This window comes from Chiroxiphia lanceolata, chromosome 5 (assembly GCF_009829145.1).
Source record: "Chiroxiphia lanceolata isolate bChiLan1 chromosome 5, bChiLan1.pri, whole genome shotgun sequence".
NCBI classification, from domain to species: Eukaryota; Metazoa; Chordata; class Aves; order Passeriformes; family Pipridae; genus Chiroxiphia; species Chiroxiphia lanceolata.
In genome coordinates this window covers 43269349-43530944 of record NC_045641.1, presented here as the reverse complement: position 1 = coordinate 43530944, position 261596 = coordinate 43269349, and the positions used below count along the sequence as shown (strand labels likewise).

The 261596-nt window shown below is 36.2% G+C and overlaps 4 protein-coding genes across 20 annotated transcripts; 2 read left to right on the top strand and 2 right to left on the bottom strand.

Annotated features, from left to right (window-relative positions):
• Positions 1–81591: 81591 nt before the first annotated feature.
• TMTC3 (transmembrane O-mannosyltransferase targeting cadherins 3) lies at positions 81592–129650 on the bottom strand. Of its 5 annotated transcripts, XR_004357103.1 has the most exons (18): positions 129564–129650; positions 122922–123037; positions 122123–122339; positions 120243–120461; positions 114154–114253; positions 113344–113459; positions 111554–111726; positions 110478–110730; positions 109432–109580; positions 107057–107177; positions 106372–106483; positions 105521–105624; positions 104166–104335; positions 103086–103312; positions 100813–101619; positions 96150–96323; positions 83109–83170; positions 81592–81661 (listed from the first exon to the last, which is right to left on the bottom strand). XR_004357103.1 is itself a non-coding variant. In XM_032687995.1 (16 exons), the coding sequence occupies exons 3-16, from the start codon at positions 122309–122311 to the stop codon at positions 96319–96321; spliced, it is 2745 nt and encodes a 914-aa protein (XP_032543886.1). In that variant the 5' UTR covers positions 122312–122339; positions 122922–123037; positions 129564–129650; the 3' UTR covers positions 93206–96318. The 5 variants fall into 5 exon arrangements, 4 of the variants coding, with proteins under 4 accessions (XP_032543886.1, XP_032543882.1, XP_032543885.1 ...); XM_032687995.1 differs by lacking the exons at positions 81592–81661; positions 83109–83170 and having other exon boundaries at positions 93206–96323; XM_032687991.1 differs by lacking the exons at positions 81592–81661; positions 83109–83170; positions 96150–96323 and having other exon boundaries at positions 97674–101619.
• Positions 129651–129798: 148 nt separating this feature from the next.
• On the top strand, positions 129799–185139 carry CEP290 (centrosomal protein 290). 9 transcript variants are annotated; one of them, XM_032687504.1, is made up of 55 exons: positions 129805–129965; positions 132026–132082; positions 132709–132831; positions 132972–133049; positions 133768–133837; positions 134131–134177; positions 134469–134612; positions 134806–134859; positions 135556–135708; positions 136050–136232; positions 136587–136676; positions 136753–136875; positions 138676–138799; positions 139328–139500; positions 139856–140018; positions 140643–140743; positions 140836–140923; positions 141409–141521; positions 143056–143140; positions 144287–144429; positions 145001–145165; positions 146126–146275; positions 147273–147388; positions 150673–150775; positions 153434–153664; positions 154915–155088; positions 156470–156581; positions 157392–157597; positions 160454–160605; positions 161579–161690; positions 162442–162897; positions 163961–164125; positions 164344–164451; positions 164539–164673; positions 165325–165588; positions 166363–166470; positions 167046–167236; positions 167798–168011; positions 168199–168336; positions 168427–168648; positions 168988–169104; positions 170503–170648; positions 171726–171881; positions 172467–172590; positions 173162–173809; positions 174861–174995; positions 175289–175375; positions 177094–177258; positions 177584–177706; positions 178011–178171; positions 181067–181208; positions 182785–182858; positions 183005–183108; positions 183953–184038; positions 184328–185139. In XM_032687504.1, exons 3-55 carry the CDS (start codon positions 132730–132732, stop codon positions 184514–184516), a joined length of 8013 nt encoding a protein of 2670 aa, XP_032543395.1. In that variant the 5' UTR covers positions 129805–129965; positions 132026–132082; positions 132709–132729; the 3' UTR covers positions 184517–185139. The 9 variants fall into 9 exon arrangements, with proteins under 9 accessions (XP_032543402.1, XP_032543395.1, XP_032543396.1 ...); XM_032687505.1 differs by having other exon boundaries at positions 132026–132140; XM_032687506.1 differs by lacking the exon at positions 132026–132082 and having other exon boundaries at positions 134472–134612.
• Positions 182638–191977, bottom strand: C5H12orf29 (chromosome 5 C12orf29 homolog). Its single transcript, XM_032687512.1, has 8 exons — positions 191876–191977; positions 191482–191844; positions 189670–189787; positions 188954–189049; positions 188454–188570; positions 187933–188127; positions 186641–186810; positions 182638–186085 (listed from the first exon to the last, which is right to left on the bottom strand). The coding sequence occupies exons 1-8, from the start codon at positions 191888–191890 to the stop codon at positions 185897–185899; spliced, it is 1263 nt and encodes a 420-aa protein (XP_032543403.1). The 5' UTR covers positions 191891–191977; the 3' UTR covers positions 182638–185896.
• Positions 191978–192104: 127 nt separating this feature from the next.
• Positions 192105–205607, top strand: C5H12orf50 (chromosome 5 C12orf50 homolog). 5 transcript variants are annotated; one of them, XM_032687516.1, is made up of 12 exons: positions 192105–192459; positions 193901–194024; positions 196176–196295; positions 197631–197708; positions 197803–197916; positions 199195–199314; positions 200379–200489; positions 201773–201880; positions 202109–202306; positions 203759–203848; positions 204496–204587; positions 205201–205607. In XM_032687516.1, the coding sequence occupies exons 1-12, from the start codon at positions 192451–192453 to the stop codon at positions 205261–205263; spliced, it is 1227 nt and encodes a 408-aa protein (XP_032543407.1). In that variant the 5' UTR covers positions 192105–192450; the 3' UTR covers positions 205264–205607. The 5 variants fall into 5 exon arrangements, with proteins under 5 accessions (XP_032543407.1, XP_032543409.1, XP_032543406.1 ...); XM_032687515.1 differs by having other exon boundaries at positions 192130–192459; positions 196176–196340; positions 205204–205607; XM_032687513.1 differs by having other exon boundaries at positions 192267–192459; positions 196176–196340.
• The last annotated feature ends 55989 nt before the right edge of the window (positions 205608–261596 follow it).

Sequence of the window (261596 nt, the reverse complement as noted above, 5' to 3'; positions counted from 1 at the left end):
TGGTTTATAAGAAAGATGGGGACAGACTTTTTAGTAGGGCCTGTTGCAAAAGGACAATGGTTTTAAACCTAAAGAGGGCAAATTCAGACTAGATATAAGGAAGGAATTTTTTACAGTGAGGAAGGTGAAACACTGGAAGAAATTGTCCAGAGAGGTGTTAGATGCCTTGGAAATATTCAAGGTTGGGTTGGATGTAGCTCTGAGCAACCTTATCTAGTTGAAGATGTCCCTACTCATTGCAGGGAGGATGAACTAGGTGGTATTTAAAGGCCTTTTCCAACCCAAACTAATCTATGACTCTATGACTCTATGAATTGTAACATATGTAGATAAAGTGCAAGAGGGAAAATCCGGGAAAACATGTAAATCTTCAGCCAAAAGAGACACCACCATAATATTTTGATGCCTTATGTAATGCTGACTAACTACATACCACCACCATCTAATTTGAACCCTGAAGACTTAAATGTGCTAAAGGATTGAGAGAAATATTTACCTCCAGTTTTCCAATTTTAGTTTCTCCAAAACAATGAATATAAACATTTCATTCAGTAGAAAAAAACAAAGGCTATCTTTGTCTGAGGCATGGACAGCATTAATAATGGTGTTTTCCTACTTCTGTCATGCAGAAAAACAACATTTATTATAATAAACAACTTTTTCTTGATAGCAATACATTTTAACAGCTTAACGTTTCCATGAAATGACTGTATTTTAGATGAGCTGGATATATGCCCACTCCACATACACTCCATGTTACAGTGTAATTTTATTCCATGTTAACACATGTGTGTTACTAAACATATTTTTTGCCCAAAGTTTCTGAATGGTCATAAATAAGAAGTTTTTAGTCTTAACAAAATGGATTGTTTCAGTATTTCACACTATATTAACAGCTTATAGAATCACTTCCTTACTACTCTTCACGTAGCTGTTGATGATAATTTTTTTTCTGAAGTTCAAACATTTCTAAAATGGATTAAGTTTTCCCAATATCTACAAAGCAGCATGTGCTAACACAATCAAGTCTTGTATTATTATTATATACTTAAAAGGAATTACTATGTGCTGGTGTGTAATAGAAAATAAGGTTAAATTAAAGCAGACTGTAAGAGGGAGGGAATGGAAGTTTAGCCTCTTTTTCCTCTGCCATATCCCAAGGTAAGGTATTGCAACATGTATCAGGAAAAATCCTAATGTGATTATAGTTCCTCTGACTTCTGGCCCTTTCTGCAAGACCTCATGATGAGCAAGCAGGAACTAAAAATACAGATGAGACATTTTGCAGACAGACATGAGCCTTGGGCTTCTGGCCAGTCACAAAATGCAGGGACAATTTTCATTCTTTTTTGGCAAGATATTTCTTGAACTCATGAAAAAATGTTTGACTGAGATCACAAAAGCTTCTTTGTTTGTCACCAGTTCTACTCTGCAGGATAATAGCATGATAGTAAAATTGGCCCAATTAGAGTAAAGAAGCTGCAGAGCAGAATGTATAGCTTTTGTCAGTTTAAGTGACTACCACAAGTGACAAAATGTCATCTTCGAAATTTCACCTTGTCAGCTCCTACATTGTGAATGATGCTTATTAGGACCCCCCAGGTTATTTAATCTGTCATGTTCTTAAAGTTAAATATTTTAGACCTTCCTTTTTCTCAGCAGTGCTGTCATCATTAACAAAACACAGAACAGCCTTCACCTTTAGAAGTGACAAAATGAGGATGTGTCTCAAAACCAATTAATAGCATCAGTGAAAGCAGAGACATAGCATCTAAATCTTTTGTATCTCTTCCCCGGGAATAAAGCAAGGAGTTCTTTGTGGCAATTATTCCTCCTTTGCCAGAAGCTGGAAAGAAAGTAACCCATTGACATGGTGATACCACTCAGCAGTTTGTTGTTAAATCTTGTTTCATATTGTTCCAGAGGAATCCAATTGCCTCAGTCCATGAGCACTGTGTTTCCTTGATTTTATTTTAAATGCTCTAACCTTTGGATCAAAAAAAGAGTTGTGTGAATGAAGGATGCTGTTACATGCTACGATTGAGTGCTCATTACATTTCAAATAGAATCACTGATACACAGCAAAGTTTTAAACAGGCATACTAATGTACATGTAACGTAGTGTGGGATGGCAGGTGCTGATGGGGGTGGAGCAGGAGACAGTGGTTGGATTTAGCAAATTTTACAGGTAACTGCTGTGAACTTCAATCATATACCCCGAAGGAATGGCTGCACGTTACAGAATCTCTTCATAAATCCAACCCTTGGCAAGAGTGAGCCTCAAGATTGCCAAGTCCCATGCGCTGATCAAAAAGCTTGCTGGGCATCCCACACTGCACTGTATTCCCCAGCCACTGGCTGCTCAGTACCGTTGCTCTTCCTGCTCAGCGGCTGCAAGTGCCAGAACCACATGCACCTACCATGTCCCTGGGGGTTCCTGGGATGAATCCATCTATATTTCCATATAGGCCACCAACGTTATTTCACTGAGAGCCAAAAATCTGGCTCCACGTTGCATGACTCAAACAGGTCTTCTGCATTTCAACCTGGACCAAAACTGGAAACTCAGCAAAGCCCCAGGTTTTTTCTCTTGCATACACGTACTTTTATGTTCTGTCATTATCCAGTACCTCCTTCAGCCCCCACCCAGACTCCCTGTACTCTCCTGATATGGTTTGAAGCTGGCTCCCTGCCAAGTCTCCAAACCTTACCACCAGAAGTCCACCCCCCCCCCACCAAACCTCAGGGAGAAGAGGGAGAATAACAGCCAACTAAGAAAACCCGAAACGAGAGAGACAGCTAAAGTGAATACTTACACTTATGTTACAATTGAAATATATACAATTTAAAATATATAGAATTTCACAAGGAAAGGGGAAGGGGGATGGGAAAGGGAACAAAACCAAAATAAAATATATATATATATATATATATATATATCCCAATCAGTAGCCTGAGATCTAGTAACTAAAGAGTTAGCAAAGAAAATATCCCACCACTCTCCTTGGGACAACCGAGAGTCGCTCTGGAACAATCGCCGGCAACCTCCACCTCCCAAGGTCGACAAGGCCTTACCAGGCCTCGCTCCCCAACCCGGCAGACTCAACAGCAGGGAACCTGCACCTCCAAGCCGCCGGAAGGAAAAAGAGCGAAGGCCTCTCCTCCTTTCTTCTTATAGTCTGGTTTACGTAAAAATCGTAGGGAATACTGGGTAAATCTGGACCCTTCCTTGGTTACAAACTGGTCACCAAGGAAGGCCTAGCCCAAACCACCACATCTCCTCTTAAGTCATACTCTGCAATTAAAGCTTCATGTATCCCACTTGCACTTAGCAGCCCTACCATTAGCAGTTTTATGTAGACAGTAAACATTTGAGATAGCATTTAGGAAGAAAACACTTCAAATTGTTTAGCAAAAGATTAGACTTCTGGGGTCAGCTATAACTGGAATACTGCTAGTCTCACTAGCAGTAAATTGTACTGCACAGCAGTACACATGCTGACTGCAAGCAGAGAAATTCCCACAGAGTTTTTCCTCAGAGGAACAAACAAAGTTTATGCAGCATAAATATGTTAACCCTATTTTCCCCTAAAAGTATTTGCCTGTCAGACTTAAGACAGAAAGAGCTGGTCAAATTAATCAGATACGTCTTTGTGTGGTCCTCGCTCACAGGGTTCCTGTCAATAAAACTTCCTGAACTGACTGAAGTCTAACCTTTGCCTCTCATGACCCTCTTGTTGATCTTGCCCAGACTGATTATAGCTTGAGCTCATTTTGCTGTGTTTCATCTTGCTGCATCACCACCTTCTGTGGCCCTTGCCTATCCAACCATGAGTTGACTCAAGCCCCATGCTCTTCCCACCTCTAACTCTGTGTCCATTACAAAACCTTGCCATATTGACCAAGGCTGGGGATCAGCATGTGTTTTCAGAGTCAAGACATACAACGCACCCATCCAAACACCTCCTTCACCTTCTTATAGTAATCTGGGCCAGGCTTGCATGTTCTGATGGGTCAGACACCAAGGTATATGTCTTTGGATGCAAAGAGTGTCCACTGCCTCTTCACCCCACAACAGCAGTGCTGCTCCAATGCTGCTCCACAGGCTGTGGGAAGCCACGCAGTGCCAGCCTTTAGCTTCCATCTGGCCTGGTTCCAGGAGTACTGCGTTATACTTTGCACAGCAATGCAGATTCAAAGGGAGAGAGAAGCATGGTCTTGCACCCAGCCTGGTGATCAGGGGATTGAGAAACCCTTTATTTAATTTTCCCTCCTTCACAGGAAAACACTTTAAGGATTAAGCTATTGAGTAATAGGAGGAATATATATGGTTTTCCTTGTGTGCTCTGATGGGGTGACAGAATCCCCAATATTAAAAATAAAAGCAGCAAAATAAATGCACCATTTCTAAAGAAAATGTAAAGGTAAGCAATAATGCAGGAAGTTAGTATCACTGTGTGCGGTCAGAGATTGTTGTCAAATTCTCTGATGGTTTTGTAAATATCATGTCTACATATCATTCCAGTGGCTTAAAAATAAACTGGAAATCTTTTTTACCAGCAAAAAAGATAAATAGCCTTCACAAAAATAGTAATGTTTTAAATTCTACTAAGTCTGCCTGACTGTATATAGTGACAGTAAGCAACCCAAAAACAAGAAAGCAATGCCCAATAAACAAGTTCATGTACAGCAGCTCTGCACTCAAAAGATCAGGTTTTAGAAGTTTTTAGGTAATTTATTTTTTTAGGAAAAAAATTATTGCCAAGTTCTGAAATTCTATGACTTCTTTGGAGGTCAGAATAAGTATAAAAAGAAAGGAGATCATAGCAAATTATTAATTCAAATTAACCAGATAATTATATGAAACTCTCGCGCATAAACCATGGAATTTCACACAGGGATTCCTGAATTTAATCTGCCAATTTATAATGGATATTTTACGTTGCAAATAACCATTTAATCTGAATTGAAAGGGATATGAAAGCTAAGTTACTATGCGGAAAACTATTAACTATCATTATGTAAAAAAAATAATTTAATTTCCACTTCAAACTTTTCTCTGTGGTTCTATAAAGTGGCAACAGTGCTCTGGTAAGGGCAAAGTTCAACTGCAGGACACAGAAGGAAGCATCATATGATTTTGGCAATTAAATAAAGTATCTGAAATGTCAGAACATGCCATCTACTTGATAAGATGTTACTTTTCATGGAAATGTAAAAATCTGTTTCAGGAGTAAGCAGCAAAAGAAGAAGATACAAGTGTGTATTTCTTTGAAAAGTGTAGGATATCCTTTCTCTTCACAGCCATTTTTATGACCTTAAATACTTCTCTGCTCTATTAGTAAGGTAAGCAACTTGCTTTCAAAACCACCAAAAACATTTTTGAACTGAACTCCATTTACGGGATTTTTCATGAATTGTTTCCAGTCTCATTACAAGATTCTTTCCGTTTCAACATGTTTTGGATCTTAGTGCTTCTGGAAATCAACCAAATCTACAGCTCTAGCGAAAGCTTATCTGCAGAGAAGTCTCTAGATGTAGTGCGTGTTACAGTTTCCCACCATTTATCACAGGTTCTCTGCCTGAGGTTAATGCTTTCAGAGTAAAGCTGGTAGAACAGCTTAGGTAAGACATCCTCACCTGTTTCAGTACCAAATCAACTGGGTAAACTTGAAACACTTTAAAAACTGCTATTATTTAATAAATGAAGGGGAAATTGGTGATAGAGCACTACAAGGGTTGAGGACCTCTCTCATCACACATTCTACCAACTCTGGAGGAAGAGGCAATGTTCAGCAAAGACAACTACTAATGGACACCTGAAAATGTGAAAAAAATCACATCACAGTCAGTGGCAATAATTTGTCTGCAGTCTGCTACTAAAAATTAACACACAATTATGTTGACAGAGTGGGCTGGCAAATGACCCATCCTGAGAACAAATCGAGCACAGCAATACGAAAGCTGATACTTGGTCATACTATAAGATCTTCAGAAACATCAAAGGACAAGCTTCGGTTTTGAAGTTATTCTCTAGAAACTAGATTTACAACAATCAAGAAGATTAAACCCTCCCTTCTTGCCTGGTTTCCCATTACATGAGGCACACTTTGCTCATTTCAGACAGTTTCCCAATGACAGCCAGTGACAGAGCACCAGTGGGGCAAAAATAACCAAATCCACTGGCTGTTGCAGCTGGAAAAAGATATGGAACGGAAATGGTTTTTTAAGAGCTTTTGCTAAAACATTGCATTTAAAAAAAAACCTTGTGTGTCACCCAGTTTGTTTGCTGCAAGCACTGATATGCATCGTTTATTTCTGCTGTAACCTTGAGGACAAAGACTCAGTTTTTGCCCTAGAAAATAACACCAGTTACATTTTATCCATCTACTGGGAATATTTACTTTACCATTTACAAAATTGATTAATGTCTACAAAAATTTTCCATTTAGAATTCAACCAAGCATAGTATATGCATTGCTTATTCCGAGGAGTATTGCACCATTTTTTTTCTTTTTTTTTCTTCTTTACAATCTTTTGCTCTTAAGCTTAATCCACTTCTTGTTGTTTCTCTCTTCAACTCTTTTTTGACCTTTTCTACTTACCTCTAGGAATAAAAAACTAGAATATTTCATCAAATGTAAGCATTAAAAAAATATTAAAGCATTTTCATTCAAAAATCTAACTAATTTTTTGAAGGACATAGTATTTAATCTTATGTGAATCTAACTCAGGTTTTGCATGACAAGGCGGTCTAGATAAACCTCATTATATAAGTAGGTAGCATAGCAAAGATACAAAATATTACTAAGCCTCACAGTAATAAAAGGCATATTTCAGGTTTTTAGACATTATCTGTTTTCTTTCCCGTACTTATTACTATCTGTAAGGTCTCCTCTCCCATGTATCTAGAAATACAAAATTAAATGTTTTATCAAAAGTTATTACTATATTGTAAAGCTTTAAAATTGATCAGTTTCTTATTTGGTATTTTAGGAAAATGGGCTGGAAGAATAATCCATCCTCTTTCTAGTACAGAGTCAGTGTTTGTCACTTCTGAAGTAAGTGGTTTTTACCTGCTGGTACTTAAGAGTCCATAATGGAGAACAGATTACCTTTCTCACTTCAGAAGCTTTCTACATATTTTTTCTATACATTGGGTCTTTTCAACCTTTTCCAGATTAAACAAACCTGATGACTTCAGAGCTTCTTCACAAGCCATGCTTCCAGCAAACTCCACTTGCTGCTGTCCTGCCAGCTTATTAAAATATATCCAAAAGGTGTTGTCTATAAATTAGAGGTACATTCTTGAGGTGGTTGCTGTTTGAAATAGGATGAAAATATTTATTACTTCTCCAAACTTGATCAGTAGATGCCAAAACACTCAAACAGACTCCTGCAAAGACTTTATTTTTCTCTGTTGCAACATAGATATGAATTAGCTTCTGCTACTTGTGTGTTTTACGTGTCAGAGTGCTTTCTGTGAACTCTATCACCTTTTGAAGAACACAGCACTAAATGTTCCAGTTTATTTTTATTATTTAAAATTCCATTATCCAGAATAATGGAATTTTTTTTCTTAAAACTAGCAGTGGTCCAGAAAAAAAACAAGTTGGAAATCTTGCAAATGAAAAAATACAAAACTAAATCAACAGTCAACAAGTAAGATCAGCTATATAGTGTCTTAATCAACAAAATTACACTGTATATTGAAAGGTTTTCTATTTTGAGTGTTTATGATGAAACTAGACATAGCAATTTCAGGTTTGTTTTTTGGCTAGGAAGTCACTATGAGCCTGAGCAGCCGTATTGCATCTTCTCCAAAAGCTGAATAGTTGATTCTGTTGATAGAAGTTTTCTGTTAAGAATCTGTCATACATATTAAACAGAAACGTTAAGAAGTTTTCCACAGACATTCTGAAAAATGGTAATTGTATATCACTTTAAAACATGAGCATTTTTCAAACAGTACAGTATTTCCCTAAAGAATGAAATTCCAGCTCTGTCTCTGAAGGAAGATAAAAGTTTGCCTACATGAAAAGTATTCCAGAGTAGCTATTTCTGATTAAATGCAGGAGTGGGCCTTCTAAAACTGAGCTAATGCTGCCTGCTTCCAAATAAGAAAACTTATTCTGAAAAGGGATTAAGTTTATTTGGTACAAACAGTCTAATTTTCAGTCAAGATGTCCAGCATCATATACAAATTATTTGCATATTGTGAATAAAGAGGAAAAGGGTTTTTTTGCTTTAATTTAAACTGTGCTTTGATAGAAATTAATTTTGCATCTAAGTCATAAATCCATCCACATTTCTGGTGCAACATAAATGCCAGAAATGGAAAAGTGTCAAAACCCTGTAGATCAATGGGTTGTACAAAGAAGGGAAAAATACATTATCTAGGAACTAATTATTCAAGTTTTTAATAGATATAATTATTACTGGAACTTTTCAAAATATTAGTATATATTATTTAACTGCCTTCGATAAGTGCACATTATTTAAGTTATATAGTAATTTTATCTCTAAATATGTTTTCAATTTAGCAAAAATGCTATGAAGTTTTGGGCCTCAGTCATTGAAGTCATCCTAAGTCATCAAGTTTTATATTTTTGGGCAAATTAATCAAAACAATAAAGAGCTCTCTGAGTCATATTAGAATAAGATCAGTAGGTGCTGATGCTTCAACAGCAAACTGCAGTGAAAACCCTATGATTTTAGACAGGGTTTACACTCAGGTTCTCTCTTGGTTGAATGAAGAGTCACTCACTATCAAATGATAGCATCAGTCTAGCACTCTTTGGAGCTCTAAATTATTCAAAGTATGTTAGAACTGCCTGTAAATCCCTGACTTGTATTACCAATGGACAAACATACAAGGTTTGCTCTTCAGAGAAAATATCTATATCTCTGCAGCCAATTCTATGTCACAAGCAAAAAGCATAAAAGAAGCTCTTTTTGAGCACAATTTAAATCACACTGAAGTATCATTATGTATTTGAATTGTCTCCTTTTTTTCTGGGAAGCCTTAAGTTCAAGGGGAGGATGTAATATTTCAGAATGATTTGTATTTGCTTATCTATCATGAGGCACTTGAAGCTGATTCAAGACATGGGTGGGAGTAATGTGGCAACACAAGGCTTGGCAGATGGGCTGGTGACCTCTCAAGCCGTAGGAAGATCTTCAATGCCAGTCACAAGGGTTAGACACCATGCTTTTCCATCAGAGATTGTGGAAAAGTGCTACCCAGCTCAGATACTGAGCAGGTCTGCAATTTCTTCTTTCCTATGACTTCTCCTCAAGAACCTTGATGTTGTCTTTTTTTTTCCCTTAGACCCACCCACTTTTGCCAGAAAAGGTTGGGAAACAAACACTCCAAGTGTGAGAGATCTAGTGAAGCACAGACTACCTCATCACAGACCATCACCTTCACTGCAAAGACCTATCTGTGAAGGTTTCATGTAGGGGAATCCCCAGTGGTGATGTATTTGTTCTTATGCGTGGTGGGAACATTATGGGGGGAATATTTCATCCTTCCTGCCACCACATTAAACCCTGCTTTCTCTGAATTCATTTGCAACCTGCTCTATCCACTTCTTTTTCATCTCACCTAGCGAGATGCAGCTATCTAGCTGCCAGCAGTGACATGAGAACAATACTTTATGTAAATAACTTGAAAGTGGAAGTTGTCATAAGTGCAGATAATTCTCAAAGCAAGTGAAACAGCATTTTGCAGTAAGAACCATTAATGAGACTCTTGCTTAGGACTGCAGTCTGATTCAGAATATACCTTTTCGGCTTTCTTACTTTTCACTGCTTTTCCAGGAATACAACTCCCCAAATGGTAATGCTTTCTCCTATTGCAGCAAAAAGTATTTGGGAAGCTGTTCATCTCCTCCTGCCTGAGCAGGACAGACACTCAAGTACAGCAGAACACATTAGAGCATATTTCATCTGAACGTGCACAGCCCCATGAAACATTCTTGTGCAAATGCCAGCTTCCAATGGCTGAACACAGCAAATTGGTCTCAACTGAAGATGAAGAAAGGAAGAGCTAGCTGTTTCATGTAAACCATAGATAGGAATGTAGGTTAGAAGGGCTGTGTGGAGATTGTCTGGTCCAACACCTGTCAACATTTAGCAGCTCAATCAACAATGTGATAGAGGGTATTCTAACATTCCAGAGAAAGTTAGAATACTTTTTGGTGTGGAAAGTGGGATTTCTAAATGTAGCACCTGAGTCAGATGTACAGGATAACTACAAGGAGAAGGTACCTAAATGATGTGAAGAAAAACACAAGGGAGAAAGGAAGTTGGAAATGGAATGAGATGTAACAAAAAATACAGAAAAATACTCATACTTCCAGAAGGATACCATACCCACACTGTGTGCTTTTTTTAGGAACTGTTGCTCTCTGCCTCATATTGTGTATCCCGGCCCCCTTCATTAAATGTGCTGTAATGGAATACACTCAGTGATTACATTTCTCCAGTTTAATAGGAAAGTTGTTGGAATATGAATCACTACCTAAATACTTTCACTTCACCCTTTTGAAGAACAGCTGTTAGACTGAGACCAAATGTACAATCTGCTTTACCCTGAAGTAAGTTTTATAGTTTTTTGGTTTTGTGTAGGGATCAAGACATAAAATAATTTTCTGTAATTTCCTAGGGAGACTGAGAAGAGAAAGAACTTTCAGCCTTTTAAAGGAGTGAGTTAACATGGCATTGTGACAAAGTGTTATACTGTGTGTATGACAAGTGAAAGGACTTGTAATGAATCAGAAACACGAGCCTGGAAACTCTGTATTTTTTCCAGATATTGCCTCCATTTTCCCAAGGAGAAAGCATTCCTTTCTGGCCCATCACAGTGTAGAATGTATAGAAAAGTTTAACTCTGTATCCTTACAACAAAAATATGTGTTCTGCCTTACTTCAAAACTACTCATACACTATGCTTTCAAATGTATGACTTTAATCTCTGTGGAACTCAGTTTCCATTCCTTACTAGTTACTGGACAGTGAAAAAAACCCTGCAAACCACAAACCCACAAGACAATTGTAAACAAACACTATGACAGATGATGTGGAAGAGAAAGAAAGAGCTAAGTGAAATTATTTACTGATTTCAAGTAATAAGAAAGACTAAAATTACTAGACTGAATGAACTCTAAAGAAAAAAAGATGGAAAAATGTGTAGCATGTGAGATGTGAAATTTTCCGAGAATAATCACTGTAAAATTATTTTTTCTATACCAGAAATTCCATATATTTCATACAAGAGTGTGTGTCCTGCCTCTGCACTGGAAACTATTGGAGTTTCCAATATTCAAAGAGAGTGTCTGTATAGAAAGACACTCTAGAACAACCACCATAGAAGACCTCTTACCAAAGTTTATATAATGGTCAATTTTACTATCTTACACAAGATTCAGGGTAGTATTTCTAAGTCTATGTTTATTTAGAACATGTTGTTTTTCAGAAGGGGGCAAACAGCTGCAATATGATATGAGTCTTGAACCAAAAGGAAGAACTCGTACAGCCAGTGACTTTCCCAGCCACACAGCATCAAGCTCGACAAAAGAACAATTAAGGTCTTTTGAATATTAAAACAATAACTAATTTGGAAGGAAATTCCAAAGAACTTAGATCTTAGACACTAAGAGTCAATGAGGATTTTCATAAGTCTCCATTTAGTTTGGTATTCCATCATGTCTGCAAAACAAGCCCATAATAAATTAAGCTGCAGATGAAAGGGGTTACTGTTCAAGCATTTAATCGTGAGCTTTTTCCAAATCTAATCTAGGATCCAGTATAGGGTTGACAGTATCAACACCAGCTGTGGGTTTCTGAGAGGACAAAGGCAGACGGAGTTAAAACTTGATGCTAGGAAGAAAGAAAGAAGACAAAGCTTTCTCAGCAGTAAGGTTACTTATCTGAGTATGACATATCTGAGTATTTCTGAGCAAGAAAAATACTGGTTTGTTGGTATTTTTATTTCTCTAGTTATGCAAGCAAAACACTGTGATCATATTGTGAATAAAAATTTTACTAAAACCACAGCTGTTTCATATACTACACTTTTCATCCTAATTTTAAAAAAAGTAACAGGGGCCTATTTTGGCCTTTAATAATGTAAATATACTTTAAAAACATTAACTTGTTATTAGTTTCAAATTTGAGCAAAATTTTCAGGCACAATATTATTTCACAAAAGATTCAATTAATCTATTTTATTTTGTACTGAAGTGAACTAGAAGCACATTTATAGATACAATTTATTTATACACGCACAAGAAATTATAATATCTGGGTAAAAAGGTGTTTATCATATCATAACTGCCAAATTTTATTACAAGACCCATTCTTGGAACCTCACTTAGCTACTGAGTATCAAAAACAACCATTGAAGACCATAGGTAGCATTCTCCATAACTTTTGAATAGCAGACCCTGATATAAAGCCCAGGTTAGAGGCTTGTAGCTGTGTACCTTAACTCTTTCTATTCACATTTTAATGTGTTTATAAGCATGCTGGTAATTTGTCACTTAAAGTTTGAAACTTCTCAGGCAAGAAGTTGTATTTTTTTTAAATAAAAATGTGTACAGATCCACTATTGCTAGAAGTTACTACAAGCATTGAGGTAGGGTAAACTCTGAAACAGCAGTACATTTATGGGTGAGATAGGTTGTAGACCAGGGAATCTACAAATTGGCAGTCTACTTAAGTAACACCAAAGTATCAAGAGAAAACCAAGACCTTTCTATAATCTGCCCTATCTTCTGCCTTCACTAAGCTTACAGGATCAAAAGTACATTTCAGGACAGCTTAACAGTCAGCAGACTGAGAAATATCCATTCAGCTGATGTTCAGGCCCTCATCAATCTCAGTGAAAGCTGAGAGAAAATAAAAACCTTGCACAGCAAGCAGATTATAGTGGTGGGTAGAAGAGAGCCAGCACAGCCCTTGGGTGGTAGGGACAACAGGTAGCATCAGTGTGCCCTAGGCTCCCAGCATTGCTCCTTTCACAAACGATTCCTAAAGAGTCTCAGAGAGTTTCTGACCAGCTTTCCACGACCATCTTCTGTCCTATCCTTGATGTGGTGTGCCCAGCTCTCACCCCTATTCTCCTACTGCCCCTAAACCCACATCCTGCACAGGTCCATTTCTCCCCTTGTTCTCCTCTCCTTTGTTCATCCCCACCAAACTGTTTAACACAGAATGTCTCTGTTATGTCCTTCCTTCCACTTAACTCTTTCTAGCTCCCAGAAAGCTTTTCCTCCTCTCATGGAGGAGCAGCTGGGTCAGCAAGTGCAAGAGTATGAGGAGGACCCAGCCAAAGGGCCCTTCCTGGGCAAGACTGGGTGTGAAGAGCTGGGAATGAGGAGAAGGGTTGGATGAGGAAGGAGTTGACTTTCATCTGCTCTGGAAGGCTGTAAGAACAATTCAGCTACTCACAGACATACAGCATCAGCCTAGGGGGATGCAGATATAAGGTCTGAGTGTAAGATTTTACAAGACTTATTATAGACAACAAGAAGTATGTGACATAAACAGGTCAGTGAGGAAAAAAATAAAGAAAAAGAATCATAATAACCTAGGTGGAATAGGAATGCCAAGAGCCATTAACTAAGACTGTGACACATAGCCTTCCACTTAAAATCAAACCAAACTTATTTACAATGGAATTTAAGTTTAATTAAGATATGGTATTAATGTAATAATGACAATTGTCTGCAGGAGACAATTACATATGGAATTACTCCTTTATTTACAAACTCCATATATAAATGTTAAATCTATATCATCTCATTGGAGAAATACTACAAAATAATTTTAGAAAAACAACCAGAAATGTTACAAAGGCAAAAAGATCTCTACCCCCACAATAGTATTTATTCTTCAAAAATTGTAGTGTCAAAGACAGATTTCATATTTTTTATTTTTCTGATTTTCATATCTGAGACTGATAATATTACTGTCATCTCTCTTTCCTCCCTAGCATTCCTTCTGAGGAAATTTATTTTTTCTCTTGGCAAACTTGTCAAACCTGAGGGACCAAATGCTTCTAATCGTGACAGAAGATTCTATGTCTTTTTTCATCCTCTTATTTTTTGGTTCCCTCCTGAAGAAACTTATCAAATCTGCTTCCTTCCATATGGAACATTTCTGAAATACTGTGAGGAACAGCCAACAGTAGCCACTTCAGATATGTTTAGCTTGTTAACTCTTTTTTCCCTTGCTCAGCTCAAGGATTGGGTATGTCAACACAATAAAAGTATTTTGATTTATAAGACTGCATTTTCCAGTTTTCATAATTGGATCCTTTTTAAGTGAACAAAATTGTCATGTGAATCCATAATGTGTTAAACTGGTCACTATAGATAGAGAGTAAAATATCTTAGTCAGAAAGGAAGCCCACAAATAACTAAGGAGTTACTACTACACTGTTCCCACCCTCCCATTCCCATCCGCCTTCGGAAAAACCTTTAAGAACTTCTCTTGAGTGAATGAAGCAGTATAAACTTAGAGTGAAACCAGACTAAAAATAACTAGATCTCAAACAGAAGTAGCCTTTTTATTTAAGCATTGCTTGCTAATAAGCTAGATCAGATAATTTTCATCAGGAGGAGTATAAGGGTTGTGTTGAAGCTCTTAATTTTTGCAGAGTCTTACCTGATTAAAAAAAAAATCACCACAACACAGTAATCAAACATGATATCATCTTTCACTAAATGAAGCAGCATTGAAATGTACAGAAGCACCATTTGATATAAACTCAGCCTATGAAATTAGCAGTGTTTCAGTCATTGCTTGAATAATTCTGCATTTGAAATGCAAAATGTACTTCCTGTTAAAGTATGTTGGCTATTATTTTGAAGATGCCAGATGGAAATAATTCCCTCTTAATCTTGTGAAAACTCAGAACTCTCATCAAGTATTCACGTACATATTGAGCTAAACCTAAGAAATTTATATCCCTAGAAGTTTTATAAGATTCAATGTCACATCAGTGGTACTGAAAATGAGAGAGAAAGAGAGAGAACATCCTGGCCCAAATCCATTTCATTAATGCCTGGGGAAGGAAGCATTAAATGCAGTTATTCACCTTAGTTTACTTGATGTTTTTCACTGAACAAAATTGCCTCTCTCATGCCTTTATTTACTAAAATACAAACCAAATTCTTCTTTCTGTCTGTCTGTACATCTGTCCGTCCTTCATGTGAGAGCAAGAGATTAATAAAGTTTATAGAAAAAACATGGGATTTTTTGCAGAATTTTCTGCTTTATCTCAGTTAATCCAGACATGCTTATTACAAGGCTTATGCTTACTAGAGTTTAGGTGGCCATAAAAACTAGTAATTTTAGGTTCAGTCTTTAAAAATCTATACTTTTTGCAAGGTATAAGTCTTGCTTTCCATTGCGACAACTGGCTTCTGTAACCTGTGACTTTCACATTCTGAGCTGTGCTACAGCCCTAGCCCATATCAACCAGAACTCTGAAGCTGCCCATGAAACAGCACCCAACTTTTTAAGCTGTAGTTTTCACTGAAAGCACACGTTACTAGATTGTAACTTTATCTATGCTGCCAATGACAATGTTGCCTGGGAGCGTTCCCTGAAGTCCCGGTCAAGTTGCTCAGCATGGGTCACATTCTCACTGCAGATGGTGGTGCACTTTGAAGCACACAAGCTGTATGCATGCTGAGTAATACTCAGCTCAAAGCTGTCCTCTGAGAGTCCTCTGAATCTCATGCAGTATGCAACTGAAAGCTGTATAATTTTGTTGTGATTTTTCTGTTGAAAGCATCTAAACTGAGATTGGTGCAGAGCCCAACAGGGTGTTAGGAGCGTAGTAGTAGACATTCCATACACTGAGGTATATAGTAAAGGTGAAAAGAGTTAGCTGAGGACTCCAAAACTGCTAGGACAGTGTCAAAGGCAGGACAGAATAGGGAGAAACTTTGTCCAGAGAAACTTTGAGAAATCATTACTGAAGCAAAGCACTTCCTGAGCTACATCACAGAGGGAGAACCGATAAGTTTGTTCTGAACAAGAATTTGGGAATTAACATGTTTATTATGTGCTAAAGAAGATGGGACCTGAGGGAAACCAGAATGAAGTCACTGTCAGCTTGTCTTCCCTGTCTGCTTGCTCTGAGCTGGAGGCATACTTGTTTTTTCCAAATTCCAAAGAGGATTTGTGAACCTGTCTCTTACCTACCAAAACCTCGCATTGTGTAACACAGTCTGCATCATCTGTCACAATTCCTGTTTGTGTTTCTACTTTTAGCATTATATCTATACAACAAGAATAAAGTTTGCAGTAAGGTTTCTGCTGTCTACTGGTTTGCTTTGCTTGAGGGAACTTTTCATAATGAATGGTCTTCTGATATTGCCCAAAGATAATATAAAAAAGAGTTTTCCCTTTATATAGGTAAAGTCTTTTTAATGAATAATTATTGGGCAGATTTGGTTGATGAAAAAGGTGGGGTTTTTTTAAACTCAGTTTTGTCTTATTTAGCTATCATTTTTACTCCTTAGTAAGGGAGTAAAAACTATCCAAGAGGATTTGGTCAAAAAGGGCATGATACCACAGCCTGCCTCAGTACCTCCAGAAAGCTGAGTGAGAGTCAAGGGCTCCCAAGCCAGCTGTTTTTCCGGAAAGCAGTGGTTTTGTTTATGGCTTGGGTTTCTAAATCATATTCCTGGACTAGATTTCTTATTTCAATTCTTGCATAAAGCAGGGGTGATGCTGTGCCCAGGCCACTGAAATCCTCTAAATAACCTGTTCTTTCCTTCTCCACAAGAATAAAATGGCATTGGGGCTGAGGAGATCAACCTTGTCTCTCTTTGAGCCATGTTTTCTGTTGTTGTCTTCATCAACATAGAGTATGGGTTTGATCCCTTTTTAATAATCTAGTATTTCTCCTCATGCAGGCAACCCTTTTCAGGAACTAGCTTAAAGTATTTCCAGGTTTCATAGGTGTATGGGCTCTGGTTGTGGTGTTTTTATGCATTCATTAAAATATACAAATAAAAAAGATATAAGGATTGTGTTCTGTGGGAAAAATGCAGTGTTTTTTCTATTTCTTCAGCATGATTTTCTAGTAAATGAGACAATATGTCATTAGCTTTGAATGATGTGCTATTGAGCGGGCATCTTGAATTAGAACTGCTTTATTAAAGAAGACTGATAGTAAAAAAAGTACTAGAAGGGCACTGAAGAAGGTTTTTAAAGGGATTGATATTGTTGACCTCTTCAAAATGAATTAGGACAGTGTTGTACCATTCCTCTTTGGAGAGAGCAGTCTCATTTTTGGTGATCCTGTAACTGCCTGAGATAAGATTTTAATGTTTTTTTATTTATGTGCATTGCTCTTAACACAGAGAGATTAGACAACAGAATTACAAAGATATATGTTTCTTTAAAAAAAAGGAAGGCATGTATTTGTTTACTTTTTTGGTCTGCTGGACAATACAATGGTGGGAGGCAGTTTATTACAATTTTTCCCGCAGGCCTGCCCTTGGGAATAGCTCTCAATAAAATCCCACTCTTGTGGCCCTACAGAAATAGAACATAGTGCCTTTTTTAACTTGATAATTACCACACCAGGCACCCTGTAGCAAATGAGCTAGAACAAAGCTGTGTCCTGTAGCCTGATATGTATTTCTCTGAATACATCCATGTGCTTTCATAATGGAATATTTAGGGAAAGTGGCACAGCCACAAAGTGCATAAACAAAGAAAATGTGGCATTCTCAGCATTTTTTTAGTGTCCTAAATGGAAGTGAATTTTTAAATGGAAGCAATCATTTTAACTTGGCCTTTCTGATAAGGTCTGCCACAGTCAGCCTAGCTAAGACATGAAATACCTACTCGCCACCTGTAATGTTTAATATAATGCAAAAAGTAAGAAAATATTTATGTAGCATCACAAAACATCCATCAACACACTGGCACTAAGAGTATACAATCCCCAGAGCAGTCTGCAAGGAACACAAAACCTAGCCAAACCCCAGAGATGGTAATGTAGATTCCTTGGGATTATGCAGATCATCTCCCGAAGCTGCAGAAATGTTAGTGGTTTCAGATATTATAAAGAGCTTGCAAGAATTTAGCAGGACAATGGGAGAGAAAAACCTTTTTTCACACAGTAAGGTTAAATGATATATTCAAAGTGCCTTTTATCACGATAAGGTTTTTACAGTCTCCTAAGACATTTTGAGTAATCCCCTTGGGTCACTGATTTTCTCAGATTTTAACTAAGAGAGATAATCAAATTGAGCTCTTCTGCTCTCCAGTGTCATTCTGTTTGCATTTGCATATGCAAATTGCTTTCTGCCTGAAGTTCTGCAGAATCTGCTAGGACCCTGTAAGGAAGGGAAAAACACAAAATAGAAGAAAAGCAGATGGAAAAGTAGATGCAAGTTCTGCATAGGTTGTCACTTCTCATTTCTGTGGAACATATTTATGCATAAGCTGTTAAATTCAGGGTTGTAGCCAAGTATTCAGATATACTGTGATGGATGTGGAGATCAACTTTTTGCGAAGGTAGAAAGGGTTTTAACCCAAACTGATACTTTTAAGTTAAACAAATTATGTTATCTTTTTTTTTGCATAACCAAAATATTTACAAATATTACCTGCTTATATGATATGGCCTTTTCTTTTTCATGTAGGCATAGTCTAAACTAGGCTAATGCTGTTTACTATAAAAATCTAGGCCTGTAATCAACACACATTATTTGCAACAATGTTGTGAAAATGCTATTTCTAGAAAATAACAGTGTCAATGTGAAGGGATACCAATCATTGACCTAGGAAGTAGGAAAATACAATACAATACTTACTCAGTTCACCTTGAAAATAATCTTTCATTTACTGTATAGGAAAATAAGGTTAGCTCTGGATCATACCCAAGAAACATTAACTTTTCCAGGTTAGATAAAGCAGACAGATTTCTGGTGCCCGGAACATTGAAACTTTGCCCAAAATTCCTGTGTCTTGCAGAGGGAACTTTAATTCTGCTAAACCTCATCAGGAGAATTATGGTATTTCTGAAGCAAGAACAGCAAATCCAGCATTTTCGTCCATGAATGTAGTCGGACAAAATTGGGTTGTTTGCAAAACAGACTTCAGACAGGAAGGCTCTGAAGCATCTTTCAGCTTCCCAGCTGACCTCTGCAGGATGGATGGATCTTGAAAGCTAAAATGCTATGTGGATATATGTTACTTCCTTTCATTCTGAATGTTTTCGAAACAGTGTCATGTATTTATATTTGGTAAATAAATACTTCTTCTGTTTGTTCTTACATCGGCCAGTTTGAGAAAAAAGCTGATTTAAGTGTGTTGCATGACCCCACAGCATTCCATTCTTACTGACACGGAGGGCTTAAAAGCCCTCCTGGCCCAGGCTGACAACATTCAGTTTCCCAGTGCCTCTTATTAAAGGATCGAAGAGTAGTAGTAAGAGCATGCTTCCGTGTAAGCTGAACAAGCTGATTTTAAGGGTGTTAATGCAGATGTCTGAGAACAAAAGAGTTTTCTCTGGTGAGGAGCTAATATAATTTGATTTCTAACAAAAGATAATTTCTTTCATGAATTACATGTCAGCTTTATTGTGATGAATACAAATATTATTTAGTGCATGTTAGTTTAGCAATGCAAGTTAGTCCATCAATGTAATATAATAAAGGTACCATTAATGATATTTGCATTACATTTAATTTCAATTTCCCTTTAGTACTTTCATACTTTACTATCCCATATTTTTATTGTTATAAATAGAATTAATTAAAAAACCTCATATATTTTACTTCCACTATACATGGCTGAAGTAAGCCCCAGTTGGTATTACTGAAATCATCATAATCTTAAATAACCTACTACTTCTCATTTTGCAGGTATATAGACAAGATAATATAGTAATTTTCGGAAGTTGTTTTCTGAAGCACTCTGGGAATGATCCTCAATGACCAACAGTCTTAGGTTATCATCCCTGTTGCCCAACAAATATAATATACTTTGATTCTGAGTTAAACACAGTGCTTTAGAAATTTCTTTTAAGGGTTTGTATAAATAGGACACACATGACACCTGCATGTATGGGTTTGGGATTTTTTTTAAAAAAATTGGTTTTGATCAAAAAGGAAAGACGAGCAAAGACTGGCACAGAACAGTTGTCCAACAATGAAATAATCACATTCCAAAGACCACCATACCTAATCTGAAGATGTTTGTCCAAAATATAACTTTTTTAAAAGACTTACAAAGTATTGTGGCTGAAAAAACAGATGCCACAAGTGTCACAAAAGTAAAATACTTATTTTTGAGTTAATGCAATAAACAAATTTAAATAAATACGTGCAAAAATAACATCTTCTAATTTAATACTTTGTTAAAAAGTTAATGCAAAATTTTTATATTATCCTTGCTGTTAATCCCAGGAGATGTAAAAAGATGCTAGATACAGCTCTGAAGCAAGTATCCACCCTCCTTCACTTTAAAGTGCTTTCAATGTTAACATGAGATAGTGTTTGTAATCATGACATAACATAGTGTTTAGGAGACATATTTAGTTACCTTCTCCAGAGCAACTAAAAACATATCAAGAAAAAGAAATTTGAAATAAGGTTTTGAACTTAACCTACAGCAGACTTATGTGTCCCTCCCCAAACATGCCCACAGCTGAGCTGCTCTGTTTGACCACTACCATCTACTGCTGCTCCTTCCTTACAATTCAGAAGACCTGCAAGCTCCCTCCAGCCTTTGCTGGGCTTGCTCACACCAGGCCCTTCTTGGGGCTACCATGAGTATTGTAGCAGCCAGCACCCATCCCAGAGCCTCCTGTTTGCATGTACATCATTATAATCCTCCATAATCCTCCACACTCCTCCCAAACAACTCTGATTTCTCAGTCTGACACAGTTTTTCCTTTCCTCTCTCTGCCTCATTTGCGTATGGAGGCTTTCCCTCTGTTGCTATCACAATTTTCTAAGGGTGCTCAGCCCACGCAGGTCTTCCCTGCTCTCTTCTATTAAAAAAAACCCTCTTGTTTGTAAGTAAGTGACTAAAATATAGCATCCCACCTACTTTCCTCTGAATTTTTCACTATCTGGTTGCTATGGTACTGAAGGCTTGCGGGGGTTGGTTTGCCTTCTGTCTGTTGGTGCTCACTGCCCAGACTCACATATCTCTGCACTGTCCTTCTTCTCCTGAGTACATGACTTGAGGGCCATACGGAATGCTCCCCAGGAGGAGCAGAGATCCTCCTTGCCTAAATCAAGGCAGGTCAGTGACTCTCGCTCAAGGCAGGTCAGTGACTCTCGCACTCCACTGACAGTGGGGAGGGGAGGTGGAAGGCAAACAGCTAAAAGTTCTCTGAAGTCAAGAGAACAGGCACTCTGTTTTAAAGTGCAGAAATATTTTCTTATTGTCAAATAAAAAACATTTTTCTTTTGGCAAGTGCAAACTGTGTTGACCTTGAAAACCAGTCCATACTTGACTTCAAGAACTGATTGCCCTTTTGGAAAACTAATAGAAAACAACAGAGAGAATATTCACATCTTGGCCGTGCCTTCTTACTGTCCAGCATACACTGGTCACAGTGCAATGAGAATACATCAGTGAAAACCATCCTTTCCTACTGGAGCCATCTGGACTCTGTCAAAACCTTTGAGATTTATGTTCCTAAAGGCTCTTTTCAGTCTACGGTGTGGGGAGGTCGCTCAGAGGAAGTTGTGGAACACACATAGCAGCAATGTCATTGCTTGGCCTTTCAAGGCAGCTAAGGAATAAAGTCGCATTACAGCAGTAATTTCTGGCCAAACAGCAATTAATAAAAATAAGGGTTGCTTCTCCTCTGTTGGAATTGGGATGTCTACGACAGCCAACAATAAAAGTTGTCAATGGAAGAGGACAGAAAAACCTATTGAACTTTTATGTTCTATGAACATGGAAGAGGACAGAAAAACCTATTGAACTTTCATGTTCTATGAACACATCTTGTCAGGCACGATTCCTGAACACTCCCTTTTTTTCTTCCTGTCTGTCACAAAAGCAATTTCTTTAGTTCAGGGACCCTCTGGCAGCATGACTGCCATTCTGACTGGACACCAAGACCCACATGGGTATGCACATCTAGGGAGTTACCCATTTAGTGGATCTGTAAGAATGACCCCTGTGTGTTACGAGGAGGGAGAAGAATTTCTCTGGCCTGACTGGATTGCCAAATATTTGGAACCCATGGAATCCTAAAGACCTCTAAATCCAAGCCCTAGTTGCTTTGACAATGTGAGACAAGACCATCTCAACAAGTCTGTGGCATGCTTTTGTCTTGCCCTGGTCATAAAAAGTGCTGCTCAGACAATGCCAAGTTATATGTCTTGGGAAAGAGGTATCTTGCTGTTATCAGGTGATGGTCCTACTCAGGTTAGTGGATGTTCCAATTGTTTTGGCGTCACAAAAATATAGGACTATGCATATTGCCCTTTTTCACATCAGGGTCAAAACTGTTATGTTCTCCTCTTGTCTCCTCTCTTCTTCTTTGCAATGGAATGGATTTTCTTTTATCTTCCCAAATTTCTGAGGAGCAAAATGCATTGCCACAAAATCCCTTCTACGGACTTTTATCCTCAGGACTCCTGCTACAGATATACTTGACCTTGTCCTGTTTGAGACAGAAGAGTTTCTTCTCTGTTCTTCCTCTCTCTCTGCTCTCTCTCACCTATAAGCAGTTCTTCCCATCTTTGATCTTGCTGCAAAAGTACTTTCACCTTCATTCACTGCTGATGTCCTACCCTCATACAACACCGATCACCATCTGATCAGAGATATAAACAGCTGTAAAAAGCCTTTCAGCCATTTATGTACTTCCTCTTCCATGGAAAGGAACATATATGCTTCCTTGAAGATTCAAAACAATAAATGAGAAGGATGTTGTTAAATTTAAGAGGGGTCATTCAAGCTGTGTATCCATCTTCCAAACTGTTTCTAAAAATACTGTGGAGGGCACAATAGGCAAGAGTCCTAATATTTTACCCTTAGTGATGTTTTAGCCCTCAGCATATTATGGAAGACATTCTAAGAGCTGGGAAATGAGAATTGTCAAGGCATTTAGCATGACCATGCTGCCACGGTACAAATCAGCATAGCACAAGCCACTTGTGTCTGACTGATTTTGTAAAATGAAATATATAAATATGATGCTAATGTCAAGAGTTTAGAAGTCTGCTGCCTTCTCACTTGTGCTACTTATTAATCTGACAACCTTCATGCTGTGGCACCAATCTCAGTCTAATAGCGTGTATCTCTCTCTCTCACATTCACAGTTACTCTGTCATTTACATGAGCCAGACGGTTTGATCTGCAGGTCTGTGATACACAGGAGAAATCAAGGCCTTGCACTTCAACTGAGGAGCTTATCACATAGTTAATTTCTGAGTTTGTAAGAGCCCTGCTAGAAGAGACCTGAACAAAGCTTGTTGCCAGATCCTTCGTTCATTATATAAACTGATCCAGCATATACTCCTGATCACAGAGTGAAGTGGCAGTTCCCTGTTTATGTTGCAACAGCAGTCGGTACTGCAATATATAAAGTACCTAATGGCAGACTTCTTGAATAATACATTACAAAAAGCTGCATGTAGATTCTGCATGCAATCCAGTGCTTTATGTCTAATAATTGAAGTCAAGGGAGGTAAAAAGGATGATTGTGTAGTTTTAATTTGAAGATTAAATAAATTATTTATATCTTAGGTCAATCCATATACTTTTAACAGGATAAGACATTGTGAAGAGAAGCCAAAAGACCTACATGCCTTTCAGTGCATCAGTATGTTTAAACAAGAGCACTGTTTACACTGAAGGGCTATGTCTATGTTGCTGTTAGATGAATAGAAGCCAGGATTTAAAAGATTGACTTAGTAATAAGCTTAGCTCCAAATGAATATGGCTAATCTTCTAAAACGCCATTTAAGTATGTTCTTTTCCAAAATGTGTTAGAGAAAAAAATCATCTACTTTGCTTCTGTATAGAGCAGCTGAGTCATTAAAATATCATATAGTGTTTTATTCCCCAATAGACTGGTATGCAAATAATCGTATGGATAACTGTCTTGAGTTTGTCAGATCATATCCAGAACAATACAAAATGCAACTATCAAATGTCCTGTTGAGAAAGACTGGTTATAATGGGAAGTAGCAGTTACGTAGCTAATATTTACAAAAGTTATCCAAAAGAATAAAATGCTCACACTACACAGTAAAATGTCATCTTTCGAGATTTTACAGTACGTCATTAGCTGAGCAAGAAGACAAAAGATTTGCCTACCTTTCCAATGATATTAGATACCAACCAAAGAGTTATCAATGGTAATTATGGAGTACATGCCAGCCTACATGTGAAATTCACAGTAGTTTGCTTGGAAGAGAAAAATAATTTTCAGTGATTTCAAATCAAAACTGAAGTAAAAGCTGAGAGAAATTTTGGGTCAAAGGTGTTTAACTGAGAATGGTAATGCTGGTACTTCATTTTTTTAATGGACTTCTTAGAGTAAAGAAGATAACTGTAGGACTTTTAATCAGATTAGAGTGAATATCTGGTTAATAATCTTGTCTGATTATTCTGTAGTTAGAAATTTAAGAGTTAAAACTCTGACTAGAAATGTTGATAAGATTATCTCCTTCTAGTGCACACTATTAATCTAGAAAGAAAACTCTGTGGAAAACCACAAATATTTACTTAAATTCCCTGGCAAAAGTGTTTTCTTTCTAAACACAGACCTGTGACTAAACCTAATAATGAACTCATGCTCACGTAGTAGAGGAAGATGATTCTCCTGGAAACAGAGAACTGACCTTTCTCAAGTAGAAGAGATAATTAAATCTTAACTTCTCGCTTTGTCCGTAAGTATTTTAATCACATCAGAAACAAACTATTTCCTACAATTATATCTGTCTGTGTGTCTTTGTGTGTGTGTATGTGTAATCAATAAACTCATTTTGAGAAGAATCAAATTTTAGCAAAGCACATAAGCTACACACACTACTATGTACACACTACAGCTCTCTGTATTCCCTCTAACCAGTTTTTGAAAACCCATTCCAGGAATTATCCACTCATTTGCTTCTGTTAAATATACACAGAGAATTGTCAAGTCAAAATGTGAGAGAGAGTATCTATTTAGCTACTTTCGTGTTTGGGTTGTTGCTCAGTATTTCAGATGATAGTTTGGGATTTGGGATTTGGACATCTACGGCCCTTAGTAGGTCTGCCTCAAGATTTTGATACTTCCCAAAACACAACAGTCTTGAAATGGTGTGTACACTGGGTAATTTTAAAATATAATAGTAAAGGTATACATTTTACAACATGGGAAATAAATGTGAGAAGAAGCAGGAAGGAGGAACACACCTTTATCGGTGAGAGAAAAGCCAAACAGACTTATGTTTAGATATTCCTTTGGCACACTCTCTTAACTAGGCTGTGAATCAGACTAATACCACACAAGCTAATTTGTTATATTTCTGCCAAATCTGGCAGGGAATTCTCAGAATGCTAAGGTACTTGTTTTTAACACATTAATTTCATGAATGTATTTACAAAGGGATGGGCCTGAATCTTTGTAGGTATTACTTGGCACAGTTCCACTGATTGCAAAAGCATATAGTTGATATACACCAGATGAGAGTGTGGACCAATGAACAATGCCACAAATATGAGACCATTTTATCCAAATAGGCTTGAGTCCACAACCAGGAAAACCATTATCCCCATTATCTCTCTGAACTGTCTGCACTCAGGGCTTCCACAGTATTTTGAAAGACTTCAAAATGCCTGAAGCCTTCTTGCTGTTTTAAGTCCTGATAAGGGTAGTTCCCAAAACTCACAAAGTAGAGGACTACTGAAGCCAAGACTGCTGAAATTGGGAAAGCCTGTATTTTAGGCTTAGCCTAGCACTGGAGGCTAGTGCAGATGAGGGGAGGCTGTGTCAATGGTCATTGATGCAAGAGGTCAACAAGTTTAAAGTAACAACAACCTATTTATGGCCTAGACTACCTAAATACTGTATTTGTAAATGGGATGTGCTGCTGGGTTTCAGTCTTAAGCAGCTGGATGAGATTTGTCTACTGGATTGTGTTCTGTGGGAATACAACTTAGTCTTCTCAGATGCTGCTACCTAAAAAAACCAGGCTTCCAAATAAGTTCTGATTAATATCTTTATCGATGATTTAGATGAGGGAATTGAGTCCATCATTAGCAAATTCGCAGATGACACCAAGTTGGGAGGGAGTGTCGACCCGCTGGAAGGCAGGAGGGCTCTGCAGAGGGACCTGGATAGGCTGGAGAGTTGGGTTGGTTCCAACGGGATGAGGTTCAACAAGGCCAAGTGCCAGGTCCTGCACTTTGGCCACAACAACCCACTGCATCGCTACAGGCTGGGGACAGAGTGGCTGGAGAGCAGCCAGGCAGAAAGGGATCTGGGAGTGCTGATTGACAGGAGGCTGAACATGAGCCAGCAGTGTGCCCAGGTGGCCAAGAAGGCCAATGGCATCCTGGCCTGTATCAGGAACGGTGTGGCCAGCAGGACCAGGGAAGTGATTCTGCCCCTGTACTCAGTGCTGGTGAGGCCTCACCTGGAATACTGTGTCCAGCTCTGGGCCCCTCAGTTCAGGAAGGACATTGAGGTGCTGGAGCAGGTGCAGAGAAGGGCAACGAGGCTGGTGAAGGGACTGGAACACAAGCCCTATGAGGAGAGGCTGAGGGAGCTGGGGTTGTTCAGCTTGGAGAACAGAATGCTCAGGGGAGACCTCATCACTCTCTACAACTCCCTGAGAGGAGGTTGTAGCCAGGTGGGGGTCAGTCTCTTCTCCCAAGCAATCAGCAGTAGGACAAGAGGGCATGGCCTTAAGCTGCACCAGGAGAGGTTTAGGTTAGATATTAGAAAGAAATTCTTTACAGAGAGGGTAATCAGCCATTGGAATGGGCTGCCCAGGGAAGTGGTGGATTCTCCGTCCCTGGAGGTTTTTAAGGTGAGGCTGGACATGGCATTTAGTGCCATGGTCTAGCAGCTGTGGTGGTAGCGGATCAAGGGTTGGACTTGATGATCTCAGAGGTCCTTTCCAACCCGTCTGATTCTATGATTCTATGATTCTATTCTTTCTGAGCTGAGATACACAATAGCAGTGGCATCAATGATACCCACTCATCCCTGTAACAGGACAAAGAATAGATCTTATGTTTTGTGATGCTGCCAGGGATGTTATATTTCTATAGGTGGGGTTTTTTCATATCTATAAATCTAAGTTTGCTTTTGCTGGCTCAACAGGTAAAAACATTAAACCAAGGCATCCATATCTTCACTTAATCAGCCATGAGCCAATACCAGAAGAAAAACTATTGCCAGAGGGAGACATTTATCTGCCAGGTTCTCACATCTGCCCACTCACTTCAGGTAAGTTGGTCCTACCAGGCTGCAAAACTGTGCATGGCTTCCAAATGGGATTCTATAGAAGGCTGAGACTGCACTTGCAGCTTTGGAATCTGTAAGCAAAAAAGTGATTGTATTTTGGAAGGGCAGTATTCTTTGACAAAGAGTCCAATATTTGTGTAGAATAGTTTTGGGTTTTTTTCTGATCTTTTTGGCCTAGAAAGTGAATATAAAGTAAATCTCCTCCTTTTCCTATAAAAACTTGGATCATTTTGAATTCATGATGGGTTCCAGAAGTCAGAGAGACTGCGTGCAATGTATGCATTACTGCATTGCACAGCAATCCTGAGCAAGTCTTCAGAGAGGTTAGTTTCATAGAAGTCCTGCTACATTCTTTCTCTAGTTAATGAAAGAGGTGAGCTACCCTAGAAGGGCAATTCAGAACATCTGAGAGTTTCTGAATTGTCATCTGAAATAACCTCCTTCTATTAACCTCCTTCCATCTCCCTTTCTAGGAGTCTCCTGTTTTCTTGTAGGGACAATCTACAAAACCATCATTAGTTTTCAGGCCTGTCCCCTTGCTCCCTTGAAAAAAACCCAAAAAAACAGCCCTCCCTCCCTTTCTCCCTCCCTTCCTCCCTTCCTTTCTTGTCTTGGCCTGCCGTGTAACTTTGCCCAAACTTGCATACACATCCTATAACTTATTATCCTACAGATAATCAGAGGCAGAATTTGAAACTTTACCAGACATATTGACTTATTTCACTTAGTCAACCAAACAAGAATTACACCTTAGCAGACTTAATCTATAATAATTAAAATTGATCCAGGAATTTTCTGTGAAATCACTTTTGTTGAAAGATGCTGATTCACTGAAGCCAAAATTTTTATGAAGCTAATCAGTTCTAGGATGAGAGAGCTGATGACAGCTAGTCCAACTAGAAGGGATCATCCCTTATAGGGACTGCTGCAGCTCAGCACATAGCTATGAAGTTGTTTGGACTCTAGCAGCTCCTACATTTAGTAGTTTGTTGTATCTATCTATCTTGTTCTATTTTCTACAAATTAAAACTGCTCCACTTTCATGACTGGTTGTTTCATACACACAAAAGAAGAGTTTCATTAACTAGCGGCAAGGCCACTCCTTCAGTTTGTGGGAGACCCGGCTTCAAGTTCTACCTCTAAATTAGAGAGGCCATAACACAGTTTGTATGAATGGTTTTGTTACTCAGTGGTTTCCCTTCTTGCGGAGGTGTGAGAAATTTCAGAAACATCAGTTTCAGCGATACAGAATAAATCAAATTCCCTTAAGCCACATTTAAACATGACACAGCCTGACTTTCACCAAGCAACTTAAAATTGTAGGTTCTGATGTTCCAAAACCTCTACTGCTTTTTCTTTTATGCAAAACAAGATTAAATATGCTTTCAGCCCTTACTGGCCCTTTTCCCAAAGCAGTTCATGAAAGGCAGGCCTAGAAGGAAAGAGAGATTTGGGCAAATTATTTCACATTATTTCTATTTCTAATTTGTGAATTAGTCTTATTTCTAATAAGTGAAAATTTTTGCCAAGGAAACCTCAAGTTAAAAAGAAACTTTTGTATTGCTTTCACTTTATAACAGAAGCCTCTGGGGGATGGGAGGAAAGTAATTTCTTTATGGAGTAATGCTGTCTGCCTTATCAAAGCTATGCAAAATATTATGGTTGCTAATGATATTCAGTATGATAAGCACATGTCAGAACACAACTGTGTCAAAGCAAGTGATATGTCCCTTTTTGGTATAACAACAATATTTTTTGAAAGATTTTTTGAAAGATATTTATATTTACCATATAAATATATTAAGAAAATATTTATATAACAAGCCAGATACATTTCTTGTTTTCATCATGCTTTTGCCTTAAAAATGGTTTAATTTGATGCCACTTACCAACTCATGAGTGGGGCATTTCAAAGTAGTTCACATTTGGTGCTTCTCTTGAAAATATTTTACAGGCATACTGACAGAGCTCCCATGAACTGAAGGCAAGGAAAACACACTTCTAGTGTAGCCCCAAGATCATATCTACAAAAGGTGTAAATGGCAAAAGTTGGAAGTAAACACTCAGGTCAAAACACTCTAAATCACTTTTCAATTATTGCCCAATTCAGTTATTGCCACTGAAATACTGAGGACACTCAGAATTTGCAAATAAGAAATATGAAATTCTGCCTCTGCCTCTGGATATGCCCAGGAATGGGGTATCTCATGTCCTTCTAGACATTTGTTTTATGCCTAAGACTTGTCAGAATTCGGACAGGACATATGTTTTCTTCCTTGTGCTTCCTACATGCAGCCTCACTGTTACCCCAATAGGTCCAAGGGTAGAAAGTACATCCAGTAACTTCAGGATTTCTTGGGATGCAGGAGAATAAAAGTCTGCCGCTTTCACTGTTACATGTCACTCACTATATTCCAGATAGATCTCCAAACAAGCAATTCTCAAGCCTTTTGTAGCCAAGAATCACATGAGAAAACTAGGGCTCTATGATCCATCCACTACCATCCCAGAGTGACCATCTCTGCTTTTTACTTTCCTGTACCATGTTCAGGGATGCTTTTTACTCCTTTCCTTCGCTGCTCTGTAGATTAAGCTATTAGAATTTACATTTTCATGTTCTGTGCTTTCAGAATACCCCTTTCTAAGAGAAATAATTTGATTGGGTTGTATCTACCATCTTGTGTGAAAATCATGGCTATTATATGTTCAGGAATTAGATTGCTCATTATCACCCATTTAAAGTGCTACACTTTGGATAGTAGAATTAAATATTCATGAAACAAGAAAATGTAAGAAAGGGTGAGATCCTGAGGGAATTCACCTGGGAAGGAGAAGAACTGAACTCTAAAGTCTGCTCCAATTAAAATTTATTTTTTCTTTATTAATTTTTCTCTGGTTCAATGAATGCTTCATTGTAAAGTCAAACAGCTCTCTTGAGAAAATCACTACCAAGAGTACTTCCTCGCAAAGATGAGAAACCATTCAGACAAGGTTTCCCATGTCACTTCTTTCGTAGGAAATGGATATTTTTTTCTGAGTATACACAACCAGAGAGGTTGTGGAGTCTCCCTCATTGGGGATATTCAAGAACCATCTGGGTACAATCCTGTGCAGTGTGCTCTAGGATGACCCTGTTTGAGCAGGCTGCTTGGACCAGATGACTGCAGTGGCGGTCCCTTTCAACCTTACCCATTCTGTGATTCTGTGTTTCTCTGATTCCATTGCCCTACCCTTCTTCCCTTCTGTGACTGTGACTGCACATGCTACAAGGTCAAAATCCACATAACAGTAAAGGAGACTGTACATACTTCCAGGTGTTAAGGGACTAGACAGTAAGTTAGAAGAATTTGTACCTCATCTTTGGTTTTCAGGTTATCCTGATTTAATGATATCCTGGTTTTTACCAACATTAAATCAAATAAAATATCAAACTAGTTTTATTTTCAAGAAACAGAACATAGGGATTGATCAAAAATATTAGTATGTAAAACAAGGTAAAGAGATAGAGCAGAACAGAAAAGTAAGGTATGACATGTTATAAAGCTATTTGTGTTACTCCTTTTGACTACTGTCACTGCCGCAAGTCAGGAAATCTTTGCTTCCCAATCAGTGACTGTAGTGTCATGCCAAAACTACTCATACTCTTCCTGACTTTTGCTGCAAACTGAATTATTAAAAAATTTTATCAGACATGGGATAAAACTAAAGCGTAAGACTTATCAACACAAAGAATAATTTGCTTTCTGATGGAAACAAGAAGATAATTGTCCCTATTTAGAATCCAGTATTATGAAAACCTAATAATATATTATTATTTAACAATCCCCATGTGTGCTTTTAAGTAGAAGAATGGTGCATAGATTGCTTCATAAGCAATGTTCTTTTATTGCTTCCCTGAAGTTACAAGAAACTGTTCTATAAAATTTATGCTAAATATCACTTTTTCAGTTCTTATTGCACCCTAGAGAACTTAGTTTAATCATGAATACGTGAGGGAATTTTTAAAATGAAACTGAATATTTTTAGGAAAGGAGATCAAAAGATATTCACTAGAGACATGTATGATACAATTAGCAGTAAAACAAAGATACTTATGCAGTAAAACAAAGATGCTTATGTGCTACTGGCTTAATTAATGATATTCTCCAGTAAAATGATTTACAAAAGTAAATATTAATAATAAATTAATATGCTGTAAAGGGCTTCAATATGAGATTATAAAATGGAAAATTTGCTGAAATATGAGTCACTGTTCAAGAGAAAAAAAATTTTATTACAAAGAAATTTATTAAAAAGTCTAAAACTCATAAATAGAAGACAGCAAAAGCAGGCCTGAATGTATGACCAATAACAATACATCCCTGATTCCCCCTATGATGTTAAACCCTTTTTTTCCCAAGTCCAATCTTTTTCATGTACATTCATTATTTTTCCCCTGTAAAATGTTATATCCTTTTCACTGTTAAATATTTTCTGTTCAGTTTACAGTACATGAGATTTTGAATCAAATCCAAAATGGCTGCATTTTTTGGTTGACCATTTCCAGCTGACCTAACAGTTATCTGCTTATCAATTTAATTAGTTAACTGCACCTAATTTATGTTAAAGGAAACTGGGATTATATCAGCCAAAAAAAATTAGATATGAAGAAACTATACTGAAGTAAAAAACTGCCTGCTTGTTCACCATCACTCTTTCCTAGAGTGGTTAGCCAGAGCCCACTGACTTCAAGAAATCTTTGACAGTGGCTTCCCATTTATTCCCATTTATTCCATGTGTATCTGAAATGTCCTTTAAGTGGTCAAATCAGAGCTCTGAGAGCAAGTATCAACTATCATAAATTTGTAATTAGACATTACAGTCTGAGTGTATATAAATCCTTACTGATAGTTGGTTACACTCTGTACTTAAGAGAACTGCTTCCCCTTTCAATCTTCAAGTTAAGTTTGCAGACTATTTCAAAATAAGCTCAGGGGTGGGTGGAGTGGAAAAGACCTGCAATGTTATTGCACAACATAGATTCAGTCAGTGAGAAGCCACTGTATTTACAAACAATTTTTTCTAACCCAACTTTTCATTGACGGAGTGGGTGGGAAAAGAAAGCAGTGCCGTTCTCTAATTATTCCTCACCTTCACATAAGTTTTTTCCACAGTCAAAGACAAAAACAGCTATGACAAGCATTTGCCTAACATTTCTTTAATGTCTTGCTGCCATGAAAAATGAGCAACCTGAGGTGAATTTTTCTGCACCTCACTCTAGAGACTAATTTTTGGTGTCTATTCTTGTTGTAGTTTATATTAAAATAAATCCTTTTGATTTTTTTTTTTAACTGCTTCTTTCTACATATTTTCCCCTGAAATAAATATATCATGTTCTTTCAAGAATTCAGTTCAGATCTTTTCTATAAACTTTGACCACACAGCACCAGATAGCACAGATCTACTTCATTCATTTCACAGGAAATACTTTTATTTATTTATTAAACTGTGACTTTTGTCTTTTTTAATTACAATATGAGAGATTTACTTCATTGTCAGCATCTGATTTGCTATAACTGTTCATTTTGCTTCAAAGTATTTGTGTATCCTCCCCCAAGCTATATTTGTTCAGGCAAATATTTCTCTGTAAAGATGGATTTTTGCATTTATCCTACTGAATGGTTGTATGTTTTTAACAGACTGATCCTCTGATTTGTCAACATGATCTAAAATTCTAAATTTGCCTCAAAAAATGCATGCAGCCATTAATCCAAGTCACTAACAGAAGCATTGTACACTTATAGGTGCAGGAGAGATTCCCATAGAAACCTATTTTATTTAGCTGCTAGTCTGACACTGGAACATGGATGACTCTTCCTCTCGATATATATTTCCAGTGAGTTGTGCAACTGCTTCATCCAGTTGCCATTCTCCTACCTTCCTCATAAGATTGCCTTTTAAGAATAACTGAAAAAGATAGCTAAAATCTGCCAGTTCCCCTCTTGCAGATTTTAATACGTAGCCAAATAGAGTATTAATTTTTTTTTAAAGTAGCATATTTGGAGAAGTCCCTGATTGTTACTTATCTCCTTGTTATGTTCTATTTGCTTGGAAAATAAGTGTCTTTTTTGTTTCAGCACATTGCTTGTTTGTTTTGGAAATGAAATTAAATGGACTAACTTAGCAACAACTAGTTTCTTGCTTTTATTAGATATGTTTGGATGACTCTCTATGGTCTTCAAAGTATTTGTAACTCATCCAGTTATTCATTCTTCCCTTACTGAAACAGTGTAAACACTTTTTTTCTTTGCTGCACCTGTACTACAGCTGACTTTTTAACTTTTTAACTGAAAAAAAAAAAAGAATGTGAAGCACATGGTCAAATCAAGATAATAGCTCTCTGTTCTGCCTCAGGACAAAGCTTCTTCTCTGAGTCAATACTAATCCTTATGGCTCTTGCTCATTTTGCACCTTGGACTTTTTGGCTGTCTTCCTTTATGTCTGTATAACCATTTTAAATTAATCTTTTGCAATATCAGATTTACTTTCTGTGCTTACAACAATCTTCTGGTCTGTGCGTGACAATTGATATAACCCTGTATCACATAAATACAAATTGTGTGTTTTACAACAAAACTCTCACTGAGCAACAGAGATAAAGGCTCCCAGACCTGGCTGCTGTGCTTTTGGTGTCACCTCTTCTAGTGTCACCTCTTCTAGGAAGGAAGAGGGAAGTGGAGTTTGTTCTCCTGAGATCAGTTGAGCATATCATAGGTGTAGAGAAGTACTTGGACAGAAGTATAGAGTAAGCAATCAAGGACAGAGAGCAGAATGGGAGCATGAAGCATGGAGATAGACATTTTGCTGCTGAAAGGAGCAAGGGACCGTATGAGGCAAAGGTATTTCTAAAGTTAAGGTTGAGAAGCAAAATAAAACCAGAGAACCAGAAGAAAAACTGTGTGGAGTCCGTGGAAACCCAGAAAGCTACACGAAGTTGCTGAAAAGAACTGCAAAGCTGAAGAAACTGATGTGTCCTTGCAAGACCACAACTGGAAGAGCACTGGTTTGTTTTAAACTTTTAATTTAGGTCTCCTTTCCCCAGGAAATTTGAGGTTTTCTGTGAAGGAGCAAGATTCAGGATGGGAACAGCTCCAGGCATGGAGGAAGATACACAGCAATTGACAGGACTTTATTATATGGTTTTATGTGTTTATATACACATTGTATGTTGCCCCTATATTTATATTTCCCGGGTGTGCCCAGGCATACCTGCTTCCCTGCTCCCTGTTTCCCTGCTCCCCTCTCTGATAGGCTGAAGAAGCTGCAGAGAGGAGAAAGTTACCATTCACCCTTTCCTTCCCCGGTTCCTCCACTTCCTCCCCCTTTTGCCTGTGTCCCTATCCCGATTTGTTCCCCCGTTTGTCTGTCTCATGCTCCCACCCCATGTTCTGGCCCTTTTCCCGCCTGAATTGATAAAAAAATCTGGTGCACGCCTCAATAAAGCATTCTACCTGCACCCTACCTTGTCTCCAGACTCATCTGTGCTGTGTCACAGCCCCATCCCCCCTCGGACCGTGGCAGTTTTCCTTTGTAAATAACTACCTTGTGGATACTTCATATTTTTGTGTTGTAGTAGCACCAAACTAAGACATTTATATTATTTCCTGTCCTTGGGTAAGAGAAAGGGCCTAGACAATTCCACCTCAAGTTTTTGAGAATTTAGGATGTGTAAGCATTCATCGTCTGAATTCTTGCAGACTCCTAGAGCTGATTAAAGATACAAGACAGTAAGTTCCCTTAAGCAAGCAGCAAGAGAGGAAAGGAAAGGGAAGAATCATCAAGACTTGAGACATGTGGTGCTTCTTTTTGCACTAAAAGGCAACTATAAACCTTCAGGTACAACTTAGGATTCAGACAGCCACAAAACAGCATTGTAGTTGAAGTGCTGAGTTAGGTCCTTAGTTCCCACAGATGACCTACAATTACAAGAGTTTCTAAACCAATGAACCATCAAACATTCTTTAGAGCAATGGAACAAAGAACTACAATGAAAAGAACTGGCTATCCAGAAAGTTCCTGTGTTTCTTGTCCGTGACTCTGCATTAGGTGTTGTATATGGATTACTTTGCAGTTTAAATTGTCTTGAAGGAAAATCAACAAGTTGTGAATTCTTAGAGGTAGTTGGGAGGAAAACTAACCCAGAGTTTATGTGATATCAGTAATTAAACAGGATATGACAATGCAGATTTGGAATTATAATAATTCTATATTGCCTTCTAATTCCTGCAAGTCTGTCAGTACTTTCAAGGAAAATTGTCTTTATCATGTAACCATTATAGCATAAATAAAGTGTATTTTACATCTAGATACTTATTGAGGTGCTGAGGTACTCTTTCTAGCTTTAGATGTTGAAACATCTCCAGATCCTCTTAGAAACTATGCTAAGGCACTTGGATAATAATGAGGTGATTGGTGGTAGCCAAGATGGCTTCACTAGGGGGAAATTGTGCCTGACAAATTTTATGTCTTTCTACAATGGATTACAGTAGTGGTTGACAAGGGAAGAGCAACTGACATTATCTACCTGGAGTTGTATACAATATTTGACACCTGTCCTGCATATCCTTGTCTCTAAATTGAAAAGACATGGATTCATGGATGGACCACTTTATGATAAGGAATTGGCTAGATGGCTGCACTCAAAGAATTGTGGTCAACAGATCAATGTCCAAGTGGAGACCAGCGGAGAGTGGCATTCCTCAGGGATTGGTATTGGGACATTAACATCTTTATCAGTGGCATGGACAGTGGGATCAAGTGCACTATCAGCAAGTTTGCTGATGACACCAAGCTATGTGGTGCAGTTGACATGCTGGATGGAAGACATGCCATCCAGAAGAACCTTGACAGGCACTCCCATATGGGCCCATGCAAACCTTACGAAGTCCAACAAGGCCAAATATAATGCCCTGCACCTGGGTAAGGGCAATCCCCCCACACAAATACAGGCTGAATGGAGAAAGTATTGAGAATAGCCTGAAGAGAAGGATTTGGAGATGTTGCTTGACAAGAAGTTCAGCATAACCTAGCAATGTGCACTTGCAGCCCAGAAAGCCAAATCATACTCTGGGCTGCATCAAAAGAAATGTGACCAGCAGGTCAAGGGAGCTGATTCTTCCCCTCTACTCCACTCTTCTGAGACCCCCTCCCAGAGTACTGTGTCCAGATCTGGGGTCTGCACTACAAGAAACACACAGGTCTAATTGAGTAGCTCCAGAGAAGGGTTACAAAAATAACCAAAGTGTTGGAGCACCTCTCCTATGAAGACAGGCTGAGAGAATTGGGGCTATTCTGCCTGGACAAAAGAAGGCTCCATGGAGACCTTGTAGCAGCTTTTAATCAATTAAAGGGGGCCTACAGGAAATCTGAAGAGGGACTTTTTAAAAGGGTACGAAGTGGCAGGACAAGAGGGAATGGCTTCAAAATGAAAGAGTGTAGGTTTAGATCAGTTATTAAGAAGAAATACTTTACTTCCAGGGTGATTAGACAGTGGAAGAAATTGCAGAGAGATGCTGTGATTGCCCCTTCTCTGGAAGTATTCAAGGCCAGGTTGGACAGGACTTTGAGTAACCTGGTCTATTAGAGGGAGTTTTGAAGTAGATGATTTTTAGGGTCCCTTACAACCCAAACCATTTTGTGGTTCTATGATTTTGTGATCTTTTCAGAGAAGATGCAGACATGAAACCAACCCAAATATTGAAAAAAGCATAATGGGAAGCATAATAAAAGCTCAGTCTGTTCAGGTTTTCAAAGAGGATTGAGATTACTTAGAGAGAGGAAACACTAGTAAATGGTTTTGGTTTTAGTGAAGATATAACAAAAAACAGTATTTAAAAGCTCATTAGAAATTCAAATGATTAACAAGATATGTTTCCAGCAGCTTGAGTAAGATTTATCCAAGAGGTATCTTCAAAGCAACATTGCATGATTTTCTCAAAAGTAAATTTTACTGTACACTGATATGACTTAGCGAAATGCAAATTACTGCATCAAAAGGGGGATAGCTAAGGTAAAATGTAACTGCATATGAACTTTCAAGTTAGATTATAATGCTTTCCTTTCAGTCTTTAATTCCGTGAACTATAAATAAATATATTTGCTGAAATGTATATAGCTGAGTATCTTCTCTATATTTTACATGTTCTTACAGAAATGTATGAAAATAGATGATGATAACAAAAGACACATTGGAAAACTTCTACCCAAATGTTGATTAAAGGGACTTCAGCTACTATTTACTCATCAAGGTCAGTGTCTTATAAACCAGTGATTCATATTGTGATATTTTAACTTTTGCATTGTTTGCATCTCTTCTGTGGTAACAGCCTAGACTGTCCTGTTTCATAGCATTCTACCAAGGGAGAAATTATAATGGTTATTAGTACACTAAAGTTATTTGTAGAGCATAAGGTTGTTGCTCCTATGAAGAATGCATATTAGATTTTTTGGTCCCTGGCAGAGACAACTTTTGATTATTTCATAGTGGCATTACTGTAGGTTTGCTGTCATTGATTGCAAGATTTGATAATTGATAATTAATGACAAATTTCTGTGTGTACACCAAACAAAAAAATTTGCTAATTGTACTATTTGTTTATATAGTAATCTTATATGATTTCCAACAGTAATGAGTTATTCACTTGTTGGTATCACGGAAGTATTGTTTAAATCATAAACTAAACTTTCAAGTACTGCTATGATCATATATTCCTCTGTATCTTATTTTCATTTTTTATTGGCTAAAATAGTTATATTTCAGCTGTCTCAGTGGTTCTTTTAAACAAAAAGATGAACTTCTCCTCATCACTAGCCTAGATGCAACTTTCTGTTGTGCTGCAAAATATAACCTTAAATATTTATAGGTATTAAAATACAAATCATATTGTTTCTTATTTTTTGTTATGAAGCATACACATAGGCACAGATAGAAAGGTACATACACAAATATTAATAGCCTTCATTTTCAACCCTATACTTGAATTCACCATACATCCAGATAACAAGATCTTACATGGTATGAATCAATACTGTATGTATTCAAAATATTTCTAGTACCGATTAAACAATTTCTTCAGGCAAAACAAGAAATCATAAGCAACTTTAGATAAAGATATGTCTCTATCCTTAGTGTTTAAAACCTATGCATTTAGTCCTAATGGATATATTTTAACCACTTTTTCTAGTATTCCTATAGGCATATCAGAGTCAAAGGAAATCTTAGTAAATTTCTGCAATCAAAATACATCAAATTGCATTTTTTTTTCCTCACAAGCTGAAAATTACAGAGAAAGGAAAAAATGAACAAAATACTCGTCAGTATAAACAAGCAAGTGAAGGATGCTACCAGAGCATTTTTCCTGTTTTAAACTTCCTCTCACACCAGCCATAATGCCAGAAGACACTTCTCAAAGAATCTGAAAAAATATCAAAAGTAAAGTGTAAGATGGATCAACGCGTAGAATCAGTGAATCACTGAATGGTCGATATTGGAAAGGACTTCTGGAAATCATCTTGTCCAATCCCCCTCCTCTAGCAGGGTCAGCTAGAGCAGGTTTCCCCAGACCATGCCCACTCCAGTTTTGAGTACCTCCAAGGATGAAGGCTCCATAACCTCTCTGGGCCACAGGGTCTACTGATTGACCACCTGCACAGTAAAAAAAGGGTTATCTTTTCTTTGGACAGAATGTAATGTATATTAACCTCTGTCAATTTTCCTGTCAGTGAGCACCACTGTGAGAAGTCAGCAACTGCCAGTGGCTCTCAGAAATCTCAGCTGTCAGGTGCTCCGATTCCTTAATCATCTTCATGACCATGTATCAGACTCACTCTAGTAAGTCCACATATTTCTTGTACTGGGAAAACTGGTGATGGACCCAGATCTCCAGTCATGGCCTTACCAATGCTGAGTAGAAGGATCACCTCCCTTGAACTGATGACAACACTTATCCTAATGCAGTCCAGGACACTTTTGACATCGTTTTCTGTAAGGGCATATTCCTGACTCATAGTTTGCTTGTTGTCCACAAGGACACCAAATACCTTCTCTGTAGAGATGCCTTCTAACTTGTTTGCCCTGGTTTGTACTGGTATCTAGGGTTATTCTTCCTTCCTCCCAAGTCACAGGACTTTGCACTTGCCCTTATTGAATGGCATGGGAGCCCTGTCACCCATTTCTCCAGTCTGTCCAAGTCCATCTGGACGTCAGCATGATCCACTGGTGTATTAGCCACTGCTCCCAGATTTATGCCATCTGCAAATCTGCTGAGGCTGCACTCTTCCATCATCTAGGTCATGAATGAAGGTGTTAATATGTGACAGTATTCATCCCTGAGGCATACCATAAGTGACTGCCTTCCCACTGGACTTAGTATTGTTGATAATGATTTTGTGATCCCAGTGGTTCAGTTAGATTTCAACCCACACCAACCATTTGCCTCGCCTGTATGTTATCTGTTTTTCTACAAAGATATTAATGAACAGAGTGTAAAAAGCCTTGCTAAAGTTGACATAAACAACATACACTGCTCTCCCTTCATCTATCAAGCCAGTCATCTCATCACAGAAATCAATTATATTGGTCAGACATGATTTCTCCTTTATAATTGTATGACAGTGGGCTGGATTTTGGTTAAATTTGGCTTTTTTTAGCCAAAAATTGAATGAGAGTCTATACAAAGTAAACCTTGACTAACTGTTGATTAAGTGATTTCTAAAGCCATCTAGCTATTACACAGAATCACACAGAATCACAGAATACTGTTTTCAGCTGAAAAGCAACATAAAGGAAAACTCAAGTATCAGGGAAAAGCACTTAAATTTGGTCATTGTGGCAGCTAACAGTGCTAAATGAAGCTCTGATTTAAGCTACTCGCTTCTGGGAGTTTTTGGCTTCAGGGGTGTGTGGAAATATGTGCAAAAAAGTTTTCATTCTCATAACAATATACAGGAAAATATGTGAACTGAAATTTACTCAAGGACTTCAACCAAATTATTGTCCTTACCAACATTTTCATAGTCAGTTTTCATAGTACTTTGTAGGGTTAAATTTCTGTCAGCATTCAAGCTCTGATGATATAGGGATTATATAACAAATACGTTTCTTAAGAACTACCCGTTAGAACATTTAACATTTTTAAAAGAGTTCACTATATTCAAGCATTGCATGAGTGTCTTTGAATATCATTTTTATCTCCCTATTGATTTTTGACAAAGTAGAATAGTAAAACATAGCATAGAATAAAAGAACAACAAGAAACTAGTGGAAACATAAAATTAACAAATGAGGTTTCTACCATTTAATTATCTTTTTATGCAGCATATTCTAATACCAAATGTACATCACCTGACTGCTAGATTTTGTTCTTTTGAAATGCTTCAAGAAATGATAATTATGGGGACTGGACTGATGGATATCTCTTGTGATATCCTTATGGTGATATTTCATAATAAAATGCCTTTGATCTTGTACTTGTCATATGCATACACTTGTTACAGTAGGTCCACATAAGTTGTGCCAGAAACAAGGCTGCGTTCTCACACCAACCCTATTCACAATCTTTTTCAGCAGGATGCTCCAAAGGGCCACGTCAGACTTCGAGGATCAGGATGGTATCTACATTCGATACCGTACCGATGGAAGCCTTTTCAACCTCAGGCGACTGAAGGCCCACACCAAGACCCTAAACCATCTTGTCCGGGAGCTGCTTTATGCTGATGACGCCGCCCTTGTTGCCCACACAGAAGCAGCTCTGCAGCGTTTAACATCCTGCTTTGCAGACGCTGCTGAGCTCTTTGGGCTGGAAGTCAGCTTAAAGAAGACAGAAGTTCTCTATCAACCTGCACCCCAGGAAGTCTTCCATCATCCCCATATCACCATTGGCCAATCAGAGCTCATATCAGTCCAGCAGTTTAATTACCTAGGCAGCCTCATCTCCTCGGATGGTAAGATTGATGGAGAGATAGACAACAGGTTAGCAAAGGCATATAGTGCCTTCAGAAAGCTTCATAAAAGAGTTTGGCAAAATAAACACTTGAAGAAAAGTACAAAGATCACTGTTTACAGAGCCATAGCGCTGTCTACTCTCTATATGGATTTGAATCATGGGTCATCTACCACCACCACCTGTGACTCCTAGAACGCTTCCATCAACGCTGTCTCTGCACAACCCTAAGCATTCACTGGTCAGATTATGTGACCAATACATCTGTTCTAGAACAGGCAGCAATCACAAGTATTGAGGCCATGTTGCTGAGAACACAGCTGTGCTGGGCAGGACACATCTCAAGGATGAAGACCACCTAAGATCTTGCTGTATGGTGAACTTGCCACTGGCTTCCGCATGAGAGGAGCCCCGAAGAGAAGATACAAGGACTCCCTGAAACAACATCTCAACCTTGGCCATATTGATCTTCATAACCGGTCTACTCTGGCCTCCAATCAGGAGGTCTGGAGACACACCATCTATAATACTGCTGATGCTTTTGAGAAAGCACGCAGGATCACTCTTGAGGAGAAAAGACAACGCAGAAAGAATCGTGTCTTGCAGAATATACCTCCTAAGGAGTCTTTCTGTTGTGCCTTTTGCAACTGGACGTGCCCGTCTCATATTGGCACTTTTAGCCACCAGCGCGCTTGTGACAAATGTGGGTAGAGCCCTTCCCAAATCTTAATTCGCGAAGCCCAACCATGACACTTAACACAAAGAGTATTTAGCTCTGGCTGCATACATGATCCAACAGCATTTGCCATACTAGACAGTGAAATTTCATGAATCAGATTCTAATAAAGCTCTTTTCCATATCTGGTTCACTTGTTAAGACAACCAATTTATTCTTTCAAATACGAACTCTTTACATAATAACTAAAAACATGTGGCTTTAATAAAATATTGAATTTTTCTCACCACAGCTAATTAGGTTGGGCAGGGCCTCACACTGATGTGTCCAAGCAGTTTTGAACTGCATCCCACTGCTGTGGAACATATGTTTGCACTTGACCATGTCAGGTTGCCAGAAGTATGATCAAGTTAACTGTGGAACTAGGAACCAGTGTCAGAACCTCTAAATTGCTCTAAGCAGTTGATTTTTTTCTAATTGCTAAGAAATGTAGACTACATATGATAGAAATAACCCAAGTTTACATCTTTTGTTGTGGTTCATATTTATTTGAAAAACTGAAAACAAACACAACTTAATACACCTTCATTTGGCTTTTCCTATGGCTCAGCACTATGCAACTTTATATGTCTTTCATGTGTTATTTGTCTGTGATCAGGTTAACCAAGCACCGACGACTTTTCTTTCTGAATTATTTCCCTTCCTATTGAAAAAAAATCCTTCCTCTAGGCCTGATATCATTAGCACAGGTGATTATCCACCATTGTAATCAAGATATTGTGACCAAAGCTCAATTGGAGATGAAGCTGGCCAGTACTGGGAAGGGACAATAAAAAGAATTTTTTTAAAGTAGGTTAATGGTAAAATGCAGTGCAGAAATAACATTAGCCTGTTACAGAATGGGGATGGTCACCTCACAAACAGAGACAGAGACAAAGCAGAGGTGTTTAATGTTTTCTTTGCCTCTGTCTTCAACACAGATGACAGACCAAGGGGGTCTCAGTGCCCTGAGCTGGAGGACCATGACTGCAAGAATTATCAATTTCCACTTGACCCTGAAATTGTGTGGGATCTGCTGTGCCAGCTGGATCCCTATAAATCAATGGGGTGTGATGGGATTCATCCCAGAATCCTCAGAGAGCTAGCTGATGTCATTGCAAGGCCTCTCTCAATGATTTTTGAATGGTCTTGGGAAACTGAAGAGGTCCCAGCTGACTGCAAGCTGGCGAATGTTGTCCCAGTTTTCAAGAGCAAGAAGGATGACCCTGGAAACTAGAGGTCTGTCAGTCTCATTTCAGTGACTACTGAAATAGCATATTGACTATTTACTAATTAACTTTTTACCATTCTTCTAAAAATTATGATCAAATGTTTCCTTTTATTAATCAAATAATGTAGTTATAATTAAGTTCAACAACCCAAATTAATCTATCTGTGCTTTCATACAAAAAACTTTCCACATGACTAGCAGGTGATGAGGGTATGTTCGAAACAATGAACAATTGTTTAAACTAGGTCTGTCAGTACAACAATTATTTTTGATGTATTATAGAGATTTTCTGGCCAGAACATCCAAGATGACAACTAATAGTAACTAACAATTAGGGACATCTGATTTTCTGTGCTCCTGAAATCTGTTGTATAAATAGATTTGCAATAAGTTCTCTTTCATTTAATAGAGTAGGGGTCCTTTAAATCTTATTTCATATCTAATTCTCAAGAATAAAATCCTAACTATATAAACCATAAGTTCCCTTTCAGTGTACTCACACTTTTATAGAAAAGTTTCATTTTTAAAATGTTCTCTTTGCATATAAATACAGATCTACTTTACTAAATAGGTCCCTTTGGCAGAACCCTGTATTGGCATGTTCTTTTTGTTTACAATAACATATTTAGGTTTACCTTTTTGCATTTAGAAGTTTTGAGTACGCTGTACAGATAAAAATGTGAACTTAGAGGGAGAATCTACTGAATAGCTCACTAGGGTAATTTACAGTTATAGACACCTAATATTTTACCCAAAACCATGCAATATTATTCCTTACCTTCTGAGAAATACAGCCTTGCTTTGGGCAGACCACAATTTTCATGTCTTAAGATTTAGGCCTTTACTGGTAGCATGGGATTTACTATTCAGTTTTCTGTGACCACTCTGATTAATCTCATTCTCTAAACACAACAGCTTCCCTATATGAACACTAAAATGTGCATCTAATTTATGACTACTTGTAGACTTGGAATTTATTGAATTTATGTATTGAATTTATAACATAGGAGAATAAAGTGTATTGTCATTTGTGTGGGTGAAAGCATTTCTTTGTTAGTAGGATGTACACAAAGAGCACTGCTGGTGATGAAATTATATTTTCTGAGCAAGCCTTCTAAAAATTTAAAGCTGAAGCACTATTCAGAGGTGAGAGAAAAGGACATGGCAGAATTAAAACCAATAAGATGGTCTTTTATATATGATCTATACTTACAAAGTATAGACTATAGTGAAGTAGAAAAAATTCTGTTTTCTTTCATAGCATTTTTACATTGACAACTGTACTTGTTTTCTTGTTTCCTAAATATACAAGTTCCATGTTGCCAAGAGGTCCTATATTTTCAGTGACAGGGTGAATTCAGGGTTCTACTTTTCAGAGGTACTATTAGCACTGACAGTACTAAAGGCGCTATTTCCAAATAAATAACTGAAAATCACAGGAATATCAAGAAAACTGTTGCAGGCCTTTTTCTCCTCATGAAAATGTTAGTATAGCATTTTCCTGTATACTTAGACATGACACAGATGTCTATATTTTATAATACAGAGATATTTTTAGCCAATCAGTTATCCCTGCCTTACTACATGAAGTAGTTCAACACAGAATATGAAGATTTGAGAAACCTAACACCTGAATCAGAACTGTTATTATTTACCTTCACAATCTCATTTGCTTTCAGGGTTTTGCAGGTGCTACTGCTAAAATGTAGGATATCAAAAGATGACACATGTTAGCAAACAAAGATAATATTTGTGAAGTTGTTTAATAGAAGACATGGTTAAGTACTGCAAGACAGAACTACATGAAGACATCTAACCTAACTGTAAAAACTTATTGTCACTAAAACAAAGCGGCATAGTCATTCTAACGTGATATTCTGCCTTGGCTGTGGCATCTCATTTGTCAGCCAAACTAATCTCCTTAGATGTAATTCCATAGACATATGCACAGCTCTCTAACACTGACTGAAAGAGACTGCTCTGTGCTAGCCTGGATATCTCCATGTTCTTCCACTTTGCTGTAAAGACCGACACAAGATAAAACTTGAAGTTTAGTCCACTGTTAGATGTTTCATGGAACATGATAATTCACAGCTCTTACATAGAGTAGTAAAGTCTCTAATTATGTAGCTCTAAATCTAATACCAGGGAGAAGTTCAATTATCCTATTTAATCAAGTTGCTAAAAGAGAAAACATGTTTTGTCCTGGGATTCTGTCACGGGGTGGGAGGAGAAGAGGTTATGTTTTGGGAAATAGTTTTGTCTAGCAGGTAACTTGAAAAAGATAAGGTTCTGTGATTTCCAAAAGAAGATAAAGAGTTTCGGGGGCAAAGAGTGTGCTCTTTTCAGTTTACTTTCTCTAATATCCAGATTGTGATGGGATCTTTTCAGCTGGCACATACTAGATCCCCCTTTATCCCTTGTGGTGGGTTGACCTTGGCTGGCCACCAAGTGCCCACCAAGCTGTTCTATCACTCCTCTCTCAGCAGGATGGGGGGAGAAAATAATATGAAGAAGAACTTGTGGGTCAAGATAAAGGTAGTTCAATAAAGAAAAGGCAAAGGCCATGCATGGAAGCAAAGGTAAACAAAATGATTTTATTTTGTACTTCTCATCTGCAGGTGATGATCAACCACTTCCTGGGAAGTAGGGCTTCAGTTCTCCAGAAGACAAATGCAGCTTTTACTGCTGAGCAGATGCCATATGGTATGGAATACCCCTTTGCTCAGCTTGGATCAGCTGTTCCGGCAGTGTTCCTTGCCAAACTCTTGCTAACTCCTCAGTCTATGTCCTCTGGAGGGTGGACATTTTGGAAAGATGGCCTTGGTGCTGCACCAGCACTGTTCAGCAATAGCCAAACACTGGTGTATTATTAACATCTTTCTACCACCAACACATGGTACCATGAGGGCTGCCATGGGGAAAAGTAACTCCATCCCAGCCCAAACCAGAACAGCCCTCGAGAATTTGAAGGGAATTCAAAATTTATTTTCAGAAGATTACTGAACAAAGCAACACTCCACTGGCTTTTATTAGAGGAGGGGGGGGTGATCCTAGCTCCGAGAAATACTGATTTGCATGTTGCTTGTCTGAATGTAAACACAGCTCTGACATGGTTCAAATTTATCATGTTTTTCAAAGATCTCAGAATTCTTCAAAGGGCTGTGAAAACTATTTTCTGTACTTGAGAACAAACACGTGTATCTGCAACTGCATTCAAATGTACGGAATGAAAAATGCAGAAGAGTATCACCTCCAGAAAAACATCAGTTCTTTCTTTCCTATATTAGGGAAATTTTAATTTCAGGTACTATTTTAGCCAAAATTTTTTTAAGGCTGAGAGATATAAAAATTTTCACAGATGCTAATGAATATGTGGCAAGTGCTATTGCCAACTCAACATCCAGACTTCAAGAGAACTTCATAATCACAAATAAATAAAAGCATTTCCTCTAGCCCTGACAGCTGAAATCATGTTCTGAAATCTTCATCCTATGGAGGACTAGAGAACAGTGAATTAATCTCTTTATTAATTCTTTAACGGACTAGGATAAAATACAGGCTACTTTCTTTCTGGCAATCCCAATAAAATAATTCCACAAGTTTTTTAAACTGTGAATGCTTATGTGGAGCCTGTTAGTATCTAAAGCCATGTAATCTAATGCATGCCAAGCCTATGGTGTTTAACTGCCACGTAGAACACGCTATTAAACAAGTATGAGTACATCCACAAAAGCTGACCATCCCTGAAGCTGGACTAGTTACACAGACAACAGGATAACTAATGTTACTTTTTCTAATATGACTTGAGGAAAGATCCATCTGCCTAAACAAAACAAAAAGGACAGATTATGATTAAGTGGTCAGATTTCAAGCTTCTGGAAGAGTCACATAGCCCGACATAGAAACAAATGAAAACATTGATGAACACACAGCATCTCATTACAAAGCAATGTGCATGTGTATATATAAATCATCATATATGTATATATATAACCCAAAACATAGTTACATTGCATTATTTAAAGTGTCTTAAATTACTAAACATTTGCATTGTACTGCAAAAGTACTCTGGAATAGCATGACAATGGATGGTAAATACAAGTCAAGGAAACCTCATGCTGCAAACCTTCCTGTATTTTTAATAGCAATTGACAGGCTGATAAAATGTGTGCTACCACATCCATCAGCCGTTATCAAACCACGGTCACCACATGTTCCCTAGCCTCTGGCACATTGGGCATCATTCCCTGCACATCTTCCCTTCACAATCTGCCCCATCTGACTCACAAGTTCTGAAACTTGGGGTTTTTTTGTCTTCTCTGATTTAATGAAGCTTATCTCCTGTTATGGTAAATGTGAGCAATTTTCTTCTCATTAGTCATACGCAGTACACGAGTAACAAGTGGTAGTCTCTCACAATATTTCAATGTGAAAACAATGGCTTCTTAATATCTCATTTTTTTCAATATGCAAGTTTCATAAGTGAATGATAAAACGTTTCACATCAACCTATAACATTAATTTTTTTACATTATTCAGAAGTCTGACTATTGTTAAGTTTTTTTGCTATGATTGCTAAGTTGAGTGCAAATTACTCTTCTCTGTAATATTTTACTCACTGATTTGAATTTTTAGTTGTCTTTTGGGCTCGGACAGAAATGGCAAGGAAATGTTCCAGAATTTTAGATGTCAGAAACAACTTTTGACATTGTATGGTTTTAGATCTAACTTCTTTGTTTTTCCTGCCGTTCTTCAAGTTCTCCACATATTGTTGCAATAAACCAGAACATTCAACACCTCTAAGTATATACATATATCACTATTTTTTTGTGATATATTTTGCCTCTCCCTATGCAAATTACATCCCATAGGTTTCTACTAGAGCTGGTTCGTGTGAGGTTTCTATCCTACAAATAAAAAGGATTTGGTCATACTATGCAATTCTAGATAATCTCTGTCTACAGGTGAAACCAATTAATCTGTTTTAGCCTTATATGATTTTGAGTAGCTTCTTACACAAGGCATGAATAATAATACTTGTTTTTATAAACTTTTCTGGATCTTGATGCTACTCATCAGCAGAGGTTTTCTGCCTTGGAATGCAAGCTTCAGAACACAATCCATAAAAATATTTTGCAAGGGTGCCTCTAGTGTGTTACACAGCAATTTTTACAGGGAACAAAACAACCAGCAGGGAATACGGGCATGTATCCTGTCTTTGCTTTTTTTCCAGACTTCCTAGTCACAAAAGAAACTTACGAAATATCTGGATGACTGCTCTCTCATTTTATTTTATTTGTATGTTATTCATTTAGACTTAATATTTAACTATGTCCTCGCTTCATCTTCAGCTATATGCTTTCTCTTATGCTTTCTTTATTAAAAAAAAAATCAAAAAAACTATTACTAGAACACAGTCAGATTTCACTTTCCTTTGTGGATAGCTGAAGGATGTTCTGTACCATATCCTTTTGTCCCTACTTTGATAGAATAAAAAGAGCAAGTTTTCACAGATGTTTCCACAGTTTGTCTCAGGCTAAATGAATTGACAAAAATAAGTAGGGATTAGCAATGCTGATCTTTGCTGCAAGTAACTTTGTACTCAGATCAAATACAACAGTTTAATTGTACACAACATAAACCAAAATGCTGTATTTCAGAATATGGGAAAACTTCTAAGTCTTCAAGTTTCCATTTTTCTCTTTCAGCTTGTCTACGTAATGATTTAGGGAAGTCATGTTCAATAGTTCTGAAAAATATTCTGTATTTGACATTATTTATCCATATTGTTAAGTGGGAAAGAAATGTTTGACTGAATAGCACAATAAGTCTATCTGAGATGAAAATTCCTCCTTTTGGTCTGTGATAGTTGTCAAAAAGCAGAGATGTCCTTCAGCTCAAGTGTTTTTTACTGGGCTGCACTGTTAGTATATCACTAGACCATAATATCTTGGGCAGATGGAGCTTGTATAGCCCTGTAAGGCCATCCATCTAAGAGAAGGTCACTCTAATTAAACCTACGTCCTGAGGACCTCGCTGCCACCATCCAAGCTCCCTCAGCCCTGGCAGATGAACCTTAGGATTAAAGAGTGGGTTCAGTTCTGCGCACACTGTGTCTCACCTAAAAAATCCACCTGCGCAGGTTTGAAGGCCTTACCCGCATTTTCAAAGCCGGGCGAGGGTCGAAACGGCCATCTACAAATGCAGTCACACAAAGATCAAAAGACAAAGGCATATACACCTGCCTCCAAAGGTGCACCCAAATTAACTCTAGCACGCTGCCCCAAATCTTTGTTTGCAAAGCCTAGCCATGATGATGAGACCATAATACAGTCTTCTCATCAGACAGAGGCCTAAAGGTATGCTGCATGCCTTTTTCTAGTGACAGAAGAAGATCCCACTGGGGGGAAGCTATAGTCAAATGCTTCATTTGGTTATAAATCAAGAATTGAAAAAGCAGTTCTCCATTCTTGACAGATCCATTGATTTCCTGAATTTTTGGCAGGTTTGTTATGGCAGATGTGCTCAGTAGAAGTGTAGGATATGTTTTTAGCTACTTACAGATTTTTGGAAGCTGCTGTTTCTGCTAAGTTATTCAGTTTAGCACTGGAAACCCACATTTATAATACAACGTGATGACATCTGTCACAGCTTGATGAATTATGTTGAGGTAGTAACTTAAGTCCTTTAGTATGAATAAATAACAGCATGATAGTTTATGTGTAATGTTACCATCTATCCAAAGGCTGAAATCAGTTTTTTATCCAATTTTGAATGGAAAAAGGCTCCAAATGGATATAAGGACAAACGTTATCACCACGAGCACAGTCAAGCATTGGAACAGGTTTCCCAGAGAAACTTGTACAGCCTCATTCTCGGACATTTTCAACCTAGACTGGGTAAAGCCTTGAATAATGTGGTCTGACCCTGCTTTGAGGAGCTCTTGAGGTCCTTCTGAATTTACCTATGATTTTGTAAAAACTATTTTATTTCTGATTTAGAAAAATTGGTGTATTATTTTTGGTCCATGGAATTTCTTAGCTAACTGCACATCATCTTAATCAGATATTAGTTAATATTGCACACCCAATAAACAACTCTATAATTTTAACTATCCCAGCTCTATTTTTTAGATATAATATCAGAAGACATTTAAAAATTTATATAAAAACTTGAGATGACTTTCCCCCTAATCTGTAATTCTTAAACTTTGGCAACAAAACTTGAATTGCTTGAGATATGATGAGGAAAGAAGTACACTGAAATACCAGACTTTTATTGATAATCCAGTTTCAGCCTAAAATTTTATGGACTTTCTGATGCCAATTCAAAGAAACAATTACTTACAATTCTTTTTATCATAGTTGATAATCCAATGCTCTAAGAAGATGAATTAATCAGAGAAAGACAAGATCAGAGTGTAAGATCAGTCATGACTACAAAACAACATTCACATGACCTGAGATGTCTCCAGAAATAAGACTGAATTCAGATACAACAGACTAACAGAGAATGGAGAGGAAATTCTGTTTTTCTTGAAGAAAATTTTTGTAGCAACGGTGGTAGACAGGCACTACCGAAATTCCAAAATATACTGCATTACTGTGTACTCTAAAGGCAAGGTGATAAGAATATTTCTATAGCAGTCCTTCAGAGACAGAAACAGCAGAGTGCTATATATACCTTAATTTGTAACAATTCTGCTTTAATCTACCAGCTTCACCTGTAAATTTTCCAAAGCTGTCATCTACCTGAGAATTACATAAAATGTTTTACAGAGTTGATATTGAAAGGTTAGAATTTTCAGGTGTTTGTAGGAGTTTAAATGAGTTTTTAGTGTCATGGAATCATACACTAGTTTAGTATTCATCATATGATGCAAAGTTCTCCCTAGCGAATGAATTTCTCAAATAGTGACGGAGTATATTAAAACTGAAATATGAAGACTCAGGCTTTTGGAAGAAATTACTTTGGTTCACATGAAAAGTTAACTGGACTTATCCAAAAATTTTTCTTTTGATTAAGACAGAACAAAATGGAAATATATACCAACATTCACAATCCTTTTAATTTTTCATACTTTAACTATAACCTAAAGAGGAATATGACAGTGATTCTTATCATTGGTTACTTGAGGCAAATTCCCTCTGTAATCCTAAAATTGGGTAACTTCTAATCATTAATTTAGAACTAAACTTGTTCTGCTAAATTAAAAAAATTATATTTTCAATGCCAGTAGTAATTTAGGACCTATCTTGTGGAACTTTTGTCATGTGTCCAATACAGATAACTATCTAGTAGATTTTATAGGAGTCCTCAGGCTCATAATTTTCATTGCAAATTCCATCAGTGGGTACCTGTTTGTTGTACTTAGCTGCCAAGAGATACACCTAACATTAGCATCTAACAGTAACTTTCAGAAGTTCCTCCACACACCAAAACAAAAAGGGAAACAAGCAAAACTCACAAGTAAACAAACAAAAAAAATGGAAAGAAAATTTCCAGTTTATACCAAATTAACCCCATTACTCTGAGTTTGGCAAATGTAATAATTTTTCTGGGTATGCCCACAGGTAGGTTGCATGCAAACACACTGGTCTTCAGGGTTTCAGTATACCACAACTAAATAAAAATACTGATTCTTGTCCTAAAAAGCAGTTAGTTGAGGTGGAGCTGGGAACAAACGCTAAAGCTTTCAACAGCCAAAGTCCTTACAAACCGCTTCATGCAACAGACGTTTCTAAAAGTGTAGGTGTGAAAAGTGTATTTCTGGTATCCTTTACAGGAAAGCAGACAGCTTAATGCAAACACCCCATGTAGGAATGATTCAGATCAGAAGTCTTCCTTCTCTCAAAGCCCATAATGATCTTTGGGGCAACAGTCCATAATGTAAAGGACGCCATAAACATAATTTCTTACAATCACACTGAGACAAATTACAAGATGAGGTGAAGAGACACCGACTACAGTGTCCAGGCAGACTGATCCATTTGCACTTGGTCACCCAAACTGCGTGTTCATGAAGGGTAGGTGATATTTTAAACTATTCTGTCATCTTACATGTTGCTATACACCAACAAGGCAATGACTGTTTGGTGAAGGTAGGTTATTTCCAGAAGTACAAAGGGTGTTCTCAGCCTGTGGGTTTATGAAGACTCGTCTGCACTGTGGGACGCTGTGCTTCATGGTGCACACTCAGTGCTGATGCAAGGGGTTCCTCCTAGATCACACTGTAGCTCTCACCGTGCCAGGCACAGAGACTAGAACTACCAGGTACACCTCAAACTGCACGACTCTATAAACTTGCCATGAGTTCAGCTGGTACAAAGGCATAAGGAAACTTATTGGTCCACAGCAAGAACAACAGAATAAAACAACCTGTGAGGGCGTGGCTGGTTAGAAAACAAACTAGCTTCTCAGTAGGGTAGGCCTGTATTTATGAGGTTTTAGGAAAAGTGATGCCTGTCCCCTCATTCTTTTCCTCACTTTCCCCAGCAAGTTGGCTTGCACTTTCTGGTGCAGCACTGTCCTCCTTTATGCTCAAAAAAGCCAGAATGCTGAAATTGCCTTACCTGGATCCTGCACCCACAGCCATGGGCCCAGAAGTTCTATTTAAGCTCAGACCTGGGACTGAGCTATAGGAGTGTTGGTCTATAGTTTAGACAAGTTATGGCTGGTGGCAGACTGTGTTGATTCAGCAGCAACGTGTAGGCTGACTCCCTTGTCTCATTGCTATTTGCCTGCCAGGTGATTGACGGACCTGATCCTGACCTACAGATTGACTTCCAGGCTTGACTTCAGACCTTCATCCTCACTGTGCTACTGATCTGCACTGTCCTGGCTGCCACTCATGAGTCAGACCTGTTCCCTGTCTACCCTATGTGAACCACTGCTGTTCTCACCCCTCATTCCAGAGGGAATAGCTGGTTTGTGCTGATCCTTGATGTCTCTGATGTATTTTATTTTACAATGTGAATATAGATCTGCAGAGCCTGTGCTGACAGGCTGTCAGACACCCAGCTCCAGCACTTGTGCTTACAACAGTTCCTCAGAGAAGCATTCTTCAAGGAGGGACCCTTGGGCAGTTCCTTGGTCAGTGCCACCAAAACAGATAGGGGTACCAGTGTTTCCAGCTTCTGGGGCAGCAATAATTTTGGAAAAGTGTTTTTAAAACCAGTTTCAGTGTCTTGGGTTTAGTTTAGTTTGTGTGTGGATTTTTTTGACACAAAGCTTTTGTGTTCTGGTTTTAAAAAAGAGCTCATGACATTTCAGATGCATCTGGCCATTGTCAGGGCTTGACATTCAGTCTTCTCCTGAGTAGGCTGGTTTTGTCTCTCAGTGCTGCAAAGGGCTGGTACCTGCTGTATTCCTATGGACGTTTAAGAAAATACTTCCATGGCATAAGCAGAAGAACGGGAGTGGGAAGAAAGACTCTAGTACAGAAGCATCAGCTGGAACTTGCAGGGCATATGAACATATGTTCTCAGCCACTGCCACTATGACTAAAACTTTTAAAAGGTGATTTTTATGCTCAGTGTTTTTATTACAGGTCTGTAAAACAGCATAAGTTTGCTTGCCTGTGAACTAGGTTGAAAAATAAACTTGCAAATCCAAGTGTTGGCATGAACAAGCAGTGCTAATCTATCTCTACTATGTAACCCTATCATGTATCGCTTACTGATCTGCCCAGACAAAACTTTTCTTTGTATGATAGGCATCTGCTTCAAGAGTGGTCCATGACAAACCCTCTGGGAATTCTTGGTAATTACACTAAAGGTTGCAGCATTAAACACATCCTAAAAGACCAAGCAAGATTTTGCATTATTTAAGGTACTGTCTTCTAGTAGCTACTTTCATAATTCATAAGTGAATAATTTCTTTGATAATTCACCTGTAAATCTTTAGCATAATTGGCTATTTGCGAAGTGATGGATTTTACTGGAGATTGTAATTTGTGGATTTAAGCAGCCTAAGATTGTGTGGTGAGTTATGAGAATTCTGAATTTAATGTCTGGTGCCTGTAAGATGAGCAATTGTCTCTACAGGAAACTGGAGAACTGCAAATCATCATACTGTGGCTTAGTCTACTTATGTTCTGCTGTCCCTTTCCTCATAAATAAAGTGATGTCTTTTAACCAACTGATTTTTTACTTCTGTGCAGGGAATTCAGTGTTTGTTAGGCCACCGCCTTTCTTTTTCCCTGATGACTAGGTAGGACTAGAGATTGTCTCTTAGTGACGTTAAAATTTGAACTCAGCCTTCGGTCCTACAAAAAAAAGCCTAGGAGCAGGCCTTCCATGGTGAAACTAAAGCTCAGGTATTAAGATTACTAGGAAGCCCTTCGTATCTTTGGAAGAGCCACATATTTGAAAAAGGGCATCTTTCGTCAACATGGGTTTTTATTTGGTAGGCCTGGACACCTCTGCCCTTTGGGTAGTTAATTATCTCCATGCTATTCTCTTAATTAAGAATGCAGAAAGAGGGTGACATTCCTCACTAGACATGCCATCTGGTGTGAAAATGTGATTTGTTTTTCTTTTCTATTGTACTCAACCTTTAGAAGTCAAGGAGCGAGTTTAAAATGTTTTCAAAAATCTATAAAGGCAATCACAGTTGTGATAGTATTGTGTTAACACCAGTGATTTTAGAGAAATATCTTCTAAGTTATTCTCTTTTGTTCCCAGTTCAAGATTCTTGATGACACCAACTGTAAATATGCATAACCTAAGTGGTTTAGGGTTATTTTAGGAATTCAACTGTGTACTGGGCAAGGAAGATGTCAAAACAAACTCAGATTCAAGGATTTAATCTCAGTCTTTTGCTGCAGATGGTGAATGGTATCACCTGAAGCTTTGTGTCCTTTTTTTTACCTCTCCTGTCTTCTCCCCACTAGGTTTATTAAGACAATTCGTTGTTTAGGGCTTTAGTATGTACATTACCCATACATCATATTATTTTCTAGCCAATAGGTAGCATCACTGAATGACCATGTAAATGTCTGGTTTGAACTTGGGTCAGTACAAAAATACAAGGAAATACCCTTAACAGTTTTCCCAGAAAACAAATAAAAAAGATATTGTAGACATAGCCCTAGGTTTCAAATTCTTCAGATCAAGGATTATGAATTACTTTGTTTTCATAACTCTGACAACCCAATAATTTATCTAAACACTAAGACGATTTGAAAAAGTTGGAAACTAGTACTAAGAGACACCTGCAGAAAGCCATAGTAAACAAAAGAGGGCTATTGTTTAATAACTAAGTAATGACAAAGTCATCTATATTTGTCTATTAAGTAGGTAGTGCTAGTTTAATTTCTATTGAATGTTACAAAAAATATGACAAGCATATTTTCATTTTCTTTTTTAATACTACTCTTGTGGAGGCAAAAAATAAAGTGGTCATCTGCTGGAAAATAAACGGAATGCTTTTTCATGAGATGAGATGTAACTACAGAAAATAATATAGAAAAAAATATAGAAAAATAGAGACACACCTTAGATAAATTCCAATACTAATAATACCGAGAAAAAAAAAAGAAAAAAATACTGTTTATTACAACATAAATACTAGTTACAACATGTAAGCATTCAATGCTTTCTTTTTGATCCCATTAGTACCATGATTTTTAGCCACTCTTGTGTTTGGAGCCATGAAATACTGTTGCAAACCCTATTAGAATACATTAATGAAACATAAACTCGAAGTGTTGGGTCCAGTTCTGGACTCCTCAGCACAAGAAATATGTGGACTAACTGAAGTGAGTTGAATGACGATGACTAAGGGATTGAAACATCTGACATATGAGGAGAGCCCAAGATTGCTGGGAGTGGTCAGTCTGGAGAAGAGAACTCAGGGGGGATCTTATCCACCTTTAAAATTATGAGAGGAGTGAATGAAGAAGAAGGAGCCACTGAATTCTCTTTGTAGTGCCCTCTGTCAAGGCAAGAGGCAATTAGCACAGATTAAAACACATTAAATTTCATTTGAAGACAGAAAAACATTTTTTTACTGCGCAGGTTATCAGACACTGGATCAGGTGTCCCAGAGGACTTATGGAACCTCCATCCTTGGAGGTACTCAAAACTGGATTGGACACAGTTCTGGGTAACCTGCTTTGGCTGACCCTGCTTGAGCAGGGGGGAATTACACTTGATGAACTCCAGAGGTCCTTTCCAAACTCAATCACTGTGTAATTTCCAAAGCTAAATGATGTACAAGGATCAGCAAAGGTGATCATACCTCATCACTAAGTAATGTCGTACCAGTCTTTTGTAACAATTCCCACCAGAGTCTGCCTTAAGCCACCAAAGTACTCACCACACTCTAGCAGAACTCTGTAACCTCTGAACAGTGTTTCAATGCACAACTACCCTTGCACTGAGAGTTCAGTTTCTGGTACCGTAACAATAAGAATAAAGAAAATTTAAATTTAAGTTTCATCCATGTGACTCTTCCTCATCTTTGTGCCTCTCCCTTACATTCACATGCACACAGGCACACGTGCACATCTTTGCATCCTGTTTCCTAACTGTTCTGGCTGCCTAAGTCCTTATTTCCGCATGCAGCACAATGAGGAAGGTCCTAGTAGCCACTGCTCCCTCAGTGAGTCAGCAGGAGGCAGCTGGCAGCTCCCCAGAGAGCTCCAGTTCCTGAGAACAAGAGACCACATTTTTCATGACCATGGTATGCTATGTGTTACACAACCCCACTGCTGAATACTAAGAAATTAAACCTGGCAATTGCCTGAACACAACATTGTTTTGGGGAAATTACAGCTTGAGTACGGTGGAAACTCTGATACTCCCCTGAGGCAAATACTCTTGAAAAAGTGAGAGACTGAAAACTGTCCTTGAAAGCATTTAATAGCTGCAGACAGGCTCAGAGCATAATAGCTCTTTGATCTTGTGTATGATGGGAAGAGCACCACTGGGAGCTTAATGCCATCATTTTATGCAAATGTCACAGAAGGAGACTCCACATAGTTAAATTGTTCTGTCTCAAATGCAACATTTATGAAAGCCATCACTTCTTCATTATCCTCCAGGTGGATACAGTAGATTGTTATATAATAGAAATTAAATATAAATGTTATCTTTGAGTTTGGAGAACAAAAAGATGCATTAATTAGAGAGAGAACTGTCTGCGATATTTATAAACCTGTTTACAAAAAGCTACTGTTGAGAAAAACTGACTGTAACTAATAATGCAAACTCTACCATATCGTAAGAAAAACTCCATATAAACTAGCAAATGAAAATGCACAAAAACAAACTACTGTCATTTTAAGAAAAAGCAAAATCTGGAATACAATTTCCATTTTGTGAAGTCTTACTGAGACTGAAATCAGAAGAGATTTTTTAGAAAATGGGCTCTGCAAATAAATTATTTTTTAAAACATTGTTATCATTCTTTACAGACAGTGCCGTTAAATTAAAGAATAGGATTTCTCCTACCTTATAGCGAAAACAAAAAACAGAGTAATACTGACTTCTAATCCTGCTCTAAATTCAGAGTAGTTTCTTTTCAGAGGCTTCGAGGGTATTTTTGTTTATATAAGTAAAAAGGTGATTGCTTGGCTATAACTTTCTGGTCTTTCATAGGTGAGTTAATTTTAAAACCCCACAAACCCAACAGTGATCATCTAAGAAAACTCTTCAGCTTTAACTTGCAGCAAATATTTGTACAGTACAGATAGAATGTTTTTTTACTGCACAAGAAAAAATGTATAGGATCAATATGTAGAACCTTTAATGAAAATAATGCATCCAAAAATCACAGAACCAAGTGGTAAATCTCTGTATAAATTATTTATTCAAACAAATTCTAACATAGAAATAAAAACGAAAGTTAACTGGACAGAAAGACATATACACTATGAACCACATCATAGTGATAAAGAAATTCTAGGAGAGAAAGGTTAGAGGCAATTTACTCAAAATTGTTTGCTAGTAAAAATAAATAAATATTTTAAATCAAGTTCTGTATGAGACCCATTGGTTAAAAACAACTGAGTTCATAACATTTTTTCTTCAGTCCTATGTAGCGAAAAAACAAACTCAATTAAAATATAAAAGTTAAGGGTCAATCCCTACCCTGGACATAAGATTGCTAGATTTTTTTTTTCTCTCTTCCTGTCACTGTTACAAGTTACTGACCTTGATTAAATTAAAAAAAGTAAAGTGGATATCCTTAATATGTAAGATTTCTACTTTAAACGTACGGATTTGACAGTTATAGATGGTAACTACCAGTTACTTTCAATATGGATTGATCCTGCAGCTTTAATAACAGGCAGCATAGTGAATGCAGCATTTCAGAGTACAATCCACTTGTTACAGTAACAGCAGAGCTTTAGAACATATTGCAGTTAACTGGTATTACCACAAACAAAGTGCTGATAGATTTGTTATATTGCTTTCTGTGGGAAGTCTATGGTTTTTATTTATTTACTCACTTATTTTTGTAGTAGCAGTAGTAGTAGTGGCAGTTGCAGTAAATATACATCAACAAATATAGAAATGAGAAACTGAAGTATGAGATGAGGATTTGTAAACTGAACTTTGCTCCAGTGAGTCTATTAATGACCTACAAGGCCTTATTCCAGTACAACTGGTGACATAAATGTCACATATGCCATAGTGTTCCCTCCCCCACTAGAAGTAACCAGCTCTGCACATGAGCCATTTTGTACGATTCTCAACTCCTCCACTGTGTTTCCCTCTTAGCTTTGAATTATCGCATGGCCACACACATCCCTTTAGGCTGTTTGCTGTATGAAAACTGGTGTGCTGCACCGATGTCTTTTTGCCTTGTGTGCCAGAGCACATCAGAGCACACTAAAACCCTTCCCTGGCTCTCCTTCAGAAACCTTTCCTAAAAAGGAAAGAAAAATAAATCTCTCATCTACCCAGCTTCAAACTTTTAGAATAGGAATATGGTATAATTTTGATACCTCAGCTGGTCTGAAAAATCTGTTTGCAATTAGACAGCAAGTTCAAAAGCTCTTGAGAAAGTATTAGCAAGAGATAAATATGCCATCATATAACTGAAATTATATGTGCCAAATTGAATGTACTGGGGACAAATAGGCTATGTTAGGGAAAAAAAATAAATCAGGTTTTAAAAATTTGTAGCAGAAAACATAATTTATTAATCAATATTAGCAAGATTTAAAAAGAGAGATGAAAGATCAAGTAGGCTTCTTATAGAAAAAGAAACAGGCAGCACACCCTTTTCTATTTACTACTTACTATTAAAATTGTTTGTAAAAAGCATATGACTGTTTTTGTAAAAATATTCACTTAAGATTTTTTTTTCCAATTTTTTATCAAGACAAAGAATTGATCTATTACAGACAGACCTGACATGATTCCATTTTTACATATTGCTGACAAGCACAGTATGTTTGTTAAGGTAGTGTCTAATAAAAATTCAGTTGGAGAGCCAGTCCTTGGCAACACTGGCACACTGGTACAGCAGATGTTTTTTACTTTAAGATAGCTGAAATGGCTCTTAACTATATCCTAGAAATGAAGAGCACAAGCAGAAAAACTTGGTAAGAACATAGTATTGTGATTCATAAAAACTGGACTTCATGGAAAGGTTCCTGAGAAAATTGAATCATGTCCTTAGCTCGGGGAAGTCTATTGTCATGGACTGACTTTGTTCTCCTGCTCTCTTACGAAAAAAGCCTATAAGTGGTATTTATAGTAGTTTTTCCTGCATCTTCTTTTAAATACTTAATGTTATTTCATGAACCAAGTTATTTCTACTTCATGTTCTGTTCTCAAAACCATACAACTTGGTACCATTTTTGGTCCTGAACTCTGCTCCAACAATGGTTTGAAACACTTAATGAGTGTTCAGGTCAAGGTTCAAATTTTCCCATGCATTATTCTGCTCTCCATAGATGAAGCTCTATCACTTCTGGGGCTTGAGCTAGTCGTTCTTCCTAGTTCCTCCCTTTATCAGAAGGACATACCTTACAACTTTGAGCAACTCTTGGATCAGGAATTCCTGGCATCCTTCTCAGAGCAGATGATGTCAGCTACTGCATTTTTATACTGCTTAGCACAATGGAGCTCTGTACTTGGATGTCCCCAGGATGCCACCCTGATACAAACAATAGTAACCTTTTCTGCTCTCTGACTATCTGAATTCCTCTTAGAAATCCAGAGCTCAATACTGATGGCATTACAGACAGAAAAGTCAAAACTTTCTTTGAATTTAACTTCTTGACATCCTTCTCAAAATTAAATTACTACCTTAAATGTCACGGGCCATGTCTACAAGTCATGAATCATACTGATTTTCACAACGTTTTTTTTTCCTCAGATCCACCATGAAAAGAAGTATAGAGAAGACTCATTATAACTTGCACTTTGCTTGTCTTTCACTAAAGGGAGGAGCAGTCATATGAGTAACTGCTGGCAAATATTAGCTTCCCTTTCTCAGATTATAATACCTTTCACCTAAAACCTGAACAAGGTATATCAAATTACTGCAGAGTAAATAATCACTTTTCACTCATCATTCAAAGTGTTGCTTCCTCTATTAGTCATTTACTTTCCTCATTAAATGTATAATTAACTACCCAAGATGAAATACAGAGGCTGTTGCAAGTTCTGAGCTATTGTAAGTTCTAAGCTTTACGTGAACTTTAATGTGTCCCAAAACTCAGTAGGATTTTCTCCGGTTTTGTCTTAATTTTCCTAAACTGAAATAAGAAGAGTTATAATATTGAATAGTCAATGAAAACATGTTTATTTTTGGTTTGCAGAAGTCATATGTCAATCCCTTGAAATCATTAGATTTTTACATGGGTTGCTGTCCCTAACAGATTTGACTACAAGAGTGGGCCCAAAACACCATTTTAAAACACATTTGAAAAGATAATATTTCTATGTTGTCTGCAGGACAATATAAGTGTTCAAGATTTTTGCTTTGTTTTATGAGTACACTGTAGGTGATCACTCCTAACTTGAGTAGAAGTTCATGTCCCATGTTCTTTCAAAAAAGGAACCGTACAATAGAAAAGTGACTGCTGTGGACACAAGATATGGCTGGATGGGACTGTACTGATACGTTGTATCTACAAAGAAGAGGAAAAGAAGCAAGGAAGTGCCACTGGGCCAAGAGATCTCAGATGCCTAACTTTTTACCAAAAAAAGAAGTAGCTTGGGAAAGAAAAAGCATTAATTAGAAAGTAGTCCTTGTTCACTATATCCACAGAATCCACAGCCCTATTTATTCCCATGAATCAAGCTGGAACACAGTGTTCCAATCTCTGCTTAACAGGATTGATAACGCCCACTACTGTGGGAGGACATGGCCATTACTACTTGCAAAAGCACCTGACAGGTGCTCAGCACTAGCAGAAATAAAGCTCGAGAGGTTTCAGGCAGAAAGTAACTTATAGACATGGCACTTGCTTATGGAATCTTCATCTCTGCCATACTCATCAGAGTCCTGACATGACTTGTGTTGATACTCTTTGAGTGCTGGAACACACAAGTGCTATTGGTGCTTCAGGAATAAAGTCCAAGGGTCTTAACTTCCAGTCCTCATGTTTTCTCATGGATGGGGGTCAGATGACATGCTATGTTATGCAGAGCCCTGAATCATCAGGAGTTTCCTGAGTTGGACAGGCCTGGATGGAGAATCTGTGAGTGAGGTAGAGCTGTTTTAGTCCAATACATATGGTATTTTACCACTGCGATTAAAAGTCCACAGGCCTGGTACTAACCTGGCAGTGTAGGAGCTCCAAACTTGCCTGGGCAAGCCCATGGCATAAGGTGATTTTATCTTGTTTTAGCTACAACATCGATTACCCAGCAGTCAAGTTTTATATGCTAGGTTTGGTTTATAGTGAGAAAAAGTAATTATTATTTGTAGATCAAACTGTCTTTAATCATAAAATAAGATATGGCATGCAAGAGTGTAAACACAGAGTGGTACCAGGAACACTGAACTAAACATAAATCACAATGGTCAGTCAGTGGTTGCTACAGACATACGATCTTGTTAAACCAGATTAGACATATAAAGAGAACAGAAAACCAAGCAACTGGAATAAAATGAAAATAACTGAGCACAAATTAAGAGAATGCTCACATATGCGTTGAGAAAATGGATAAACACAAGTTGACCCTCGAAAGAGTGAGGAAGGAATCCCTTTTACTTTCCCCAGATGCATCAAACTCTTGGCGGTGTAGAGGTGGGGACATAGACAACTTGCTGGCACCCTTTCCTGCCAGCTCTGCTTGAGAAAGACTGTCCAACAACCTTAAGAACCTTGAGGGAGAGTGGAAACTGAACATAACACCAGAGAAAGTAAGTAGAGACTATGATTTTTTTTTTTTGTATGTGTAATTAGTTGTGTTACAGAGACTTTCCCATATTAATTTGGACTGTGAATGGTAGTACTATTATTCAGTGGTAGCATTGTGTTAGTATTCTTATAACTCTTCACTTAATTTTGATTAGACTATCAAATTAGATTTACCAAAAAAACCCCCATAGCTCCATATCTATATAATGAGTTTTCTTCTGGTAATAACACTTGGAGTGTTGCAATGTGCATGCAGTTTCCAAGTCCATGAAATATCAGCTAATAATAACAGCTATCTCTTCTCTATTCACTCAGGAAACCTTCATACCAGCAGAGCTCCATCACTAATCATAAGGAAAAGGGAATGCCATGTGGCTGCACAGTAGCTTGAGCCAACACAAGAGGGGAAGTGGGAGCATGCAGCCAAGGGCAGACAGAGGGAAACCATAGTTATTTTCCAGTGCTTTATCACTGTCTATTTTAAACTTTTCTAAAGTATTATACAAGTACATGCATCAAGTGCAATTGCGAACATTTACATCTGTCATGTACAAACTTTTAATTCCTTAACAAATATGTAAGCCTATGATTATTACATTTAAAATTTTTTCTACTGTCATTAGTTGGCCTGATTCATCAGACAGATCAGAAAAACATAAAAATTCAGTGGAAGAAAGTATGACTTGACTAAAATCAAACATATCAGAAAACAATAATGATCAGTTACTGTATGTAAGTGCTGGAATCATATTTTTTTTTACGTTCACTTGAATGATGGTAGCTTGGTGAGTCCGAATTTTGAATGTAAATTCAATGTGTCCCATAATGAAAGGCAAATACTATTTCTCAACAAATAGAAAATAACATTATCACTGTAAAAAAGATTCACTGAAGTTTTGACTCTCAGTTCCTCTCCTCTGAAATCTATTACTGGCTTCAAAAGCACTAATGCTTAGCTTTAAACCCACCTCTCCACTACCTACTATAAAACTCTGTAGCACACCAGCCTTTCCAGTTTACATGCTCTACCTCATCTCTCTTCCTTTGCGATCTTGTTGCGAACACAACATCAATGGCGTTTGGTGGGATTGTAGATACTCTACCTGCCTAACCAGAACTCCAAATTTAGGTTCTTCTTTCTATATCTGATGTGCTGGCATGGTTCAGGGCTTTGATGAAACAAAATAATGACTATCTATAACCATCAATTACACGCAGAGATAGAAATAAATGGTTTTTTAAAGCAGTTCCTCAATGCTGTTTATTGGTTTTGAATCTTGAAGGGATCTGACTTCTTCCTTTCAGGCTCTCTCATGAGCTCATATATCTAAAACACTATTTAGAGCTTAAATTAACCTTGTTAAGGAAGTAGTAAGGTTAGTATGACTTCCAAGTTAGGACAAACTCTATAGTCTCTCAGTCCCTTTCATTATTGTGGCAAAAGCATGCCCCATGTCACAAGAAGACAACTTTCTTAGTTATTTATCTCTTGACAATATCTCTTGACAAGTTTGGGATTTTTTGTTTTATTTTTATAACAGATAAAGATGGCAGTTAGAGGTGTTTATAGAAGACCAACGTAAATATAAAAAGTAATATTCATATTCAACCTCTGCACATACAAACAAATGTTTGTAGTTCCTTTCCCTCCACTTCAACACAGCTGGCTATCTACACGCGTTTAACTGAAGCAACTCTCAGATACTATCCAGCAAACTTTTTTCTCTAGTAAACTATGGTAGCTTTCTAGGAATAATCTCATTTCCCTCTAGTAATTGCAGTCACATTCAATTCTTTATCCCCAAAACTCATCATCTTTAATCTTTTCTGGTGGTCATACTGGCAGTATCTTTCTACTAAACAAGGAAAAGTGTCATCTGTACAAAGATTACAGTGTCTCACACTTGACTCACGTACAATTCCTTGAGTCAGGAGTAAAACTGCTCCCTCTAGTCTATAGCCATCTACAATGCACTATAAAATGCCTCCATCCATTGAAACCTATTATTTATTTAAATATCTAGTAGAAAGAATACCTTTCACACAAATGTATGACTAGAGTTAAGCCATGCAACTCTTCACTGACTCTTGGTGGAGAACAGACAGATGGGAATCCAGATGGGAATCACCTATGTTGCATCATATTCAATTGACCTGGATCTCCTGAACTACTATTGAGAAACACTGTAACTTTTAAAAAAAATAAATTCTAGAATACATAATAATCAGGGGGTAAAGTAGTCAGAAAAATATATACAAGAAGACAGCTACACATTGAAGGAAAATAGATTTCTTTTTCCTTGCCCATTGTCTCATCCTAATGGAAACAGGTCAGAGATAATTGCATACAAGAGATATTTGCTTCCCTCCATTGGCTGAGGGGGAGTGAGATAACTGGCACAGAAGCAGAAGTCTACAATGCCTAACATGAAGTGAGATGATATTTCACAAGAAGCTTGTATTATAAGCATTTGCATTTAAAACAGCACTGGTATTCCTTTTATTACACCACTCATAAAGGTTTAGGGAAAAGTAAATAACAAAATAGTAAAGCAGCAAAACCAGATTTTAAGCTCAAACCACAAAGATAAACTTAAATGTAGGTCTCTTATCTGAAGTGTTCAACATGTATATGGAAAAACTACATCAGAATGAAACAAAATCTTTTTTCTTCTGTACTGAGTGTAACCTTTGATATCTGTGCTTTGTGGTTTGTAAATTGAACAGATGAAATACTACCTGTAAAAATAGAATATGCAAATCTCTTCACTAGAGAATATACTTCAGGAAAAACAGAAAGGGAACTTCCATAAGTATATTCTTAGAAAGCATTCTCTGTGTGACACCATTTTTATAAAAGTGGAAAAATTATCACATTGTAGGGAAAGAAGGGGAAAAAAAAGCAAGCTGTCCATAGCAAAGAGGTTTTAATATAATTGGGAAAATGGAATTTGAAATGTTGTGCAGTTCAAATGTTGACCCAACAATGGAAGCAGCTCTACTTTTTCATTAGATTCTCATTCAGAATAGAAAAAAAATCAGGAATATTATTGCTTGAAGAAATGTGTCAAGACAGAAAGACAATATTGTCAGGGAAAGTGTGCCCTGATATTCAGTGAAGATGTAGCCAGGATGTGTGAGTATTTTGAGGTATTGTATCAATAGGCTTGACCAATTCTTAGCAAACTGTAGACTAAATCAAATATAAAATTACATTTGTCAATATGCAGTGCAAACACATTGATTTAGGAGCTGATGAAAAGTTTGGGGTTTATCACTGGATAACTGATCAACTAATTAAATCCATCAACCGGATGTATGGGTCAAACATGGATGATCATAATGCAAAGAACAACACAACTGAGAAATGCAAGTTGAGCATGCCTAGAGCGGTGTGAGATGAAATTTCCTGGGAGCTGGGGATCTCAAAATACTGCCTCACAGCATGGGTTGAGAAGTACATGTATAACAAATCTGAGGGAAACAAAAACACTGTTTGTGGCTTCTCTCCTTTCCCCTTTCTCTTTTCCTGCTCTTTTCCTGTCCTTTCCCCTGTTCTTTTCCTGCTCTTTTTCTATGTAGATTTTTGAATATATTTGTCCTAGCTAAAAGTATTCATGGCATATAATCATTACATTCCTTTTATTCTCGGCCCCAGAGCAGAACTGAGTTTCTATAACAGTTTCTTACAAATTAAAGCATCAGTAAGGCACATATAGCTGTTGTTGCAAATGTGGGCTGTGACTTATGGTTTTGTAGGCAAGGTTTAAATGCCCATGTAGTTAAATGCCTACCACTCACTTTTCTTTTTAGTAAACCCTGGCAGTTAAAACAGGTTGTCAGTTTTTGTTACTCCTCAGTCAGGTCTATTAGCTAATCTGGTATCCCTCTTAATATATTCTCTTGCCTTTCTATTATGTGTATTCTCCAGAATAATGAAGCATTCAGTATGTCAGAACAGTCAGACATGTTTCCATTACTCCTTTCCAGAATATGAACAGGAGAGAAGAGATTTACAGAAAAAAACAAGCAGAGTATGCTGTCAGGTAAGTGCTAACACAGTACAGAACTAAACACACTGCCACAGGCTGTGTAAGGCACCCAGCTGCTGTCATTTACACTCAGAGAGATATGCTGAAATGCAGAGTATTGAGTTGCAGATTACAAGAAATATGACTGTGAATAACAGCAGACTTTTCCAGAAGTCTGAAAGACAGACAATAGCTGTGCTTTCATTAGTGTTTCTTCTTGCTTCTATGGCCTGTAATCTATAGTGATAGGAAACTCTGTAGATGTCCCTAACACACGTGAAAAGGAAGCCGGGTAAGAGCGGAACATTGAAATTCCTGGTTTACACCATTTCTTGTAAAATGGTTTTCTCTCGGTTAAGTACAAAGCAGATTAGAGTCCTAGGAGGTGACAGAGGAACTGAGCTGTGCTGCAGGAGCAGAAATAAATAGCCTAAGATAGGAAGGGGAAGGAAGACCATAACCTGGCATTACTTGTGGAACTGAAGCACCCTGTTGTTTTAATTTGCCTTACCCTCCAGACCCCCTAAGTGAACTAGAACTTACTGAGTTTCTGGAGCTCTGCATACATCAAATTGTTTCAAATTACAACTTCATTTTAAGCCAAAAGGAGAAATTAACAAGTTTAATTAAAGCAAGATTGTAGTTCATGTCTTGAATTTATTTATTCAAAGAATTCATTGTGTGTATATATCTCTCTCTTTATATATATGCATATGTATGTATGCACATATACAGTCACTACAGTCAATGCATTATGGGCATTGCATATACATATTTCTGTGTGTAGTAATACTATATATATACATATACATACAATATATATATTATATCTATGTATATACATAGATATAGTCTATAGTGCAGTGACTTTTCCCTTTTGTTCTTTGCCATAAATCTTGCAAATGAAATAATCTACCCTTTCTGCCATGGGGCTCCCCTGATTTATTTAAAAGTATTGAATTTCTAGCTGAAGCTTTAGCTAGTCTGCAAACTTTCAAGCTAAATAAAAAACTAGTAGAACTTATTTAGCACTGACTTGCTTTCTTGCCAGAAATAAATGTTTATAACTTCCAGATTTGTTAGTTTAATTCCAAAACAACTAGGTGAGGTAGTAAACTTCTTTTGTAAACTGGAATTAGTATGGAAAAGTTCATTATTGCTATGTTATCTGAACCTCACACTATTAGAGTCCTTTGAAACCACTCTGAGATGCCAACTTTGACAAGAGGTCACCTAGGTACAACTCAGACAATCTAAATTGACTGAAAACTGTGTTGTCAGTACAGCATTTACACTTACATATTCTGTCAACAAGAGCGTTTGTTTACCCAACAAAAATTACAAATATTTCTAAGAAATCCAAAGAAATTCAAAGGGAATACCAAACCCATAAATTTAAGATAGAAGAAATGAAATAATTCAACTATGAGAATTAATATGTCTGTTGTCTCTGGAATATTTTTTTCTATTAACTACTTAAAAATGTTTGTCACAAATCTTGCTCACTAAATTCAGCATCCATTGCTTCAGAGTAGCTACTCAGTCATATTTATGTTCCAGGTTCCCAGTCCACAATTTATTCCTAAGATCTCTAGCACAGTAGGAGAAAAGTTCATGTGGACTGAAGATGTTATTATGGGAATTGAAAATAGTTAGTTCTGCCTAAAAAGTAAGCCAAAGTGAGTAATCACTCTGACAGATGATCCTTGAGGATATATACTGAAAGAAAAATTTTATGTAGTAAAAAATACAGTCTAGAGTATCATATACATGCATATTTTGCTGTTCTGGTTGACTTTTCTGACTTAAAATAAACTTCTGTTAATGAACACTTCCTCTATCCATTGTTTCCTGACATGAATGCAACAGAAGTCTCTTCCTGCTTGTGTGTAAGTGAAGAGATAAGAGAAGCAGCATCGTACCAAAATCAGTTTGCAGTGAACATTTATAAAAGCATTCCTCTTTGTTCTTCTTTGAAAAATTACATAATTACAGGGTTTTTTCTATAACGATTTTTTCCTACAAATTAATGAGTGACAAATTCATATAAGCAGTTTGGAGGGACACACGTGATATTTCTTTCTAGTCTGTAAGCTCTACTGATGTGTCTAAGACGTTCAAGGGGTTTCAGTGTTTCTGGTTTATGCATGATATACATCCAGAATTTAAGACAAAAAGAGAAAAGAATAACATATAAAGATCTAACAGCATAAAAGTTGGCCTCTTCTCTCCAAGTAATTAAGTGAAATACAGCTTATTTGAATTTTGGAAGTTACAGGCAATATATGAACAAACCACAGCACAGGACCAAGAGACCAACAATGTATGCTCTCATTATGCAGTCACTGTATTCTTATGACATTTTCTTTACATTATGGATCACCTACTTAAAAAGAAAAAATTGTCAGGCAAATCTTTTTCTAATGAATTCCAACATATGCCATTATTTTTTTCATACCAAGAATTCAATTTTAACACAGACAATATGGAAGTGTATATTTATCCACAAAAACACATTGCTGAGAAAGTCTCACAGTATCGTACCAGGGATTGCTGGTGTTGGGGCTGGCTCACTATAACACACCTGCAATCAAACCCAAAAATCTAGCACATGAGAAGTGGGGAGCTGTCTGTTTTAGTTAAATTTGACACAGCTCTGTTTCATTTATCTCCTGTTCAAGAATTGTTTTAACAAAACATCAGTGTCTACAATCCTGGCACAGACATTCTGTCCTCAAAGTTAAGCTACTTTAAAGATAATTCCTAACAGTACATCTTCACTTGCCACACCAACACAGCACCAACAACAGCATTTATAAAAGTAACAGAAAGCTTTAAGGCCTTCCAAAATTGTCCAGCTAGCCTCTGAGATGCCTTATTCCACCTTTTGGACTTGAAAACCTTTGTTCTAAGTATTGCTGAGAGATGACAAAGTAATTTCTTATAACAGTAACATGTCCTACTGTATACATATTTTAAATTGATGTTTCTTTCCAGGAAAAAGTGCAGAATAAATGTTCTTCATCCTCATCAGTTGAACATAGAAAACAGGTCCTTAACTCCTTTTTATTTTATGTGTCCAACTAGGGTGATTTATAACAGCACCCTTAATGTTTCAGTGTCTGCTAATCATTGACTCCTACCATACCTATCACCTGCACTGTTCTGAAATACAATACTTATATAAGTTATTTTGAAATATTAACTCTCCACTTCTTTTTTTTTTTTTTAATTCCCGGTTCTTCTTGAGTATCATGTCAGTAGCTGATAGTATGTTAATCTGTGCTGCTCCATAGCAACCATGCTAAATATGGATCAGGATCTGACTGCATTCGTTTTCAGTACACATTTTATTAGTCTGAATATTTTTTTTCTACCAGCCTATGTCACTGTGTTATAAGGACTAACAGTTGCATATCTAAATCCAGATTTCACTGTAAACTGCTTAAATCATGTCCACATCTCTTGACAAATAGACCGCTGCGAACATACCATGGCTGAAAAAAACCCAGAACTGAAACACACTATCTACTGTTTATCTAATAGAAGAAAAATAATCTAATGAAAATGAAAAATTTATCTGGTGAATTCAAACCTGTTTATACATACTTGCTTTATTTACTCACAGTTTGGTGTATATATAAAGGACAAAGTTTCCTCAACATTTCTGTTTTTAGGGATGAATACAGTAATGGGAGGGTGGGATAAAGGGAAATGGCATGCAGAGAGACAGTACAAGTTTGCAACCTCTCTCCACCACCGACACAGAATGCTTAGTGCTGTATGGTATTTTCTCAAATAACTAAGGAATTGTTATCTTGAGGCTGTCAAGCAAACCACTCCAGCGAACTTTTGCATTCTTCCAGCCTGCACAGGGATCTGCTTGGAAGGCTTCTGTGGAAAACAGTCCTGTACCATAGAGTATTCCAGAAGAGCCAAGTGATTTTCAGAATCACGTCCTACAAGATCTAGAATGATCCATCCTGATGACTAGGAAATCAGGAAAGGGTGGCAGGAGGCCTTCACAGATATCCAAGGAGCTCCTTTAAAAATCCAAACTTAAAAAAGAGACATACAAGAAGTGGAAGCAGGATCACGTCACAGGGAAAGAATGTAAAAATACTGTCCACTTGCACAGGGACAGTGTTAGGAAATGCCCAGTAGGAAGTGAATCTGGTAAGGGGTATGAAGGGCAACATGAAAAGCTTCTACAGATACATAAGCAATAAAGTAAGACAAGGGAAAACACAGACCCATGGCTGACACAGGTGGAACACCTGGTGACAAAGGACTTAAAAGGCTGAGGTATGCAATGTCTTCTTTGGCTTTGTCTTTACTAGTTAGACCAACTGTCAGTAATCCAAATTTCCTGAGGCAAGTGAAAAAATCAGGAGCAAAGATGACTTAACCTTGGTGAAGGAACAACGGTTTAGGGAGTGCTTAATCAAACAGCACATACTTAAGTCCATGGAGCATGATGGGATGTGAGAACTGGCAGATGTCACTGTGAGGCCACTCTTCACTATATTTGAAAGGTCATGGCAACTGGGAGAGATTCCTGAAGACTAGAAGAAAGCAAATGTTACTTCAGGAAGGGCAACAAGGGGGACTCAGGGATCTGTGGGCTGGTCAGTCTCATCTCAGTCCCTGTCTAGAAGCATGATTGAATTAAATCCTCTTGGATTTCCAGGCACATGAAGGACAAGAAGAGGATGAGGATTATTTTACAGATTTATGAAGGGGAAATCATGTCTTACCTACCTGGTAACCTTCTACAGTGAGATGACTGACTTGGTAGATGTGGAGAGAACAGTGGATGTTGTTTATCTTGAGTTCATTAAGGCTTTAGACACAGAAATTATTGACAAACTGATGAAATATGGACTAGGCAAAAGTGACATGCACTGAAAACTAGCTGAACTGCTGGCCTCAGAAGTTTGGGATCAGCAGCATGAAGCACAGTTGGAGGCAAGTCACTAGTGGTGCACCCAGGAGCCAATAGTGTGCCAAATTGTTTAACATATTCATTAATGATCTGGACAACTGAAGCAGAACATACACTCAGCAAGTTTCCTGATGATACAAAACAAGGAGCAGTGGCTGATACACCAGAATGTCATGCATCCCAGAGGGACCTGGACAAGCTGGAGAAAGGGGCCAACAGGAACCTAATGAAATTCAACAAAAGCAAATACCAAATCCCGCCCCTGGGAAGGAATAATCCCAGATACCAGTACAAGCTGGGAGCCAACTACCTAGAAAGCAGCTTTGCACAGAAAGTTAAGGGAGTACTGAGGGGCAAGGAGTTGGACATGAATCAGAAATGCACCCTTGCAGGAAAGAACGCCAATCCTCCTGGGCTGCATTGCCAGTAAGTTGAAGGAGGTGATATTTACTTCTGCTCAAAACTGGTGAGGCCATACTCGGAGTGCAATGTTCAGTTCTGGGTTTCCCAGTACAAGAAACATGGACATGTTGGAGTGAGTTCTGTGCAGAATCACGAATATTAATTAAAGAATTAAAGCATTAAAGTATCTGACATACAAAAAGAGTCTGAGAGAGCTGTGACTGTCCATGCTGTGGAAGAGAATGTTTAAGAGGATCTTACCAATGTGTACAAATACTGGGGGGAGGGCAAGGCAGGAAGATGGTGAAGTCATATTTTTAATCATGGTGCTCAGCTAAAGGGCTCCAAGTGAGATACTGGAATTTCCACTTCAACAGAAGAAGAGATTTTTTTCACTGTGAGGGCAGTCAAACAATGGACCAGGTTTCCAGGTAGGTCTGTTGCATTAAGAGCTTAGAAATTTAGCAGAAAATAAACCTTCTTGCTTTCCAGCTTGTCCTCAGAGATCAGGTAGGTTGGGTGTGGCTAGGCTTAATTTCTGATCATAACTACTTCAGCACTATAAATCCAGTCATGGTCAATAAGATCCCAGGTGCACCAATAGTGTGGGTTATACTATAAATCTGTTCTCATTCATGATCACAAATTCACAAATAGTGTGATTTACCAATACAACACTTCTTTAAGTCTCGTCAAGTTCAAAAGGAACTTTCAGGAACCCAGATTCACATATAGTAGGTTTATTGGATTCTTTTAGATTGTAGATTCTTTTAGAATGCTGGTGATAAATTCACTAGACCTGCAAAATATCAACATATAGTGCAATGTAAAAGTGTTCCTGGGTATATTCTGATGCGGTTGGAGGTGCAAATCTTACCAAAGTGGTGTCCCCTGTTTTGGGGAGGAGAGAGGAGAAACCCCATCAACTTGTCTGCAGGGTAGTCATATTCTCATCCCCTGCCACTGAGGATTTCAAATGCCAATATATACTTTTGGGAAAAGTGGTGGTGAGAGTGTAGTCAAATATTCTGCTATTGCCATCATAAATGGTGGGATAGCAGCCACTTTATATGTAACTGAGGGATATCCAGAGTTACAAAGAAAGATTACAAAGACTTGTGGATCTTGTGCAAGGGTAAAACAGAACTGTGACACCTTAGTAATACTCCCTCTTTCACCTGGCTGGTTGCATTGATAAGGGTCATCCAGCTTCTGCCTAATAACCTATCACCCCCTCAGCATGCCTTTTTGCCCACAGAAATCTATTACCACATATCTTAAAGCATATATCATGAAATCCCTTCACTATATCTCCCAGCATATGACATCGCTATAGCCCTCATTCCTAGATGGCTGTAGAGTCTCCACTTCATGACGTGCCACTGTAAAAATTTCCTTTGTACTTCGCTTAATTGAACTTTTTGTAAATTTTTTAGAGATTGCGTCTGCAACATACATTCATTTTCTACCCAATTTTAAACAACAGCAGTATTGGTTTATAATCAGATTCATACAGAATTAAAGACTAAAATTTCTTATATGCATCAAGTTGTCTGTTCAAACTGATTATATACATCTTTATGTATTTGAAGTTACTTAAATAGAGTAGGAGTAATATGAACAAATCCTAATAAACAAAAAGTAAGGAAGATGAGTTCGGTCTGTTCATTTATGTTTTCTCAAAGGCCATGTTGTACAACATAAAGCCATTTTCAGTGCAGGTTTCAAAGCACACTAAATATCTTGGAATGAATTATGTTTTGAATTTTCATTAGTGCTCAAAATCCCTAAATCTCTAAATTTGATTTTACTGCTTTAGAATTGAATTATATCCCTCCATGGAAGTACCTGTGCAGAACTAAATTTTGTACTTTGGTGTGACTGAGAATTTGAACCTTGGTAAGTTTTAATTTTCTCAGTCTTTATCTTCATTGCATATCTGCAGAGAAACACTGCTCAACAGTATTTGCAAGATAGTGGGTTAAGTAAACAAAACTGAAAAAAAAATTTCCAAGAATAAACTGTCATTCCCATGGACACTCTCTTCACCAGCTAGGGCAGACATTTTGGTGCTGATCTCAGCTGTGCTGTGATCTACCTACACATGTCCTGTGTCAATTTCTTACAGATACCTTTTGTTCTTTATTAAGGGTTTCTCTGTTCTCTGGGAGACATTTTTAAACTACTTAATTGTTCTGGCCCTCTGAACCTTCAGTGAGGATATCCTCCTGATAATAGCACAAACCTTGGTGCATGGCCAGTCCAGTAACAGCAGGTTTTTTCCTTTGCACTACAATATATCTCTTTAAATTTTTTATTCACCGGTGCACATATTTCACATGCTCCTTTAGGAGGAATGTGCATATTCCAGCTTCTATTGTTTTAATCTTTGAATATATCAATAGGCTAAGCTGCTGTCTGTCTTGTATTCATTTATTCATTATAATTTCATGGTTTGAAAACTTTTTTTTATTTCTCTTTTTATTTTAGGGATTAATTCCAAGTCTTGCAGCAATCCTTCCTTCTCTGAATTTGTCTACAGTGTCAGATGTCAAGAAGAACAAAAACAGGAGAAAGTAATCTTCTCTGAGAGAGATTGTGTATATAAAGTTGTGGTGAGCGGATATCTACTCCACAGTGGACCTCCATGGACTGGCAGGGGTACACCATGGGTTGCAGGGGAATCTCTGCTCTGGCACCTGGAGCACCTCAGTCTTCTCCATTTGTACTGACCTTGGTGTCTGCAGAGCTGTTTCTCTCACATATATTCCCCCCTTTCTCTCATCTACTGTAATGCAGAAGTAGTTTTTTACCCCTTTTTAAATATGCTATCACAAAGATGTTACCAAAATCATGGACTGGCCCAGCTTTGGACAGTGGCAGGTCCACCTTGGAGCTGGCTGTATCTGGCTCTGTCCAATATGGGGGCAGCTTCTGATACCTCTGGCAGATGCCACCCCTGCAGCTCCCTCCCCATTAAAACCTTGTCACATAAACCCAATATATTTGGGCATAATCCAGCACCTGCATATCTAGAGAGTCACATCAGACCTTAGCTAGTGTATGCCCTGTTAATTCACAAACATAGGGTCCTACTTTGATAATATTTGTACTTGGTCAGATCCCAGTCATAATTTTGTCTTCCATAAGCTTTGGTCAGTGTTCCTTGGGTTTCCCAGATCTATCATATCAAATCATTAATGTCTTCTACTGAGTTAACTGAAACTTTGTGAACTCATTCAGTGTAACGTTACAGTCAAAAATAAAGCTGCCTCTTTCCATTCAATTGGCCAGCCATGATCCATTGGCCATCTCTCACAACTTTCAATAAAATCAGTGTTGATGTTTCAGTTAAGTCTTAGTATGCCATGATTCATATAAACTACTCCTTTCTTTGTTCTTAAAAAAAGTTTCTGTATCTATTTTTGCAGTTCATAAACACTCATACACACACATAAATATGTAAACATATATATTTTTATATAACCATATTATGCTTCGCTAGGAGAAAAACTTTTACTCAAGAGAATTATATATACATATATATATATATATGTGTACTAAAGTTTTCTTTCCTGAATTAGTTCTTGTTTAGCCTTAAGATCTTTAGTAATTGAATGATGTTCCAGAGGCATATTAAACTATATGGTTGAAGTATGAAATAAGTGTTTGAGTTAACTTGAATATGCCAGACAAATTCTAACTTAGTCAATTACACCTTCTATTACAGCTCCATATTTTTATGTCTGAGTAAATGATTAAGGAAAATGTAAAGAGGTGTTTGTAAAGTTAATTGTAAACACATCTTTGGATTAAAGGCTAAAAATATAATTAAACTGAAAAGTACACAAGGGGGCTGGCATAATATTGCAGAGGCAAATTTATTTATGGAGTTTCCTAAATTTTATGAGTAACCCTTTGCAACTGAATAATGATATATGAACAGAGGTGCTCATAGGTGGATAAAATATAAGGTAAAGATTATTCTTTTATGGAGTCAGACATGAAAGTTCTACTTGTCCTGGAATTCAAAATGTTTTAATTCTCAGATCAGCTAAAACTGAAATTGGAAATGACAATAGGGACATGTTTTGTGTTTAAAGAACAAAGGCAACGTTAGCTTTTAGAACAGAGAACAAGGTACCGACTAAACTAACTGTATCCTTAAAGATACCAGACACAATTCTAGGAAGTTTGTAAAAATATCCATTTTTAAAAAAGAATTATGTATAGAACATCAAAGAAAAAATCTTGCCAAGATTTTAATTAACTTCTGCAAATAATGAAACCTGTATTTCATTTAGACATTTTTAATTTGCCTGTTGCTCTGCTATTACACCTAACAAATATATTCACATGTATACAGTTGCCAGTGTAACTGTTTCTGCATAAGTAATGTAGCCATGGCATATCTGCATGTATTTTCAAAATATAAGTCCTACCATCTCAATTATTTGGATTAATTTTCACATGAAAGCTATACTTTTCAGTTGTCCCATACAACAGAAACTTGATTTTTAAAGGGGAAATCAGAAATCCTTCAATTTCTGCAATTACTCTATTCTCCATTCTCTAAAAATATGTCCTTTCATGTTGACAGTAATGGGATCATACTAATACAGCTTCTAGACAACTTTGTGAAAGAAAATTATTGTTATATATGAGATAATCAAAGAATGACAGAACCATAGAATGGCCTGGGTTGGAAGGGACCTTAATGACTTGACAGGTTACAAGCATGGCAGCTGCACTTGTATGTCCTTCATTTCCACAGAAGGTTGAGGGAAACATGACTTTTCTTGGAGAGAAGTTTAGACAACTGTTGGCTCTAAAGCTTGAAGAGAGACACTAGACAATAATGTTGAGGCACCAAATTTTGCCTCATTCAGGTGAACTGTAGGTTTCGATCACTTCTTAAATGACATCTGTCTGATACACTTGGACTAGAAGATTTAATTGCTTTGACTCATCTCACTAGCACATTGTTTCTCACGTTCAAAACAGATCAGATCTAACATCCACTTCCCATACCAGCTTCCCATTAAAAAAACCCATCAGTAACATGCAGAGGTTCAGAGAATCCTAGAATGGTTTGGGTTGGAAGCGACCTTAAATATCATTTCCTCCCAACACCCCTGCCATAGGCAAGGACACCTTACACTTGACCAGGTTGCTCAAAACCCCATCCAACCTGGCCTTGAACACTATCATGGGTGGGGCATCCACAACTTCTCCAGGCTGAACAACCCTAACTCTCTCAGCATGTCTTCAGAGGATGGGTGCTCCAGCCCTCTGAACATCTTCATGTCCCTCGTCTGGACTTGCTGCAACAGGTCCACATCCTCCTTACATTGAAGGCCCCAGAGCTGGACACAGTACTCCAGGTAGGGACTTGTGAGAGCAGAGAAGGGAGAATCACCTTGCTTGACCTACTGATTACTAACAGTAGTTCTACTGCTTAATATTGTACTAAAAAGATGGCTGTGATATTAAGTTTTGGTTTTGGTTTTGTTTATTTTTTTTTCTGAGTAAAACATCATCTTAATTTAATTTAAAGACAGACCCAATAACCAAATTATAAACCAGTACAACAAATATAAACCAGTAAACAAACAGGTTAATAAAAGTATTAAATTGTCATATATTTAATTAAATATTAATTCAATTTAATTAAGGTTGTCAAAGAAGAGGCTCTAATTGTAATGTTTAGGTAATGGTCATTTAAAAATAAAATATTATTGACAAAGAAAGAGTGTATTAGCAGGGCTAATACACTCTGCCTTTGACTCAGCCTTGGTCATGAGACTTCATCTATCTAATCCTCTGTAAAATCCTTCACAGTAACACCTACATGAAAAAACAAGCATGAATCTTTCAGTTTAAAAATTCTTCATTTCATAGAATCATATTTCCTTTGGTCTTCAATAATCCTTAAGTGTTGGGTTTTTTAAAAAAATCTTGATTCATTTTTCTTCTTCTGGAAACCATACAAGCAAACAAAAGAATTGTAATGTTTCTTCATGCAGAAACACTTATTATAAAGGAAATAAAATGTTTTGTCAAAAAGCTTAATAAAGGCCTCTGAGTGCATGAGATAAGAATTTAGCAATGTCAAGAATAGTAATTAATAGCCTTCCTTACAAAATGAACCAATAATAAGTAAACAGGGTATAGGTTTTTAAGTGATTCTTAACTGATTTTGTTTGGTAATAATTAGTCAAAATCCTGAATTTTTTCTCATATCTCTTTTTTCTTATTTCCATTGATTTTGTTCTCATAATATTCATTAAGCCAGCATTTGAACGTGAAAAGATGATTTAAAGTGCTGTGCTTCTTCTCATCTGCGCTGCTAACTGATTCTTTTGGTGCCAATAAATGACTATGTCAGAGTGCAGATCTTCTGATAAACATCATGTATCTTCTCTATGTCCAAGAGACTGGAGTCTATGTGATAAGCAGTCCCAGCATTTTAAAAGCATTTAAAATACTGTTCAGAAAAACATAATCTCAGTTTTTAAAAAGTATTATTAATTTACAGAGTAAGATTTTTTTAACAAGATCATCAGATACAATTCTGATTAAGTCCCTTGTGTTTCATGTGATTACCTCTTTTCCCAACACATTCAGTCAGCTATGTTTACAGTGAGGAGCAGCAGGTAAGAATAAGGTAAAATACATAGAAAATAAAAAGAAAAATAAAATCCCAGGACCCTAAAATAAGAAATTTTGTAGCTGTATTTAATAAAGTGTTTAAGAACAGAAATATAAACCTCGTTTTTATTTCAAAGGATGGAAAAGCAAAATTTATCTTTCATTTTCTATAAATAAAAAATAACCATCAACTACATAATTAACATGTAATGCAAAACAGTGCCAGCTCTGTTGTCAATCTGCTCATCTCTGGAAGGTTGTTATGTGCAAGCACCCTACAGTCTGCTGTAAGAATTTAGAGTCTCAACATGCTGGAAGCACTAAAGTCCCCACATTTTCTTAGTTAACAAAATTATAAATCTGAAGTATCATTATGCAGTCACAGTGCCAGCCATCAGCCTAGCTTATGCTTAGTTAAAGAGGGTTTCTATATACCTTCTGAAATTGTGGCCTAGAAGTAGCTCTTATTAGAACTATTAACAGATTACTATTGTTTTTATTGCAGGTCTAATTCATCATTCACTAAAATATGCACTCCCCAATGACTCTTCTAAGAATCAAATAAATTTCTGAGTCCTTTTAGACTATAAAATTCAGATATTAGATAGTTTTTTAATACTGGTTTTCTTAAAAATTTCTTAGAAACTAAGTTATCCTAACAATCTTAACACAATTTGGTAATAATGCACTGCATTAATGAAGTCCTTATTAACAGGAATGAGTCAAATGTGATTTCTAACCCCAGTTCCAATGACTGCTTAATATGAAATACTGAAGCATTCCTTGGAAGCAAACATTGGTCTGCTTTGTGGTAAGTGAATGTACTGACCAACTGACTCACCACGATTTAACTAATACTTTCTTGCAAGACAAGTAGTGCAAAAAAGATAAGAGATTTCTTTGTCTATCCCTTCTGTTCCCTCTGTCTGCAGGTCCTAAAGTTTTATATCTTTCAGGGCTGAAATTTAAGTTTGTTAGTGAAAAGGAAAAATGCATGACAGGTTAGAGATGAGCTTTATTGAGAATGTCCACGATAGCCATAGCACTAGAGCAGAGCAAGTCATCAAATGGACTGGTTCTGTACTGGCTCTGAGACTGTGGGAAATTAAATATTTGCTCCTCCTTATACCTTGTAGACAGATACAATCACTGGAACATAACCTCAAGGTGAGAGTCTCAAACTGGTATCTGGGCAATATTTAACATCGTTTGGTATTTAACTGAGGATTTGTGTTTGTATGCTCCATACCAGATGAATGTGGAACACTGAATTCATCAATTCATTTCAACTTTTTGATTTTGAGCATTATCTTCTGATATCAGAAAATTAATCCTGCTGATGATCACATCATTAATTTAGATTTTACAAAGAATGTATTTTGTTTCCCTAAAAAAATAATCACCTTGTACAAAATAATTGTCATGTTTAAAAATCACCACGGGACACTGCCAGGAAAAATCAGGCAATTTAAATTTCTAGCAAGACTAGGTATAGAGAGGATGGCATTGAGAAAGTTGCCTAAACTCTATGTTCACTTTTTAGGTAAGATAGATTTGTCATATGCACATACACCATAAAAAAATAAGCAGACGAAACACACAGTTACTGCTGTTGATATTAATTTCAGGGTTGCTTTACAATTAAAACTTCTGATCACTATTTCAGGCGGAGCACAGATTCTGTTAGCAGAACATTAGGAAATGTTTTGTAATAAATTTAAATACTATAGTTGGATTCCATTTAACATCAATATCAATTATATTATTTGATTTAAAGGCCTGTGCAGGAGGATCATCTTATCTCAAAAGTCTACCAAATTCACTATTTTAAGTGGAAATTATTAGCTTGAGTCGATAATAATCAATAGGCCTTAGACATGATGCAAAAGTTTTAAAGCTGTACAGAATACAGAGAGCAGTGTAGAAATCCAGCTGGATGACTTTTGATATTTGATACACTTAGTTTCTTCAGCGCTCAACAATCAAATACATTATAACAAATAAAAGTTCAAAGATACTGAAAAGTACTTCCGGAAATAAAAAAGACCAGAACTTTGAAGACAGGAACAGAATTAAATGAAATGTACCACATGTAGAATTTGTAGAAAAAACAAGGTCTGAAAACAAAGTCAGTTATTTGCTAAAGACTTGGGATCCACTTACACAAAATGTAATTAAATTATAGTTAGTTAAAAGAAAAGTTGCTCTATCCAGAAGTTGAAATAGGAGGAGAAAAGCCAAAGAAAATGACATTTTTCAAATTTATATAGCAAAATCTTTCGAAGAATGAAACTAAAGTTCTATTATTTCTTAATTTCTACTCAAAGAGGGCAGAAATACATGGTCTAAAGTGACTCAAAAGACAAATATTTATCAAGAAAGAAAAGAGCCTCATTTCATATCTGTTGGGAGATGAATCAAAACAAATCCTTTCATGAAATGAGTGTTTCCTGCAAAAGTGCATTATGAGCTGGGTTCTCTCTTAAAAATGTCAACTATATGTACTATGTATGGCTACACCCTGCTCTCAGAGTCTGCTATCATTTATTCTAAACTGGCATAGAAAGAGGCATTTTGATGATAAGCACTGAGTAAATTTGTCCCCCAAATTAGTACTAACACACAGACTAAAGAGAAAAAAAAAAGGCAGGTCATGCAAAAAAAACCCCAAACAAAACAAAACAAACAAAAAACCCCCCCCAAAACCCCCAAACAAAGAAAGAAACAAACAAAAAAACCCAGTGCCAGTTGGGCTGCTAAAAATATTTCCTGAAAATACTCTGGGAGTTGGAACTACTGGGAGCAGGTTGGGGAGAGTTCACTACTCACCTACACAGATTTAAGAGATGCAACACAAAGAGAAGTAAGTTATACACACCTCTCAGGAACAGCTACTTTACTAATAAGAACATAAGAAAAGAAAAGAAACAGTCTAAATAAATTCATTTAAATTTGAACACAAAAGAGACCCCTCCCAAAGTCTTGGTTATCACTACTATGGTATTTTCTGATTGTCCAATTCACAAAGATCTTCTAACAGAGATTACAGTTTCAGGATGTCAGAACAAGAATTAATCTTATCTCCAACAAAAAAGAAGATCAAAGTTTATTTCTCCATCACCTATAGCAAGTCTTCCCTAAGTGCAGCAATTAAAAATCTTGTAGCATTAGAAGCTAACTTCAGTCTTGTTTAAAAATTATTGATAGAAAAATTAAAGTTAATACCTCCTTAACAGCACTAAGTTGAATTCTTTATCTAATAAGTAAGACTCAGTAAATTAGTATGTTCCATTTTTGGCCCTGTACCATGGTGTCTTTCTTCCCTTCTATTGTTTTGCTACTGCTTATGGCTTGCTAATGAAAACTGATCTCAGTGCTGAAGTGCACGAACAAAGGTTGTGCAGTATAGTAAATTGGAAATCAGGAAGCAAAACCAGATTCATTATTCAGCTTTCTCCAAGGTCTCATCAAAGATGGAAGGTATATCTGGGACTTACCTGTACACAGATAATAGTCTCCTACATTTTTCAGTTTTCAAGACTGTAATGGGAATAAGCTTTAGTGTATTCTTGACTTCATTTTTTTAATACAAAATCCTCTACCGCAGAAAATGTTGTTTGTTTCTTTTCCACTGGGATTTAATAAATTATCCTTAATATCCTTAATGTTTTAGCTATTTTTTGTTTAATTCATATTCTTCAATTGTTAGGATGTAAAAGTAATTGAAACTTTCTTTGGCCCAAAAAATATTTTAATGTAAAAAATTAAAAAGCCTTTCTTTATCTTTTTCTTAGTGGTAACTAATCACAGTACCTTAGTACCTTCCTATATTTGCACATAAACCACTAACTTTCATGTAAAAGAGGTATCCAACTTGTATTACACAATTTTACATGTAAATATCTGTAAATAAACATAACAATAACATTTATTTTGATATATGAAATATTGGTAAATGCCACTATCTTTCTCCCTGAATCAATGTTTAGAAAGTATTGCAGGATATTATGGGTTTATCTCAGAAGAAACTGAGTCATGATTTCTTGTGACTACTAAAATCAGAACAGCAGAAGTAGAACACAAGAAGTGATGCAAGAGTTTGTTATCTATATTCAGAGACAGAAACTTGTTTATCCATTTAACCGTAGTTGCTGAAATGGAAATTTTTTGTAAGTATTTCTTAACCTTTACTGGTTACACAACTGATGCTCTTTTTCTTTCAGATTTGGATTATAGTGCATCACTGTATTTTAATGCATACATATTTTCATAGCAGACTTGACATCAATTACCAAGTAAATCTTGCTAATGGCCCAAATCAAAGTAACTTCAAAACCCCAACTTACTTCTTTTGGGTTTCTTCAGACTAGCAGGATTTAGAAGAAGAATGTAGCCCAAACCAATGAACCTGTAACACAGACAAGTATTTTTATCTGCAAGTAGAAGACAGGCTTGACATCACCAAGATAGCATGTGAAATACTGCAATCAGAAGGGTTTTACTGAATAGCACTGAGAACCTAACATGTGCCTTCAAACTATATGCTTCGGTCAAAGTACCTTTAGAATTCAGATTTATGACTAAAGGCTAGCTTTCAGTGAACGCAAAAGATATTCACACATGACATTTCCAATAAACATACAAAGCTCCTGAAAACTAGGATTCTAGTTTGACAGAATTTGTTTACTTTTTGAAAGTACTTTCCAGTAAATGGGAAGATTTTGGCTTTGACTCTCCTCGTATGTTTTTGGCTACTTCACTGCTAAGAGAATCAGTAAATCTCTGAAGAAGATCTGATTAACAAGGTCATTTACAAGCTTATTCACAAGGTCAATTACCAGGTTATTACAAGATTGGTGGCCACACTGCTTCCAGCAATGCAGCTTTTCTGAACCTGCTGCGCATCCACCAAACATCCTGGCAGATTTTCCCTATCCCAGTGAGACTGCTGTGTTGACATTGTCCAAAACCAATTGAACCTTCAAAAGTTCATTTGAACAAAACACAAAGCTCTATAAACTGGTTTTTTAAAAAATGCTTTACTTAAGAATATTTGTTATTCATTTTACAGTCAAATAACTAAAATATGACTCTTACGAATAGCATAAATAATTTTCCTACGACCCTTGATATAATTAACTCTCTTTTTAAACATAAATTTTCTGAAGCAGGGGAGTAATTTTTAAACTATCTATATGCAGCTACCTCTTGTACAGTGGGAATATTTGTTAATGGAAATTACTTATTTTTATTCACTGATTTTCCTAAGTGATTCTTTCCTCATCTACCACTTCTTGTATGATAACAGTGGTCCAGTAAGAATGTTGGTGTCATGGGTTCCAGAGTATTTCACAACCTGCCTTTAGAATACATGCACAGCTTCTGTTCTCTGTGATATAAGCAGACATCACTACCATCAAGAAAGAAAAGACCAATGTACTGACATCAATAGATACAAAGCAGAGATTTCTCTGGAATTTCATTAATTTCCCCTTAGTTCCATTGTGAGTAGAAAAATTCTATCTTCTAAAATTCATTGAAGGCAAAAGTCATGACAACTTCATTCTTTGTATAAGTTTTAACCTCTTTAATGCAAGTTACATATACAAAATGGACATGGAATACAGTTCTGCTCAGAATAAAAAGGTAATTTGGACTTCATTCAGTTCACTAGCCAGTATTTCAAAGATCAGTCTACTGGAAAAGATTTTACCAAAATTTTTCACGGAGAGCAGTATCTCATACTAATTTCTTAAAACATTTGACCTTAAAACCCAAGAACTTTTATTTTAGTCATGTAAAAGTGTAAAAAGAAAGAAAACCAAGTCACATCTTCAGTGTTTGCTTCTGATCATTCAAAAGAAGCCTAGTGTTTACTCTAACAACCTGAGATCTCATAGACCTACCAGAAAAATGTTCTGCTATGAAATCAGAAGTGTTGACCTCTACAAATCCAAAGTAAAAGCTGAATCTTCGGTAAGGTCAAATAAACATAGTGATTATAAAGGTCCTTTGAAGAGTTTAACATTTTGCATACTGTTCTGAAATATGTACTACTAGCAGCACTAATTATGAACAGGCTAACTGTAACAAATTATGAACCAACACATTTTCAGCAGTCATCATTCAGGTCTCTTTGGAAAGTATTCCTCAGATGCTCAGTCTATTGGAAGGTTTCATTTCTGAGATGTACCTTTGCATATACAGGAAACTATTTATAATATTATTAAAGGTTTTACAAATATTCTTCATTTTATATATTGCTGTCAGCAAAGATCACACACGCTAAAGCATAGGTCTACAGAATTTGTGATTAGTGTCATCGAAATTATATTCCCTTTCCTTATCTTACACCCTTATTTTCTATATTATAAATACAAATGTTTTTAAAATTTCATGAAAAATTTAATCTTTGATCAGGATTTTATTTCAAAGTTAAATGAATTCATTGCTGACTGTAACTCTCAAGTATCTGCACTGTCAGATTGTTATAAAACCACATGAACTTCTCAGTGGTTTTATAACATGGGGATAATGTGTTTTTTCTTTTGTATAACTCATTAGAGATTAAAAAGTCCAAACAAACACTATGATTTAACAGCAGAACAGTTTCTATGTATTTGAGAGTTATGAAAGAGGAGATTTAACCCCAGGACCTCCTCTCCTTTCAAGTCGTCCTTCTCTAGATCCCACACAATTTCCTTCCTCATCTGATTTCACTTATCTCTCTGATATGCTTACACAAGTTACTTGAAAATATATGTGAAAAACTGTATCATTAAAGGAGTTCTTCTATTTGGATAGTATCGTTTCCAACCATAATTACTCAAGAGGAATAAAATAACTGAAGTGTAAGTAGAATCACAATTTCCATATTAATATTTTCAATTTGTTTACATAGTAAAAAATGAGGTATCTGTGATAATAGTTGTGATCATGACTTAAGAAATCTTTTTTGGAAATAGTATTTGAATAGGGAATACAGTGAAAACTCTACATTCATTATACAAAATTCCACTTAATCAAAGTAATCTCTTGCACAATACTTATCTACTGAAATATTAAGATATTTTTTATTGTTTACTTACTAATTTGAGTAACATGGCAGGCTGAGAAATACCGTAATCAATACTGTTACATGGCTCTCATTGTCTTATTGTGAGAAAAAGGCAGGCTATGAATCTGTAATGCATTATTTGATTGGAAACTGCCACCTTCAGCACAGTGTTAGATTCCTTTCATTTACTGTGGAATAAAAATATGGGTACAATCAATTATTAGGGTGCAGCTAGTACACTACAAAACAGTATCTTCCATCATGCTTAATTTCCTACTTTAGTCATACAATAGCTTATCATTGTGGACAGCACAAAACTTTCTGAAAATTTCAAACCCCCACAGGATCTGATCCAATGTGCTTTTTGCTTTAAAAGAAAACGATGCAGAAAAGAAAGAAAATTATAATCTAATAGCGCTGTGAAAAATAACATACACAGGCACAGACTCTTATAAGAAACTCATTAAAATATATGAATAACAATGTGGTAATACAGCCAGAAAACTTTTACACATGTATACATTATATAACATACACATATTTGTCAAGTAGACAAAATTATATACTAATATGTAATATGTATGTGCATATAAATATTGCATATACATATATAATACATAGGTATACACCTATATGTATAATTTCCCCTCATCTTTACCCCTCTAAGGTTTTTTTCATTATACTCCTTTTGAATTACACTCCACTATTTTGGGAGTGAAAATGACCCAATAGATTTGTAAGAGTTGCTTTTGCCTGATACTTACTTGCCCTATCATTATTATCCTTGTATTACCTTTTTTTCATTGTCACTAATCTTAATGAATTATTTTCAATTACTTTGGCTGCCCATATCCAAGCCATCTCACTATCCCATGCTTTGCTATAATTATAGAAGAATGCATGATCTTTTTCATAGGTCTGATAAATTTTTATTGGATTGTTTGAGTGTGTGTGTCTTCTACACGAAGAGAGAACTTACAAGCATTTATTTGAACATTTTCCCCTAAAAGAAAATTAAAACAAAACAGCTTTCTTTGCCAGATTCATATTACAGAACAAAGAAACAAAAAAACCCCTACTCTGCAATACAAGTGACTAGCCTCCTCTATCCCACACTTGGGATGAATTTAATCAAGATTCTTTTCTTGTATGAGACGTATCTGGGGTTTGAGTTCAAAACAGACTAATTAAGCACTTAGCTGTTGTAGGTCAGAACTCTGAGATATTTAAAAAGCAAATCCTTATAGTCATCTGTTAGATTGCTTAAAAATGTCTTTTTTTTGTCTTTACAAAATAAAGCATTCTAGACAGAAAAAAAAGTTCCACTCAAGCTCTTCTCTGTGAATATAGGAGAAAATTAAATAAAAACAACAAAACTGTCATTTTCAATAAAGATGAGATAAAGCAGCATAAAAGATGATTCACGTTCTCAGATGTAATGTGAATAGGTCCAGTGTCAGGGGAATTCCCCTGACTCCTAACAGCCTGTGTCCTCATGAAGATCTAAACTAAATCCCTATTGCTCTTAATGGAATATTCTCAGGCAGAGAGTATGAGAAGCATGCTTTAAAATGTAGCCCCTGTGCAGACTTGAGGGCAGTCTCAAATCAAGAACCTAGTTTTAAACCCAAAACTTCTGCATACAAAGCAGATATAGTTGATATAGCTGACACAGCTGATTGCTAGAAACACAAAAACCAAACAAAAAAACCAAACTAACAACAACAACAAAAAAATAAAATCCCAAACCCCCTAAACCACAATAAAATTAAATGTCTTTTTCTTGATTTACATTTTGTGCAAAGCTATATCTTCCCAATGCATTTTAAGAATGTCAAAGGGAGTAAGTCTCCATAGAAACACAAGTTGAAGTGTTTCCATCTCCTGAAGGCTGAGAACTGACCACTTCGGTGCTTTAATGGCTTTGGGAACACACATACATACCCCATAAGATCTTGACAAGCAGAAGCTTAGAGTGCTGTTGAAGTGAGTCCAGTGTGCACAAGGAAGGCCTCAGCATGATATGACAGCTGAGCAGGGTTACTGAGGACCTGCACTTCATCCTTGCATCCTTCATGTGGCAGTCAAACATTTAAGAAGCTCATGGGTCTAGCACATGAATTTACAGAACTGTTCAGAAACAGGTGAAACCATACATCTTCTAGGAAATAAAAGTTTTGAAGGCCACTAAGACTTTCTGGAAAGACTGCAGGGAAGAGAAGAATAAATAGCATAATCCTTAAGGAAAAAAGTGGGAAAACCTACAATATCATAGTAAACAGAAAAAAATTCTCTTGTGATTGTTAAATTAACTGTCTACATTGGCTTTGTGTAAAATAAATCTGAGGAAGAGCTATATTTACTTTTAAGAATTTGCTGAATAGAAATGGATGACAAACTGCCTGTATCCTTTTTTTTCAAATACAGACACATGAGGGTTTGGCCACAGCACAGCAAGTAGAGGCACAGGGTGTCTACCTGTCTCCAGAGGGAATCAGATAAAAGAGGTGTTTCTACACTGAGAAGGCACTGAGGGATGAATATTAGCACATGCTAAAGGTTTTGGATTAAACCTTTGCTGCTCAGGAAGAATATCTGAAATTAGGCACAGCATTTTAAGTGTACATTCTCTTTGGGATTGTCATTCCTGAGTTGTGAACTCAGACTCACCTTCACTGCTCTTTTTTTTTTTTTTTTCCAGCATGTAAAAGATGTAGCTGACATAAGTTTTGTTTAAATTGAAATTTAGCAAATTACTTCAGCAACCATTTTCCCCCATATTTCCTGAATAGCAGAATACAACAGGCTCTACTATTGCATTGTAATTCTTTATTACCTTAACTGGTTAAAATGTTTCTAGGAAAGAACTCTGTGACCTATGATTTACTTTTTGTATACATATAAAGTCAGAACTATATATAATATTAAAAATCAATAATAATAATTATCATCATCCAGTAAAAATAATACATGTTCAATTTCTTTTTAATTTACAATCAGTTTTTCATTTTGACTACTACTATTGTTATCATTATGAAGAATAAATATACTTTATTATATAAATGTTTGTAGCAAACTGGCCTACCAGGTAGAGGGCAGGAAGCAAGAGAAGAAATGGAGAAATCTGCATATTCTTCTCTGACTTCATATTACCCTCAATAATGATTCACTCCAACGTTTTGTAAGGCTTTCACTACCATCTCCAAGAGATATAATTCAGCAATCATTTGCACCTTCATACAAACAGAATTCTACTGCAAATTTTCAGTTAACTTCATGTCCTGCCCCATGAACTGCACCAGTAACTTGGCACACACAACTCTGTGGAACTTTCACATCAAAGGATTTGTCTTAACATCGAGTTGCTCTTTGAAAGGTCTTTTATTTAATCTATAATAGAAGTTTCTTGATGCGAAAGAGTAAGATGGCAAAATAATTGAGGAAGACAATAAATGAGCAAGTTTAGAAAACTTTTCACTGCTGCATTAAGTAAAATTATAACTGCTGAAAACAGGTAATTTTAACGTGATCTAATTTTGTATTGTTCTGTGCAGAAAGATTTCACATGTCAAATACATCAGTTTGCAACAGTCATTGTTGCTTTCGCAACAGTACCTTCAATTTAAACATATGCTCTGAAATAAACAGAAGATGGGATGCAAATTCCTATCATTTCATAGCTGAGAGTGTTTTAAGTAAGCACAAAATTAGAATGAACTTCCTGGATCACAAAATGTAGTTCTTTATTATTACAGGTAGCATTTCATGCATTCACTTTCAAAACTGTTCACAGTCTTAGTTTAAAATACCTTTTTTTTCCCTCCCCTCACCAGTCTCCTTTAGAGATAGTATCAAAATATATCGTTCCAGTAGACTGGGCCTTTTACCTCATTTCCAGTCTGAGTATATTTATAATTGTTTTCTCTCTTTTTGCTCTTGTACAAACATTGGCTTTTAGCCTAAATGGTAATATTTCTGCCAGTGTTTATCCTCCTACTGAATATCTTAACAAAGACATGCCCTTTTGACTTGTTTAGCCTCAGATAACAAGCTCTAGCTCTTAGCAGAAGACACTTCAGCTTTACTTATTCACTCAGCAGAGATTTCGCATAACTGTTTTAGTTTGAGTTTATTGATCTTGGACATAGGCAATCAAAATAAGCAACTATTCCAGATGAGCATCATCCGTGTCTTTATTTCTACTGGAGTTAACTTTTCAACACAGTTATCTCATTATCTGGCTAAATGAACTCACTAATTTATAATCATGCTGTTATGTAGGACAACCAGTACATTTCCACCTTATTTCTTTGCAAAATTCTAGTTTTCAACAGAACTGTTGATATCAGTAGCAGGGTTGTGATGACCCACCCTTAAGGGGAAGTGTGCATCACTTGATATTATGTATTATTGAATTTCATCCCATTTCTACTAATCCAGTAGATTTTTATACAACACCCTACCCTGTATTGACAATGCCTATATATTTATATTGTCACCAAATACAATCAGCATTTTTAGTGTATTTCTACCAGAGTCATGCCTGACATTATTAAAGAAGTTCAGTACTAAGCTATTTTAGGAACATCAGTAGTAACTACTGTGATATCAGATATTGCAGAACTGTCTGCTGCTCTTTCCCTTTTGCAAAGCTTTTATCCATCTATCAATAATTCCACCAATTCTTGTCATTTGTACTTTAACTATTAGTTTCTCCTGAGCTGAATTTTAGAAAGATGATATCAACTGTTTTCTTCATCTGTTAAATCAACTATAAAATAGCATCTCAATCTACATAGATTGAGAACGTTATGGTATTTTACTTCCACCTTTCTCTATATTTATCCTATCCTTTTAATTGTCTTAGTATATCTGTGTATAAAATCCACCTTTTGCAGAATGAGACATGGATAACAGCCATTTAATTCCATTTAATTCAAAATAAATCCATTTGAGTTTGTTGGTTTTTTGGTTTTGTTTCTGTTTTTAATGAAAAACTAGTTTTGTTTTGGTGTTTTTTGGGGTTTTTTTTGTGTGTCATTATTTTTACAGCCATAACCTCTCAAACACTCCACTGTTTATCAAAACTCATTTTAATGAATGCCATCTTCTGCAGGTTCACAGCCTATCTACCTAAAAATTGGCTGCTCAGCATACACACAAATATCCAGGTCCTACCATATCCTTAGCATTTGTCCTCTAGTCTGTACCTGCAAAGTCAAAGTTTCCCAAGCTGTCTGTCCAAAAGCATTACAGACAAAATCTTCATCTATATTTATACAACCAAAACTGGAGCTACAATAGATAATTGTTTATTCTATGTTACTCCAAACAAAACTTTTCTACTTTTTTTCTCTAATGATTTTGAAGTTAAGACTAATTTTTTATGGCATGGGTCAGACCAAAGTCAATTTCGCTTGCTGTGGAGTCTCTGACTGTTTCTACTGCCAAATGATTAGGGGAAGAGTTTAGGAATCATGCAAATAACATGGTAGTTTTTCTCTTGGTACGTCCTACCAGGTTTTGGGAATTTGCACGAGTATCTTCCTAAATCAAAAGTTGCATCATATTTCATAGATCTTCACTTTCATGAATGTCGCTATTTGGTTCTTAGGATCTTTTAACTGCAGCATCTTGCAATGAACAACAATTTAATTTTGTGCTCTGTGAAGATCTTATTTTTACCAACAAAATTTTCATCCATTTAAGTCATTCAGACTGGTACTAAGAGAAATAAAGAAATGTCATTTCCGGTTCACTGTAAATTGCATGATTCTTCCCTGGAAAATCCTTGCATAAGTAATGCATGACCTTTGTGATGTCTTTGCATTAATTTAGTTACTGTTATCCTTCTCTGTACCTTTTTCAATTCAAACATGTATGCCTGGACTTAGCCCCCGTGGCATCTGTCATGGTAAAATGTCTCACCCTGGCTCTGCTGAAGTAGTTGGCCAGCAGTCCTCTTCACACTGGGACATGGCTGCTGAAGAGTCTGAAGCAGGCAATATGTCAAAGGGGTGATGTGCCTCTGAATAGTATGATCATCTGCAAATGGGAATGCTGAGAACAATTATTTTCTTGCATCTAGTTAGAATTTTCCCTGCTGCAGCTTGTGTCTATTATCTTTAGCATTATTTGCTTTTGTGCAAATACCTCCATAGAGTTGAAGATGGCAGTCCCTATAACCTTGTCTCTTCAGGCAAAACAGAATGAGCTGCTTCAGCCCCTCTTCACACTTCATATGCTACAGCCCCCAAACACCTTGGGTACACCACGGAACTCCTTTTAAGAGTGACCACACCAAATGAAACCATACTCTATGTCTATGTAACCCACTTTCAGACACTGAAGGTGAATGCTTAGAAAAAGTGAAAAGCCAGTTGAAGTGACACTGATCCAGTGTATACTCAAGCACACAGTACTCTGTGGAATAAACACGTCTTGACACACTGATTGTACCTTTGTACCCAAAAGTCTTGGATTTATGGTTTTTATTCCTCTTAACGCTTTCCAGTCATGTTGTTCCTGCAATACTCCAAACATGGTCTTCACAGCACTTTAACTACTTGGTGCAATTCTATGTACAGGTGCTTCAGGATTTATGCATAGTCACGCTGAATTAAAATTAAAAATTTGTGATTATGAGATTTGACAGTAACATTTAAAAGCAAATTACTAATTTTCCTTTAATTATGCAGTTGTAGATAAGCAATAAATCCTTAAGAAAAAAGTCACAGGCCTGGAGAACTGTTAACAAGCAATATCATGAAGATTGTCGTATTTCAGTAGAATTAAGAAGTTTTCTAAGACACTAGATGCTTTATTGCTAGTTCCAAACATACAATGAAAATGCCACTTTTATTTATTTCCTAGTTTAGATCATCACATTCTTCCATGATGACAAATTTCTCAGGCCAGAGGCCACATCTTCCAGTGGTGTTATCGAAAGTATTGCAATTTATCCTGTCACATATAGAACAGGGGTTGGATTGCTGCTTAAGATTTATAGTTAATGGTCTAAGCTGTACCAAAGCTGCTACTAGACTATGAGGATGACATTCTGTAAATTGCTGAATGGAGGACAGAAACAACGGTGGCTAATTTCATCCTTCATCCTTCATCATTGATATAAACATGATCTGGAAATCTTGTTCTAGTTTAGCCTGTTGACTGAACGCTCTGCTTCTCTTTTTAACAAGAGAGTTACCAAGAGGTCAAGTAAAAAGATAACAGCCTTCACCTCTGAAGTGATAATGAACAGCAGATGAACAACAGCTGCTGTCCCTGGAAGCAGAAACTCCTACCTTTTCAACATCCTGCCAGATCATGAGCAATAAACAAATCCAGTGTTAGGACACAACAGCAAAATTACCTGAACTTGGTCATCAGTGCTTGTATGAATTTTTCTGCATTGCTGTTCCAAATAACAATAGTTTTGAATAATAAACAACAATGAGCACTTTTCATAGTGAATGTTGAAATAATTGTGTTCCGGTTCTTTAGCAAAGTCTTACATTTGCAATTTATATACTTATATACTTTATTCATACGTATTTTAATCAAAAGCAAAGAGCAGAACACTGAAGATGCTTATTAGTTATATATAAATACTTTAAAACCTTCAGCTAGCTCCTCTTTTCACCCTTCTGTCCTGGAACACTTGCAGTGTAAGAAAGTATCACTGCCACAGAAACAAAAAAAGAGAACAAAGAAAAGACAACCTAAAGATATTAAAAAAATACAGAGACTGTGCTACTGAAATTCAATCTCACCTTCATTCCCTTTATATAATTTTATTTAGTGCTGAACAAGAAACAGTATAATAGTAAAAACAACCATGTAGCATGGTTTTTAGACTCTCAAGTGCTTTATTTCCTCATCAGCTAGAAGGTTTAGGACATCCAGATATGAAACAGCCTAAGATAACAGTGTATTTGTTATTTTGTTATTAACTTTTTAAAACAAAACCGCCTAGATGTCTTCTTGCATTTCAGTTGCTTTCTGTTTTATATATTTTTTTCTTTTTCTACAGTCACTGTGTGTATTGTGTTTGTAAGCTCAAGGATTATCTGTCAAGTTTGTACTCAGAATTTTTGAAAAACCTGTTATTTAGGGGAAAAGTCTTACAGTCAACAAAAAAAATCAAAAGATAAAAGGAAGTCAATGGAAAGAGGGTTCCTTTTTATCACAAGCGAAAACAGTGCAGATAATTAGAAAATCTTTGAAAAATTCTTTTGCAGCATTTTAATTTCTGAATCTTTATAATTTCAGTGGTGCTTTTATCATTGTGCAATACACACATTTTTTATTCCAATCTATATTTTTCATGTATGTTGACCAGAAGGAAAAAACTCCTAAAACTTAATTATGCTTCTTATTTTTGCTTTTCATGAATATTCTAGCCAATTAGCTGTTTTGCACTATCTATTAAAACATCTGAAGGATTACCCCTGGAAAGATAAATTTAAACCTAAATATTTGTACTAAAACTTTGATTATATTCACCCAAGTAAGGGGCAGAAACACAGTGTGACTTATACAAATAATACTTGGCATTGCAGATCATACTGTAACTTCATGGAAACCCTCTCATATAAATACATCTAAAGAAATACTACAGATTTCAGCTTATGTTTTTGCACAGTATTTGCATTTCATGAGATTTAAGCTTTCACATACCTTTCCATTGTCTTTTATGTATTTGTTTGTAGCTATTTATTATGTTTGGAGTTGAAGAAAGCCTAGCATTCCAGATCTGTTTAAAATTTACTCAAGAGGGCAGGAAGGGTATTCAGAAGCTCTCTTTGAACTTCTTTTATCAACACAGAAAGTACTATATCTTGCAAACTGACATAATCATCCACAATGACATATTTTTGTAGATGAAATGAGCAGTCCACCCAAACAAACAAGCAAGCCTTGATTATTCACCCTGAGGCTGAGAAGTGATAACAACTAATTCCCTACTCTGCAAGCACCAGCTGTCAGAATCTCATCTGAGTTCTTGGTACTGGGCAGTCAGTGCTGTAGACTGATGCTCACGTACAACAGAAGTGCAGGACTGGGTTAAAAATTGTAAAGTGAATGCATGTTCAAGACGGTATTTTAAAAATCAAGATTTATGACTTCTACTTTTGGTAAGACATCCTGTAATTGTTGTACTTTCCTCCTCCACCTACTCTCATTGTGCGCAGATGAATACACATATAATTAAAAATACCTTGCTGTGTCTATTTAAAAACGCAATACCTTGATAATTACATGTAAGGAACAAACATACATGCTAAATAGGTGTAGGATATCTGAACAGCGTGCTTTATTGCAGTGCTCACTTCTGCTCTATATGGAGTCCTTCAAGGTTTCACATTCCCAACACTTACCGTGTAGAAAAGACAAAGAATTCATAGACTCATATAAAGCTTTTGAGTTGTACCACCCTCCAAAACTATATCAAATACACTGATTTGCCTACCAGAAACTATAATTTTGCCAAGTATATATGCATTTTTCCACAATGCCAAGGTCTAGTCTGGCATGCAAAGCCCCACCAATCCCAAGTGTTTCAATTTTTCTCTGTTTCTGTCAACATCTGCAGAAGGCTGAGTTCAACCAAGTAAGCATGTAACCTCTAAACTCGCTGTAAAGAAAGTCAGTGCTTCTGCATGAATGTTTAGCAAAAGACATTTACAGTTCTGTAAGCACTGGTGAGAACACAAGCTGAACAGGGACCTTTTCCTCACTTTTATTGTATCTTTCTTATACTGGTAAAGATGTAGCAGCTAACAGTTGTTTGCATTATGCTGGAGTAATAACATTATATTAATATTTTATTTTAAACAGAACTCCTTAGTTCAGAGTAAATGGTATCCATAAAGTCCAATTCTCTTTCCAGCAGTCTTTTAAAGTATGACTGCCAGGGAAGGTTAAATGTGTTTTTCCAGGATGATTTCATAGGCCAAGAAAGTTATATAGCTTTTTATGTCATTCATGTACCAGGATAATTATGCAGAAAGTTCTGTGATTTTTTTCTCTTTTTTTTTTTCCAGTTTTGGTTTGGTTTTCTTACTCTTGTTTTTTGTGAGTTGATATGCGTATGACTTCTTCTTGCTTTTCACAAGACACATATAATGCACACGCAGAATCACTAATTTGTAGACAGGCACTAGACCGCAGAGAGCAGTTTTTTTCTAAGAATATTAGCTGCATTACCACTTACTCAATGCTATAAAAATAATGTCATATCCATCTAGGATTATTTAAAAAAAGAAGCATTATAATGGATGTAACATAGTAAGCTATGTTATTTTGAATTCGAGCAGGAATATCTTACCTTTTCGTAAACTAGGTTGGAGGTTTGTGGGACAGGTTCTTCTTGCTCAGTTGGAACACTACACAGAATGTTACATTTTTGAAGGGAGAGGAAATGAGGTGAAGGATGGGTGGAAGGTGTTTTCCAGCCTTTCCATTCTCAAGCTTTCTGTCTAAGCAAAGCAGGATTCCTAGGCTGAAAGTCAAAGCATAGTTTTGGTTACACAGCAGCAGCTGAAGCAGTACTTTACAGGAGTAGCAGGTTCTGCTGTACTTCCAGACATTCTGCCAGACAGAGGAGGATTCGAGAACTTTCAAGAAAAAGCCCAGCCATGTACGCTTAGTCAAACTGGGACCCTTCCTGGAGCTCTTGTGCAACCCAAAGTTTGCAAGAGCCTGGGGCGGGCTGCTAACTTCCCAGAATTGTTTTAATCTTCATTGAGTCTTTCCAAAAGAAACTTCAGGAAGGAACAGATGCCTGCATGTTCAGCACAAAGTTCCATACCCTGGAAGAAGGTATGTGAGCAGCTTTAAGTCTACAAAGCACAGCTAGGTCTTGCAAAAACCTCATCTGACAAGAGAGGTAGATGGCTGAATGACTGGGCCTGAAGAGCTGCTCTCAGTGCCCCTTGGTCTTGGATTGACCAACAGCTGCAAGGAAAGAAAAGCTGCTGAGATGTTCCGATGGACAACCTACACGCATAGTGCCAAAATGTTTCAGGAGCTTTTGCTTTGTGAGTGCTTACTCCTCTTTCAGCAAACTGACTTCTCTCACAGGTCACTGCTTTGCTTTGAAATCCCATTAAACATGAGGTTGCATATCCCCCAAGCCTATGGTTCAGCCAGCTGTGCTAAATGAAGGTTAAGTTACACACCTTACTGTTGTCTGCAATTTAAACACATTTAGGGGGGACTCAGAAACAATACTGTTGTAACTCCCAGAAAACAAAGAACATGTGCATCTGTTGCATCCCACGGGCACAGAACAAACCTGTGCCCCCTTGAGTGGGATCTTCCAAACTTGTCTGCTTCCTGCCAGAGCCAGTGGGGAATGACAAGCTGGAAGAGAAGTCTCTGTAGGTTTTACAGCTATGCAGGTATTATTTCCCAGGCTGAAGCCAAGACCCACTTACCTAAGATTTTAACATGTAATTTTCCTTATAAATATACAGAAATTACTGTTAGGTTCCAAGAATAAGGTGCAGTTCAGCAAGTCTCCGCAGCTGAGCATAAATCTAAAACTTTCTACTTCTTTCAGCTAAAGGCTCTGGCAGCACAGGTGTTGCCTATTTTCTTTATATGAAACTCTCCATTCACAGCAATCTTCCTCTATGCCTGCTCCTAGCTTGACTTTATCTCTTCCAGCATTGCCTAATCAAGGTACAAACTGCACTGCACAATGCAACGAATTTTCTGTCCCACTTAATCCTTTGACTCCAATCTCCAACACTTTGTACATGCCTTTTTGTAGGAAAATATTTCCCAGTCTTCACAAGACAAGACTACTTCACTGGCAGCTGATAAAAAACAATAGACAATTAAAAAAAAGAGATCTGACCAATCATGTTTTTAACCAGTTGTAATGCAAAGGATAATATTTTGAAAATAAAGAATACTTGCAATACTTAGAATATTAAGTCCTAGGATGTTTCACGGGGAAAAGAGACAAAAAAAATTTTACACTCAAAGGTTAACCTATACTTGCATGCTGTCCTTCTGCAATTGCACTACCTGTAAGTATTAAAGTGTCCCAAATATATGCATGCATATCAAATTAATCCATATGTTTATACGAGTTTCTCTCTCTTTATGCATATACTCACCTGCAAAAGATCCAAAATCTAATCTGACAAATGCATGAGTCTGTACTGAAATTGCATGCACAAACGTGTGTAACACCTAAAATGCTTAGTGCAGCTGTACAGGTAAGTTTGAATAATTTTGTGTATGTATGCAAAGATGATAGAAGACATCTTTTCAGGTTTTTTCAGCAACTACAGCAATTGCATTTTATGGTAAGAGGGGTACAAGTTTTTTAGTATGCCTGTCCCACTCTCAGAAATTTCTAATTCTTGCGTATAAGTGAAACTGCGAGTTCTGAAAAGGGATGACATTTATAGTGTTCTTGCACATGATGATGGCAGGGAGGGGAGAAAGGACAAGTTGAACTGGAAGGGGAGAAACACCTGTTGATTATTCTGTTTTACCTGCAAGCAGACAAAAATTAATCTATTCTCTCTTTGATAATTTTCCTATGCACGAATGCTATTTTGACTATTTTTCACAAGTTATGCCACTTCCATTTACTGAACAGTTTTTCTCATGACAGCTTAATTTTAAAATGGCTGACACATCCTAACAGGCTAAATACAACTGAGCACATTGATGTTAGCAAAATTACTTGTTTTTACTAAAATTTCTCTAACAGAGACAAAGGGGAAATAATACCTGGTAACAGACTGAAAGACATCCAGCATCCTTCCATTTACATTCACCTGGTGATTTTAGGTAAACCTGACGGCACTTCTTAGTGTCAATAAATCTAACAGTTCTGGCTAGTCCCTAGAGAGCCACTTGGATGGTCAAGATGAGAACAGCATGACAGAGGCTCAGATGCAGAAATCAAGAATGTGTCTTTCCTCCCCCCTTCGATTCACAGACCGAATAAAAATGGTGTGACAGTAGGATTCTAGGAGCTCTTAATATAGAAGAGGGAAGAATCCTGACCTCCTCTATCAGCAAGTACCTTTTCATACTACTTAGTTCCTGCCATTTTCAAATGAACATTCCTTCATATTGTGCAGAACAATGACTAATCCTTTTGCAAAACAAAGGTTTGCAGGAAGACTTAATATGCAAGTTAAAGTTTCTATAAAGGTCAACATAGCAGCTATTTTAGTTACAAGTATTTGAGTTATTCACAGACAAGTGATTTTCAAGGTGTGGTCAATAGATTCCTGTGAGCACTTCACTACAAGTAGCACGTCAGTTTTTTGTAGGGTGAATAGTTGCACACCGTGCACTTGTTCCTGTCAGCTGCTTGTAAATCATGTTTTGTAAAACCCGCTTTTTTCCCCCCGGTTATTACCATGCAAGCAATTGTTGTGCTAACATTATGAATGATACATAACAAAGAAAAAGTCCATGCAAGGAAGGCCTTTAACCATTTCAGATCCCTCCCACAGAAATAATTATTACATCTTACAGCTGGATTACTGCTTGAAGCAGAAAACTGAGCAGGTATGCAAAGGATTAAGTTCTAGGAGTAGAGTTGTTAAGGAATACTTCCACATTGTGAAATAAGACGAAACATAAAGTTAGATTTAATGATTAATGAAACTACTAATGAACCCAGCTCTTACACTTCTTTTCTTTTTTTCTTTCTCAGAATTAAGGAAAACATTGGGTTTAGGTAATCGGTAGTATATTTGAAAAAAAATATATGCACTGCAAAAGAATAAAAGCAACACTGAAACTGTAAAGATATTAATTTCATATAAGAAATTAAAATGATGCATTAGTGAAAAAGTGTAAATGGAAATATTTTAGTAGTCAAAATAAATATTTAATAAAAACCACACACCCAAGACAAAGTATCAAAACAACAGAACTCAGTATTTGAAAGGACACCACCTACATTGCCTTGTGTTAAACATTGCTAAGTTCAGTTGGCTTAATTTTTATCACACTTCCTTCAGCAATCATTGCTTAGATTAGTGTTGTAAAAAGTCATGAGAATAGAAATACTGTTCCAATGGCAGAAATAGTAAAACCAGATAAAACAAGGAAGAATTTACTACACTAAGGAGTCAATCCACAGCCATTGATACAAAGTCAACAAGAACTACTGCATAGCATACCGGTTACTGTACCAAAGTGCATTTATCAGAATTCAATGAACTGGGGAAAAAGTGACAAACCCATCCTTTTTAGTATAATTTTACATGATTGACAGTTGAAGAAAAAAACCACATTTCTTTCAAATGAAAAAGCTTAGTCTAAAGATGTTAAGAGCACCATAAGATTTCTTATCAGGTAAAAGATTAAAAACCATTAGCATTGTAAGTAAAGAACATCTAAAAAGTTATATCATTCCATATTTAGAATGCAACTGAAAGTTTTAGTGTGTTGTTGCATCTTCCTATACTACAGTCAGTGGCATTTTGATGACTTTTTGTTAAGTTCTGGAAACAAATAACACAAAGAAAAACAGTTTTTCTTGTGTAACAGAGGTCTAGAAAAATTTCAACTGATGATGTGTAAACCAAAATGTAGATAATGTTAGTACAAAGAGATCTGTATGGGGGAAAGAAGCAGTGTCTGGCTTATCCTGTTAATTCTCCATTCAGCTCTTCCACCGATTCTTTGAAAGTAGCATTACTTAATATCCCTGACTACCAATGATTTTTATGAGTGCTATTTCCTCACTTTTAGGGTTCTGCATCGAAGATTATTCTCAACCTTTTATCCTTCGATTCCCACCCATCCCTCCATCATATTTAAAAGTTGCAGTTTTCTCACATAGAGCATTGTAATGTCTTTTGCTGCTTGATAACTGATATGCAATCAACATTATTTCTATTTTCAAAGCACTGAGAACACTTTCCAATTGGCTTACAAATTAAACAATAATTAAAAATAGTATTCTCCCCTTATTCTTTTGTGACATGATAAAGTCTATTCACCATTTAATATACGTTCAATCTCTTCGAGTCTTTTCAAAGCAGCGACTCTCTTTTTCTCAATGTCTTTGATGTCCTTTGTAGATTTTTTGGGAGTCTCTTTGTCCACACTGTTTTTCTCTGTTAGTTTCTTATTTTTTGAGTGTTCTTTATTGTTATCAACTGTTGATTGGGTGGTTGTCTTCTCATTTTTTACTTCTTTCAAATTCTGAAATGAATTTTTTTTTTCTTCTGCAGCTGCAGTTCCCTCTGATGGAAGCGATGACTGTTCCATAGCACTGAGCGATGCAATTTTACTTCTAACTATGTTTAGATGACGCTGAATATATTCTTCATGAGGTGCCAGTGCTAGTGTTTCAACCAGACATTTTTCTGCCTTTATTAAGTCTCGTTCTTCAAAATAAACCACACAAAGATTATGCTTTCCTTGTACATTGTTGGGATCCAATTCCAAAATTTTTTCAAAACACATTTTTGCTCCAACGATATCCTTCTTTTGGTTCATAAGGATATCTCCTTTCAAAATCAGACCTTTGGTATGATCAGGGTAGTATCTCAGTAGGTCTTCCAAGACGGGCAGAGCCATCAATTCTTTTGCTGTCTGAGAATAAAGCAGTGCCAAATTGAACAAAGCACTTCGGAAGTTTGGCTGTAACCTTATGGCTTTCTTCATCCATGCCTCCGCTTCCATATCTTTTTTATCATCCATTGCCAGCATACCCAAATTGAAGTATCCATTTGCATCCTGGGGTTCTTCTTTCACATAATGTAACAGTCTTTGTTTAGCTTCAGGTCTAAGCCGAGCATCACCTAAATGATGGAAAAAACATTTAATTCTACATTTATTCTGAAGGATTTTTAGACCAGGCCTGTGAAAGGCTAATCTTTATACAACATAAAATGCAGCTGTAAAAGGGAAAGGGTTTAAAATGCTATTTTTTATCATTGTTGTGTAACAGCAAAAATAAATGACATCTACCTTCTTTACAGAATGAAACTATGTACAGTTGATTTGTAGCCAAAGTCAGTGTCATTACTCTATTAGCTGTTGAATAGTAGGTAGGTTTGGTATAACAGACACAAAAGGTGTCTCTATAAGTTTAGGAAAAGTTATTTTCATGCAGAGTTTAGCAAATGGAATGCAGAGCAGATGTCAGTTCTGACAAACCAGCTCTTACAGAGCCAAACTTTGAGAAGAAGATCTAATTTTATGAAAGACAGACTGAAAAAATTTAGACAGAGATCACATAGGGTGACTTCTAATGTAACCAGGCTAAAATACCTTCTAAACCCAAAACAATAAAATCTGTAAATCCCATATTTTAATTTGCATCAAAGTTTGAAAAAGACACAGTAAAACAATTTTATCTGGATATACCAGGATTGGCTAGATGAGCTTGTGGCCTGCACTATTTTACTGAATAAGCCAGTGAACATATTTTAGTAAAGAATTTCAGTCCCAAACTTACTGAAGGATTGGGAGCTGCTTTCAACTGCCCTCTTTCAACCTCCTGAAAGTGTTGCACCTTTCAGTATGAAAAACTGAATACTAGATCGTTAATGCTTCTGCTTGTTTGAAGCAACCTGTGCTTCTACAGACAGGGAACAATGCATGTCTTCAACTTACAATGTGCGAAGAGATGAAAAATTATCAATTGGCCTCTGTTTCTTAGAGGGAAAACAAATTTTACCAGTTCACTTGCCAAATACTCTTTGCAACAGCCTTAATTCACCAAAGGCTCACACTTACCCTTACCCACAGAGCTAGAAGCTACACTCATGAAAAAAATAAACTCATGAAAATCCAACTGAATTATCTTAATTAGCAGTAGCACAGAGGAACCTACGAATGCATTCACTGTTCTGGAGCTAGACATAAGCCCACAGAAGTCAGCTATATTTCTGAGTCAATAATTAAATCAATCACTATAAATGCAAAACATAGATATTACACATTTTACTAAATATTATTTTTTAAGATTATATAGGCACAATTTTGAAGATGTTTGTGTAACACTACTCTTTATATGTATAAGATGTTATATTGTAAAATAGCACTTGTATTAAAGATGCTGATCAGCTAAGGTGTATGCACACTTTAGACAAATTCTATACACTACAAATTACAAAGCTGTTATAAATAAACAGTTTCTTTTTTGATGATGCAATGTACTTCTCCTTTCCAAAAATAAAAAAGTTAATTAAAAAAAAAATTAAATAGTATGGATCCTATAAATGCAAATATGCAATAATTATAAAAGGGACAATTAACATACCAGATTCCTGCATTAGCAGTGCTGAGTTGAATAACGCCAGTTTATGTGTTGGATTGAGTTCTAGTGCTCGGTTGAAATTCTTCAGAGCTTCCGCTGGATCCTTCAGCTCAATATAAACAATTGCCAAGTTGTACCACAGGTCTGCATTGGTTCTGTCTAGTTCTAGAGCTCTACGGTAAGCTTCCTTAGCTTTCAGAGGTTTGTTCATTTTTAAAAGTAATTCTCCCCTGTTAAAGAACCAGATTTAACTTTCAACTTTTATTCAAAACCATATGAAAATAATTGACAGGTTTTTTTAAACGTTTGCCTTCCTATAGACAGTAGATGTGAGATGACAGTGTTTTTTCTATTTTGTTTGTTTTAAACACAAAACAATACAAGATCCTATTTGCATAACATTCCTAAAGCTTTCAGGTCTCCGAATTCCGTATACAACAAATGCATAAGCAGGAAAACAAAAAAAAGTGATCAAGGGTTCCTGATTACAGGGTGATCAAGGGTTCTTTAATTACACCACAACAGCTACAGTTTAGCCATTTTGCACCACCCTAAGTCCCAATGGGATCACAACAAACTAAATAGTGAACAGAAGCCTCAGTAACCATATTCACACTACTCTTAACTCATCATGGTTAGGTTTCGTGAACGAAGATTTGGGACTCTTAACTAAAAAGTACACTCATATCAGCTAAATAGTTAATTCTTGCATTTTCTGGACAATCTTTAACAAAGATGCATAAAGAAAATTCCATGATTCAGACTAACCAAAAGCTTTTCAGTTCAAAACTAAACTAGGAGATTGGAAATTTCAGTTAGAGATTCATAAAGAAAGCTAATGGAAGTGTGTTGCTATACAATGTTTGAATACAAAACCTATGTGGAAACATGCCATTTCAAGTAGGAATTTAAAAGAACAGGGCTTTTAATGAAAAACTGATAATTGTCCCAAATCATCATCTCATATGGAAATGAAGCAAATCCAGCAGCTAATTCAACTGTATGAACTAAATACTGTCCATAACACTTTAAATACAAAAATGTTTATTCAAGAATATATATCTCTAAAATTAGAAAATATACCTGCTGATGTAAGCCTGCTTGAAATCCGGCCTCATACTAATTGCCTGTCGATACAACTGATCTGCTTCTTCAAGGCGAGATTCGTTTGCTCGAATTAAGTTTGCAAGATTGATATAAACATTCAGATGGTTAGGAGCAACTCTTGCTGCATACTTTTTACCTGGAATAATCTGTCAAAGAGAATATATGTACCAAGCACAGATGGGTAAAAATATGAAAGACGATCTCCTCTTCACTCTGCCACATTTGTTTTAGGGTACTACTGGACATTAGTGTGCAGGCTCTTAATGATTACAAAAAGCAATTCTTCTTTCTCGGAAAATCATACCCAAATATAAACAAGAGTATTTTTTATTCTTTATTTGTATGAAGACACAGACGACTTATATCATATTTAAGGTACCAGGTAACTTATATTATATTTAAGGTATCAGGTAACTAAGCTCTGCTACTACCTAACTCATGCAGATAGCCATTAGAAACCCATCAGGCCTTGCAAAACTTTCCCTATTCAGACAAAAAATATTTCCTAATGCCTAAACTGACATTCTATCAAACATTTCCATTCCTTTTAATAACCCTTCAGCCTAAGGTAAGTGTTTAAGTAAGATTTTACCAGACACTGACATAGCAAATGAAAAGTAGTCAGGAAAGATAAAAATGCTATGACATTGCAACTGTTGTAGTGTTTATACTTCATCCATTTAGAGTCTTCATACTGATTCACAATATAAACTTCTGAATGCCATGCTTCTAGTCAAGGGGCTGTTGATTTTTGTTGTTAGTCTCATTGTAACCACAGCTTTTGTTACCTTCATACATTCTCCAAAATACTTCTCTGTTTTCCTTCTAAAGAGCTGAACAAGTAACATTTGCTAGCTATAAAAATAACTTAATAAATGGTAAAGGTAACAAAACATGTTTATAAAAGCATGTTAAGGCAACAATTTTTTTGTTGCTGCTCTGGCTACTTTCTCGAACCTCCAATAATGTATTTAAGCCTTGTCTTGAGGGCTCAAACTCAGTCACCATCAATGTATTAGCTGTAATTGAAAATAGACCTATTGTCACCAGAAACTGTAGGTGTACATTTTTAGATGCTGCTTTCTTTTATATCCTCAATTTCAGGAAAAAACCCCACAACACTGTATTATAAAAAGTAAATCAAAACAATTTTAACAGAATTCCCAATTAGCATTTTTTAACAGCCATGACTGTATTCTTTTCATAGATCAGTTTTAAAAAAACCCTGACAAACTTTAAAGACTACAGCCACACAAAATTACAGGAAAAATACAAAAAATGTATAATGAATATAGGTTCTCTCCTGTGGTGGTAGATAAAGTTATACTGACCTGTGGCATCAATGATTTAGCAATCATATATGATTCTTCAGCTTCTTTAGTTTTGTTTAGGTTCTTGTAAGTTCTTCCTACATTCATGTGGGCACCAATATCATCTTAATAAAGAAAAGAATGAAATCTAAAATACTTCCATGCACTGAGTATCATGAAAATAAATACCTCTGCCTTCAGAGTAGTGTGAAGTACAGGTACTCTGCATAGAACACCACCATCACAAAAAAAAAATAATCCAATTCTATATAATTTTTCATCTTAAGTATGAAGCTAATAGTTTAGCCATGAACTAAGGAGGGATTATAAAGTTACTCAGGAAACTGTAAAAAGTTCGAGGTCATATCATACTTCCAGGTATCTATCTTTAATTTCTTGCTATAATAGAGGCACATAAATTGAAGGTTATTTATTAGACTTCTAAAAGGAAAAAGATGGTCCAGTACTATCTAGAACTTCTTTTGCAACAATATGTAAAATAGATTAAATATGTACTTTGATATTATCTAGATTTTTTCACTTTCTTACACACCTCCTTAGCTTTAAATAAGAAAATGAAGTAATAAGTAGCCTCCATAAGAAATTACAGTTTAAGTTAATTCAAAAAGAATGTCATCCAAATAATAGTTTTTAATCATAAGTTTTTGCATCTTTTTATAGATAGAAACTTTTTCTAGAGGACTTTTTTAGATTATTTCCAAAAACTATGGACCAATTAATTTATTATATGACATTGTTTGATGTTCAGTTTAAGAAAAACAGATCATTGAGAAGATGCTAATTAAGCTAAGCATATTGAAATACTAGGAGTGCAGAGATGACATTCAATGGTAGTTAGTTAAAGCTTTTACCTGGTTGCACTTGTGTGGCCTGTATGAAAAACTGCAAAGCTCTTTCAAAGTTCTTTTCATTTTCTAATGCATGCCCCACATTGTTCCATAGTTTTGCATTATTCTTATTTACCTAAAACCACAAAAAAGATATCAATGCATAAGGTATTAAGCAGAAATTGCATGGCAATTGATTTTTTCTTATCTATGTCTTAAGACATAAAAATGCTCAGCAAATGACTGATTTCATGAAGCTTCTATATGTAAAGGATAACAAAACACTATATCCAGAATGATTACATTCAACTTGTTGCTCAACATCAATTTATTTTAGTTATTTGGCCCTAGAAATACCAAATATTTTAACATTCATTGTAATTGTTATAGGATCTTTTACAAACTGTCTTATCATGCCATATGAACTTTAAAGACATTATTCTATGAATCAACCTTTTAGCAGAAACATATCTTGCTTTGATCCAGACAAGAAAAATTACTATCTATTTCTTGCATGAGAATTCCCACGTGTGCATGACACTGCTTTTAAAGCATTCCCCAAAGCAACTAATTATATGTCAATACTGTCAATATAGAGATTAATGTGCCAAAACAAGCATAATTTTTCTCCATTTTTATCATGCTCTACTGCAGCTTTATAAGAACAGCAACAAACTTTCCATTATCCTTTCCAAATAGAATACAGTACCTTTAAAGCTGACATAAATAACGTGTACTCCGACTCCCAATCCCAGTTCCTGTGCAGTGTTTTTAAGGCATGAGTGAATAGTACCGCAGCCAAACAAACCCAAGAAATTTTTCTTAGCACGCTATTAAATAAAACAAAGATTTGTTGTAAGCACACAAACAATTCTTATCTTAATTAGAGTAAATATCTCATGCTGAGGCGAACAAACCAAGAACTGCATTTGTGAATGGCGCACTCTGGAGTTTGAAAGGAAATAATGCCTAATTTCAAATTAATTTTGGTTTTTATACCTGATGTTTTTGTTATGACTATGTAATTCCCTTAAGAACAAATGCAACTCACATAATAGAATGTAAACAAAAATATACAAAGATTATACATCTGTTAAAACTTAGCTGTAATTTAAAACAATAAACGTGATGGCAAAATGTGAGGTTCTCCAAAACACCATACAAAATTTTAAAAAATAAAAAAAGCAACTAAAATATCATCCCATCCTTTTGTTTCGTATCAGACAATTCCACACAGGTTTTTTTACTGCACACATTGCCAATCTTCCCCACACTGCAGAATACATCTTAACAGAGAGGTAAGTGGAGACTATGCAATCTTCCATAAACAAATATAATCCCGGTGCTACTGTAATATCTAAATAGGAGAAAGGTTTAATGTCTTTCTAGCAATTTTATTTTTAAAGCTGCAAATTGGGGCAGAAGTCACCCTCTATGGCAAGCTCGTCAGGAATAATCTTGATTTTGTGTAGTTTATTTTTCTGGAGTTTAAACATAACATATAAAACATATGCCTTAACATGCTGATCATTTTGATTCTGAGTTCTAACTTTATTATGAAAAAACATTTCAAACACTCAGTAGCCTTCCTACAATTATAATTTTGTTTTAAGAAAATGTAATTCTTGAGAGGACATACAGTTGTTCAGCATGAACAGCTATTTCTTATACTTGACTCATGCAATGGTTGTTCACAGGGGTTTGCTAAAAACTGAAAGGTTTTTTTTCCCTCCACTTTTTAAGATATACAAAATGCTGTGAAGACTTAGACTACCATGACTGGTTTTAAAAATACTAAAAAAGTGGAACTGTAAAATTGTAAGCGAGAAATTCTTAAACACTAGCAAAGTGATCAATGGGAACTGGCATATATAGTAATCTACATGCCCATCAGACTTATAAGAAAGCTTTTTCTTTCCACATATTTCTAAAGCAAGGAGCCTTCTCTCTCTCATAAGACTTTTTAGAGTGCTGATCCCCAGTATTTTTGTAGTAAATGACATTGCTGCCTGATTTTTGTCCCCAGCCATCTTCTGGTTCCTTGCTTTCTTTCACATCACTTCTATTTTTACTGCCTTGTAGTGGGATTTGTGAGAATACTTTCTCCTCACTCCCACAAGGTATCACTAATTTCTCATTATGCAGGTGCTGTCAGCTTCAGCAGCACCCCTTGGCATAAGTGATACCGCCAGGCCTCAGCTCTTATGATAGCAGACAACACAGGACTGTGAATTGCTGCCTTTCCATTTGTCTGAACAAGCACTAGGATGCCATCAGGGTAATAAGGGTAAAGCATCCAGGTCAGCGGGAGGCTTGTGCAGATGAATGTAGAAGATACCAGAAAAAACAAAAGCATGTGCAAAAAATGCTTTTAGAGCACAATTTCATAAGGAGAAATTGTTATCCAAACAATTCTTTAGTTTAGCAAATACTGAATGGCTCTGATAGCCATTTCTAGCACAGCATATCTGAAAATTTAATCAACAAAAGATATTTTAACTTGCTGATGCACACACATTATATAAACTTCAGGCAGTAATCACCAGAATAGAGTATAAATCAAATCTAGCAAAGAAATACTTTTTGACTAATCCTTAAAAACATCTAGGACTTAAACAGAAAATATTTTCTTTTACAGAGAAGAGATGGGTTATACTACTAGGATCATAGGTAAAGTCTATTCTGTAGCAATGTGTAATATAAGGTACACTGCATTCTAAGATGGTTTGGTGCAGGCTGAGGCTCTTTCTATGTATACATGTATGCTTAAATATAAAATAAAAAATATATTATGCACTTGTGTGTGTATATAGACATATTTGTATATCTTTTAAATAAATTTTATAACACTGTCAGTATAATCTACCAGTTGCCTAAGAACTTCCTTGTTGTCGTTTGTCACGACTGTGAAATGGTTTCTTGGTCATTACTCTGTGGTCATTAAGAACTTGAAACAGAGTAAGACCTATAATGTAATAAATTCATACTGATAAAAGCTCTAATGGGAAATCTTGTACTTATAAATGGTTATCTTCTGTGAAAGTAAGAGATGAGTTAAACTAGTTTTAGGTAACACCACCTTACCTTTTATTTGATAATTTCTTCCATCCATGTGCTACTAAAATGCAGAATCCCATGCTAGGAACATACAACACTCGTTCTGCTACTACAAATCCAACAGGAAAAAACAGGTTTGATGCAGGAATGAATGGTAGCACTATTAAGCAGAGTGCCTAGAAAAGAAATGCAAATGGCATTAGTAATCAAGATCAGGTAGTGACAAACTGTACCCAGGAAACAAATTACATACGAACTACAAAAATAATCCCAGAAAAAACAGACATAGATAGTAGATATTTGGCTGTTTTTCTTTTCAACAGTAAGATCTGTTTTACATGGAGACATCTCTGAATATGGCAAATAGTCACCTGCAAATGATTCTACTCCTTATTTAAGGGCTTACAAGTCTATTCACTTTTCTATGCTACAAAAAAGAGCAGCTGTATGACAAATCACTAGGATCAAAAAATTAATTTAAAAACAATGTTTTAATAAGAGTTCCAGATACTAAAATAAGACAGTCTAAGAACCTTGGACATTGTGTTTTATAACAATTAAAAATTTTTATCAATCAATATGATGCCTAAAGCAGCTATTTTTACATTACAAAACAGAGTCTGTTTTAGGTTTCTGTAAGAAATGTGAAGAAATAACATAAAAACCAAAATCAGCCACTGAATAAACATCAGTGTTTAGACAGTGTGCTAAGAGCACCCTAGAATACCTAAAGCGACAATGATCTTAAGAACTGCATAACTGCAGGTCTTAGGTTGGTGACAGACTTCTTATCAAAAAGTGTGTTTATTAAAAGGCAGAGAAATCCATGTACTGCAAAGGAAGTGGACATGACCATTTCCTTTATGTCCTGGGTCACTGTTAAATAGCAGCTTTCCAATCTCTGGTCCAAAAAAAGACATGAATAATTATTCCAAAATATCTGGCCTCCAAGTTACAAAAAAACTGACAAAACCAAACCTGCAGAAATGGAATGTTTCTTTGAAGAAAGAAGAATTTTCTAGAAATTTTCAGTATGATTGGCTGATAGATTTAAGCAAAATTTGAATTCATACCATCAATACTGTCTTGGAGGAATTATCAGGATGTCGGAGACTGAAGACAATCAAAGCTCCCAGAAAGCAAAAGAAGGTAAGGGTGGCAACATTTCTAACATCTAACAAAGACTCCACAAGAGGAATAGTTCCCATTGTCCAGTCACAGCATAGTTCTGAGGGGTTGAGAAGAAGCCAAGCATTTACAGGGAGGAGGTAGTTGAAAGTCAGCTGTCTTGCTGGGGATGGACTAACAGCAGCTGGGTTATCAAACCTTAAGCAAAAGAAAGGAGAAAAAGGAACTTTTAATGAAAAAAGATGTAGTCTTGATTCACTTTGTGACAAACATCAGATCCATAGCTAGAACTACCAATTACAGACATGTACAATATCCTCATCTTTCTGCATTTGTCAGGTGTGGGACTTTGGAATCATGTACAATGATTCACTGCAGAGCAGGACAGAGCCTCCAAGCTTATGAAACTGATTTGGGATATAATCAACTTAAGAATGATTTACACCTAAGGTTGGGTTCAGTGGCCCTTGTTCATGTTTTTAATAGTTTGTCTTATTTTTTCAGGGACAGTAACAGATTCTTGCATTTCTACATTGCTCAAACTTAAGATAAATTAGTTTTTCAGTTCTAATGCCATTCATTTACACTTATCTTCAAGCAGTCTATCCGAAGACAACCATGTTTTCTGCATATACATACCTAAAATGAGAAAAATATTTTGCATGTAGAAGAGGAAAAACTTAAGAGGTTTAAAGTATTCAGCAAATGTCCACATACAGAGACAATAAAAAATACCTAAGCAGTAAGACATTAAATTTACAAATTACTAAGACAAAGACTTACAACTGTAAGTTTTTAAAAAAGGCTGCCTGCTCAGATACCTCAATACCTTGGACATTCTTGTCACCAGGTGCTGAAATATATCATCAATTTCCCAAAAAATGTAGTATTGTACAGACATTGGTTACCAATATTAAAATTAGTTCATAGCACTGAAGGTGATGTATTTTTGGCCATTTCATTCAGACCTCATTAAGTCATATCTTATTTATCGGCATCTGTAAATAAGAGACACTATTACCTTGTAAACACTGGAAGTTGAGACTGGATAACCTGGACTCTGACAACTACAAGCAGCAGTGTACTGAACATTAGGACTATGAGCTTCAATAGTGTTTGGAGCATAGAGAAAGGAATACTGCCCTTCCCTCGAAGAATCTGTACAGCTGTATCCAACAGCGTTGGCAAGGTGTACTGCAAAGCAAAACAGTGTTTATAATCAGTGTACTCATTACTCCCTCAAATATGAGCTACCTAATTTTTTTTTCCTTAGTTGTCTCTAAATGTCTGCTCCCAAGAGTTACTTAATTCAGCTTCTTAGTGTTTTCATGACAAACCCTCAAACCAAGTCCACCATTCAAATAATCTCTATTCAAGTATTCTTGCTAACACTACCACAGTTGAATCTGTATGCCTGTAGCTCTGTATTTTGCACTGACAGATTCAAAAATATTGTACCAACTTTGGAGACTTGAACAAATGAATCATAGCTATGATATAAACTGTCAAGAAGAAAAATCACTACTTTTAGAATTATCAGCTCTTCTGAAAACGTGTCCTATAAACAAAATTCCTTACAAATGGTAGAAATGCTATTCACTTCCTGATTACCCTGGCTTTCTATTTTATATTATATATATTATATATTAAATAATGTTATATTTTATATAACATCATGATCTTTCATTATTCCCCTTTACATGGCTTAATTTCTTCCCTGTGTACCTCTTTCTCTAAGTCTTCACGACTTCTGCTGGAGATGATTTATTGCTTCACGTACACTGGTTGGCTAAACTACAGAAACTGAGAGGTTTCTGAGAACTGGTCAAATTCTAAGTTCATGCGACACGTGTGCATTCAGAAGAAGCCTCAGCTTGGATTCTATCTTTCCTATTTAGTTGACTTACACAAACTAAACTTTCATGAAATTGAGATCAGATCACAAGATACTAAAAGAAAGGAAGAGTGGATTTAAAACCAGTCACACACTGATGATTTCCTTAGAAATCCAGTTTGAAAACTGTATGTTTATTCACTAGACTTGTAAAGGCAATAGTTACAAAGACATCTATGTGATTTTGGTATTTTGGCCTTGAATGTGTATCCCCCAAACAGACAATCTTTCAGCTTTTATTTGGTGCATTTTTTACAAAATATTCCTTCAAATAATTAACTTAAACTACAAAATTTTCTTCTAATATGCAGTCATACTTTTTTAATTGCATTTGTTTTGACTATTAAAATCCAAGAATTATTTAACTGCAGGAACAACTTGTTCCTTTAAGCAAATTTATGATTAAAGGCTTATCAATGCTTAAAATGAAACCTATCAGCTGACAACAAATTTTGAAAGAATATTACTTATTCAATAGGACTACTCCAAAACATCTGGTTACTGATAAAGTATATTTGTATATAATGTGTTCTCTATTTTTACTACAGGGAATAAAAACAACTAATTCCCCATCTTTATGCACCTCAGACTTTAATCAAGACTGTTACATGTTAGTATTTGCAAATTTCAGTTAACTAAAACTCAGGTTTCCATTAAGACCTATTAAGTCTATTGAATATATTTGCTAACATCTCTGTATGGCTTGTAAAGGATAACTTGGAAATCATTTGATTCCCTCACCATGAACCATTTATGTCAAACATTAACTGACTTGGAAAAAATCTGAAAAATGTAAAACAAGTACTGAGTTCGCCTAAATTGAGAAAAATCAGCACTGAAATAGGATGCTTCAATGTACTTTATGCATCATAACAGAATCCCTGAGATGAAATCCACTCTATTTTTCAACAGCTTACCCCTTGAGCAATAAATACTTCATACACACAGCATATTCCCACCACTGTTATTCCTTGTTCTTTACACAGTGTTGCAACAGCTACTAGAAACACAGTCACTGCAATTGGAGTCCACACTGCAAATAAAGAAGACATTACTGAAAATGCTCCATCTTACAAAACCCACAAACATACAAAAAAGTAAATTAACCTAAAAAGTGAAGACTTTGGCTCTCCATGTTTGAATATGCCAGGTTTTATAAACTTGTTCAGCATGTAATTTCTTAGTAAAGGAAAGATTACCAGTTTTACTCTACAGAAAATAATACATATGTATCAATTTTAAAACTGTCTCTCTTAAATTGAAAGAACTAAATGAAAGGTAAAAGACTAAGCTATAATAAGGAAAGCAAAAAAACCTCCCTCTTTCTGAAATCACCAGAGCACTTTTAGAAATGGAATACTTTATAGGGAGTCATGAATTTTCACAGGGACAATTTAACTCTGGAAAGGAGGAAAGCCTCCTTCACTTACGCTGAAACTTTGCAGCTTACTTGTGATTGAACATCTGAAGCACCTCAGCATACTTCCACTTAACTTACAATAATAAAAGTCAGTGTATGAGTCCCCTACTGCAGATGTTACAAAACTAATGAAGAAATGCTTAAGTCTTGAATTAAAAACAAAAGGAAAGCAGTATTACATGGGTATCTTGGGGCTGATGGGGTTTTTTACACACTTGCTGAACCAGTACAACTCTATTACAGTTTTAAGAGCTTTGTTATCAGTGATAAAGAAATTAAGTTATATATCTATTTGTCAATCATTTACCTATGGTATTATCCGGCCCTTTAGATTTTGTATATGACAAAAAAGCAGCTAGGAAAAAAATAGATGATAAAAGCTCTGCTCTGCCCACAACTCCAGTTACCTGAAAAGTAAAAGAAGAAAAACCATAATTATTATATTTATTATTATATCTTAAGATAGTGTTTGACTAGATATTATTACTGATCTGTATACGTTATTTATAAATTGTTAGATATTTATTACTATGTATTTATTACATACAGCTGTCAGATCTTTAAGGAAGTGTTCCACAGAACACAGGAGTTAGGAATCCCCAGGAGCAAGTAACTGGGCAAGGAAAGCAAGAGGCCAGCACAGTTGAGTAGGGAACTGCTAGTCAAACAGAAGTGAAAGAAACAAACGCGCAGGTAGTGGAAACAAGGACAGGTAACCTGGGAAGAGTATAGGGACAAAGTTCAGTTGTGTTGGGAAAGAGTGAGAAAGGCCAAAGCAAAGCTGGAATTGAACTTAAGAAGGGACACAAAGAATAACAAGAAGGGCTTCTACAGCTATGTTAACCAGAAAAGGAAGGTCAAAGAAAGTGTAACCCCACAATGCTGGAAAACTGGTAACAATGGATGAGGAGAAGGCTGAGGTACTCAACTTTTTTTGCCTCAGTCTTCAATGACAACCTCTCTTGCCACATCTCTTGAATAGACAGACAGCAGGATAGGGACTGGGAGAGGAAAGTGCTTCCTGCTCTAAGCAAAGGTCAGGTTCATGACCACCTGAGGAATCTGAACACACATAAGTCTATAGGACCCAATGAGATTCATTCCAGAGTCCTGAGGGAGTCCGATATAGTTGCATACCTCCATGATATTTGAAAAGTCACGGCAGCAAGATGAAGTCTGTGTGACTGGAAAAAGGGAAATATTGTACCTATCTTTAAAAAGTGTAGAATGGAGGACCATAGGAACTACTGACTTGTCACACCTCTGTGCCTGGGAGGATCATGGAACAGATCCTCTTAGAAGCTATGCTAAGGCACATGGAGAACAGCAAGGTGATTTGAGAAAACCAGGACAGCTTCACCAAGGGCAAGTCTGTCTGGACCAACACTGACCTTCTATGATGGAATGACCACAGCAGTGGACAAGGGAAGGACCAGAGATGCCATTTATCTCAACTTCTGTAAAGTCTTGGACACAGTCCCCCACAACATGAAGAGAGATGGATTTGATGGGCAGACTGTTGGATGGATAAGGAATTGGTTGGATGGTTGCATCCAGAGGGTAGTGGTTAGTAGCTCAGAGTCCTGATGGACATCAGTGACAAGTGGTGTCCCTCAGGGATCCGTACTGGGATCAGTGTTACTTAAAATCTTCATTAACGACACAGATGAAGGGATCAAGTGCACCCTCAGCAGATTTGCAGATGACACCAAGCTGAGTGGTGCAGTTGACGCACCTGAAGGATAGGATGCCATCCAGAGGGATCTGGATAAGCTTGAGAAGTGGGCCCATGGGAATCTCAAGCAGTTTAACAAGACCAAGTGCAAAGTGCTGCATCTGGGTCAGGGCAACTCCCAGTCTCAATTCAGGCTGGGGGATGAACAGATTGAGAACAGCCCTGCCAAGAAGGACTTGGGAGTGCTGGTGGATGAGAGGCTGAACATGACCTAGCAATGTGCACTTGCAGTTCAGAAAGGCAGTTGTGTCCTGGGCTGTATTAAAAGCAGCGTGGCCAGCAGGTCAAGGGAGGGGATTCTGTCCCTCTACTCTGCTCTAGAGACCCCACCTGGAGTGCTGCATCCAGCTCTGGGGTCCCCAGCACAGGAAGGACATTGATCTGTTGGAGCAAGTCTAGAGGAGGGCCACCAAATTGACTGAAGGGATGAAGGACCTCTCCTACAAGTAAACATTGAGAGAACTGGGATTGTTCAGCCTGGAGAAGAGGAAGGCTTTGAGCTGATCTAATTGTGGCTTTCCAATACGAGAAGGGAGTCCACAAGTAAGACAGAGAGAGACAACTTACAAGAGCATGTAGTGACAGGACAGCGAGAATGGCTTCAAACTCAAAGAAGGTAGGTTTAGATTAGATATTAGGAAAAAATTCTTTATTGTGAGGGTGGTGAAGTACTGGAGCAGGCTGCCCAGAGATGTTCTCGATGACCATCCCTGGAAGTGTTCAAGGCCAGGTTAGATGGGGCTTGGAAAGTGTCCCTGCTCAAGGCAGGAGGGTTGGAACTAGATGGTCTTTAAGGTCCTTTCCAACTCAAACCATTCTATGTTTCTATTCTTCTAGTTGATAGTATCATGACTAATATACTATCAGGATATGCAGAAAAGAGATCTGTAAAGCAAGCAAAAAAAGGCTAAGAGTAATGTTGCTTTCAGTTCAATCAGTACCAAACTCAAGAACAAGAATCATACAGGTGGCTGGTGGCCAACTGTGGTTGATACTTAGTTTTACAACCATTAATGATACAACTGAAAAATGCTGTACTTTCTCTTAACTTTAACCACAAATAGCATTTAAGGCAGAATTTGGCCATGATAACAACTGTTGATTTCATAATATCTGGTAGAAATTAGCTTTTATCAATAGGAGTTCTAAGAGAAGCCTCACAACAACTCACAGAAGCTGTGATTGTTATTTTTGTTTGTAGCTTTTCTAACTGATGGAACAGATCTGAATCTGAAAGCAGCATTCCCTCAACCGGTGCTATGGCAGCTCTCAGGTGAGCAGTCAACAGTCACAAATAAATTGATGGGAAGCCAAGTGCAATAATGTTAAAGAATGACTCAGGCTTTACTACAGGTCTGGTAATTTTCTGAACAAAAATTTGGTTGACAATATAAAAATTACAGGTAGTGATCCCTTGATAATAAGAGAGAGAGGAATGGATTTTATGAAAATTTGGAGAAGTGCTAAAACGCATAGGGCAGAAGGTTGTTTCAGAATCCTCAATGAAATACAGATTAATTTCCATTTCAGGAACTGTTTTCAAAAAACACTGACGTGAAACCAACCAGAGATGGAAGACAGGTCACTATATTAATGGTTACTGCAGTAACCACTGTGTTGACCAGAGTACCTTCTAGGACTACTGTTCTTCTTCACTTGTCCTCTTCTGTAATGCCTCTGACTGCTTCCAAATTTTTGCAAGTAAGATAGTTGAAAAATGGCAGGTTATCCTGAGGCAGATGGTCATATTCAGCTAAGGAAACCTCATAGCTCATGCTTTAACTATGATGATGTTGAAACCTGACTTTTTGCCGTCCAGACCCAGCTCAAAGTTTTTATTGCTAGGTACATTCTTGGTCAAGCATGATTGATCCAGCACAGTGTAAAATGAGAAAGTAACTCAATATCCAAGGTCACAGTGTAAAGATAACCATTCAAATCTGAATCTGAAATCATACACTAGTGCTTCTTTTTGGAGGACTGTATGTTTACTAAACAAGTCACCAAATCATGCACAAACACTGATAAGACACCAGAGTTTGTGTTAATATTTTGAATAGTATGTAGGTGTTTGTTTCCAAAATATCTTAAGATGTTTTGAGGATTCCTGGTCTGGATCTCAAAATTGTCCAGCATTAAAACAGACATTAAAGAAAACTTTATCTGTAGATCAGTTGGGAGATCATTAGTAAAGCAAGTGTGCTGGTATGCCTCCAGGGTCCCCCGCCAACAAAAGAGATTCTATTTCTGGATACAAAGGTGATTTATGAGAGAAAATTCCAGCATTCACACTGTTAGTTGACATCTTGTAGCTATAAAGGTGATCAACATGTTTCTGGCCAGAACAGTAGCAAAGTAGCTAGAAACACTAAACTGGAAAGACAAGGACAAATGAAACTACAGTGCTGTTATTCAGCCTATTTCATCAAAACTTATTCCTCAGAAAAATAGATATTACCACTGCAAGAGCCTACTACTCCCTGAAGTCAAACAAAAAATTAATTTCTATCTATCTTGCTCCACTAACTTTTCCAGGAAAAATATGTTTATCCTAAGATAGGCAAAAAGTGTTGAAATATTTATGTATTGCATCTGCTGTTTCAAACTCTGGTGCAGGTGACTAATAAGTAGGAAATTAATTTGAAGGCACTTAAATCAGACACATTTCAATTATAAAAGATACAAAAGGTGCCATCAAATGACATAAAATGTGGAAGTGAGATTCTGTTTTGGAGTTTTCACTAAAACCTGAGTAAGTCAGTCAGGACCCAAATCCCCAGCCCTAACGTAAGTCTCATTATTAGCTCCTCTCTTCCATGCATGGAAACTGCCAGTTATTCTGCCAGTTATTCTGCCTTTTATACATCTGTACAAGTCTCAACTGCCAACTCTACAAATTCTTGGCTGCATATTAAGCAAAATTCTCAATACAAACATATGAAAGGATAAAAAACGCACTACTTCTCAGAAGCGGAGAGGTTAAATTGAAAAAGACGAGGGTAGGAAGAAGAAAACCCTCTAACTGATTCTTCATTGACAGCAGGGGAATTCAGCTACAACTGCACTTTAAACCTCACACTAAATATTTGAAGCACACCTCCAAGTTCCACCAATCCTAGTGTTACAGTGCCCTCATGTGGCTGATGTCAGGCTTTACACAGTAACTATGTAATACATTGCCTTACACAAGTAGCTTTTGTTACACAGTGTGTTATAGGATTTGTATAATACTTTTTGCTAACTCTAATGCACAGTATAAAAGCACCTGTATTAACTTGTTATTTCAGACAGAATCGACAGTTCAAGCATAATAAGGAATCACTGAATTTGGAATTAAAGTGATAAAATTACATAGTCAGATCTAAGCCATGACCCATCAATATTAGTCACTGGTAAGTTGCTAATGCTCCTGTAAAGATACTATCACATTTATTACATAGACGCAAAGTCAAACATGGAAATTTATAGCACATTTTTTCAAAGAGCAAGGAAACCTAAAGAAATAAACACATTTTTTTGTAACCCGTTTATGCTTTGGAACAAGGAAAAATTTTTAGATGGCTAACTTTTGCTTTTTTAAACATTCCACTAACTTCTAGTAAGGACATATTAGTAGCTCAAATAGCAGCCAATTTTAAACTCAACTCAGTTCCGATAAAGATTTGCTCAAAATACATGGATGCAGTTTTCTGAATTGTAACTGACAGGGATTTGTGTTGCTACTGATTAAAAGAGAGATGCAACCTCTTCACATAAAAAAGACAACACCTCCAAAGAATCAAAAGATTCAAACATTTTCAGTTTTTCTGAAAATCAGCTAATGCTGTAAGAAAAAAAGAGACTGAATAAGGGCTTTGCAAAACCTCTGTACTGGAATCGAGGAAAGTCAATTGAAGTGATGCAGGAATAACAGCAGAAAATGCCACAAATCTGCTTTATCAGTGTTTCTGATGGAAACAAATCTAGTTAATGGCAATCACAAGACTTCACTTACTCCACAACACTGCAAGCTTGGTTGGCCATTAAAAGGTATATAATCAGACAGCTTGTACAAAAAAAGCTTTTTATAGCAGCGAAAAACTCCCTCAGAACCACAGGAAATATGAGAGGACAGAAACATCTTTCTTCTTCCTTCTATCATATATGTTAAAAAAATGGAAGGTTTAAACAGAATGGCCCTAAGCTGGATGTAGTGGTAGCAACAACAATCCCAGAGAAAGTCACACTGAGATAGAGATATTGACATAAAAGAAAGCAGACAGAATAGACTTGGTGATTAGCCAGAGGGGAGTGCTTATTGATTCCGGAAATGAATTAGGAGGCATTCAGAGTATCTGAAAATAGGATACTGGATGAATCATCCTGGAACATGTCTATGTAAACTAAAGCAGTCATCACCACAAAAGCCAATGTTCATAGCAGAGACCTAAGGTATTAAATAACTAAATTAACGTTTCTTTATTTTTCAGTAGCTGCAAGTAATATAAAACAACTCTGAGTATTAAAATTTGTCACTTCCACCAGTCATTGCAAAGGGAAGAGTAAGTATGAGTAAAACCACACTTTCTGGAGTTACAACATATATACAAACACAGAAACAAATCCCACAAAGTTTAATTAACACAGTTTGAACAAATTAAGCCCATCACAGCTATACCTACCGCTTCCGTATGTATTGGGTGCACTGCAAAGAGCAAGGATGCAACTATGCTGCTCCTGTTGTCCAGAAACAGCTTACAGACTTTGAGGAAGACTATGCAAACCACCACATGAAAGACCAGATTTAGAAAGTGGTACGAAACTGCATTTAATTCGCTGAACAAGTAGTTTAAGCGAAACGTAAGAACTGTAAGGGGACGGTAGGATTTGTGACTCCTCTCCTAAAAGAAAATAAACAAATCAATCAGTCACCACCAACTTACAAAGTGACTTTCACTCCAAGATATCTTTCTAAAAACCTATGCATACATGAGTCCCCCTCTGTTCTCAAGCATCTACTTTCAAAATAAAGGTATGACAATTGGTAATAGGAAAAAAAAAATTAAAAATCTAGTTAATTCAACAAAAATCTGATTTAAAATTACAATGTTAAGCAGAAAAAGTTAATTCTGACTATTTTTCCTACTTTCACATAGTTTTAATGTATTACTCAAGTATTTTGATTACTCTCCAATTTCATGTTTTAGATCAGTATTTTATAAAATAAAAATGTGGTGTACTGAGCTAAATGTATTATTTACATATTTGCAATATATCTACCAGTCAATATGTGTACGTTGCCACTGACTCCATCCAAAAACCCTTTTAAATACTACAATAACACCACCTTCATGTTCCAAAATGCATTTGTTAACAAACAGCCTATTGATATTTTGATGAATTTGTCCATAAAACAAAGGAAGAAAATCTAAGAAAAAAATGGGAGGTGGGATGGGGAGGAAAACAGATGGAAGGTGAATCAAACTGAACAGACAGACAAAACCACAAAATAAGAAAAAGTATTCTAAAAGCCATGAACAATCAAATTAATCTGACTTAATTTAGTTAATTTAAGATGACTTTCAGTTGGTTTTAAGTGTAAAATCAACACTGAATGAGAAGGCTTTTTTCTACTACACATGGTTAGGGATTTTTTTGGAGAAACAACATGTTGAAAAATACTACTTGGAACCTTACTGAGAGAGTTAGGGGAACCCACTTAACCCTCAATGAATACAGGACTAAATAACTGAAAGAATCTGGAAGCTTTTCTTAAAGGGTTATATGAAAATTATGTATCAAAGTCTACTCATAGAGTTAGCAATTAGTATCTCACAAGTATGTTACTGACATAAGAAAATATTATAAGGTGGAATACCTTGATAGGCAGAAAACCTATGACTGTCAGAGAATTCTTGTTCATTTGCTCAGCAATGGCACCATGTCTAACTTTTTAAACTGTATCTAAATATTTTAGCCCTTGCCATGTAACGATGCCTATCAACAACTTCAATGCCAATGCAGCTTTTCAGATAAAACACAGCCACTCTACATGGGCTACAAAGCAGAAACTCTGATTTCACACAGATACACTTACTCAAATAAATTTGAAGGATTCAGTGTCTGTTCTCTAAGTCCAAGCTTTCTTATTTGAGTGTTATCTTTCCTTCCAGACTACATTTAGAAATAAATATGTCAACTGTATGTCAACATATAACTTTTGCAGAGAAGAGAAATTGGTCAGAGTTGTGTAATTTTGATACTGGAAATAGATAGTAATATTCAACTATATATATATATATATATATATATATATATATATATATAAATAAATAAACAAACAACTTTTCTTACCCGTTCTTTAAGTGAACAAAGGGAAAGAATATAAGCAACATATGTTCCTGATATTGTAGTACAAAACACTAACACCACCAAATTCCGTCTAATCCAAAGTATCCTGTTAAAACCACATAAGGGAAAGAAGTGGAAAAACTCTCTGCAAGGGTGGGGTTTTTTTTTTTTCCATTTCCTAAAGCCTCAAAGTGTTTTACAAAGAGTTTACCTCAGACATGGGAGTGCCCCAGAAGTCATTTTGAAAAAGATTTTTTAATGGAGTAGAAGGATGCAAATCTTTATTGTCCAAAATCGCTGAAACATCATCAAAAACAAAGCCACAAAAGAGACTGTTCCAGTAGCAGGCTGCCACCACACCAACTATCAGTGCTGCTTCCTTCAGGCTTACATCAGCCATCTTCTCTAAGAGTTTTCATGGACAAAAGCTGAAATACATGGACAGAAAGTTAAGTAATTTTAGTAATTAGAAACTAAACTTGACAAGGAAAGTGAAATTAAAACAGTATTTTAGAAGTTAATGACACCACTTACCTAAAAATCAGTAAGACAGAAAGGTTTCCTCAAGTCTCATGCATGTTACACAATTTAGTGTTTAAAAACTCTCATTAAGAAGTCTCACCCTTAAAAAGCCTTTGCAGAAGGTGGATACACTGCTATCTTTCATGTTTTACAAAAAAAAAAGTATTGAAAACACATTGTGATGTAGTTTTTGCAGACACCCACGCAGTTCAAGCAAATGCTGCAAGCTGAAGAACTATGAAAATTAAGTTCTCTAGAATCCTGAGTAACTTAAAATATTGACACAAAATTCTAAGTTACAGGATGCATATGTGTTAATTATTGATGGGGTTTAGGTTTACAGTCGTTTTTCAAAGTATTTCAGAAGGAATTAAAACAAAACCAAATTTCAAATAATCAGAAGATCAAACAGGAAACTTCAAGAAGTTCATAAATATACGTGTTCAACAGGTAAAGGACATTAATAATAATTAAAAAGTCAAATTTACCATTGAAGCTCACACTTTGCTCATTTGCATTCTTCATAGAAGTTCATGAAAAGGTCATTTTTTCCCTCCACTCTGCCAATTGCTCTGGTGTCACTGACTGTTCATGAGAGTCCTGTCTGAAAAAAAAATAGATGCAAAAAAGACACTACAAATGAACTTTAGCTTACATTATTTTCTCTCATCTTGCATAAACTTCCTAAACCCTAGAAATTATTAATCAGCAATATTATGATTATTTACAAAATACTATGTGGGTGAACTGATCAAAAGGTGAAATTCCTGTGTATTGTGTTGTTTTAAATTACTGTTCTGCCTTGGAAGAATAAGAAGGTAACTACAGGTCAAAGGCATTATTTTTGACCACTGGTTGACACAGCATGGATCACTGCCAACTGTTGGGACCAAAGATATTGAAAAGCTACAGAGAGTTAAACAATTACTTCATTTTGAGAAAAAGAAGAGATGACTGAACAAAAAATATTTTCCCCCAAACTACAGAGGGACACAGAGCAGCTAACATTAGCCAGATAATGCAGAGCCATAAATACGTAAAAACCCCAGCCTTGTGTTTATCAGGGTTCACACATCAAAGCTGATGAGCTCTTCAGAAGCTGTAGTCTGTTTTACCATCCTAAACCCTGAAATCCTGGTGATATTTTTTTTCCTTTGGTTTGCTGATTCTTTTTTTAATTGTGCAGATTTATCACACAATACCTGGGGTTGGAAGGGACCCACAAGGATCATTGAGTCCAATTCTTGGCCCTGCACAGAACAACCCCAAGAATCACACCACGTGCCTGAGAGCATTGTCCAAACCCTTCTTAAACTCTAAGAACAGGCCACAGAGATCCCATCTAGATAGGTGACCTTGGTTGTGGTTTGCAGCCTGGACCTGAGAGCATGTCAATCACCTACCACAACCGGAGCCAAAGGAGTAGTGGTACAGGAAGGAATACATGTGAAGCAAGATGCTGGTGCAGTTAAACTAAAAACCAGGACACAGATCATTTTAGAGGAATGAAACCAAACCATTCCTTATTACTCACATAATGGCAGTGAAAGGGGTTTTTTTCACTTTTCTGGTAAAAAACCCCAAAACTATGTTAAAGGATGTTGCTACATCTGTTTCATAGAATCATACAATGGTTTGGGTTGGAAGGGATCTTAAAGATCATCTAATTCCAATGACCCTACCATGGGCTCAATCAGAGTACTTTAAAACACTAAGCCAAGATTACACCTGAACATATTTACAGTGTTCTTGGCAACCAGAGATATCTTATTAAAAAAAAAAAAAAGAAAACAAATCCTACTGCAGGAATACATGAAAAGACGGTCCACTTTTGAACTTCGACTCAAATTATTTTAGTTCCCACCCTTTCAAAGGACGTGGACAAGAAACTGATGTTTCTCTCTCTGCTAGAATTTTTGCAACAGCTTCTGAATAGTGCACTTTCTACTTCTTGAAGGTCACTAATTCTACTGAAAAGCATTGACATCTGAAAAGCACCTAAAATCAATATGTAATTTCCAACATACAAGCCTTTATTTTTTAAAATACCGTGAAAAGATAACATTGCCACACAGAACCAATTTTAAGGTTTATTTAAATTCAACCTTTAAGAAACAGCATTGTAAAACAAGTAGGGTTTTGATGACCTGAGGTATTAACAACATGAATTTACTGTATTGGTTGAAGCATCAAGCCCTTGCAGTTACTGCTTGCGTATCAAAGAGAAATTGTGGTAATCCTTTAGCAATACTATTTCAGAAACAGCTACTGCTACCCAACTAGCAAAACACTAAGACCGATTCCCAAGTATTGCTTCCCATCAAAAGGAAAAGCTTAACCAATCTTATTAGCTCCTTCAACTACGTTTTGTAGTAGAACTACTACTTCCTATCTGCTGGGTCCACCATCACACTCCAAGCTTCAAACCTGCAATCTTCATTAACATGTTGAGAATGCAAAACTAAAGCAGAGGGAGGCTTGTAAAAGCTCATCTGTACTTGGTAAGCCAGGCTAAAGTATGCCTGCCATTAATCTCAAGTAGAAAACAGCAATTGCTACCAAAACTCTTCTCATGTCAACTAATCTGTTATCACTTTGATGCTGGAAACTGAGAAACCAGGTAAGGAGTACACAAGACTGACAACCTCATAAATCACAGATGTGCAAGAGGCTGCTGAAGCCTTGGTATGACTGGGCTCCTCAAGTGAATGGATACATTTCCCTTCTTACCCAACAGACATGTTGATCAACCCAAGTATCATCTTGCAAGTGCCAGTATTTCACCACTCCCAGTGATGGATGTGTTGATAAACACCTGTAAAACACCGCCTAACAATTCCTTTCTTAACACAGACTTGCTGTGAGGGAGAACTGCATCACTGTTTGATAACCACTGAAGGTCCTACACATGTAAACAGACTGACAATCCCTCATGTCATTTTTTCATCTTACCTACCTGTTACTTTCACAGCTTCTAAGGCTGCCCATCAGATACCTTAACCACCCTTTAGGCTGTATGACTGCCAGTTCATGGTCTAGTACACAGCCACAGAGCCACTGTTTGACTGGATGAAATCAGGACAGACACACAGTTTATTACATCTGTTGGATGTTCTAATTTACAACAATATCTGACCATGCCATGAGGAATACACAGATGAAAACATTGAACAGCAAGATAAGCCTTGAGAGGCAGAAACTGCACAGTTATGAGAGCCAACTGTGTCAAAAATACCCAAGCTGTGCAAAACACCCGATTGTTGGTCTAAATTTCTTAAGCAGTTTGGCACAGAAATCTGCATTTTGCACTGCACTGTTTCCATGTTTGTACAGAGAGATTAAGTGGAAAGGACCGAAGAGAACTGGAACTCTCAAGGCAGTTCGGCTTGTAAGGCATATAGTTTTCCTCTTCCAACTTTTTGAGATCCTTCTAACAATTCATCCACTCTTCTCCTCCAAGCCACAAACAAGACATAAGAAAACCCTGCAAAACTGAAAAAATACACCAACCAAAAACCCAACCAACCACCAACAACCAAAAGCCAAAGTACTTTTAGAAAGGTAGGAAAACAAAATATTTCTCTACTTCTAAATCCATGACACTATAGACGGTTCAGCACCACATGCTGCAAAATACAGCAGTCTGCACAGAAAAACTCCAACACAAATAAAAAAAGGCATAATGATGTTCTAAAAGTATCCTCAGTTGGGAAATTTGGGAGTGCAGAAGACATTTTCTACCCATATCAATTTAGAAAAAAATAGGAAGTGTGTATTTTGGCAGGAATGGAGCTGCAATCCCTAAACATGCAAAAGCTATTTAGCACTCCATAATTAGCTATCAGGTAATAATCATGCTATCTGCCACATTATATTAACAGACCCTCACAGACGCAAATATATTTGTGTAAATAAGTTAGATAGTAAGGCACATCTTACTATCTAACTTTAGAAACTTAAAACATACATTTAAATTTTTTCTTCTAGGGAGTAATGGCACTTTTCACACCCTGAAGGTCATTAATAACAACATGTGTTATGACTGCTTGCTAAAAAAATAGTCTGGCATTTCTGGAAATTTATTCACTACAGAGACATAAACTTTGCTAACCACTGAAGGTCCTGAACTGTTTAAAACGTATTTACAGTTCAAACAGAAAACCATGAAAGGTGGAAAAAAACAAAGAGCCACTCCCAAATTTAAATTTTTTTATTTTTAAACAATTGAGCAATAAGTTCATCTAAGAGATGGTGGCTTGAACCGATGAATATCAGCAGAGATATATATATAAATCAGTAGTGCAGTCACTTAAAACTAGCATTTTAATTCAGCTTCTAAGGCTCTGCTAATATCCTACTAACTTTTGCGTATTTTTATTTTGGGCTAAATTGAACATTCTTCCTGCTGATTTGATACAAGTGTTTAATGACAGAAATTATAACTTCGTTTCTGTTGTCCCTTTCCAACACAGTCATTAAATTTATCATCTCTTAAAAATGTCACTCTAACGTACAACTCCAATGCGAAACAACTTAGATGCACAGTTGAGATTTAAATGATTGAATCTGAATCTGATCTAGAAGGAAAGCAGCATTTGGGAAGATGGGAGGAGAAGTAATACAAAACATGCCTGGATTCCCTTCATCTTGCTGAAATCCTAGAAGAGAATAAGGTATAGCAAGAAAAGCTTTATTGTGAAAGCCTTCCTCTGCAAATACTACCAGATCAAGAGGGATGGGATTAATACGAAGTAATCTTCACCACCCAGGAGACAATGTCATCCAGCCTTCTCTTCATACAGTTCTGAAGGATCAATCAGAAGAGGACTGGCAGCTCTGATACGAAGTCAGAACATGTTGCAGGCCAGATGAAAGATTTCCCAAGGGGAAGACTGGAGAGCTTGCTGGCAACCAAGCAGCTGAACTAACACTCAGAACATTTTAGGTTACTCTGGTACAAGGATCAAAACATAACACAACTTTAAAGTTGGTGAGATGAAGATACTGATTTAGCTGCTGGTTTAGCTTAAATTTGTTCAATGTAACTGGTACAAATCAGCTGAAATACAAACCACACAGGTCTAGTTTGTATTTTAAGGTATTTTATAATTTAAATCATTAACAGAATCTCACATTTCAAAGTTATACCTTCAGGTTTTCTAGGGTTGAGGGTTTTTTGCTACATTCAAACAGTAACAAAATAACACTTGATCTATTTTGAGTAGTTACATAAAAAATATTTTGCCTCCTCATAGGACACTGATGCAAAAATAGCGTCCCTGAAATAACACCGATCACCACTCTCAGTGTTCTAGAAATGCAACAGCAGAAACTGCATGTTTGTTAACTCCAAAGAATAAACAATCAAAAGCTACATGGGAGGTATAAGCTGGAAACACAGCTTTTAGACTCTGCTAAGCGTGTCCTTATTTAGTATGCTGAGTCTGTATATAATTTCTTGTGGTATTTTAAATAACATTCCATTAGATCTCTCATATCAAAGGTCTTTGCAATAGCATAGTGTTATCAAAGCTGCAGTTTAACACGGACACCTAACTCTCCTGTCAATCAGAGTAGGTCATACTGTGAGCTATGGACATAAAATGACTTTTGCTCCCAAACTACAAGCACATATTCCCAATAAAAGAAGATCCACTTATGCAAAGTTCATCAGGTGATTAGATGTGATGCAGAACAAAAGAAAAACTAATTCACTTGGTTTAAGCCATGCTGTATTTTAAGCATTTTCTTATTTTTTGTGGGGTTAACACCTCCATTCTTTTTACTCTTTTTTCACTTTTGGAGTTTCCAGGCCCACCTCAAATCCAATTCCTGCACCAATCTTCTTACTAGATGCAATTAGAACCTAGATGTGGTTTCACTACCAGTATATGTAATGGTGTGTTTTCTGTTGACTGTGTAATAGAACACTAAAAAACGCTGAAGCACATTAAATAGAGCACACTAAGTAGCTGTACGGGCCTTAACAGTTTGTTAACCTGATGAAGAGGATAAAAAAGTTCCTATAGCGAAGTATCCTAACATTAATGAATTATTTTCTCTATCACAGGAGGATCCATTTTCTGAAAGTTTATTTTGTAGCAAGGCACTATTATTCTCAGTGTGTCACTTGTTCCACCTATAAAAGTCACTGCTACTAAGAAAATGTTCTACACTTAACCAAAATGAATTTCATTTTAGTAACATTACTCATTCATGAAATATAATCTAGTCTCTTTCCCTTCCCTAACTACACAGTTTCCTTTTTGTAGCCAATATGGAACTATAATTAATCAACTCTAGATATGGTATAAAAGTCTTCACTTTTAATCTAAGAGCTATGCTGTGACTTGAACAAGTTGCATAACTACAGGAAGCGCCAAGCATCTTGCATCTTGTCAGTCTCCATTAAATATCAACACTAATGAAGAAACAGCAAAGAAAATTAAAGCAATGAAGAACTCAGAAAAAGGGCAAAAGCACAAAGATAATGTTATGATTGCCTTCCCCTTTCCATTAAGAAAAAAATAAACAAAACAAACCAACAAATCCCCTTCAGCTCTCCACAGTTGTTGAATGAAAAAATACAAAGAGATAAACACGTCTCGAACGGTTGCTGGCTTTCCTTTTTTATTCGAAAAGATACCTTCACACCCATTTAACTAAAACACAAGATCCCTAACTTTTGGGGCTATCAGACCACTACTAAAGCTCGGACTGTCTTGCTGGTCACCAGTACCCAATGGATTCGAGCAGTTTATAGATGTTACCTGTCTGGTGCACTACTTCACTCCGCAGTATAAACACCTCCTGGGCCCCCGCTATTCCACACTTACACACAAGGCACCCGCGCAGTCCCGCAGGCCTCCAGCGGCCGAGCAGGAACAAGCATGCCGCCCGCAGCCCTGGGGCGAGGCACACAATGCCAGGCAGGGTAGAGTGGTGGAAGGGCCGAGCCGGGGCGGCCGTGCTCTGCTCAAGGGGCCGAAGCCGCACCGCAGGCCCGGAGGGCGCACCGCTGCGGCCCGGCAGGCACGGCCAGCGGGGAGAGGACCGAAACGACCGCGGGCAGCAGCTGCACCGGGCTCGCCCCCCAGCCCGCCCGCTGCCGGCCGTACCTGAGGCCGCACCTGAGGCCGCGGGGACGCACCGCGGCCGCTCCCGACGCCGGAGCCCCCGCCGCACGCGCACCGCCACCGCCCTCCGGCCCGCGCAGGCTGTTGGGAAGGAGGCGGGCGGGGGTCCCCGAGGCCTGCCGGGAGCTGTAGTCCCGGAGAGCCGCCCGGCAGCGCGGGTGGCGCTCGGCATCGTTGCCCTGGCGGAGCGGCGCGGCGCGCCCGGGCGGGATCGCACCCTGCCTGCCCGCCCCTTGGGACGGGGAGCGCCCGCCTGGCACCGCGGCGCCTGTCTGTGGGTGCTGCGGGAGTGCCGACTTTCCCTGCGCCTATGAGTACCCGGGTGTACGGGAGCCGAGCTGGCCGGAGAGTCTGACTGCGTCGCCTGGCAGCGGCCACCGCCATCTCCCGGGAGCGGTGAGGCCGAGGGGCGGGCGGTGCTCCGGGGAAGGAGAGCCAGACCTGCCGGCGGCGGGGGCGGTCCGCGCTGCCCCGGGAGTGCCGCGGGCAGCCGGGCCGGGGGAGGCGGGGGCGGCCGCGGGGCCGGGGCAGCGTCCCAGTGCGGAGCCCGGGAAAGGCACATCCCGCTGGGGCTGCGCTCGGCTGATGCTTCAGCTGTGTCTCGTGGTGAAGGCGGCCGAAAATAAGGCAACTTGTTAGTTCATCAGAGTTGGATGAAACGGAGGGAAAAGTGTCTCTCGGCAGCATCTTGGAGGGATCGCGGGCTGTCAGTGTATCATTGCTGGGGCTGGAATATATACCCGTTGGGAGAAAACTGGAACCCTGCAAAAGATCCTCTTTTGGTTGGGGTTTTGCAATTAAGATCTCGTGCTTCCCAGACCTAGGCCAGGTAGTGCAATTTGAAAGTCCAGAAGTAGCTTAATCTGAGTTGCCCGTAGTAAATAAATACAGAGCTAGCCTCGTGACTATGATGCTTCTTGGTATTCAATCTTGCTCAAGTGTACATGACTCTGTGCTGGACATTATACACACCTTTGCGGAAAACGAACAGCTGTGCCTACTGGTGCTTGATTTCACTGTGTTGATAAGGTATCATCATGTCAGCTTAGCCGCCTCTTTACGTGGTTTCCTTTAGGCAACATGGGAATTGTTGGTCTGATCGTACTTGAACATACTCACCAGACCTTTTCTATCTGCCCGTGCTGCACTTTGCAACATCTACCCGTTTAATGTATGTTTGATTCCTTGAGTAAGTCAAGAAAGGCTTGTGATAACTAATGTCACATGCATACCTATTTCACTCGTTTTGTACACTCATGATCTCAGTGTCTCATCACACAGATCATCTGTCCACTAAAGCCACAGGTTTAACTGAAGGCAAGGGATGAGCTAAATTTTATGATGGAAAACTCTTCAATTAAATAAATTCTCTCTTGTTGTCCTTAAGTATGTACATACTGTAGAACATACTGTATGCATAGGTTGTGCCCCCCCATACCTTCTTATGGTCTCCCAACAAGTTGGATTATTTTGTTTATGTACAGATATGTCTCCTTTTGGATAAAATTTTCTGACATTTTCTTCAGATATTATTTTGTAAGTTAAGAGAAAAAGATATTTGGAAGATGGAAGGTAGGAAAGGATTGACAGTAGTAAGGTTGTGTATTTGCTTTCAGAATAGTTTTGATTGTTGGCCATTTCATACTTGTAAGCCCTACATCTCATTGTTTAAGAAAAAATGACTGTGTTAAAAACTCTGATCGTTAAACAAGTGTGTTATTGAAATCAAGTAGTATTCAATTAACTGAAAAAGTGCCAACATCAGTATTCTTCTGGTATAATCCTTTGCCACCTACAACAATGCAGAAAAGCAAAAATCTATATATGATGTCATCCTTATGAAGTCATGGATTATATATAATGCATGTTTTATATTTAGCAAACATTGAAGAAATATAGTTAATATTGGAGAGCTCTTGACTAGTTCACATATTGAGAAAAGATGAGGAAAGGTTGATTTTTATCATCCCTTAAGCATACAGCTGTATTTCAAGGTCCTACAGCTCTTCTTTTCAGAATGCTTAGGCATATTTTTTGGCAAAGTAATACCAGTAATAAAAATTTCCCTTTTATTAAGGGAGAAGTTTTCAGTTGTTGAGTCTTTCAACTGCTGAACAATGAACAGGGTACATGACGGAAGAGATCTCAAAATATCACGCTCAGTGTAGAGCACTGTTAGAGCTACTGATTGAGCTTAATTTTTTCCTATAAAATAGAATGCTCTGACATTAGTTTTTTGAATAATTCATTATTCTAGTTAGTTTTATTTCTTTCATAATTGAAAATTATTTCTTGAGCATTTATACCATGTTAATAATTCAGGGGAATAAGTAGATTAAAAATGCTCTGTTTAAAATTTGGCAGAATTTACTGTTTGAAATATTGATCATAAAGGCTAGAGATAGCTCCAGAGGACAGAATAATCCAAGATATTCAATCTCTTCTGCCTTTTTCAGACACTGTATTGGCTTTTAGGCATGTGAGAAGTCACCGTGACCCACAACAAGCAGTAGGTAAACAGTAGAACAAAACTTTCCACCGCTTTTGGATCAAATTTTTGTCAGTTTCCAGGTAGATTCGTGTCCTTTGTCAATTCAAGTATTCTAATAATCCCCCCGATATTTAATTGAAAGAGTTTAATGTCTTATAAATTAGTGTCAAGAAATGGGTGCTCACCGTATCAAGCTTAAAGAAGGTGTTGGTTGCGTTTTAAATATTAGAAATAGCGATTTCTGTGACTGTAAGGAGATGTTTATCCTACAAGGGCTGGTTCAAGGGGCATCCAGTTGTGTTTGTTCATTAGCATAAAAATACTACATTACGAGATGGGGAAGAAAACAACGATATTAAAGTTAAAATATGGGTTTCACAGATGTCCTGATCTTCGCTGTTAGTGTCAAAAATTCATTGACTATGCATGGTGTAATTTTTAACGTAAAGAAAAAAAGGTTTTACTATAACCTCCTAGCTTCCAGTAGATCAAAATGTGAATGAAGTGTTAATCAGTGTTACAAATAGATACAATTATTAGAGTCATCTTTTGTGGTTCAGTGGCCAGCCTCCATTTAATCATTTGACCTGAAATTGATTTGGCACTGATAATACTTGATAACAACTGTTATTATTATTTTTGTTTCAGGAAAAAAATCGTAAATTCAGTATGGCACCTATTTTAGATTGGAAGAAGCTTATGAAAGTTGATCCAGATAGTCTGCCTCATCAAGAGGAATTAGCAGACAGATTGCTGGAGACCATGTCCAAGGTACTTAAGAGAAGAAGAGAACATAAGGGTTTTGTTATATTTTCTTCCCTAAGTTGTCTCTGGTCCTTCACGTACCTGAAAGATTTATTTTGTGGATTTCATAGATATTAGTATAAAAACACTGTTGTCTCTTTCCTTAGGTTGATGGGAAGGACTTAAAAACTGAAACTCCAGAAAAACTGATACATCTTTTTAAAATTACTCAGTCTCTATTGAAGGTTTGTGTTAATCCTCAGTTACTACAATTCTGCAGATGCATTTGTTTATTTTTTTGTTTAAATGAAAGCATTGTTATTCTTTTTTTTTCTGAGAACAGTGGTTACTCTAAGATAATTTATATGCTAAATGTGTGCTAGCACCAGAGTACCTACATGTAGCTGTAGGCATTTAGTAGTGGGAAGTGAAGTGAATTGGACTAACATAGTTATATAGATGGAAAATGCAAACAAATTTCTCAGAAATTGATTAGATGTTGTAAGTTATTTGTAATGATTTTGATTTAATAGAACTTTTTGTGGGACATTGAAGTTTTAGAGCAAATAAAATTATCACCATGCACGAAGAAACACCACCATTCTAAAACTGATCCTGTAAATCTGTCATACATTCTTGTATTTATTCATAAATGTACCGAAAGGAAGAAATAACAGCAGCATAGGGTAGCACATTGGTTTTAGAGAGGCTGTTTTACTGCTTTTAATTCTCAGCAGTATAAATGTTTTGAACGTTTGGGTGTCCCTATAAAATAAGTTACTAAAGAAGATACTCTGAACTTCTTAATTGTCCCCATAAGGAAAAATGGAAGTAATTTGATTTGTTTAAAGAAAGTCTATGTTCTTTTGTAAATATTGTCATCATTTTAAACATGAGATTACAGAACAATCTTAATTTATGTTAATAGTAAATATTTTTTTTTGCTTACTGTACTTTTCTCAGATGAAAACTCAAGAGGTAGAACTGGCACTAGAAGAAGTTGAAAAAGCTGGGGAAGAGCAAGCCAAATGTGGTAAGCAAGCTTTAATATGCTGTTCCTAAATGATTTGTTAAATGTATTTTTTAGTATTGTTGTTGTTGGGTTTTTGTGGGGGTTTTTTTGGTTTGGTTTGGTTTTTTAGTTGTTTTGGGGGTTCGTTGGGTTTTTTTGGTGACTTTAAGTTTAGGGAACTGGACAAAATACCAACTGCTCTGAAGTCAATTTCTTCAATGAAGTCAAATTTTTAAAGATTGAGGTTAACCATTGTTGTTTTATGTGCTTTCTGCCTTGTTGAGTAATTCACTATATCTGTTCTATTTTAACAGAAAATAATTTTAAAACAAAAATGATGAAACTTCAGAATGAATTAGAGGTATGTTTTAAAATTTTGTTAGTTTATAGAGTGCTCTTTGGCAAGGTTTTTAAATGAGTTTTTTTAGACTAGTGTTTTAATCTTGTAAAGAGATGAAATAGCCCTACACTTTAGCAAATTCTATTAATGGGTTTTCTAATATTCACTGGTCTTGTGTGAGTAACTACTTGTATTTTATATACTTGAATAAATCTCATTTATTGTAGTCTTACCATCTGCTTTGTTTTTTAATTTTTTTTTCTGTTTTGAATATCTGTACTGTATGTATAATGTTACTTTAATGCTCATAAGAAGGCACAAAGAGCTGCTGGTGGTCGCGATACTCGTTTTTTGCGTGATGAGATGCGTCAACTGCAAAAACAATTAGAACAAAAAGAGAGACAGTTAGCAGATCTAGAAGAAGAGCTGGAAAAAGAGAAGAAAGTGAATGAACAGGTATGAAGGACTTCAGCTTAACATCTCTAAAAGCTGTTCTGTCAAATATTTTGTAAAATTGATGTTCTGAAAAGAACCTCTGTAATTAAGAAGAAAACATTGATGAAATAGGACTACTGTGCATTAATTTTCTTTTTTGTTTCTGGAGTTCTTTGTTTAATGATTCATGTAAAGGTTTTCCATCTTCTTGTAGCTTGCTCTTCGAATGGAAGATACCGAAAATGAAAACATCAGATTCAGGAGAGAGGTTAGCAAAAAATTGTTGCCAATTTACTGTATTTTTAACTTTATTTATAGATATATTGCTATCTTTCTATATTTATAATTTTTGGTGTGGCATGATGTTTAATTCTGTTTTAGGACATTTCCCGGTTACTGGTACAAAAAGAAATTTAACTAAATTTAGTAAATATGTACTACGTGTGCTCCAATGAAACTTAGTTAATTGAGGTTAGGAGGTGTCTACATTCGAATTTGCATAGTCCTACTGTGCATTAATTTGGTCTGGATTTCATGTTTTGAATTTTTAGTATTTTTCTTAAATACTGTTGCTAAGTACATTTGTCTAATTATTGTCCTGGGGTAAAACCTTTTGAATCATTTGTCAAAATACCCCTTTGCATGTGTGTGTGTATGTGTGCACATGCATGCACAGGTATATAGAAAGCCGTTTTATTTTGTCTCTATGTCAATTAATATTTAGTCTTCCTAAAGCAAAGCTAGTTTCTAATATTTTTCATGCTTTGTTCTCTTGGTCTTGTTTCCTCCTTTTTAATATGAAGAAAAAGCGCATAAAGAAAAAGGTGAGGCTTCTAAGTTTTTTTAAAAGCAGACTGTAGGAATTTGGATAGGTTTTGAATGTCTTAGCTCTTTGTGTTAGCTTGCAATGACTTTGTCTTCAACTCGTAGAAATAACATTAAGTTTGGATTACTTTTTATGCAGACTGAACAATTACGTCAGGATGTAGTTGACTATCAGAGGCAGATAGATTCTCAAAAAGAAACAATTCCATTACGAAGAGGAGAGAACTCTGATTACAGATCACAGTTGTCCAAAAGAAGCTCTGAGCTTGTCCAGTATTTGGATGAAATTCAGGTAAAAATCTATGCATGCTATTGAGTATCTATTAGACTTTTACTGACAGTAGTGTTTTTCATGACACTACGTCAATTTACAGATTGAATCACATGGAATAAGGGAATTCATAAAGTAGTTGGGTTCTATCATGTATATGCTCTACACCTATGAATCTGGCAGAGGTAATACAGTCACTGACAAGGGGAGATGTGTCTTTTATTTGCTGTTAGGATTTGTTGAAATTGATGACCTAGAGGTGAAATCCTCTCTTCTGTGCTAATTTCATGTAAGACTTCAAGTTCTCATTCAGATATTAAGATGGGCACTTTCTAAAAGCGGCTTTTTCTTTAATTTTTCAGAATTTGACTGAAGCTAATGAGAAGTTAGACATTCAAAACCAAGAAATGAGGAAGAATCTTGAGGAATCAGTGCAAGAAATGGAGAAGATGACTGATGAATATAACAAAATGAAACTAATTGTGCAACAATCTGATATTATTATGGATCAGTTACGAAAAGAGAAAGATCAGTACAAATTTCAAGTAAGAGCTGACTCATTATTTAATGTATTTGTTTTAGATTTATACTGTATTTTCGTATTTTAGCTTAACTTAAAAGAACAGTCAATCCATCCAGTTAGAAACACTCACTCCTCTGAAATAATGCTTTTTAAAAGTAGTGTGATCCTTGAATCTGATGCAGATTTTAAAACACAAAAGATCACAAAAATTTTTTTTACAAAATGTTAGTCATATACTGTTCTTAAGAGTCATTCCCTTGCTGCTGTAATGCTAATCTGTTAAATTTTATGTGCTCGATGTAGTGCATTTGTACACATGCAGTGGTTAAGCCCAAACATTTCTGTGATACAATGTTCACCCAAATGTCACGTCTAGGTTCAGGACCTTTCAGACCAGCTGAAAGCAAAGAATGAGGAAGACGATCCACTCATGGCGACTGTAAATGAAAAAGTTGAAGAATGGAAGGTATTTTTTAATACTTTTCTGTATGATTTTTAGGAATTAATTCAAGGGTTCTGATGGTATTTTATCTTCTTTTCAGAAAATCTTAGCTTCAAAAGATGATGAAATCCTAGAGTATCAGCAAATGTTGTTTAACTTAGAAGAGAAAATGAAAATGGTTCAACTTGATGTTGACAGAAACAGCATACTGGCCCTTCAGCAGGTACAGTCCATGTGAGAAATTGCACACATAGAAATCACCATTCACTAAACATGCAAATATCAAATATATATTTAGTCTTTCATAGTTTGCAAATATCAAAATATGCATTATTTGTGTTTGAGAATTATGAGACAGGTCAATTCATTCCACTGCAGAGTTAGCTTAATAGGCAATGTACAAAGGAAAGTTCTATGTATGTATGTATGTATGAACTGAACTCTTGGTAGTTGCTTCTGTTACTTTCATATTTATCCTTTTTAACTGTGATGTAATGTTTCTAAAAGACAGCTTAGTTTCTGTCCTAAATTTGCTAGTTAAGGAAGAGTCTTACCTGTTGCTTAGTTTTCTGTGTTCATTTGTCTCACATCCTGAGATTAGCTCAGTTGATTAGAACATGAATATAAATATCCCTCACATTCATGCAAAATTACATAGTTCTTTGTGATTCTGAAAGTCCTCACTGTCTTGAAAACCATATAAAACCCCAAAATAATGTGGCCCATTAGGAACCTTGTAATATTAATTATGGATCCTATGATCCATATGATTATCCTATGATTCCAGGATAATTTCCTTCCTTGCTTCAAGTTTTTTAAAAGAATGTCTACTGACATTTGTATTACATTTTGGGTTCTTGTAGACTGAATGATGTGGTGAGATATATTTATTCAGTCTTCCAAAGATAGCTTTTCAAGAGAAAGAAGCGTAAATTACAAATCAGCATTAGATGATCAGAAGAGGAAGGCAGCTGAAATAAGCTGGCAGCTGGATAAGCAATTGTAGAGTTTGGTTTTAGCTGACTAGATGGTTGTAGTGGTTGCTTTTTTGGGTGACCATCATTAGCATGACATTCTGAACTGTTTTGTGGAAATAAGCATGTTTTATAAGCAGACACTTAAAAATTAAATCAAGGCACTGCTCTGTGTTTTTACTCAAATGAACTGAGCTTGCTATCATTCAATGTATGTTTATACTCTAAAAGACTGTGTTTAGCTCCTTACAACTTTGCTAAACTCTGTACCTTTGGATTTGAAATGTGGTTATTTGTCCTCTAAGAAAGCTTTAGATTTTCTTTTTCAGAACATTAGTATAAAAAAAGGACAACAATCTTGAGATTTTTACATTTTCATTATTATTACTGCCTGTAACTTTTTTCAAGTCTCTTTTTTATCCTTCTCCACTTTTTTTATTCACGACAGAAAAAACCAGTAAGCTTTCTATGTTGTTTCTAAAGTTCACGTACAAGCACAGAAATAGTGTAATATGAATAGAAGTTGCTTCACAGTCTGTATGTACTTATTAATGTATATGCATGCGAAACAACGTGTGATGAATGTTTAAAAGTTAGATTACTTGCTGACAGGTGGTCTGCAATTCAGGTGTCATGTATGGTTGATCGTTAGTCCTCATAAGCTTGAACTTGTATCTCTCAGTTCCCAAAGGCAGTCGTTTGTGAGGAAGCAGGAACATGTATCATCTGAAACTTTTCATCTAACATTGACAAAATCTGAAAGTACTGTTTCCATTTAAAATTGTTATTCTAAAGTGCTTTTTCTTCCTCTGTGTTTGATTGTTTTATTTTTACTTTTTCTTTTATTTTTCCTGCTTTGCGTTTATATACCAAACTTCTAGATAATATCTGAACTCTCTATTGTAAGTATAGTATATTTGATGTTCTACAAATTGCTTTGTATTAGCTACATGTAATTTCTTCATTTACTGTGTGGTGTTCTCTATTGGTAGTTTGCCTCTCAGTAAAGAAGGACCCTTTAATGGAGTTTCTGGTTTTTTCCTGTGTAGGGTGTGCAAGAGCGGGATGCTCAGATAAGGTTGCTTACTGAGCAAGTTGAACAGTATACCAAAGAAATGGAAAAAAATGCATTCGTTATTGAGAAATTAAAAAATGATCTCCAAAAAGATAAAGGTAACATGACTATTTTATATTAATGTCTATGGAAAGGAAAATAAGAAACCACAGATTTATTGTGCATTCTGTATTCTCAAGAGATACAGAAAAAAAATAATTGCAGTATTTCAGTAATTTTAGTCTTTAATTTTTTTTCTTAATTTTCTGTTATTAAACTTTCATGGAGAAGTTATCCACACTACTTCAGTGGGTTTTGTGGCTAATAAAACTATACCTGGTCTGTAAAAGTTAGAGCATAACATATAAGATCTCAGCTCCGTCAGGAGTTGAAAATAAGTAATAGCATGCAATTCAGAATAAATTCTGATGTCCCTTACGTGCACTTACTTATGATAAATACTGTTTGAAGGACTAATGAGGGGAAACAAAACCAGCCTCTCATATGTAGTCTCTTGTAATTCTCTAATTAAAAAGAGCAGAAAATGAAGATGTCCTTTTTAATGTTTTCTGAAGTGTTTCTGTCTTGCTTAATGGCAGATAAAATTCCTAGTTGAATTGTAAACATACCAAAAATTTTCTTTCCAGGTCACTCATCTCTTGCTCAGCAGAATCATAGTGAGGATATGCAAGAAAAGTTAAAAAGACTGGAAGAGAGAACTATGGAGGCTGAGAAATCAGCAGAATTAGCAGAAGCAGATGCTAGAGAAAAGGACAAAGAGCTTGCTGAGACTTTGAAACGAATGAGAGACTATGAACTGGTAAACTCAGAGTGGACAGGGTATTTAATTGTATTTTTAGGAGATCATTTTGTGCTTCCCTCCCCAAAGCTTCCCTTCCCTTTTTGTCCATTGAACACTCAAGATATGATTCTTCAAAGAATCATGTAGTAAGAGGGCTCACTTAAAATGTGCAGACTCCTCTGTAGTCAAAGACAGATTTGTAGGATCTGCTTTTTATTCAGTAACTTTTTTCAATAAGCATAGTGCAGAAGAGTGATACAGGTTGAAAAATATTTTTTCTTGCCTGTGTAATGAAGAAAGAAAGTTTCATGATTTATTTTAGAAGTCTTCTGTTGGTTGTTTTGTTTTTACTTCCCATTTGGGGTTTTTGCAGGGAATATATGGTTTGGAAGAAGCTGTTGCTGAGATCAAAGATTTAAAAAAGCAAGTCAAAATACGAGAACATGAGATTGAATCATTAATTAAGGAAGTCAATAAACTTGAACTTAAAATAAATGACTTTCTTGATGAAAATGAAGAACTCAGAGAGCGCTTAGGTATGCTGCATCCAGTACATTTTCAATTATTTGTTTTCTAAGAATTGAAATAAGATTTAATAATGGATTTTATTATACCAAGTCACGGGAAATAATTTGGTATATTCTGCTAATATTTGCAAGTAGTTTTAATTAGGACAAACTGCATGAATAAATGTGGCTTACAGGTTTCTTTGACTGAAGATAGTAGGTTCTCTACTATATTTTGGTTTTGATTCCTCTTTGACCACACACTGCTTAATAAACTTCATTGTATGGTGTTTGGAAACCATAACATACTGAAGTTGCAATGCTAGATGGAAAAACACAGAGAAAACTTCAGACAGACTTATTTTTAAATAGAATAATTTAAATGTAAATAAAGTTAATTTTAGGTGACATTTTATTGCATTTTGGGTTCTGAGTAACTGAAGTAAAATTAAGCTTTTTTCTGTTGTTTTTACATGGAGTATATGTGCATATATTTTCTAGATAGTTACATATTTTTATAGTTTATGTTCAACTGTCCACAAATTATTTTTTTAATTCTACTTGTCTAATTATATTCTTATTTAAATTAACTGCATTAACTAACATTAATGTTTCTCCATAATGAATAACTGTACATAATATACTGCGTTTTAGGTCTTGACCCAAAGACAGTAATTGATTTAAGTGAATTCAGAAACAGCAAAGCGCTGAAGCAGCAGCAATATAGAGCTGAAAACCAAATTCTTTTGCAAGAGGTAAGTGATAAATCTTTTTTTTGCATAAGAGCTACGTAATAAAAATGCATTTGAACAAAGTGGGATACTAATCTGTGAATAATAATATGCAGATTGAAAGACTAGAAGAGGAAAGAATTGAACTGAAAAAACAAATTCGTAAGTTGGCTCAAGAGAAAGGAAGAAGAGTTGCAACAATAGGTAGGATGTTTTTACTATAAATTGTCCTTTCAAAAACATGCTATCTACTTATTAATGTTTTTATATATTTTATATTTACTTATTTGTTTAAATTAAAAGGCTAAATGCATTTCGTTGAATCTGTAGGAAGAGGTGAGTGGTTTTAGATTTCGTAGTCTTGCAGCCCAGTATCATCTTGAATTGTGATGACTTGTAATGTATCACTGAGACTTGTGTCTTGTGTCATTGCCTTGCAGTTCTTGGACGCAGGATGATCTCCCGAAAATTTCCAGTAATGTACTTAACATATGTGTTTCAAAAATCCTAAAATTTCAATTCCGTGCCACTCAGGGTAGCGTAATACGTTCAGATGGAAAGGTTTACAGCTTCTTACTTTGCAGACAGAAAACTAGAACTCAGATATAATAAATGGAATATATTCCTTTGCTTGGAGACCAGTTAAATTTTCATAATAAATTATTGCTTGTACATCTACATGCAATTAGGATTGGATGCTGATGATATGCAGATGACTGATAGCTTTACTGAAGAGAAGGGAATGAATAAGAGGAAGTTGGATTTCTTGACCACACATGACATTGCTGAAATAAAAGCAAAGGTAGGTCCATAAAGCAGGTTCATGAACATTTATTGCATTTCTCTTTCAAAAATTAAAAAAAATCCTATTTTGTAAATATCTGTTCAAGTATTTATTAAGCTGCTTTTATTAACTGCTTTTAAAAATCCAAAAATGAATAATTTGTATTATTTTTAGAAGACTAGTGAATATTGTATATTTTTTGTGAATACAGCCTAGCAGCTCATGTGAAGTGAAGTGTGAAACAGACTTGCAGATAGAGTAGCCCCAGCTGAAGTCAGAGAAAAATATAGCTGAGAACAGTAAGGCAGTGGGAAATCTACCTGGAAGAACTTCTGGCGTACATGAGAATTTAGATCACTTGGAAAAAATTAGAAATACTTTTTCTGTTCATTTAGGTGCAAAACGTGTGATAGAGTGACAACTAATTAATCACAAGTGTAATTCTGAAGCTCTTAGTATTTTCATATCACCAGAGCTAGAAATTATATAGTCTCACAGACTTTTGGTCTGTATCATAGTGCTATTCCAACTTCTGCATGACCCAAGAATACATGTTTCCCTATGGCCAGAGAGTGTTATATGGGGATACACCTTGTGTCATTCTTCCAGTGAATCCATTTCTGTTGCCATTTCAGGCAAGAAATCCATATGTGGACTGGCTAACTTTCATGAATGCATACTCCAAATTTGAAAAAGTCTGGAGCTAAAATATTAAATTGCTAAAATTAGATTCTGTGTATTTTTGGTCTGAGAGAAGTCATCTAATAATGTGATGAGGAAACCTATTTTCAATGCATAAATTAAGCAGAAAGTCTTTCCTATCTTTCACAAAATGTTTTGGAACTGATGCCGTTACTGTTGAGGCTGTTGAACTGTGTGACTGATCAGTGGAAAGTATATGTCTCTACACATCAGACTTTTTTCAGCTGTACAGGTTTTCCATGCTATAGTACTATGCTTTGCTGGTGTGGTTTCTTTTAAAATAGCATCAGCCAAGCCATGAAATTAATAATGCCTACTAATTGCATTTTCAGTAGAAAAAACGTGTTGGGGGTTTTTTTTATATTTTGGAAGTTACTATTGGAAGTACTTTCTTTTCACATATACATGTGTAAATGGATGTAGAATCCTATACTAATAACTTATTGCTGTTTTTTTTAAGAAGGAACAGATATCCTGAGATTTGTTGGCTAAGAGTATGCTAAACAGTTACAAAGAATTGCAGAAGCCAGGCAGTGCAGGTACCACAGGCTTGTAAAAAAAAACCCCAACAAACAATTAAAAAAGATAAATATTTTATATAAAGTTTATTTATGTTTTAAATAATTTTTTCCTACGAATTTTATTGCTGTGAAGATGAGCCTGTTTCTTTGATTGTTGTTTTTTATATAGCACCTAATTTTGGTTTACGTACTGCATAATTTCACTATAGAGCATATATGGATTAATAGTATTTTCAAGTTTTTATTCTTATTTAACCACAGTCTTAATGAAAATTCTAATAGTAAAATTCCTAAATTGCAATTTTTGAGTATTTGGTTGTTTTTTTTAGAATGAATATCTTGCAACTGAATTAAATGAGAGAGAGAGAGATTTGGAGAAGAACAGGACGGTAATAGCCAAATTTCAATCTAAATGTAAGTTGCAACCTGGTTTAAAACTAGGGAATATTATCAGGTACCTGTAGATAGTTTGCTTATTTAGTTGTTCTGGTTCTATAATTTTGACCATAGATTTCTGGCTTTTAAAAAAATGTTTGTGTTTAAGTTAATGTATATCTTTGTGTGTGTGTGTGTGTGTGTGTGTGTGTGTGTGTGTGTGTGTGTATACATATGCAGTGTTGCTGAATTAGTGATAGTACACGACCACATACTTTAATCATACTAAATTCATTAAAACGGACTCTCTCATGTTTTTCCTTCTTGACTGAGATCTTAAAAGGGTTTTAAGTCTGTGAATAATCCCAGAATTTACTTGTGTCATTGTAGAGCTTTCCTGGCTCACAGACAATGTTGGGGAATTAAACCAAGTTACTGCTCACTTACTATATGTATGTTAGCTGAAGTGTACTGCTTGCAAACTCAGAAATAAAAATAATGCAAATTTCTCCGGACAAGAATCTTAATTTCTTCCCAGAAAATGTGAATTCTTAAAATTCTTTTTGACTTTTCGAAATAGACTTCGTGAAACAGATTTTGCAGTTCACTCCTGGTCTTCAGGACATTTAGACATATTGTTTGGATGCAGAGAATGTCCTGGAAGGTTTATTTGGTTTCATTCAAGTTTTCAGACTTCTTGCTCTGTGCTAGAAACTGGAATTCCATTGAGAAACTACTGGTTTGTATTTCTTGAGTGTCTTTGATAGCCACATCATTTAAATGGTCGTTTTTGTCAGTCTGCAGAAGGAATTCAGGCAATTCCTATATAATCCATTGTTACACCCAAACATTTCCAAGATAGCCATGTTTCTGGATTTGTGAAAGTCTGATAGGCTACTAAAGAAGTTTAAAAGGTGGAAGGAAACATCGAAGACTGGAAAATTCAATAAATTCAATTGTGTTCCCATGAAGTATTTAATTATTTTTGTGTTAGTATTTCACCAGTAAAATATACTGTCTAGATATTCCTAGCAGCTCTACTTTTAATTTCCTAATTGGTTATGTCTATGTATGTATACTATGAACATTATTTTAATTTATCAAATCAACAAGTATCATAATGAAGTGTCCTAGGAAACCTTGTTTTTCCCATGCTTTTAAACACATTTACAACTTTTAATACAGTAAAAGAGTTATCAGAAGAGAATAAGCAACTAGAACAAGGAATGAAAGAAATATTGCAGGCTGTCAAGGAAATGCAGAAGGATTCTAGTATGAAGGGAGGAGAAACAGCCTTAATAATCCCTAGTCTGGATCGTTTAGTTCATGTAAGTTTGCTTTCTAAAGTATTATTTAGCTTTAGAAAATTTACAGGGTATTCTTTTCCTCCTCAGTTATTGGGTTATTGTATAATTTAATAGTAGTTTCCTTGTATAAATGCTTTCATAGTTGCAAGTAAGAGTAGAGTGTGTGAGTCCTCTTTAACAGTGTAAATTAAAAATATAAAGGAGAAATTACCAATAAAATTTAAAAAAAAAGTCCTAACTTCAGCTGGATAGTATAAAGCTATCTGATATCAAATTTATTGTGCCTGTGATAAAGCTTAGGTAAAAGTTCATTTGCATGTCTTTTATCACTATGGGACTTGCAGGAAATGTTTTTTAAAAATTCTTTATTCAAACATCTTTCCAAAAATTATGTTTTTTACAGGAAAGTTTAACCGTTTAAGTCACCGTATATGGCAAATATACAATCAGAAAACTGATAGTAGATTTTAGAATGTCATTCTTTTTTCTAATTTCATGTAGTCTAAACTTGATGGCTCCAGTTTATTATGAAAACATTAAAGCTTTTCTTCACTTTTTCTCTGTTCTATTAATTAAATGTTTACTGCATTAGGCAATGGAGTCAAAGAATTCAGAGGGAATCTTTGATGCTAGTGTGCACTTGAAAGCTCAGGTTGACCAGCTTACAGGACGAAATGAGGAATTAAGACAGGAGCTAAAAGAGACTCAGAAGGAGGCAACAAGTTTGTCTAATCAACTGGCAAATGCAAATGAAAAGGTAAATATTTTATTTTATATAATTTATATTGTACTTCAAAAGTGTCTGCTCTGATAATTTAGAACCACACAATCTATAAGATGTTGACTTTAGCTTATGTAAACGGTGTACAAGGTTTGTACAGTAGATTTGTACAAATCTTACTGAAATTTATGTATTGGAGCTATCAATTCATCTATTTTAAGTTCAGGTCTTGCTCTTCTTAATGTTACTTTATCTTTGGAATATTCTATCATGTTAAACACCACACATGCCTCTCTTTTAGGGGAGAACTGTGCCCAGAAAGCTCACACATCTATTTCTTTAAAAAAGACAGGAGTCTTGCATAAATAAGTAACAGAGATTAAATGTTTGAAATGATGAATCATTCTTTAAAATCCTGTATCTTGTTTTAAGTTACACAATTCATTCTGCGGAATGCTTCTTCCAGGGAAGGAATAAGGAATGGAATGTTATCTTAAAAGAAGCCAGATTTAAATTTACCTTTTATAACAGCTTTGGTGATGCAAAAAGATTTGCCAGAATCTAATACTGTAGAATAGTGTTTTATGTACTTTTAGAGAACAAGAGAGCTTTTAAGTTAAATAAAAAGGCAAAGATTTGTTTAGAATAAGCTGTCAAATAACCACTGCAATAATTGTTTCCAAAACTTAATCTTATTAAGGGAGTAGAAATGCACTGTGTTTTAAACAATTTTGAATAAAACTGTGGTGATATTTTTAGTTGCCCTGATTGCTGGAGTAATTTGATAAATTTGGGTAAATATATTATGCATTTAATGATTTATGGAATCACAGCATTTTCAAAAGGCTATTTTAGGAGTTTTAGAATGCTTTAGAATGTAAGTGAAAATTAATTAGGTTGCTAATAACAACTGATGTAGCACAGGGAAGCAATATATTTTCCATTTTATTAATTGAATAGCAAGAGCTCCTTTATGTTTTTGTATCCTTTGTTTAGATTGCACAACTGAAAAATGAAATTTGCTTACTGCATCAGTCAGAAGGTCCCAATATTGTCTTGCAAACAGTGAATCTTCCAGAAGGAATGGTTCCTTCAAGTGTTAATACGATTAATTCTCTGAATGAATATTTAATACGTCTTGTACAGGTAATCTCATATATTCCTTGATATCAAGAATATTTATAATGTAGCCAAAATTTAGCACCATGTCATGTATGGACATGAAAGAACTCTCCAAAATTATTTTGATGTTCTAACATCCAGTAAACTCTTTGGGCTATTCTGTTATTTCAAAGCTGTATGTATTTGTTGTGCTGTAAACCTGAAAGATAATAGTTAATTAAATATTTGACAGCAAATCAGATTTTTTGGTTTAAATCTGAATTTTGATCTAAATATTTGCACTCTTCCTTCTACTTCTGCTGTTACACTCTTTCTATGAGAAATTCTCTCTTACTGCTCTCTGAATTCCACACCTGAGTCTGCATATGCAAATCCTACTTGAACAGTTTTTCCCTATAGAGCAAAGGTCTCTATTAATTTGCCATATGAATTTTCATTCCATTATTTGTCAAAGCAACAACTGTAAAAAGAGGCATAAATTCACTGAAACAGAAGCCAGTGATTTCCGTGGGAAGCATAGCAGACAGATACCTTGTAATGAAGATTTGACTCATTTGGAGTAGAAGTAAAAAAAAGTTACCTTTCTATTATTATTAAATTTTCTTTTTTTTGCTGTTTCTGATCACTTTTTTTTCAATAGAGAATATTTTTTCAACTCTATATGCTCATAAAGTAGAAGAATATTTGGGAACCTGAGAAAAAATGTCATTTTCCAGTTAGACGTTCAGTTAGTATTCTTTGTGGGCTAGCAACAAGTCATGGTGTTTTGAACTTCGAGAGCTGTAACCCACAGTGCAGTTGTGCACTATTTCACACCTATTAATAGGAATACCAAAGCTCATGGTACTTTTTTTATCTGTTGCTTCTAAAGAAAATACACATTTTATATCTTGAGTTCACATTGTTCATGACAGAAACATCTATCATGAAAGCACAAAGAAATGCCATTTTGATTAAGTTAATAATTTCCTGTTTAAAACCTGTATTAATAATTTATTTTTTTTTACTTGTAAATCAATAGGAATTAGAAAACAAAGAAAAATTACTTAAACAGTTAGAAGATGCAGTAGAGGACTATAAGCGAAAATTTGCAGTAATTCGTCATCAACAAGGCTTGTTGTATAAAGAATATCAAAGGTATTGTTCTCTCTTCTGAATTATGAAAGCTCAATTATCTAAATAATTAACAATTTTGAAATAAGATTTTCCGCTCTGTTGAAGTAGTTCTTTGGTTAAAGTAATAAATGCCGCTGCTTTTGGATATGGACTCCATATATTTTCTTTAGTCTTGTCATCATCATGGCTGAGCTTTGCCAACGAAGATTTGGGAAGGGCTCTACCCATGTTTGTTACAAGCGCGCTGGTGGCTAAAAAGGCCAATACGAGATAGACACAACCGGTTGCAAAAGGCACAGCAGAAAGACTCCTTAGGTGGTATATTCTGCAAGGCACGATTCTTTCTGTGTTGTCTTTTCTCCTCAAGAGTGATCCTGCGTGCTTTCTCAAAAGCATCAGCAGCGTTATAGATGGTGTGTCTCCAGACCTCCCGATTGGAGGCCAGAGTAGACCGGTTACGTTGATCAATATGGCCAAGGCTGAAATGTCATTTCAGGGAGTCCTTGTATCTTCTCTTTGGGGCTCCTCTCTTGCAGCAGCCAGTGGCAAGTTCACCATAAAGCATGATCTTAGGGAGGCAGTGGTCCTTCATCCTTGAGATGTGTCCTGCCCAGCACAACTGTGTTCTCAGCAACATGGCCTCAATACTTGTGACTGCTGCTTGTTCTAGAACAGATGTATTGGTCACATAATCTGACCAGTGAATGTTTAGGATTGTACGGAGGCAGCGTTGATGGAAGCATTCTAGGAGTCACAGGTGGTGGAGGTAGATGACCCATGATTCAAATGCATATAGAGAGTAGACAGCGCTATGGCTCTGTAAACACTGATCTTTGTACTTTTCTTCAAGTGTTTATTTCACCAAACTCTTTTATGAAGCTTTCTGAAGGCACTATATGCCTTTGCTAACCTGTTGTCTATCTCTCCATCAATCTTACCATCCAAGGAGATGAGGCTGCCTAGGTAATTAAACTGCTGGACTGATTTGAGCTCTGATTGGCCAATGGTGATATGAGGATGATGGAAGACTTCCTGAGGTGCCGGTTGATAGAGAACTTCTGTCTTCTTTAAGCTGACTTCCAGCCCAAAGAGCTCAGCAGTGTCTGTCAGTGTAGAGTCGTGACGGCCGATAAGGATACAAGGAGTCAGTTATGTGCTGGAAAGATGTCTTCTTCTTTTTTTATTTTCTCATCTGCTTTTTTATACCCCTTGCTAGCAGCAAGCAGTATCCTTATTTTAGGTAAGCAAGCAACAGCATTTTCATTGGCTAGGATCCATGGGCGATACATTTGGCAAAACTCAAGGCCTTATTGCAGTTCCCACATCCTAAGCCTACCAACTTTATAGCCTGCCTTTGTTTTCTCTGTTAGGGCTGCGTACTGACTTCCTTATCATCAAGGATACACTCGAAACTTTTCCCAGTCGGTATCTCCATCCTGGGAGCTAACAGACCTGCTATTAACCCCAGCAGTGTCTGCAAAGCAGGATGTTAAACGCTGGAGAGCTGCTTCTGTGTGGGCAACAAGGGTGGCGTCATCAGCATAAAGCAGCTCCCAGACAAGATGGTTTAAAGTCTTAGTGTGGGCCTTCAGTCGCCTGAGGTTGAATAGACTTCTATCAGTACAGTATCAAATGTAGATACCGTCCTGATCATCGAGGTCTGCCGTGGCCCTTTGGGGCATTATGCTGAAAAAGACTGTGAATAGGTTTGGTGCGAGAACACAGCCTTGTTTCACTCCATTAGTTATGAGAAAGGGCTCAGAAAGTGTGTTGCCATATCTGACTTGGCCGTGTTGATCCTCATGGAGTGAGCTGATCATTTTGAGGAAGTTGGGGGGACATCCTAAACGTTCCAAAATCTACCACAGACCTTTCATGCTCACAGTATCGAAAGCCTTGGTGAGGTCAACAAAGGTTACATAGAGACCTTTGTTCTGTTCCCTTTCTCTTTTCTTTAGTCTTGTAAAGATTCAGAGAACTACAAAACTATTTTTGCTGAACTCTTCTGATGTTACATATTTTATCATGAGGATTTCATTTTGCTTTCTGCATCTGATATCTTGCATTTTATTAGAACCTGGTATGGTGGACTTTTCAGTCTCATTTTCTTTTGCTTTCAAGTGTGGGTTCTAAGAATTTTTCTGAGGATGAAAGAAAAACACCTGCTATCCAAATACAGTCAGAGATCTCTGAAAATTTCACATTGTCAGGACTTCGTGGTTGGTTTTCTTTCATACTCTTAGTTCCTTTATATGCTTCAGTGAATCTAAATTCTATAAAATTCTTCTCAACATCCAAAAAAAAAAGGATTTTCATCTGTTAGGAGCACAAGGATGAAAATGGTGATTTAGATTTTTCAATTAACAAACAGTTGAGTCTTCTGTGACTTTGAATTGGAATATAACAGTCACTGGATGGCTTTTGGAATAAGGGTGTTTAATCTTTTAGAGATTTTTTTTGTTCATTGAATCAGTTAAGATTCCCAGACAATGTTATCTCTGTTCAAGGCATTAAAGGTATAGCTTTTTTATTGAAGGCTGTAATACACTGCCTCCTTTACTCCTAGATTAGATATCTCCAATGACAGGGATAAGATGATGATTTGAGGCTACTTCTCTAAAACTGTTACAGATTGAAGTTACAGGATGAGATTCTTTGACTTGGTATCCCATAGAGTCACTTTGAGAGAATTTTCGTTTCTTGTCTTCCATTTTTTTCTATTATGGAAGAAACTAAGATATCTTCTTTAAAGAGAAAATACTATTTCTGAAATACTCTCGATTATTTTTTTTAACTAGCATAAATTATGCCATACAGTCTACAGAAACTTGTTTATTAGATTTGTATGAGCAGTTCATAGTCTGTTTTGTTTCCAAATAAATAAATAAAAATGGATAGAGGAGAGTAGTTTGGGCCAAAGCGAAGCTGTTTTTCATTGAAATAGCAAAACGTATAGTGGGAAGTTATGTCCTTTACACATCTGAAATAAAATGAATGTAATAGAGGGAAAGATTTGCAGGCAAAAAAGAAGGAAAGTAAGGCATCTGTATCTGTACATTATAATACACATTTGAAGAAGAAGTAAGACACTGAAGAATTATTTTCATCACTAAACCAGCTGCAGCATAAAAAGAGAAGATAGTTTTTCCGTAATCCATCTACAATTTATAATGGTTTTTTCAAATTACATTATTGCTCAAAGTAAGTACTTTGATTTGCGATATTTCAGGGTTGCTGTTAAAGTTACAGTTTTAAAAATCATCAAGTTTTTCATCGTAACTAATGAAAATGCATTACTGTTTTAGTCAAAAGGAAAGCTGGCAGAAAGAATCAGAAGATATTAAAGAGGAAATGAAAAAACTAGAAGAGCAAAAAGAACAGGATGCTACAAAAATAAAGGCATATTCTGTAAGTAATTCTGTTGCTTTTATTTTTCAAAAAGATTTTACAACATAGAACAGAGGTTTTAATACAAAATTATAATTTTTTAGATGGGGAAAATGTTGCAGGGAAAAATGGCTCAATTCGAATCAAATCAGGAGGTTTACTAGTTTACTAGTGGAATGTAAATAACTAGCTATCTGAACTATTACATTCAGAATCAGCGTCAACAGTACAAAGGTAAATCACAATATTAACACGCATATAAAATCTTATTGTAGACCTGAAAATCTCTAAGCACCAATCAGGAATTAATCCCTAATATTTCTCATCCCACACATCCACCTGGCCTCTTCAGGTTGCCAGGACACACACTTTTTCCTGAGAATACAGGTTCCCTGTGTACACACACCTCCTGTGTGTGCTCCAGGGTGCTGAGCATATGTGGGGCCGCTCCGGTGTTACGTGTGCCTGTTCCCCTTTCTGCAGCGTGATCCATACACTTGTGAGAAATCACCCCAGGAGGTCACATCACACACCCGAGGTGTGGGCCCCTAATTGTTGCACTTATTAGTTCCAGACCTTAGCTGGAGTGCTGAGGGGTGGTGTCCAGCAGGGAGGAAGCACTCACATCTGCGCGGGAGATGCAGGCATGGGGAAACTTCTGAAGTTGAACTGGGTTATGAGTGCTGCATTCTAACCCTCTCTGCCCCTGCTGTTAAAAGTTTTTATGCTGCATTTGTACTAATTTTCAAGCTGACTACTTCTTTATTTCAAATCTCTAATTTTACGGTTACTGTTCAGTCTGGTTCATGGTGATCTTCTTTAAGATTATCAGTTTTGAACAAATGCCTTCTCAGGCAATCTCTGTTCACACACACTATTAACACTCACACTGCTCTCTTAACAGCAGTTGTTACCCAGGCTGTTTGACTGGGAGGACGAGCAGTGCAAGCAACTTGTTGAAAAGCACAATAATTTGTACTAAGAATTAAGATTATTACTTTGAATTGCATCTTATTTATATATAATTGTTAATGTATATGAATCAGTGTTCCAGAAGAACAGGAACCAGAATTCATCTTTCTATTTTGATTTACTTCCACCAAGTCCAAATTCAGTCTTGCATTTAGAAAACTGAAAAATATTGGTGGTACTTAAAAGTTCCTGGAATTGATGCAGGTGTCTAATCACAGACATAGTGTAGTTTCAGATGGTTACAGGTGTCTTTGGGTACCAAACATTGCAAAATATAACCAAAGATATACTGGCCACACACATCCTTTTAGAGAAGCAGACACAGGGCAAGGATTTCACAAGGTGCTGAAAGTAACTGTGAAGGTTTAAACAGCTGAGTTCTAACAATTTTCTTCTGCCGAGAGATAACTGTAGTGGTATGTGGTCCTGCTTATAATCCTGTTCATGACTGTAACTGCTTAGCAAAATAGTTATTTCCTGAGGCACTTAATTCTAAATATATTTCCAGGAAATTGAAATTGGGATTGTTTTGCAGATGATTCTATTGTATGTCTAAAAAATGAGAGAGAGAGAAAGGGAGCAAAGAGAGCGCGCGCCATCTTACTTAATTAGTTCAGTATCTTGCTCTGCATTTCTGGAGTCACAGGAAGAGACTGTAGCAGAATTAAGATATTTCTGACGTTTGTTTTTTAAATGATTTTAAAATTTAATGGAGTTTAATGATGTTAGCAGTGCTATAAAAATATTGCTGAGATCTTTTAAGAAATTACCATTTCCTAATAGCTTTTATTTCCAGAGACATATCTATCCAAACATAAGTAATACTATTTAGCATTATTGTTTGTTAGTGTGTAATTTTGTTTAGAATTAGTTTAACATTTTCAGATTAAACATTCTCTGAAATTACTTCACAGTGAGTGATCAGTGATAGTGTGATGCTTGCTTATGAAAGCTTAAGAAAAATAGGCTTCTTGATCGGAAAAGTGTCGGACTTCCAGGACTCTGGATTTTTTTTCTAGCTACCTGTTCATTCTTGTTTATTAAGCTCATAGCAATCTGGGAATTTACAGCTTCAATTTCTACTACCTGTCTCCTTGGCCAGCTGATGTGTGCAACAGCAAAGCTAAAGCACACATGGCACCTGTGACCTCAGTTGCCATAGTTTCCTCTCCCCACCACTACCCCTCCTTAGATTTATACACGTATGCAAACACATGTGTGCGCACACATGTTTCTGTAAGAGGGATCCTGTGGTTACTTTGCAGATTTTATGGGTTTGGTCTTCAAAGTAGGACATTATTAGTGTTTGGAACCACAGGACTTCTATTTTGTTTAGAAAATTTCCCCAATACATTTGTTTTGATTCTAGTAAAAAGGGGAAGACAGATGACAGTAAATGCAGTAAAACTTTTTCTAAGTTTTGAAAATATCAGCATTAACTACAATTTTATTTAGTCAGTCAAATGTATTTAGCTTCTGTTCCTCAGAAATTAATAGTTTTGGAGATTCAGTTTTTTCTTTTGATAGAATATTGTATGCTTATGCATGTGTTGAGTGTATGTATGTTTTATTAGCAAAAAGAATTTATTTCAGACAGATTAATGAAATTTTTCCACGTAGATTAAAAAAATATACAAGCAAGCTTGTCTATGGAGTTGTGTTTTACCATATTTCTGTTCAAGGTTCTTGTTAAAAAATGTGTTACAGAATCTACTCGAAGCACTTCAGCTGGATCCTGATGAAACAAAAAAAGTACTTGCAGAAAATAATAGAAAAATAACTGTTTTAAGAGTTAATGAAAAATCACTTACAAGGCAGTGTACAACTTTGCTTGAAATGGAACGCCATCTTAGAAAAGAAAATGAGAAACTAAAGGGTGAAATAACACATATGGAGACTGCAGTTATAGGGAAGATTGGAAACTTGCAACGATTCAAGGTATAGTTAATAGTAGTAATAGCACACATTTTTATTTTTACAATTTAGGAATAAATCCATTGTTTTTAAATGGAGTTAGCACTAGTTTCTTGAGTGCATTACCCAAAAGCTTCCTAGATGCTGTTATAAAAACATTGTGACCCAGACAGATTCGAGAAGTGGGCCCGTGGGAATCCATGCAGTTTAACAAGACCAAGTGCAAAGTGCTGCATCTGGGTCAGGGAAACCCCACGTTTCAATACAGGCTGGGGGATGAACAGATTGGGAGCAGCCCTGACAAGAAGGATTTTGGGGTGCTGGTGGATAAGAGGCTGGACATGACCCAGCAATGTGCTCTTGCAGCCCAGAAAGCCAATCATGTCCTGGGCTGCATAGAAACAAAAAGTGTGACCAGCAGGTCAAGGGAGGGGATTCTGTCCCTCTACTCTGCTCTGATGAGACCCCCACCTTGAGTACTGTGTACAGCTCTGGGGTCCCCAGCACAGGAAGGACATCAACCTGCTGTAGCGAGTCCAGAGAAGGGCCACTAAGTTGATTAGAGGGATGGAGGATGAGGAAAAGCTGAGAGAATTAGGATTCAGCGTGGAAAAGAAGAAAGCTTCAGGGTGACCTAATTATGGCCTTCCAATACCTGAAGGGAGCCTACAAGAAATGGAGAGAGACTGTTTACAAGAGCATGCAGTGATGGCACAAAGAGGAACGGCTTCAAACTGAAAGAGGGCAGGTTTAGATTAGATATTAGGAAGAAATTTGTTACAGTGAGGGTAGTGAGGCACTGGAACAGGTTGCCTGGAAGAGTTGTGGATGCTTCATCCCTAGAAGTGTTCAAGACCAGGTTAGATGGGACTCTGAACAACCTGGTCAAGTGGAAGGTGTCCCTGCCTATGGCAGAGGGATTGCAATGAGATGATCTTTAAGGTTCCTTCCAACCCAAAGCATTCTATCATTCTATGATCATCATATGAAACTTGTTGGTTTTCTCCTTCTGCAGTTGCTTCAAAAAGTTATTTTTGTTGAAAGTGTCATATGAAATCAAATCTTATTCTTTGACTTTGCAGGTCGCTCTAGGAATACCAGAGAAATTTTGTCAATGTTTATTGCAGGCAGTTTTTAAAAAGGAAAGGTAATTTAGGAAAATAAACCCATGTCTAAAGCATTATATTAAGTAGTATTCTTTTTATGTGGAGTAATTTTATATTTAAAGATGTAGCTGATCCATTTTATTAACCCACTGTTCATTATGTTCATAGGAAATGGCCAGCTTTAAGATTGCTGCTCTGCAAAAAGTGCTGGATGGTAGTGTGCCATTGTCTGAGCTAGAAGTGGCTAATAAGCAGTACAATGCTTTAACTGCTAAATACAGAGATATGTTACAAAAAGATAATTTGCTCGTCCAACGGACAACAAACATGGAACACATGGAGGTAATGTTTGTGTTACATTTGAACCCCAAGGGGAAGGAACTTCTTACATGTTCATCTTGCTTTGGTTTTTGTTCTCACTTAAGAGGAAGATAGAACAGAAGTCCCAGCACTAAAACTGCTGGTTAGAACAGTTTCATAGTGAGTATGAGATGTTTGAGCCAGTCTGACTGTTGCTATTGAATTTTAATTTTGCTATCCTGGTATTCTTCAGTGCACTGACAAACATACACAGAGTTCCAGATTTTATTACAATGGGCAGACATAAAAGCATTTTGATTAATTGTTTTGGTTCTTTGGTTTTTTGTTTGCTTGCTTTTTAAATTAAGCTTTAGGCATGTTCCCTCAGAAATTATTTTTAGTTCTTTGATTACTAAAACCTGGCTGGCAGAAGGAATATTTGCTATCATCTTGAGTTTTGGAGGTCATAAGGAAAGTAGAATGAATGTAAACACTTTCAAAACTTTCTCTCAAAGTATGTACTTTTACTAATTCCCAGCTTTCACAAGAATGAAATGTTCAGTTCCAAAAAGGAGTAAAGCTTTGGAATTTGACCTCTATAGAAAAAAATCACCAAGGATCGCTCACAATATGCTTGCAAAATGTTGTAGGGACTTTAAATATTTAACTTTTTCTTTGAACTTTTATTCTGAAGTAGAAGTTTCTTTTTATAAACTGTGAAGTTGGCTTCAAAGATGTGTTACTACCTCCCACTTTTAATGGGTGGTAATGAATGAATGATTCTTTGTCTATTTTTTGGAATTTTGTGTGTATGAAAACTTGTGTTGCCCATTTCAGCAATTTCGTAGAGCTAGAGAATCATTTATCAACTAAAAATGTATTTAAAAAACTAAAGATTGAAAATTAACAAGAAGTATTTGATTTGTTTTACTGGTTAATGTGGAAATCTGTGTTTCTATTTGGAGGAGTGAAGGAACATTTACAAAACTAATGTTTGGCATCATATTAGATACCTAAAAGAGGCATATGATACGTCTCAAATATATATTTATGTGCAAGATGAAGTGTTGTGTGTGGGATGAAATATCCTCCAGAAGTACTTCTTTTTTCCGAACTAATAACGAGGTGCTTAGTATGACAAATGAAGATTTCTTCATCTAATTCTAGACACTGTAGGAATCCCAGTCACTGGTAATAACTGTTCATAGTATTATAGTTGGCAGTAAGATAGAACACAGCAAAGACTAACAGTTTTACACTTAGGAGGAAACATGCTCTTCTGTTGCTCTTTGTTGCCATATATGTAGGTTATGGGTTGTACATAGGTAACATCTGTTAATCTGAAAGATTTCATAGATACTAAACATGAAATCTGCTAGAATTAAATAGTTTGCAGTTATGCTGAAACTTTTCTATTACACAGCATGAGAATGAATCCTTGAAAGCACAGATAAATTCATTGAATAAAGAACTGGAGATCACAAAAGAGAAACTTCACACTGTGGAACAGGCGTGGGAGCAGATGACTAAACTGGGTAAGTATGAAAGTTATATTGCAACATTAAAAACCAAATGGTGTATCCTGTATAAAAGAAATATTTGAAAATGTTTTAAAATTGATGTATCTTAAAATAACCAAAATAAAAAATAAAAACTATTTTATATCTTTCGGTAACAGTCTTAATTTTTTTGGTGAATTTTTTTGTTTGTATGTTACATTTTACTTATCAATTTGACTAAAACCAAGTTTGACATTTTCCTCTGGAAACTCTTTCACTTTGACTTTTCTTGGGTTACTGGGTCTGAAAGCTTTTAAAGCAACATGACCTGAATTTTTTTCATAATACGTTCTAACTTGATTGTCAGTCATAGTAGTTCAGAGGTCATCAAGAAAGTGATTTCTTTTTCTTGTTTGGATACTCTGTAACAAAACATTTTTTCTTGATAGCTGGGGCTTGTTTGTATAGCTTACATTCCCATTATTCAAGAAGAACTCATTCACGTCTGTTTCTTTTACATATTTTAAATTAAATTTCCTGAAGATTTACCAGATGAATTAAGGACAAAGTGAAAGGCTAGATTGAAAATAGTTATCAGTTTCAATAACCATGGTTGCAGATATATGCATTTATAATTGATAGTAGTATTTAATTCAAATTAGATACTTTTCAAACATGTAATAAGGCAAGATAACCATGCCTCCAGTTTAAAAAAATAATACAGGTGTTTTGATGAAGTTTATCTGACACAGATAAAGCAGAGCTCCTGTTCAGTTTTGTAGTGGAAATAATTCTCATAGTTGAATCAGCTTCTGTATTCCCTAATTTAAATATTTTTTCTTGTAGGGGATGACAGTTCCATGGACAAGGCCACAAAAGCAATAACCAACAGCGAGATTTTGTCCATTTCTAAGAAAATCACAATGTTGGAAATGAAGGAACTAAATGAAAGACAGAGAGCAGAACATTCACAACGAATGTATGAGCATTTGAGGAATACTGTAAAGCAAGTAGAAGAACGTAATTTTGAATTGGAAACAAAATTTGCTGAGGTAAATTTGCTGAGATTTAACAACATAATTTGATACATTTTAAGAGCATATTTTTTAGCTTTTCAAAAAGCATTAATCTATTTTGTAACAGGACAGGCAAATAAACTTATGATTCAAAATATAGGTGCAATTTCGCATGCACAAGACACTGGTAAAAATATAACTAATTAATTTGTCAATAGTTCATTTTAAACATTAGTTAATATCTATAAAACATATTATGAGCATCTTAACAGTTTATATTTTTATCCGCAGACTGCTAGAAAAATGTGTGTTCTTGACCTGTTAATTTCTTTCGTCTAATGCATATGATCTCTTTTCTACTAATTTTTCCTTATAATTTACCAATTATTCAAAAAAAGGTAGAATGTTGCATCCTTTGTGCAGATAATAGTGCCATGTTTCTGGTACAGACTGGCTATGTCCCCTGTACCATGCCAAACATTGTCTATAGTACAGGAATAGAAGTCATGTGCTATTGAAGCTGATGATCCTTAGTATTCCTGTCCTATCAGTTTTAATCTTGTTAGGTTTTTGGTCTCCACTATTGATATTTTAATTTCTTTATGTAAATTCATTTTTTAATAGTGTGAGACTTTTTTATAATTTCTAGTCTAAATGTATTTATGGGAGTTGTCCTTGTGCTATTATGGGTCTATAATTTAAATGCAAGGGAAGAATAAATATGTTGGCAGAGAGATCTTGACAAATTAGAGGACGAGGCAATCACCAACAATAGGAAGTTGAACAAAGGAAAGTGCCAGATTCTGCACAGGGATGTGGCAACCCTAGATATTTGTATAAACTGGGGAATGAGATGCTGAAAAGCAGTGCTGTGGAAAGGGACCTTGTGGGTCCTGGTCAATGGCAAGTTGAAGATGAGTCAGCAGTGCCCTGGCAACCAGGAGGGCCAACCGTGTCTTGGGGGACACCAGGCAAAACATCACCAGCTGGTCGAGGGAGGGGATTGTCCTGCTCTGCTCTGCACTGGTGTGGCCTCACCTTGAATATTGTGTGCAGTTTTGGGCACCATAAGAAAGATATTAAGTTCTCAGAGAGTCTCCAAAGGAGGGCAATGAAGATGATGAAGGGCCTTGAGGGGAAACCGTATGAGGAGCAGCTGAGATCACTTGGTCTGTTCAGCCAGTGAAGAGAAGAGGAGACTGAGGGGAGACCTCATTTTAGTCTACAACTTCCTCATGAGGGGAAGAAGAGGGGCAGGCACTGATCTCTTCTTTGTGGTGACCAGTGACAGGACCCAAGGGAATGGCCTGAAGTTGTGTCAGGGGAAGTTTAGGTTGGATATTAGAAAAAGGTTCTTCATGCAGAGGGTGGTTGGGCACTGGAACAGGCTCCCCAGGGAAGTGGTCACAGCACCAAGCCTGACAGAGTTCAAGATGATACTCTCAGGCACGTGGTATTACTCTTGAGGATGGTCCTGTGCACGGCTAGGAGCTGGACTCAATGATCTTTGTGGTTTCCTTCCAACTCAGCATATTCTGTGATTCTCTGAATATTGATAGATTGTATTCGTTTCCCCCCCCCCCCCCGTCCTTTGCTAGAGTTTAGCCAAGCTATTTTAGATTACAGTTATGTGACTCCCCATTTCTCTGTTGTTTTAGTGGTGTTTGTTACACTGTTTTGCTTTAAGTTAATCTGGGTGATGGAGAAACTGAAAGTGTATAAAGCTATTCAGCAGCAGCATTTTTAAAGCTTTTCTGATGGGACGACTTCTTTTGTTTCCTTAATAAACACTTCAGGTGACGCTCCCTAGTGTCCCGTTTTACTTTTTCACATATATTATTTGTCCTGTGATACATTTAAGGTCTGCTGGTCTTCCTTCATTATGAGTTGATGAACTCCTAATGCCACAATTTTTTCTTATTAGTACCTCTGCATTTTGTCTCATTTCTGTAGCTCCAGGACATACATTTTCTGTTTCATATACTTGTGTTACCAGTGCCTCCTAATCTGGTATAATTTCTTATTTTTTGAGACGGGTAACATGATTGTGCTGCGGTAATAATGGAAGTTTTAAATGACACCAGTTTAAGAACTGATAACTAGAAGTCTACTATACATTTTTTTAACTCATAAATCTACTTCAATGTGACTGTTTTCCAGATAGTACTGTCTCACATATGCAAAGTGCAGATAATAAGAAACCCCACCCTTTTTTTTAATTTGTTTAGGAAATCAATTATTTTATTAAGTGGTATCAGATTAATGTGCCACAACTGTATGTACTAAATTAAATCCTGAGACTTCTCTGTGTTGTCTGATCCTTTTCAGATTATCTATCTTAATGCTCTTTGGTTTGAATTGAAACATTGGTTACTCAGTATTTAATAATCAACTTGAAAAATCAGGCTGCTTGAAAGAATATCAGTTAATAAAGAAAATTCTTTTTAGAAAGAGTCTTGGCACTTATAACCTGTCTTTGTGTTACCAATCCCAATATACTAAGTAGTAAATAAATATATAAGTAAGACTCTCCATTTCCTGAAGTGCTTATAGTATTTTTTTATTTTTTATTTATTATTTTAGTTAAGAGCAAGTTGTTGCAGTAATTGTTTTAAGAAAATTCACTAATAAAAATTGTGTTTGCTTTAACATCCTTTTCTGCACCAACCTGTGTTTCTGTTCCTATGTGTAAGCAACACTGCAAACAAAAAGAAGTTTAAGCAGAGAGAAAACAAAACTGAGTTTTGAACACAACCTCAACTCAGCTGAACAGTGTATTATAATGACTGGAAAAGAAAAAATGCTGTTGGCACTGTTTTTTCTTTGCAGAGTTTAGAGTAGTTGTGTGCTTAGGATACCATTCTGTTTGTTTCTCGTTTTGATTTTTTTTAGCTCACTAAAATCAATCTTGAGGCACAGAAAGTGGAACAGGAATTAAGAGATGAACTGTCAAAGAGCGTAAGTAAGGCAGTAAGTGATGCAGATCGACGACAAATCATGGACCTAGAGAAGCGCGAGATGGAGCTCAAGATTGAAGTGTCAAAGTAAGTGTTGAAGTAACAAATTTGGAATACAATATGTTTGGAAGCATGCAAAAATTTAGGCTATATTGATCTTATGGAATGCACTACTTATGTATTACTAACATAATTTTCAATGCCTGTTTTTTTTGACATTTATATATGCCAAATTTAGTATTGAAAATGAAGCATTTAATTCCTAACTATAAAGAAAGCAATTTGTTTCATTTTAATTTGAAAAATTAAGTGCTGACCTAGATAGACTAGGGTAAGTGTGCAATTAGATACTTATAGTAGGCCTTTTAAACTAATTAATTGAGGTTTATTTTGTTTCTGTGCCACAACCTCCCTTATATGTATGAAAATCTCATAAAACTAATTGGAAAGCAGTTCTTACTTCCAAAGATGCATAAATACATCGAAGGTTAAACTGCAGTAGGAGGGAGGTTTGTCATTTACTTAAAAGAGATTAACTTTGCATAAATTGAAAAGATATGTTGATATGGACATTTGTCTTTGAGTAATTAATATAATCCTGTTATATTCCTAAATCTACAAAGTCTATGGGGATACTTGTGGTGATTTTTGACACTGAAAATAAATGATTAAACTTGGAGAATCAGAGAAAGGAATTGAGAATGAGACTTTTTGAACATCTAGAGGATTTTGAGTATATCCTGAAGTGGGAGAGAAATAGAGGACAGAGATGCTTAGTTCAGGTTAAAAACATGGCATTGTTTTGCTGGAGAACATTAACCACTGGCAGATCTCTGTATAACTTATAGAAAAACGTCCTGTGAAAAAGTTGAGAGACAATACAAACAAGAATTTTCTTAATAAGAACTCTGAGTAGTAGATAAGAGTATGCTGAAAAGAACGAAGTCCAAATGTTTTGATTTGAGGAAACATGCTAAATATCTCTTCTTAGCATCGCATTGACAGACTTCAAAGGTTACTCAATGGTTTCAAGTGACACAATACCCCTTTTCCCTGCAAGGTTAAGAGAACTGTCTGATGTAGCGAAAACACAAGTTGAAGCTCTGGAGGCACGCCAGCAATACAGAGATAAAGAAGTGGAATCTCTTAGAATGCAAATTTTAGATTATCAGGTAAAATTCAACCTTTAATTACACTGCTGTTTGGATATATTTTTTCCTGGAGTGAGAATAAATGAATTAGAAGACTTCAAAAGTATTTCAGAAGGATCTTTGCAAGCTGGTCCTTGTAGTTGCCATACCCTTTCAAGATTTCTATATTACATTAATTATTCCCTTCTTCATTTATTCCATTTCTAGCTGGGTAGCTATGACAGATCCTGAGCTTTTTTCCATGTTGTTTAGGTAATATTTCTTCCTGTATGATTAATAGTCAATGGTCAGTATTTAAATACAATGTCAGGAAAGTTTGGTCATTTTTTACAAGACAAGAAAAGACCTGAAGATTTGCAGTAGACTTGTTATTAGCTGAAACAGTTTATTGGGATTTGGTTTCGTCTTCTAGAATGGTTTGAGTCCTTAAATCCAACACCTGTGTCAGCTTTTACATTACCATATTTTCTAAGTTTAGGTATAGATTTCTTCCTCAGTTTCTAGTATTTTGGAAAGAGAGTTTTTAAGATCAGTATCTGAAAAGGTGTACTTCTAAAATGTGGTTGTAGAAACAGCAGTGGAAAAAGTAAAAAGCTGTTAAAGGCTAGTTCTTACTCTTCTCTGTGAAATAAAATACATGCAATATATAAAATTAAAAATGACACTGCATATAATAAATAATATAAAATAAATACAAAATAAAAATATAAAATAAACTGTGCTAGCATATTCAAAATGAAAAATAAATTTGTTCTATGAATTTTGTTCTTAGGCGCAGTCAGATGAAAAAGCAGTTATTGCAAAACTGCATCAAGATATCATAGCCCTTCAAGGTAGTGAATCTGTTGCTGTAGGCAAATTGGAAACACTTAAATTGAAACTACAGAAGATGGAGATCCAAAATCTACGTTTAGAGCAGAAGCTTGATGAGAGAGATCAAGCCTTATATTTTACCCGACTGGAAGGAAGAAATAGAGCCAAACATCTGCAACAGACAGTTCAATCTTTGCGGCGACAGTTTAGTGGTGCTCTGCCTTTAGCACAGCAAGAAAAATTCTCTAAAACAATGATTCAGCTACAGAATGACAAACTGAAGATCCTGGAAGAAGTTCAACATGCCCAGCAGGAGCGTCGAAATGCAGAAAACAGAACATTAGAGCTGGAGTTAAAACTGAAAAGTTTAGAAGAATTAGTAAGTGCATTGAAGGATACAAGAGGAGCTCAAAAGGTTTGTGATTTTACAACTTTGAATAGCTTTGTTCATCTGATCTGCATTTAAATTACATTTCAGTTTAGCTTGTTCTCTAAATATCTGTTTCAATGTAGAACTTAATTATTTCAAAATAAACTTTGTTAGAATGGGAAACTGGTAATTTTTTGTTTTCCATAAAATCAATGCAGTCAGATTTACTAATTTGCTTTTGTGCCCAATTAAGTCACATAGGAGCTAGAGGCTAACTAGGAATGCAGTTACATTAATTTGAATTAAATTCTGAATTTAATTAAATAATGAATTAAATTAAATTAAACAGAGAATAGCATTCTGAAGTGCTGTTCCATGAGCTAGCATTGAAATCTTCACTACAAATCCATGTCATTCTAAATAAATCTAGGGGCAATAATTTAGCAGTATCATCAGAAATGTTACTATAATCATGTAATTATACTTACTCATATCTATTGTAAACAATGTTGCCCTGAAATTTGAATAAGTCTTTCTCACTTCTCTTCGAGATCACTGGGTATTATATAATATGATTATATCTATTTTGACTAAAGTCTGCATGCAAACAATCAACGATTTTAATGCTCTGGGCATGTTTTAGTTTTAAATCAGTTTTCAGATATTTTTCTAGAGCATTTTGACATAAATATATCTGTTATTCTTAGTACATGTGCATTTTTGAATACATACAGTGCTTAATGGTTTTGAAAATCTTCTGCTCTTTTAGAAAAAACAAACCAAACTTCTTGCATGCTTTTTTTTGTTCCATCTGGACAGGTGCATAGGGTAGGCTATAACTTTAGGTCATTTGAAAATTGTTTGCAAAGCACTTCTGTCAGTGAGGGAGAAACCTGTTGCCACTCCAATGGTCTGCTGCACTTATCAGTCATTCCTCTTGCAGTTTCATATGCTTGCCATGCTTGCTAACTCAAGAAAAGTGAAGAAGCTGAAAAAAGCAGAAAGATTGTCTTCCTGTTGGTTTGATAAGTGCCATACTGCCTCAGAGTGAAGCTGCATCTATTGGCCTGTGGTAAATTATAATATACCACGTTTTATTTATTGCTAGGTAATTGAATGGCATATGAAGATGGAAGAACTCCATCTGCAGGAACTTAAACTCAATCGAGAATTAGTCAAGCAAAAGGAAGAGGTGAAATATTTGTGTAATATCATTTCGGAATATGAACGTACAATCAATAATTTGGAAGAAGAAATTGTGCAGCAGAACAAGGTATGTATTTCTGCATGCTATTCGAAAAGCAGCATATTCCTTATTTTACTAAGTGATTTTCCTAACTTTTTAACATGGATGTTTATATCTTGGTTTCATAATTCTTTTTAATAGCACACATTTGAGTATTTTACTTTTTGGTAACTCTTCTGTTGAAGTTGGTTATAAAATTTCTATTGCCTTCAATAAATAAACTGCCTTTATCAAACATATTACAGTTTCATGAGGAAAGGCAAATGGCTTGGGACCAGAGGGAAGTGGAACTGCAACGCCAATTAGACCTGTATGATCATCAACAAAATAAAATATTTAGCACTGCTTTAAAGGTACATGCACTGAAGTAACTAAAAATAGACTCATAGGCATGTTTTTTGGAGCTGTCAGATTACATGAATATGAATCTTTCTGTGCAGTTAGAAGAGGCTACAGGCTCAGTTCCAGACCCTAGTTTACCAATCGCACAACAACTTGAGTTGGCTTTAAGAAAGATTCAGGAGCATGTTGGAACAATCCTGGAAACTAGAGCAACCTGCAGGTCACTGGAGGAGGTAATTAAATATATAAATTATCCTATAAAGTAACAAAGTTTGTATTTCTATGCCTGGTACTTTTTTTCCCCTATAATAAATATCCTTTTTTAAATGTCACTTAGATATATTTAACCCAGAGAAAATGTAAATAATATAATCACACCATGAATAAAATTAAATACTTTTTCCATTGGAACAAATTATTGAGAATTTTCTACTGTTTTTATTCTTCCATTTAGTAGGGTAAGATGTTCTTACTGTACAAAATTCCATTGATTAAAGCTAGTTAAACTTAGCAAGTGTTACATTAAATTTAACAAGTAGCAAAGTAGCATACCAACATACTTTTATCTTGGGTTAGTAAATTGCTATTCTGTTACAGAAGATACATTGTACTAAAGGGCTCTAGAGAAATTTGTAAAACACAGGTGTCTTAGTTTGGTAGCACAAAATCAGTTGCTTTTGGTGTCTTGTGCCAAGCAAAAGACAAGGTAATGATATTCTGGGACTTTTCTACGCTTAATGGTAATCCTATACAGACAGAACCCAGTGCAAAGCATTTTGTGGTTATAAGTCCATTTAGACAAATCTTTCTGGTACATTTTTAAAAAGTAAGATCTTCTTGCAGTTTTTGAATTCTGGAAATGCAACGATTGCCTTTCATTGTAGAAATTAAAAGAAAAGGAAACCGCTCTGTGGAAAGCTGAACAAAATGTTTTATCAAGAGACAAAGTTATAAATGAACTAAGACTTCGATTACCTGCATCACCAGAAGAGAAAATAATGGCTGAATTAGGCAAAGGAGAAGATGACCCAGAGTACCATCATGCCATTAAAATTGCTCATCAAACCATTGCAAATATGCAAGCAAGATTAAATCAAAAGGAGGAAGTGTTGAAAAGATACCAACATATGCTTGCTAAAGCAAGAGAGGTAGTTAAACTTTTTGGATAAAATTTCTTCCATTTTTAAGTTATTTTAGTTGATTCTCTGTTTTCACATTGCTAGTGAAATCTAAAATAAGTTTCTGAGCTCAGATATAACAGAACAGAGACAATTTGTTATTTTTTATGTGAGAGGTTCACATAGAACTTTTTAGCCTGTTATAGTAAGAGAACTGCTTGATCCAAGAGTTTATGTATCTGATGTCTGTCTAGGAATTAAAGTAGTGTGACAGGAAGAAAACTAAAATTCTGCCATGAGAAGTGGTACGTCGTGTATTTCTATGGGATTTTTCAGTACTTGCAAGAGTAAGTTGCGCTGTATCTGGACTGTATCTGATAGATATTTGGAAGATAGAGGAAAGACATTTATGGAAAATATGCTTCTTAAAGCATATTTTAAATTAAAGCATTTTTAAAAGCATAAACAGTGTATCTAAGCATATTTTATATTGCTTAAGCATAATTAATACTGGTTTTTTATATATCCATAAAGCATATTTTAAAGCATAAACCTTTTGTCTCAGAGGTACTTCAAGACTAAACATGCATCAGTTTTAGTGTGTTTGGATCAGGAGCACATTTCCAAAGCAGACTTTCTATCATATTCACTTAGTGTGCTTTGATTAACATGTGTAGCTATTTCTTCAATCTGTAGAGTAATGCTGAGCAATGAGTGAATAAACAGCTTGAAGGCACTGTTGTTTCATGACTTTCTGTGATAGTGTACATCCAGTAGAGTTATACTTTTATTTTGAACTAACAGGAACAAGAGGAAATAGCAAAGAAGCATGAGGAAGACCTAAGAGTTCTACACCAGAAGTTAGATTTGCACACTGACAATTCCCTTAATAAATTCAAAGAGACTGCTTTGGTGAGTTATGTGTATTTGTGGGATTAGTGAAGTTGTTCCTATGTTTTTTAATTTGTTGGTGAAAAGAACAGTTTTGCAGTCAAAAGTAAGTAATAATTGATGACAGGAAAAAGAAACGCGTGATTGATACAGTTATTGTATTGTTCTTGAGAGAATTCACATGAGATGGATTAGAAGTCATGTATAAGAAACCAAAGTTACCACCTCAGTCCCTATTTTTGATATCATCTTTACGGAGACTTCTAGGAGAGAGAGTTATATCTTGTTTTCTATTCATCTCATTCAATCTATATTTATATTAAACTATCCCATTTCAATATGAAATTTCTCTCTACACTTTATGATAAGGTGAAACCTGTTTTAACTGGTTATTCTGTTGATCATTAGATGCACAAAATTCTTTTCAAACCAGTGTGACTGGTTTCTCTGTGAACTAAGAATCACATCTCAGTAAATAAATGTATTAGCTATGAATGCTTAGGTATATTTAGGATTGAGTTAAAAATGCATCACTAATGGTAATCTTTAATTTAAGGCTTAAAGTGTTTATCATGTGCATTTGCTCTATTTTACAGGAATTAGGGAAAAAGTCTTCTTTATCACTTTCCAACAGCAAATATTTTCACCGCTTAGAGCAAACTGTAGCCGAACAGGATAATTCTCTTGCTTCACTTGTTGGAAAATTAAAGAAAACATCATCTGATTTGGAGAAACAAAAACAAATTACTATAATGAAAATCAATGAGTTTGAGACTATCAGAGTCCAGTAAGTTTTTAGACTGTTAATGTAAGTCACAACCTGGAGTGGATCAAGTCAGTTATGTTTTGCTGCTACAGGACTGATCTATCAAATTGAACATATTTTTGCTGAATTTAAGGTTTAACTGAAAAAAACTAACTCAAAAGCATTAGTATAGTTGGTAACTATAAGTTAATTTTAATCTGTAGCCCTTCACTGGGGATAATACTGAAAAACTGTGGCTTGGAAAAGTGCCTTTCAGTTGTTAGCTTTGTGCCATTCAGTGGAAAAGTATTTGAGGAGTCTTGGTAAGAAAGTTATTTTTAAGTTACTGTATTATCTGCTGTGTTGTGTTTTGTTGTTTTTCTCCCCCTGATAAATCTGTTTGGGTTTGCTGCTGACCAGTTTAAACTCATGAAAATTTAGCTGGTGTTTAAAAGGAGAAAAGTATGATGAGTTCTTTGCTGTTTCCAAATCTAAGTGTCATTTGTTTTAATAATAATAAAAAATATAAATCATGTCCTATGTTACTTATTTGGAATTTGTTAATTATTGCAGTATACCCTATTAATGCTTATTTTTTATTAGGCTTCAGGAAAAGCACACAGTTGATATGGAACAAATAAAACATGAAGCAAATGAATTGAGGAATATATTATCTCAGAAGGAGAAGGAATTAGCAAATGTAAAAGCTGAACTAGAGGTCCAAAAAGAAGCAAATAACAGAGCACCCACAGCAACACTGAAAAACCTGGTGGAACAGCTGAAGAGCCAGTTAGCCATAAAAGAGAACCAGCACAAAGTTAGTTAACAAAAATTAATCTCCATGCCACTTAAATGTTTACTGTTTCTCAATGTTTAAGAATTCTTTGTGTAGTTGAGCAGGAGATAGAATATAATTGCATAATAGACCACGGTAAAATATAATTGCCTTTTCTTGTTTTTTAGCAGCATCTTCACTTAAAAAAAATTCAATTAATTACTTTCAGGCTTTGAGTAAAGCACTTCTGGAACTCCGAGCAGAAATGACTGCTAATGCTGAACAGCAGATTATTTCTGCTGCATCACAAAAAGAGGCATATATGAATGTCCAGGAGATTGTTGACAGAGAAACAAAGGGGCTTACGGTGAGTACTAGGTAGCATCGTTGTACTGCTTTGTTGTATGGTTGATAACCCTGATTTGTGGGTTTTGCTGGTTTGTTTGTTTTCTTCTAGACACAGATAGAGGAATTGAATAATCAGATTACAAAGCTTACAGACAACCTTAAAATAAGTAAAACCAAGGAAACTTCTTTGTCTGATGAAAGGGATGAGTTGAACCAAGAACTTCAGAGCAAACAAAAAGCATTTGCTAAAATATCGAGGGAAAAAAATGAAATGGAAAAAGAAAATGAAGAACTGAAGAACCGTATTAGGAGACTGAGCAGTAGCATTCAGGTAGAAGTGATTTTTCAAACTGTTTCATGTTGGTCCAGTTTCTGTATAGATGTGCTGGTTTGGGGGGAAAAGATTAAGTCTTTTTGGCTTCTCCTGACTTACAAGAGAATCATCTAATTATTTTTTAAGAGTTATACCTGCTGCTGATTATTCAGTTCAGAGTGCAAAGTTATGTTCCAATACTATAATACTTTAAAGATAATTTTAAAAACATCATTGAGGTTCTAAACAAATTCTACAAACTTGGAATTTAAAATCCTTATTTTTTTACTTGAGAAAAAAAACAACTTAGGTAACAATTACTAAACTTGAAGTTTGTAAAAATTTGTAATTTTTCAGAGCAAAGTTGATGAACAAAATCTGATAGATGTGCTTCAGAAAAAAATTAAAAAGTTGGAGAGTGAACTTGAGACAAAGTGTGAAGAAACAGAAAAAAAAGGTGTAAGAGAAGACAAGGTATGTGATATTTATATCGTGGCATTGAAGACATCAGCAGCCTAGATCATCAAGGCAGTTCTACTCTCCCAGTTGCTTCTAAAACCAGTCAACCAAACTTGACCAGAAGAAAAGCAATTTCATGGCTGCAACTTCTTCATGTTCCCATGGTCTTTGTTACTGCTCTTGTTACTTAGTACTGGTATATTAATGTTTTCCTGCCTTTTTTGTAGAATTAAACATCCATTAAAAATCTTAGAAAAGTAAGATTTTGTAGGTAGCAGTTAAATTTATTATGTAAGTGCTGTCAAATGTGCCTCTGTGAAATCGATGCAATGGTAAAAACACAAAGTAATTAGGAGCAAAAGAGTGAATCCTAAAAGGGATGATATCTATAAGTGATTATCCTTCACAATAGTGATCTCCACATACAAGAGGTTCTGAGCAATTGGAGTTGTGTTAATTTACCAGTTGTTTGGTTTTTTCCTTGTTACTACTTCGGTAACTAATTAGCAGCTTCTCATACTAATCATAAAGTATACTGGAATATTACAGCATGCTTGTATAATGACATTCAGACTAGTTATGATATTAAGTATTATTCTGGGACTGGACTTATGGATCCACTGAATTTGAAATGTTTTAAATACCTGTTGCTTTGTGTCTAGAGGTATTTTTCTCACACTTAGCATGTATTTTTCCTGTTTTCTGAGATTTTCCTTTCCTTCCTTTCCTTAGTAGCAGTAACTGTTTAGAAAAAAGACAGACAACGAAGTACAGGGGACAACTGGAGAAGGGAAAATTCCAATTAAAAATAAACAAACAAACAAAACCCCAAACCAAACCAAAATTGCTTACAGGAATATTGACTGTGATCTTTCAGTAGCCGTTTGCAATGCCATAGGTACTGGTTTTAACCAATGTATAATTTATAGTTACTGAATTGTTAACTCTAAGTAGAGATTCCATTTCTCATAGGAAAAAAAGCTGTGCAGAAGACAGAAAATGTTTTAAATAAGCCCCTGGAGAGCTGCAGAAGACAGATAATATTTTAAATAGGCAGAGAAAACCCCCTGCTTTTTCTTAAATCTGTCTAATGTGTAATTCAAAGTAAATGGATAGATTGCACTGGCACCTCTAATTTCATAAAAGGTGTCACTCCTTTTTTTGTAAAATGACTATTAAAAGCTAAGGAAGAATTTGGTAACAGCATTAAACTGTATTACCTTTATATACTTTACACAGCATATCCTGCCAAACCTGCTATTTAGCTGTGGTAAATCATACATGCCTGCTATGGCTTCCTGGTTTAAACTGATAAATGAAGAATATATTATTTAGTTTTCTAATGTGTTTTCTTGTTTTACTTCAAGAAAAAAACTCAAAAGGATATACATAATTTGCTTATGTTCTTCACAGACCCCCAAGGAGGAAATAATTAGATGGGAAGAAGGTAAAAAATGGCAAATGAGAATGGAAGGACTCCGGAACAAACTAAGGGAAAAGGAAAAAGAGGCAGATGCTTTATCCAAACAGTTAAATACATTGAAGGAAATTTATACAAAGTGAGTTGGTTTTAATCGATTCAGCTACAAAATGATGACATAAGGGAAATCTAAATATGATTTTCATGTAATAGTTATTGCAGTTTGTTGTGTTTATAAGATAGATGGTGAGAATTTGACGTTGCTATTGAGATTAAAAGGATTAGTTAATTTCCAAGCAGCAGACTACTTACTTCTCTAGTATCATTTCCCTTGTAGAAGCAAACCACCTTTATTAGAAGAAACTGTATCAAAATAAAATTAATTTAAGTCCTTTATTATGCTTCCTGTCTTAGGATTCTGTTATTCTCATAATGCAAATAACAGCTTTAGGAAGACAGGCTGTTTCTCACCTCTGTGTTATTTAATCAGGCTGCTAGGATCACTCTCGAGGACAAAACACAATGCAGAAAGAATCGTGCCTTGCAGAATATACCACCTAAGGAGTCTTTCTGCTGTGCCTTTTGCAACCAGACATGCCTGTCTCGTATTGACCTTTTTAGCCACCAGCGCGCTTGTAACAAACGTGGGTAGAGCCCTTCCCAAATCTTCGTTGGCAAAGCCCAGCCATGATGAGGACTGGATGCTGTGCTACTGTTACATGTAATGCTACTGCAGTAGTGACTGTTCTAGGCTTATGAGATGGAAGCCTTTTAACAAAAACAACCATATGTGCAAACCCTCTGCAGGTTTTGCATATTTACTTCGGTACAGTAATAGCAGGGTTTTACTGATAAAAGATGCAGAAGAGAAAAGAAACTGTGATAGTAATTGTAGCTGTTGTTAAATGGTGGATTGAAACTGCTTCAAAATAGCATTTATTCTTAGCAAGTCTTGCATGAATTTCACAGTGAACAAAGGCAAAACCAACAATTGGTTTATGACATGCATGATACTGACTTGATGTTCATTGTTTTTTTCAGGTTTAGGTCGTGTTTTTTTAGTATCTCCATGGTGACCTTGTTAAAAAGAAAAGGGGGTATGGTTCAGTGAGCAAACAAATTGCAAATGTGGATTCTTTAAGACAGGAAATATTTTCTCCTAAAGAAAGCAAGTTAGCAAATAAACTTTTACATGTAAGTTTACTGGATGTTTCAGGACTGAAAAAGAGAAAATTGCTCTGCAGAAGAAACTGAAAACTACTGGTGTCACTGTTGACCGTGTTGTTGGAGTAAGAGCCTCAGAAACTGAAAAAGAAGTGGAAGAACTAAGAAAACGGAACCTAGAGTTAGAAAATGAAGTTGCACACTTGAGGTGAGAGTCTTTTTAAAAGAATCTATAAAAAGCAAAAAAAATCTAAATTAGTAAAAAAATGTGTGGAATGAGATGGTCTCTAAGAGGCCAACTAATTCAGTAAGGAAAAAAAACAGACAGGAGTTTAAAAAATTATTTTTTGAGTATGTGATGAGCAAACTTAAAACTATTTGGGAGCAGTTGTGCATGTTAAGAGAATATGCAGCATTGGTTCATTATTCTAAAAAGCTAAATAATATGAAAAACATGTGGCTCCTATTGTGTAAAATTATAACTACAGTTTAGAGTTGGTGGAAATTACTGAAACTGCTAAGTGCACTTAGGGAGTGTATTCTTAATCAGCGTATTCACTATCACAGTGGATAATGTATCTGAGTAGAAGAGGCTGTACATGTATGTATTGTCCATTCACAGGTGTTAGTTCAAATAGTTTATATGGCTAACATTGATGTAGAATAACTAGCTCAGTAATACTGGAAAATCCAACCTAGAAATCCAGAAGTTCATGGTGTTTTTACCTTAAGGGATGTTTTTCTGCATTAATAGCTGTTTGTTTGTTTTGCCTTGACTTGTTTTTCGATGTAGAACACTGCAAGCAATCCCAAGAGATTCTGTTGTAGAAGATTTACATTTCAAAAACCTATACCTCCAGGAAAAGCTTCATGCATTGCAGAGACAATATTCGAGAGAAACATTTTCGAGACCCTCAGTAAGTTAATAATATAACCATATTACCTAGAGGAAATGCACCAACTTATCAAAAATATTTGTTATCTATTTGGTATTCTCTGTCATTTAGGTGGTTTTATTCAAATGACAGTATTCTAGAACATGATACGAAATACTCAGCTTTTAGTGGTTTTAAAACAGCAAAAGAAACCTAAAAAAGTCCCCCAACCCCAAAACTTATAGTTTCTGTGTTCTATGGGTAGACACTGAAATATTCAGTATTCTAGTATATGTGGAGAAATAAGGAAAATGTATTTTTAAATATATCAGTCTGCAACTGAGAGAATACTTTTATTTTACATATTGATTGAAAATTTAGGATGCACAGAATTTGGGGAAATACTGAGCTGCATTTCAGTTACATTAGGTGGTTTTGTTGTGCTTTTTGTGATTTTTACAAGGTTCATTATATTGCAAGCTTTGCATTATTAAGTTACCTTAGTCTTTCAAGAATAGACTTAACAGTACATTCTAGTTTTCTTTATTTCCTGTTTTATTTTACTGTGTTCTGCTTTTCTTTCATGCTTCACTCTGTCTTCAACTTGAATCAGAGTAGATGTGACCAAACTAAAGTGACCGAATCTGTTCCTATCACTGTCAGTAAACAAAAGTATCTGAATTTCCTTCAAAAGAAATCTGTTTCGAGTAGGGATGAAATGAAACATCAGGCTAATAATAGCATTACTGATGGCAATGAAATAGATGAGGAAGCACACACACAAACCTGCATCATGCATAACAAAGGCCAGGAGGCTACTGCAGATGCAAGCACAGAAGTGTCTCCTGAACAGCATCCTGAAGAGAGTGAGAAATGGAAGGACACAGATTTTTCTACAGAAGTATTGGAAAACAAAAATATAGCTGAATATGATAAAGAGAACTGCAGTGAAAAAGAAGAAAATATAACCCAGTCTGAAAAAGAAAAAGTTAATGAGGAATGTGAAGAAGAGAGCAAGCAAGAAATCTTCAAACAATCAAATGTGGATGAAGAAGAAGGTGTAGAAGAGCCTGATACTGACAGAATGAGCTGCAATCAGTCTGATTCGGGGGAACTTCCTACTCAAGCTAATGACTGTGAAGCAGACAAAATAAATGTGAATAATGAAATTAATCAACACACTGCAGAGAATAAACATGAAAATTACCGAAGCTGTACAGGAAGGGTTGAAACAACCTCAGAATTTTGTGAAATGCCCAAGGTTTGATACTGTAGTGTCCCCCTAGCATTTCTTCAGTATAAATGATAAAGAAATAGAATAGTTTGATTTTGATAAAGCCATGCTCTCTCCTATGCATGCTCTGCAGGGATATTGAAGTCTAGTCATCAAGTGGTCCATAAAGCAAACCTTGTACTTTCATGGTAGGCATGCATGACAACTCACAAGTAAGCTACTGTGAATACTAAAATTTTGATCCAGAGAGTTTACAAAAAACTTCAATGATATATGCAGCTAGCTGATGATCTTCATTCTTTAAGAGACTTATGATATCTTCTTACTTACACTTACTTACTTCTTAGTTAGACTTATACTAAAAAATATGCTTTATTGAAGCAAATACTTTATTCCTGTGGTAAAGTAATAAATCATTAAGTTAATTCCATAATTACATAAGTGAAAAATACTGATTATTATATCATTAAAAGGTTTTACTCTTTACTAGTCAGGCAAAATAATTTACCATATAGTTATGATTTGAATTGGCAATATAAAACATGCAAAGCACTCTTCATGTAATAGAAATTACTAGCCTCCATGGATAAACACTTAAGATTGTAGGAAATAACAAACTAAGAACAAGAGTCACATACTACTGTTCCTGACTTGCTCTGTGATCTCTTTGAGATAACTGAAATGTTTTATGACATATTTACTATCTAAAAAACTATCAGAATACTTCCTTAAAATTAGATGCTGTTCCCAGAAACAGTGTCACAACTTACTACACTCAGTAACTTTTTGGCTTTTAGATTTTGGAATTTATTTCTACCCAATAGTTTGAGAGTTAATTTTGGTTTGACAAAATTTTTACCGGTTTATACTGATTTGTAAACTTCCCTTAACAGTTAAGCAAGCTTAGGAAATGTAAGAGGTGTTAAAGTAGATTAGATCAAAACTGGTGATAATACCATCTTGTTTTATTTCTGTGAAAAATACTAATTATCTGTTGCTCTTAATCAGCTACAACTGATAGTTGTATTGAATTAGTGCATTACCACTTAATAATTTTTTTCCCTTCTCTTTTCTCAAGACATCAGGAATAGGGTCAAGTGATCAGTATCGAAGAGAACAAGAAGTTTTAAAGGAAAATCTAAGATTGTCATCTGAAAATGTTGAGCTAAGATTCCAGCTAGAGCAGGCCAATAAAGATTTGCCAAGACTAAAGGTAACATCTTTTTACCTTTAGTCCCCTTTACTCTGACACAGGTTAGGGAATTGTTTAAAAAGAAATGGATATTTTTTTCTGTACATACTGTAAGTTTTTCATGTTTTTACAGAAGTTGAGAAGGTTGAATTGCTGGTAGAACTGATAGAAAATGTCATTAATATGGGAAAGTGCTTTCTCTTAAATTTTTCAAAGTTAACCAGTTGACATACCAATTGTAATTTTGTTCACCAACTGTTCACGTCAATTTGAGATCTAATTAAATTGCTTATTGCTTTTTTTTTTTTTGGTAGGACCAAGTAGATGACTTAAAAGAAATGTGTGAACTTCTCAAAAAAGAGAAAGCAGATGTTGAACGAAAGCTGGGCAGCTTTAGAGGGGTGAGTATTGTATCAGCATTTTCATCATAATTAAATGAAAATGAAAAGAAAAAGCTCAAAGTTTTATTGAAGCAAAATTACTTGGAATCAAACAAAAGCAAATATTAATTGTTCTTGTTTATTTTATTGATAAACTGCTATAATAAATTAATGAAATGAAGTTAACAGGACCATTAGAAGCACTACAACTACACTTAAATATATACACTATCATGGCCTTATTTTATCACTTGGATTAGTTATCTTCAGAAACATATTTATACAATAAATTTCAGTTACAGCTGTAATAATGAAAATTATATTAGTGTATTTATTTAAATTATTTGACTTGATGCAGATGTTAGAAAGTGTAAGTTATTGCTAGTGAAGGGTTTTGTTTGTTGCACTACACAAGATGACACAGTTAAATTTTACCCCAGCTACTGTTAACTACTTTAATAGAGCAATATTTCAGAAGTTAAAGGAAAAAAAGTCTTCAGCAGTGCCCGATATGTTTCTTGCCCCTAACTTGTCAGACTATTTGTATGACCTTTTAAAGGAAGCTGACTTAATTAAAAGCTCTTCAGTGCCTTTGTAGCTCTTTCAGTATAAAAGGAGAATGAGTTCTGCTTCTGGGTACCTGGAAAAGATAATTTTCCATTCTTTCACTCAAACCTTGCGTGAACTGCTTCTTTATTTTTTCTTCTTGTGCAGTGGTAATTTTTGGACAAGGCAATTCAGTTTATGAAACTGTTGTATGCAAGGGTTCTGAGAAGGCAGCAAATTTTGTTCTTTTCTTTCCTTTTCAGGCACCAAGATGTGACAGGTTTTTAACTCTGTTGTGTACCAACACAAACCTCCTAATCCTTCCAATTATTTTAGAAAAGAAAAATAAGTAATTTTTACTTCTGAGACTTGGTTGCTATATAGATTTATGTGGAGCTCCAGGGAATAAAATATTCCCTATTTTACACTGTACTATGCTCCTTTCTTAGAAAGAAAAGGAGGTACCTCATGGGCCTGGAACTAGAGTCAGCATCTTTAAATTATTATTGCTGAGGAAATCACTACAAAAATGATGAAAAAATAAGTGGTTTTGAAGACTCTTTAACAGCTTTTCTAACTCATCAATTAATGTAGTGAAAGAAGAAAAATGGAGAAATTACAAGATTTTCCCCCACATTTATTTATTTATCATTCTTCAAGAAGAATATATGCCTTTGGAAAGGGAGATCTATACTTTAAAATGTAGTTCTCCTGTGACTTTAACTCAGCAGAAGTAGGGTTGCTAAAAAACAGCCCTCTTTTCCTCCCTCAAGCTCCCAGCCATTCTTCTCTTCCAGTCCTCCCAACAGTATTAGCATTTAAACAATTGCACAGTCTTTTGGACTGGGGAATTGGTCTACAAGAAAAGCTAAAAATTAAGCAGTTCTTTGATTTATTTTTCTAATGTTTCAGTTTAGTTCATAAAGTACAGCAGATTTTGAGACTTAACTGCAGCTTTCTTGGGTAACATAGAAAATGCAGGAGCTGATACGTTGACTTTGGGGGTGAAAATATTATTAGACATTTTGGGGAACTAAGCATGCAAGGAATTCTAGGGTTCAAGTTATACCAAAATAATGCATCATTTTTTTTTGAGTTGCAATGGGAAAATAAGCAATAAAGTAAGATTTAGAGTATCTTAGAATGTTAAGATGAACTATTTGCTTTTACTTTTTTTCCCCCCCTCTCTATAGGCTGGTAGAAGTGGAAAGACAGTCCCAGAATTGGAAAAAACAATTGGTTTGATGAAAAAGGTTGTAGAGAGACTCCAAAGAGAAAATGAAGAACTGAAGAAAGCACCAGCTGTGGTTTCAAATGAGAAATTACTTGGTCTTGAACAGGAAAATGAGGGGCTAAAGGTACTGAATTTTCTCCAGTTACCTATATTTAGGTAACAGTTTATATGCAAGTTAGTAAAAAAAATGGAGCAGCAAGGCTGTTGTTGATATTGATTGGCACAAGGGTTTTAAAAATATGAAACATATAGAACAGAAAAGCAGAGCTTAATTTTAGCATGAAATACTGAATAAGGTATGTTGTACCTTAAGGATATATTTAATTATTTGATGAAATGTTATGTTTATTGTGCTAGGTAGCTGTAACTATGCTGTGTTTTAAAAATTGAGATCTGAAATTTTCTACTAAGCAATGTATACGTGCTTTAACAAACTGTTTGATATTTAGTCTGAAATGGAAAAAATGAAACGTGATCTGGGGGACCAGCTGAGTATGCGTTTTGAATCTAAAACCAAAGGAATGGAAAAAGTCATTGCTGAAAACGAAAGACTGCGTAAAGAACTGAAAAAGGTACAGTCATTATAATGCATTCCTTTATTCCACTGGTTGTGGCAAGTATATAAATACATGGTTGGTTTGTTGGGGTTTTTTTCAATGGTCGATATAGCACTGATGTTGCTATGACAGATTTTTTCATTATATGTAGAGAAGAGATATCCAAGGACTAGGGCAAGACAGAATTAAGAAATTGAAGTGCTAGTAATCCTGAATGCAGTTTTCCCCTAAATCAGCCTATCTCACCATCATTTTAGATAATACTGTGTTTCACGTGAGGTTAAGCATTCTGTAAACATTTGCTTTTACTGAACAACAGGAAGCTGACAGTGGAGAGAAGCTACGAATAGTGAAGAATAACTTGGAGATATTAAATGAAAAGTTAACTGTACAGCTGGAGGAAACCATTAAGAAGCTAAATTTGGCTGAGAGCCAACTTGATGGAGCTGACAGCAAAAGCTGGAAGTCCATTGTAACAAGGTAGGAATTAAAAATGTAGTAAGGAAGATAAACACAAGTGTTAAATCCTCTTTAAATATTAACAAACAAGTTACACTTTCATAATTTTTCATCTCTCTTTTGAAGATATTTTTATATAATCTTTATTTTCTGGTTCTATATTAATATATAGAATCAGTATACAGATCTCTGATATGAATCTAGCAGAGACCTAGTGTCTTTAAATACTGGCCTTGTTAGCTGTTTCCTCTATATAGAAGCCAGTTATTTATTTCCATTCTTCAGATCAGCTCTAGATCTCTGGATAGTTCAGGTAAAGGAAGTATTTTGTGTTCCCTGCTGCTTAAACGTATTGTATTTTTGCTTTGTGCAATGTCAGTATTTCTGCTGAACACAGAAAGTATTTCAATAATTTACTGCATGAACAACAATCTGAAACAAAAAATTGAAGCCAGAAACCTGCATTTTCCAGTTGAGTAGCATTTGAATCTACCTTTAACCATATGAATGTGCAGAGGTTGTGTTAGAAAAGCCACTGTGATTTCTATAGTCTTTGGGACAAGTAGGCACAGCAGAAGATCCTTCCTGTGTGTTCTGTAGGCCCAGAATTGCAGCCAGCCAGTTGATTCTGCTTTTTGTAGAAGGGAGAAAAACTGAGATCAGCCGTATCTTTTCCAGTATATAAAATGAAGTTTGGGAATCACCATTTCTAGATTTTTAGATAAAACTCAGACTTGGAAATCAGCATCAAAAATTTGTTTGCTAATACTAGTAAATGTGAACAACTCTTTAGCAATAAGTTATCTGAAAGTTACCTATCACTTGTATCACACAACATGGAACAAACTAGAAAGAAGTTTTATGATTGTATGCCTAAGTTGTAAAGCAGAATTACTTTTTAATTTATCTTTACCTCCACAATTAGTGGAATTTTATACTTTTTCTGTGACAACCTACTTACACAGGCTGGAAATCCTAACTCTATAGCCTGAACAACTCTAATTCCATTCATTCTTTTCTAGAAGCAAGCTCTTTTGCTCTGTGGTTTCTGGTTTGCTTACAGATATGATTTTGGCAAATGGTCACTCCAAAGCCATGGTCAGTCCAAGAAGCGTTACTACTAAACCCGTTTCATTAATGAGCTGTGACTAGCACAAAAATAGTAGTTTTATGTCACACTAACATAGAGATGAACAGATATAATGAACAGATTGATACAGAATATTCATTAGATATATATCTCAAGATATGTTCACATGAAATATGCTCATGATTCATCAAAGTGGACAAGGAAGGAGAATTTTGCCCTTCTTGAGGCAAGTTTTTTGTTGGATATCATCTCTTGCACTGCTGGACCTCAGAAAAGGACAAAAGAAATGTAACAATGCTTAGGCTATTAACAAAAATAAGCAGCCTGTGTCCTGCATAAGGGTTGAATAGAGCAAATTTTTGGTACAAAATCTTTGGGTCTGGATTCCTGTATGATCTCAGGGTGAAATAAGATGATGTACTGCAAAAGTACTCTTGAACAGTTGTAAACAGAAGTGAAAGGAATCTACAAAATCAGAACCTCTGACAATAATCTCATTAGGGCAGAAAATCAGCTGGACAGGAGAGAGACTTCTCTGATTTCATCTTAGGTCAGATCACTGTTGATATCCAAGATTTTACTCACTTTCGTCTTGCACTCCCACACGATCCCTTGGGAGAGTTCTTGTGCTTCTCTGGCATATTGCTGAGCCATTTCATTTCACTAAGACTTCAGAAAGCCATTCCTTTTTTTAAACTTTTCCCCACACTATCTAGTGAGATAAAATGTCTCTATGCAAGGTCATATTTAGCATAAGGAAGGTGGGCAAAACTGGCTGCTGACCACAGGAGAAAGATACAAACATGCAGTGAAGATGGTAGGCCCTGAACAGCTGGTGTAGGTTCAGTAGTTTTAATACAGTTATTCTTTTAGTTCTTCACTTCTTTGGAAGAACATTTCTACTTAGTCCTATTTACTTGATAGAGATATGTAGTTGTGTATAGACAGCTATAAAATACATGGTTGTGCTTAATTGTACTTGCCTATTTCAGCTTGTGAATAAAAACTTTTATGTGCATTTAATTTAACATGAATTTAAAGTAAGTTAATAACATTAAGAAATTACTAATCCAGAGGAGCTGCTTGAGGCACTTTAACATGCAATCCACCTCACTAGCACATATTCCAAAGCATTTGTGGTAACAGAAAGTATTCAATAGGGCAAAGGGGTGTCATCCAAGGGACCCCTCAGAAGGCTCTTTGACGTGGAGCAAAATGTTTGCTGTCTGATGGGAGACTGGACTACATCTCCAGAGGTACCTTCCAACATTTTGGATTCTACACAAACCTTTTTGTAGCCTTGTACGGCTGAAAGCAAAATGGAATCATTCTCAGACTGCTGTTACTTCAGGGTAAATTAATTTATTGTAGAACAGTTTTGCCCTTGGAGTCTTCCTCTTCTGTATCCATATTAGCCCTCTTCTCAGTACATTATTTTCCATAAATTATTAAATAATAAGAAAAATACTGTCAAAGGTACAACAAAGACCCAACCAGTCTACATACTGCATCAGTAACAGGCATCCTTTTAGCATGAAATAGTTTGAGGTTTATGTGCAATAGCATGAAAAGATTCCCATCACCCTTTAATAAAAAGTAGACACAAAGAAAGATCCACCAAAGTGTAATATCTGGAAAAGCTTTTATTCTAAGATTAAATATGTATTTTTCATTATGCTTCTTTCAGCACGCTGTATTTATAAGACCAGTAATTATTTTCAAGGGCAATGCCCCAAGCATATTTTAGGGTTTATTTTATGGCATTTATTCTCATATTTAAATCTGTATTTCTGCTCTTATCTTTTTCTAAATAAAACTACTACCAGGATGCATGAAACTAAGTTGAAGGAAATGGAAATGGATATTGCTAAAAAAACCCAAAGCATTGCTGACCTTAAACGGCTGCTTCAGGAAGCAAGAGAACGTGAACACAACGCCGATAAAAATTTACAAGATCTAAAAGAACAAGTGAGTAAAATTTAGCCACATGACTCTGAGAATGGAATGATTATTATTAATTTATGTCTTTCTAATGTCTGTAGTGGCAAAGTAGTTATTTTTTCTCTAATCCTTTCTTTTACAGTTTTTTCAGTCATAGTTGCCTCAAATATATTTACATATTTTAGCCAATTAATGAGGTTTACCACATATTATCAATATATATTCTTGACTTGCAGCCTTAGGGGGAAACTGTGTTTTTCTGCTATGTTCTTCTGTACGCCTTTTTTTACTATAGTTTCACTGATCACATGGAAGCCTGTAAGTACAGGTACTTCAAATGGTCTTTAAAATCCTTCTAGCTTGTTCTGCAGAGACTTCTCTACTCCTTACAGGTTTTCGGGGGGGAGGATTGACTTAGCCATCCTAAATGGGATCTTGATTTGTTTCCAACACGGCCTCTTACATGTAGCCTCTCTTAAGTCTTTCAGATACTATTTTATGTGTGGAAGAGTTGATGTAATTTTAAAACTCAGGTACCTTTGAAAAGATGTTCCACATTCTGGCTTTTAAGTACTGCAGAGATGCAGTCCTAGGACTATTCACCTAGGTCAGCTTCCGTCTTCTCGTTTGTTAATATGTACATGTTTTCTTCCCCACACGGTACAATGGTCTTGTACCAGCCATTTTCAGTGTAAGGCATCAAATACAAAACTTGCAGTGTGGGAATTCATATGTATATTATGTAAGAAAGTAGATGTGTTTAATAAATAGAACTTGGAATTGATTCCTAAAAAACAACCATTTTGTTAATTTTTACTTGTTTTCCCTTTTCTATGTCAGCATTATTAACATGAAGTATATACCAGCAGCAAAATTAACTCAGAGATAAAAATCTTTCATTATGTGGTACCCAGATGCTTACCATTTTAGGTAGAAACAGAACAAAAGCCTATCATTAACAGTAGCCTCATGAGGGTTCATAAATTGTCACCGCATTCATAAACTGTACATTATCTTCTATTTAGAACACTGCTTGTTTTGCTTTAGCATCTTTACCAAAAGGCACTTCTAGAGGCTTGTTCCCTCTCTGGTCAGGGACCTATTCTAACTTAATGACTGCAGGTCATACCTAGTCAATGTACACTCATTTGGGTTTTCACCGCGAAATTACAAGCTTTTCATATTATCTTTCAAAAGGAACTTGAACACCTAGGGATGCAAATAAGTACATCAGTAGTATATTTAAAGCACTTAACGATTTAGGCATATCACTTCCTTAAGCATCTGTATAAATTATGCTGACATAGCTACGTGTCTAACTTTTTTTGTAAATCTAACTTCTGAATACTTTTTTTTTCAGCCTTCATGAAATATGTAGCAATGATCTATGCTAACTTTGAAAAGGCTGCTGAGAATTAGCTTCATACAAACTGTCAGTAGATGAACACTTGGTTTCTTTTTTTTTGATAACCTAGTACTTGGTTACATCTTTAGTATTATTTTCATTCATTTTTTAATCCTGGGTCCAAGAAAATTCTGTCTGAACTGTGTTGTTCATGGATGCTGTTTTCATAAGTAAAACTTTCTTAATTTTTCTTTTAAGATTAAGCTTCTCAAATATCTTCCTGAAGGTGCAAGGACAGAGCAAAGCCTCATCAAGGAGCTTCAGCTTTTAAGGTAATGTACTTCTAAATAAATAAATACCTCAGCCAATATGCATGAAATAAGAATGACCAGGAAATGTCTATTGCACATTTCTAGTTAAAGTTCTAAAATATTTTAATAATTTTTAAAAATTATTCTAAAATTGTTTTATATTCCAGATTAACTAATAATCAATTAGAGAAAGAAAAAGCAGAACTAGTGCACCAGATGGAGGATTATAAGCACCACAGACACACCTATACAAGTGAAGATCTGGCAGTTGGTAATAATTTTCAATACCTAAAATAAATATTTTCCTGTATTTGGAGCCTAAAACTAGTTTTACTAAATATGTTTGTGCACAGTGATAATAAATCTAAAGAACTGTTTGATTTAGATTAATGCCAAAATAGTATAAACTGTAGCAGACTAAGGCCTTGGATTTTTGAGTACATATACAAGCCTTTTGTAGAGAATTCTTAGTAAAAATCTCCATAATCAATTATCCTGAGCAAGAGACTGTAATCTTTGTATGATTTTTCCCTCACGAGATGTGTAGTTCATGCCACCACTTGTTTTATTAGCCTCAAAAGACTGTTTGTAAGATATCAGTCATTCACTAAAATACTCTTTTGCTTTGGGTTCTAAGCTGCTAGAGAATGACTGCCTACTTCCAGATAGCAGCTCTGTGAATAACTTAAGATTTAGCAGGCATCAGTCCCATGGGAAAAGCAGAGCACTATGGAGCAGCACATTGCCATATGACTGGAATAAAACCAAAACAAACTAACCTTCTTGAATTTAAGAATACACATAACAAGATCCTAATGTTATTTCCAGACTTCCTGCACTTAACTCAGAGAAAGCATACATGTCCATATTTCTCAGAAGTGTGCTAACATACTGGTCACTGGACTACTGCATTCAGTCACAAGAACTAGACACCACTAATTTTTACAAGAACTAAGGAAAAGCCCAGATGACTTGAATTTTTGGTGATCCCAGCTGGGTTTACACACTTCAACTGTTTCAGCTTTCAGGAGATGCAGAGCTACTCAAACAAGATTATTCATGCCATGGATTTTCATTACTTTAAATTTCATAAAAAATCATCATTATTTTTACAGGGCATAATGAAATTGTAGAGAAGGATAAAATAGCTGACCTCCAGACACAGCTGAAAGCCCTAGAGCTGGAAAAACAGCAATTAAAGGTGAGTTGCAAGGATCATCCTAGGCAAGATAATGAGTAAAATTACGGTTAGCTAGAAAGAGCTGTTTAATATCTAAATTAATATTTAATGACCAAGTAAATTTCAAACCATTATGTTTACAAAGCCTATTTTGTTTTTAGTGAATGTGCTGTTTATGGGTAGAGTTTTTTTGTCTCTAGATAACATCCTTATTATCTCATCATTTAACCTCTCAAGACAAAGGAAAAAAAGTTGTGCTGTATTAACAAAGTTCTTGATAAAGGTGGAACTCCTTCATTCTTTTCAATAGGAGGAGACAAAAAAGCTGAGAAGAGAATTAGAAAACTATGACCCTTCCTTTTTTGAAGAACTTGAGGATCTGAAATATAACTACAATGAAGAAGTAAAAAAAAATATAATCTTAGAAGAGAAGTTGAAGCAGCTTTCTGAAGAGTTTGGCATCCAAGTGCATAGTCCAGGCAACACTGCTGTTGATTAGGCTAGTGTTTAGTATTCTCAGCATTGATACAAAAAATAAATTCCACAGCAGTTATGTAATATTCATTTGTCTGTGGTTATCTTAGAATAATACAAGTCTCTTAAAGTTACACTAGTTTGCACACACCTAAGGATGCAGAATTGGATTAGTCAACAGTTATATACATCAGTCAAAATAAAAGTGAGTTTTACCTCTCCCAGCTCCTTCACACTATCACATTTTAATTCAGAACAGTTAAACTGGCTAATACACAGGTTTCAGGTGAAGTTGAAACCTTGGGCTTATCCTAAAAGTTGAGAAACTCTTAAAATGTCAGCATATGTAGCTAAGTGTGCTAAATTCCAGATTAATAAGAACAGATAACTTGCACTTGCTGTCTCATCTGACCATGCTGTTTAACTCTGAACTCAGGGTCAGTATGTGGGATGGCTGTATTTACATCCCTGGTTATTTTTACCTCAATTTTAAAAAACCCAAGAACAAAGAACTGAAAATTAAACTGTAGTATTTCAGCCAAACCAATGGTATTTTTGTACATAATTGATTTTTTCATTTTGTATATTTTATATAGCTGAATGTATACTTTTATAGCAGACATAAAATAAAACCAACTCAAACAATCATTCAGTCTCACATTTATTATTTATATGCCTTATTGTACTTAATATACCCTTGAAGTTTCCTAATTGAGATGCAGTTGTAAGTGGCAATTATTAAGCCATGTCTCTCTCCAATTACTAAGGATCTCCAAAATAAAACTAGTATACTTTTTATTATTTACTCTTTTTGTCCCCAAAATAGTGGAAGTGCCCGTAGGATAGAGGGTAATTGGGGTTTCAAGTAATAGCATAATGCTTATGTCAAATAATACAGGGAAAAGTTTTTCCCTATAAGAAACTGTTACTACTTTAAAAAGAAGTTATCAAATTTTAGACAAATTCTGGTCCCATCAGAAATATGGTCTTTTCTGTAAAGGAACTAGATCCTAAATCTGAATGCTACATATAATAATGTCATAACAATTATATTTTTAGAAGTGTAAACTATGTAACTTTTCCATTTGATTGCATTCATTAACTAAGCTTTTAGAACGACCCAGTGATAGACAACATACTTCTTACACTTAATGTTGACAGTTTCCAGAAATGGGTTCAAAAGTTAAGGATTTTTCAGAAAAGAAAATAAACATGCTGGAAGCTAGATCCCGCTCTGGCTGTCAGATCTCTGTTATCTAAAATGAGTCATTTAGGATAAACTTAAAATGATACAGTACCTGGGCTGTTGCCTAAGCTGCAAGATTATTTGTAAAAAGTTCTGTGGTAGACACAAGTAAGAGGAATGCAGCACATGGGACAATTAACTTAGAAGCAGAAAATCATTTTAAGCATCAAACTTGATATCTTTGAGTCTGTCAAATCTTTGACCATCCAAGTTTGAGAAATGGTGAAACAAACTCTTTGGTTCAAAGTCACATTCATATTTAGTTCTATTAAAAGAAATTACAACAGGCTGAGAATTCAGGTATGTCTCTGCAAGTGGCCAGGGTAAATCAAGATGATGGCGATGGAGCTAAAATAAAAAGAAAGAAGATCAGCTCAGCAATTTTGATAGAGTAGAACAACAACTTCCAGGTTGGGGGAGTGTGGGCATGTGTGGATTCTAGGATCCTCTGCATTAGGGCACTTAAAACCATTAATCAGTTATCTGAATAACATGAGTAACAATGAAGCACAAAAGGCAAACCAGAACCAAGGTGTCCTCCACAGTTTCAGAAATAATTAAAAAAAAAATCACATTCTTATTAATACTTGTTCCATAAGTCATCAATACAAGAAATTAATTTTTAAATAAAAGGATTAAGATTTAAAAATAATGATTCCTATACAGAGAGGCAAGAAAATACTATGTTCTCAATGACTTTGTTAGCATAATGTTGGGAGTAAAAATGTTCAATGTCCTCATTGCAGTGATTCACTGGCTTGACTAATTCTACTGTCATCTCATTTGATGGAGGACATTTATTATTAAAAAATTTGGAAAAAGAGACAAAAAATGAGTACTTTACAATACTTCACATACTGTGAATTATTGTAGTGTTTTTCACATGTCTATCCTTATATTTACCTTGATTAAACACCCATCATGGCAGTGCCACACAATTCCTTCAACTTTACCCTCACTGCAGCTTTCAAACCAAGACAGTATGTCATTTTGCTTCAAAGTAGGTGGATTCTTTATTTCAAATGCTCCATGTGGTACCAGAAGATGTACAGGGTGCTTCTTGCTTCCTAATCCTATGTTTAAAGAAACAAATATATTCCTGTTAGTTAACATGTGATACCTTAAAATTTTTCTCATTTTTGTTACTGTGGCTATCTTACTCTGTGGATTTCTGTCAGATACTACAACATCGTCCTGCCTTTAACAAAACATTAAGTGTATTTTTAAGTATCAGATCCAGCTGTCTATCCTCACATTTTAATTTATTTATTTAAATCTCCTCCTCCTTTGAATAAAATAAACATGACACAGAGATTTTTACAGTTGTATGTTTTGTCCTTGTGGTCACCTCCTCAGTAACCATAACACTACTGGCTAAATTCTTCACACTTCAGATCACAGTCAATGGCACAGACATCTTAGTTCCAGAAAATCTGGCATATTTTTTCATGAATATGGATGAATACTTGAGCCAGGCTGTTAACAACTGCATTGCCTCTCCACTGACCAATATAAATCTTCATTTAAGAATAAAGCTACTGGTTTGGTTTTTTTTTGTTGCAGTTCTTTTTATGTACTGGGAAAATGCTTAGACTGGGTATGACTATCCTTGCAAGTTATCCTGACAGCAAAGCTCTGAAATTAGAACTCACTTGTGCTCATATCCAATTGGTTTTTTGTTATAAGGCTTTTAAAGGAAGAAGCCACAACCAAAATTTAGCTTAAATTACATTTCCTTAAAAAAAATTCCTTTTTCATAATTTAAAAATTGCAACTTATGACTAATTCTAGGGGCTCCAAAAATGGTTGAATAAAATTTTCTACTTCAACGGACTAAACAGCATCAGAAGACCAAGTAAAAAAAGTGAAGAAAAGGCACCAAGAAACAATCTTAAAAAGTTATTTTAATACTAATATTTAAAACAGCTTTTCCAGTCAAAATATTTTTTGGAAGACTAAAGCAAAGCATTTTTATAGCACTGAGGTTTAATAGAGATAACTAGTCCCATGACAACTAAGCTTTCTAAGGTATTTTTGGGTGACTGTTCCTTCAGCTAACCCCTTCTCGCCCTTCTATGAAGGTTGCTACCAGAGAACTTTAAAAAAAAAAATCTTAGACAAAGAAAATGCATAGTTTTCACTCAAAAACAGCACTAAATTAAAAACATATTTAAGCACAGATCATACAAACTTACCATATGGATTTGCATTAATATTAGTCCCAATAAGCTCCAATGTTTGTTCTAGAAGTTCTGATAATGGCACTGGACTGATTTCCAAAAGCCCTGGGTCAGCATGGCGTTTCAATACCAGTGCTATTTCAGCCTCATAATTTATAACAGATGAGTGCCAGCAATACTGCTTATTATTTTTCTCCACAGGTACCCAACCTATGAGAAAACACTGCATTTTAACAAAGTAAACATCTCAAGTTATTACGTATGCACTAGACCTAGACCTGTACATGCATTAAAAAAAAAGAAACCACAGTTAACTACAGAAAAAAGTAACAACAAAAACTGTTGTGTGTCAGAAGAATGCAAATGTGACATTTATGCCTTCCTGGATAGTGAATGAGTGACATTACAATTCTTTTTTTTATAAATACATTAACTACTATTTTTAACTCTGGAACTGATTCTAATTCGCTCCAAAATTCACACACCCACCCTCACCCACCCTTTCCCCAATTTTACCTGTGCTGCATCATAGGTACCTGGCATATGTCCATTTTCATCGGGCAATGGATTGCCATTAGAGAACTCTAAGTCCTTTGCTGGAATCCAGGTATCTGGAACAGGCTTGAAATCCTCTTCAATATTCCATGCAAATTCTAAACATATAAACGTGACATTTAGTTTTCAGCAAACTGTTAGCCAATTTTGCTTTGGTTGTTTTTCAATGCAATTATTAAAGTACCATTGATCTAAACCTTGTTTTACAGACAATTACTTCATACAAGCACCAATATCTGTCATACTCGAGTAGTCTTCAATAAGGATGGTTTAAAGAAGCACGTAGCCTTTAAGTAGTTTAAAAGTTCAAAAACTAACTAAGATTAAAAAAATAGCTCCCTGTGCCAGTTTAAACCTCTCTCAAAGTAAAGAGTGATGTAAAAAAAATTGGAGCAGGATCACTGACATTTCCCATGTTAGACTAGTTTTTCCAACTGGCTAACTTACTTTGCCAAAAAGAAGGAAAGAAATCTTCACAGACCTTTGCAATCTTTCAATGAATGCAAGAATTGTCTAAACTTTTTTTCGCCTTGTTTGCTGGGTCTTCGATCCAGTCTGGCCCATAGATAGGGTTGCCCTAGCGTTTCCAGAGACAGAAAACCAGCATGTTACTGAGGTAACCACACACTGCAGAGTACTGAAATCAACTGTGTAACAGGCAAGAATTCTAAACTGCCACTAGAGAAATTTTATATCCAAATCTGCTATTTAAAGTCATAAATTACACTATATGAATCTAAAAATCTATTTTAGATTCTAGATACAGTCTTGCCTAATATAATACAAACTTTTTTACAATTTCACAGGAAGGCAAGAACCCCAGTGATGCAATGAATCACAGTCTTCTCATTTCCACCCCAACTCCATAATTCTATTAATCCTCCCCAAGGAAATCAGACACTATTATACAAGTCCCAGTGTGCAAGGAAGACTTACTAATATGACATTTTAAAACTGGAATAGTTCCTGGATTGTCATGTTCACTTAAACCATACTTCATGTATTTTAGAGACTAAAATCTGTAACACCTTCAGAAACACCTGCTAAGTCTATGGTAGCTATTACTTTGTGGTCAAGATGCTTCATGACAATTGAATTCACAACAGCTGTAAATAAATCATACCATGAAAATGAAAACTAAGTAAAGCAAGGCTTCTAGTCAGCATGAGAAATCTGCATACGGGTCTTCCTTATTACCTTTATAGGTAGTTACGTAACAGCAGGTTCCATCCACCTTTTCAGTAGGAATTGCATTGTGTATATCTGCTGCTAATGCCTTTCCAGATATAGTTTCAGTTGCCAAAACTTTAAATGGCTGAAAAGAAGACAAGTGGCTATGTTATTGCCTTGCTCTCCTAGGGCTCCTTACAGTTGGCCTCTACTGATTTCTAACACTATCGAAATACACCCTTGTTTCTTCAAAACTTCACAGTTTGGAAAATGCTCTAAGACAGAAGAACCAAGGCAATCTCTTTGCTAATTCTCTCCCCCTTTCCCATTCTTGATTAGTATTTAAAGATGATTTTGCTTTCCACTTTAAATAGGGCATATAAACTAAAAGGGGTCCAGTCCAACGCTGCAATATTTTACGATGTGCCTTCCTGTATTAGAGTGGCAAGAGAAATTCCTCATGACTAGCTCTCCCAAGCTTTCAGTTTGGAGCTGAAAGTCAATAGCATCATGTTAGTGTAATACACAGACCAGTGGAATGCAACGTGGCCAAAGCATCCTGGTATTAAATACTTAGTATCAGTGCTATCAACTAAATACTTCTGTGCTTCAAAAGAGCAAAGAAATACATGATCTGTGGATCTGAAACAAATAGCCAACTAACAGAAATTTCTAGTAAGATATTACAGCTTCTCTAACACTTTAACTACAAACATGCAAGCAGTTGTGTTTGGATTCAAATCTTCTCTACAGTCATCATACTTCTTTCTTCCCTCCCCAGTCAACTTTGTCTTTTGAGCTGGACACTGTCTCTTTCAGTGGACACAAAGCAAGTTCTTGTCTTGCAGAAGTCTTGAAACAGAATGCTTTTGTTACATGACATGTCTGTTTCACATTTTAGTTATAAATCTGTAACCATGACATGCAGCGTATACAAAGACTAAAGATTACATGATAAAGAAAAATTTCAGGGTAGTGAGAAAACAATCCTATTGGTTTTATCAGCACCACCACCCCCCTTCTTCCCTACCAGTCATAACCCCATTTTATCTTTGCCTAAACTTTGTAAAAAACTGTGTGCCAGTTCCAGATTTAATACCCCGTTCACTTTTCCTGTATGAAGGAACAACAGTGTCGGGATGTACCCTTCCTTACATGACCATTTTCGATGGTGCTGGTACCCTGAGTTGAACAATTACATTACTGTCCTTTGTGCAACCATTTTAGGTCTTCGGTCCAAAAGCCAATCGCCAGTGGGACCGAGTCACCCAGCTGGATTCAAGTTCACGACGCAGCTGCTACTAAAATCAGGAAACACAAGTTGGAGATCTGCAGGTGAACGCCACCCCAACCTGCCCACGTCTCACAGCCTCAAATTAATTATTCTGTCATAAGACTGATATTCCTTCGACCACAAAATGAAAACAAACAAAAAACAAAACAAAACAAAGAAATAGACAAGTTCCTTTTTTTTTCCCTACGAGGCTCACAGGCGGGGACAGCAGGGTGGTTTTACACAGGCTCCCAATGCGGTCACGTAGGAGCGGCCTTCACTTAGAAAAAGCAAGCACAACATCAGGGTGACAACATTTCTGCGTGGGGCTGAGCTGAAACGGCATCCAAAAAGCCCTTCTTCCCTGCATTTCAGGGGGAGAACCGCTACCATGCATTTCGCTCAGAATCTGCAGCCAAACCTGTCGCCACTCGGCTGTGGCCAGGCGGCCCTGACACGGTCGGTGCTGTGGCAACCCGCGGCCCAGTGATTTCCTCCGGGCTCGTGCAGGGGCCTAGCCCCGCCTGCCTGCCTCTCGCTCCCCCGTCCCCTGCCGCCCCGGGCACCTGGCGCTCCCTCTTGGCCGACGGCTCCTTCTTCACCTCGGTGACGAACAGACAGGGCACCTTGCGCTGCACGGCGCTCCGCCGCCTCATGGCCACGGCCGCCTGCTCTCGCCGCGCCCGGCAGCGCGCCTGCGCCGCCCCGGCCGCGCTGCGCCACGGGAAATGGAGTCCGCCCGGCCCCACCTGGGACGCTGCTGAGCGACCGAGCACCGGGGGCATTGGGACCGGTTCCCTCCATCGGCCCTCAGCGAGGCGGTGGCCTCTGCCCGGCCCGGGGCCAGGGGCAGCTCCACTTTGCCCAGCGGCGGCTCCCACGAGAGTGGACTCCTGCTTCCATAGGTCCAAGGTCCTGCCAGGAGCCTGCTCCAGGGAGGGCTCTCCACAGGGTCACAGCCTCCTTAGGGTGCATCCACCTTCTCCGGTGCGGGGCCCTCCATGGGCTGCAGGTGGATCTCTGTTCCGCCGTGGACTTCCATGGGCTGCAGGGGCACAGGTGCCTCCCCATGGGCTGCACCATGGGCTGCAAGAGAGAATCTCTACTCTGGTGCCAGGAGTCCCTTCTCCCCCTCCTTCCCTGAGCTTGGTGCCTGAGGGTTCTTACTCACATATATTCTCACTCCTCTCTCTGGCTGCTGTTGCCTAGCAGGCTGTGGTATCTTTGTGGTGTCAAAGATTTGTTCCCAAAACCATAGTTCCATTAACAAGAAGTTGGGTATTATTTAAGCCCCACCAAACGTTTTTTTTCTGTTTTACACTAAGGAAGCACTGGAATGGGAGACTCTTTGAAACAGTTTGTTCTTCTATGCTTTCTTGGAAGCAAGAGAGATAAAGGAAGATGTTCAACCTGGACAGATCATGTAGCAGCATCATGCTGATGTCCCAAGCTGGAGGAGCAGTTGGCAACTGTCAAAATGTAACATTCCATCCTGGCTAACAACTGCTTTCAGTTCAGTTCAACAGTTCAACCACATGGAGAAGGTACCACCTGCTTCACTCAGCTCTTTTGTTTTAGCTACACTGTCCATCTGAGTTTCATTTCATCTGAAGGTCCAGTATTTGAAGGAAAACTACTGTTTTCATGATAAGATTATGATTTTCCTAACAGCTGATAGCATAGCTTTAATTTAAAGAAATATTTATATTCCAACTGGTAATAATCCAGGCGTGGGTATGGGCTCCTTGTTATTGCATCCATTTCTAAGAGTTGGGGATTTAGGGGTTAATGCTGGGGAGATGGGCTTTGACTCCAGACCCCAGTGTGTCTCGTGGGATGACCCAGTTGTAGTTTTGGAGATGTTACTCGTAGACAAAGCTGTTAATATCCGGAATTCAGTGAAACCTGCCTCCAAATATTCCGATATTTTCAAGTGTGGCTCTGTTTTTGTCTAAAAAATGACACAAAAAATCATTTAGAAGTAACTGGCAACCTGGCATTTACAGCTCTTAGCTGGGATGCCATTCACATCCAGGGTATAAACCTGAGTTTACATAGTCAGGGTAGTGCTCATGAGCACGTGCCTCTTTGGAATTACAAGTTGAACATATGCTTGAGAAAGATACCTCAGCTTATAAGGATAAATGAATTGCACCATCAGAGATGATGCTAAAAATTGTAAACTTTAATAAGACAGTGCTATAGAACAATAATTTTATGTATTACTAACAAAAGTGACTTGTCATGAAAGTACTATCTCTGTAGTTTTGTGCAGACATTTTAGCTGGTGCTACATTGATCAACAGAGAAAGAGCAGCAGTGTATATATGAGTAAAGAAACAATAATTAAAAAAATCCATGTAGAGAGTTATTATTCCCATTAGGCTTTTGTTTGTTATCTATAAAAACAGCTGAAAGATGGTGAGCAGTGTGATGGCAACAGTCTCATAATGTCAATTCCCATTTCTTTTCATTTTTTTGTTGGGAATCTTTCTGGGTTTTCTTTCTTACCCCATATTTCCCCATAGACCTATGCCTTTTAATAGTAAGACAGTACTAGTTTGCACTTATACAGCATATTTCATTGGAGATTGATCTGATTTTCCCATTGAACAGGAGAGAAAACTCAGCCACATGCCAGTTAAGTGACTAATAGATTTTTTTTCCTCCCAGCCTCTCGTGAAAAGTCTGCAGTAAACTAAGCAGACTGCCTTACTCCTCTTCTAATCTAGGAACAGTTTTACATCATCAAACTCTGTTGACCTAACTCAGGATAACTTTAGACCTATCTGGAACTTAAGATAACTTTCAGGATAATTTGAAATGTTGTAAACTATCAGAACATGATCCCACAAAATCTTAGTTATATGTTTACGGCAGTGTGAACTGTCATATGTTTAATACAGTGTTCACATTGTGCTAATCCGTTTAGTCCATTTTTTGATTGTTATACTTACAATACCTGAAAACTGTTTTCTCTGGCAGCAAAACTACAGCAAGTTCTCCTGTTTCTGGGAGACAGAGCCCGTAGGCTGTAGGAGGATAAGCTGTGACTTCTTTCACAGAAAACCCCGTAATATCAATGGACTTTATTTGCCACCGAGTAACAGTGAGTAAAAATATTTTCTCAACAATTTGTTCATTAGAGTAAGGAAGTAGACAAAAATGTGCTCCCAGCATTTACTTCCAGTGCTTATGTAATATATAATAAGGTCAAGAAATGGACCATGGTGAACCAATCAGGTATGATCTGCTATCCCAGCAAGCTCAAGGCAAAGAAGGATTGCCACATGAATTATTTTACCTGTCATATTACAAATCTTCATACCTATTAGTGACGTGAAAGATGAAGTCAAAAATGGCAATTTAGGTGCTGAGATCCATGGAGTAAAAATGTTGCTTAACTTGTATTTTTGATAGAGCTCTCCCATAGTTAAAATGGTTAGTATGCAGATAATAATTTAAGAGAAATTAAAAGTAGTGTGTGTGGTGGGGGAGGAGCTTGGTAGGGACACTAGTAGCAATATTTTTTGATAGAGCACATGTTGTATGGATGAGACAACCCTTGAAGAGATAACATCAGATTACAGTGATGTGTGTGCAGATATATTTCCAGTTCATTGTTTTGAATAAAATTTTCAGGCTTGAACATTGGTTGCACGTTGCTGAAGTACGGTAATAGCGTGTAAGGCAGCACACTTCTTTGTGGAAACCCCCACCATTGCAAGTTGGGTTTTTTAACTCAGCCCTCTCTAAGAGGAGCTCTTGACTATTAGGAGTCCTGGTAGGCAGCTAGAACCCAGAACAGGGTAAGAGTCCAGAGCAAAGAACCAAGACAGATGTCAGAAGCAGGAGTGAGAAGAGCAAGTCAACATGAAACCTTGTGTTCCTGAAATTCCCCCAGAAAAATGTAGTGTGTCATATCCGAGCATGTAGAGCTTAACTAACCACACAGGACCAAAGCAAGAACTTGAGTGCTGTTTCTCTGAGTGCCCACACTGCTTTTAGCACAGTTCCCACTTACACAGCATAGGCCCGCTTTTAGGTGTGGTGAGAGTCACAGAGCAGGCCCAAGAGGAACTATGGGCGACGTCCAACAAGCAGAAGCAGAAAACAGACACAGCCCTTTGACTTTTTATTGCAATATGTACAAATTCAAAGTCTGTTTGCAAATACTAAACTTGCATTTATTTGTGCTAATACTTAGAAATGTTGTTAAACTAATTTAAGTTTGTTTTGGCTTATACTACCTGGAGCTAATAATATCCTGTTCTGGACAGTGAAAAAGGCTCTATGAAGTCAGTGTTTTATCTTACACATCTCTTTCATGAGATGCAACAAATCTGATCTGCAATAGTGTTATTAAAATGGGTTTAATATGATATACATGCTGCTCATAGGCAAGCAAGAGGTGCATAAGAATAACAACAACTGGAATAATAGAAAAATGCTCACACTTTCTTTTAAACTGGAAAATATATCCAACTTCTTTAATATAATGCACAGAATCCTGATTGGATCTATAGTTGCAAATAGGTCAGCTCGAACAGTACAAATAGATTCAACGTTTTTCATCATTTATCTTTTCAGTCCATTGCATTTCCTGGCTCTTGGAATATGTTATCCCAGTACTGAAGCCATTTTGATGCAAACATTATATAGAGAGAAATTCCTGAGGAAAATAATATATTTTCTGTTTTTCTTCTAATTAAGTGTACCTAGTAAAGAGAGTTGATAGGGAAAAAAAATATCTGCAAGTTTAAAATGGGCAATTCTGTGCTTAGCATTGCTAAATTCTTCAAAATGGATACCATGAGATGATACAACTTGCCTGTTATTCAGCATGTTTAAAATATTTTCATAGGTGGGATCCTAAACTCACTCACTCATTCCAGTCCAGGAATGATTAATCACACATTTCTCTGTCTTGTAAATGTCTTAAAAGGGATTGGAAGAAAGAAGTTTGTTGACTCAAATTATTCTATCCACCAGCTGGAAGAGATAACCAGCCTTTTTTAAACAGCTTAGTGATAAAAAGTTCCTCTTTCAAAAGTCTGTATTCAGCAGTGCCTCATCCATCCATTCAGAGGAGCTAGTACCTGTGTTTTTCCTACTTTCTGGAGTTGGAAGGTGTTCTCTTGCCAACCTCTGCACAAGATAATGTCCAGTCCTGATAAGGATGTCAAAAGTGTACCTGTGAATGTGGATTTGATATTCTAGTTCACTCCTAATAAAGTACATCTAATGCTCTTGTTTGCAGATGTCCCGTTAAAACAGGATGTCCAAGGAGGGATTTTGCATCCTGTCCTTCGTCAAGACTCACTCAGAAATCAAGAGAATATTTTATTGCCCATTCATCCTCCACTGATTATAAACCTCGGTGATGAAGAGGATGACGAAGAGGACGATGGAGAGGAAGAGAACTGTAAACAGTTTTTTTTTCTTTCTTTTATAAGGAAGTTAAATGGCTTTTGTCAACTCTTGCAATGTACTTCACAAGTAATTTATTATAATGACCACTACATTTTTATAAAAGAGTTGTTGACAAGTTTTTTAAATAGTTTTCAGCTAATCCTTAAAATGTTGAAACTAGTAGTCACCAGATGTAAGCAAGGCAATTTTTTCTAACTCCCTTGTATTTTTTAGTATATATTTCAATAGTGGTATAATTCACATACCTTTTTTTTATTAAATTAAGTTTAAAATGCAATCCACAATTCATATGGCCATCAAAAACTCTTCAAAATTTTCAGATGAAATTACAAGCTTAGGAGGTACTTCTTTTCTGGGAAAAAAATTTTTAAACAAGGGCTGTACGCACTCATTACTGAAGGTGAAGTCACAGGTTTTTTACAAAAGATAGTTGTGTGAGTGAGTTACACTTAATTTCATCAACTGATTTACTAAACTCTGCAGGCAGTCTAATTTTTTTAGAGGAAGTTATTCTTAAATCTAGTGAAGAGAGTCCATGCAAAACTCTTCACTAGTTTGACTGAATGTTTATGTGTATATACATATATATATATATATGTTAATATATTTAAACCTTTGACTGTATCTCACTTAGAGATACGAGATTCTTAGGGAATGAACAAATTGCACATTCCTGAAGAGTGAAAAGTGAGAGAATGACCTACTCTCAGGAGTGCACTCAGCAAATTATTGTAGTGCCCCAAGCCAAATTTCACTTTCTCCCTGCCCATCAGGTAGGGCAGCCTGTTAGTGCTTCCTAACATGTTTTCAGTCTGAATATACCACATTAATTCAAACAATATAGAAGGCAGGCCTTTGCTAGTCTTCAGAGCTTTAACTGAGAGAGGTAAGGAGCACTCACTTCACTAGCTCTGATAACAGACACTATAGAGTAGTAACTTTTGGCAAAGGTTTTGTGACAAGCCCTGTCTGGTGACATTTTTAATCAGATTTCATTGTGGGTGTAAATGAAGGATTATTTTCAAAATGAATACTGGAGATGCTTTTGAATAATTTTAAATAAACAAACATTTGCTTCTTAATATGTGTTTTAACTGCAGTTCCATTATACATGAAAATACCTAATGTTAAGGAGTCATTTTTCTGTCTGGAAGCAGAGATTGCAGTCAGAAACGAAAATAACCGATGATAGAAATGAAAGTCATTATGGTATTTGATTATTAAGAAATATTGAAGATATTTGTATAGTTATCTTGTAATCTTTTATAAATATTTCCTACAGGTGTTTCTAACTTGAGGCCCAAGACCACTGCAGATATTGAAGAGGAAAGAGCAATAAGGGATATATGCTATAAATCTGGTAAATATGAAATTAGTCACTCTTTTCTAAACAGCAATGCTGCCAATACAGTAATCTTTGGGCCTTTTTTTTCCCCCTATTGGGGCATGTTTAGGAGAGTATTATGGAATTCAGAACCCTCACAAACACCAATCAACAAAAACTGTATCTTCACCTTGGCAAGATGAGCTACTACCCTTGGAAGCTACTGAAGAAAACTTACAGAAAGGCAAGTACTTTTAATTCCCTTGAACTGTGTTTACCACTTTTAAAATGGCTGTAACAGGGCAAAACTATTACATAGTTTGCACTTCTTTCCCACTTTTTAAATTTAGAGAAAATAAAATATTACAAAGAACATATTTGTATTTGTAAGCATATTACCAAACCACTTCATTAATTTTTACCATATATAGATATAGATATAGATATACAGTCACACTTATGTGACTACCTGCATCAATTGTAGATGGAAAAGGTAGAAATGGGTCATTAAGCCAATGTGTATACTTTCCTGACATGCACAACATAGGTCTTTCATATAATTTTTCTTCACAGTCAAGAGTTGCATAGTCTAATTTTAACCATCCTAATGTTAGGAATGTAGTTTAAATTTCTCATCAAGGCTCTCTGTTGTAAGTTGAGAAAGACTGGAACTCTTATGGGGCTATTTATTGCATCATCAGATGCACCAAAGGAAGGTGAGATGAGTCACTTTGCCAGAGGTACTCTACCCTCTCTGCTGACTGTCTAGATAGCAAAATGTAGTGATAGAGCAAACTTTTCTATAACTAAATTTAGATTAAGTAAATAACCCCCTTCAAGGGTCTTGAAACGAAAGAGTTCCATTTTGTTTCAAATGCTGGCCTTCATCCAGCATAGTTAAGGTCAAATAAATACAAATTTATAAATACTTACCACAGCTATTATGTTACTTCATTCATTATTCTCTTCTATTTTCTAAATTTAAAATGTTTGTAAATAAAGTAGTTTCGATAAGCAATTTTTAACACATATATAGATGCATTTAGTCTACAGATGAGGGAATCAATAACAAATACATAAACATAGCTTTTAAGAAGTGTATATATTTATCATTAGACATATTTAGAGGAAAGGATAGATATGTTTCCCCAAAGCAGTTTTTCACTTGAGTTCTCTGAGGCTTTAGGTACATCTTGAAAATGCCATAAATTCATTCAGTGAGGATTCAAAAATATGATTCATGGAAAGTGAGAAACTCATTAATAAGCAGGTAGTTTATAGCTAGGTCTTTACTTTGATGCCACAGTCTTCTTTAGCCTATGTATTATGATATTATCTTAGAGAGCATGAAAGTTATGCATCAGTTACACTAGAGAGGATCCAAATAACTGATAAAAGAGAAAGAAGGTTATGAAACGAGAGGTTAAGAGAAATTGCACTAATCACTGAGGTGGGAGGCGGAGAATGTCAGTACCATTCCCTGGGCTTACCCACAGCTAAACATTCTCTGTTGCCTTTCCAGGTGATGGTAACACAATTCCTACAAAATGTAATAATGCAAGAAAAGAGAAAGAGAGTTCAGAAAGGAGAGTACCAATAGAGAGTACTCCCAGAAAAGATCATAAATCCTTTGACAATGGAGGTAATATACTGTAGCATCAGCTTCTCATTGCTGAACGTCATGTGGTAAATAAAATAACCAAAGATGCATGGATTAAACTTCACCATTTTACATTTGAGTTATTCTTTGTTCTTTATGTTCTAGACACTCTTTCTCATGCTGCACCATTAATTATAACAATCAAAACCACTGTTTATGATTATGTATTATGCTTATCTTAGGATTATACTGAAAAAAAAATCCTTTAAGCTGATTACAATTGACTTTTTTCATACTGAATTTTGGGAAAGAAAGGATTCTGTGGAGTTACAAAAAAGCAAGTCTAGAGATGCGCACATGATTAAATGTTTTCAAAAACCATTACATTTGTGAGACCATCCCTAGCTGAGGTGAATAAGCTTTAAGTTTTTCAGTTATTTTACAGAGAAATAACAAAGCTGCAATCCTCTTGTAACAGGATCCTATCCCTCTGCATAAACTTGGCTGATGTAGATGAAGACACAGTGTTTTGACCCTTTGAGTTCAGTATTGAATCGTCATTAAAGCTGAATAATGCTCCATTCTCCTTGAATTTACTTAGTACTCGGTGGTATTCAATCCTTTTTCTTCATAAATATTTATTAGTGGTAAAAATAGTAGTAACTGTTGTAGTATTCTTTTTTTCCCCCTTAGTTTGTCAATGCACTACCATGCCAGGGCTGCTTGCTCTAGTTTGGAGCAAACTGGTATGGGTCTTGTAGCTCCAGAACTTTATTGGACAGTAAAAATGTATCTTACGTGCTACTTCTTTTCCTTTGACCTTTATATACAAATGTATCTTTCTTTTAAACATTCTTTATGTTGATATAAACAGTTACCAGTGGGAAACAATGCAATAATTAAATCTCTGTTTACACCTGTATGTATTCAAAGCTTTTTTTTCCCTCCTCTTATTTTGTGGGCTTTATTGAATCAGCTATTTGCTGGTTGTACTTTTTTATTGATTTCAGCTAAAACCATGCGATATAGAAAGCAGACTCTACATTGTTCACCTTTCTCAGGGTGCTCTTGAGTGTAGATAACTTTTTGAGACTCCTTTCCTCCAGGAGGTGGTGGTTCTGGGACACAGAGGAGCACATTTTTTGATGGGACCAGATTTGAGGCACCATTACCTTGGGAAAAAGAACGAATTTCATCCAAGTATTCCAATGTGAAAGGTAATCCATTATTATATATTTCCAAATTTTTATATTTTAGTTCATTTTTGTTCCTCTGCAAGTGTGGTGGGCATTATATATTTTGTGTGAAACCAATCTGAATTGAAATTTCCCATTAACAGTGTGATTTCTTTCACTGCAAGATGAATGCAGTCATTGTATGCTATGGTTTATTTCTGTTTCTTTTAGCTAGTTTGCATCCTTTGTTAGATTCAATGTGGGCAGGATTAGTCCCTGAGTTATTAAAATCTTTGATGCTCACGTGTTGGATCACATGGAGCGCTGTGCACTTTCCAATTCTGTCAAGTAAAACAGATTTCAATGTAGGTGGTATCTCACAGAACATGGGACTTAATAGAACCAGTAAAAATATAGTTACACTTGTGATAAAGTATGCCTATTAAAAACTAGTCACATACAGCAAATTAAAATACCTACACCAAAGTACCTTGATCATAAGCTTCATTCTTTTCCCAAAGAATTTCAGAATTTATTTGTCAATGTAGAATATGTATCAATATGATTATTGTATCAATCTGTAGGTAGATTGTTACCTGCTTATTTCTTGGCAGTTTTAGAGTAAAAAGAAGAAAAAAAAAAGATTTTGTCTTTAAACTACCCCATAAACTAAAGAAAAAGTAGAGGATTTCTGCCACATTCTGACCTGAAATGAGAGAAACCAAAAGTGTTTACTTACATTAGTGGGAGAAAAGGAAGAACAAAGCCACATCTTCCTGAAGAGTAGAAGGGGCCAGGAGAAGAGCACTGTTGTTACCTTATACTGAAACTTTCCTTCTGAAGTTCTGTTTGTAGTTTGAAGTGAGCTTATCTATGCAACAAATGCTCTTGCTATTTTATTCTCCTCATTATGTATTTTGTTATGTTCGTGTACTGCCCATGTTCAGGATGTATCTAGATGCTACAGGCAGAAATCATTCGCAGTTCAGCCAGGTGTCCTTTGGAGTGCATGGGGTGGTCTCCATGGGCTCAACCATGGGTGTTCCAAAGGTCCACACATCACTTATGAAGTGTAGAGAAAGGATGATCTGGTCTTTGCCTGTAGAGTTAATTTTTGAGTTGACTTTCAAGATTTCTTCTGCTAGAGGGAAGAGAGGCACTTTTACTTTCTTTTTGGAGAATGATAACATGTGAAACCATGTTCTGCCCGAGACAACCCATGTATGAAGTGGGAGATTATGTTTTCAAAACACCACAACAGTTTTGGATAAGAACATTTTGTCTGCTTTCTAAAAAAGTAAATATATGTTATTTTAATTCATCAGAGACAAACCACACTGAGCTGGTAAAGAACCATCGCTGTAAGGAAGTAAAAGAAAATAAATGCATTTCTGAGGAGCCAAGAAATTCAGCTAATACAGTAACTGGCAAAGGTATTTGCAGAAAATTGCTGTTTTATTCATTTTTATTTACTAAACTGTGAGATGATTTAGCACTACCTAGTTAGTTTCTGTTCTTAGTGTCAAATGTGGACAGTCCATATTTGAATTGGACTATCCACAAAGAATATTTTTTTAATCTTATTGTCTAGCCTCCAGTCTCCTGCAATATGTCAAATTTTGAGTAATAGCACAACTTTTTGTTTGTATTTTCACTTCTAGGAATTCAGACTTTGGACCCCAAAGTAAAACCAAGGTATCAACAAAGGAGTCAAAGTAAGAATGATGAAACTGCTTCTTCCAGTCCTTATGGGAAAGAAACTGGAAGATACACTAATTTAAATTCTCCAGAACCTCGACGATCAGCATATGTAGTTTATCGTACAGTCACTCAAAAACCAAAGTTCAATGGATCTACAGGTGGGCTCCTGCTTATGCAGAATTCTTAAAATGACTGTCTGTATTGTGCTGCATTCAATTGTGTCTCTGCAGGTAAATATGTTGTTTATACCTAAATACAGGTATAAGTAAATTTGATTAAGCATAATTTTGACAAATAGATTTTAACCACATCCATAGACAGAAATGTAAAGATTTATAAAGCTTTACAATTTGTCAGAAAGAAAATCCACAAACAATAATTGAGCCACCTTCACAGCAGGAATTCATGAATGCAGTGATGTACTGATGTGCATAAATATAGTTACCCAGTTTTACAGCATATTTTATGTGATTTATTCTTTTCAAATATTTAGTAAACTTTATTAAGGTTAAAAAACCTCCGCTTTTAACTTCTTTTTTTTAGTCTAACTAATGATAATAGAAGTAATTTTACAGTAGAATTTATGTTTTGTCTTAAGAAATATTTCTTATTCAATTTTTATTGTCCCAGTAAGGTGTGAAAAAATGACCTTGCTTTGCATAGTATAATTCCACAACTAGGATTTCACTAGAGTTAAAGATTGCTATGGATTTATATTTATTGTCATTATTTAGAGTTATTTTTCATCTTGAATAAACATGGGTTTCGGTCTTATTCAAACTTCTCTTACCTATTTAAATAGAGTGGACATTTTTGTGATTTATATTAGTATTATTTTTTCACATTAATTATGTTGGACAAAGGACTGAATCCCTTCCTCCTCCCATTCATGCAGGATGATATTTTCCTACATCTTTTTTTCCATCTTTGAAATACTCTACTGTCCTCTTGATGATACATGCTATGTCATTAATTTGACAAGAAACCTACAGTTGGGATTCTGAGCCTTACATCTTTCTTTCTGGCAATCTGTTTTGGATGTAACCCTGATTTTATAACTTTATTTTTATCTTTCTAATAAAGCTTCTTACATCATTTGGGCTTTATTTGCCTTTCCACCTTCTGTGTCCATGGTTTCCCTGGATAATTGTATTTTTTCATTTGTCATTTTGTCAACAAATTCAGTGGTAAATAATTTAAATAATAATAAGTTAAGAAAGTGTTTTCATCTTGCCAGTTTCAGCCATCTTTTAAGCTGTATTGAATCTCCATCTTGAGGTGACTCCCTGTCTTAATTTCTAATAACAGGAACTTCCTTCAGACAGAGTAATACCTACTTTAAGTTGAATAAAGTTAAGTGACATGAATTCCAACATCACTCCTTAGTCTTGAGGACAAATAGCTGTGTGTTTTTTGTTTTTTCTCTGAATGGTTGCTTTCATTAAATGTGAACAGGTTGGTATAGAGATATAGAGAGAACATTCTTAATGTGAAGAGTGCATTTTATCAAATTTCCATGTTAAAAAAGGATAGAGCATTTCAGAAAAAATGGTAATCAACATTTTTGTCATAGGAGCAATCATTAACATTTTTACTGCCTTTCTTTCTAGCAGTACCTGAATCATATGGTCAGAAATGCTCAAAACAGAAGAATCAGCCTGACACCAATAGGAGATTTTGGACACAAACAGAAAACTATGGTAATACTTACATGTTGTGCATAAACTGAAAATTTTGGGATGCTTATTAAATCAATAATTTGAGTTATTGAATTAAGATGGAACTATCTTCTGTTATTATTAAATTAATATTAATAATATTATTTTTAAATCAAATTTTCTAGAAAGTGGCTTGTGATTAGGCACCATACTCTGAGGCACAATCAGTTGTCTAGCACAAAAACATAATATAGCCTTGTGCTATGTTATGCTAAAACATATGTGCTAAAACATAATTTGGCCTTGTGAAAGCACTATATTATAGTGCTTTCCAAAACAGGAGGTTGGATTATGGATTAGTTTGATTAGTATGGATTAGCAATTAATGCCTTTGGGAAGATCTTCAGCACAGAAACATTCCCTTTGTTCAAACCGACGATGTCCATGGCAGAACCACCTTATTTGGAAGATCCTGTATCACAGAAATGCTGCAACATTACAAATGATCTTTAAAGTATTAGAGAGTCTGTCTTCAATACTAGCTTGTGTTTCAGAGGTGATGTGTTATTGACCTGATGCATTCATTGACACTCAGCTAACGTAATATTTAATTTACATATCACATTAAGAGAGTCTTTCCTAAAATTGTGTCTGAAATAAAGAAACAACGTGTATGTTTTTCCCTACAGGCAAATATACTTCAGGATCTTCTAATTCACCAACTTGGAGAAAAAGAAATCCACAGACAAAACCAATCTCTAAGTTTAAAACAACCACTCAGGTAATTGATAGAAATGGTTACAGTTCAGTCTTTTTAGGTCAAGTGACATGTCTCCTCACACCTAGAAAATGTAAAGGGCTTGTAAGGCTTGCCCAGTCAAAACCTGCAAGATTCTAATCAATGCTAAGCAGTCTGAAAGAGTAGTTTTGTTTGTTTGCAGACATGTACTTTAGTTTGGCTTATTTGCAGACATGTACTTTTGCCTGTATAACTACCCTGTGATTTCTAAATTTTTTTACAATAATACTGGTATGAAAGCAAAATGTGTACCTGCCTTTATAGTGGAGCACTACAAAAAACAAGTTTTGGATTCTAGCACTGGACAAACACAGTAGAGACTATATGAGTGTGGTCTTTTTGTTTCTCTACTGGATTGTTCATGAAGCATCAGCAATGACTGAATGACAAGCAGTTGAGGTCCAAATTCATAAAAGGACTCAGGCTACAAAACATTTGCAAGACGCTCTAAGGACCATTAATGCATTTTACAGCTGTCTTGAAAGCAGAGATTAGAACCTCTATCTCATGTTTACTGCTTAAATCTTTTTGAAAGAGCATGTAGTTTTTCTCTAGTAAATTATGTACAAAATGTTCTGTATATCTATTTTGACAGCAGAGCCAAGAAGACATGGAAGGCAATAGAAAAGGAGAAAAAGAAAAATCTAAAGGAAAATAAGGAGATTATCAACTGGAATACAAAAAGATGATGAACCTGCAAATTCCAAAAAGAAGGTGTAGGAATTACACTGTAATGTTTCTAAGCTGGCTAAAAAAGTTAAAAAGTATGCTCTGCACAGTCACATATAAAGATGTTTAATATATTCACTAAGTTTAATCCATTGTGAAAATTTGGCAGTTGAGGTTATTTTTACAGATTATGGCTGTACACCAGAAGACTGACAGTAATAGATATCCATAGAGAGCAAAAATATCCCTAAGCAGTCTTCTCCTTTTTTATCTGACAGATCTTTAAAGGCATAATTCCTAATATGAATAAATACTATTTACTTAGCAGTTTCAGAAGACTTTTGATGTGAACAACAATAGAATGTAGCTGTTCTGGTGTAAAAGCCATACTCTTAGATGGCTTAGCTGTTTACCAGATGTTTGGGGGCTCAGTCTGAATTTGATCTTGAAATTTTGCTATTTTAGCAGAGAAACAGAACTATGTTATGAACTAAATGAACTTCACAACAAAACTCTCAGAATTAAATTAAATATGTGTTTGCACACATTTTAAACTAAAATATGAAGAATTGGGTAAAGACAGGAGGAAGACTGATAAGACTGATAAGAATGAAATTTTAATATTGCTTCCTGGAGAAACAAACTTCACACTGAGGTGTTACATATACGTGACTTCATATCTCTTGTCTGAGATGTTTTTCTTTTTTTTGGTATTTGCCTCACCTTTGGTCATTCTTAGAACATAATCAATTTTTGAGAAGAACCCTTCAAACTTCTTTCTGTAACGCTGACAATTACTGTCCCATAATTATCTTGGTAGCACCTGTAACTCAGTATGAAAGCACAACCTTGGAGTCTTTTATTCATTGTGACTTCTCAGAGCATGAGGATGGATCAGATACCTTCCAGGGTACTTCTAGATGAAATTATTCTCTTGTTCTATGAGAAATATAGTCATATATTTCTCTGTCCTACTTTACTGAAAATAGCTCAATAATGGAATAATTTTTATTCTATTTTGAAATTTATATAGGCATCACTTTTCTTAACTGAGAGAAGAATAGAAAACCCTAGAGTATCTAGTTTAGCTAAGTACAAGTGTACAAAACAAGAAACACGTTTTTAAATCAAGGACTAAGGTGTTGAAAATGTTCCGAACACCCCTAATTAAACACTGCTGTGCTGTCTTGTGCTGCATATGCAGCCTGTTGGTTCATGCCACACAGATGCCTTACCACAGGAGAAAATCAACCAGCTCCTTGGAACAGGGGAACCTGCAGGGAGCTCCTGCTTGGTACAGGTGATTACACCCCCTGCCTGGCCTCACCTTTATTTAGCAGTGCAGCAAGAAGTTCTCAGGTGAACATCCTTTCTGTTTGACAGTAGGAATGAGGAATATAGTTGGCTTCTTTGGGAAAATCCTGTAAGAGTTCAAATGACCAAAATAGGGTAACTTTTCCATGGATGGGGTCTGCAGGGTATGCTGGGCTATGGTTAGAGGTCCATTCAATGCTGCACAATTTGGAGCTCCCAGCATCTGAAGGATCATATGATCTATACTGTCTTCCTTTTCTTTTTAGTCTGGTCTCAAAAAAAACCAGGATCTTGAGAGATGCTTTATAGAATCTGAGCATCTTACTGACTGGGATCACAAACAAAGCACCTCCTGGTTCAACTTTGTCCACCTCCCTGTCCTGAAAAGCCAAACTCACAAGCCAAAGCCAAAAGAAAATAATTTTCTGGCATCTTAACATGCTAACATCCCAGCAAGTGATTGGGCTACGTGCCAGGCCCAGCTCAAGGGAAAGACAAAGAAATGCAGGAGGAGAAGGTGTGGCCATGAGGGCAATTCTTGGCTGATCCTCGGTTGTGGAACCACAGCCTAAGTACATTATCTCTTCCCTTTTCACTGGAGCTTCCTGTAGAGAAATTACAAATACTGTTCTCTTCTCATCACTTGCTCAGAGGAAGTCACAGATACTAAGAAATATGTCACCATTGTACACTTAATATATGGTTCAACAAGATATTAACAGTTCCTGTGAGGTGTTAACTACTCTTGATGGAAATCAAAGGAGCAGAAAGAGATCAAGTGCTTTGAGTGATCAAATTCTTATTTAAGATTTCCCTTTCACGGCTTCAAGGACATTAAGATCCTTTTAAATAATAAAAATATATGTGTGTTTTCCAGATCACAGACATTTTCTCTGTTATATTTTTTAATCCGCTCTTGCTTGGTCTTCTTTGTCATTAGGGCCTCAGAGAGGAACCAAAGGTAATTGAGAATATTCAGCATTTTATGCAGTGAGGCCCTAAAGATTGCACTTCTTTTGCATTTTCTCCTAATCACTGTGTGACAGATCCCCCACACTTATTTAAGCATATAGTACTTGAAAATAAGTCCTGAGATAATGAGCCAAAGATCAGAGGCAGAGGGCTACTGAAGTAGAGTTGAATTTGCCCCGGTATTAATAAGTATGCATGGCCATAATCTGCTGCTGAATTGAAAGGCCCAGAGGAAAGAAGTGGTTTGTTGCTTTCACCCTATACATGTTAAAATATGTTAATGTTTTTCCAAATGGTACTTCTGAAAGCACATCAAACTTCTAGTCTAGATGAATCATATTACTTAGTAAAAGGAATAACAGTGGTACTACCTGTATTTTATCAAAAGTTTGCAAAGCTTCCAGTCTGAGAGTCTGCATTCCTGAACAAACTTATATGGCTAAATTAAAACCATTAACTTCTATCATCTTAGCAGCTCTAATAATTTAAATAATCTGTTTATTAATTAACTCAAAGTCCATCTCAACACTGGAAGGAGAAAAATATTGATGATTACAACAGAAAAACCTAATTAAATGTTCCTGGGAATTGTAGGCATTGTTTAAAAAAAGATGGTTTTCACAGTTTCCATTTGACCTAATGTCTTCAAAGATTGATATCCTTGTTGTTGCTATTCATACATGATCATAGAATCATAGAATTATCAAGGTTGGAAAAGACCTCCAAGATCAAGTCCAAGGCTTATTAATGAATTTCCACTGTAAGGATAGAATGTGCTTCTTACGTCTTCACAATTCTTTGTGCTCCCAAGAAGGATCTTCAAGGCAGATTTTGAAAATTATAATGCCTCACAGGAGTATGTAACAAACACAACATACTGTAACATGACCCATGGTAATCCTACTGACTTCAATAGAATTACTGATATTCTTAAATTCAAGTGTATTTTGATTGATCACAGCAGAGTAGCTTCCAAGGTTTTCATTGCAGTATGCATTGCAGCCTGCCAAATTCATGTTGCTCTTGGAGATGGATGAGGATGTAAAATGTAGCAAGACTTTTAACTTTTGAAGCAGAATTTGCAAGCTGGGGAAATATAGTAGAGAATTGTACGAGGAACAATAAATTATGGAAATGTTACAATCAGTTGCAAGTAATAAAAACTAAATAAAAAAAAATAAAATTTGCAATAAAACATGCCTTGTACCAGCTCTTTCAGTTGGGCAGTGCCAATCAAAACCTTTGTTCTGTTGGCGTAGGAGGACGATGAAGAGTACTCCTTAGTAGGAGTGCTGGTGAAGAGGAGACAGAACTCTTATGAGCTTGTGCTCATAACAGACCATTAATATACAGAAATTAAATACTTGTTTTGAGGTAGTTTTAGGTTTATTCCATTATGTTTATATCTGTAGGTCTTTCTCATAGGCCAAAGCACATGTCAGCAGGAATAGTGTCAGTATGGTTTGGACAAATAGATTGCTGAACTAAACACATACTGCCAACTGTCAAGAAAAGTCTTAAGTCTGTTAAAGAAGTAAAACTGAATAGTGTGTGGCCATATTTTTGTGTCCAGTATAAGGAATTGAAAAATATGATAAAATATTTTGCAAAGTACTTAAAACTGGGTCTTTGGAAGAGGGTATTGTTCAACATTTTGTGAAGTGACAATGATGTATTTCATAGTCAAAATGCCACATGATGGTAGCGCTGAGATTCCTGGTACACTAACAGTAAAATTTTCTTCAGGTAAGGCAGCTGCAATGTTTCAATTCTGGAAACTGGCAGATGTTTAACATTTCTTAACTTGAGGCCACAGATACCTGCTGTTTGATTTAAGGCATTAGAAAAACTACCAGCATGGCTTGAAGTAAAGTTGCTGTAGAATAAATAGCCACAACAGCTGAACTCTTTTGATTTACTATTGTTTTATTTGCTCAGAGTCCACTGCACTATTTTAAAGTGACACACCTCAGGGATTCACAGCAGATTCTCTTTCCTTTATTCCAGCATGACTTATCCAACATTTGGTTTACTGGAAAAAGCTGTTTTAAGAACCATTATTTTAAAATCCCCATGATGGTACACACTACAGTTATTTAAAAAACAAGCAATAGCAGTGCATAAGATTTATTCTAATAGACTAGCAACCTCTTTTTATTAGATTACGTAATGGAAATAGGTTTTCACTTACCAGATCATATAATTCTTTTCTCAAGAATTTGAGATGTGCCTCTCACCAAAGCTGGTCTTAAGAAAACTCCCTATTTCCCATGTAAACTCCAGGCAAGAGGCAAAGAGCTGGTGTCCTGAATAGAACGCTTCCTGATTTTATAGATCTATGTATATAGATAGATATGGACATGTCTGTATTTTTTTGGAGTGTACACAGGAGTTAGCAGGCCTTGTTGTAGAGTTTTAAACTAATTTGGAAGGGAGAAGGGGACAAAACCAGGCTCAGCAGTGATAAGTGATGGGGTGTTGTGCCAAAACTTGAGAAAACAAGCACTAATGGGATCCCCAATTCTGCTTCACCAGGTGTTGGCTAGAAAATACCACACCTGAAATGTTTCTACACTAATGCACGCAGCATGGGGAGCAAGCAAGAGGGGATCAAAGCTTTGGTCCAGTCCCAGAGATTTCCCATCATTGGTATAAGTTAAACCTGGTGAGGTGAGACCTGTGATTGGAGTACCCTGTTGAATGGTTACAGGCTTTTCAGGACAGTCAGGGTGGAAGAGGCAGAGGGGTGGCACTGTGTGTAATAGAAGGGTTGGAATGTATGGAGCTCACAGTTGGCAATGACACAGTTGAGAGGCTCTGGGTAAGAATCAAGAGGCAAACAAATAATGGAGATGTCATTGTGTGAGTCTGCTACAGACCTCCTGGCCAGGACGATGACACCAACAAATTATTCTTTGAGGAACTAAGAGACACTTCCAAGGCAACTGCCCTTGTCTTTATGGAGAGCTTCAACTTACCAGAAATTAACTGGGAGCATCACACAGCTGGTACAACCTAGGCCAGAAGATTCCTAAAAAACCCAGATGACAACTTTATGGAACAGGTCCTAAGGGAGCTGACTCAGAAAGATGCCCTCCTTGATCTGCTGCATGTCAACAGAGTGGATCTCGTGAGCAAAGTGGAGAATGGTGGCTGTCTTGGCCACAGTGACCACACAGTGATCGAGTTTAAAATCTCTGTTGACAGAAGGAAAAGTCTCAGGAAAACCTCAAGTCTGGAAGTGAGGAGAGTAGACTTCAGATTGAAACTCTACAGGGTAATAAACTCTGATTTCCTCAGGCAGATTACCAATCCAGATATCCCAATAATGGTTCCAATAGTGATCAAAAGAGGATATTTCAAGGGAACTGCAGACACTTCCAAAGATAGGAAATAATGAGGAGTACATGCATTAGAAAGTTTCTTTGTTTAGTAGTGTTTATGGCTCAAAATGAGCAATTTTAATGTTATTTTACAATATATTTTCCCCCTGACTTATTGGAATGGTGAGTTCCACAGCCTTTTTTTTGGTGAAATTAAATGTATTCTTTTTTGAAATCAAGTTTCAACTTCCTGACTTTCCTTTCTATTAAATTATGTGCCCTTTTTCTATGAACTAGTAACTACACTGAAGACATATAATTGATATTTTTATTGTTTTAAAAATTCTGACATTTGAAAAAGGTTACAATTCAGTATTTCATTTTGTACAATTAATGTCCCCCTTGTAATTTCTGTCAAATCAGAGGAGTTTTCTATTTCAGTTCTTTGGAATTCTGTTATGCCACTATCTCTGTGTTCCCCTGAATCCTGTGAGCACAACTTTCTACAGGCTGTTGTCAGAGAAATTGTAAACGTTACTTGGATTTAAGGATGATAAATAAGGGAGTTCTTCAGATTAGGGGAGAAAGAAAAAAATTGTGCGTATTAGAGTTCTCTGGGAAAAAGATGCATTCCCAGGCACTTCCAAAGGAATATTTTTTCCTACAAACCTTTGCCATAAGAACAGTAAGCCTCAGGTGGATATGCTACTGTGTCCTTTCACCTGTCCCACATAGATGGTGATTGCACACCACTGTCCCTATGGCCATCACCCTCAATGAAGTGTGAATCCTGTTGCTGCTGCTCATCCATCTCCAGATTTCTTATCGATGATGTAGTACCTGCTGCCTGACTCACTGCTGATCACTGCAAAGGCCCAGTGAAGGGTGAGGGAACAGCAAGCTTATTCACACATCTGCAGTATATGAGTAAGATGCCTTGATGGCCCTCACAGATCAGGAAGATGGGTTAATAACATCCTTGGAGTCTCTGTGGTTGCTTTGCACCCTGTTGATCAGTGATCATGTCTAGAGTATGATGCAACACCCAGCTTGTGGGGCATCATTGTCCTCAGGACAAGGGGTGACCAGCAACAGATACAGGAAGACCTTTGGATGTGGAAGGGCACAGTGGAGACATTCTGCCAAGAATTAGCCCCATGACTTTGACATTGCTCAACATAAATGCTCTTCAGGACTGACTGTTCAGGATAGTGGCTATCACCCCACACAGCCTTATTACACCCAACCTGGCTATTCATCAACCAACCATTCTGCAAAGGTAAATGCAAAAGACAACAGCAAAAGCTATCGTCAAGGTATCTGTAGACATTCTCCAATCCTGTTCTCGTGAGTAGTGTTAATGAAAAATGTGAATGACATCATCCAAGACTTTTCTCACTGGGAATACCTGAACTCTTTGGATTTTGCAAATATCATGCTATCCCACTCCAGCACCTAAATCACAGGAGCAGACCTAAACAGTGAAGTCTACTATTAAGTTTCTATTTGGCCTTTGAAAGACGACTGGTGTAAATTCACAGCTGTCTCAGAAGGATTCTTGGGAAAAACACAGTGCCTGCACCCTTTGGTTCACCTTGGATTACAGTCTGTGTCTGCCTACTGCTTTCCTTTATGAAGAGGAGCATACTAAATGAACCATGAAGGATAGTGTGTGCTCAACTCATACTTGTGAAAACTTAAAGGACTCAAGTGGAGAAATTGGAGATTTCTTGCCTTTCTACAAACACAGTGTTATTGCAACCAAAGTTCCCCGAGCACCAGAAATTTGGAGTTTCAAATTCTTGCTTGTCCCTAGAGTGGCTTTGCCTTTGAGTTTTGAAGCTAAATGATCACTTGTTCTATGTCTGAGGAAGTCCCTTGCACGCATCTGCCACAGAAAGTTGGGATTGCAGATAGCCCACTTGGAGGAAATAAAGCATCTTTCTAAAGGGAGAAAAGTCCTTGACAGGGAGAAACCTTTGCTGTGATTCCTTTGAAATATTTTTTTGAATTATATATTCTGATAGAATACTTCTGTTTTGACAAATTCACATTTTCTACCAGAACCAGGCTGTTAAAAATTTTCCAGTTCTCCGCAAATTAAACTTAGTGAATGTGTTATTCATGGCACCCTAAATAGTACCTCTCAAAGCTGAACTGTTTCAGCAGTTTCATTCTCCACATAATCAATGTTTACCCAAGCCTCTCTTCATTTTTGTTGTTTGTTTGTAAACCTTTTGTCATATCCCTTTTTGATGAAGTGGTCAGCACGGAACAGTGGTTTAGAGGAGGCTCTCTCATTGATTTATGTGATGCCATTCCCTTTCAATACTGTTTTCAACACTGCTGCGTTTGCATCCTAAGATTGTTCTTTTGATTGATGCAATATATTGAGCAGAAACAGTTACTGAGTTTTTCACAGAAGTTTCCAAGTCTTTTTTTTCCCCCCTCTGCTGTTACAGATAATTTAGAATCCTGTAAGGTGCATTAGTAGGTCAGATTATTCTTCCCAGTATCTATCATTAGCTTTTCTTTCTGAGCCCTGCAAGGAAGGCTGGCAGTGGTGTTGCAATCAGGCTTCCCCCAGAGTAGCACAGCTTGAAATTTGACCTGGGACTCTGCGAGCACACTGCACCACAGCAGCCATGCAGGATGGGCACGGAGGTAATGTCTTCCCCACAGAGACCTGTCCTCTTTACCATCAGTGTGACACCCCCTTGTTCTCACAATTGTACACTCCAGATGCAGGTTATTGGAGGAGCAAATACTAAGGAGAAGATGACATGTCCTTAGTTTTCTCAAAGAACTGTGCTTCAGAAGCCTAGGTTTTACTGTAGAATGTATGATGTATGAAAAAATTATTTCCTACTATTACCCTAAAAATCATCTGATACATAATTTGTCAGCACTATGATTTAGGATGAGAACTGGCAAGATAATGGCCTTAATTTAAATTGCTAATCTCAGTCCTATAAAATTTTCTGTGGCTTTTGCTTAAATAATATGTTTTTAAGGGACCTGAAGGCTTCCTGAAAAACTAACCTCATAGCTGCTCTGAAAATGCTCAATGTTTTGAGATTTTGTTATTCTTTATTATGTGCTTTTAATTGGCCTTCTATCATCAGTCTGCAAACTATTCTGTGAGTTGAGTTCATCATACTGTGAGTTGAGCACATGAACCAACCAACACAGGCTGTCTGGTACAGGTAAATACAAAGAGCAAATAACACATATGAAAAAAAGATGCAAAATGTATTCTAACATGGAGACTTTTAAATTTTTTTTTTGCCACCAAACAAAAAGAAAAAGTTTAATATTAAAGTGGTCAGCATGGAAAAACCTTTGAATGAATAAATGATCTAGATTTCATGGATGAAGATATTCTACCTTTAGTAGGCAACTGCTGAGAGACCAATTTAGCCTCTTGGGCTACTGCAGTGTAACAGTTTGCTACATACAAAACAAATAGCATGGATTAAACTAGATTCATTTTTTTCTGGCAGATTAAGCAGCTGTCTTCTATCAGGTTCCCAGCTAAGTACTTTTTACCAGTGCTTGCTCATAAAAGAAATTTGTCACCTACTAAAACATTGAAGTAGGAATGATTATTTGAATACATTTATAAGGAACATTTCAATAGTAACACAAGTTGTATTTCCAATTTAACTTTCAATTACTTCCTGGAGGAATACTGTCCAGAAGAGAGCCTGTTCACTGTAGCTTGGTCGGTCACGTCCTAGCAGTATGATTAAAAGCAAGTGCCACAAGAAACTCTTTCTCCTAAAGGCTCATGGGAAAGAAGTGGGGTCTTGGTGTAACCTCCCCCACACTATGAGGAGTGAGAAGTCATGAAAATTCAGCTCCATTTCTGGAACAGAAAACCATCCTAGCCCCATTAATGGAAGTGTAATCAAAATAACCAAAGTGACAGGTGTGGACTGGGCAGAGACAAAGCATGAATCACAGAAGTTATTTGGTAAATGTTGGAAGTAAAACAGCTGAGGAAGACTCATCGTGGAGAAAAAAATCCACACGATAACTCAAATGATGTACTCCCTGACCCTTTGGCAACTTCTTGTTTTATACAGACCCCACGCATAAATAGACATATGAGCTTCCATGGAGATGCAGTGAAAATACATAGGGGAAAGTTCTCAAGAACAGCTGAATGGCAAGCTGGTCAGACATGAAATGTGAGAAAAGCAGCAGAGTTTCTGTACCTATTACAGAAGCTGGAGGTACCTTCTCTTTCTTGGTACCATGGATTGCCTTTTATATTCAGCCTTCTGTAAGCTTTCTATGATCAACTTGAGGTTTTTAAAGACCTTTTCCTCAAAATGCATTCTGAGACTGAGGATTTCTGTGGGTTCTTTGACAATAATAATAAGTATTTATTGTGGCTTGGGATGGGGGATCAGAATTAGATAAAAGAGTCTGGTTGGTTTTTTCTGCTTGTAGTAGGTGGCTTACTTTTTCATAGAATTTATAGGAACTTTGATATTTTGTCGTACTCTTCTTCTTTTGTTCTACAAGTTTCTTGACAGTCAAAACATTATTTTGCACAAGATGGCAGCAGAAATCAAAAAATAGATATGTGTTTCTTTTGGGAGCTGGTTTCTTTCTGAAAGAAGATTAAAACCTTAAACAAATCATAAAGGGCAGCTATAAAATAAAACAAAACAGAAAGTAACTATTTATTTAGAATTCTGTGACTTTGAATGAAAATAAATTCTGCTATTATAATTGTGAGAAACATCTCTAGTTAAAATTTCGGACATGGCCAAATAAAGTGAAACAAAGAACTTTATCAACAGCGTGCTGGGTGCACTGCACTCGTGACAAGGTCCGAGCACACTCCAAATGGGAGGGATGAGCCTTTTTAAAACCCTTTAATTTATATAACCACTCGCTCCTCCCATGCCAAGCCTCACTCTTTTCTTCCTTAAAAGGTGATACAGTCTTCTTCGTGCAGTCCATTGGTTGTTTTAACCAACCTATCAAGTTGTTTCTCTGCCCCCAGCCGCATGGTCCCTTGGCAGTGAGCCCAGACTGATCTTACTGTCTTACATTCTTTCTGGCCCACCTTCACACAGGTATACACACTCAATAAAGAACTAGCCAAAGAAAACCTTAATACTTTCCTTGAGATAGCACAATCGCGCTCAACGCCGCCGCCACGCTACCGGACCCTGGATCGGCAGAAACAACAGGCCCCATAGCCCAGCCAGGCCTCAGCTCCCCCACAGGAGTGAGACCGGCTGCAGGAGTCTGCTGTCTCCAAACCTCACCGGAAAGGAAGAGAGAAGGAGGCTTCTCTCTCTGTCTATTTATATGTTTGATTATGTAAAGGAATAGGATGGAATACTTCCTTCCTTCCTTCCTGGCCAGGAAGGAAGGCCTAGACTCAAAACCATTACACTCAGCAGGAGGCAATCATGGAAACCCCTGCTTGTAATAAAACTGTCTTATTGATTTCCTACAATAATCACTTAATTTGAGCCCTTGATACTCTGTACTGAAGTACAGAAAAAAATGTTATTGTACTTTACCCAACTTTTCACAATGTTTGCTGTCACCATCACGTCAGGATTAAATAAATGAGAAATAATTTTCATTTTACCAAAAGAAAAGACTTCCACAACAATCAAGATACTTCTTTAGTGGCCAATATTCTCTGATTGGCCTGATCTTCTCCTGTGAGGCTCTGTTATATCTTTTATGAGGTTAAAATCTCAGGTTTTGCAAAGTTCTGCCTCTTGAGGTCTCACAGACAATCACTGCCACTATATTACTTTTTGTCCAGCCAGCTTTTGCTCTATGAATGAATCATTCATGAACTGAATGCTGTCACATAATCTCAACTTCAGAGTTTAAGAAGATTAAGACTCTAATTTTCATTGCATGGCAGCCACTCTGGGCAAAAGGATGTGCTGGAAATAAAAGTGCTAGCATTGGTGAATAGTGGGGAAAGAAAAATGTAGGATGCTTATGTTTGATCTGTTGTAAAATACAGATTGAGAGAGAATAGAGCTATAAATCTGTCAGAGTGAAGAAAACAAAAACTATATAGTGAAGAGGTAATTGACACAATGCAGTCTCTTTGGAGAAAAAGAGACAACTAAAGCATAGGATTTAGTTCGCATTATACCAGGTAGGCACAACCCACATATTCCTGCGAACCAGGAAGTAACTCTACAACAGTGGGGGGAGAGCTTTTGGGGAGGAGGCTCCAGCAGGAACTACACTATCACATGTTGCCTCTTAAATGCATTGATGCAGTGTACATCTTAGTTTGCTCTTATCTCCTTCATCAGTGTTGGTGATGGACTAGAGTGGGCCACAGGCTGTGGCTTTTCCAAATAAACAGTTAGAGCCGACCTCTAGTACTGCTGCAATATGACCAGGACTGATTTTTCTATCCAGCTGCTTTAATCTAGTTCTATTTTCTCATCTTCTTCTTCATAATAAATATCCAGAATTAATCTATGACTGATATTACAGTTAATTGCATTATATGTCTATTTTCTAACACCTTGCAATTTTTGCAAAAAGAAATGTAGATAAATGCCAAATATTAGGTGTAACAGTATGTGGGAGAGAAAAATGCATTTGCCTTCTGTGCCAGAGAGCCTCCCCCTGGTAAGACCTAAAATCCAATCCAATCCAAGCTATCAACTGCTGGCACCAGGATGTTGTCTTGGTGTTAAAGTATGCTAAGACCATCCTGGTTCACCAGACTTTGAATGCACGTCCTGCTATTGAAACAGGATTCGACAGATAAGCTAGTCTGCTGTTTTGTAGATCTGTGACTAGCAGTCAATCGCTTAAACTATAAAAGTCCAGTCCCCTCTCATACAGTCAGGTTCTCCTGGTGTAAACCTTCTTGGGGTGTGTCATGGGTTTACTTTTTCTAAAAAACCAAAAAGAAATTTTCTTTCCCCTGCTCCACTGTGGGGGAGGGATGTTGAATGGGAAATGGTAGTTTTTTACCTTGGGTGATTGACCTACATAAAGGAGCTTGTTGACAGAACTGCGTTCCAGGCTGATGGCCCTCTCTAAGGCAGGTATGTGAGGGGAGGGGGGCCGTGATGAGGGTCTTTTTTCTCTCCTCTCCTTGGAAACAGGGACACTTCACTTTTTGCCTTAACGGAGACAAGGTGTGTGTGTTGGAAAAGCTCTGAGGCCATTTTGCTCTCGACCTCATCATCTGGCTGCTCTCTGGTCTCGGCTTGCCTACACTCTGCTCTACCCCCAGCCTGGATCTGCACCTCGTGACTCAACAGCAGAGACTTTTAATACATTTTGTCTAAACCTTCCACTCCCACCTGTGACACTTCCTCCACTTGAAAGCAAAGAAGAAACATATAATTGCATGCCTTAGTAATGAGATATATTTTGATAGTAACGAGTTTTTTGGCAACCGAATAAAGTGACAAATAGACTGAATTTTTCAGGTTAGAATAAATGCCCAGACTTCTGTATTTCTGCACCTCACTGCAGGATCATGCACTTGTTACCAGCCCATTTCTGCTCCCCCAGCTATTTTAATCCTTTTGACTACTACCTGTGGCACTGATTGGAGGTGTTTATAGGCTGGGATAGATATACCGGTGCAGTTTTTGAGAGATTCTTTGTTGCTGAGTATGCCTGATGTGTCAGGTTTGCTAAGTATGCACAGATCAAAGATGAACTTAAAACTGAACTTACTACCATGTATGATTTATCTGAGGAATGCCTGTCTTTTTAGAAGTCTCATAGCTCATGCTGTTGGATGTCTTTAAAAAAATTCAAGTATCACAAAAACACCAGGAAAGTTCTATCTTTGTGCTTTGTTTAACTTGAGATGGAACATAGGATTTTGATGTCTTCTGTGGGATAGCCGACAATTATGCCTTTAGTTCTTCAGTATCTGGTTTTGGTGCAAATAAACTTGTCTTCTCAATTCTTGCTGTTACAGCTTTACAGGATTTTTTTTATATCTATATTATACAAGAAATCACATACTTGACAATGAACTGCTTAGTTATTTTCAGTTTGTTCTCTGCCTTCCACCAGTGAGGAATAATGGGACTATAAATGCTTATTTTTCATAGAATCATGGAATGGTTTGGGGACCTTAAAGATCATGTGGTACCAGTTTTTAATAAAGCAATTAATGTTTGGACAAGATTTTCTACTGCAATATTTGGGGATTCTTGTGTTTTTCTTTCTGAAAACATTAGTATCAAGAACTGTAACAGAAGATGTCACAGGATTTATACAGCAGTCTAATGAATTAAAAGGAAAATTCCCATTTTTTAATATAGTTAAAAAACTGTTCATGGATACACTGGCCTTGCAGGACAACTCTCAGAACTAGGAAATAAGTAACATTGTCTAATTTAAATGCCTTTCTTACTCTCTTTTTTTCATAGTTAAAAATGGCCAATATTGACACTTAAGTTGAAACAATGTGTTTTTCTTTAAAAATACATGGTGAGGCTTATTGTCAGGGGTTTTTTCAGTCTCCTGGGACAAGGCAGGGAAGGTTTTGTTTTTTAAAGTTGAACTCAGTTCTCTAGAGTTTTATTCATTTGCTCACATAAAATGGTACTTCAGAAATTATTAACATGTTTTTTATGAGATTCAAAAACAAGTTTACTTCCTAATGGCAACTGCTAACTCCCTTGCTTTGAAGTGCTATTATTGATAATTGAACTGTATATGATCAAGACTGTGACATTTCTATGGGCCTGGTTCTGAATCATTAAAAATGTGAAAAGCTTTACTGTTAATTCCATTGAGCCATCAAAGATTCCATCAAAAGATCCATGCTGGATCATGCTTATAGTATTAATCTCCTCTATAACAAAGCAGTATAGGATCAAAAAGTATTTGATTCATTTTTCATAATTTTTATAGTTCTCAATTCTGTAGCTTGTTTCCACCTCCCACAATGTTTAAAGCCTTCATGATTTCTGCTGATCTGGATTTGTAAAGTAATTATTAAAAGCCTTTGATATTTATAAGAGATCTGAAACATTTCTATTTATTAATTATTGATTCCCCAAGTGAATCAATCCTACCAATTTGTAATAAATATTTAAGATTTCTGTGAAATAAAGAGGGTTGGCTTGGTGGTTTTTTTGTTTGCTGGTGGGTTTTTTGTTGTTCTTTTGTTCTTTTTTTTTTTTTTAATTTTGCCTGTATGATTTTGTAATTTGAAGCAAGACTTTTAATAAGGCTTAACACATTTTTATCTATGTGTATTTTAATGTGAACTATATATATTTGTCTTAGTGTTAGTGGCATGTCCTTGAAATTAGCAAAACATATGAATTGTTCTATCTCCAAAAGTATGCATTAAGCCAGACTCCAATCCTGCAGCAGCTTGCACATGTCCTTAATTTCACACACTCAAAATCCTAAACTGTAAACTGCATGGTCTCTGAGAAGATTATGAAGGCTGATGAGGATCTTTATACGGTGTGTTGGGATAATTGGGACTTAAGAAAATGATTAAAAAAATAAAATCATGAGTTTAGTTGGATCCCAAACCTAGAGCTGGTGAGAAACAGTAAATACATCTAATTTCTGTTTCCTCCATGAAGCTTCAGTGCCGAAGTCAGACAATTCTTTGGCAAAAGGCATGATTCTGTTTACAATTCAGAAAATAGAATCTTATTTAGAAAGTAATACCCTAACTTTTTTTCAGAATTCTCTGAAGGGACCGATAAGAGCTAATCACTGAATTTTCAATGCATGACTACTGTAGAAGCATAACCTAGTGACTGTGTGGTACTGGCTTCTTCTCAGAATGTTTCCTGACAGCTAAAAAAAAAAAATAAAGTGGAAAATATGGCTTTGTCATCTCATATTCTGTTAAGTAACGCAAGGTTGACTTAGCTGCAAAGAAAATAAGGTATAGCCAGGACACCAGCACACTCTGTTGAGAGTCCTCTTTCCACCCACTTTGAGCCACTTTGGGATCTTTTACCAGTCATAGGGAGGATCTGCATCAATTGCTTATTGGTGGCTCAACAAGACATAGATAGCTAAGATTAATTAGCTAGGAGGCTAAGAATTAGTATACTCACCAGGTCCAGTGGAGTGTCTGCAAAGCCAACAGTTACCTGTCAAGCAGGGGAGGTACAGGCTCCTTGGTATAGGTTAGTTCTTGAAGCTATTGAGTTGCTTTCATATTCTGTGTTTTTTTTTTTTCACCTTGAAGCTTTTTACTCTTTTATGGGTAAAAGTTTTCTCATACATCGTTGAGCTCCTTGCTGCCCCATCTCAACAACATTTTCACTTCTGAAAATGCCTCCATATGATTTTTTTTCTAGTTCACTTCTAAGTCATTTTTTGAATTCAAAGGTTTGAGACTTGGAATTTTTAGGTGACTCATTTTCACTTTCAAAGCTTCTTGATGAAACCAAATATGTCAACCAGGAAGGGGTTTTGGCCAAAATATGAAATATTTTGCACTCTTTGATCCTACCATATGGAGCCACCTAAACATCATCTAGGCTCTTATCTTTGTGGGCTGAATGTTCTGAGTTGCCATTTCTGCTTTTGGAAAATAATATACGCATAATGCTCATAAAGCTGTTCTTTGTCGTCTGCTACAAGATCCTTGCCAGGCTGGGCAAGATGCTATTGTTAACACAGAGGCATTCTAATGTTATTAGTGCTTCTATTTAAAAATCAAAGCTATCATTTTCTTGAGAGATACTTAAATTCATAAAACTAAGCTCTAAAGGATGTCTAAATCATGTAGTCTTACCTCCTCAGTGTGACAGGCTATCAAATTTTACATTGTTGGCTTACATCAAACCCAAAGACTTGTTAAGACTTGAAGTCCTACACTGTTTGTAGTAGGATGTTATCTGTAATCCAGCTCACTAGGTCACTTTTATTTGAGACCTTTTACTATGCACAATGAAAACAGGATACACACAGCTTATGATCTTTATATCCTTTCATGTGACTATTTTTCCTCCAGAATGCTTGAGCCACTCACTATCTCAACAAGTGCTCTCCATTTTTGCTTTTATCATCTGAAGTGGTCTTAGCTCACTAACTTTCTTTCAACCAAGCAACAGTATTATTGTCAGATCTAAGCCTTGGCCACATAGCTGTGCTCTATCAGCTGAAGCCCTGTGCAGAGAGTCGCAGTATCAGAGTCCACTTAGGAGGAATCAATTATGTGAGACAAGGGTAGAGAATCCAAGTAGTGTCTCATTGCAGAGACATGACAACTTCCCACATGAACTTGATATTCTTTTTGTTAGATTTTATAAGGTTATTGTTACCTCTTTTAGAAGATGTTTTGAAGAGTCATAAGATAATTACTTACACTTCTGAGTCAATAGTCTTGTATCCTAAGCAAGTAACCTGCATTTGAGCTCTTGAACACAGGTATCCGGCATTTTTCTGTATTGTAACAAATATTGTAGCAGTGTGATCACTTATTCAATGATTCATGGTCTTTTGTAAGAATAACTTTCTAATTTTTTACTGCTCTCTTGTGAAGTTACAGTGTGATTTACATCTGTTTCTGGAACAGTATTGAATACATTTCCTGTATAATTATTTGTATATACTCTCTTTTGATCCATACTTTCCACACAGACATGTTCATAATTAATGTCACAGGTCTGTATTTATTTCCAGAGATAAAGAAAGTATTAATTCCCATAGCTCATTTGGATCTGCATGGGAATAGCAATTTTTAGATCTAAATAAGCGATTCAGCAGTCCCCTTTGATTTTTTTTTCCAGAGTAACTACTTGAGCGTGTACCAAATGAACATATTTAGCACTAAAATTAACTACATTCAGATAACTCATCCATTTAAAAATCCCTGTAAAACACATGCACACAGGTCTTTGCAACTCTGATTGTAAGCAAAAACAAGGGAAATACAATCACTGAGTATAATAGTATAATAAAACATCAGAACATGTAAAAACCTCAGTCACCAAGTTATTGGCTTCATATGGACTCATAATTAATTCATAGTCTGCCTCAAATGTGGCTGGGGGAAAGGACATAAACAAGGAATGTGGGGTTTTGTTGTTTTCCCCTCTGTGACTTCTTTTCTGCCAGACTCCAAATGAAATGAAACCAAAGCTGGCACTACACAAAATTTAATTCAGATGAAACTTCAGACACTAAAGCCATTAAGCATACATTGCCTAAATAAAAAATGAGATGTTTGCAAGCTGCCTTGACATGGTCTGCAAAGTCTAGTACATAAAAAAACAGACCAGTGAATTGTCAAATGCTACTGAAGTAAATAAAAAGAAAGCAAACCTCCTCTGCTGCTTATTCCTCCTTTATTCTCCTACAATTACTGTGTGATACAATACTCCAGATAAAATAGAGAGTTATAAGCCAGAATGCAGAAACAGAATGATTTTCTATATCACTAAGTCATTGCAATACAATTTGAAAAAAAAATAGATGCAATAATTTACTATTTCAGAAGTGTTTACACCATTTCAACTTTTCATCCAGTAAATGAAGAACTATGATTCTTGTGTCTTCCCTGCAGATGCAAGTGGTAATTATACCTTCTTAGAAGTTGAGTGTTTTCAGCATGTCCTAGGTGTCCAAACTATGTTACTGAGAAAGTAACAATGACTCTTTTGGATGTATTCCTATTTGGGCATTAGTAGTGCATTCTAACTGGGATCAGAGATCAGGTTCAAAGCATATAAAGGGCAATTTACAGAGCAAGACAACTGTCAGTTGGTTTCAATTAGCTATATGTAAGCCTGACTAGCTACTGAAAATAATTAGACATATTTAAATCAAAGCTCTGTAGAACTACTGGTATGACTGTGACTACGGCTGCTATGACTGCTCATCTTGCTGGAGTAAGCAAGTGAATTTCGACTGTTCTTAATCAGCTGGAGTTTTATATTCAGATCCTAAAGTGTGTATGTGCAGCCAGTGATTGAAATAAGCATCTAATTATTGTTGTGTTGTAGCCAGAGCTCAACTGACTCACTGCAGCCATGCAAATTCCCAAAAATTAGTTTAACTGATACTGTCACGTGATCCTTTGCAATGGCTGAGAGTTGTTGCAATAAGGTCCATGATTCTGTCTATTTCCTCATCTGTAAGTAACCCACAAAGAATGTTAATTAAAGAAAAAGGCTAGTGAACAGACCTTATTCTCTTAAAAAGCTTTCACTGGAGGAAATAACAGTTAAGATATCCCTTCTGCCTCATAGAAGATGATGTGCACCACAAGTCACTCAGTGTGAATGAAATAAAATATAATATGAAAATAAAAAAAGAATTAAATGTCTTTATCTAAGTAGAAGACAAATCCAGCTATAATTGTGTGGATCTTTAGGGAGGTGGTATTATTGTTATGTAGAAGATGTTTGAATGATGAGAAGATAAGCTACAGAATGATACTTCGAGTAGCAAAGAATACAAGATGTGCTGTACTATAAAATCTGGTTTATTTTCAACTACTCATGCTTTTGCACTGGCCAATTAAAAACTATTCAAAAAGGTTTCTCAGCATGGAAATGGTAAAAAGTCTTTAAATGGAACTTCCTCAGGAAATCTTTAAGAAGTGTTCGTGTTCTTATTGTTAAACCCTTACAGTTTTGATCTTGTGCATTTAAAGAGAGAATGAGAATAGTTCCGTGTACTAGAGATAACAAAGAGCGGATTTGCATGTCAGGCCAAAAATCAGAATAAATTAGAAATGTGGAATCATATAATCATAGAATATACTGAGTTGGAAGGTACACATCAGGATCATCAAGTGCAGGCCCTGTGCAGGACACCCTAAGAATCACACTACGTGTTTGAAAGTGTTTTTCAAAGTGCCGCAATCCAGTCTTAATTGATTTGACTTAAATTGAACTAAAAATCATTAGATTTTAGTTAATTTTATGTTTTTAGTCTCAAATTGAACCTTTTTTTCCAAATATTGGCATGTTCTTTTTTTCACTTATATGTACAACCTCAGAACAAACCATAAAAGGGGAATTGAGAACAGCAATGTCTCTCTCTGATAGAGAAGTGTTTTATGAGACTTAAGTTCTATGATAGTGAGGAGTCCTGAATTAAAGCCTAACCACGAAAAAAATTAATAAGCTATAATGAAGCTTTAGTTATCAGTACTTTCTTTAATGATAAATTATATATATGAAGATGTACTAAGATACAGTGTCTCTAATTCCTTGCATAATTACATAATTACCTTACATAATTACTACTGTATCTTGTACTCTCTCTTATTTTTTTTTCTGAATGAAAAAATCTTGCCAAAAGTGTATTTAAGTGGGCAAATATGATACTATTAATTTTTTTTTCCTGGAAATCAGCACAGACTTGAGTCATTTTTTTACTCAGAAATGCCATGTGAGTTACCTGAAATCAACCTTTTAAGAAAAGCTAACATATATCTGAAATATAGGGTATTGTTATTGTTTACCTTGGATGCATGCCAGGTATTCACTGGGCCTGTACCCAGCCTCCCTCCGGAGGGAAAGGGGGGGAGGAGGGAAGAGGGAGAAGAAGGGAAAAAAAAACCCTACAAAAATTGAAACTGCCAAGAAAAGTGGCTTTATATATACACAGAGAGGGGAAAAAAAAATATAAACACTATACACACAGAGAAAAAATAACAAAGGCTACTTCCTCACAACGAACGCTCTTCTCCCCCGAAGGAGCGGCCCGTCCACAACCACGCAGTTACCTGGAAGAGAAGGAAGGACCTTACTTCCTTCTCATCTTTTATATCTGAGCTGATGTAACATAGTATGAAATAACTTATTGGTAAAATATACATCAGGTGATCTATCCTAGTTCCGTTTCCCTCTCAGAGAGGGCAACAAACCCATTACAGGTATATATTACAGATATATCTAACTTCTATAGCTCCATAGCTTACTGCAAAAATGAGGACAAAAATATTTGTGTTTGGTTTTGTGCTTGTTTTATAAATAACTAAGGAGGCTGCAGCTTTACGTCTGAGACAGAATGATTAGACTGCTGAATTTACTCACAAAGACATTGTTTAATCCTACAAGTATTGCTAATAGCATTCTTAGATCACCACAAGTGTTAGAGAAATTATCTTTTGTTTGTCAGCTACTTCTCTGATTTACATAAGTTCTTCTGGAAATGTTTTAGTGGGAGAAACAAAGTGATACATAGACTTAACCAGCTTCAGAATTGGAAAGATTGACATTGGAGAGAGGTAGAAAATTTAAAAATGTAAGAAGAGGAAGTTTACATGCATACACTGAAATATATACTCTGTGTAGACACAGAAAATCTTGGATATTGAAAAGGTCTATCAAAGTCAGTGAGAATAGCCAAATGTTGTAACCGTGAGCATGTACATAAATCTTCGCAGGATCCAGGCTTTTGTTAATAAATTTTGTTTCATGACCAAGTGATATATTTGAACAAAATAAACCACATCACTTTGAGAATTTATTTATTTCAAACTGAGTTGAAAACAAAATGAATTAATCTATTTTATACTAGTGTTAAAAACTGAAAACAGGTTGGATTATTTTTCCTTTAAAATGTTATATTTACTGGGAAAAAAAAATCCCTGCTTATTTTTCTTTACCTCCTGCCTCCCTCTTCACCTAAATTAGAGAAAAATATATTCTTAACATCTTTTATTTCGTAACGCACTTTTAAATGAAGGATATGTGTTGCTCTTTTAACATCTAAGAATGAGACTATTTAGACTTTATAGGTTTCAAACAATGACATAAATTCTAATACTACATTCACATATACAAGGTTGACCATATAATTTTTAATAGTTCTCGGTACTACAGTTAGGAAAACATGTAGGGATGCAGTTAAAGATCAGCAAATTAAAGACTTAGGGGATAATATTTTACCTTTACTCTCTTATAGCAGATTATTTCCCAACCTGTACCTTTTCAGTGGGGCAAGAAAGTTTAATGGAAGATTTAGTCAAGAGGCAACTTCACATTAAGTTTATAAAACATGTCCAGGGAATATGTCAGGTGATTTCAAATTTAAGCGACTCTTGTCCTTTTGTCTTCATTTACAACCCAGTAATTATCCACCCGGGTGTTTAAATTTTTGACAGAAACAGGTTATAAGCAAGAAATTGGAAGCATATTCTTCCTCTGTCTGACACATACACATCTTTTTCATGGTGACTGCAGACTTTTCTCCTCTAGATATGAATATATGTTTTGTCCACCTGATATTTTTGATCATCTCCCAGTAAAACATGTCTATGTCAGTTTTATAATCTTCCACTGGTCTGTATTTATAGAAAACTTTCTTGGAATAGCATCTTTTGTTAGGAGTTTTCATTTTCTGCTCCCAGACCGCACTGTTGAGAGTAGTTTTCTATGATTTTACATATTCTCCTGCAATGTGCTTAAATCAAAGAAGTCTTAGCTCACATTCATTACTTCTTCCCTGAAATAATACTTCCCTAGGTTTGCACATTCACTTTCTGCATCTTAGATCCTGATCTTTTCCATGCATGCACAGTGCCAGCAAGAAAAGGTACCATAAAGGGAAGAAAATGTGTGACACAGGAATATAGACTTATAGGCTGGTGGACTTAAGATATTTGCTGTATTGGTGAGAAAAGGGAGGAAAAAAATACTGAAGGCTGGCCTCTGATTGACATCAGTCCTGAGGAAATGCTGAACACTTAGTTTAAGATCACATGGACAAACCTTGATCAAATAGAGTGAACGATGTTAGTCTGAAAGTGAATGGGACAAGTTGCTTGTGAGGGATGCTTAACTCAACCCAGAAAAGATGATATGGAGACTGAAATGTCTGCTCATCTTCAGGCTGAAGATTGCTTGTATCTCTGTTAATTATGTTAACTGTTGAATAATAGTTAATTTAAATGACCAAACTGTGATCAGTTTTTGGCAGATGTTTAGGTAAGATGAGAGATATCTGGAACTAGGCTCCCCTGTCTGTGAGTTAATGAACCCTTTAAAGGGAAATATTAAGCTTGTTCAGACAAGTTCTTTTTGACAGTTCTCTGAAATCATTGCCTTCATATGTAGCAGTAACCAAAATGGTCAAGAAGACGTTGGGAATCATCAAAGAAGATATGAAGATCAAGACAGGATTGAAGTGCTGTAAATAGACAAGAATACTTAAAAAAAGGAAATTAGAACTATCACTGGGGTAGATCAGCTGCCTAATGAGTAAAGATGGGGACTCTGAGCTTAGAGAAGGCTAAGGAGGAAGTTAGATTTGGAGTTTTATTTGCTAAGACCCATAATACAAGAATTAGAGGGCACTTGAAACTGGAAAAGGTTGATTTGAATGGGTAAAAGTAAGTAATTCTTTATACATGAAGCTGTGAGCCTCTGAATGTTGCTACCACAGGAGGCTGTAGAAGCAGACTATCATCAGTTAAAAAAAAATTAGCGGATTTATAGAAATGAATTCTGCTAAGAGAAAAAAAAGAGAGTAGGTAAGGTTGTACCCTCTAGTATCACAATTATAGTAGTTGCAGGTTCTGGCAAAGTAGAGAGGAAGCAGATATAAGAAAATATTCAGACTTGTCTCCTCCCCTGAAGTCTCCCATTGCCATTGTCCAAGACAGAATACTGTGCTAGGTGGAGAAGTTGCCTGAACCTGGAGGGTACTTATTATGTTCTGGTATGGTTGAACTTAAGCTGGGCTTTTTGGACTAACAATAAATACAAACAACTATTCATGAGAGAAAACTGTGAAGTTCTAACCTCTGTTTGAAGTCATTTTAGGACATGATCCATGTGTGAATGAATGCTTCAGAATAGTTCCTCAGTGATGAAAACAAGTCTTAACAGAATGCCTTCTTACTGTGTGATCTTCATAAATCATGGTATCCTAGTTTTGGGTGACAAAAGTCAACTTTGTCCTGTACGCTTTCTGTACTAAAATTACAAGACCATAGCATGAGTATAATACAGAGGGTATATAGGAGATAAGTCACTTAAGCAGAGAGAAGATATCTAGATACAGGCAAAGAAAGATGAAAAGATAATGATAAAATACTCTTTAACAATACTGGACAGAAGAGCTGTGGATATATTTGAAATTTCTGTAGTATGTAATTAAATTTTCTAAGTTTGTTCATCTGTTTTATAATTTTAATTTCTTATGATTTTCCACACTTGCACATCATACCACAGAAAAATGATCCTTCCCTTTTCTGTTGCCATTGCGAAAGGATATCTCCTCCAATCTGAGTTAATTCCAACACTTCAGCTGTACAGCCAGTATTTTTCATGTCACTTCGAGAGTAGTACTATCTTTTAAGCACCACAATAGTGATACAATAAAACTAGTTTAATTGCCACAGATGAATCAATGAAATGTCTATACATATAAATTACAGCAAAATCTTCACACAAATATTTGTATTTTGTACATTTATGACTGTCTCTTACCGGCTGAACATATCTTAGTTTTTCCCCGCATGCATGGAAGTTATTGCCTTACAGCTGTATAAACAGTGAAAATCAGGTGGACTAATTGATTAATCTCTTCCTGTGTTTGTTTATGTTAATAGGTTTACTCACTTATGCTAATGTGAGCAGGAAAAGACTGACTTTGTGATTTTAAGCAGTCTTGAGCAGAGTTAGTTTTTCTAGAAAAGTCCTAGATAAGGTTACAAGACCACACACCAGAGATTCGTAATTCACACACCAGAGATTAATTCGCACACCAGAGATTCATAATTCACCTACTTCATAATGTTTCATTGTAATGGCGAGAGACAATTTTGATAGAATAATGTAGACAAAAGAATCAATAATTTCTGTACATAGGAAAATGTTGCTAGCTCTTTAAAAAGAATGCTTCTTCAATAAAGCACACTTAAGAGAGACATGTCAAAACATGCAGTTTTATGGAGACAGAAACTTACAATACAACAATGGAGTTGCACAACATTTCTGTATCCTGACATAAAGATGAACAAGTGATTCCTATGTGCTGTCTATGATGAGTTCAGTGAACTTTCTCTGTAGTTGATAATGAGATCCAGCTGATAAGAGCCAAAATGATGTCTGTAACTGAGCTACATGAGGTCATTGACAATAGTAGAATTAGTGTTCCTTCTTTCATGTGAGGAGCAGCTTGAGGAGTCAGAGCTCTGTGGTTGCTGGGAGGTAGTTATTGAGCCCTGAGGAAACATCTGACTTTTGGAGGTGGACCCCATGAGACACTAGTACAGGATCAAGCAATAGATATAGATTTGGATTTAGACTGTAAATTTTCTTGCCTTTTCTGTTCCCAAGCATCCGGTTGCATCTATTGACTGGATCAAATGGTTGTGTAATTGGTTATTTTATTTTATTTTCTTCCTAAGATAGTAAAGACTGGGAATCTTTTCCTGGACTGGCCAGACCAGCATGCAGGAAGGGTGTAGGTCGCTCAATAGGATATAAAAGTTAAACAGCCAACAGAATAAACTTTGAAGATAGAAATGAGCTTGAGCTGGATTCAATTTAAGTATTAACTCCTGGTGACTGGGGATACCCAGTGCCATGATAACAAACATAAAGACCAGTAATAGAAATCATATTTGCATCGTGATCCAATTTTATATTGAATTGTTATGTCCAGCTTCTATTGTGATTTCACTACACTGTCACATCCCTCTGCTAAATCACAATCCAGCGTTGTATGAAATATTTTCCAATAAGTAAGTTTAGTATTAAACATTAAACCTTGCTCATGTAAAATGTCTAAAAGAAGTTGCTCAGAGAGTATAGAGTTCTGACAGGGCATACAGGATAAAAAGGCTATTTTTCAGCTCCTATAGACACATATCAGTCTGGGGAGAGGGGATGGAGGGGAAGTCAGTGAAATTGGTAGTGTGCTATTTTCAGCTGCTATTTCTTGATGTTAATGTTGAAATTTATCTTACACAGAAGAGTGGTTTTTTATGCAAGTAAGAGGATCGTTTTCTTAAAATAAGAGAGAACAGGTTTCTGATAATTGACCATCACATGTTTATAAATAAACATGTTTAGTTTGCCACTAGGTGCCCCCACAACCATAGGAATGTTAATTGTAGAAGTCTGATAAAATAAAGTGTTTTGAAGAAAATGTAGGCAGTTAGAAATCTTTCTGACGAGTATTATTTATGCTATAGCCTATACCAAATATCTGGTAATATTATAAAATTGTTGAGTTTTACAAGTTATGTAGCTTTAAAATGCTTTCTAAATGCAGTTAAACTAAGAGTTCTTCCCTACCCCCATTCTGCATCTTGAAACAGTTCATTATCACCATATTTCTATATTTTTGTTTTTAACTGAAAATGGAGTAGTATATGTAAATGGTTAGCAATTATTTTTGTATGTCAGCAAAAGCTCTGCGTGGGATCAATTACAAAAAATAATTATTCTTCTAAAATGGAAACTTCTGTCTGAATATTTATTCAAGTTCATATATGTAATTTTTTGACTGGGACAAGATAGCTGAAGACCAGGAAGATGAAAGTTTTGGCTTCTATGCCACCAGCTGTACTTGTGACAGCTTGCAAGGGTTCAAGTCACTACTGACCATACATTCAGATTTCTAAATAAAATGACACGTTGACTCACAAGAAATGCTTGTTACCTATTATATTTTGCTGAGTGGTGGACTATGTTAAAGTGTAACAGAAAAAGGTTTTAGAGTGGGAAAAATTATTTGAATTTGTACCTGTGTTTACAATTTGTCATGCCTCTTATTAGCTGGATATATATATATATAAAAATATATATATAATATCAATATTTTGCCATCTTTTCTTAACACAGCAAGGAATAATAAAATTTCACAGAACCCTGAGATAAGAGATTTGAGAAGAATAGACACATTTTATTTTGGGCAAGCATCACTTGTAGACTTCAGCTATGAAGGCTAGAAATCATAGTCACTGAAAAATAAACATTTCCAGTTCCAGAGACAGAGAATAGACTGTTATTCTATGTAGCCCATTAGTCAAGAGCATTGTTTAAGAAAAGAGCTACATAACTATTCTTTGTGTTTGAAAATGTGAATGGTTAAGATGATGGTTGCACTTTGATTTGCATACCCTAGATTTTCACTTCGTGGTGGATAAAGTAAAAAGTCAGCTTCTGACTTGGTACTCTATACAAACAGAGTATGTCATCTAAGGAGTTAATTTGATAGTAGAACACCTGCAATAACACATCTGTAATACTTTCTTGTGTGATTAGTATATTTCTTTCCAGGATGAAGTGGTTCCTGACACTCTCACAATTGTACTTTGATCTTTCATTCTCCTTGACCCCAATCCCACTAAGCAACTTCGTCTTTCTTCCCTCATATTGAGGTACTGCTGTAGCCATCTCTGTTTGGCCCCTCTCAAGTGGGGGAATTGTGTGAGGTGATGGGCTGTAGTGGTGGTAGGAGGAAGGGCTGTGACTGGTACCAGTTGCAGGGAGGGAGGTGAACTGCAGAAGATGGTACTGGGGTGATGTGGGGCTCAGTAATAAAGCATTAGTCAGACTTGCTAAACTGTTTTTGGCTTCTACCTGGCTTCAAGGAATGGAATATGTCTATGGGTTGAGAGATCCAGGAGGCAGGACCTGGCTGGCTGCATGGAATAGGCAGAGTACAACTGGGCATATTGTTATGCCACTGCCTTTGTTCCTTTTAGGGATGAGTGTGTTCTGGGTATCTGTCTTTAAGGGGTGGGAAAGTAGTAAGTGGAGCTGCCAGAGCTGAGCTCCACCCCCTAACTAATGGAGGCAGACTTGTGTTGAAACCTCTCAGTCCAGTTTGCTGTTCAACTCCTTTATCACTTCTACTTTGTAATTTATTTTTTTTAAGTTGTAATTTTAAAATTATTAACCTAGTTCATAGGACAGAAGTTGTGGATACCCCACACCTGAAAGCGTTTAAGGCCAGATTGGATGCAGCTATGAAAGGTCTAATGAAAGGTATCACTGTTCACAGCAGGGGGTTTTGGAACTAGATGGTCTTTAAGGTCCCTTCCAACTCAGGCTATTCTATGATTCTGTGACATTGGATGCTCTTTTCCTACTTCAAGAAACATTCCTGTAGACCTTCTCCTGACTAGTCAATGTTGCTTCTCCTTCCATAAGTACTGGAAAACTGGAAGGAACTATTAAAAGATAAGATTTAAAATAATAGTTGTTTGGTTGAAAAGTTGTTCTTACAGAATATGAATTTATATATTTGGACTAAAAGTGAAAACTAACATAATTTTCCCAAACTTGCTTGTGCATTCTTTAAAGATGTTATGTTCATTTCATGAGGGGAAAAAAAAGAAAAAGGCAGCTTCTTTTGTGCTAGGACTGTGACAGAAACCTTAGAGACTACCATTCATAAAATTATTCCTCTTTCAGGAGTTTCAGAAATGCAGATTACATGAATTTCATTCCATTTATCCTCTAACTCATAATGTAAAAAAGAAGTGAAAGTATCAGAGGAAAGGCAAAGTCTGCCTTGTCATGTGTACATGTAATCTTCCTATGTAGTGGGGTAAAGAGGTAGAAGATGTATATTGTTGCTTTTGTATTTCCATTGTAATGACATGGAAATATCAATGGAAATTGCACAGATTAAATGTTTAACAGCTGGGTAGATAGTTCACAAAATAACACCATCAGTACAAAGGGAATTTTCTCTGCTCTCATCAGACTGTCAGTGGACTGTGGTATTGCAGAATCTTGCACATTTGAGATTAGGAAAGGAAGGGAAGAGAAACAGGTGACTTTTTTTGCAGCTCTTTCAGCTGACTCAGAACCTGCAACTGAGAGGAACCCAGAGGAGAAGTGGCAGTCCTTCCAGCACAGCTTCTCTGGCTACACAGGACTTTGTAGACATGCATTTCTGGCTCTGCCTTGCAACTAGCTGACTCATATTCCCCCTTACAATGGGTACCTGCACATCTAAGTGGCTGCTCTGAGACAATTCATTTAAGGGGAAAAATATGTAAAAAAATTCATAAGCAGTGCAGAAACAATGAGGTGGTGATATAAGCATTCAGCATCCTTGCAAGGGCATAATATCTGCCCTGTGAGGAGGAAAGAAGAAATAATTGTTTTCTTCTCCTTTCTTGATTATTTCCATTCTTATTTTGAGTTTGCACTGCTAGTATTTCTTACTATTGTTCTGGTTTCTGGATGTTCCTGCCAGCCTGATTTGAATGTCATGGGGTGCTTTTTTATTAGATCATGTATTAAGTGAAGATAAACCAATAACTATGGGTTCTGTGGAGCTGGAACTTTACAGGAAAAGAAATTTAGCTTTAGTGTCTGAACAGAAACATTTCAGCCTTAGAAGTGACTAGTGTCTTTAATGTTTGCCTGACCTAAGGATGTATTATGGTTCATAAGGGATAGCAAACGCTAAAACCAAAACATACTGATACTACAGCTCTTTTGTTTTGTTGTTTCTTTCTAATGTATGAGAGGCACATTGCTTCAGTAACCAGTACATCTCTCCATGTCCTCATATTCATATAGTATCCTGAAGGATTTAGGAAAATGATCAGTTTGCATTATTCATTGAAGGGTAAACGGAAATATTGTCAACAGCAAGTTTACAGGAAACTACCTGAATTTTCTGTTTTTCCTGTGAATTACTACTGTTTTGTCTAGAATTGGTTTCAGTCAATAAGTCATTTTATTTATAATGTAAATTGCATTTATAAGAAGTTCAAGCATCTCTGATCAATTAGCACAGTCCTCTTCATGGTGCATTATGATTTTTGTTTTTTCTTGAGTCTGTCTAGTGATAATGAAAAGATTTGTTCAAATATTTCATCTAACTATTACCTTTTATAGATATAAAACTTAGTCTTTAAATTTCAGAGGAAAGTAATAAATAATGAAAAACTTTTGTTATGTGTTTGTCTGAACTTTCTCAAATTGTAGTCCTCATGTGCAAAGGCAAGATCAAAGAGGAAACTAGGGTTTCAGGTCTTGAAGATCCAGCCACAGAGAGCATTTTCTAATATGGCTTCAGAAAGAAAGACTACAGTGTACAGCCTTCAGGGCCTTTCTGAAATGCAAACTGATGTGTTGTGAGTAGTGTTGACTGGAGACCTGAAAAAGCTCACTCCTAATCTGAACTAAAGCACTAAAGTTTGGGCACCTGCTCTTTGCCATCTGGATGAAGCACCAAAGGAAATGAGCTATTCTTCAGTTCTTGGTGTCTTCGAATTAAGTCTCAAAGCTTTTGGCTAAAATGTTCCTTCCATAAAAGCCCTACATGTGAAGTATTAAAATTGCATTTGCTTACCTTACATATATTTGATCATTATTTGTAACTATTCATTGATTTATTTTTAACATCTTTTGTTACTATAGTAGGTTTTGCTGTGCTGTTTTATCTTACCATTTTACTTCATTTTGTAAGTAAATGTGTTGCAATATAACAAGATCTGCTGCACAAAAATCTGTTATTTTGGCAGCTTTTTAGTTGCTTATAAACCAGTCCTAGACACATTGCTAAGAAATGTATCTATATGGATATTTTTAAGAAAGATAAGGAAAAGGTATTGAAAGGAAATACACCAAAAAGCTTGGTCTGTGTTTCATGAGGTATCCTCACTGTACAAAACTGCTCATGAAAGAAACATTTATTAAAGAGCTGCCACTTCTCATTTCATTATGTATGTGTACAAAAATTCTTGACAATGCCCTTCAGACTACTAGAATTTGTCTTCATTTTCTGGGAGAAATTTCAAATTTGATTTATTTGTTTAACGCTTATTTTGTCACCGTGCTTAATGTTCACTTAGATTAATCTTCTGTAAACTGGAAAGTTTCTTGCTGTTTGCCATCGCGGTCCATTCATATTTAATGTGTTTTATGAGGGAATAGAATTTGGTGCTTCATGTCTAGTGTTGTTGTTTAATATCTTCTAGCTCAAGATGACTTTTAAAGACTACTCTGAGTAAGCACGTTACAAAAATCCTGAGAGGAGGTCATGCAGTTATATTTTTTTTTTTATAATGTAAAAAAAATTGTCAAAATGTAGCTGAGAAATATGTAGATGAGTTTTTATTTTCTGCTGGATTCCTCATAATTTCTTTAACAAATTATGATTTTTATCTTCTGCTGTTAAGCTTCAAAGAGATCTATATTTTACATGTTCTCTTGTTTGCTTCATGAGATGCTTACAAAATGTTAGTTTGGGAACCTCTATTTCTGGAGCTGATAAAGGTCTGGCCCACTTCTGGACATAGGCTTATGATTCTTGGGGGATTTGGCTTTACATCAGCATTTTGCTAGATAGGTAGATCTAGTTCCTCTTTGATGTATGAAGGGTGTTTGTTACCTCATGGTATCATTTGAATTTGGAGACAAGCATGCAAAGGAGAGGCAAGATACAGTGACCATAGGTTTGTAATTCTCTGTGGCAACTTCCTTTTTTTTTTTTTTCCTTCCCATTTGCTCTTCATTTGCAGTAGCTGATAAAAAGAATAATCTGGAAAACTTACTCAGTAGGAGAACTAATTATTCCTTCCATATCATCTGTTGAATTCCTGTAGTGGTTGTGAAAGAGCAAGAAGATCCATCCTGCAGTTGACTGAGAAACTTTGCTAGCTCCTGGATCCTTCAGTAGCATTGAGTCTGGCTGAAACTGGAGTTAATTGAATCCTCATAGATAGTTTGGGAGTCTGTAGTAGAGATGAATTATTTGTTTGGGGTTCTTTGATCAACATAAGTGATGGTCTCTTTATGGGCATGTGGGAGCAGGCTATGGACAGATTAGAGGGCATATTTGTAATTTCAAAGGGATTACTTTCCAATGTTGGGTTTTGATTAAAATAATTGTGGTGATATATGTAAACCCTTTGACAATTACATGGGGTTCTTGACTGTCTTGTAGGCTAAAACTGCTATCTGTCTTCAATGAGCAGGAAGACTAACACCTTGAGAGAGGTTCTGAAGTGATCTTGGATGTGAAAGACAAGTAGTGTTGTCAGTGTTTTGACTCTTCTTCGGCATTCTGCTTCCCTTATCTGAAAATTATTGATCTTTAATAATAGCTAAGAGAGAAAAGATGAACAGTATGAAATAAAGTACACATAACTGACTTTCCATTTATATACCAGTGTACCCACCAAAAATAGAGCAATAGAGCACCAAAGAAGAAAAGAAAACTAATGTGGATCCATAGAAAACTATGGGATGTGACTGGCTTTTAGGCATGATTTCAAAAAAAAAAAAAAAAAAAAAAATTGCTGCATTCAGTAGCAAGGTTTAAGTTTGCTTTTCTATAGACTATTTTTACTAGTTAAAAAAAACCTAACTACAGTTTATCAACAAAGTTACAGCTGTAATTAGCAATTCCCTTGATCCTTTACAGGATAATTCAAAATTCCAGCTGTTCTGAAGGGTTACAAACACGGCTCATGTAGTCAATAAATTTTTTTACATTTAGAAAGTCTTGTGAATTCTAATTACTAAACAAACATACTTCTGGTCTCTGTATGTGTACATATCACATCTTTTCAAACAACTATTAAAATTCTGCTGAGCAATATTTTGTAATACAGAGACATTACTGCTCACAAATATCAGTTTGTCAAAGTGCTCAATTGTATGAAGGCTTTCAAAAGCAATAAGGTAAGTTTGAGGATAGTGTATTTCAGGTAGTATTATGTACTTGGCTCATGCTATCGTCTGTGGACAAAACCTTATTGTACACCTACAGAAGCAAGTTCTGGTATACAGGACCCCAGAAGGATACAGGTGAGCCCCTAAGCTGAGATGATGGTGCCCCTGGGCAAACTCATTTAAGAAAGGGCAAAACCACTGGATAGAGAAAGAGGAGTGAGGAAAAAACTGCCTGAATGCAGTTTTGGTGTTTCCCTTTCGTATTTTACTTCAAGTGTTGGCCCCAAACCAAAGTTTTTTAATATTCCATTGGAACATCAGATTGATGGAAATTTCATTTTAATAATTACCTACCATATAATTTGCTAAGATTAAGTTCTTGAATGTTTATTTTTTGCAGAAGGAGTACATTAGATAAACAAGGATATAAACAATGATATAAAAACATTTTTCAGCTCTGTGAGAGAAAAAATATGCTTTTGAATTTTCTTAAATTTTCCTCTCTTCTATAGAGAAATATTTTCTGAGAAGATTGCATCTGCAAATAACATTCCTTATCACGTGTTGGTCTTGAAAAATAGTACTTCTTTTCAAATCCATCCTTTTTTCTCATCCTCTACTGAGATTTGTTCAGTTTCTGATAGGTGGTGCTGGCAGAGGTTCATTATCCGCTGCCCGGAGGTTGCCCCACTGAACCAGTAAGAAAAGGTTCATCATAATTTGATTGCTCCCTCAGCTGGGCAGAAATCTCGGACAATAGCTTCTGAACCTTGTTTTTCCTAACATAGCAGGGGAGTCTATTATCCCTATGTGCAGTAGAACTGTTGAGGTGAAAAGGCTATATTCAAGTCCTTGATCTTCATTTTAGAGACACTGCTATTGTAAGATACCTACTGATTAGAAGAATATTTAATCTAATGAGTGTGTTTTGTTCTGTTTTGGTTGGGCTTGTTTGTTTGTTTGTTTTTACTGTCTAGTCTGGTATCAGCCCATTAGAAATTCTTTTTTTTTCCCTTTCTTTAATAGTGTGCTCCATTTGGTGATCAGTACATCTGAATATTAACATTATTATTCAGACTTGGTATGTCGTGAATTATATTGGAGTGTTTCTGAACTTAAAGAACTGTGAAATGTGAATTTTGGATAACAGGCTTTCTATATGAACATACGAAAGGCAGATAGCTATGCATCCATTAATTTATCTGAATAGCTATTCAAAGAGCTTTGTAATAAAGGATGAACTCAACAGCTATTTGTATTCCTTTTTTATTGAATATTCAAAAATATCCTCTAGGAGTAGTAGGCAAAACAACTAATTTTTTTTTTTTAAAGAAAATAACCAAATGTGTTGATGATGCTCATCTGTAAATTCTGTTTAAATCAAAGAGCCGAAGGGAGTAAATAAAATATGTTTACAATTTTCAGAAAATTGAATCCTGTGACTACTGTTTCACTAAGCAAAAACATCATTCTATCAAATAAGCAATACCAAAAAGCACTAAAAAATTACAAATTAACCTAGTTGAAAGCAGTTTTGTGTCAGTTCTGGAGTTTCAGAAAACAAGTAAATGAATAACACCTGACCCATGGTCCATTAACGTAGGTCTATTAAGGGAAAAACTGACCAAAATCAAATACTGAGATATTAAACTTTAGTCTTGATTTTTAATATATACAAGCTTACTAATTGAAGTACTTGAAAAAGATGTGTTCTGTTTCTTGACTGCAGTGCAGTCCAGAGGATTTGGAACATGTAAAAAGTGAATAATTTTGGACAACTGATAGCAAAAAAAAAAAAAAAAAATCAGGTATTTTCTTTGTGTAATATTGATAGCACGGACTGTTTGTTCATTCTCAATTTTTTCTAGTGAGACCTGTAACAAATTATTTTCTTTTAAAACAACTCTTAGATGAACTGAATATATCAAATGATAGGATTAAAAATATATATATATATATATAATTCATTCTTCTTTATTTCTCTGTAGCACTCTAAGCAGAATTTCTATATATATGTTATGCCTATTAAAAATCTTATGCTTTAGGATATTCTTTTCTTAGGGAATTATACAACCAGTATAAGCTTTCATGTTGTAAATCAATAACTTTTAATTATTTGAACTAAAAGAAGTCTAGATATCTTGCAATGTCTTTCCTATCATTTAATTTTTAATTTCTAATATTTTACCTGCTTTAAATACTTTTAATAATTATTCATCACTAGTGTTTCCCATCTTACATTCTCTGATGTCAATGAAGTTCTGTGAATTTCATAGGGACTTGATTCAGGTCTACAAACATTATAGGAAATACGAGGTTATACTTGGTGAAATCTGAAAGCTAGTTTTGAGTTTGCAGTAAGTTTCAGAAATAAATAGAAGTGTACACATTTTGGATAAAATTTATGTGAGCCCTGAAGTGGTGAAATATGTATATTAAAAAGGGATTGTAAGATGATAAATCTGGGCAATACCTATAATTCCTTTTTTTTTTTTTCCTGCTTTGAGACTTCCTTTACATACTTAGCACACCCTCAAGTGTAAGAGTGGGTCATCCTAATACTTATAAAAATACGCATATGTACATCAGGAGACTAGCTTGGCTGAACAGGCTCCAGTCCATAAAGGACATATACTGGAGATTCAAACGAAGACAGTGGGAACTTGGAAACGTTGACTGCGACTGCATGGACAGTGTCAGAAAAGCCAAAGCTAAGTTAGAATTGAAATGGCAAGAGATGTTGCAGGCATTTAGATCTTCTACTGCTTCATGAGCAGTAAGAGAACAAATGAAAATGTGTGTTTGTGACCAAATAAGTCAGTGATTTAGTGATGTAGAGGATGCAGTTAAGGTAGAAACATCAGTACCTTCTTTGCCTACATATTCCCTATAAGGTCTCACAAATTTTTATACCTAGATACAGAATGCAAACAGAGGAACAACAAGCAGTGAAAGCTGATCAACTCAGAGATCTCTATTGCATTTAAAATAGTGTACAGATTCAGGGAATTCCCAATGAATTCAAAAAGTCAATTGTTGCAGTCATTTTTCAAGAAGGAAAATTATGATAGGGGTAACTACTAGCCAATCAGCTTCACTTTCACTCCATGAAAAGTTCTTAAAAATTACCTAAGGGAAGTGTAAAGTTCTTTTTAAAAACTTGTGCCTATCATGTGTTGTTTCTGTTAGCACAATGTTAGTGCAGTTTATTTGCATCTTTAGATAAGTCTTGATGCCTTTTATTTTAACGCACTAGATTGAAATACTTGAGAATAGTGGATTTCTGATAGAAGTGGCTTTGATGAAAACATTGGCTTTAAAATTCACGTCAGCTTGGAGTTTTCCACACCTGCCTCATCAAAAACTGAATATCAGGCTATTTGTAGAATATGCCATATGTTATTTTTTCTTTAATGTGTGTGAAAAATATAATATGAGACAAGAAAGTTAGACATGAATTACTTTCACTTTTACCAGTGAGTAGAGAAGATATTTTAGCAGAATCTGAGGAACCTGTTAATTTTGTCACTTCAGTCACTCAAATTCTTGTGAAACAGGATCAATTATCATGCTAATTGTGAAATGCAGTACATTATATCCATTTAGAGTGGCCAACATGTATATCCACCCATAACTGTTTTAATGAGCTATTGTTGTGTCTTGCCAGGAATTCGGAGCTTAGAACGTGGAATAAATAAAAGTAGATACATTGGCTGTTAACTATATCTTCAGAAATGTCCTATAATATTTCTGAATTTGCTCATGTTAGCATTTTGTTCTGTGAAAAAGAAATAATTAAACCAGATGACAATCTTATGGATTGTGAGTTTTTTGGGAAATAAGTGAGAGAGGGCAGGATTTTCCCTGAATGTGAGACTTGTGCTTGATTTCTAACACTTCTGTGGTACTGTAAAAACATCTCGTATTTCTGCAGTTTAGAGATGCTATTGTGATACCAACTGTTGGTTCACATCTAGAATACTGTATCCTCTTGTGGTCCACCCAATACAGGAAAAATGTTGATAAATTAAGGAAAGCTCCATCAAAATATGAGGTGGGTGAATGTAAACTTTGTATTCAAAGTTTGCTTAGATCAGTTCCAGTCCGAGTCTGGATATACTTTGAGATATTCTTTGAGAGAAATGTTATGTACATTAATTTAGCCTGATAACAGGTTTTATTTGAGAAAAATGGGAGATCTGCATAGAAGTATAAGTTTCTCTGAACAGACTTTAGTTGTCAGGCCTTAACGATTATTATTTGCAGAGAAAAGATAACCTGTTTTAACAGAAAAATAGTGCTGTAATAGCTAATACAAAGCTGATAGCAATTTATAAGTCTTTAGTTAATCTTTTCCAGTGTGATCTTCCTATCAATTGAATGGTTGGCTGATGCTTTTTTTAATGTATAAATTAATAAATGAGTAGATATTGAGGTAAGACATGAGGAATGATTCATACTTGTAGAACAGCAAATATAACTTGGCTACTGCAGAGGAAATGCCTCAAAGTAACTGTATACAATGATGAAAAACACACCTCATAATAGTACTTCATTTTTTGCCCCCCATAAACCTTATTTCAATTTGTTCTTGTTTTTTCTTCTTAGAGAATTACTGTTTTTCACGTATTCCACGTGATCAGGGTTGGGTTTTTTTCCAACTCCCTTTGATGTTTTTACCTTCAAATTAAATTAGTTGCAATAAATCAAGTAACACAATGTAACTATTAACATTAAATGAGATGAGCAAGCCTCCATGGGGACTACAAAAAGGTGGTATGGGGGTGTGCTTTAACAGACATATTGACAGATTTTATTTTTCTTCATAACCATTTAGATAGCTGATATCTTAAAAAAAAAAGCTTACCTAGCTGACATTTGCATATATTATGAAACTACCGCTTTTTTGTTTCCCCACTTTCCATCCATTCAATCAGATTTTTAATCAGTCAGGCTGTTTGTGGCATTTCCATGCTTGTATATCAAGAAAGAAAAAGTGAAATACAATTTTTGTTGCAACAAACTCAAGAAGAATACACTTCTGAAATTATCAGATTTCAGAAATTAAATAGGACAGCTAGATATACTTAGCAGACCGATATTAGTAACATAATATAACATTGCATTCACATGGAAGTAATTTCCAGAAATGAGAAAAAACAGTAAGTGGGAACAGACCAGCATGGATTTACCAAGAATAAATCAAATCAGTCCAACTTGACTGCTTTCTGTGCAGAGATCTCTAGGTCTGTGGACCAAGGGTGAGCAGTGTATGCAAGATAGCAATAATTATTTCCAAGATATGCAAAAGTCAGTATTTTATCATTCTCTATATGAATTTCTATATCTGTATTCTTTACCTCTCTCCTCCTCTACATCACAGTTACTCTTAAAATTTTGAAGGCTTTCATAGTACAAAAAAACATGTATTTACACACATGAGTATAAATTCACATGACAGTGAATAATGGATGATTGTATTTTCTGTGTAGTTTATTGTGCTCTCTGTAATGTCAGTCATTATTCTATCTGACATGCATAGCATTTTCAGATTGACGTGTTTAAAATTAATGAGGCATTTCTTTTCTCAGAGCAGAAGCTAATAAAGAACATTATTCTGTATGAATTAGGTAGATAAATTAATAAAAATCAACTTAATTTTTAGAGTTTTGTGATTTCCTTCTTTCTAGCAATGCATCTAACCATTAGAGGTTGAAGGAACTGCAGTGACTGGAATACAAAATTACAATAAAATTTTTTTTAGAAAAGTAAAAAAAGGAATGTCATTCCTCAAGGATGCAAAAGGAAGAGTTTAATGATATGCATCAATTTTTCTGTGTAGAAAAATAAATTGTAAAGTTTTTTTCTTATCTTCATATATATGGCAGTTGCTGATTGCAGAGAATCACATACGAAATATGTATGACTGAGAATGTACAGATTCTGGAATCACTTGAGATGAAACTTGACATTCACCTTGAACTCTAAATGCCTTCAAGTTCAGCTCTTGTTAAGTGAATCAGAAAAGAGGGGAGAAAAATTTGAGGCAGAAAAACCTTGAATGCAAAAGGATATAAGGCATTCGGTATTTTTTTGTTGTTTGCAATAGTTTTACCAACTTTCTGCTTGTTATAGTAAAATTTGTGTATTAAAAAGGGTCAGAGGCTTCAGATCCTGTTTCTAAATATCAATCTTAGAACTGAAATGAACACTGTGAGCTCGATGTATATCACAGATACACTAGAATATGGTAACTTAGTCTTTACATGTCAACAGAATGTTTTAATGCAATGACACATCAGCTATATGCATTATTTAGTTTATTTTTCCAAGAAAATTATTCTCTGAATGTTTTTTACTTCATTATACTTGAACTTGGGAAAATCTATTGCTTTCCATTTTTTGTTGTTTTCATCTGATGATCCTTTTAATGAAGAATCTCTATCACTGGCCTAGTTTCTTGATTTTAGTAAAGCAGGACTGTTTACACCAGATTAATCTGTGAGTTTTCTCTGGTATTTTGGGAAAGACCTGGAATAAATCATGCAAAAATGAATCATAGGATATGTTTCTAGAAGAGTCTGCAACATCAAGGTGCGGTATCTTGTTTGCTCTCAGCTATGGCTTTTCATTCTGATGGCCTACACTAAGTAAACCTGAGCACTCTAATCCTCTGAGCTGACTTTGTAATGAAATAGCATCCGAAAAGATTATATGCTTTACTTGCATCAGGTGTCTGAATGAATTTCTTTGCAAACTTGTAAACTTCAGAAAGAGTAATGTTTTAAAGTATTTTTATAATGTTAGCTTCTTTTAGATCTTCCCCAAAATTACTTAAGGTTTCTGAATCCTTATGCTACGTAGAACCTACATACTATCTTCTTTTTTCTCATCTTTCTTGGTCTTCAAAAGCTGCCATTCCTTTCTAAATATCATCTCCTACATCTGCCAGCTATACAAGCCTAAGTGCAGAATAACTCCTATAACTGTTGCCTATTAAATTTACAATGAATTTAGACGATCCTGTCATTGAGACAACATCTGGGATACTACATTGCTATTTAGTTCTGCCAAATAGTTTTCAGCAATGGTGAGAAAAGAGAATACTCTCCTGTTAGATATGTGGTAATTTATCTTTGTTGCTCTGCATGTGTAATTATGCAAATATCACTTTTGGAAACTTATTACATTGATCATGGAAGAGAATATAGGTGATACAATGTTCTCACTAACTTAAATAGACAAAAGACAAGGGTGGAAGCGAGAGTACCATTTAGGATGACAATGTTCTTACATATTTTTAATCTTCCTAGGAGTACACCAAATTAAAAAATCATAACAAAATCAGCTGGAAGCATTTTATACTTTTATTATAAGTATCATCATTACTTTCTATTTTGGTATTCTTTAGCCATTTTGACTTCAAATTAAGATCAGTTTGAAAAAGGGGGTTTATCTCCTAAAGCTTCTTAATAAGAAATAAAAGACATATAATTTAACACAACATTAAAATTTTCAGTTCCAGTAAATTAATTAATCTGTTACAGAAATTAGAATATTGAGGAGTACTGCTCTCATCTAGGAGAGATACCTTTACCGATGATTCTTTGAGCAATCTAAAACGTTTATTCATGACACCATCTGATACCTGAGACTTTTGTATGCCCAAATGGGTTAAGTGATACCAAACTCTTTTCTTTGACTAAATTCTGCCTACCTTTCCCTTTTCTACTGGTGCAAACACCTTTCATTTTACTTTTCTTTTTTTCTCTTGTAATTTCAGTTTCAACTGACCTTTGGCTTTCCTGACTGTTCCCACATGTGCAGACAATGTCTTTGTGCTGCTGCTTCCACCTTAAGTAGCATCTGCTCTTCACTGAACACACACAGGAGTTCCACATTCACCTGTGTTGGCTGCCTGCCATGCTTGCTTGTCTCCCTGCACACTGGAGAAAACCATTCCTCTGCTCTGAGAGACTACGAAAATCAGCCAGCTCTCCTGACCCTTTTTCCCCCTAATACAGTCTCACCTGGGATGCTGTGAAGAAGATGCCTGAAAAGGCTAAAGCTTGGTTTTTTGAAACCCAGGACTGTAATTCTTCTGTCCACCTCACTTACTTCCCTTAAACTGCAGTATCAGGGTTACTGCAGATCGTATTCTAATACCCATAATAAGGTTATTCTAAGGAATACCTATAATAAAGTTAGCTATTACTGAGAGTTGCAGCTGTGAAAGTATTACAGATAGTGTAAATTGGTTTGCTAGAAAAAAATTCTTACTAAAATATTGTGAAAGGTGATGTCCAGATGGCACAAGAAGGAAAGCTGTAATGATTGTTCCAGTCTACTTCTTGTATCAACTTAATGTATAATGCTAATTTTACTCTCCTGAAATTGCATGAACAAGCCAAATAACTAGGAACTGTATTTCATTAATGAGAAAATGGTCTCTGCATCCAGAAATGAGTAGTACACAGGTCAAACAATTTTAAGGCTAAATTATTTTAAGGGTAACAGATCAGAGACTAGGAGCTTACAAAGAAGAATAAGGATGCTACAAAGTTGCAGTCTTTCCCATGCTAGAAGATTAATTTTAGTTCTGAGTTTTAAAAATTAGTGTCTAGGATGACATGGGATAATTGATCCTTGTCTGGACTACGAGGGTGAAATACTGAATTTTAAAAAAATGTTCTTACGATTGATGATTCAGCTTTCCCTTCTCACCACTCCTTTTCTAGCATGCTATAGAAACTATTGGGTTTTCCTGGTGTTATCCATTCTTTCTTGTGTGGAATGTATTAATGCAGTTATCAAGTTTACTGTTTTTCAACATCTACATTCAAAACACCCTTCTCAGATTCATATGTTATTTGTGCTATTTTCCTACTGTGTCCCTGTACTTACTTTATCAATTTTCTTCAATTTGTAATTCCTAATTTGCATTCATTAAAGTTGTTATAATTTCTGCCATTTATTGTAAGCTTTTAATTTGACTGCACTTTTAATCCAGTGTAATTTCTTTTTTTATTTCCTTATCCAGTGTGATCTCTTCTTTTAAATATCTTGTAAAAAATCCCTAAAGTGATTTCTGTGTGTCAGAGCATTTGGTTTTGGTTTTTTTTTCAGATAATGCTTGCTGAATATATGGAAGCACTAGTTCTTAATGCACCATGTCTCTGTATTTCAGTAAGAGACTTTGTTTTGTTGGTTTTCTTGACCAACTTTAAATCATGATCCCTTTTGTTTGAAGTCTCACCAATTATCCTAAGGGAGGGGGTTTCTCCAATCCCTGTGAAAACAGAGCAAGCAGATGTTGATGTTTTACCTCTTGCTGAGTGTCAAGTGTGAGAGAGATATTGTGAATGCTTCAGCTATCAAAAAGTTTAGTCAGAATTCACATAATTTTATACATTAGAGAATTCTTCAGGAGACATTAATCTGTAGAAGACCATAGTTTTTGTTCTGCCACTCCAAGATGCGCTTGTCAGTGCTGTATTCCTATTCTTAGTAATAAAAGGTCTGTGATGGAGAATGCTACATGCAACAAAGGGGAAATTTGTGATGAGAGGATATCTGAGACTTAGCAGAATTTTATTCCATAGCTAAACATTAGCATTGGCTAACAAGAGTTAACAAATCAGTAGTTATCATAGTGAAGTTTCTTGTGGCAGCACTTTCTACACTTTCCAGATAAATGTTAAAGCATAATGTGTACACCCTGACTTCCATCCTGCCCTGCAGTTGCAGTAGACACCAGTAATTCTGAATTGCACTAACCTTATAACAGCGCTGCAAGGTAAAATGGCAATGTGGTGAGGGAATCAGCTGGCCGGAGAGCTGACACCTGCACAGCAAAGGAGATAGATCGAGTAAGGTTTAAATTGGTTCTAAATGTTAAGACAGGCTGAAGTTTTCTTCCCTGCCATATTTCAGATTCTGAATGCTCAGGCCTGAAACTTTGATTCAAGCACAGATGTGGGCTGACAATTGCTGTCTGTAGGAGGCCTGCTTTTAGGAGGAGCCATAGTGTGTCTTCAATGGGAACTAGTTATCCTTTAGATAAATTGCCAGAATTGTTTTCAAACCACTAGTTGAGGCCTAAACTTTCTGAATTTTCCAAAGAATATTCATGTTTATAAGCAAACTAAAATATTTCTCATTTATATTTTTCCCATTCCCCTCCCCCACTCTCATTTTCAAACTCCAATAAAATGTGCCGGTTGTCAGTATAACATGTATAGAAATTTCTGTACAAGTTGGTGTAATTTATACTAAGTATGGAGATTCAACTTTATGAAATACGAAATACATTTGAATGTACATTATCTCTTCAGTACCTTGGAAACTTTTAATGCCCTTCATTTTTCTCTCAAACCTCAAGGTTAGTACTTCAATATCCTTTCTCCTAACTTAAATAATTACTGTTGCTGCAGACTTACATATTCCTTCAATACCAAATCTTAAATACAAGGAAAAAATTATCTTTTTCTTTTGGCGTTTACATACTGTTTTCAAGGGTTTCACTAGTCAACAATAGAACACAAATGTGAGTAAAATTATACAAATGAGCCTTCCTTCTACAAAAAATGGTTTGAAATAATAATTATTAAATATGGTGTTTGCAGGTAAAATGAGATTAAGAAAAAATATCTAAAATGGGGTGGGTTTTTTTCCGTCATGGTGTGGAGTGAAGTGTACTGCTTCTATATGTTATTTAAGCATGTGTTTCACTTAATCTGTCACATGGTATATTTTATTTTTCTACCTATCTATTTAGTAAATTTAGTAACATAATAAACTGACTTAGATATTTGTTTTATGGATAAAAAAAATCATTGTCTTTGGGATGAAAAATCATTCTCTGAACTTCCAAGTAGAACTATGCTCATATTGATATTGACTCCTGCTGTAATAATGCAGAAAAGAACAATTAATATTTGGTTTGTATTGTCAAATTGATTAAGAAATGCAGACCTTGAATCTTTTTTTTTTAGGTATTAATAAGTTTGCAAACACATTATGAACAATATGCTATAACTATAACCTAGGTTGTAGAACTAAAGGTGTTAATGTTATTAATTAATAGTATAAAATTAATTAATTATCAAGTTTTTAATCATAATTTTAAACATTACGTCATTTTTCTTTGCATTAAAGAACACTGGCAATTTTCCCAGTTGTTCTGAAGAAGTGACAGTTTTGCAATTATTCTTCAATGTTTCCAAATATTGAAGACAATTTCAACTGTTCCAGAAAAATGCTAGAGAAATGACCTCAGGCAATATTTCATGTTTAACAGTGGAACAATGGAAACTCGTTATGTATCTTAATATGTATACGTTTCTGTTAGAAAGACAAACAGGTGTAAACTGATCTTGAAATTTTGAATGTTGTTCACATTAAAATGTAGGTACACACTGCATGATGCTGTTAAGTCTGATATTTCAGAACACTGAACTGACAGCACTTGTCAGGAAAGACTGCCTGGCTGTCACAGGATGTAACAACACCTGCTAGCAGGCTAACCTGGAATTCCTGTTCAGCAGTGTACTCAAAACATGCACAAAACTTCAAATGTCACTGAAATAGGCTTTAGAGATGAGTTTAACCTATAGTCAGTAGTTATTTACTATGTTAAATCATTATCTAGATAGCTGTTATTTCACTGAGTGGAAAAAATTAACTAGGAAGACTGATTCTATATGTATTTCCTGTAAACTCAAGCTACAAACTTTGCTGGGTGGCAGACAAGGTGGTTAGCAATGACACTCCTTCCTGTTGACTGTAGAAAATTATAATGGAATTTTGAAAATAGTCATGATTTTAGAAATTTACAGCTGAGATGCTGTGATTTCTGAAACAAGAATTTATAGTTCATCCTTTCCCTTCTGGAAGCATGCCAGTACTATCAGATTTTGCTGATTTAACTCAATAGTCCTTGTTATTAAGTGCTATCACCTTAGTAGTTTTTCCTATAGGCTACCAAGAACATGCATGTTCAGGTTTTTGTTTTGCTCAGCAATTTTTCATCTAAAATAAATAAAAGTTCATGTGCAATTTTTCAGTCAGACTAGATACCTTCTTAGAAAATTCTTTGGAACTCCAGAACAGATCTATATGTTTATTAAGATATAAACTGCACCAGAAATATTGAAGGTGCAAGTGACATGGAACACTGCTTGTATTACGTCATAGAAGAATATCTCCCAATCTGGAAATGGAAAGAATGATTTTAAACAATTATCCTGGGGGCATGGTAAATGAAACTTCCAAGAATTGAATATCTCTAAGCAACTTCACAATAATTTTGTTAATGTTACTTGGATTAATTCTAATACTAAGAAATACATATTGACAAGTGTAAGGAGATGACTATTTACATTTTATTTATTATAACCATTAAACCACAAGAAATTATATAGTTGTTCTTTCATCATCAGTCTTGAAGATTATAATTTGCTCATTTTCTCTTGTTCTGTTGCAGCTTGATGTTGTTAGGAATTCATCTTCAAATTATCTCAATAATTTCTTAGTTGAATACCTAATTCTACTTATATATAAATACAATTACAGTTTATATCGACTTTTAAATCTTTGTATGTTCATTAAGACTGCACATTGTTTAAGCAATTATGGGATTTGAACATTAATAAAAGAAGCTTTCAGGGTTCAGTATCTCTGTACCTATATTTTGGAGGGCATTTGTTTATTATATAATTTATATTTCGAAAGTCAAAATTGCCATGTTATTGGTATTCCTATGTAAGGGATTAAATTTCCAAAGAAGCAAGTGCATTCACGGGAAAGCCACAGTTATAAAGGCAGAGATGGAAAATCATCACTATGGTGATGGGGATGAGTTCTCATATATCTCATTTTCAATTTATCTTGTACTGGCATGGGTTCAAATGTAGATAGAGTGAGCAAGTATTTGATACTAACAACCTTTCACTTAATTGAATGGTTCCTGAACCATCCACTGGAAGTAGGAAGCAAGACAACGTTGCAGCTGGCCAACCTTGTGAAATGTGACAGAATGTTACGAAAAATACTGATGAGTAGAGACTACCTACTTTTTCAGACCTAGGAGAACTATCTGGGGAAGCAATTAATGCAGGAAATTCTTTTAAAGTGTCAGAGAAACATTCGATAGATGGTTAAAGTCAGTCTTTACTGATGGATCTTCACTTATCACCTCACCCCTGCTAAAACCTTCCAAATTCAAAGCTTTCGGAAAAACATCAGGGTTTTTCTGTGCTATTGCTAGGATAAGTTTCATCTGGTAATTATTTTTTAAGATTCCTACTAACAGAAAAAAAATCATGATTTAAATCAATTTAATCAGCCCATGCTTCATCTACATTCAAAACTTGAAATGCATAATCAGGCTTTGGAATTAAATACAAAGTTGGTACTCTGGAAAATAAATTCTAGCCTGTGTGAACTATAAGATCTTCTGGAGCTGTACATAAATAACTGCAATTTTGGTACTTTTTTAATATAACATTTCCTAATACTGGAGAAATACTGAAAGTTAAGAAGATACTCAGGCCAGGATAATTGGCCTGTCATGCGTTCTTATTTTGGCATTCACCCTTATCTAATATGCCAGTGTAACAAGGCATGATGTGCTGTCAAGATGATTTGAAAAGCCTGGGAAATTTAAAAGACAGTACCTTGTTGCTAAGATTTTTTATTTACTAATACACTTCTAAAGAATTTTTAAAATATGATTGCTACCCTGTTTGCATAGTCCATTGGAGTTAGTGAGCACAGCAGCATCGCAATATTAGTTTCCAGCAGCTCAGAGCTGGCAGCATACCGGGAACTACCGGGAGCAAATAGCACAGGATCTGGGACTGATTTCTCTTTACTTCCTCAACTCTGTGTTTTCAGTTTGCATAATGCCTCGTGGCCTTGATCTTGATTAGGTCATCTAACTGTTGCAAGAATATGCATACTAATTGTAGAGAACTTTTTTTAATTTGAAACTTGCATTTTCTTTTAAACTTTGACAGAGAACTGGGAGACAGCTCCTATGTTTTTCTCATGATCCATCACAAATTTGAGAGTACAAATACTTTTCTTTGTATCTGAATGCTCTCCTTGAAAAAATAAATGACAGTGAGGAATACAAATATATGTATACCTTGACAGACAGAATACAAAAAAAATTCCACAAGACTTGTATATAATTATAGAACATGATGGAAGGATAGTGCAATTTGCGATATTATTAGCCAAACAAAAATACTGTTTGCAGTTCTCACTATTTGTGCTGAAGCAATATGTATTTTATTGTTGAATGAGGAATTACTATGAATAGGGAATTATGGGAATATAGCTATATCTAATCTCAGGCCTTCCAAATCTATTGATGCGTTAGTAGGGTTCCTTATATTGACTGGGAATCTCCTAGATGACCATAACATGATGTTTATCATGTGTGAAGGAGTCTGATGCTTTCCTGAAGCATCATATCTATTCTGTATCCACATTGATTGTAGAGCACAGATTACGGCCATTACATGTAGCATTTTTAGAAAATGTCAGACATGCCTTTGATGTCCTACAACTATGGTGCAAATCAGATGTTTCTGGATGAATGGCTGCCACTGGTGAAATGGTTCATGCTAGTAGCTGCATAATAAGTATCATATGGGTAACTTGCACATCTGGAAACCCAAACATTCCTCAAAATTTGCACAGGCAGATTTCCAGATAGAAACCAAACACAAGTGTCATGAGTTTACTCTGGCCCAATTTTTCAAACCCCCACGAAACTGCTACAAGTTGAGAGAGGTTTCACAACAGGCAAGATGGACTCGACGTGAAGAATAATATTAAAATTTATTGCTAATGGAATAGAAACTAAAAAGTAATAAAATACACAGTATTAAACACACTTTTACTGCCCCTTGGCCCCCGGACCAATGCAGAAGGAGAAACTCTCAGGGTAATAGCTGAAGTCTCTCTTTCGATCAGGGTGCAGTGGGTCTCTGCACCCCCTGAGGTCATTTCATGGGCTGCGAGGGGACAATTCACGCCACCATGATCATCACCATGTGTCACAGGGAGTTAAAGCTCTGACTCTTTTCCCTGTTATGTGGGGTCCTTTCCAGGGGAATAAGCTCTCAGGGGACCCCTCCACGTCGGGTCTACCTGTCCCTCAGGGTCGCAGGTTTTGGGATTCATCTCAGTCTTCATGTACCCCGATAGTTTTCACCACAGTTCCACCCAGAAATAACCTGCTCAGTGTGTGGCTTCTCTCTCTGTTGCAAATTTGAGTGGCAGTGGTAGCTGTGCTGGCTGTGCTTCTCCTCTCTACTCCTTTCCACTCCTGGCACACTCCTTGCTGTGTGCTGCCGCCGCTCTGGGCCCACTTCGCTCCAGGTCGTGCGTTGCTGCTGCTCCAGGAACCGCAGGGCCTGGCCAGCCTGTCACCACCCCTCCATGGTTGGGGGAGGTGGCAAGGCCAGCCGGAGAACTCCTGGGGAGTTTCCCTCTTGCTCTCTGAAATTTCTTCTCAGCCTGCTGCACGTCTCGGCCAGGGGCCCAGCTCGGCCTCAGTGCCGCGCCTGCCCCCGGGCCAGGGCCGGGGTGGTGGGGGGCCCAGCCCCCGCTGGGCCCGGTACCCCCTTTGCCACCCTCGTGGCTCTAATTTCTTCTGCACCACAAGCCTTCTCTTCCGGCTACTTAAACATGTAATTCACAGAGTCGTTAATACAGTTTCTCATCTAATCGATGAAACCCACCTGGAACTAGCCATCTTTGGTTCCAGGGGAGGGCTAGTATACCCATGACAACAAGTAGAAAAAGAAATGCTGGGCAAGTGAAGAAAAGGCTAGTCAGACTGTGTGTCACAAATAGGACTAGGCTTACTTTTTTCACCGAAAAACAGAGCCAAAAGGTTAAGGATGCTCTAGCAATTAAAATGTTTTTGGTTTTGTTTCTGGTATTTTTGTTTGTTTGATTGGTTGTTTTTTGTATTTTTTGTTAGGTTTTTTTTTTTAAATTATAAAGACATAACAAGTAAATGGTAAATTTATATAGGGAGAATGTGTGTGTTTAAATGGAAAGCCAAACCCTCCTTCCCCTTTTACTTTTCATGCCTTTTCACAGTAAATGATCAATGTATAAGCTATCTTTGAAAAGATAGAAAGAACATTTTGCTTGCTGAATAGATGTCACATTTGAACTTTGGTCAGCAGTAGGAAATTGCATTTGCCAGTTAATGGTAATACAGAGTAAATTTGCATTTTTTGCAAATGTCTTATAAATAGTGAATTCAGATAAAAAGGAGACTGGCTGTAGCCATTCCTCTGTAATGATCTTACGAATGTGATGTAGCAACAGAGACCTTTGGGGGATTCTACTTTCTTACATCACACTGACACTGGAGTTATCCTCGCAAGAAGTTAGGTAGAGCTTCAATAGCTTAAACATCACCTACAGCAAATACTCCACAATATGGTGACTGGATGTAGGTGTATACAATGGTTTTTAAACTTGTCTCTTAGAATAATCAAATAGTCACAGTTCTTGACTTCTATTAAATGAAAAAAACCAAGATACCTAAGTAATTTTTTTCTCAGATAAAGCTTGCAAATTGAGGGACTTCATTTTGAGCAGGAAGCAGGAATGCTCTACATCACATGACATTCATGGGTTGTGTTTTTAGAGTTGTATTAATCCATTGCATACTCACAAATAAAAGGTTAAATGTGTTATATTTTTTACACATCCTTAGCTATTTGTTTGGTACTGCCATTACTCTGTCTTTTCAGAGGTTTCTAACAACATTTACCAGCCCTTTTCTGGTTCAGTCACAATTTATGAATAAACAAACAAAAGACGAGAAGAGAGTATGACAACTTGTTTTGTGATCCTGGATAACTAGCCATAGGAACTTCTGGCTTTCTTATGTAATCTGAAATTTATTTGAATCACATATTATCTGGAAAGATGCTTGGATTTGTTTTATATCTGACCATAAGTTCTCTGGAAAACCAGACAGGTAGCATTGAAGTTCTTGAAATTGTGCAGATATGGTTAAAACACACAGATACAATTAGTCTGATGTTGTTTCAGTGGTTGATCTGCAGGGGCATTATGTAGAACCATATCTCAAGTTGTAAGGGAACAATAAGAATCACCATAAGTCTGTCCTTGGTCCTGACACACCCACCTAAAATTAATCCTATAACTAAAAGCATTGTCCAGGTGGTCCCTGAACTCTGACAGGCTGGGTGCTGTGACCACTTCTCTGGGGAGCCTGTTCCAGTGATTGACCGTCCTGCCAGTGAAAACTTCTTGCTAATGTCAAGCCTGAACTTTCCCCAGCGCAACTTCATGTGAAACCACGTTGTGTATCCATTTAAGTTAAATGACCAGGTTCTGGCAAGTAAGGAAGTGCAGGGATGCATTTTAAGCTGTATTGTTGGCTGGACACAAGCTGAGATGAGCTGCTCTTAGTATTGCACTTACAATAGAGCTGTTCTGAGGACGGCTTTATCAGAAGTTCTGCCTTCCCCTGAAGTTTTCCCTGAGCTATGCAGATAAAGAGAGGCTGACATTAGGCAGAAGCTGATTGTCCAAGACCCTAGGTTACAATTAAAGTCAAAATTCTCATCTCTAAACATCTCTAAGCTTTGCTGACAGACTGGTGATAGACTGTGCTTCGTGGGGCAGGATTACAAATTTGTATCTTACTTGTTCTGTATACCTGCATGCTGTGTTATGAACTCACTTTAAATTCACTCCATGCCAGCATAACTTTGCAAAATGCAACAGAGTGGAACCAATCAATCCTAGCTAATACCAGATCTCTAGATGTATATCCATGTTTTAAGGCTTGTTCTAGGATTGTATCAATAATTATTATATTTTTGTATACCATTGTGGTAGTTTATATAAATTTTCATAATCTGTTGCTCTTGTTTCCATAGGAGACTAACTTAAGAGAGAGAAGTAACCGTTAACAGAAAAATAATGATCTTCTTTGTAATAAAAAAATTGAAATATATTTAAAAAGTCAGAAAATTTTTCATTTTCCTGGTGCCTTTGTTGTTGATTTGGAAAAACCTAGAAGGCCTCAGAACCCTTTTTTTCCCCCAAGGAATTTTTATTTCTAATACGACATAGTATCTGTGAATACACAATCAGATAAGTTGCTGTGTTTCTTAGCAAATGCGACTGAAAGAAGGTCAGCAAGTAACCAAAATGTTTCACCTTATTAGATATTTCTCCATCTTGTTACTTTCAGTTTCCTTTCTTATCTTTTATAAATAGACATTTTTCTTTAATAATACTAGATATCAACTACTTTCTGATATAAATCTCCATAGTAAATGGTGATAAACATATTCACAATGGTACATAAATACATGATGACATAATAATTTTAATACTGATTAAATTCCTCTGATATTTGGTTTGTGTTCTTTTCTGCTTTATTTCAATGGAATTGTTGTTCAGGCCTAATGATCTCAAATGCTTAGGTCATTTCAGTTGTGTTGCAGTGAGTGTGAAAGATTATAACCCTTATTCCCAATTTTTAATTTTGTTTGAACTTTTTAAATCAGTGTTTTCTAAAACTTTGTATTCATCATGACTGAAAACTGGCAGTGCTAACGGAAATTTCTGATTACTTGATTTTATTTGCCAAAAATAAACAAAAAGCCACAGAATTCTTTGCTATCAGTGGTAGGTTAAACTAATTAGGAAAATATGTTTCCAGAGAAATCGGTTTTCTTTTTTTCTTTGCATTGTCTGGTTGTACTGTGGTAAAAACATATTACACTATTAAATTTTGAATTTGTTCCCTTTGCTCTAGGTGATACTATATCTATCATTTCATTACTTTTACTGCAAATTTCATTAATGAGGTCAAGGGAGAGTCTTATGAATTAATTTTGGTAGGAATTTATTCTAATAATTTTTGCTATTGCTTGTATAAGTATTTTGCAGACTGCATTAATTAAGAAAATTGGCCTATAATTACTGATGTTACCCATATCCTACCAGGTTTCAAAATTACAGAAATAATTACTACCCTAAGAGAGTCAGGCAACTTTTCAAATGCTGCATTATACATGCTACACTAAATGCCATGTGTGTAAAAGACTTGACTAACATATTAGTGCCTCTCAGCTGGAAATCCTAATGTGTCTTTCTGCAAGGCGATTTGGTTATAGAGAGAATTATTTTACTTGAATTTTCAGAAAAGTCTTCAGTTCTGAAAGTCTGTGTTTTGTTTTTAGCTGTTAAAAATGAACCAGTTGATACCCACATAATACTGTTATTCATACTAAATACCTAATTCCAACTTCGTTTGTTTATTTTTCTCTAAAAGCTTCAAATGCTAGAAGGAAACATCTGTGGAGATATTTAAGCCAGGGAGAATAGGAGAAAAGAACTGCTTCTTAGAAAATGGCATTTCTCAGAACAATAATTTCTTCAGCAGTGATATAAAACTTAAGTGCTTTTAATAGCCTGTACTTTATGTACTATTTTTTTTCTTTCATTTTAATGTCTATATTAAAAGAAAGCAAATAACATATAACAAAATATATAAAGACTCCTAAGCTACCTTTAGATTTGCCATTTGTTTGAGTTTTCTGAATGGTGACTCTGTGTGGTGCAATCAACTTGTACTGTGTTGATAGTACAGTCTCAGGTCCCACGGTACCAGGTTGCTTAGAGTAGGGGGTGTGTTGAGTAGAAGACTGGCTTCTCTCCTGCTTCTGGAGGTAATAAAATGGAGAGGGAGAGCAAAAGGAAAGCAGCTACAGGCAGTGCCTATTTAGCTCCCAGGCAGTATGGTGATCCAGACTGTTAGACTTCTGCCTTTTGTGTGGTTGCTAAAGTCAAATGTTATATAGAGCTATAAGTTTCTCTGCTGCAATGATTTTTGTCTATGAACCCCAACAGTGATCCTTGCACTTGATTCCTAATTAAGTCTTCTTACCTGAGTGGTAGAAAACATAGATAATAGAATCATGATCTCTGCGGATCTGCTGCATCCTATGGAAAGTCTACTAGTGCCATTTTGCCCCCCATTTCTTACATTGCCAGTGTGCACACACTATTTTATATTTGTGTTTCAGCTTTATCTGTTCCATTTTCTGAGACTGTCTTTGCCACCTGGCTCCTGACCAGTGCAGTAACCCATAGCCCATTTGACAGCCTGGTGTCTCAATGCATTTAAGAGAAAAAACAGTAGACATGCTGAAAATAATTTTTACCCTACTACCTTGTGGTAACTTCATATGTCAGTGGCTCAGAAAGCAGGTGATGGAGGATTTAGTGACAGTTGCAGTGAGAAAGGGTCAAACTCCATACTCTAAAAGCAAGCTGAACCTTCTCTGCATCTGTCTGTGACATAGTCCTACCTCATAAATTCAGGTTACTGCTGAACATGACAATATGTAGCAAGTGGTCAGAATTCCTTATTCCCTGTGAATATCTATTTTTTGGAGTCCCCAGAGGCAAGGATGAAGTACCTATTCAGACAATAGATGTGAATAAAAATAAAAGAAACGTGAAACAACCAACTAAAAACCTAAATATTGAGAGGAACTCAAGGAGGAAATATATATAGAGATCCCACCTTCAGAAACGCTGTCCCTAAGCATTCACTAAGACCTGGAAAGCTATATGATGCAAATTTACTCAACATTACAAATAGAAGGACTTGTCCCTTATGCTCCTGGGTGTATTTACAAGAAGAATGTCTCATTGGCCTAAGTAATTTTACTTTATTAGTTTATGTGAGTTGCCCAAAGACCGGTCTTATTTTCTCCTCTAAGAAGTAATAAGATAACATAATAACCTCTAATTTTTTTTTCCCCATGCATGTGATGTCTCCTAGAATTGTGAGTAATCATTGTTCTTTCTGGTAATAAAAAGCAGAGCTTATTTCCAGAGAGGATATAGTTTTGTATACGTCTTGACTCTAAGAACTTGGAATTTTTCTGCTATAATCTTAGCAGAATTGAATGGTTTATATTATAATCTGTATTGAAATTTTGAAGAATATATTACATTTGGGTTCAATTTGCCTATTGCTGAAAACCCAGGGATCCTATTTACAGATATTCACAAATGTTTTGAATACTGGAAAACAATGCCAGCAACACCATCAACTTTGTTTTCCTGGAGTGGCTGCATCTGTTTCTTTTCAACAACCCAGTCCTATGGCTTGCTATTAGACACACTTGGATGTGTCTACCATGTTGGATTCTTCAAACTCTTTTAAGCATTATTCTCCTAGTTTTGGGTCACATTTAGGTTTAGACATGAAGATGCTCAGATCAGAAAATTATGAATTAAACAAATCACTAAACTATTTCTAAGGTTAGATAAGAAAGAATACTCATGTTCTTTGTCCTTTTATGATTCTTTCACTGAATGGTTTCAGAAGAGTTTCTTCAATTTCAGCATTATCTTACTAGCAGACTTAGTGGAGAATCACTTTACAGAAACTTCTTATTCTGTGAGCAGAACTAAAATTGTTACATAGAACCTCTGAGGGGTAACACATGCTTTCAGAAAATTGTCCCATTGTGAAGTTGCTTGTCTATCCTCATCCACTTTTTTATTTCTTAAGTTTTGTATTTTTACTGGTTTTTAGGTTTCTGACTGCTTGCTTATTTATTCATCAATGCTTATTAAGAAGTGACAGACATTCCCTCCTTCCCCTTTTGTTTTTCCCCAAACCTTTGAAAAATTTTGAGTGTGCCCCATAATTTGCTTGTGAGTGGGAGTTTTGCTACTTACACTGAACAGTTTCACCTCACTCATAGGTTTACATCCTGTCAGGAGCTGCTGACGTAGGAGAGCTCTAAGATATTTATGACAGTTTGCATTATAAAAAGACAGTTACAATGGAATGCATAATATTGCATGAAATATGCTGAATCTGAAGTATGAAAGTGTTAAATGAGGTATTTTTAATCACTGAAAAAGAAAACAAGAAGGAACTCTTAAACCTCAGATATTAAGTACTAAGAAAATGAATCAGGGTGGAAAAAGGCCTCATATGTTTGCAGTTCCTTTTTTGCGTAGCTAATGACTTGAGTAACCTAAATAATGCTGGCATTATCAAAACGGATTAACAAATATTTATGTTAGCCTGACTATTCAGCATGTCTGCACTGATGAACATAAACATCTTGTGGGAAAAAGCTGAATTTGCAAAGGCTTCAACCTTCATTGTGTAACAAGACATAGCCTCTTAATATTTTTGATCACCTAAGATGAATTCTAATGAACGCATTTTATAACCTAGATCATTAGATGGACATAAAATATTCCTCTGCTAAGTGTTTGTGGAAAGGATTCTTAACAAATGAATTGCTAAGCCTTTCAGAGCTTTTTCATGCATTCATTTACATGCCTCTATAATAAAACAAGCATGATTTGCTGGAATATAAACTTGAAACCTAGAATTCAACCAAATTAAGGAATATTTTTTGCCTTTACTTACCAATTGACTAATGCACCACTTGGATGACTTTTTTCATGGCATGAGAAGACTGTCTCCAGAACTGACTGAAGAAACAATTGAGGAATAGTTACACCTTTCTTCCCACAGAAATGTTGATAAGGTGGTATTTCTTGACCCAGATGAGAGTAAACTATAGCCTGTTGGATGGGGCACCCACCAAGACTTGGAAAGTTACATGATACAAAGCTATATCATGTATGAGGATTTGTGCACTCAACTGAAAGTTGGATTAGGAACAAAATTCTTCACCATCTGAAGGGAGTGATCTACATAGCAGGATATAGATTTAATATCTGTTGAGGCAGAGGTAAACAGTTGGTTTATGCCAGGTAGAACAACTGTATGGACTCAAACTCAAACTTTGAAACCTTAATATTTTACTGCATAAAGCCTTATACTCAGTGATGACATTCAGTGTAGTGACATGGTGTTTTGCACCATTTGCAAAGCATGGTAAATTAGTGAAAGCATCAACTTTGTTCTGTTCAACAGGGCAGATCTATGATATAGAGCACACTAGGACTCTAATTCGCATCTTCTTGGTGTACCTCTACAGGATTGTTACAATATAATACATTGAAATAGTTTTTCTTCCCTATTTCCATCTGTGTTTTCGTAATAAGCAGAGATCATGTACTTGGCATTACACCTTCTAAATTATTCTCTGCTTTGGATTCCTCTTCATTTGTGGAATTTCTAGCATAACAAAACAAATAAACTGTTGCCTAAAATCAGCCCTTAAAAGAAACCTCTAAGACTCAATTTGTAGTTTTAGCAGCCAGGCATTCTTTATGCGCATCTGGGGACACTGGTAATCATTTTGCCAAAGTGCACACTGTGACATCTCAGCTACAGCTTATATGTTTGCACTACATGATTATCATTTTCATATCCTACAATCCTGTTACATATTCATGACATTTCTGAAAACTTATTAGTATATATTGATATCCTTATGAGGTCCCTGAGGGGCTTCACCAAGGGTCTCTGGGGGTCATTTCTGTCTGGAGCCCCCAGAGTTCATAAGGAACAATCATTTTATGAATGCCTTTAAGACAATGCACTGGGTTATACAACAACTTAGTGTTACCAGCTTGGCTGCTTTGGTTCCTTTCTTTATTGTTGCTTTACTTTGCTTAGCTGGTTTCTTTAAATTGCCTGGCTTAGCTATGCATAAGCTTCCATGGTACATTTTGTTGCAAGCGATACTAGTACTACTTCTGTTACATCTCAAAACTCTGATATTGCATTTATTGTGTGAATTTATAAGAAAGATAAACCACAATATGAGAAAGATACTAAGCTATTAGACAGTGTCCAAAGGAGGGCAATGAAGATGGGGAAGGGCTTTGAGGGGAAACCGTATGAGAAGCGGCTGAGGTCACTTGGTCTGTTCACCTGGAGGAGACTGAGGGGAGACATTGCAGTCTATGACTTCCTTGTGAGGGGAAGAGGAGGGGCAGACGCTGATCTCTTCTCTCTGGTGACCAGTGACAGAACCTGAGGAAATAACCAGAAGTTGTGTCAGGGGAGGTTTAGGTTAGATATTAGAAAAATGTTTTTCACCCAGAGGGTGATTGGGAACTGGAATAGCCTCCCCAGGGAAGACAAATGG

Coding starts and splice junctions, on each gene's coding strand:
- TMTC3 (XM_032687991.1), bottom strand. CDS start 122,311: ATGGCTGATGTAAGCCTGAAGGAAGCAGCACTGATAGTTGGTGTGGTG. Junction 120,462..122,122: donor GGGGCACTCCCATGTCTGAG/GTAAACTCTTTG, acceptor ATTTTCTTTTAG/GAGAGGAGTCACAAATCCTA. Junction 110,731..111,553: donor CAACTTCCAGTGTTTACAAG/GTAATAGTGTCT, acceptor CTTTTGCTTAAG/GTTTGATAACCCAGCTGCTG.
- CEP290 (XM_032687503.1), top strand. CDS start 132,730: ATGGCACCTATTTTAGATTGGAAGAAGCTTATGAAAGTTGATCCAGAT. Junction 143,141..144,286: donor AGCCAAATTTCAATCTAAAT/GTAAGTTGCAAC, acceptor CTTTTAATACAG/TAAAAGAGTTATCAGAAGAG. Junction 178,172..181,066: donor TGGAAGTCCATTGTAACAAG/GTAGGAATTAAA, acceptor AACTACTACCAG/GATGCATGAAACTAAGTTGA.
- C5H12orf29 (XM_032687512.1), bottom strand. Junction 189,788..191,481: donor CGGCCAAGAGGGAGCGCCAG/GTGCCCGGGGCG, acceptor TCTTCTTTTCAG/CCATTTAAAGTTTTGGCAAC. Junction 189,050..189,669: donor TTACGTAACTACCTATAAAG/GTAATAAGGAAG, acceptor TGGAAACGCTAG/GGCAACCCTATCTATGGGCC.
- C5H12orf50 (XM_032687513.1), top strand. Junction 199,315..200,378: donor TAAATCCTTTGACAATGGAG/GTAATATACTGT, acceptor CCTTTCCTCCAG/GAGGTGGTGGTTCTGGGACA. Junction 200,490..201,772: donor CAAGTATTCCAATGTGAAAG/GTAATCCATTAT, acceptor TTAATTCATCAG/AGACAAACCACACTGAGCTG.